Raw genomic sequence first — 288,358 nt, 5'->3', positions numbered from 1 at the left:
AACCATGGTGTCATTCTATCAAGTATCCCCTCCTGGAAGATGCTCTTGCCATACAGCTGACCAATAGCTTGGTGTTATAACAAGAAATACTCTTGCAAGAGCAATGCCACCTGCTAGTCCTCTTTGGAGGATGATTCTCCTCTCTTTCTTAAGGCATTCCGGGTATTGTTTCACACAGTGGGATGGTGGAATACCTCCTAGTAATGTCTTCTAAATATACTGAATGGCAAAGACTGCAGTTGTTCCTGTATTAGAAACAAATGGAAATAATTTGACTATTTCTGACTAGTTAAGTGACATTTGATCAGGCGTTAGATGGGTGTGGGACTCTATGCTCTAGGCATCTTTTCTGTAGATGTTTCAAACAAAGACTCTTAAAAAAATCAAACTGAAGATGAAGTGCACTGAATTTTTATGCAATCTCATATTTTAAAGTATTTTACTTTATATTTTTTCTTTCGTTTTAATTGTCAGTCTTTCTTTGTCCTTAAAATACTTTGTTTATCTAGATATTCCAAATAAGAGGATTGCTACATGCTGCCAAGTGGGATAGTTTGACAGCTGCTTGTGTCAAATATGGTATTCTTAACTGCATATATTAAAAATAAATTGGGTGTCACTGAGTTTTATGTTCTTCATGTTTAACAAGTGGAATATAATACAAATTGGGTAGTCTTTGTAAAATGGCAAATAAATAGGATATTATTATTTGAATATATCATCAGGCTACATTTTCCATCTGAAGCTTAATTTTAATGATTTTCAGTGTGGTTTTAAATTGCTGGTTAAATGTGGGATGTTTAATAATATCACAAATAGTAATATTAGAGGTTAATTCAGTGAATAGTGATAGCAATTGGTGAATAACTTGCTTATACATCCAGTCAGTTCTCCATATTAAAACCAGGATGCAGCAGAATAAATGAAGCAGTGAGTTTCTTTGACTGCAGATGGATGGACTTACTTCTCCAAATCTCGACATTGACTCCTACATAAAGGGAAGTTCCTACGTTACTCAGAAGTGTCAAAATGCTTCTGTTTGGTGCTAATCAATTTTGACACGCATTCATTAACCCATTCTTTATTGCACAGAAATGTGGAGGAGAGAATTAAGCTCTCAGATCCCTTTTTTTTTTTTTAGTCTGGTTGTCTATTCTTTAAAATTCTCTCAGTCTTTGGATTTCTGAAAGAAAGTATCACAAGTGTGTGTTTGTCTTGTTTGTGAATGCATGATTTATACCTAAAATGTGAATCCACATGTATAGGCACTGGTAAGATAGAGGAAATTTCAAAGCACTTTTGTTGCTAGAAATTCATTTACCACTCTGCACTTCTCTCAGCTGTCTCTACTGTGGTGATTTAGGATTGTTGGTTTGATTTAGAGCAAAGCTAGGCACTGAAGCTCATTCACTTTGTGACAGATCTTTCCTGTTACCTTTGCAAAGACCTCTGCAATAACATATTTCCATACCCTCCTAGATCTGTTAGATCTTGCTTAACAGCTCTCGAGCAAAGTCCCAGACTCTCCAATTTCCTTTTGTATTCTGCCTTCCAGGCCATGTGGTAGGGAAAATTGGGTATGTGAGGGAGCAGGTGCTGCAGGACCCAGCAGCAAATGAGTTGTAGACTTGGGGAAAATGATGTAGGTAGAAGCAATTAGTTTGATATTGAAGTACACTATTCTTTCCACTAATCACAGCTGCTTGGGTATCACTGTGAAGAAGAAAAAAAAGGGTGTCATGCTAAGCACATATTTGTAATATTATGAACGAAATCCACCTAGTTCACAAGTTAAAGGGTCCTGTGTTAAAAGCTAAAGCCATTTAAATTCTAGCTCTAGGGGAACATCAACTTTTCCTCCTTACAGTATGTATGTTAACAGAGGACTCGAGGACTGTTTTGGATGTATTTGTCAGCCTAATGCTTCATCAAACCTTTGACCTTTTCTTTTCTTTTTCAACTCTTTGGGCTTTGTGACTAAATTCTGGGAAAAAAAAAATTCCCACTACTCACAGCGCTATGTTTTATGTACATCATACATGTGGTTATCATAGCTACACTTAAATCAGAGATGGAAAAAGGACAGGTAAATTATGGATCATAATTTTCTCTCAGTTACATCAATTAAATGAGGACCGTTTTTGGTATACTTGCCTCGATTCAATAGGAAAAAGGTGAAGTTTTGCTGCACCTTGAGTACTCGTAGAAGTCCTTTCTATTTATATGGCCATGATGCCCCAAAAGTCCACTTTGGGGCTAGAGTCATAGTGTTAGTATTGTATTCTCACCAGTGCGTACCTCAGTTGTCTGAAGCAGGGCTGGAAAACAAAGGTCATATTTGAAAAGAGTCCCCTTATAGCAGTAGAAAATTCACTGTTGTAATGAATGAGCAAAGGTAGTGGTGAAGCCTGTACTGTTTGGAGTATCTAGACCAAGTCTAGGTGTCCTGTGGGAGAGAAGGGGAAGGAGGACAGCTTCCAATTCAATCATAAGTTTGTGGACTGAGAACAGAAACTGCTGTATGAAATGGTATGTCTTGTATTTAGAAGAGAGAGGATTACAGAGTGATCATTTTCAGTCCTCTAGGCTCTTAAAAAGCAATGGAAGCTGGAGACCCTCAGTACCAGGGGAGAATTTCACCCTAAAGCAAGTGAGAGAGGAATGGGGTCAGTTAGACTCATGGGGCTTACAAATAGACCACAAGATAAAATTCCAAATTATTATGGAAATATGATCATATTTGTTATGGCTATGTTTATGTGGAAATCCTTTGCCCTAGTTTGAATGTTTCTCTTGGAACCATTTGACCCCTGGAGGCAATCTTCAAGGAATAAATTTGGAAGAAACATATACATTTGACCTGCTAAAGCTAGTTGAGTCAGATGTTTGGATTTGTCACTCCCCTTTCTTATATAAAGTCTGGGCTCAGCTGCTCATGAGGGTTTGTTAGCCAGACCGAGGAGACTGGTTATTCTGAGCTACATTTCCTGCCTTGTCTGTTCCGCTGGAGATCTGATGTTTTGACCTGTTGTGTTCAATGTTTTAAACTGCTTGGGGTAAGTACGGGAGGCTTGGAACTGTTTAGTGGCTGTTCAGTGAATGAGCTTGAACCCAAGTGTCAGCTGAAAGACAATTGGATAATGTCTCCAAATTCCCACAAGGGAGAAAGAAGGATTTGAAGTTTAATGATGAAATATTTAATAACTTTGTGGACCAAGCCCAACAGGAAAAAACTGAATAATAACTGAAAAAAAATCTAAAACTGAATAATTTTGGTCTTTGATGGGAAGTAGAATGACCCAACAAAGGTTTTTTTTTGTTTTGGGGTTTTGAGGGTTTTTTTTGGCTAAACAGTTGGCATAGAGTAAAATAATGACGTTTTCCACTAAAGATAGTGCACCAGTTTTTGATAACCCAGCTATTACCAAACAAGAAGCAACAATATAATAATCCAGGAAAACTTGAAATTAGTAAATGAAATATGAACTGAAACGGACTCTTTATCCATTTTCTATATGGTGTAGCATATTGCTACTTTTCCTCTTGCATCTGATCTACTCACGTTCCTCTCCACTCTCTTCAGGGATTTCTTTGCATCTAACCTGCCTGGCCACACACATGATTTCTGTGTTTGATGACTATAGAGGATTCCATAGCCATTATAAATTATGTTAGCTGTGTTTGTACTTAGGGCTTGATTAGGCTGGCATCTCAGCTTTACACTGAGTAGGAACTGGTCTAGAAAGCTGAGGAAGGCATTGTCTAATTGGAAAGGCTTATTTGGAATATAGAATTCAGAGTTACAGATTTCTGATTGAGTTACAAGCGAAATGCATTTACCTAGCATAGCTTAACTAAAAAATAACTAATGTCACTTCCAGAAAAGAGCCAAGTGACTCCAGCACTGGCCAATGAAGCATCTGAAAATTTAAAATCAAATGAGGTTTAAATACAAGATTATTGATGTTCCAGAAAATATTAATATCTATTTTCTTGCCTTCTAGTATCTGAACCTGCATTTGAACTGCATTTGGGCTATATCCCTGAGCATGACCCAACAATGAAAGCTGAAAACATGCTGTTTTTTAAAAAAAGTTATTTTTGTCTTGGACTCCAGAAATTGCAGCTTTCAAAAAATAACTGACATTAGACATAGCAACATTGTTGCCCAGGCCAATGGGTGATGTAGCAGTTGCAATGATTTAGCCAATTAGCAGGTATTTTACCTCTTAACATATGTTTTGTGTTCACGCTGCTCTGCTTACATCTTCAGGTAGGGAGATTCAGATCTACAAAAGGATTTAGCAGCACTGAACAGTCAGCTTTGGAAAATCTGTCCCTACATACATGTAAGATGGAGAGGTACACAGGGCCTTGTGGGGCTGGATAGAGCAGCAGCATGAATACGGAATATGCCACAGAGAGTGCTAAATCCTTCCTATTTACCACCATTAAATCTGAGCGTAAGATTACATGTGCAAAGGAATTTACCTTGAGTTTTCTCTTCCAAATACATACGGTCGTGGACTTTCGCATGTTGGTTTTTCGAGCGCTAGTGTTTAAATGGGTGCCTTCAAGTGTTTCCTAAGGCAACACGCACTTGTCTGAATGGAGCTCACCCATGTAGGCTGTGTGCCTTCTCTAGACGAGTGCTGAGCACTGCAGTGGGTGTTACACTAGTGGTTACCCAGACAATAGTGACTGTATGTTCTTGGAGGCTGCACTGGTTTACTGAGAGAAGGGATATAGCTAAGGCCAAGGTGGTGATTTTATGTAGCCTGCCTTCCTCTATGCCCTCCTTCCCTCTCTCACACGTAGTAATAATATATCTTTGTTATCTATGTCAGCCATTAGCCACTGTTATCAAATTAATGTAAATCTGCTAGAGACAGAGAATAAATTGGGTCCTAGTCTTCACTCCCATTTTAAGGCTGTAAGAACTCTAACTAACTGCCAGCTGCCTGCCTAATCAGGCCCATTGGTAAATCTTAGTCTGGTGCTTATTTTGCACACGTGCAGGAGCATGCTCCTGGAGGCTGTGCACTCTGTGCAAATGGAGCAGCTTCCATTTACTTTAACAAGAACCACCCAGTTAGTCTGAAGTAGTTGGGCCTCATCATTTTAATAGATCTGTGTGCTGTTAGACCTCATCATATTGCTATACCCAGGAGAAGGCAATTTTAATTTTCATATTGAATAGTAATGCTCTAAACTAAAAATATTGCTTTGAATCAAAGTAGCCCAAACTTGAAAGGATTCATAAAGTGGAAACAGGTGTAGTCAGCTGTTTAAATACTTTGCAAGTTGTTTGACACATTACCACAGTAGTTTGATTCACATTTGAAAGTTAAGCATTTGCATAAGCAGAGTGAGATCATAAATCATTTTGGACAGCATATTATACTGTTAGTTCCTGTGGATTGATGGAAACAAGTAACTGCAACAATATTAACCATTTACAAAACAATGAAAGTTTGTCCTGAGCAAATATATGTGTGTATCATCATTAAAGCAGAGAAAGTCTTAGAAAATCATTTTCCAGAAATATATATAAAAAAAAATTCTCCAACTGCATTAATTTTGTGCTTCCTTTTGGTAAGCTATGAGTTGCTTAGTTGGAGTAGCTCAAATGTTTATTTTAAAAAAGGCCAATATGGCACCTAAATTCCATGTAAAAGAACTCAGACATTGCATTTGTAGAAGTGAATTCCAGCTGCTATAGAGCATTCTGAGTCATGTGCTATCTGGATTTTCTTGTTGTCTTGTGAATAATTGCTACATGCCATGACCCATGATTTTTGTTTCCCTAGAAGTACATGCTACTCTATCTTTTATGACATTCTGTAAAATGGATGAAAATATTAATCTTAAAAAAGTTTATTTAATAGAGGAAGAAGAGAGAAAGCAAAGCATTATGTTATAGTTTTTTGATGAATGCTCTATATTTCATTTTTATGCACTTGAGCCAAGAGAGTAACTCATCCCTTTGCATAAACATATGGTGGCTTTGTTTTCAGGCAGATTTGTGACAGTAGTGAGTGAGTGACTTTCCAGGCTCTGACAGTTGTCATATTCATGGGCAGCAGTACTGCCAAAGAGCACATGTATTAGCGTGGATATTCAAATTCCTATAGCACAAGTGTACTGGATCCAGAAAGTGCTTCTCCTAAAATATTGAATTTGTTTGCTTTTTTTTTTCTTTTTTTTAAGAGTTAAAGGTCTTCATTTCAGAGCCAACATAATGTAATGGAAACTGATTGCCTTTGATCCAAAGTAGTCAAAGATGCTGGATTTCAGTAACTATGCAATTTATTCCTGGGGAACGGGTCTGTTTGTGTTGTTTACAGATGGGTGTTGACTAGCAAATTTTCTCAAGAAACAGTATGTATGAGAGACTGGAGCAGAAAGCAAGAGGAATACCATCCCCATCTTTTGCTTGATAAAGAGTATTTGACAGATCCACTTTTGCCTCCTGATAGGTAATGTAGGCAATAAAGAAAATGACGAAGAAAACAATCTTGAACAACAAATTGAAATGCTAAGGATTTAGTGAAAAGAGAGAACAGGAACAAAAGACAGTACAGGAGGAGAAAATAAATAAAAAGGCATGGCACACTATATTGGGAAAACTGTCAACAGGACTAAGGAAAAGAAGATAATTATGATATGGCAGTTAGTGATTTACAGCCAATAAAATGGGATACAGCAATAGAGATCACGTATAAAAACAGCCAGCCCCTCTTTTTCTTGAAAACTCTCCTACGTTTTCAAAGGAAAAGACCAGCAAGAACAAAAACAATAGCTTCATTATGCTGAAAGCGAAGAGGGACAGGAGTACAGATAGACATGGTCTTTCTGTCTTCTGCTCGGTTCTCCGCACGCACTTTGGCATTGCCAATAGCAGACGATCTTTCAGCTTCAGACACAACACACTGCAACTTGATTGATTCCAAACTCACTAGATATATATTTCAAAATATAGGATTTACCTAGATAGCCATGAGCAAAACAACGAAAGCTTGTTCTTGAGAACTTATTACTTGTTTCCTCCCAACACAGCATCCTCTTCATAGGCACTACTTTGAATATATCTTTCCAAACAAATTAAATGTTTATAACATTGATGTTTTCTATTCCATATCATATTTTTCCATGGGAATTGACAATTTGATGGGGGAACAAAATCTCTGCTTTGAGTCTCTATACTTCAAAGCTTGTTTAAGTGTAAATAGCAAACTTAAATACTTTCTCTCAATAGGCTTTTGCAAATTGAGAACCTGAAAGGTCTAACTGAACTGATATGCAATTTCATAACAAAGGAGTTTCTTAGTTCATGACACTCCTAGAACAAGGCCCAAATCAAACATATTTATATCATATAAAGTTATACTTTATCATTTATTATGTATCATTAAACATATAATTTATCAAGTTATCAGAAAAGGCAGATGCAATACTTAATCATTTTTGTTGCCGTCTTTTAGATTATTTTACACTGAGCGCAATGAGGTTTCTATAATCCAAGGCAGTTGAAGAAGCTGTACAAAGAAAGTGTTAAAGAAGAGATCAGAGTTTGCACTATGTAAGTACATAGCTGCTGAGTCAGAATGAGAAGGAGCAGTCAGTGGCAAACTTTTTATTCCTGGATATTCAGGAATACCTTCACAATCTGTTCAGTTCCTTGATATATTTAGAGATCAGGCAACCATGAATAACTAATTTCTGAAAGAGTACAGAGAAGGTAGAGAATGGAAAACAAAAAAGTATGTATATTCTTTTGATGTAACAAACCACTGGGACACATGCTACTTTTTATAATCTGGCCCTAAGCTGCTGTTCAATAGAAGAGAAGACAAGGAACATTGTACATTTGCTTTGATTCTTAGATATTTCCTTTTAGCATCCATTATTGGTTACTCTCAGAGACTTGTCTCTTATCGAGAGACAAGGGCTGTATTGCACTGTATGGTGGATCTCTTGGCCTAACCCACTATATCTGATCCACTATGATTTTTTTTCGCCGTCAAATCTGGTAGAACTCACCAAGGGAAAGGCAACTTACTGCCATCTACCCCACATGTGATCTTTGAGAAATAATTTATTATTTGTAAGATGATTGAGAAATCTTCTAGAAGAGTCGTACAACAAAGAGTTGCAATTTAGGACAAGGTGCTTTTTTGCAGCTCTTCCTCTTGTCCAGAGCATTTTACTGAAGCACAAGCAGCCCATCCTTTTGACTTTCTCAGCAGTGCTAGTTATCTGAACTGGATTACTGCTCTGACACAGGTATGCTTCTTCTGGTCCCAGACTGCCTGGTAACTCTGAATTTTTGTGTGCTGTGTTCACATAGGGTTACTGAAAGGAGTGGCAACATGTGTGCCAGTCCATTTGTTCCTTTGAAGAAAACCATCTTGGACTTGCTTACAAGCAAATATAAGCCTTGTTTTAATGGGTGATTTCCCAAACGACAATAAGTAAGTAAGTAAATAAATAAATAAATAAATAGAAAGATTCAGGAATGAATACGAAAGCCTGGTTTAGATGTCTATCCTCTGTAGCCAAAGATCCCTTCTAGATAAAATCTTAGGGGCAAACAAAGCCACAGACAAGTCCTAAGAACAATTACTGCCAACCGTGAATTTCATGTCTGAAACTAACTTCTACTAGTTTTTCTTCTAATGTAAAGGAAAATGCTTATGGTCCTTCTTCTAGAGGCATAACTGGACAAGGCAATCATACATTACATCTGGGATGATTTTTGTCTCTAACATAAGCCAAATGATAGATACTCACATGATGCATTAATCTCCTATTCTGGCCTTTGTAAAAATGACTTTTTTTCCAAATCTGTTTCATGATAGCTGAATTATATCTGAAAACTTATGATTTCCATTTGTGATATGGAGCATGGGAGTTCTGTGAATTGATTCAAGATACATGTGTTAACTAAGCCCTACACAGAGTTATTACAATCAATAGTCAGTAATTTCTCTGGCAGTTATTTCCCATGCTGTGTTAACTGAGTTGTTATATCCAGATGGACAGAAGAGCCACAAGATTTCTAAGGGAAGGTTATGCTTTTTACCAGACCCACTGATATTACTGGAAGACCTGAAGAATACTTTGGTAGCCTCAGAAACCTTTTTTGACCTATTAGCGGCTATAGTAAAAGATACTGTGTCTTTCTCCTTTTGTTTCATTAACTATATTGTCATTTTAATAAAGATTTTGTTTAAAGCCCTTTCTCTGTAATTGGAGAAGGGATGTTGTTGTTTGAAGATAAAATTAATCCACAGTTGAAAGATCAGAATTAAAAAAAAGAATGAGCTTTCACCACTAATGTTCAATAACGAACATAACTTTTTTTTTTTTAATTTAGTCTACTTGTCCTGAGAGTATGAGCCTATGCTGTTCTAGGCATCTGTCCTGTACTTGAAGAAGTACATTTTTCTTTTTGCCCCAGAAGCAATGGGAAAGGTAGCAGAATGAGTGATGTCAGCAGTATTTCATCTCTCTTTTCCAGGTAATGGGCAAATTAAACCAGTAATTTGATTAAAATTTTTCATGTGATTGCCCTCACCCTTTGAGCACACAAAGTGGACCTCTCTACCTCAATTTCACTAATAATCTGTGCAGATTGAAATATTTTTCTGACCTCATATAGTGGCAGGGCAGGATGTAACTGAGTTAAATAGCAAGATACTGATGCTTCTAGGAAATACAGAAAACACAAATAAAAGGCAAACTTAATAAACTGATGATTAAGTGTAAAATGAACTTAAACCTCAGATCAACCCCAAACTGAGAGAACTGTCCTGCAGTACTACCAAATGTCTTTTTCCATTTTTAGGACTAAAAAGTCAACTGGCATAGCTGTCATCATGGGAATGATTTAAAATTAGGAGAGATGCCCAAATATGAAAGAATTCTAAAAATACAGTACCGACTTATCTGTAATAGTAGTGTCCCTTCATTAAGCCTGCATACTCCAAACAAAAGGCAGCCAGCCATGACTAGTAAAGGCTCTGAAATCCTTCTGAAAAGTGCTGGATTAGCAGCCATAGTCTCTTTTTCCCCAGAGTATATTTTCTAGTTCATCTACTAACTTGTTTCTGACGGAAATGGTGGCCTCCATATTTCAGCATGGGATGATGTCACCCCTTGGAATGAGGCAAAGTATATACCTTGTATATACCCAAGCTATATATCTTGACATATATTTTGTTCTTTACATCTCTTCAGCATTCTCAGCAAAAAACAGTCAGCAGTTAGGTGATGACCATGAAGGGCAAGGGTGATTTGGGGGTTTAGGCACTTTATCACTTAGAACCTGTTTGAAAGAATAGTTCTTTGAAAAACTTAAATTTTATTGGGCTATTGTTGCTGCCTGCTAAGAACTTTCTGTCTATCACAAGAGTTATCCAGAGTGTTTTGAGGTAGAGACAGAGGGTAGGTCTCTCTGAATGAACTCTTATGATGATCTCTAGTTTGTGGGCAGAGTTTTCACTGTTCCTTTGAGAAGTTCAATTATGTGAAGATTATAGAAGTAGCTGTAGGAGATGTTCTCAAGTGCCCTTGGTATTAATTCAAAGAGGAATGAGTCAAAAAATAATTTGAAGCCTGACATTAATCTTCTTTGAATTTGTACAAGAGCTATTGTTAAAAAATTCCCTACTGGTTTATTTTCCCAGTTTAATTCAAAATAGTTTTGAACAGTAGGTTATTCAGCACTGAGTTAGTATTTCTGTTCTGTGTAGCTAATGTAAAATATTGGTGTCAAGAATCAATTTGGATCAGTAAATATTTTCCTCCTGCAGTCTTCCAGTATGTTTTTAAAAGACACTGAGAGGGCTGAAAAGGGGATGAACTTGGTGAAAGAGCTATTCTAAGTTTGGTTAACATCAGCTAGTTGATGGATCAAAAGCAGAATCTGAAATCAAAAATTTTTTTTTCTTTTTTAATACAGTTAAGTTTAGAGTTGAATCTACTTATAACACTTTTTGAATTTAAAAGCCTGAAAATCTCAAGTCCCTTCTGGGTGTACTCAAAATCTTGTGTGAAAAACTGGGTTTACAACAAGTTTGTTCAGTTGACGATGAACAAATTCTGTCTGTGTTCTGTTCTCATCAGAAATATCATATTTTAGGTCACAGTATCTGTGGCAACTGCATCCAGATTTGGTGTCTATGAATCTGACCCAAAACTAAACTATATCCTTAGGCAATCTTGGATCTTGAACATTAAATTCTTTCTAACTGCAAATGGTATTTCCTTCATTAATTTCTAGAATTCCCCAACTTAGCAATTACACAAAGCCAAATGTTCAATATTGAAAAAGCCCAGTAGACTTGTATTTAATTCCTCTAACCTCTTTATCATTGTTCAGAAATAGTATGTGTGGTTTACAGATGCTTAAAAAATCTCATGAAAGTATAAAATTATCAGCATATTGGGGAACAATCTCCGCAAATTTGCATGAAAGCTGCAAGGAGGAGAATTTGCATAGACGAGGCCTGAGCAAATGTATGCTTTACTCTGAACGAGAGGAGCAGCAGTGGTTCAGGATAATGTGACAAACTTTTTTCTCTGGTTTCCCAGCTTAGATGAAGTCTATATGTATAAGCTGGGACCAAAAGGTCCCTTTAGTTCATCTGTTCTTAATGTTATGCAAATGTCATACCATAGTGTACAACAATGGGGAAAAACAGATTTACATTTCCAATTATAAAATATTAGGTAAAAGAGCAAACATATACCAACCATGGCTAAGACACACAACTTAATGTGAAATGCCTTGTTCTTAAACCCTTGTTCTCGAAAGGGTTTATATGATGCATCAAGGATAACATTCCCTCTTTTGTCAAGACGGAATGAGTGTGAATCCAGCAAGATAGTCTCGTCCTTGCCATTAGAATCAAAATCCCTTTGAAGATTTGGAAAATTTCCTGTTAGGTTTGATGAAAAGCAGAGCCTTTCATGAGTTATTTTCTCAGGAAGAGTATAGAGTGCAAGTCAAATTATTAGGCTCTCTTGGGGATGCTCAGTCAATTGCATTGCTGGATTGACTGGGTGTCCTGAAGCGTGTGTGGAGAGCTCAGACTCTGTTTGCTGATGACACTATCTTGTCCCCATGGAAATTTTGACTTTTCCATTCGAAGGGTAAGCCAAGGGGAGAACATTTTAATAAATCTCAGTATATTTGCTACTTGACATTTCAGCACAAAAATTTAACCAGGAATGCAGATATTCCTGCCTCTGTTTTAGCAAAATTTTTGTACTACGCTTGGGGAAGCAAAAGCAGTTAGCGTGGCCTTTTTGTACCTTCCCTGAGCTTAGGACTTTGTTAGGGTTAAGATGGTCTTCTTGGCATATTAGAGGAAGCACAAGGATACTTTTATTTATTTATTTATCCATGTGGGTATAGTGCATCAAAAGCTTCACCCCTGTCTTCAGGATGTTCAGGATGTTTTTCGCTCACTTTTGGTAGGTAGCTGGTTTCAGTTATTCCTCCTCTAGTACACACAATAAGCTTGCCCACATGTATTTCCATTAGAAGGCATTTTACCAAGAGCGCCCACCCAGGTACTTTTTAATAACATACAGGAGACCTTTAAACAGACTACAGACTTTCAGCAAGCAATCTAAATAAAAGTTTTTGTGAGATTTCTGAAAAAGCATCGATTTACTCTGGAGTGTCAGCAAAAGTTTGGAAGTCTGTTTTTATGGTTTAGTTGAGGGGAGTTGTTTTTACAGAATTTGCACCTTTTTTTTTTTTTTTAATGGGTAAAATGATGTGGACTACCCTCTTACGTACTTGTGCTAAATAATGTTTTACTCAGCAAATGATTCTTCTGAAATGGGAGAGAGGAGGTAGATTTGACATCATGGTGTTGGAATCTGACCATAAATAAATGTTGACTTTTTTATTGTTTCAAATTTCTTATCTGTAAAGTTTCCTGGGGTTGAATTCAAGATGTCCAAAATTAGGATCATTGCTCCTTAGTGTAATTTAAAAAAAAAAAAGTTGAAATCTATCTGAATCTATTTCCCACAGGTTTAATGCTTTCAAGATGGTGTGCTCCATCTCACCCTAAGCTTCACTAAGGTCAGTGGAATCAGGCCAGTGGTAAATTTGGTCTGGAATTCCAAGAAGGAAACTTCCTTCACAGAAGATGAATATTGTAGTTTTTAATTTAAGCTTTAGTTTTTCAAGATAGAGATAGATTTAGAGAATCAAAAACACATTTGGGAATATTGTATAAGCTGGTGTATTTTCCTGATGAGATTTCAAACCTTTTCTTATGTTATGTCCAAAATTTCGTCTTAATTAGGGTTTGCATTCCCTACAAGCAGCTATATTTTATGTTTGTTTTGACATCAGAGACATACAGTTAATTAAATGTCAAGAAAAGCAAAGGTGGTGGAGAAAAAGAATGACATAAAATATATACATATGAAAATGTACATATTTTATATATATGTGGGTCTGTGTGAAGCTAAATAGTTTCTTTTGCTCTTAGAGTTAGTATTGAGCCCATGATAGAGCTTTTCCATTTCCTAGATCTCATTGGAAGAATTTTCCTTGGGTGTTTAATGGAAGTATAAATGAAATGAACTGAAGAGAAGAATCTTATTGTACTTAATCTTTAGTAACTAATTTTTAGTTTTCATTCTGAAGGTGAACCTGATCTCTCATTCTCTCTCTCTCTCTCTCTCTCTCTCTCTTTCTCTTTTTTTAAGTAAGGCTTGTTGGGATGTCTTAGGGTTTGTTTGGTTTTTTCTTGTTTTTTGTTAGCTTCAGTTATTTTTAACCCAGTTGTCAGAAGCACTCTGGTTTATGGAGAAGATACAGTAGCTGCGACTTGAGTTCTTGTTCTGTGTCTGTTCTGTATACAAAGTGGTCTGAACTTCACAGGTGAAAACACTCGATTTTTTCAACTATAATTAAATTTGAGTTAAAGTCTGAAATGGGAGGGGTCATTAACTCTTTTTAACCTCCTGTTGAATATGGTTTATAATAATTATAATGTTAAGATTCAACAGGGTAGCACATAGTCAATTATTCAGTGTTTTTTTTACAAATTTTTGTCATACACTTAGTAATCTATTTATCTTCCTTGCATAAAATGCTTACCGTTAACTGAAACATATGTGGGAATTGTGCGTGTTTGTCCTGAAGACAGTTCTAGATCCCTGTTATCCCGCATAAAGACTGTTGATCGTAGCAAGGATCATACAGATGGGGTAAAATTACCTTGCTAGGTACAAAGCCAGGAGAAGTTCAGTCCGCTGGAGATTCTCATACCTTTTTGCCTATGACTTCTTGTTTATCTTTGCATTGCCAATGACCATTGGTCCAAGTTTTACTGTAGAATATAAATAGTGTTGTTTTCCATGTATTCTGGCATTATACAGTCCTCTGACAGAAAATCTACCCCTCCTCCTCACACATGCACATACAGATGTACTTGTTTTCTTATATCTTACACCAGCTCCCTAAGTAGACGAAGTAATATTAATTCCTGCAGAGGGAAAAGTGTATTTCACCTGTCCACTCAAATTATTGTTTGTTGAGTTAACTAATACTGTATACATTTATTTTACGACATTAATCACTGAATCTGAGTGATCCGCAGATTTCTAAGGTAGAAACAAATCCTGTCAGAGATTCAAACTATATATATATATATAGTATATGCTTTTTTAATAAAGGGCTGTTCTGCCTGGGTGTATATCCTGAAAAGGGAAGCAGTCATGTCACAGCAGTACATCAAATAATATGAGATTTTAGAATGTAAATATCACAACAGATATCCTATTCAGCACGAGATAAAATCTGCATGAAACATAAAATTTAAGACTTGGTCCAGTTCCAAACCCTTCTGGAAACTGTTTTTAGTTACCTGAGGAGCTGCCTCCCTCTACAGGACCATGCCTGACCATGACAGCTATGGAATAACAGAAATACTAGCTATAAAACTGACACTAATAGGCAGCAGGAGCAGAGCTTTCTAGCAGATGGTTTAAACAGTGGTGTTTACTCTTGGAATGTATTAGAACACCATCAGTTCCGCTGCAAAGGAAAATGCTTTTCTTTAACTGACTTAACTTTTCCTCAAATAAATCACCTTCACAGGGGAAGGGAGAAACATTCAGAGTAGATATCGTGTGTCAATAATTTTTTAAAATGGTCTTGAGCAGTGGTATTGACAACACATACAAAACTTAGGTTGACTTATGTAGCAGCAGAACCCACAGTTTTTCCACTGAGAATGCACATATAGTTTCTGTGCACGTTTTGTTGATGCACGTGGATTAGGGCACCGAACCGATGGACTGACCTGGGTTTTGCCTCTCCGAACTGCCCGGATGCATGTGGTCTTTACAACTCACTTTACCTCTGGCTTCTGTTTCTCCTCCAGCTCTTCTGTCTTTCACCTTGTTAGAGATGAAGCTCATTGCGGAGGAGGGATTATGTCTCACAGTATGTTCATATGGAGTTCATTATAGTGAAATGCTCATTTAAATTACAACCCCTAGGTTATATATAAGGATTATAAAAATAAGCTTGTACTTTAAGAAATTGCAGTGTGTTGTACACAATTTATATTGGTATTTTGCAGTTCCACTGTATTCTTAAAATATTTACCATAGGCTAAGTCTGTATCATCACCTGTGTGTAAAGGTATGTGATACTTTCTGCTAAAAACCTATCTGTAATTTTTATAACTTTCTCAAAAAAAATTTGCTTAGCCACACACTCTGTGTTCCTTTTCTTTTGGTGGTGCCTGACTTGAGATATACAGGTTTCCAATAGCACTGAGATAAAAATAAACTGTAGGAGCATTGTTTCTCTTTTATGAAGTATGGGATATGAAGTACTCTTAGGAATGAATGTATTTTGACTTTAAAAATTACGATAATCTTTATTTCACCGGTGTCTTGAGAAAGCTGTTCTGTCTATAAGCCTCATCATTGTCCTTTGCCAAACAGTGACAAGGTCATTAAAAGAGCTGGATGTAGAAAATAACTTTGAATTAAATGATTGATGGTTGACTTCTGCTTAATTTAAATGGAAAAAATAACAAATAATACATCTCTGTTTTGAGAAAGGCAAACTTTAGTAAACTAAAGGAACTAGGTAATCCTAAATTTAAATCTGTATTTGGTGTTCTAATATTGGATGGGCCCAGGATGTCTGTAATTCCTCTGGTGTTGTGGTACAAGCAAGGTTGGTGGGGATAAGGGGAGGTTTTTATCTCCAAAATCTATGTGGGTGATATCACGAAATGTAGTGATAAAATAAGAGTTACCAAAATCCATCAAAGCTAGAACTTGCATATTAAAAGAAGTTAGAGCAGGCTTCTCAGCTGTATAAATAAGGTAATAAGCAGAGCCACTTTCACACAGTGGTGACAGTACAGATGTTGAAGATAATTTAGTTGTGGCAAGAAAATTTAAAAAAAAAATTGCCTTGAATTTGAAAATTAAAAGAGCTGATCTGCTTAGCTAAACTGAACAAGCTCTATCCTGGGAGTGTGAAACAATTAGCAGAGGAAAATGTAGGCCCAGCAGCAAGGACTGTATTGAGTGAGGTGAGGCAGCCAGATATGACTGGAAAATAGCAAACATAATACCTATATTTAAAATGGGGAGAGAAAAATGATCCAGGCACCTACCTACCTCTGTAGTATGGAGGGATAATAAAATTAAATAAATAAATAGAATATTCATAAATAAATAAACAAAAAGAAAAATATTCAAGAAAGAAATGACTAAACACACTGAGATACATGGAAAATGTCTTTAATTGCTGCATTGGCTTTAAAATGTAGATCAGACTGGATTAATCACTGTGATAAATTAATACAGGTACTATATATCCTTTGTCTAGCATAGTGCATCAACCTGACATTCAAGAATTTGTTGATCATGAAAGAACTAGTTAAAAAGTGGAAAAGGCATGTTTAGTAGGAGAATTGTAAGGTAAATGAAGCTCAAAGTTATGATAACAGGCACTGTTGAAAGGTGCCAGAGAAAGATTAGAAGTGAAGTCCTCTGGATTAATTTTGAGATTAATTTTTAATTTAACCTTGTTTACTGTTTTGACAGGAGCTATTCTTACTGTTTATAATTTTACTGGGGTTAAATCCAGGAGAGGAAAAAAAACACCTATTTAGAGTGAAAGACATAAAATGACCATTATATTTTGAGTGAATAATATAATATATAATAAAATATTTTATTTTTACTGGAAATTAGAAGAGCAGTGAAATACTGAAATACCTTCCAATAGAAGTAATGAGACTAAATCAGAGACATTTTACAGCTAAAATAAACAAAAGCCCGCAACAGTAGCAGACCAGCCTTGATGATCTCTCAAACTCTATCTAGTACTGTGTTCTAATAAAGTACAATGAGTTTTTAAAAAAACAAAAAAACCTAAAGGGAGTGAAAGCAGAATTTGAAGAGCAGGCAATAAAACAGCACGGGGCTACATTCCAAAGAGCCAGGATACGGGGAGCTGTCAGATAGCTGATCCTCAGCAACACCTCTCTTCTGTGTAATGAAATGGGGTGGTAGCCTATTAGGGGAAAAAATGGAGTAAGTAATTACAGACTGTATCATAATGTAAATATGATCAGGGCTGAGTTAACACTGCAAAGGGCAACTGTATTTCAGATACTGCCCTTTTAAGTGATAATTCTATAATGGGTTTTGGGGGGGGGGGAGTTGGGGGTGTGTAATTCCTACTTGCATTGAGCGAGAACACCAAGCATGTGTTTTGATCAAACACTAAATAATTTCTACATGTTGTAAATGTTAACTCTAAGAATATCCAACCAAAACAGTAAAAGTGATGTAATTTTCAACAGCCTTTTTTTCCCTCTTTTCTCAACTTGGTAAATATTAGCTCTCTGAATGGAAATTCACCAAACACGTTTCTAAGCACCTTGCTGTCTGTGCTGTAAGTCGTGACTGTACTCACCAAGTTCCAAGAAATAGAAAGGTTGATACAGCTGCTAGCAGCATTTTGAAAATACTGGAATCCATTTATTTTTTCCTTAATTCCCTTTGAGTAACACAGAAGTATTTTGGCCCATAAGTGGGCCAAGGCAAGTATGCTGTCAGTGTAAAAATAATAGATCCCTTTAACGGCTAAACTGTCTGTAAACATCTTTTTATATCCTTGGGAAGAATATAGAAAATATACAATTCTACATCAAGGAAATATGCATGCAGTTGTGGTATAGATATTAAAGTACAAGTAGGCAACAAAATGCTCTGCGAGGAAAGGATTAATGCTAATTGCTGTAGCTTAACCTAATATGGTTTTGATGATTATGGAACCAGGAAGTGGCAGAAACTGCGTGGCAGCAAAGTCACATTCACCAAATCTCATAGTAAAATAAAACTGGTATAGGATAAGTTATCGGTAAGTACTTGCCCCCCATTAAGTCATCCAAAATAAATTAGAAGAAATATGAGCTTCAGAAATCATAAGCACAAGGCATTTATCATGCTTTCTTATGCATATGGTAACAGTATTGGTTTGGGTGTAAGGGTTCCCCCCCACCTCCCAAATTCTACTTTCATACAAACTCCTACATTAGCTGAAAGTGTTTGGAATCACATTGTAGCCACCAGTTATTCTATCAGATTTCCAAGTTGTCACTTTACCACCCTACTTTCAAGTCAGACTTCTAAAGTTGCTTATAAACTATTGATAGCTGCTCTTGGGAAGATCTCTTGTAATTGAGAGCAGAAGGAAATTGCATCTTCCATTTTTCAAAATTTGAATTTATGTTATTTTGTTGTTGGAAAGCTCACAAACCAAACAAATCTCTGAAAGGAGCTCTTCACACATGTTGGAAATAACCAAAATCAGACTATAGTATAACTGAACCAGAGAAATGTTCTTTATTCAATATGTACTGATGACTTCACAAAATCACCAGCTTCTCAGTAACTCTCTGAGATGTCACTTTGTGTTAAAATCTGTACAGACGTTGCAAACAAACTCTTTGGTATCCCTTGATTTTTCTTTGCATAGGGTTTTATATCATAAAATTTAACCTAGCAACGATTCTTCTGGTTTGCCACAGATGACTTTCATTTTTATTGCATTGTGAACTTGGCACTTTTTTAATTAGCATGTTTAAAAAAGAAAAAAATGTGCACCCCTTGATTTTTCAGTTTTTCTCCCAACATGGGTCCCTTATCCCAGACCAAAAGAAAACAAATGGTTCCAATCAGAAATGGCGTTGTTCAAGATAAAATGGCAAATGTCTTGCTCTATCTAATGAAATTGTATAGGATAATCAGGAGAAGCCAGATTTTCTGTGACAGACCCTTTAATTTTCATGTTCACCTTGGCATGCCCTTTACTTATATAAGCAAATACCCTCTATGTATCTACCAATTAGGCATATGGGAGCCTTGCTGGTTGTGTGGATGTGTAGTTAGCTGATTTATGTGCATAATCAGGCATTCTTGTATATGTAGGCACATTCTAGTATATGCCCTGAAAGGTGTGTAAATATGGCAATTCTATTTCTGGGTGTCCTTGCATCAGTTTTATTTTTCCTCAGATAGAATTTTGTCTAGCTAGAGGTATTTTGCTATTTGCACTGACCCGTTTGCCAGACACCCAGAAATATTGGATGAACGGTCTCTCTGAACATATAGGTTGAGTGTGCCGCAAACACAAGCCACAAATGTGCAGATGCTTATCTAGGAGCCCTGTGTAAAGTAGCTGAAAATAAGGCCCTTGAAAGAGATGCAACTGAAGTGGAATTCCCTATAATAATTTAGAAATAGTTTGTTAATTCAGGGATGAGTGTGTGACTGAGTGAAATATCTTTCTGATTTAGTTAGAGACCTGTAAGGAAGAACAAGCAGGATAAAAAGGGAATTATAAGAAGTAATTTTTCCACAAATTCTTGGAGACTATTAAAAGAAAATGGCAGAACTATTGCAAAACTTTATCTACTTCCCTAACTAGTCAACAAAACTAGTTGTGCCATTCCTGGTCCTAGGCCCAGGAATGTATGAGAAGAAAGAAAATATAGTATTTTTTTAAAGAATTAAAGGTGGAGTAATTCATCCAAGCTGTGAGTGCCTTAGGAAGGTGGACCTGTCACAGGATGTGGTTCCACATGCATTTTCTTTAAAAAAGGGAGCTGGCTCATGGATTTCAGATCCCATGTTGCAGTTTGCTGACTTTCAACTGTGCCGGCACTTATGATGTGATGTTTTGTAATACTACAAACTAGAATACAGAATATATCTCTCTTTAGGAAAAACCCTCTGAAACTGTATACGTATTATAAAAGGTGGAGCTGGGATGGGAGACACAATTGATTAAACTGACATCACTGCCAAAAAAAGGTGGATGGAGTCATGGATTCAGTTGTCATGATGGCAAGCCTGAAGATAAAACAAACATGCGAACAAACCAGAATTGGCTTATATTTTTCAGATAATTTTTTGCTCCGTCTCCTCCCCCACCCCCAAATGCAGGTTGAAGTAATTAAAATACTCTGCATATTTGCCTGGAACCCCCTGGCTGATTGAACTGGTTACCTTACATGGTGTGACCTTCAGTCAAAGCTTATCCCATGACTGAGGATGCTAAGTTCACTAGAAACAGAAAAAATGTTGGTTGTACTTAAATGAGCAAAAACATCAGCTGCAGGGGAGATAATTTCTCCACTCCTTGCTTTTCAGAACAGCCAGCAACAGCAGGGCAAGAAGAGTTACCAGGTTTCTGGTGGGCATTGCTGTTTTCCAGTTCCTTCCTTCCTCCCTCTGCCGCCGTTATCCTTATTTCCTGTGACAAATATGACCAATTTAAACAAGAGCTTTCAGAAGGTTCCCTATTCCCATTTCTCTGGAGCTGTCAGTCACAGATTGCCAGGGGGACGGGTACTGGGCTGCAGTGGGCTAGCTGGGTTTCCAGGTGCGTGAACGACCATAACCCAAGACTAGAAAAGCGGCAGGAGCTCAATGCTTAGGAGAGGGCTATGCCTCCAAGTGGGCGTTTAGGGGTGAGTGTGTGCAACAGGCAAAGAGTAGATTAGGCTGCAGTGTGCACTGCGGAGTGTATAGTGAGGTGTGGGGGATGCAGAGTGAAAAGAGGGGCTTTGCCCTGTGGGAAGCTCGGGGGAAGATCACCCTTGAGGAAGCTCCCTGTATGATAGGTCAAAGCCGTCTTCTGGTTGTCTTCTCACCATGTGTTGCATTTCAGGCAATGGGTGATGAGAGAGAGCAAGAGCAGTCCACTGTCTGACAAGCAGTAACGCTGTTAGCGAGGCAAATTCATGACAGTAGTCCTCAATTTAAGCATTTGCAATGTTATTTATTTTTAAGAGCTGAAGAGGATGTGGATGAATGAAATGCATAACTCCTGAGTGAATTCTGTAATATTTTCCATGTATGGTTAGAAATTTAAACATGGTGGGGGAGGGTTCAGTTCAAGAGATCAAGATGTGGAAGAGTGAGGGATACGTTTCAGACTGTTTATAAATCCGTAACAGTGAAGAATAATGCTGAATGAACCAGATCTAGGTATAATTGTTTAGTTTGGGTTTCTTTTTCTTTCTTTTTTTCTTTTTTCCTGCTGCAAAAATTGTTGGTACATCTTCCTCCTTCTGGAAGAACAAGAAAGAGCAGTAAACTTTTCATCAGGCCACAGATCAGGCAGCAGATGGTAACTTTGGATAGCCTCCGATCAGGCTGGCTTGAATTAGAGATGAGCCCCATCCTGTTCCAAGTGAACACAATGCTGGGCTGAAGTGGGAATTGAATCATGTCTAAACATTGTGTCTGGATTCAAAACGCACCAGAGTTTTGCTGTCTCTGATCCAAGGGTTTGATATGATCCAAGTTCTCATTAGGGCTAGTAACTTAACAGAGAAATGCTCTATATGTTGCCATCAGTATCTCTGTATTACCAATCTCCTCTGCTGATATTTTTGGAAAGATAAACTGTCTCAAGGATATAGCTGGTCTCTAAAGGCTGCTTATATCATGCTACTTTAATACCTGAAAAGAAAAAATGTTATTTCATTTGGTAACTCTTATTCATCTCCTTATAACCAGCTGGACTTGGCATATCTATGAACAATTTTCTGATGAGTTAAAGCAAAATAACTGCTGAAGTAATCTATAGGGTTAAGTGATTGCAAATTGCACGCAACTTGTTCTTTCCAAATGTATTGGATAGATGGAAAAGGGAAACAACTTAAAAACAGACCTCGTAGTGGCAAAAGGACAGAACAATTTTGAAGACAATTGTTAACATAGATGACAAAAAGCAGAGAAGCCTTTCTAATGATTTTTCTGGGTTCTTTGTTCTCAGACTGACTAATTGAAGTTGTGCTGCCTAACATTACCATCCAGTTTCTTTAATCCCCTGCTGTATAGTGAAGGCGGTAGCGTTGTCCCTCTGGTAAGGTGGGGCACCCCATGGAACTGCAGAAACAGGAGTACTGTTTCCTACTCCTTGACCTTCCATGTGCTTTTCTGATAATAAATTAGGTTTAGGTTTAGTGATTCTAAATAGATTAGGTTTAGGTTTAGCGAGTAGGTTTAGCATCTGGATCTCACTTTTGACTATCCTATTTGGTGTAAAGGTTCACTATTGAGCTGGTCCCAAATAAGAAAGGGTCTTGGCACCTCATTCTTTTTAGAGTTTGTACTCCCAAATCCCTTCATAAGGAAAGGAGATGATATTCTCCCTAGTTAACAAAATGGAAAAACAGTCACAAAAAGACCCAGCCCAAAGCTGCACACTCTGATATACCTATTTACATGAGTTTACCCTTATATTGGTTTAGGGAAAAAAATCCCAGGAAACTATTGCTTTATATAAATTACTATTTTATTCTACGCACAAGCTCATAATTTATACCACAAGCCTACACTGATCTCAGGGAACATGGATGTCTGAGGTTGAATAATGGCTTAAACTATATGCTTTTAAATTCTCTGTGTGCAAAGTGCAGATCTCAGCCATGCTGTATCACAGAGCCATGCTTCCCAGCCAGCCGTGAGAGGGAGATGCAGTCTGCAGCAGTTCCCAGCTGTCCTTCTCTCCTGTGCTGCTGAAATTGCTCTGGGTGAAGCGAAAGGATAGAAACAAACTTCCTCTCCACCCACCTTATGCAATGGGAAGTGAGCTACTCTGTGAGGGCTGTGGCCTTGAATATCCCTTTGCCTACATGGAGAGAACAATCATCTCATCTGTTTGTTGCCATAAGTTTATGGGCCGATCTACTGAGAGAATGAGCTTATATATAGTAAGCACTGTGCAATGCTTCAGGCTGTTTTAGCATGCATGGCATCCGCGTCTTGTTAACATGCCAACCTAATTCCACTCTTTTGCTTCACAGACAAGTACCACTTTATTAGCCACAAATCTATTATCTTCCCATCTGAAGGGCTCTGAACAGGCTTACAGCAGCATTCTGCTTTTGTAATGTAACAAGTCTTTTCACATTGATAAAAATACTTTAAGAAATAAAAAATAAAATTCAACAGTGACAGAAATTCCAGTCGTTCCTTTCAGCCTCCCAGTGTGAGCCCGCAGATTCAGCTTGACATTCTTCAAACAAACCCTCCCCTCCCTTTGTGGCTGAAGAAAGGCTTTGGCAAATGCTTATCCTTTGATATGATGTGTACTTGACAAAATTCACAGGGAGATCTGAACTGCAGCTTTGAAGCAAATGCTTATTAGAACACTGGAGTGCTAAAGTGCACTGTGATTTGGCTAGGTTGCTAGTAAGACATCATGTAAAATGTGCCCATTATGTCAATTCAAAGTCAAGTCTAAACACATTGACTTCTGAGAACTCTGAAGAGAATTTGTGGCTGTGCAGCTCTGCTGCTTTATTGCTTATCTACTTTGCATTTCCTTCTCTGTCCATCAGTTCCCCTCAGCATTTGTAGTCTAGTGGTTGATGAATCATCTGGAATTCATTATATATTTTCCATTCCAGTATTTTACTTTCCAAACCTTCCCCCTCCTCCTCCCCACCAAAAAAAAAGGAAAGAAAAAAAAATCTGCACTTCCAGCCAAACAGAAAAGGGGATGGGAACCTCTCTCTTTTTATAGCTTTGGTGTCATTCCAGAATCATATGAGGTCTATGCAGGTATTCAGCAAGGCCTAGAATATTTGGAAAGATGCCATTAAGAATGGACTAGCAGTTAGGAGGGGAAAGTCTCGCATTGTTGGCTGGGAAAGGTTTATGGGTGTAATGAAGCTAATGCATCTTTTTCTTCCCTAAAAAGAGAATGCTAGAATGTGTTTCATCCCTTATCTCTCACTGTGTCTTTAAAATCCCCATGAAATGTTTTATTTTGTTGCAATGTCTTCTTTCTTTTCTGCATGGGCGGAACTCTTTAGGCTAATGATAGGCCTCTAATTTGGGGGAAATATAACAATTCTTCACTGATGTGAACAGAGAGGTGATGCTGCTGGCACAATCTCATGCTGGCAGCAGCCAGCAGGAGCGGGGTACGTTCAGCACGTTAGGAGTTCTCCTGCATGAATGATCAAATCCTAACATGCTCCATCCACCACATGCAAGCAAGGAGGGCCCTCTCCTGGTGTACCCCAATTAAGTGAATACAGATAACTAATCCTTGCATGAAACATCAGGAGCAAACAAGTAAGGAGAAAGGTGCTCCAAATTCTTGTTTTCCCTGCTATCACAGGAAACAAATCGCTTTGTTAAATTGCTCAACACAGAAATGACACTTGTTTCTTTTCCAAAAAATAGCATGTAAACATAGTGAATGCTGTATTTTGCTCTGAATGTACAAGTTGCATCTTAAATATTACATTTACAGCATGTCTAAAGGCACCATTCTAGATGAAAAGTAGTCCTTAGTGAAGTCAGGTTTAGTCACACACATGCACTCACACACACACACACGTACATAAACATATGGAAAAAAAATCAGAAGGCAAGGCTAGCTGCCCTGGAGACCTGGCCCTCATGCATACCCCTGTGTTTCTCTAAGGAGTACAGGGGGCTTCATGTGTTTAGACTTGATTGAGACTAGGTCATTCAGATATTGTATTGGACTTGCCTCAAGTACACAGCAGTCTGTCTGCTCAGCTTCAAGCGTTGTAACATTGCACTGTGAGAAGCTGTTTCAGGAGAGACTTGTGACTTCCATGTAGCCCTGCTGTCAGTTGACCTAATCACCTTGCAGAGAGTACACTACAGGTTGCAGTTCATACTCAGGGTATGTTTGTCTAACTAACTAGACTATTATAAGAGTTAAATCCCTGAGAAGCATCAATGGGGTTACTTGCTTGAAGCATATCAGTTGTCAGTAAGTCTTGCTCTGAGATGCTAAAGGTGTGCCAGCCCTGTCCACAGACTTGTCAGTTTTCAGGAAGGACTAGCTAAGCTGTTGAGGTTTGTTAACCTCTTGGCATAAAAACAGTAAACTACACATGTTCATCAAGAAACCACAAGCACTTTGCCTTAACTCAGCAGGATGAGTGTGCTGAGCAAGGGACCTCGGTGAGATGCGCGTGTGGACCTTGTCTCAGCAAGCAGAAGTGCTGAGTCAATAACGATGCGATGGTTTTGGCGTGAGACTAACAAGGCAGACTTGCTGATGCTAGCGATCTTGGGTTTCTGCTCCCAGTCATCAGGCCAGTGCACTAGAGACGCTCAGCCTCTAATATCACAGCACCTAATGACTTGGCATCACCTAAGCAAGCAAGAGCTGTCGTGCTAATAACCACAGGGGCTCAGCCTGCCACTTAGCCAAAGACCTATTAATTAGTGGTGCTAAGTCAGGAACAGCAGAAAGTCCTGCAAAATTCATATGGATGTCAGCCCTGAAAGATTTTTGCCTTTATTAAAGAGATTAATAGTCATAGTATTGAAGCTGAAGACCTGCTGTTACATCTCCTGGTTTGGCTGTGTGTTGCACCCCTTGTTCCTCCATTTTAGAGTGTAAGATTTGTCATTCCATTTTCAGGGGCTGACGGAGTCTGGCTTGCCCTTTTTATATACCTCTTTGTCAGACAGTCTCTTCTTCTTGCATCTAAAATTAGATGCAGCTTCTGAATTCACATCAGACAGAGGTATAGCAGAGAAACTAGGGAAAAAGTATGTGAGGCTGAATCTAGAAGCCCTTAGAGAAATTCACTGTTAGATTGGATTTAAGAAAAACAGATTTATCATTTCTGGGGTTTTCTTTTTTTACATGCGTCCATGAGAGTCTCCTGTTCTCCAAATAGAAAAAAGCAGGAAGGGGGTTGGGGGAGGCCTCAAACTTGATCATGTTTCTTAAACTACTTATTTGTAAAGTAAAATGTATTTCATATCTTCCAATACAGACCAGAGAAGTAGGGAGGGTGATTTCCCTTTCCTCCTATTTTCCACAAGTTTCAGTCTCTTTCTATGCCTAGTAAATGTCTCTATGAATCTGCAAAAAGACATTTGAGAGGCTCCAGGGCTATCAATATTCAATTAGCATTTAGTGCTACAGTCTTCTCTTTGCAAATTAAAAACTATGCAGTTTCCATAGTGACCTAAACAAGATGAAAATCTGGGTGAAGAATAGCTGGCAGAAGTGAAGATAAGCAGATAGCAATGTAGATTTTTTAAAGTTTTTTTTAAAGGTTTGGGGGCAGGGTTGGGTGGTATTTTGGGGGGGTGGTGTATTTTGAGGAACAGACTGTAATCGTGACTTGAGAGGTCCTGGTGCGAAACTGTTTTGGGTGCTCTTCAATGTTTTCTGCTCATGCTTTAGAGAGGTAAATGGCCAGGAAAGAATGCTCTTCATTTTCAGCTATCTGTACAGCTTCATCAGTTCTTTTTCCTTATGGCATCTGAGCTTAAACAGATGCACATGTATGATCGATAGCTTTCTCCAAAATTGGAGTGATAAATGAGGCTCCTTGCAATGCAGAAAGGGACTTGGTTATATGCCTCTCCATCACACAGTGATGCCACTGTTCCATCAATAGGATGAGCCCACCACAGCAAGAAGAAGCACTGGTTTTAGTGCAGAAAAGACATTCAGCGCAAAATTAGGTTCTTTCATAAAGTTCCTTGAGCTCTGCTTTTACACCAAATTTCCTTCAGGCAATGATGAGTACATGTAGCCATCTTCCTGTGTGGGGGAGTGGGGTGGGGTGGTTGTTTTTTGTTTTACTGTTTTTTTTTGTTGTTGTTGTTGTTTTACTGGGTGTTCTGTTTTGGCAGGTGGGCAGATCGTTTTATGCCATGTGACACTTAACTTGTGTATTCCGTAACATGACTGTTCAGTGTTCAGATCAGTGGATAACCCTTTAGAAACAGGCAAATCATGATCAACATTTAGATGTTTGTGTGGATGGAACATCAGAGACACAAAAGCCCATGCTTTGTATAGCCTTTCTGAAGATCAGCACCAGGTATAACCCTGAGCTTGGAGAAATTCAGAGACTGCTCCTTGAGTCATTCATAGGGTACCCAGATGTAGTAGGGAGCAGAAAAGAGAAGGAAAGGGGCTGTGCTCTTGCCATGCTTCCCTCCTGCCCCACTGGTCAGGATGGTAGCAGGAAGAAGGCAAGTAAGCTGCACTCTCCTCTGAACAGTTCATCCTGTGCACATCAGAAATTTAAGGTAGGGAAGAATTTTTTTCAGTATATTCCTTTAAGTACTGGCACTGCACTCCCCTTTCTTAGGCTGGTACCCTTGAGGATCAGTGTAAGCTTATGATGAATGGGATACTTCTAAGACATAGGAAAACTCTTAACTGAGCACAGAAGCTTCATGGCCTTTGAGAGTAATATTTCTCAACCTTTCTAAAGCATTTTGTTTAAAAAGGAGGGTAAGAGGAAAGAACAAGTCCCAAACTCAGAGCCTGCCAGCCTCCCAAAATTTGCAGTTACTACCATTCACTGCCTACAGTGGGTTCCTCCACACCAAAAAATATTAATGTGGTTTAGCTTTAGAATCCTAGCATTGGGACTAATTCCTCTTCTTGGCCAATAACCATCCTATTTCCTATTGCTGTTTAGCCTAGGAGCGAGCCTTATATTTATAGACCCTCATTGAGATTTTGGCCCCCATTATGCCAGGTCAGTGTAGGCACTGAACTCCTGTATAAGTAGTACAGCTACCAGTACCTAAATTACCCAGTGAGCAACAGCCTCAGCAAGCTGCTTAGATTGTTCATGACACTACAGCAGAGGCGTATCTGTAATGAAGGATTCTCTTTGCTCTGCAGCAGGTTGAATGGGGCATTTTTTTCCCAGTGAAAACTAAGCATGGAAGGCAAAATGGACTATAATTGCTTATATATACTTTTTTATTCTGATACATTCATATCAGCATCATGCATGAGATTCTATATGCTGTGGGTAATAAGACAAATTAGGTATTCCAGCTGCAAAAACAGTGTACAGAGAATGATGTGCAGTTCAGCTGTGAAAATATGGCATTTGTGTGACATTATTATGTTCAATTCACTTCCCCCGAGAGCTCTCTCTTCTAGGTCAGTGTGGAAAAGATAGCCATTGCCAAGACCGTGCAGTCTATTTGCTTGTGAATCAGAATATTTGCATTTCTATGGTTGCCAGTTGGGTGCTCTTAGCAAATTCAAATAAAGAAAAATGAACTGTCAAAATCCAAAACAAGTTAATAGAGATAAACACAGCTTGATTTTTTTTTTTTTAAGAGTAAAAATAAATAGGCTTTCTGAACTCATTTAGTTTACAATAAAGGGGCCTTTCCACAGCTTAAAACAGCTAACAGGAGTCATTCTTTTTGGGTCCATTTCAAACTTAAATATATATTTTGTTTGGCTTTATGTATTTCCATAATTATCATCACTATCTTTGTCTTTAGTCCTGGTAGATTCACTAAATAGCAGCACTTAGAGGTGGGCTGTGAATTAAAATTTCCTGTAAGAACCACCTTGATGCTTTGCTTTTCTTCTTAATGCCACTATTGCTGGTAGCTGGCTGTAAAAAAAATTGACTCTGTGGGTTCCAGTTCTGGTGCCATATGTTGCTGAAATTCAGGAGAATGCTTTAACAGCCATTTAAAAAGGTGTGTTTATAAGTGACAGGAAAATCCCTGAATTGCCTAGTTCTGTATTCAATCAAGGTTTACGACATTTTGATTCATATTCTATAATAATAAAAACAGTTTTAAGGATGGAGACTCAGAAAGTCTTGGCTGATAGGATTAGGAAAAAAGTTCTTTTGCAACAAATATACTGAAAAAAACAACCAGGGTATTGTGTAGTCTAAGTTTTCCCTAATCCAACACATTCTGTATTCTATTCAAAACATAGCTTCATAGAAAGCTTCTTAGCTAGTGTGCATAATTCATTTGCTAATGTCAGTGTAATAGTCCAGCAACAGCTCATATATTAAAAAAACAACAACACAGCCTCCCCCAAAAAACTCTAATTTTCTGCTGACTAGTTAAATGGTTGAAAGCTCGGCATTCTACCCTCAGTTTTCTGTGTCCATATCAGCTTACTGTCTGCTCTGAGGTAAGCCCCTTAGTTTCATTGCCCTAAGAAGAAGCTACTTGTTTGTGGTTTGTGTACTGAGCATCCAACTTGATCAGTAGCACTTTATCTAATTTTTTTTAAAGCAGTTACGCACTCACAGCTCCCATGTAGCTCAGCTGCACAGTAGCCAAGAAATCACAAAACACTCTTATTAAAACTCTGGAATTAATATTCTATTGACAGTAATGATGGAGAAGCCAAGGCCTTAACAGCTGTATAGACTGAGCTGCAGTCTGATTTAATACATCAAGTGAAGACCATTCTCAAAGCCCCAAAGCAAGCTGCCTTTGAAGGAGATAGAGCGGTGTATGCACAGTTGCATTGTCCTTGTCTTTAATTATCAGAGTTATTTTGTGGCCTAAAGTTGAGGGGATTAGAGAAAATTCAAAACCAGATGAGAAGGGAACCAGATATGTTTACAGGTCCTTCAAGAGCAGACTCTGATTTCGATTATGGAAAGTGTGCTGGTAGAGCAAGCAGAGTGCAGAGGGCTGTGGATCTTTCAAGGTTCAAATTTCAAGAAAACCAGACTTCAGTGACTGATTTGATCCTGAAGCTGGAGAGAGGAGGGAGGGTGGTGCCTAGCTGGATCTGGTGTGCTTTTTAACTGTTAACATTGGGAAAAAAATTGTGTTTTAAAAGAAGTTTAAAATCGTGGGAAGGACCATGCTCTCCTTAGTGACAGATATGACAACTGATGCAGCATCAATGATACGTTCAGTAAATGAAAACATTTTGTATGCTTTTGGGCTTATATGGCAGTGTCTGTGACTCCCACTACTTGAGAAGAAAGCTAGTACTGCTTATGTTTCTTTAAGTGATATTACCACAGTCCCTGTTGAGAGTACAGCCAGGGAGGGTCTCCTGCATGCCGAACCAGCAGCAGGGCTGAGCTCTGCAGGGCTCCACACGCACCCTGCTCCTCCACAGCCCCGGAGAGTTCGTCCGTGGGGGAAGCAGATAAGGGACAAGAGCCACTGGCTAAACCAGCTCGCATATCCTATAGTTTAGTTTGGGGGTTTGTTGGTTTGTTTGTTTTTTTCTTCTTCCCTCACTTAAAGTGATTCTGCTGCAGCTGCAATAGTTAATGAAGTGCTGAAAAGGGAGCTGTTGTTCAGCATAGGGGAAAGGAGTCTTCCCTCTGCTGGCTCCCCACAGGGTCCACCAGTCACTCAGATGGGTCCTGGGGGGAGCATTTGGCTGCTAGCTCAAGCAGCGTAGCTTGATGAGTAAAGCTTGGGAGTTTCATAAACAAACATCTAGGCAGCTGCATCCCACCCAGGTTCATGATGGGAGGACAAACTGTTTAGCTCCGTGAGATGTGGTTGGAGATCTACTTAGTTATTGTACTCCTGGCTTTCTTCTGCACTAACTGGAACAGCAAGCTTTCTCCTACACGCAAAAAAAAAGGCTTTCAATTTAGGATAAAGCCATTTGCTTTGCTTTTCGTTTGTCAACTGAGGTGTTGACATTTGTCTTGTTTTGTTTTACTGCAGCTGAGTTACAGCTGCAGACGTTCTCCAAACTGTTTGTTGCTTACAAATAGACACAGACCTGTAAGACATTTGCTAGCATGTTCACTTTTCCAGTGTGAAACTAATGAGTGACATCATTCTTCAGCAGCTGTCTTGGTTGTGCAGCACTTTCCTGCAAGGATCATGTCCTGTGAATGAAAAAAGAGATCAAAATCCCAGAGAATGATAGCAAATGTAAGCATAGCTCAATAGTTAATTGAAATAATAAATGACTCATTTCACCAAGATCATGAGTGAATCCAAATCCTGGACTTTCTGTCCTATGCAGAGAGCCCTGAGAATGTTTATTTAAGTGGGAAACATACCCTGCAAGGAAAGGGGTAGCTAGGGACCTCAGGAGTTCAAAGCTAAGGTCCTGCAGAAGAAATACCAAAGCTCGAGGGGCATGTCCTCAATTTGTGTACACCACTGGTTACTACTTATATCCATCAAGGATCTGTCTCTCAGTGTTTAGTCCAATTATTTGATCTTCTTGAACTTGCAGAATTGATCTTATTTGACTTTAGTCTGTAAGAGCTTCTGCCTCTTCAAGCTCTGATGATAGATAAAAATAAACTAGAATAAACTGCCTCTGACAATGGCTGGCTGGTTTTGGCCCTTGCTTGAAACAAAAGGGACAGAGGTGTGTCTAAGCATAGAAGAAATTATTAAAAGATTTAAATATATACATATTTAAGATTAAATTATTTCCAAACCTAGGCAAAAATTTGATTGGGAAGGAAAAGGGGGTTATGCTGGGTTATGCTATATTAATTTATCTGTGTGTGTAAGAATCGCATATAATTGGTTAGTGTTGTTCATGTACGTGCGTGTGTGTGTTTACAATTATATATATAATTTTTACTTCACTTTGAGAAAAGATATGACAATTAGTCTAGTTCATTTTAAACAATTAACATTTGTGAAACTGATTACTGGTTAACAATCCCAACTGAGACTATGTGCTAACAACAGTGTTAATAATAATGGGTCTCTGGATGCACACATATCATCTGCCAGTAGCAACTACACTGAATGTACTGGTGGAGACAAAAAGCAACTTGTAGCTGCTCAACACCGAAGCTATCATATGGTTGTAAGACTTCCTAATTGTAAGTTACTAATACATATGGATTTGCAGAAGATACATATTTTTAATTAATTTTATAAAAATCTCATTTGTATGTTTACGATACACTGTGAAGGTCATTTCTTTCAGAAGTAATTCTTGAATGATTTTGCTGTAGGCTACTGGAATGTGTTAAAATCTGCTTAAAAATCAAATGCAACAGACATATAACACATGAGTCTTAAGAAAAGGGTAACTATTCAGGATGTATTTATTTTGTATGAGGCAGAGTGAGTCATTTTAAGATTTTTAATGATTTTCAGCTTTAAATACAAGTTTGAAAAGGTTGGCAAGATGTACTTACTGAGAAGGGGGTAAGCTGAGAAGAGTGGGTTTTGTTCTCAAAAATGTGTCCTCTAAAATTAAAATGAGGTTTTGTTGGCTACGTTGGTACAAAAAATAAAATGGACCAAGACATTTGTTACAGGTCTGTACAATACTGTAGCCAGTATTAAGATGTGTGGGGAAGAAATGAATAGGTGTGAGTCTTGCTTCAGCTGAGTTTCTGCTGTTTTTACTTTTGATGTATTGGGGGGAGGGGGGAGAGTAAGCTGGGAGACCAAATTGCTTCTCTCAGATCACTGAAGGCTCTTGAGAAACAACGCTCTAAAGATATTTTATGGCAGCGACAATCAGTGGAGACTAATTGTTTTACTCACTTATACCTATAGATAGATAGCTAGTTAGATAAATAGTGGTATTGTTTTTATGAGTTAAATAACAATAATATTCTCCAATGTGTACATTTCCTGCATCTGTGAGATAAAATTTGTCACATAAATGAAACAAAAAATTATCTCCAGCCTCCCCAAGTGAGGTGCCACTTCCCCATTTACAGTATGCTCCAGGGGCAACTTGTCAGTAGAATTGCTTCCCTCAGCAGCCTCTGGTGAAGCTGCGCACAGAAAATCCCCCCAAAAGGTAAGTGATACCTAAAATAATAATAAAGTAATTTTCAAATTATTTTCAGTAGGAGATATCTACTTCTCCAGTTGTACTGCAATAAAGCTGTCACAAATTTGATCAGCTGGTTAGCCCCAAAACACAGTGATTCTGACCTATCCGTTTGTATAATAGAGGTTGTAGTAAAAATATCTCTCTGGTAACAGTACTGCTGAGATGGTCAGCTGAGTTCATCAAAGACTCAGCAAAATTTTGCTTATGTTTGCATTTTTTTGTAAGTTAGGGAAAGTACTAGGCACAGTGAAAAACATAACTTTGTTCTGAAAATTTCCAGTTCTTTTATGGACCAGCCTCTGTGGTTCACTCAGTCCCCACAGCACTCTGGGATACAGCTAGAGCTGTTGTGGAAGCTGAGGGACATAATATGGTCTATACTCAAGGGCCAGCCCATTAAAAAGGTTTGGCCTTAAACTCTGCAACAACATTGATAACTTCAGAGGACATTTCATTATTTATTTCAGCAGAAGCAGGATGAGCCCACGAAGAACCTTAGGACGTATAATGATTGCAGCTCAGTTCTTCTCCTCTGTGTTCATCCTCAGTATTTTTAGCTAGCTGTCTTTCAAATTCGTGCTCTTCCAAAATGGACTGGAAGATGGCATTATTTGTTTTGCACTTTAAACAGGGAAAATTTTTTTGCTATTCGTACATTTCTTGTGGAAGTCTTTGTGGTGGGAATGAACCACCATGGAGATGTCTTGAAATAGTTTCAGTTTAATGATAATTCAGTACCAGATTTTGGCTGGTTATAATGATTCCCAGGGAGCTTTTCATCTCTAGTTTCCCTGGTTTAAATCCAAGTCATGTTAGCAATGTCCAAAAGACATATCATTACCTATCAGGAGGCTTGCATAAAATGAACTGGGGTTGCAGTACACTTTCTAGTAGACTGCAACACATTGGGAACATGAACAGCATTTGTGTCCCAAAAGCCTTTTCACTGTGCTGAGAGCTGACTCAGTCTGGTTGATTGCTTCTAGTTTCCTTGCTATAAGTGACCCCATGTGTAGTTCCTCCAGACTGCTTTGTATCTAGAGTCCCTAGATGGATGTCATTTGACAGGACTAAATATGTATTACAAAAGAAAAGAGGAAGGAAAAAGTCTTTGACTAATAATCTGATTCTTATACCAGTATGAAAGTTATTTACCTGTTTCAGCAGTGCTCTGTTTTGCAACACAGGAACAATTTAAGCCCTTAATGAATTTACAGGCTCAAGTGACATAGCGAATGTTATCCAAACTGCTTTTTCTCTTGCCTCTAGGGTATTGTTTTTAAACACCTAAGCTCCACTAGCCTTTGGTTTTCCATTTTTAGGCAGGAAGTTTATTAAAAAGGAAAAATGCATGCTGCAGGAAAAGAGAGGACTCTTGTACTTTCCAAGTCAGCATTTACGTGACTCAGGTTCATTTTGAGGAGAATAATTTATAGTGGCATGAATAAATAATAGCAGTGAGTTCTAACTGTCCAAACACGATACATAATACCCTGGGAAAATTTTCTCTACTGCTTTCTAATGACTGATTGTTGGCTTTTATGTTGTGAGCAACTATAACAAGTAAATCATTTGAAAATAACTGATGAGCTCAGGTTTGTTTAAGCAGCACTTGTCAAACTGCATCTTCAAGTCAATGTGAGATACGAGTTCAGTTTACTGCTGCAGTGAGTGTGGTCTCCTTGCCTGTCTTTGTAAGCAACTGTGCAAGATCAGTTGGTGAACTTAAAAATCAATGGTTTAGTGTGATTTGCATAGTCAAACTTGCCATTGTATCAGTGTCCCTTCCCATGGAAATATATATTTTTGGATATCAGGTAAGTGCCTAATGCATCTGGGAAGATCATCCGCAAACTAATTTTAGGAGCAATGATGAAAAGAAATTCCCTCATGCATTCAATTTGTGTGTGGAGAAACCTTTTCAAGCTGTCATTTATTACTCCTTGTTGACTGCTTTTTCTAGCTCTATCTATGGAGTGTAAAGCTTGCTTTTTTTTCTGGTTCTTACTGAAACTTTACTGAAATGGCTCTTTTTCTACTATTTTTAATCGATGAGGAGGATAGTGTTGCATGCTTCCTTCCTTGTCTACCACTGCTTTTTACTTTCATGAGACTATCTTAAAACTTTATTATAAAAGAAAGCTACCTGAAGTGTTTCTTTCCTTTTCAGTTGTATCTTACCATTGCTGCTAGCAAGAGGTCTTTTAAAAAGTAAGGACCTTTCTCTCTATCACTTGCAAAGTGAATTAAATGCTTGGGCAAGGGGATAACCAGATGATGCAAATTTTCCTCTTCCCAGAGAGGCCTACCTTGCTTGTGCTGGTTTTCTGCACAGGGGTCAGTTGTTCTTAGAGAACCACAAACAAACAAAAAATAGTGCAAAGGGTAGCCACAAAACTGGCAGCAGCAATCGAAATTTCACTCCATTCTACTAACTTCCTTATCCCAGGTGACAGATAACATATTCCTCTGTCTTGGATTTCTGTTTTGCTGTCCTCTTTGTAATATCCAGGCACTGAGGTTTACTATTAAATGGTGCAACATAGGAAGTAAATCTTGGCCCCATTAATTTCTGCCCTTTGACAAAGGGACAATTCTTTTCAATGTCAGAAATGAGGTTTTGTTTTTCAATTTTTCCAGCTGCCTGACAATGCTGGTTTGGGTTTTGAATTGCTTGATGTGAACATCTGCTGTTAACTGGATTAAGAACCCAATCCCATTTCATGGAGGCTACCAAAATCTCACCCAATTATTATAAGGGCTATGGGTCACTGCTTATCTGAGCCAGTCTTGAAGAGGTGATATGGATTTCAAAGGGTTCATCTCTTATTTCCAGTCCCTTGAGCCAGCCAGTTCCTTTGTTTGGCATTCATCTTAGTCAAATCAGACTTTTTGCCTTTTTTCTTTTTTTCCTTTCTTGTGCATATCTTCATGGAAAGATGAACATATTCAGTTTCCTCCCCACAAGGGGGAAAACTACACCACTGGCAGTGGATAAGTGGTTGTATCACGGAATATACTTTTCCCTTGATTTTATTTCTCACAGCATATTGCATCATTTTTTTCTTCAGTGGTATTGTTTTGTGCGGAGGGTTCCCTGTCTGGATTGAGCTCAACAGAGATCACTTGAGTAACGGATGCATTCATTTGAATTTCGTATTCAGTGAGCAATTCTGCAATGCAGTCGTATGTATAATTTCTTACCATCTGGCATCACTATGGCTACTACTGGCCCAATGCAGTTTCTGCAGTAGTCAATGGAAATTTTTGAGGCTAACTTCACAAAGCAGTATGTCCAACAGAGGAGAGAAGAGATGCTAATCTAAAAAAGGTACTAACAGACCCCATCACTCACAAACACTTTCACACACTCTCTTTACATTCACCATGTTGTAGGGAAAATGTCCCCATCTGACAGATGGGGACCAGTGTCTCTGCATTCAGCCAGTGTTTGTAATGGAGAATTTTCTTCCAAGCACCAAGTTAGCAGCCTAACCCTCGTACCATCTTTGAGAAAAGAGTTTTGGGGTGAAAACAACGGTAAGGTGGGAGAAAAACAATAAACAACAACATAGTGTTCCCAGATTTAGAACCAAAGGTATTTCCTTAACTGCACTTTGCCTCTGTTTCCCCATCTCTGAATTGAGCACAGACATCCATGTCCCTCTAGCAGAGGGAGTTTATAAACATTGAGATTCTCCAAAAGGCATTGAGGAATTGTCATGAGTTGGGTATGCAAAATTTAGCATGTAAAAAAATTATCCTCCAAATCCTTCTGCGGTTACGTTTGTTTTAACAAAGGGGCATGTGTATGTTTGTTATCTGATTAACACAAGTCCTCTCTTGTTGCTATAACTTTTTCATGAATCAGGGAATTAAAAGATCATGTTGAACAAGGTTCTTCTCAAATTAGTTGAATGACTGTAAGCAAGGGCAGAATTTGGCCTGGTGTCTTGAATGTTTTTTGTCATCAGCTTCATATGCCCCTAATATAATCGTAATACAAAAGCTACTCCTTTCAGTCCCTTTGACCCTATTATGAGGGAAACCAGTACTTCACCAGCAGAAAGATAGCTACAGTATTTTAAAGCAGTTTTCACATAGACTTTTTAGCAATTATCATTTTCTCCTCTCTTCAATTTATTCTTTTTCTGTACCATGAAAAATCACTTTCCCTTTTTTGGAGAGACTTTCCCTATCCCATGCCCCCTCTACTCTTAGCTTCCTTGACCCTCTTTTTACCTTTCTTTTCACATGGTGCACAATTTGGGTTGTTTTCAAACAAATGTGAACTTTTACTTTGTTCTGATTTTATTTGTGGCCTGAAAAACAAAGCATATTAACTTGAAGCAGACGCTGAGTTGCCTATGGGGTAACTTGTAAAGTACTGATGCTTGGAAAGTTCCCAAAAGAAAACAGAGCCCAGCAGCCTTGCCTTGTTTGTAGAGCTGATGGAGATCATTGACTCCTAAACCTTTGCCATCTCCTTCCAACCAGCCCCATAAAATAACAAATACATGGGCTATGTCAAACATTTATGGTGTTCTGAATCATGAGCCAGACACTAAAGTAACGTTTAGACTGTTCCTGCACATTAATATCAGTAGCTCAGTTTTGGGGCAGCTCTGTCATGTGTGACAAAGCGGTGCTGATTTACATCCACTAAGAACCTGGCCTGATATCCCAGAGTGAACAATTGAAGTGATGGCTGGCATGTAACACCTCTTGTTTTTTTCTTTTTCTTTTTAATGCTTCCTGGTGATATGCTAGGTACTGTACAAGTAGAGAAGTCATTTACCTACACCTGAAGCTTAATTTAAAAAGTAAAGCCAAAGAAGCATATAACAAGCAATGGGAGCCAAGGCCAGGCTAAGATAAGAGTGTGATTTCATAGTTTGGATATGCCCATGAATCAGGAGCTCAGGTCACTTGTGTTTTGAATCAGCTTGTGTAGCAAATACAGCCCAATCATGACAGTTTAATATTCATTCAGCTGACAAAATGGAGTAACAGGCTGCAAGTTAAATATTTTTACGTGCCTGCATAAAAAGAAGGAACCCAAGTAGATCCTTCAGTATAACTGTTTTTAATGATAGCCTGGGACAAAGCAATTGCTTGCTCAAAACTGGAAACTTGGTAGTGAAATTTCACTTCATTGCTAAAGCAGCTGAAAATGTTTACTCATACACTGATGCTGTGTTGTAAGTTCAGTTTCAAAGTTTAAACAGAGAGAACTTTGCAGTCCTAAGAACAGTCCCAGTTAGCCATAGAGAGAATAGAGCACCTCTAAATACCACATTATCCAATGTCCAAAGGTATGAACTGTTTTTTTTCCTGCCCATATAGAATTATACATAGGGATACTATCAGAAGTGCTATTTGCTTCTGCTTCTCTTTCAGAAATAGCAGTACATTTTCTGATGTTGCTACTGTTAAAATGTGGGGATAGAGCAGCTCACCCCTTTGTAGTGTCTCCCATAGCAAAAAAAGAGGTAGTGTGGATTCTTTCTGCATTCAGTAGGATTTGCCATAGGCTGAAGGCATCTGTTTGCTTACAGCTAAAGCCAGACTTGATTGCTTTATCTTGATCTATCAAGAAAGATTCATGCCTATCACAAAGCACTCAGGGCAACTGGTGTTCTCTGTGCTCGTGGCGTCAAGCCTCCAAACAGCAAAAGGTTCTTCTGCCAGGGTTGACATGCCGTTGCAGAGCTGCACATCAAAGATACATGACCTATTAGATTAGACTCAAATAAAGTCCATTAGTCATACAAATTAATGGGGATCTCAGTCACAGAAATCTTTTTTTTTTTTTTTTGATTACCCCTTTGTACTTAGCTCTGGTATGCTTGCTCTCCTTTGTTTGGTTTTCCTTATCATTCCTCCTTCCCTTCTCCTTTGTACTTTCCTATAGTTTGCATATAATAAGAAATGTAGTTTACCTATATAAGACATGAACACTCATCTAGATAGAGAAAACAACAAATAATAGATATTCATACTGAGAGAGAAAATGGTCTATTATCTCTCACCTGTTGTACGCAATGGACTAACCTGGTAAGAAATGGGACACTGAATACCTCCTTCCTCTCTGGCAGTAGTGTAGCTCTCTGGAGTGACTCCAAAGCAGTCAACAGAGTTACGCTGTTGTAAACACTGATGGGTGAAGCAAGAAGCCAGCCCTGTGAATTTCCTATCACAGCACCCTCTGTTCCTTTGCGTTATGCAAATGTATTATGCACGTTCACTGCTCTCAGCATTTCTTTTTCAGGCCTCATCTATATAGAATTACAGAAGTCATCTAGGTAATAACTTGAAAGAAAATAGACTCATTCAGTGAAAGATTTTGAAATTGCAATCAGCTCTTGAAAGAGAGAGCGAAATCAGGGATGAGTAACAGATGGTGGTGGTGGCTAATCTTTCAGCCTATTATTTTACCATATGGGGGTCTATGCCACAGACTTTCATTCTGAAAATAAAACAGAAATTAATCATTGTGTGGCAATATATTATTTAAATAGCTGTTTTGCAGTGATATTTGCCTCCATCTAGAAACCATATGCAAGAGTATAGGCTCCAAAACAAAATACAGCTGCATGTAGGCTGCTTTTGTGGTGACAGACAACATATGACTTCAGAGGAAAAAGAGCCACACCATTCAGTTTACATGGAGAAAATGAATTCACTGGCTATTCTAAGGAGTCTGTGAAAGGAAACCTGCATAGAAACACCCTGTGGATTCTAATTGGAAATGATAACTTCTCTGTGGAATTGGAGAGCGAATTATATCACATGTATAGGAGTCTATATGATAGTTAAAAAGAGAAACGAATTCATTCTGTGTAATGTGGCTAGTCTCTGCGCTTACCTATCTCCCTTGAAGGCAGGATTCCTTTGACAGCTGGTATCAGCAGAGAATTTGTCTCTGCAGTCCTTTACAAATCCCTTCTATTCAACCATAGTAAACATTTCTAAATCTAAATATTAAATTCCTTTTAAACTTCATAAAGGTCTTCCACAAGAGAAATAGCCAAAGAGCAGTTGTATCTTTTCTACTCTTCTGGTAAAAAAGTTATCCAGGTAAGATCATTTCTGCATTAATAAACCAGAGCTAAGGTACTAAGTATCTAGTTAATTTTCCTGCTAGTTATCTTCTCCATGGTTAAATATGGTAAAGAGAAAGACCAACTCCAAAACACTCCTGGCTCTGTCTGACTATCAGAGTGAATTCCAGAACTCGCTCAGGCTTAACTCAGTTGTATCAGGCATAATAAATATTTTAAGAACAAATATTGGGCAATGGCAGGCTCAGATCAATAGTTTACCTTGTATAGTCATGACCAGAGAGAAGATAGGATAGAATGTGGATGCTGTCTTCAGCCTGTTTCAAGTCCCACAATCATACCCATGCATCAGCATGTAGAGAAAAACTGTCTGAGAAGAGGTCAGGAATCAATGTACCCATCCACTAAATGATCTGATCATTTAGTTGGCCACGTTGTGTTATTAATTTATAGCATCTTGATGTGAACTGCAGCCAGGAAGTCTTCATTTTTTCTTTGCTCCAGATATGCTTGCTCTTTCATTGTTATCCAGCTGCTCATCCCTTGTCTACTCTCGCAAAGCTATCAATACATCGCGACAGTGTTTCATTGTTGGTGTCGTTCTCCCAACATGCTATGGCCAGAATGGCATGTATGGGTAAGAGAAAGAAAATGTGCTTCTGCCCTCCAGACCCGATTGGTATGATTGCTTAGGAGCTTAAGCTCTTTCATGTTTTATTTTTCTTCTAGTTAAACTGATTTTGTTTATAAAAAGGACATAGTTTTTGTACTGTATTCTTAAAACACACTCAGGTCTGTAACAGGGAGCAAGACCACAGCTATGCTACATAAGAGTTTGAGCTCCTGTTTTGCACAGTTTGGGCTCACCCTAACCATGACTAACACTCTGAAACGCCATGGTGTGTTTGTGAGATCCTGCTGGGTCTTGGCTCACAATTGCGCTATAGATATAAATGTCATTAGTGTGTTGGAGGTACATGCCTATTTAAGGGAGTGAGAAAAGGAAGAAAGCCCCAAATTCTTCAGTGCATTCCTCATTTTGCGTTTCTTGAAGTTCAGTGCTAGCTTTAGTCTCCTTTTCAAACATCAGGAATAATTCTACTCTGTGAATTCAGGTAAAGTTTTAAATATTTGTTGTACGATAATAAAACAAGTAAATTTGTAAGAAGATGAACTTGGAAAATAAATATAAAATACAAGCCTTACTTTCATTTTAGGAAGGGGAAAATTGGTCTAGAAGAAATCGTCTGTTTAGTACTCACCAACTTTCCTGGACACTCACATTAGGCTACTTTAAAGCTTGGTACCACAGGGAAAGTCTGCCCTGTTGATCATAGCATTGATATCCTTCACTCCCCATAGGGACACTCAAACATTAAATTAATGTGAATCTCTTCCTTGTGTTTTCTGAAGGCCTTGATCATACAAAGACAAATACATAAAGTGTCTGTAGTGCTACACTGAACCTTCCTCGTGATTCCTAGAGAGCAGTAAGGAAGGAGAAAGAAATGTATTCACTTAACAAAAGCGCAACATTTCATTCACATTTCAGTATAAGCCTGCCTATTGTGTTTGTGAAACATATTGAAAAGGCTAAAGCTGAAATTACAGTCTTATCATCAAAATAGACTGATTCATGGTTTATATACAGCTAATTGCTTACTACTTAACCCACTTTTAGCTACATCCCCATATGCAGCCTGTTTCAATCTTTAAATGCTTTCAAGCCATTTGAGGAATATTAATTTGTTCCTCAACCCAGAAGTGTGCCCAATTGTTGGGTCAGCTGTTAAAAAAAGGGAAAACAGTCATTTGTACCAGGCAGCTTTCATTCTTCCATTTGGTCAGATTACAAGTGATTAATCAAAACTAAGGACTTCTTATGAACAGGCAATTCTCTGTATTTGAGGAGAGTCCACATTATTTAACCTAATGTATGCATTTTGTGAAGTATCATTTGTCGTTATTATGTATTATTTATCCAGTGGCAGGCTCTGACTTAATTCATACTCTGCTTTGACTTGTACCATTAGAGCTTGCAGTCCAAATAGGAATGTATATTACTTAGGTTCTGAAGGAAAGTTTATTACTTCTACATCTGTGGAGCTGGTTTTGCTGTGCACTGTAATCACAGGGATCTTTTACTAGTGTGACTGGGAAATGGACTCACATCCAGTTCTTAAAGAATCCGGACTCTTACAGCTTGAACATGAAATTACTGCTTCTATAGCTCTTCAGAGATATTGTGACTTTCACTTTGTTATCTTAACACTGTATTTTAAAACAATTAGGGACAGTTTACCAGCTGCTGGAAATCAGTATATTGCTATCAAAGCCAAAAGAGCTTCACCTGTCAGCAGAGTTTGCTGAGGACCTGGTCTTCCAATTCTCACAGAGCGGGACATTCAATGTGCTCCATGATTTTGGAGCATGTCCCACTGATGACTTCAGTGGAACTTATGTACCTGAATTGCTTGGGCCCTTTGAAACTCTCAATTCCTGAAAAGATAATGCATAGAGCAAAGCAATGTGCTAGCTTGTTCTTACTTCCTCAGCACTGCTAATCTGGAATAATCATACTGCCAATACCTGAAGTTTCTCTGGGTTGAGAGAAGTGAAATTCAGAGAACATCTGAATTCATCATCACAGGTGATTGGCTACTCTTTGAAGAATATGCATGCTTGTAAAATCAGACAGGCTGTGCTTCTCCTTGTAGGGAATAATGCTCCCATGTTTCAGGAAGTCCCTGTTTCCAATTGGTGAGCTACTCCCATCTCAGCAGAGACACCTGATTATGTCTCTCTACGAACCTTTGTTGAATTAAATGTTCAAGTACCTTTTAAGAATCTGCTCCAGGTAGCTAATACATGGCTTGTCTCTACAGAGATGCAAGCTGAGGGAAAAGGCTCAAGAAGCCTTTGCTTGCCCTCATCCTCGTACTCAAAACTTGTGTGGGGGCATAATCAACATTTGTTCTTAGTGAACCTACAGCTGCCCCAGAACAAGGAGGGATAGGGTGAAAAGTCCAGCATCAGCACTCACACTGAGTTCTAGAGTTGGCTTTGTATACCATGACCCTCCAAAGACTAAAGGAATTGCTATTTGAAAGGCACCAGTCCCTCAGGGATTCTGACCCACCCAATGTGAATATGAAAGATGAATTTTCTAAGTATGAGCTCATTCTCAAAGGAGCACAATGGACAGCTTCACAGTGCTGTGTGCAGTTTCTTCAGTAAATCAGAATACTTTCCAAGAGCCTCAAGCTGAGCTGTGTTACAGCTCTTCTGTTGCTACTCCTGGCATATTACTGGAGATAAGGTCAGCATCTTAACCATGGGTTGTGATCCTGTAAATGTCACTGCTCAGAATCCACCCATACAGAAGCACTTTTTGGGTAGGGAACTTTGCTTCCTACATCAGTAACCAAAATCTCTAATACTCTCTGCATTCAGCTTGGCCTGATGTAGTAGGTGGGAAGAATGAAAGATCTTGTTCACCATGAGATAGGATTTTTGTTGCTTCCTGTCTGAACTCATAGTGGAAATAATGTCGTTATAATTTAGGGGCTAATTCACCATGACGTTTCTCTTGGTTTACTTCACTGAGTCCTGTCAATGGCAGCTCAGACCTAAAATTGTTGTACATCAGTAGTCAAAAGTCACAAAAAAGCAATGTAAGAAAAAACTTAGGCAATTTGTTTTTGAAGATGATGGATTCGTGGTAGCAATAGGTTCCATCTATCTGCCTTTTATATTAAAGTACGATCTAATTTCTAGCTTTAAATTCATTTTGAATCCTGCCTCTTTAATCTCTGCAAAATTTCTGGTGGTGACCTCTACTTCTTGTATAATTACTGCTAATGAAAAGCTTAAAATGCCTCATTGAGTTGGAAAGTTATTTAAATACTTGTCATTCAGCCCCAAGTCTGAATTCCCTGGTGTCTTTGGTATACTTGTTTTTTCAGAATGACAAGCTATGAAAGTTAAACTGGCTGTATTTGAGAATCAGTCGAGCTGTTGACTACAAGCTGAGTGAGTAGTTTCAACCTAAATGCAGTCCATGCTCTGCTCATTTACAGTATCATGCTAGCAAAGGCAGGGAGTACTTCTGGGATTTGTATTTACTAGAAAAGGGACAAAAATCATTGGAAGTGCTCCTTTACCTTCCCTCTGTCCCTTTACCACTAACACTGTGGCCTTTCTTCTGCTTTATATGATTCAGTTGTATCTAGGCGAGGGCTACCTCCAAGAAGTGAGAAGTAAATAAGATATGTGGACAAGTCCTTGTTTGGTGAAGCTGCCTTGGTTTCAGTGATTTTATGCAAGGTTGAATTAGTGGAGAACATGGCCCAAAATGTTTTCTTTAGCAGTCACTGTCTGGAAGTGGAGCAAAATGAGCTTCTGTGGAGAATTAAGGCTGGAGTCCTGGATCTGTATCAAAAGGTTTAGCTGGTTTTCTTTTTATTAGAACAGTGCCCAGAGACCATTTCCTGGCTCCAAACCTGACTGAAGGAAGAGTGATCAAATGGTTAAGGCACTCAAGTGTGGCCTTGGAGAGTCTGACCTGCTACCCCCCAGATTTTCCTATGTGACCTTTGATATGTTACTCAGTCTCTCTGTACCTCAGTTTCCCATTTATTTCATAGTCATGCTTCCCTGCTCCTGGGAATATTATGAGAACAAATACATTAAAGATTTCTGTAGTGTCTGAGCCTTTCTGAATGGCAGTATTACTGAGAGAGGTAAAAGTTGGTCAGTTGGAAGCAGCTCTGTAGTAGTACAAAAGAAAAGCCCTTGTCTAAACTCTTGTGAAGCTGGGAAGCTTTTAACATCCATCCATACAGCGCAGCTAGTTTTTCAGCCTAGCTTCTGCTATCACTACGCCATACTAGTCTTGGTTCTGATCTTTTTCCAGATGAGAAGTGCGGGATAGTAGTATATCAGAGAGTCTTACTGATCACATGCTTAGCTGGAAACACGGGTGCAGGACAAGAGATTGGCTGAAGATATGAGAACTAATTCCTGTAACTTCTCTGAGAAGCAGAGAGTTGGAGAGTGAACCCCTCTGCCCCCACAGGAAATAGAAATGAAAAATCAGGAGTGGCTGGAGAAGCAAAGCCTCCTGTTTTTGAAGGAAAAAAGTACTGCAGGGTGGAGGATCTGAGGAATTTGTTTTTATTTAATTGTGTGACTAGACAAGATCAAAGAAAATTGGCTGGGACAAGAGAGAGACAGACAGGCTGACTGAGTGACCCCATGATTCAGAGAGAAATTATAAGCTGTAAGAGAAAGACTGAGGACATCTCTGAGGACCATGCCTTAAGCCCAAAGATGCTCCACTTTGGTGAGGAAGCAGAACCAGATGTGCTCACTTTATTGATCTGCAAGTTCGTAGCTCATGCACATCTCATTTGTTTAAGCAGCAGTAGTCTGTGCTGGGCCCTGGGCTCCCCTTTTCCCCGACCGGGCTGTGCTGTAAGCCTACAGTCCCCATGGGCCTGGCCTCGATTGGGGAAGGGGTCTTCAGGGCCCTACGTCATGACTCTGCACTCCCGTTTCTGCAAAGAAAGTGGGACCAAGCAGAGACTCAGTACCCTGCGGAGGCTGGCCCCCGGGAAGGATTGCACAGCTGAACCTGCAGGGCATGAACCTCTTGTCTCCAATTAAGTTTCATCTGATTTTTAGGAAGCCTCAGCCCCCTCACGGTCTGGCTAGCCAGCCACCTCTTCCTCCTATCTGACTGAAGTCTATCACCTCGGCACTGCTGAGTCTTTCAGCTTTATGAATTTCACAATATGGATTACAATCTGTTTTCCACCTGAGAAGCTCATTTTTTGTTGGAAAATAAATACATTTTTAGCCCTTATGACTTTTGAGAAAAATCTGAAATATGTGAACTTTGCATAATATGAAAGAGGAGGGCAAATAAAGAGAACCAAGCATTTATTATTTTAGTTTTCTATTTTTTTAGAATATCTCAGGAATTTTGAGGCTTTATATATATATATATATATATATATATTTAACACTCTGAGGTGACAGTACCACACCTTTGAAGCTCTTGATATAGCACTGTGGAAAGAGCAAGAATTGAAGAGGTCAAATCCTGCCCATTACATGTGTGTGTATCTGGAACCGCAGCATGGAAGTGAAGGGAATTACTTCTGGTATACAGAAGGTATACCTCTGGTCTCTGGATCTGCAGAAAGTTTCTAATTTCAAATTTCCTGTATGTCAGCTAATGTAACCATAATTACCAGATACTGATCCCTCCTATCCCAGTCTCCTGTTTGACATCTGCGTAGAACTCTAAAATCCCAAACACATCGGTATGAATCTGTGCAAGTCCTCTGGTTGTTGAAATTTTTTTCATTTGGGGGATTTTTTTTTTTTTTAATCAGGTGCACAGCACACGCCTGGTTCCCACAACTGACACAGGAAACAGTTTCTTGGTGTTCACTCTCTTGGGCAGTAATTATAATTTGTCAGGAATGCAATTTATTTTAAAATTCATCATTTCCCCATAGCATAATTGCGTAGCACCTATATAAATATGTGTTCCTGCAAAACTCTTGGAAAAAAATAAAACATTATAATGGAGTTCAGAGTAGTTGCATCCCAACATGCTTACAGGAACAAAACCTTTTCTTCCCCCAGTCCTTGAACTTGATCTAACTTTCATTAAAATCATCAGTAAGACTCCGCTTGACTTCTGTAGGAATCATTCTAGGCCCTAAATATTTGTTGTTCCTGGCAGGTGCTAGATTGATGTCCGAAGCTATTTATATGTTCAGCTGGCATAGCAGAGGTAAAACAAGATTGTTCTCGTTGCCTAAGTATAATTCCCAAGAGACAAGAGCTGGGCCTCAACACAGGATTTAGTTCCTGTTGCTTCTGCGATCACTGGTTTCTCTGATTACATTTTTGATAAAGGAACCAAAGTAATGTTCTGAGTAATTTTGTACTGATGCTTCCTCCTATGGTGTTAGGCCAGGACAATTTACATCATCTCTTATACACTATCAAACAGACATAAGGTAAGAAGAGTTTTACATAACAGAGCAGAGGCCTGATAACTTCATATCTCCTTCCTTGCCTCTCAGAGACTTGATGAAGAAGTTTGTGCCGCTCTCAGGGATTTGATGAAGTTTGGGCTGCTACTGTTGCACTGAATTTCCAGATTTCATGATACGTATCTATATTTTTTAAACACAAGAACCGTGTAGTAGGGATATTGTGTGAGAGCACTTGGTAACGAGGATGTGGGGGGATCTTTTTTTCCCCTCTCAGGGAACACACAGCAAAGGCTTGCATTTGGGATGAGGACAACATCCTCTGAAGATGAGGAAAGTGACCTGGGAAGCAGTTAAGAAGAAAACCAAAAACAGTGATTACTTCTGTCTGAACCTCATTGACATCCCTAAAGGCAAACGTTTAGAGCAGAACAAAAGTAGTGAAGTATGGTCCTTGCAACCCAGGGACTTTTAGGTCAGACAGACATGGTGTGCTAGACAGGCTGTGGGGTCTTTAAGTGCCTTCTCTCTCTGTAAATGTGGAAGAGGCTGATCTTGCAGAAATGCGGCAACTTTGGCTCAGATGTGCTATTATTCCCTCAAAAGAGCTTTAGGATCTTCTGAAAAATAATGAGGACGAAGTGTCCCAGGGTAAAAGCAACGTTGTTTGTTTTCGGAAGAAATGCCCAGATAGTATTTCATGTGATCATTGGATAGCTGTAATATTATGCAAAATAGCAAAAATAAATAAATAAATAAATAAAATAACTGGAATGTAGAGCAAGCAGCTGTGACTTTTCCTCCACATTTTTTTTTTCATTTGGAGGAAAAAAAGACCAGAAGAAGAAATATTGTAGGAAATACTTTTTATTGAATATTCATAGCCTGCTGGCAAAAAATGATGTGGTTATTAAAATACATGCTGTTCTCATATGGAAATAAGGCCATCAGATGTCTATACCCATCAGAAAGCAGAGCAGTTGAAATGACTGTCAAACTATTTACACAAAGATGGCTCTTATTTAAGCTGCCACCACTACAGAACTCCCTGCATTATTACGCTGCTCTGCCTGCCACATGGTACCTGAACAAAACAGGCAGATACACAGACTCAAAAAAAAACAAAAAGAAAAAAGGAAGAAATGTTGATGAAGCTTGTGGAATTTTTGTTCATGTTTTTTGATGGGCTGTATAAAATATTTGAAATGTTGTTATATTTTGGTGAGGGACATTTCAATGTAATTCCTTTCACTGGAAAAAAAAAAGACTTTTATTTTTTGATCACCTACTTGTTTGCGTGAAGCTTTTGTTTTTAAGAGTGGCTCATTCTTGTTTTCCATATGTAGAGTGGGAAGGTGACTCTAGCTTAAAAGCCTCTAAAATCCAGATTAAGTGATAAAAATCAAATATTTTATTTCCTTGTGTCCCACTCATTTTGTAGTATCTTCTGAGTCCCCTGACAATCTGACTAGCAGAGTCTTCACACTCAGGCTCAGGGCATGCTGAAAATAGAATCTTACTATATTCTGATTTTTTTTTTTTCTCGTAAGGAAGTAATGCTTTTTGCAGATATAATACCTTTTCAGGTCAAGCAAGGTCCCTGCTGATGTGTGATTTTACTTGATCAGACTGAGGAGTGAAAGCACAATGTAAAGAATATCTAGCTGTGGAGCAGTCAACTTTCTTGACATTAGTAGTCACCTGAAAAAAATTTATTGGAGCCGAGAGCCAGCAAGCCAAACCTGGGAAAAATGCTTCAGGAACGCTTTGCCAGATGGGAGACACCAGCAGGGCTCTGAAGGAGCCGCCTTCCTCTACAAGGATGGGGATGAACTGAGGAAGTGCACCCCACTAGGGTGCTTCATCTTCTTGCTAGCTATGTGGATTAGCTCATGGCCAGCACTGCCGTGACACCGGTGCTGTCATGTGATGTAGCCCGCTTGCTTGAGCCACACCTGAACTGTGGAGAACAACAATAGCCATGAATTCATGATCCTTGATCTAGTTGATTTCTGTATCAAAGATTGCTCATTGTGTTCAAAACGAAATAAAATAGTTCTCTCTAAGCTTGTATGTTGAGTAGAGTGAGTCCAGGATATCACTTTCCAGAGGCTAGGCATGCGTGCTCCATAAAGAAGTACCAACATATTCAATGTATAAATTATCTTGCCAGTGCACCTTGAGCATATTTCAAAGGTATAAGAGATTCACTTCAGCTTTGTAATTTAACAATACAGCAGTAACCTTTTGGTTTTATGTACAGAACTCTCCTAAAGATAATGACAATTCAGATCGTCCCTCTGAAGCACTCTGGGTCTGTAAGAGCCAGTGGAAGTTACAATCCTCTGTGGTATGTACAGAGCTTATAGCAATGAGAAGGGATGAGATACAGAACGCTAAGTTTTGGTTACCCTTGACTGGAAAATATGAGATAAAAATATTAGCAACACTGCCATTCTCCAGTGTTCACAACTCTCATGCTAGGCACCAGAAACTAGGAAATAAACCCCCAAATCAGAAGTTTTAAATGAAACGAAAAAAGAGATACTGTCTATTTGGATCCCAGTTTTAAGCTGTTAAGATTCACATTTCCAGGCTTTTTACAATGCTCTTGAGAGTGAAATGGCAAATATGTATTTTATTATGTTTTAATAATAATTGTCTTTCAGTGAAACAATTTTCTACTAGTTTATCTGATGAACTCCAGCCAGGACCCTGGTGGCAAACCCCTTGCCTTTTCTCTGCATTGCACTTGCATGATGGAACAACTTGTTTCTGTACAAAAAAGGTGACTGGAATTTGCAGGTATGCTCATTTTTGATGCACTCTCACTTGGTGTGAAGGCAGACTTCTGATAACTATAAACAGATGTCTCTATAACACATTTGGTTTTGCTCAGTTAGCAGAGAAGTTGTTTTACCCCTCTTAGAATAGTAATACTTCTGCAGTTGCAGTCAAGAAGACTTGCTGTGATTAAATTATTCATACAGTTTCACTCAGTAGCACTGTTTTCTGTTCAACTCAGTTATTTAACTACACTTTACCTGGTGCAAAAGTTCAGCAGAAGTGAAGCTGGAGTGAGAATTTTAAACCTGTGACTCTTTGTCAAGGATGACTTCACCTGGAGTTACAGGCCAAATTCACTGGTTCTGCTGACAAAGACTGTACTATCTGAGAAATTTTCTTTGTCTTCTAGGGCAAAAAATTTAGATATGTTGCGTAACCATCCCTGATCTACAATATTTTAACTTCTGAACAGTATTATGTTACAGCCTTTTAGAAAATAGACACAAATGACCTTCTGGATTGAGACAGTGACCCAAATATGGCTTGTAATACCTCAGTTAACATAATCTTAATTTAAACTTGACTATGCACTTATGCATTTAGTTAGAATAGCTAAAACAGAAAAAAATATTAAATAAAACTGCTACTATCTTGTGATGTTTATAGATTGTTACAGTGGTTAATAATATTTTTGCAATAATGTGTGCATCTTTATTTTTTCAATAATAAACAGATTGCCTAAATGATACATGTAGAAGCTCCTTTAACTTGATGAGTCCATTATGTAATTATATTTTTAACTCACATGCAGTGCTAATCATATGAAGAATGTTCATGCTGCATTTGGTTAAAAAGAACAATGGTAACTTAGAAAGCTTCTTGTCTTATTTTTTTAATCCGCTGATGCTTTATTCTTTATGAATTCATCACTAGAAGATATCAAAAATCTTTAAAAATTGAGTTATACAGGTAACATGACCAGGATGTGCAGAGCAAACTAAGCTTTGATTTATTTATTCTTAATTAGTGAGTGCTTTGTGTAGTGCAGTGAAACAATTATCTGTGCTTGCCAGTGTTTCTCCATTTAATGTACTTTATGAGAAAAGTCCAAGTTTTGAGGCATTCAGGTCAATCTAATTGCCTTTGGCATGTTTGCTACTTTTGATATCCCTCCCTTCAAGATGTATTTCTCTTTTTGGTACTTGGTTCTTCCTGTAACTCTGTTCTCTTTCTTCTTCATATTACTTTTTTTTTTTTTATTGTTCTTTCAGCTTCTTTTTCTTCTCATCAGTGAAGTTTCAATGGAGAGCATTCCTTAAATCAGAATTTTAACAGCACTGCACAGTGAAGACAGCTATCAAAGCCTGTGTGTACCATAAGGTTTTAGGGATGTCTATGCTGCAGTCACAGGAGAATAATGTAGAGGTCCATGCCAGCTATAAAGTGATTAGCTTGGTTAATAATACAGGTCTAAACACCATATGAATCCACATGAGCTAAAGTACTCTACTAAAAAAAGTCTGCAGAATAGACACACACCAAATCCTGCAAGATGTTCTTGGATGCGATGTTACACTGAGTAATAATTTTGAGGGTCCCTCTTTAGATCAGGATCCTCACATTGCAAAGAGAGCTGCTGAGTGAAAAAGTTAAATCTTACACCTTCTCTAGTGCATAAATATTTGTAAGTCTTCAAGTGTGAGCTGTCTTTCCACTGACTGTTCTGGAGCCTGAAGTGGCTTTGCTTCTCTTCCAGTTAGTTGAGGCCTTCTGTGCTAGAAGAACTTTTGGTTATGATTTGGATTCACACTTCATGTAAACGTGGAGACTTAATTAGTGAAGAACTGATACCCTAGACAGTTATAATTAACGCCTTAAGTAAGGTATAAACCAGGGCTCCAAAGATGAAAGCTCACTGCTTGACTGATTTGCTAAATCACACATTCCCACTCAGCCACTGTTTTAAGGGCATGATCTTTGCCAGCTCCATGCACTTGCTTTGAGAATTATTCACTTTGGAGCTTCTTGCGTTATCAACATTACAGGATTTTTTTCCCCGACCACTGCAGTACACTTTCATGTTAAATTCTTTTAACTTACTTCACTTCATAAGATCTGATTAAACCTTTTAGACCTGCAAGTAGATGTTTTGCATGTTGAAGAACTTAATCTCATACTTAAATCTTTCTGCCTCCTGGGGTTCCTCACATGAAAGGTATTCTCCATAATCTTTTCAGATGCTTCTGTTTTCACCCTGGAAAACTATGATGACTTTAGGGGGAATCTAAGAGGGAAGGAAGTTACTTTGAACTTTTGTTTTCTGCTACAGGGTGGGCATGCTTTACAGTTTCAAACTTCATTTAAAAAAGAGGAAAAAAGTTTGGGCAACTTTCAAGAAGTTGAGCATTTTTTCTCTTTTCCATTCTCAATGAGTGTATTTAGAATCTGCTCCAAAACTCCTGAAGTTTTAAAAGGAGTGGGGATGAGGAAGGAAGCCAGTACAGTTAAAAGCAAACTAAAGGAGGTTATTAGAAGTAAAAAGACATCCTTCAGTAAGTGGAAGTCCAAATGAAGAACACAGAAAAGATCATAAACCTTCTGGCAAGTTAAATGTGAAGCCATAATAAAGCTGGCCAAAAAAGATTCTGAGGAGCAAGGGCATAAAACCTGATAATAAAAACTTTTTTTCAAATATATCAGAAGCAGGAAGTTTGCCAAGAAGTTGATGGGGCCAATAGATGACTAAGATGCAAAAAGAGCACTATAGAATGGTAGGTCTACAGCAGAAAAGCTTGAATGTATTCAAGCACGTGCACAAATGCTCATTATGGAGGAGCTCAAGGAAGTTTCCCTCTTGAAGCCCTTCTTCACTGGGGACAGTAACAGGCCCAATGGCCACACAGAGTAATTGTGCAAGTCACCCAAGAGCTCTAAAGAAACTTAAAGAGCATTCAACTCTTCTCGTGTCTTATCACTTAAGTCAGCCTTGTTTGAGAGGTATATGACCTACTGTATGCGGTCCTGCTTTTAGAAAAGGCTTCAGGACAACCAAGAAACTACAAATTGCATATGACTTCCATATTTTCAAACTGGTATAATCTTCCCTTGTTGTAGCAAAAATAAAATAAAAACCAAACAAAAGAACACAAAATCAAAATGCACACCTGTTACAGAACAAAGCAGAGATTAAATTTGTGGCCTCATTTCTAATGTGTGGATTATATAAATAAGGCAAAGAGTAAGCAGGATCTGTGAGATCATTTATTGACTCTCTTTTGCTGTGATGCTGGAGTATCTACATTTAACATACAAGAACTTCATCTGATGTTCTGTTATAAGGTTCTAATTCTTAGTGGTTATTTAGATATCACTGCATTTAAGTATTTATTGTTCTTTTTAATATATATTTGTATGTTGTAACACAGTTATTTTTCCTGTGTGCTTCAAGGCAGTTTGCTTATAACTTGGGGTAAGCTCTCATCCTGAAATGTAAGGCCATGAGGAAAGCAAAACTCTCACAGAGGAAGAAAAACTAATGAAACATAATTCTTAATAGTTCAGCTCAGCTAAGAGGGAAAGCCAGCCAGCTACTTCCAAATAGCAAAGGTTGAAACGGAGGTGCCCAAACACTAACTTGGTCCTTTGCAGAATGGGCTAGTATTGTGGCCAGATTTTTACAGCAAAATGGCTAATTCTATGTAATTGTTCTGACTTCACTTGTAAAGTAACAGTGTTTTTATCATTGATTGACTTCTGGCAGGAAAATAATACTTTTTATTCTAGCCTGAAGTCTTACCAGATCCCTCAGTCTAGGTCAGATTCATGCACTGCACAGTTGGGATGAAGAGTGGAAAGGAAGAAGTAATACTACCTAAAAATCAGACAGGGACAGTGAGACATTTGGTGGTTCACGTGTCTGAAGGAAAAGCTGGTGTTCTCACTTCATATAGTGTTAGCATGGCTGATTTGAAAGACTAGCTTCAGCTCTGTTCCCCAACCTAGTGCTCAGGGGAAAAATAAGGATAAAGCTTGTTGTAAGTGATATTTTTGGTTAAGACATTCAAGGGCCACCTTGCTAGATCACCAGCATAAGTCAGAGCAGCCTCCAATTTCCATTTTGTTTCCCCTGGTCCCCTTAGAACTCATAGAAAGCAATGCAAAGCATAGAGCTGTGCACTTCATCTCCTCTTCCACCCTGCCTCTTCTACTCCTTGGTGCAAGATGTGCTGTCTGCAAGGGGGCCTGAAGCACAACCGAGGAAAAAACTTCTCTGCCTGTCTTGTGCCTCCCAAGAAGCTTCTGCAGGAAATACTTTCATATGGCCATTTCTGCCCTCTTTTATATAGCCAGTGGCATGGACAGACTTTAGATAAACAATCCCATGACCTATATATAGGTAGGATCTATGTCAGTAGGGCAGTGTTCAATAATAGCACAATCAAAGCTGCTTAATGTGCAATAAAACACTTGTTAGCTGTGCAGTACAAGGATATGACTTCACAGACATTTTACATGTGAAGATGTTACCAAAATGACTGCTGCTATAATGCAGATGTGCTCATTTCATCCCAGTGCATTTTGTCTAAAGAGAATGTTGTTGGCGATAATGTGTAAACTTGCTACTTTAGTTTTAGCTTAGGGTTTTAGTTTTCCTTTTCACACCTGGGTATTGTTTTAGCTTTCAGAGATAGGAGAGTTGCTTCTGGTTATAAAACTTTGACAAGCTTATCTGAATGTATAGGAGACCTTTATCAGAAATTGTGAATAGGAATCCAATTGTAAATAAATAGGATCTTCTGCATTGACTTATGTTCCCTTGACAAACCTTTTTTTGCCTTTGTGGTGGTTAATGTATGGAGCCATGTAACTATAAATACAACTTCAGAGGATATCCAGGGGGGTTTGGATAAGTGGTTGCCGTTATAACTTGAGCAACTGATTTCAGCATCCTTTAGAGCCAGATACAAAACCTTAGCAGAAACTCCCGGAGTTTAATGGTTGTATACGGAATTCATTGTCTGCTCTGGGTGCTGAAATTGCCTGAAAAGCTTTGAGAAATGACCAGACCATTTAGACACACTTGCAAATACAACTGGAGAACATCACCTGGTTATCTATCTGAGATTACCATCAGAGCCCATTGATGATACTTTTTTATGAAACATTTTGGCTTAGCTAAGAACTGTTTCTTCGCTCTGTATGTTTTCCAGTGCTATTACAATCATACAGCGCCACTGCGTGGTTTCCAAACACGCAACGACTGCCCCTAAATGCTCTTGTATGGATTTGGATTTTGCACTTCAGCGGTAACAGAAGGGGAAGTATGGTACACCTTAATGTTTTTAAGCTACTGGAAGTAGTGAAGTAAAATCTTTAAAATGTGTAATGAGCCTTCAGAGGACATTTGAGCTGTTTTGAATAAGACCTGAGGTGCACGTTCCCTCTGAAAAGAGCCAGAAAATCTGTTCTCTGTTCCTTCTATTTACTTCATTGAAAAGTTTGTCTCATTTTTTTTTCTTTTTTAACTAGAGTTGACTGGGAATTTCCTGGCTGAGGAGCGGAACATCACATCGCATGCTGTGATTTAATAGGGAACAAAATGTTGCTAATACCTTTAGGCCATCAGAGAGGCTTCCTGGGGAACCTGGTAGCCATCTGTCCTGGAAGCCCAAACACTACTCGGAGAGGAATGGAGCAGCTCCTATCCCCGGCTCACCAGCAAACCCAATGTCCAGCTAGCAAGAATTGTTTTGAAACATGCCCTGATGTTTCCTCCAAAGTTAAATTTTGTGACGTTTCCACTTCTCTAATTCCTTCATATTTCTGGTTTTCCTTTCCAATACAAAAAACAAATTTTGGAGAAAATACGAAAAGATTTTTCATAGAATGCAATGCATGCATGCGAATGAGTTTCCTCTACTGCAGATTTTGCGTAACACTTAGAAAGCAGGTTGATTTTTGAAATCCTAATTTGTGGAACAACAAATGGATGGGTAGCTGATCCCCAGGGGAAAAATCTAAGTCATCACTAATAAGCACTTTGAAAGACCACCAGATTCCATACTGATATTGCTATGCTTATATTAATCATTTTATATGTAAGCCTAGCACATGTATTCCTGTGTATCTTCAAACTATGTTGGCTTTAATAGCTTACATAAACATAAGAGAACATGATTACACCTTTAAGATCTGCTTATCTAATCTATCTAATTATATCAAAGTTGTGGGTGAGGAATAGGCAATAGGTCATCCAAAATAATGCAGTTTGACATAAAAGGATTTTGTCCTTATACAGTTAAGGTAGAAATTCTCCTTGTAGTCTGTGCGTGTATGGTGTTTTGTCCTTAAAATATCTGATACTCTACACACATGTACGCTCCACTAACAGCACAGTTGTGATTATCTGTGTGAGAAACATCCATTTCTCATTGTTTTTAGTATCTGAATTAAACATATTTGACCAATGACACAAAGGCAAGTGGATGAATGGCCATACGACGGCAGCAGATATATGCAGGCAGAAGTGCTACATGGTGGAGTATCACACGGTAATACAGCCCACCACCCTTTGTGATGTTGTAAGCAAAGGCTCCCCCACGCCACAGTGCAGAGCACTTTGTATAAGAACGCTTATTTTTGCTGTCGCTTAATGTGTTTGTGTTCCTTTTCAGTTGAACTTTAATTCTGACCTTGCTGAGGGTGTATTGCTTGCTTTGGAAATACTTGCAATATCCCTAGAATGTTTATTTTCCAGCCCAATATGCTGCTACATTCTTGCAAGCTTTTTTTGGTTGTAATGCAACGTTTGGCTGGGAAACAGAGAATACAAACAAAAAACAGTACCCTGGTCTTAGGGAAATGTGGAGAAGCTATGATAGAAAGTGTTTTATTGGAAACAAGACAAAGATTTCCAGAGAAATAATAAACAAACAGCTGGTCAGCATCCCCATAAGACCATCAGCCTCAAAAGTGTATTTCCTAGAAGGATCAGCATACTTGGGATTTTGTTTCTCTCTTCTCCTCTGCCTGCAGCAGGTAGGAGAAGCAGACGGGCAGGTCCAGTGATAATGTTCCAAAGCAGGTAATTAGATAGATAGTTAATACCTGTAGCAACAACACAATTTGCACAACCAGATAACCATCTACATATTATTTTCAGGAATGGATCCAAACTGCTGCATTTCTCTGTGCATTTGCTGAAGACCACCACTTAAATCAATGGTACATGTGGAGTCAGGCTTCAAAGGGTCAGCAGAAGAAAAACATTTCTCTCCTGCAGTGCCATGCAGTAACCTATCATCTGTGATGTCAAATTAGGGTCTCTATTGCTATACAGGCATCTTTCCCTGGATATTCTGATTCATCAAGGCAGTGACAGAACTGAGACTTGCAACCCAAGCGCTCTCTGTTAACAGCATGTCCCTCTGTGTTTTCTGAAACAAGGGCTCAGTCATTCAGCAAAGCAACAGAAGTTCCCAGAATTGGTGTCAGAGAACCTGAGATCAGATCCTGATGTCCATGAAGTCATAGCACTGTTGCCTCTCTACAGTTCAGCAATTAAGCAACTCCCCATACAGAGTCAGACCTGAATTCAATAACAGCTGATTATATCACCGCAGAGGGCTAAACAGAAGCCTGGCTGCACTGTCACTGCCCTGAGCGTGCTCAAAATTCAGGCTCTCCACAATAGCTAACACCTCTCCCTCTGTAACTATACTGCAGCGTGAAATGGCATCTTGGAGTAACCCTAGAAGCAGAACATCCCCTTCTGGTAAACCATAGACAATAGTCCAGGGAGACAGCAGGGGATCAAGTTCTCCACAAGTACAGGCACTGCTTGCAGAGCTGTGTAATCTGTCATATTAAGACTGAAATGATGTTGGATGCTTTGAATCTCGCAGTGTGAGCAACTGCAGAGGCAGGGAAATAATAGTGTGACATGAATCAGGAAAGGAGACTCAAACATTTCATTGTCTAGAAGCACAAGGTGGACTTGAAGAGTCTGGAGTTTAGAAAAACTGAATGAAAGGTCTAGAAATGAGAAGGTTTTACAAACATGGAGACAGAAGTAGATCTCCATCAGGACTGTGCAGGGGGCTGGCCATAATGTGGGAGTGGTTAGGGACTGGGAGGAGACTCATGCCTTGTTTACATTTTTGCATCCCAGAAATGCAAGGGCTTTGCAAACTCTTCACATAATGAGACACTCTTCTCAGTGCTTTTCCTGAGGAGACAACGTCTCATTACCTACTGGAGGACAATATGCCAAGGAGATGCACAGGACCAGAAGGGCTGAATAATACTAGGCCAAGTTCTGTCCACTTCTGCAGCACAGTGAGTCTGAAAAGTCATGGGCTAGTGCAGAAATTGGGAGCTCGTGAAATCTGAAGCTCTTAACTGAGAATTCAGCTTTTCCTTGGCCTCAGAATAGAGCATGGTATCATGGTATGTTGTTTTGTTCAAAAGAGTGAGTGAAACTCTGGTAGCACAACAAAGTCTACATTTGTCTAAAAACACAAATTACAAATTCAAAAGTTAAAATTTTAAAACCAGAACTGAAAAACATCCAGATTTCCCAGTCTTCTGTAAAACCAACCCAGGCATAGGAAAAAGAGCCAGACTCTTTTCTGCTTTATGAAGCAGCAAGGGACTTAATAACTAAATTCCAGTGGTGGACTCTCCAGCATGGATGGTGCCTTAGCCTGGAGGAACCCAGCATGCCTGTTAAATTCCAAGTGAAGCTACTGAGCTGTCAGCTGCAATAGCCATTGTTTTATTGCTAAGCTATGCAGATCACATACATAAGTTCACTGGGTCCTTAGATTGTTTTGTTTGTACTCATTCAAACTTCAGTGTGAACATTCAGTGAATAGCAGCACATCCACTGATCTCCTTTCATTGGTGCTGATGATAGATGGGAAACCTAATACTCAAAAGAAGGGGACTAATATAGAATAGAAATTCTGCCCTCAGTGTAGTACTTGGAGAAACTTTTTTTTAATGTTAAAATAAAAGAGGGAAGGAGAGCAGGATGGCTTCTGCACTATAAGGGAACTTAACAAAACTGGCATAGTACACAAGTGAAAAATCAATCTTGTGACCAGCAGCACAAAGACAAAGTGTTTGAGCAGATCCTTAAAGATAATATGAACACAAAGAATTGCTGTAAGTATATTTGCAGAGCAACCCATAAATATAGCAGTATCTGTGGAGACACCAGGCAGGTAGTAGGTGTAGCTGCATTGCTACTGGGCCTTCTCTCTCCCCTAAGAAGCAGTACAAATGAGCTTGCACCATGCTCCATGCTGGTACCAAATACAGCTTTGGTAAAGCTGGCCGGGTTATTATGAAATAGCATGGCTGTCCGGAGCGTAGGTGTGTCTCTAGGCTGAGGAACTACACATCTTGCTCTGCACCTACAGAAGAGTTGACCTCTAGACGGCAGCCCTTCATAACAGAAGGCAAACATACGCCCCTGAACAAGAGGACATGCACCATCTGTTCACTATCCTTGGTCCACTTTGCACAGACAGGGAGCAGCTCCTTTCTTCTGCTAGGACTGAGTGACAGCCAGCTAGCTCTTTCTCATCCAAGGCTCAGACATAGCCAGGCCAACTGACTGGACTTTTGAACTCGGGTGGAACAGATGTGGAGATGGATTTTATTAGCGTGTTGGAGTCCCAAACATTCTCACTACAACAGTGGCATACAAGCCTAGCTGCAATTTGCAAAAGGTATTTGTGTCCCTGTAACTTTCTTTGTCAGTAGGAACTGAAAATTTCAATAGAAAGGTTCTAGGAAAAGAAATTGTTAGCTTTCTGGACTGTCCAGAGAATTATTTTTGTTCTGGTAAAGAATAGCACCCAATTCAAATTTGGCTTTGGGATATTGCACATAGCTCAGGTTCTCCTATCTGTGTACGAGTAATTCTAGGACAATTTTTAGAGGCATGAAAGGGAGCAGAGTGGTTGACTTTCAATGGCAGGTGGATGTCTAATGCCCTTTGTGCCTTTGGAAATCATTCTTTCATGTACTCTCTTGCCATCTGCCTACACACAAATCCTCTGCAAGTGTAGAGTTAAACTCAACATTGGCAGAAGAAAAATCAGTGAACATAATGAAGAAAAAACAATTGGTTCTGGGCAAAGGCACAAAGTGCTTCAGGGATCTGTTTAATATTCATTGTGCATATTCTTGAGGAAATAATGTCCATTTAAAAAAGTTTAACTTTTTTTTTTTTTTTAAATCAGGAACCACAACAGACTGTAGGTAAGGCTGATAAAATCAATTTCATCCTTGGTTAGCAACAGTTTCTTTAGGCTTCTGGCAGTAGCAGTACATATAAAATACTGGCAAATGCATGTTCTTAATTTCTTATAGAGGAGCTAAACTACTTTTTCAGCCGTGGAGATCAGAGGTCATAGCTCTGCTTCACCAGCACTGGCTAATGACATCACTGACACCCAAAACAGAGCAAGGAACTGCTGAATGCATCAACTGCTAATATCATTAGCAGTGGGAAAGCTGTGACTCCTAGTGTCTTCACCTCTTGATAAAAGTCCAAATCCAGTTCAGAAGATAGGTTGCTACAGAGTACAAACAGGTGAGAGAATAAGCATTTCAAACAGTTACTTGGTTTATAACAGCAGTAAAAAGTATTCTATATTTTCTGCAGGAACAAAATTTTAAAAGAACATTTGCATCACTTAAGTGAATGGTTAGGATTTTCAATGATATGTAAGGAACTTAGCCACACATCTTGCCCCAGATTATTGTGCTTACATCCTGTGTGCTTGTTTGAAAAAATTTCAGCCTTTATTTCTAATGTTTTGTCAGATTTTTCTTTAAAACCTCTCCCTTGCAAACAAAGTTCAGAGAATTATAATGCAAGGCTCCTCTTGCTTGAAAAGGCCCACAGCTGTGCTCATCTTACTTGTAATGTTTGTTCTTGTCCATCAATTATTTAAAGAGACCATCTTTTTTATATGGAATATTCTTGGGAATGTTGTTCGTTAATCTTTGTCTAAAAAGTTAAATGCCTACAAAAGCAGCATTCATTTGTAAAGACAGGTCATCAGCATCACACTCGACTACCCCACCTGGGCTAATCTCATTTCTAAGGTTTAAGAACACCCCGAGGAGTCCGTGTTCTTGGCCCACCCCAGTGGGTGGAGGGACAGTTTGGGCAGATCCTGATATTCTGATTCACATCTGTGGGAACTGGCAAATCCAAAGTAATGATTTCACTATGAGAATTTTGTGAGAGAGCCAATGAACTACTTATGAAGCCACTGAAAGACTGAAAGCTTGTTTAAACCTTTACCAAGATACAAATTTCAGTTTGCCTGTGCAGTTTGTTTAATGCCTCTATTGTCCAGTGTGGAAATATAAAGACATGAATTACAAGTTGATAGGGGTGCCAGGTGAACAGGTTTGTTAAATCTACGTGACCTTCTGTTTCAATAGAAACCCGTTAAGCAAAAAGTTGGCCTCTGCCCAGATTTAAAAGGGAAGAAGATTGCTTTTCAATTGACTTACCTAGCAGGAGCCTGTGACCAGCTGGTGGGAATGATCATGCAGTCTGTGATAGGCTAGAAAAGAAAAAGGCTTGCTCTAATGGTAGCTGACTTTTTTTTTTTTTTTTTTTTTTCTTTTAATTAACAGATTTGGTTCATGGGAGTCATACCAGAATTTGATGGTAGAGAAAAAAAACCTTTCTAGCTGGAAAACCAACTTTTTCTGGAAAGGTAAGCTATCGTGAGCAACATTGCAATCAGAAATATTGGTTGTTTGGTACATGAACTGCAGTTTCATGTGGTTTATGTTTTAAGCAAAGCCATTCATATTTTCTGTGCTACCCTGAACTCACAAAAATCAGGTGTAATCTAAAATGTGTCTTAGAGTGTACTTCTTACATCCTAGCAATAAAGACCCTGTCTTTAATAAATTGTTATCTTATTCATGGTAGCATGTATAAAGCCACTAGTAAGTTTTAGAAATACTGCCCTCCAGTTCTGTGGCCCTTGCTATGTATTTTGTATTTACCTATGTGATGGGACAGCCTTGTTGATAGAGCATGTGTGCTTTGTCTAGTGCTTTGGTGAGCATTCAGCAGAGCAAGCTTGACCAGATCAGGAAAGAATGGGGTTGATTCTGGCCCTGTATCTAGAAAAGCCATTTAGGTGACTTCTTGTAACTGCAGAGTACTGTATTGTTGAGAGATTTTTTTGTTTGTTTGTTTGTTTACCTTAAAACAGCTGGAAGGGAAACGCACCTTCCTAATGAGGGTTAAGAAACAGGGCATTGCTTTAAATGAAAGTGTTGAGGATTGAAAAAATAAAGCAAGACTTTCGGAAGTCTTGGACCTATTTTGCTTCTGAGGATACATTCCTGCTCTTTCAATGTCTTTTGCTAGTTAATCTTCTAATGAGAGATACTCGGCAAATTATGCAGCCTGACGTCCTTCCTAAGTTCTAGTTTATGTGTGTGCATGCTCTTTCACACATGCATTTGTAAAGCTGGCCTTTCCAGACCAAAAAAAAAAAAAAGGTCAGCACTGACTTTAGAGCAAACTGGTGACATACTGGATGATGTAGGAGAAGCACCAAATGAAGTTAAAATATGAACTGCAATCTTTATAAGAAGCTTCTGTGTTTGGGGGTGGGGAAGGGAGGCAAAAATATCTGTTGGATCAAAATGGCTTGTTTTTCTTCCTCTGAAAATCTTCAGCTAGACTGCATAGAAGCCAGAGCACCAAGGTGGCCTGGCTTTTCACCTTTTTGGTGCTTCCAAAATCAAGAGACTTTTTGAAGCTGAAACAAAAGCAGCATGTTATCTTGAAAAATGCTCTGGCACAGACTGCAGCCTAGGATAGTTCTATGTTAATATTTGTGTTTGAAAATGTTAATTCTGCCAACAGGGCTTATTTAAGGGTATTTTTGCATGTGTCTGACTTTCCCAAAATGAACCTAATTGCTTATGGAGAGAGGGCTTTGGGTTTGGGGTGTTTTGTTGTTATTTTTACGTGTTTTTGTTTCCTGTGCTGCTCACATCCTCAATGACAAAAGGGGATATCTGTGGCCTCACAAACCGATGTTGCATCATCCTAGTTTCTTGTTACTTGTGTTTTTTCCACTTTCCTGATTTGCTGAGATGCTACAAATTCCTATGGGAAAAAGAGTATCTCAGTAAAAATATATATATATTTTTTAAAAGAAAGCAACATAACTCACTTTTGAATTAAGTGCAACTGTGTGTATTTGCAACCACTTGATTGATTTAATAGAAACATCTATAAGCAACATGACACTAACTAACTCCCTGCTCCCTTACTTAAAACCAGCTTAAGATTTAGCTGCTTATTCACATATTCCCACTGAAACATACCCACTCTTAGAGCAAAAGGATATGACTAGTTTAATAATGGGGATATAGTCACATTGTGGATAAGATGTGTTGCTAAAAACATCAACAGCAAAACTAAATTTTCTTAGGTAGTTTAGATGGAAGTTTCTGTAGCTGCTGCTTTTGATTTCCAATGATAGTACAATAATGTCACCAACAAGTTTTAGGATATATATATATATATATATATATATATATCTAATTAGTAGCACTCAAAAATGCAAAATGATTTCTAAACGTGAAGGAAAACATCACCTGAGGAAAAAGTAATTGCAGGGACTGCTATTAATGTCTGTAGCTTGTATCACACTGGCACTTTTGCACCAACATGTCAGGTAATAAGCTATTTAAATTGACAGGAACCAAGCTGAGAATTGTTGCTCCAGAACTATGGTCAGAAAAAGAGTCTGGGAGAAAAAGAAAGTCTAAATATCACTTTTTTCCCCCTCCTTTCTCAGTGAGAGAGGCCTTATTTTTCCCTTTTGGTAGTAACTGTTACGATTTTCCTTATATCTAATTTTTGGGTACATGACTGTTCTGCTTGGCAGATCGAAATGCTCCCAAATCAAGGTGGTTATTTTGGTATAGCAAGGTTGCTGAAGCAGCAACATACTAAGCATGTACTTACAACTAATACCATTGAAGGAACATCATCAGTGAGTGGCTCCATGATAAACTGGATTGGACTGACTGAAAAGGAGCTTGGCCTCTCTTCTTTGAAGATGGCAACTCTAGAGATGAACTTAGAGTATCAACAGTGAGGGTGTTCACGCCCAACCTAGCCAGTTATGCTCGCCAGGAGATGGTTTAAAGCATATGGGCTAGGTTTCTTGCTCTGAAGGAGCATCTCTCTTCTCCCCTTCCATCAGCTCCATCTCTGGAGAGACCAGCTGGTAAACCTTGCTAACTATGTTAGATGGAAATATGGCTAATTCTTGTTTATCTAAGCCCTGTATACTTTGGGTGGTGCAAAGGAACCTTAGATCAGGTATATAAGCATAAAGCTGCCTTAGGATAAATGAGAGCCAATTCCATGACTAGACTTCATTTTCAAGGAGACTAGGAAATATAATGATTTATAACACTTGGTGCACAGGAGTTGAAAAAGCACAAAGCAGGTTCCAGCTGTCCTGTACAAACACTGAAAAGCCCTTGCTGAAATAATTACGCTTAAAAATACAATTAAATACATCAGAGGAGAAAAGATAGTAGTCAATAAGTTTCTCTCTCTGAGCTCATTTTTTCCACATGTGGTTCTAAGCCAAACTAAATTTCTTCAGGCAATATTAAACAATTACTAAGTTTAAACATTTATCTAGAGAATATGGATTCCTGTTTGGACAGCATATTAATCTGTGGTAATTCTTTTTGTTGATGCTGAAGATTATTACAGGCTTTTAAGTAAGCCATTTGACCATTAGATCAAGTCTTGCACAGTGAAAATGAATGAAGATATGCAAATACAACTTGAAATAAGAAACTTGCAAATACTGCTTTTATTTAATTTTTACAATAAGGAGGCACATTTATATTCAAAAACCCAGTGTGGAGTTTTCATTATAACTACAATATCCTAAAATATTTTAATATGAAAACAAAAAGAAATTCTCAGCAGGAAACTAGGGTAATTTGTTTTCTTTAATTTCCTCTCTATACTGTTTATTATACTTAAGCAAAAAAAAAAAAAAACAACTTTTTTCTTCCTGCTGTTCATGCAGCCTGACATATGCATTTATAGTATTGCTGACACTTTACTGTGTGCTCCCCATCTCATTGTTTCTGTTTGTTGTGCAAGGCAAAGGGGCTGACCAAGAGCATTCCAGAATTAAGTTTCTGCTGCTGAGATATAGTAAATGCAGTAATGAAAAGTGTATTTGATATCAAAAGTCCCAGTTCAGCTCAGCCTCGCACCTGAAACCTGTTTGTTTTGGTAGGGTGATTGTTTGACCTAGGCCCAAAGGAAGTATGTGTTCCAGGGGATGGGCAGAAGAGAGCAGGAAGGGATGCTTTCTGGCAGTTATTTCCCCACCAGGAAGTTTAGACGGACCAAAGCTTTTTGCGTGCCGTTTCAGAGACGTGAACCAGTAATTCACTGGTATTTAGCCACTGGGTGTTGGCTCTGTACAATTCTTGCCAATAAAAGGCTAGGTATGAACCAGTGCTGGACAAACAGAGCATGCTGGGGCTGGCTGGCGTGAAAGTTACAGCAAACACCGTGTTATATTAAAGGGCACAAATGGGAAGCGAAGTTAACAAAAACCTCAGACAAAGCAATAACATTGAAAGATGGGCTCAGATTCTGCAGTACTAATTTATTAATGTTGGTATGCAACAATGAGAGAAAACCCACTGTTGTATGGAGAGTATCTCTGGGGAAAAGTAATCCTCAAAATGAATATTGTCACAATCCATCCTTCTGTACATACATTTCCACTTCAATGTCTCAAGTGTGGAAAGCAAACCTCAGGTCAAGAATTCTGGCAGAGAAATGTCTCTCTCTAATTGATGGGAGCATATACTCATTGCTTATGGCCATTCTCTTGCTATTTATTTGTTTTGGGGTTAACAAAACCACTAGGTGAGCTGCAAAGGGAGGCTACTGGTTGTGTGGAAATGAGGTTGGAAGTGGAAAGATCACTTGAAGGATGTTAAAGAAATATTAGAAATGTTTGAAATGAACACACCTGAGGAAAAGAATACTTTTCTAATTACCTGTTCCATTAAATTTGGCTGAGCAGGAATATGCTTTATATTCTGAAGCTGCCTGCGAAATTTAGGCTTTCATGTACATGAGAAACACAACTTACAGGGCTTACAAATTAATTTTCTCCTCTGGAGGCTCTGTGGATGCAAAGTTGGCCTAAATACGGGGAGCATGACTGACCATTTGAGGGTGCTCATCTTGGGGAGTGCTAGATTTGTTGTGAAAATTCCAGTTTGATCTCCTGTGATTTCCTGCTTTCTAAAGGTGCCTGGGCTGTATTTTAATCCACTTCGGAAGTAAACTACCTGACATGATCCAGAATGCTGTTAAAAGTCTAAAGCTTGGTTCCTAAGATAGAAATAATTAATGCTGGTACAGTATAACAAGAGCTATTTACAGTAACACTTGTGTTTAAATTGCTTCCCCGATATTGCTAAAATTTGTAAACGTATCTACAGAAAGGTTTAGCTCAAAATTCCAGGGTGTTTCTTTCCTTTACTGAAAGTGCATATTATTAAACCTGTACAGATTTTCCTTTATATGTTTTGTTTGGAAAAGTTTAACGGGAATGGTTTTGTTTAGTTTCAAATACGCTGCCAAAACTTGCAACTTGTAGCTTTGTGCTGATATATGAAAAACAAGATGTGAAACTGGTTCCAGTCAGAACTTCCTGAACTTGCTCTCCAAACTAAATATATCAAGGACATAGTATGAATGTGGAAGATAAATCTGTGTTTAAGATTTACCACTGACATGAATAAAAGAACATTTTACAGAATTTTGATCTTGATTATGTCTCTTTACTGCTGAAAGGAGAGGGGATTTTTCCCCCCCCCCATGCTACATGAAAGGGAGGAAAAACATGCTGTTGATTATTTTCCTGGCACATCTTGAATTAAAATAATACAGGCTTCATTATGGCATGAGACTAATTACACAAATTATATCTGAAAGGAAAAAGTTAATTTAAGAATTGAATGGTTCTTCCATAATCAGTGGGCACGAGTGAGATCTAATGTCATTGTGTTTAAAAATGGCTTCATCCAGATCCAGCTGTCTGTTGTTGACTTTCACCTCCATGCAGCCGTTATAAAAAGCAGTTACTAACGTAGCACCCAGAGGAACATCTGCACAAAAACACATTCAATTTATTAGGCCAAGGCATGCAACATCCTATGTATTTTTCAGATTAGCAAAAAGACAGGGAACACTCCATTCCCTATCCATCAGTAATCTATGGGAGAAAACAGCAATTTGGCAGGAAACATTTAACTTTAAGTTCTTCTCCCTTTTGTTTAAGAGTGTTTGAGATGAAGTCAGCAAAGTTGAGAAAACTCAATAAAATTTGAAATACGCATTAGAAGTAACTAAATGAGAGTTTTTTCTTAGCAATATTTCCTGTATTAACTACAGTGAACTAATACTGTGTTTCCTGGAGCCTACTGTTCTTGTCCTGACCTACAAACAGATGTTTATGGGTTTAGAGGTCACTGGAAGAACCACTTAGCTTTTGCCAGAAAGCTACTCTGGATTCAAATCTGCAAGTTCTCAGATAGGGGACCCCTGGGAACACCACATAATTTATTGCTTCCTTACTGCTTCTTCCAAGTGACTTCTCTGCAGAAGACCCACTTTATCTGTTGCTCATTTAATTATTGTTTAGACTATGGCAACATCAGATCATTGATATGCTCGCTTCCAGCAAACAGTATACTAAGCACAGAATCAAGCAGGCATTGCTGTGAGGGTACGACCAGATTCTTGCAAGGTAAATGGAAGGTAATCCAAGGATCTTCAGCAACAGAGTGAGGATGCCTAGAAACTGACCTCATCATGTATCTTTCAGCTTTAATCATCCTATCTCTCCTAGAAGATATCCATGATAGTCTTGGGAGTATGACATGTTGCTTCTTTCTGATTATTTTGCTGTAAGCTGAGGTACTGCAGAAATAGTCCTGCAAAAGCATGCTCTTCTGCCCTTGTTGTCCCAGTGTTAACACACTGCTGCCGTAGAACTGTGTAAACCTCATTTAGCTGGCACTGAATGTGCTGAATTAACAAAAATAAATACTCTAACACTGTTACTAGTTTGAAGAAACATGTACCAAAAAGGGGAATTCTGGTTTTCATGAAATACATATTTTTGTTAGGGGAATTTTGAACCATAAAGTTCTTTGTGCTATAGCTCAGTGTGGGGATCATTACCTATCCTTTTATGTTGTTCAGTAACCCCAGAGGCTTTTCGGAGGTGAAGCAGAATGAATGTGCCATAGTGGCTTTCCTATATTACTTTTTCTCCCTTTGGTAACAGAGACTGTTGGGGAAGAGGTTATTTTGGATAATGCCCTTATTTTTGAGATGTCTGTGTAGAGACTGTTGACAGATACAGAACTTTTTGTTAATTTACAAGTCAAAGATGCCTTGTAAAACTGGGAAGTTAAACCTAGTTGTATGGCGCAGCAAGGACTAATACTTGCTGCTTATTTAGTTGGAATGCAGGACTTAAGCCAAGGTCTAAGCTCTTAAGGCTCAAATTACTCTATAGCTGGCAATGGGCTGGGAAGGATCACTTAAATATCACAAAGGGGAGGAAGGCTAAGAAATGACCAAAATCATAGTTAAGTTATTATGGTTCAATTAACCTACTGACTCATCTCTACTAAGTAAATACTGATTTCATCTCTTTTTTTTTTTTCCTACTGAACTAAATTAAAATGCATTTAAATTTAGTTAAGTAGTCATTACAAAAACATGGATGCTTTTGCTGTCATAGTATCTGATGGAACTTCACCATTAGTGCTCTCCTCACTTTATACATTGAATTTGAACTGAACTTACCTGGTTAGCTGGCTTTCAAGATGTTGCATATCCATTCAAAAGCAAAAACAGGAGAGAGATTTTCTTCCTTTGTGCCTAAATTATGCTATGCTTGATTAATGCTGTATCAAGACTTGTGGAGAACAAGTCAATTCCTATATACGTAGCTTGGTGAAGAGGCAGCTAACACTTAAGACAGAGGCTATGGTACCTGCAGTGCTGCCCAAAATACGTCGCTTCTGCTCTGACAGGGAAGTCCAGAGGATGGAACCACAGTTCCAGCTTCTCCTGTGTGTGTTAGCTTGGAAGAAATGCCTAAAGAGATCATTTCCAAGGGTTTCACAGTTCCTCCTCTCTTTCTACTCCAATGTACCCTAGTCTCCTGCAGAAGAATTACATTGCAGATAAAGAGAAAAGACTAGATATATCTGGGGCAGTGCTGTGACATTACAGCCTACATGTAAAATGGATGTCAATTCAAAACTGTTGGTCGAACTTCTAGGATTCCTTTAGGAACTATGACTTATTCTTCCTAAAATCCCTTTAATGGAGGATACAGAAAAGTTCCATCAGTAGTAACTTAACCTTGCATCCACAGTCTTTCCCACACCAATTTTCAAGTTCAAGGATTTGAGGCTTTGAAAAATCTTCATCTGTGACAATATTATTTTCCTGTATGATTCCCCCTGAAGCCAGACTACTGTACAGATAAGCATGCTTATTGCTTCCTGCACAAAATAATGCTTGTATGCATCTAAAGGGGGATTCACTTGCAACTTGTTTTAAACAAAATATTACGTCTTGTTTCGACACATTTTCTGTCTCACAAAAATTAGCAATCACCTATTGTCAAGAGTGTAACTGTTACAACCAAATTATCCCTGACTCCTCCTGTGGCATTTCTGCCTCTTCATTTACTTACAGATGCCTGTTTTTGACTCTTACAGAGCTGATGCAGTTCCTAAAATGTGCCAGCTGGGGGCATGTCAGAAATACACAATGCTCATTTCTCCTCAGCTCAGAAAACAAGACCCTTCTTGGATTATTTCCAAGTTCAAACACCTGGAAAGAGGCTCATGCCTTTAAAAGGGCCTAATAATGCTACTATTGAAAAGCAGATTCCATCAATTGCTGAACAGACTGCATGAAAACTAGAAGGCATTTAAAACAAAAAATGATGTTTCTTTTTGTACAGTTGTGGGCTTCTTCTGACTTCAGTAAGTCTTAGTAAAAATCAAGCTTGTACAAATGAATGAATTAATGAAAAGAAAAGCAACTCACCTGGCAGGCCGCCCAAGTAGGTAACAACATTTGCCATCATTGCTTCATGCAGGACAGACAGTTGCTCTGAATTGCTTCTGTCTGTGCGTGAATCAACTGACAGTTCAAGTTGCTGTTTGGTTACTAAAAGTTCTACCAACACTTTTTTAGGCGTACACAACTTCTTTGATTCCAGCCGCGCAACAGTGATGTTTCCAATGGTCACAATGATTTCCTAAATGGGAGAATGGGAGGGAGGGGGAGGAAGATGTCACATATAACTTTAACACATATTTAATTTGGCTCTGATGTATTTTAGTTCTGATGCATTTTAATTTGGTTCAGATGCATTTTGTATTTGGAAGTAGAAAGAAAAGGAAATGTTAGAGCCACTTTTTTAAAAATTGGTACCTTAAGTTAGAAAAGTTACAGAAGTTGAAAGTTGCTGTATATCCATCACCTTTGAAAACAAAGTCATTCCTTTACACTCTATAATTGAGAACATTTACAGTAAAAAAATTTTGGGCTATGGTTCTGAGGTGAAATCCTGTTTCTCTTAAAGTCAAAAGGAATACTGCTACAGATTCAAAGGTAACCACGTTTTCATTGCAGGTTCTTATTTCAGGCAAATACATGGATTAGCCATGGTGCACAATCACACTCTACCTACTTATCTTGATGTAAACAGATCTAAATGGAAACTTAAGGACTATTTATGAATTGAAACTAATATGTTGTCATTGCTATATTGTTATCACTCTAGTTCTGTTATATTCCCTTTCCTGCTTTGTGCATTTGGTCTGAAAGGTTAAAAAAGACATAACCTAATGAATAGTACCTAATACAAGAGTATTTAGTGCTTGGTCACTGCTGTAGCAATCAGTAATATTTTTTCTGCACATCACCATATGATCTAAGTACTTTGCAAAATATTAATTCAGCCTCCTAGCTCCACTGCAAGTAAGAGTAAGTAACTTGTTTTAGTTTGTTTTTAACAAATGGAGTAGTAAGTTCAGTGAGGCAAAGACAGAAGAGATGTGTTGATTTATATGGGTCTGGCCCAAAGCTCTGGCCCAGAGCTGCTATGATAATTGTAAGATCACCTGTGAGTCAGAAGAGTTAGAGTCCACTATGGACAAAGCAAGAGGCACTGTTTCATTAGAAACCAAGGCAAACATAACACCAGTGTCTGTGGATGGGCGAATAGTCATAGTCACATTTATTAGCCAATCTTCAGCACTGTCAAGATTATCTGTTTTAAAAGAAAAGATTGAAATTAATAAATCCATGTGCCAAAGAAAAATTGTTAAGGTGTTAAATTAGTATTTAATAAGTTTGCACTGTGGAAAAATTAGTACTAATCTCCAGAAAAACAGTGAACTTAGCCTTCTAGTTCTTCCTAAAAGTCCTACTCTTAAATGAAAAGAGAAAAAAACACATTAATTCTGCACTTTCCCCTGCACAATTTCTGTGCTTGTTGGTTTTTTTTCTACCTTCTCCATTCTAATGTGGAACAGGTGCCACATTAATTACAGGTCAGTTAAGATTAAACCTGAAAAATGCTTTAATTTACTCATAAATTATTGCCACTGAGCAGCAGATTGGCAGTTCTCATACATCTGACATTCCATAGCAGTTCACTGTTAAAATGGGAATACACAAGTGAGTAGAATAAATATGCAGGTGGCACAAATATAATTTCATCATGCTGTCTTATGAGGCACTCAGAGTGAAGCCAATATAAAAGTTACTATTTATAAGGCTATTTTTTGTCTTTTGTATCTCTCCCCCCCACCCCCAATCACATCCAAGTTGATTTCTGGTAGGATTTCTGTCTCCTGAAGAACCTAAAATGTGAGTTGAAGTCATAATCCTACAAAAAGCCAGATGGGAGAGGAGACGGGGCTGTAACAGCTCATGGGAGGGGCAGCAGTGCCACTGAGATTTGCTGCAGAAGGAGGTAGGGGGCAGAAAGGAGAGTGGTGAAGGCATGGCAGCAGCCCCCCAGAGGTCTGGAGGAGACATGGAGGTGTGGTATTAGTGCATGAATAGGAGGAAATTTGGGGAAACTTGAGTGACATAAGAACCTCTAAGATGAGATGGTTGGAAACCCAGAAAGAATGGGAAAAGCTGGAGAAAGCTCTGAAGTGGGCTAGGGAATTTAAAGAAAAGGCCTAGGAAAGATTAGCAGGTTTGGAGATGAACAGGATTGGGGATCACGGAGGGTCTGAAGGGTAGGATAAGAGTTGAGATGGGGGAAGAGTATAAGGATGACGAGATTCGGGATGATGCTCAAGAGAGATCACATTTTGGGCCTTCAGGTATGCAGAAGGGGATTCTGGATTAGAAAATTAGAGTTTAGGGCAGGAAGTCAGGTAAGAAAGGTCTGGGTTCAGGAAGAACTGAGATACGCATCCAAAACCTTTAGATAGGATGCTTGTTTAGAAGCAGAATTGCATACACAAAAGTATCAGCGATCAATTTCTCCATCTCTAGTCGTCTTTTTCTGTCAGTAATATGATAGCCCTCTCAACAACAAACATGGGGCAGAACTAGATCTTTGGAAAATGGATGTTCAACTGTGCCCATCCTTTGCAAGTTAAGAATATGCTTCCTAACCTAGAGTACTTCAGAAATTAAATGGATAACACAATGGGGACCAGAATCTTTGTTCAAGCAGAATTCTCACAGAAGTTGCTGAAATCACTGCTAGAGGCAGCGGAGCATAGCTTAGTCTGTTGATTCTTTACAAGTCATCAGTTCTTTCACCAGTCCAGCAAAAAATATAGAAGAAGACAGAAAAATACTTACTGTAGTTTATATGAAATTTTGCTATTCCAGTGCCAGGGTAGAAGGATCCTCTCCCCACAGTGACTAAACAGTGTTTGCTTTGTTTTTCTTGAATGACTTCTTTTACGCCAGAATGTCCCTGACTCATCAGATTCCAAGCACGAATACACCCATCTAATCGAGGGTTAATCTGTAGAAGAGTTACAGCACTGGGTATTTGCATTCAAACTTGTTCTAAAAACATTGTTAATAATGAGGAGTTACTTTACATATCAGCTGGGCAGCCAATGGTAATGATAGCAATGCTGTAAGTTACAGAACTGATGCTGAGAGAAAACAAATACCATACATGTAGAAGCTCAGTCTTCAAAAGGTTCTCCTGATTTAATAAACATTTCTCATTTTGATGTTACTAGTCTGTACAAAATAGATTGCCTTTTAGCTATAGAAAAGCTGTTCTGATCTAAACAGGAGAGCTTGAGCTTCAAATTTGAAGCAATGACCACTAGCACTGTTCCTTGTTCAATGTTTTGTCTTTTCTTTGTACGAAAGTACAAAGAAATTTCTGGAATGACTTTCTATTAGGTAAAGGGATGTTGTATGTCTTCATATTTTCCTCTCTGCTTTACTTTTGAGCAAAAATGGAGTTTTTAAAAAAGGAAGTGTAGCCTCTACTGTTCAGTGTTTTTGCCCCTCTGTTGAGACTGCCAATTAGCTTGAGGGCACCTAGACCAAGAAGCAGATGATTGCAACAACTTGATTGTACCAATCCCCAGCCTAAGACAGAGCTGCTGAGAGTGGAGGATTGAGTGAATCGTGAGCCTTGTCTAACCTGGGCTATTAAAGAACCTGATAAAAATGAAAGCTGCCTGCACAGTGATTTCCATACCTATTCAGGGCCAAGCAAAAGCCAGCACTAAAAACATGAATCACTGTGAAATGCTCTGCCAGCAGAAGCGGTGGTGATCTAGGGAATCTCAGAGATGTATTAGGAAATGGGCTATAGGATCCTGAAAGACAGATTAGCCCCTAAGCATTGTGTTTCTATAACTGAAACCTAACCAAGGACAGACTATATATTTATTTTCAAAACAGAGGTTAATAACCCTGTTTTCATTTTCTAAATAGATTTTATGCCATTCTTCTTTCCTCTGTGACTACTAAGCAAACAACACACAAAGACACAAAGAGCAGAACAGTCTTAGTCAGCATTACTTTTATTTTTTGAGTTACCTGTTTAATAAGAGTGTTGCCCACTTTGCGAGGTAATCCTGCAATGTACACCTTAGTTTCCAAGAAGCCATGTGACTGTTTAAAAAGAGTTCCTGGGCTGTTAATATTCATCACTGCTTCTTTAGCTATTTTTACACTGATGCTGTGTTCTAGTTCTTCTACTGATATCTAGAATTAAATATAAATAATTACATATATATACACACAACGTGCACATAATGGAGTATTTTAAAATACCAATTATATATACCTTATGAAGCCCACATAATATATGTCTAAATATCTCATTTTTTAAATGTTTTTAATGCATTCACTATTTTAGGATATTTAAGCTTGAATCATGGTAACTGCCCATACCCAAGGATGCTCATGGGATGAGGATGTCCTGGTCCAACCTCCTCTTTCCCCCCAGGAAAACCTACACAACTGATAAGAGTTTGCTTTATGCTCAATGCTCTGTAGAGTTTGCTGGAAGCTGGTTTCTACAGTTGCTCTGCATTCCACCTGCATTTGGCATACAGTTCTCTATATTACTGCAACCTGCTACAGAGAATTGAATCTCCAGGTGGGATGTGGACAAAATGAGGTCATCATCAAAGTAGGCTTTTAATCTAAAGGAAGCTGTACTGAAATGGAACAGGAGGTGTATGCAATATTCAAGTTTTTTTTTTTTTTAATACTAACTGGTGTTAATAACTTGATGTCATTCATAGACCCTATAACTGAACAAGGCCTTCCATCTTAGTGAAAGATAAGGTATGCAAGCTTGAAGAATAAGCTGGATTTCTGGTCTAGCAAAAGTTAATCCTGCCCTTTAGACAAAGTATCTCATAATTATGCACTTACTCATGCAATCACACTTTTTAATATTCTGCTGCTGCTTTTTTTTCTCTGTTCCTCTGTTGCCAGCTAGTGGTAATTATCTCTAGCAATGCTAAACAAATGCCATAATTTCCAAGATGTAAGGCATCCTTGCATATTTCTTGGTTGATTTTAAATCCTTGGGGGATGCCCCTTGGGGGGCATCATTTTTAACCTCTTAAAGTTGCTTAGTTTCTCACAACTTTATATATCAGAACAGATCTTTCCCATAGGTATTAAATGAAGGGAAGGAAAGAAGAAAACTATGCTTACTATATGCCACAGTCCATCATTAATGGCTTTGCCTCCACTGGTGACTTTTGTTCCAAATTCATTCTTGAATTGAATTTCAATCTTTCCATCACGAAGAGCGAGTAAGATCCATGCCGTGTTGTCAAGGGATTCTGCATATAATATAACTCCCTCTGCATCGTATGTCCGGAAATCAAATTCTGCTGAAAATCTGAATTGTGAAGAAGGAATTTTAATAATAAGAAAGGATACATGAGGTACTGAGGAGTCAGGTATATCCTATTAATAGGGTAGCAAAGTTCATAGATGTTAATCTTTTGGTAACTCTGTATCTGTGCAGTTGTGATATTTGCATACTATTAGTCAAAAGCAGAATCCAATGCAAGCCTTGTTCATCTGAATCCAGGGAGAAGTCTTGTGACTAAAGCCCTGGATTGGGAGTTGAAAGACCTCTGTTTCAGTTCCCAACTCTGCTATGAGCTTTGCATGTGAGGGATATAACTTGCCCCTAGAGTAAGAAGACAGAGGTAACACTCCTGTTGCATACTGTGGAGATACAATGTGGGGAAAAAAAATAAATGATCTATGATGCGTTCTAGTACAATGGGAAGGAGATGCCACATGCAGTCCTGGAACAAAGACTATATAGGTCCTATAACTGAGCAATTCATTTTGGTTACTACTGTCTTTATAGACTTCATTCTCTAATTGGAGGATTTGCTGCCTACATCTTGGGAACTGGATGAACATATCTCTGTGTGTGTGTGTATATATATGTGTGTGTGTATACATATATATACATATATATATATAAAAATTTATACCAAAGTTGTTATTTATATTACAGCACTGGCTAGAATGGAAGAGAGATTGTAAGCATAGTAAGAAACAGCCCTTGTCTCCTAGAACTTTTGGACTAGATAAAATAGATTAAGGATGCAAGGATACAGAAAGCATACAGAAATAAGGACTTGCTGAAGATGACAGAGACCCTGGGTAATTGAGACCCTGGGTCACTTTCACTCCCAGTCTTGTTCTTTGTCCTTTGTCCACTAGATGTCATTGTCTTTCACATAAACCCACGGAAAGGCGTTCTGTATTTACACAGAGACTATTAAGATAGTTTCAAACATTTATCATCTTAGAAAGGTCCCCCAGGAGAGCATTAATGCCAGGTCAACTTGGATTCATAGCGGAGGAAAAAGTTATCAATATTTATGCCCTTCAGGAAGGTTCTGAGGCTCTGGGGATCACCAGCTCAACAGCTGCTCCTGTTGTTACCCTGGAATTGTTTGGTCAGTAAGTCAAAGAACACTACCATTTCAGCTGCCACTGTGGGGAAGTTCAAGAGCAATAAAGAGATTGCTACCATCGGCAATTGTTCTGACAGCTGTAAAGGAAATCCCGCAGACAGCACTGCAGACACGATACTGTGCTTTATCGGTGTCCTTGGAACGCTGTTTGAAGGAAAGCACAGAGGGGGATTTGCACCTGGTTTTGTTTCTCAGCAGTATGTGTACAGCATGTTACAGCTTCTACCCGAAGCAGAAGTGGCAGCAACATCCAAACTTAAGCCATTCCCATATATAACAGCAAGCTATACGCTCATTATTTTTCCTATAACATCTGAATTTTATGATGAAAATTCTGAATGTCTTCCTGTATCTGTATCACTGTCTCTCATCTTCCCCAACCCCATCTCTTTCTTTCAAAGGAAAAGTAGCACGAAGTAAATGAAGAAGCACCAATCTTTTGCCCTCTTTTCCACACATCCATGGGACCTTTATATAATCCATATTATACATACTGCCATCAACCCTCTCCCTTTTTTTGCATGTTCAAGCCTGGATCTCTTTGAATTCTCTTTCTCACAGTCCACACACCTCTCCCTACAACAGCATCAGTAACCTGGACTGTAATGGTTGGATGACTTCAACTTTTTTCTTCATTGATGTGATCATGTTCAAATGCTGACAGAGCAGGTCTGCCCTAGCTGAGTGCTGTTACCTTGCTGGGATACATCTGCTACTGCCTCCTACCAGCTTCTGAGGTATCTAGAAGAAACCTTTCAGTCTTACCATGCAAGAAAGCTGCCATCTATTTATACTGATGAGCTGGCTCAAAGATAGAGTACGATCAATAAGAGATGCTGTAAACTGACTCCAGACTCATTACTCTTTTCTGTCCTCTTTCAAATGACACCAGCCTCCTCTAAGTGCTAGTATATGCAGGAACTTCAGTTAATTCATTCTCCATACAAAAGTATCTTAACCAGTGGGGAGATGGTGATATGATTTATACATGCAGTGCACTCTTTCTGCACTCTGAGAAAATTAATGGAAACAAATGCCCGTAACTTCCTTCCATACTTTTATCAATAGCAAATGCTTACCTGGTGACATTTGGCAATTTAAACTTTAAGTACAAAACAGGAATCCCTATAAATTGTTCTGCCAGGTAAAGCAGTTCATAATTCTTTTCAAGGTTCAGCGGGATACACACTGGAACAGGCTGGAATTAATGGAGAAGAAAAAAGCAATCAGCTCCACACTGGTATTTCATGAAGTAACTTCTGTTCTTTGCTATTAGCCTGTCCTGTTCTTCTAAAGCAATGACTGACTTTTTTTTTTTTTTTTTTTTAATCTGAATACCTAAGTACAAACAAAGTGGTGTGATTTGGGCAGTTTTGCAGGGCGGGGGTTGGTGTGTCCAGGTATCTAAGTTGTTCAAGGATAATTCAGGTTGAAACATAGTTCTGGCTGATTCCAACTAGTATTTAAATATTTAATATTGAATCAAGACATTAGGGCCTCCAGTCTTTCATCAGGCCATTTCCTTTCACCAGCGACCTATGACACCTTCTGCTAGGGTTTTGCCAGGTTTCATTATTTAAGTTGTGTGGCATATAGAGCCGCTCGGGTGTTAGAAGGAAATGGGGCCAGAGCAGATTTAAATAAAATAAGAAATAACCTTTTCTTTCCTTTATTTATACTGATATAAATTATTCATAGCTGAACAATCTGCAGTACTATTAGAATTGTTTACCTGGAATACAAAGTAGCAATTACAAGTGGATTTAGTAATAGATTAATAGAAAATATTTCAGTCTGGCTGCTCCTTGTATGCACTTCTTATGTGAGCTGTGGAAAGGGATGTTGATGCAATCAGCAGTATGCTTCTTGCTGGAATAACACTGAACTAATATTTCTGCAAACTGTTAGTGGTGATACGAATTTCTTAATGTATATTCTCAGGAAAACTATAAAGGAGAGGTTCTAAATATTTGTGGCAACTAAAGGTCCCCCAACAATACGTGAAACTGGGATTAATCCTAATGCTCTAGGCAAAGTCCAATGTGAATAACAACAGTCAGCCAGCTGCAGTCCCTATCAGAAGAAAATTTTGGCACGTACATTGTTTCAGGAATTAAGGTACCTGAAGTTTTAAACAGCTTCTGTATTCCAACAGTGAAAAAAGAGACCCTTATATCTAGGGATAATGTATATTTTACCTGCGGTGTAAGTTTAAACAGGTAAAACAGTAAACTGAATTCAGTTAGCTCCTATCCACTCTAAAGCGCTGCTGCCTTTGTTGTTGTTTTGTAAAACACTTGTCAAAATTCATGTATTATCTATAGGTTTGTCTTGAGACTAAAGGAAGTACTTGGATTCCTTTATGTACAGGGAACTAGCCTCTGCATATGCAGAGGCAGAAAGGCTCTTGCAGAATGTATTTCAGAGTGCATGTCTCTCTGACTACTAGTAGGAGCCTAAGAGCCTTTCTAATCTAAAGTTATTCCTGTATATCATCTTTTATATCACGGCAGTATACCAGTACTACAGAAGAGAAACAACAAGAATAGGTATGAAAGGCTCTTCTGTTTTCAAAACCTGCTGGATTTTTGCTAGTCTGATAAACTGTTAATGATCAACATTCCCAAACTCTGACTTGTATATTCATGATGCAGCAATTTCATTAAATGTACAGGCATTCCTCCTGAATTTTGTTCACTGCATATTATGTAGGCCAGTATGACCAGTCTTTGGATTGCATATATATTTTTCAGCTGCTGAAACTATTTTTCCAATTAAAAGGCCTGAAACTAACTTCCATATACGTGCTTACTCACTTTTGAAACAGCAGTATTGCAAGATAATATGTAATGAGGCTAGAAGATGCTCTTCCTACTCCATGAATAAGCAACAGGAAATACAATGACTCCCAATGTTGTTCAGATATTAAATTTTAGAAAGTGAAAAAATTCTAATAAATACATACTAGTGCAGTGCCAGACCTTGTTCCTACTGTTCAAGCCCAGTTTTATTATACTGTGTTAGAGGTGTGGGGTTTTTTTTTTTGTTGGAAGTTATCTGAGCTCACCTCACATAACAAGTCTCAGCCTGCCTAAACCTTTCAAAGTATACAGAGAACCATTCATGAGAAAATCCTTTCACTGGGATTCTCTGGAGTTCCAAATTTTCTGCTACTAAAAAGTGCAATGCTCAAACTGAGTAAGAGTCCATTTTGGCTATGAGATGTTCTCCATGGGCAAATATTACCAAGAACTTTTCTTAAGGGATCTTATGGCAGATCAGAACTGTGGAAAACAATCCAGTTTTCTTCAACAGGCAAAGCATAGAGTAATTCTGAAAGTGAGTGAAACCTTTTGTGCAGTCTAAGGAAAACCTGGGAACATATGGACAAATGGAGTATTCTGGCTCTGAGTAAGCTGAACAGGAATTACCTCTTTGATAGGAGAAAGCTGGGGCTTTTATTTTGGAAGCAGCAAGGGAATAAAAAAGACTGGCCAAGGCAGGCATCTCCTGACAGGATTCCTGTAAGTGAGCATGCATAAACTGAATGGCATCCAAATCCCTATTGGGTTTGCTTCATGAGCCAAACCACAGCTTAGAGTCCCCAGCACTTTCTTAGCAATTTTGAATCAATTCTCAAATAGTTTTCTATATTCCCTAATCTAACACCACCCTGTCCTAAAGAAATATCCAACTTTGTACTTTTCCCCATGGAATTTTACATAGTGCAGTTTTACCTCACAATTCTTCATGTCCTTAGAAAGCTTGAAGCCTTTCTTGCCATCACAATAGCAGCTGTAACTTCCTGGAGAGTTTACACAAAGTTGAGCACAAGTATTTTCAGCGCATTCATCAATATCTAGGAGGAATGGAAGTGTACAGAAGGAGATTTATTCAGAGAATTCATGGTACAGACTGAAAACAAATATTAAATTAATGCAATAATGGACAAGATGTATTCTTTGGCATAAGATGAATCCAATAGGTGACTGTTGCTAACCTAAAATAATGCTAATGGATGTCTCCTATTTAAAATTTACAATCTAGAATTACCTTCTGGGTGTATTAGCCCTAGTAATCAGATAGACACCTTGTGTGCAGAGCTGGGGAAAATTTGGTCTGATTTGTGAGACAGTAAAAAGCCGAGTCGTAAGATGGTGAATTAGTGAAATAAACCTCCCTAAATCACTACCATTTATGGCAGAAATCCCATTCTGGGTCAGATCTCTTCCTTTCCCTGTAGATGTCATGCAAAGTTAGAGTATTAAGACTATATATGGCAAGTAGCTGGAGAAGGTACAGGCTTTATTCACATAAGGCCAAAATGATCTCTGAGAGCAAAGTATTCCTTAAAATGACATACAATAATCTCATAAAAAAACTAAGTTTCAGGCAGCATATATCTGTGGAGACCAATCAGATTTGAGTAACAGCAGAACATGTTTGTCTGTGAATAAGCTAAACCATTTTCTATTTTGTAGGCTGTATACAATAATTTAGAAATGAAAGACTGCGTAAAAGGCTAATGTAGCTGTTACATTTATAATACAGAAATAAACAAAATCTCTCCTGGGTAAGAAAATCTAACGAGGGTGATCTTGGGCCTCAGATTAAAGAAACTGCACTGCTTGCTTTGAAATGAATGGCCCTTCTAAGTGGGAATAAATAATTTTGTACTGATGCATACATTTTAAAAATCTGTTTTATATAATGCCAGTTTTTTTAAGATTAAAATACTTCTTTTCTGTTCCTTTAAAAAAAAGATGAAAAACCTTACTGGTGAAAGTGCTACTTTGCAGTGAGCGTGCATAATCTCCTTCCAAAACAGGATACCACATTTTGGAGTTTGTGAATGCTATTCTGATTCCTATCTCTGCAGTGAATGAACATGAACAAATTGCTTAAATTCTGAGTGCTAGCAGTTTCTATACTATTTAAATCGGTAGGCTCTACCTAATTCACAGCCTTCATGGGTAGGTTGAGGAAACTAATCTCATGTCTGGATGAAAAGTTCCCTATTATTAAAATGTCTTGCTTGTCTTTTCCATAAGTCATCACTGCAAGGGGTCTGTATTCAGGCTTACATTCCCTTCTTCATGATTGTAATCAGATAAAAAAGCTGTACAGTTGCTTGCTGTGGCAAAAAATGCAGTCTTCTCATGGTGTTCACATAAGTCCCACCTCTTTCTGCTCACCTCCCATTCTACCCTCTGATCTCAGCAAGTTGTTTCCCTTTATACAGCCTTGTGGTACCAAACTTTTATGTTCACTCTTCATGTAGACTGCTGAACAGTGACTGTTCTGAGTCACTTCTCCTCCAGAATGACAGCTTACCTCTGCTCTACCAAGCTGAGAATCGTTTCCTGTCCTGTAGCAGGCTGATGGAGTGTAACAGAGTGGTTTGGATATATTTTTTTCTATTTTTGGAAAGAGTTCCAATGCTGTTTTGAACTAGTGTAGCGAGGTTGGGTATTTGCAGGATTGTACTGCATGCTAGAAGTGCATCAGGTGTTTCGGGTGTTCTACTGCAGAAAGCTATTAACTCCGTAGTATGTTCAAGCCGTGCAGAACTCAACATGGCATTTTTTAGGACTCTACAGCCAACTCCACCACCTTCCTTGCTTCTATTTTGCTAGAAGAGAGTTCCCTTTCCTGGAAGGGGGGTGGCGAGAACAGTGACAGGGTTCTCCTTGGGAGTTCTCTGCACATGATTATGGTACTTTTAAAAACAGTGAACTCAGACCAACTGCTCTGCACGCTGTTCCATTGCCTATTCTAGGAGAATTCTCTGAGGATATGTTTGGTTATAAAGACAAGTAGAAGACTTCAAGTATTTGACCAGCAAGTGCTGCCTGCCATGTTTGCCTGTTCTGAGGGAAGGTTTGATATATACTGGAAGAGATTTCCTGAGAAATGAATGGAAAGTTGATGATTGTGGCTTTTTGGATTGTTCAAGTTCTAACTGATCTTAGGTAGGTAGCTGCAGAGAAGACTACACAAGAGAGAGTCCTGCTTCCCTCCATTTCTTCAAATGTGCATCCAAAATGTCAGCTAACAGAGTAAAAGGAATTGCTTATGCAGAAGTATAGAAGCATAGATGTTTCTTCAAGTTGATTTGACATAACATTTTGCAGATTTCTTTTGCTGTTGCATTACCATAACTTGATTTAGTTTTAAAAAATGAACACAAAAATTAAATTGTGTCTGAAATTACATGGTCTCTTCAGTGGAGAAGAGTCTCAGTGGAGAAGTCTTCAGTGCAGAATGCTGGTCAGTGTTAAAAGTTTTTTCTTTGCTCAGATTTGAGAAAGCTTCCCTATTAAAATGATATATTCTGCATGTATATATGTATATATACTTGTACAAACTCCTGCAGGTATAAATTACCAACCCCCTGCTGATGCCTTGATCTCTGTTTCATTCATTTTGGCCTTTGCCACCTGTAGTACTTAGAGGAATAAGATACCAAGGCAGGTTGCCACATTTAAGTGCTTATTTCAGAAGCTTGTCCCAAGTTCTTTCTGTATGCCTGGGACATAATGCTAACAAATTAGTTGTGCGGCAGTATTTCTGTCCGTTAGGACAAATTTTGCTGATGCACATTTGCAACTCATTGACCCCTCTACTTCCTCCTTTTATGTTTAGATGACCTCTCTGTTGTTTGGCATATGTACTCTTTTCAATTTAGTAGTCGTCAAAGTGTTTATGGTCTTGGTGGGTTGCCTAACCTGATACAGATTGCAAGCTCAGCTTGGTGAAAGAGATTCTGCTGTGAAAGCCACTTTGTAGTAATTTCTGCTGACTGGCAATCTCATGTCCATTTAAAATTAAGACAGGCTACAAAGAATGTGTTATAATGTCATCAGCTGCTTTTTTTTTTTTTTTTTTTGGTTTTACTGTATTTTCACATCCTATCAAACTTGCAAATGAGGCAATGATAAATTCCAAAATGTAGCCTACTCATACTATGCTATGGGTGAGAAGAATTCTTCCTCTGTCCTTCCCTACTCTGCCTGTTTTTGGAAAAATACCTTTCACTCCCATTATGATCATTTTGGGATCTGAAAACCCATTTACATCTGAGGACACGGATGATGTTACAGAGAAGAAATAAAAAAAGCGATAGCCTGTCTCACTGTGGAGATGTTAAAGTAAACGCCCCACTCAAAACCTCTTGAGAGGAATGGCAGCAGAGAGACTCTGAGGGGGAGCAAGACCCTCAACCGGAATGCTTATTCAGCGAGGGTAAAATCAGATCACAGCACCTTTCTTCCCAGGCCCAGTACAGGGGTATGACTCTGTATAGACCTTTTAGGAGGCATTGTTCTCTGTGAAAGATCTTGTACCCCTTTCAGTACATGAACACATAGCAGTAGAAAAGCAAAACTATAAGCACTGGATAATCAGCAGCACTAGTGTAAATCTGCGTGCTGAATTCTCTGAAAGCAGGAGTTATTTCAAGCACATTCCTTGGGACCAGAGCCTGTAGATAAACAGAGGCTTATGAAGGTATTATGAAAGCTTATCACACACTGCTTGACAGATGAATTTCTATCATTAAACCAATTACTCATAGACTTGTATCAGTCTGGGGTGTCAATATCCATTATTAATATCAACCTACTGCTCAAAAGTAAGGTCCCCCTCCAGTGTGTACTATAGCACCAGAGGAACAGGCAAGCTTCTTGCACAGGTTCAGAAGTCTCATTTCTCAGCAGATGTTCCGGAACCCCCAGTCAGTCCAAATGGCAGGAACTCACTGTGTAGAGCTAATTGCCCTGCTGTGAAAATGCTGACTTGCACAGGGAGGTGGGGAGCAGGTTTTCTGGAGTTGTTTTAATCACATATGCTATAATTATCCTGTGATTCTTTCAAGATGTACTCAACATCTTTGCATTGTGCTATTTCAAAGGCTTCCCACAGATCTCTCCAAATGTCAGTCCCACATCATAAAACAGCCAGGAGAAGCTCCTCACATATAAACCCAAGATCCTGAGCAGCACACTGGGTTCATACAGCTGCTTTCAGTGGAAGACTAAAATAATTTGCCTCTTTGAGTTGCTAAGGTATGATAAAAGAAGCCACAAAGGAACTGCTAATTGTGTCCCAGAAGGGGGCTGCTCTATATAACACTAGGGAAAAATGGTGATTTCCCCAGAGCATGGATGTGCATAAGCAGGGTTTTGTGCATGTTAAACATGCATGTGGGAAGGGGAAAGGCTGATTCCCTGTCTCAAATTTTCAGACTATGTGTTAGAGTGGATTAATACCTGAAATACAGGCATACTCTGTGCTGTTTGATTAACTTGTTCAGTTGCTTCTTTAGAAGAAGATCCCTTTTTAGAGAAGGAAGATGTGTATGGGGTAAAGATATGAGAAATATTTAGGTCATTCCTTGAAACATAGGTTCGGCTTGGTTTGCCTCCTAGATACTGACTGCAAACCAGGCCCTTCTGGCACAATAAGCATATCTATCATTTCCGCTACTATTTTTTGTGTTAGGGTGTTTGGAATTGAAAAGGTGGTCTGAAGAAGATGAACAGATTCTGTATCTAAACTGGCATGATTTCTGTGAAACAAACACTGGATTGTACAGGTATCTTCCACTGATGGTGGCTCCCAGAAGGGGTGGATGAAGAACTACTGTAGCAACCTTCTCCTAAGAATTGGTGAAAAAAAACTCTTCTGTTCCTCTCTATTGCATCTGCCATCGTAGACATAGGTGTGCACAAATGTACGTAAACCTGATTTTTCTAGTAAGAGTGATTGAATTTGGCCACCCACATACAACATGACAATGAAAAGCTAATTCCTGTCTGTCTGCACAATCCTGTCCTTAGACAGGATTTGGTGACTCACTTAATGTGGTTATAACCAGGTCTGAAAGCTTAGCAGCATTATCTTCCTTCTAGGAGGTAAGACTTTGTTGCTTTTAATGTCTGCATCGGGCAACCTTCTGGGATCCCAATTTCAGAAGAAAAGTAATACTTAAATTTGATTTGATGCAACCCATTTTATCTGCAGGGAGCAGTGAGAGGGGAGGAAATTAGGTTATTTACTGTGAGGTCTTTCTCATTCCAGTGTATGTAAAAGGGACACAAAATTCTGTCAGTAACATTTTTAGTTCCATAGTAACTGGACAAAGAAGAGCAGATATATAAATATGTAATCCTTATCACTGTATGAAGTTTTGTCACCAGAAAACTGAATGAAAAGGCATGGACCCAAAGATTCATAACTAGTAAGATGCTTCTTTTGAGTCTTTTTGAACAATAACATAAAGGTAGTATTTTAATTAAAACTCAGTCACTGATATATTTTTCTTAAACTGGGGAAGTAGAAAATTTCCTTCCATAATAAAGCTCTAAGAGCTCATACATCTCTTCTACAGCTGAAGTTTAACTTCTGACATATGTATTAAACATACAAAAAGTTTAATTGGTAGAGAGCATTAAAATCTACTCTAGGGCAATTCTGCAAATACTTAAAAAATTTATTTTATAATGGTTTCTGTGAGAATGGCTTCTTGCCACTTTACCACTAGCTATTGGTATTTTTCAGCTTTGTTATAATTGTTACAGAACTTTGTCTTGAGATTCCTTCTTCCAGATTGTCAATTCAGAAAATAATATTCTTGAGGAAAGACTCTTTTGGTGCAGCTCCTTCTTTCATAGTATTTTTCTAGATAGGGAAAATTGGTTTTTGTTTTAAAAATGGGGTTCTTATAACAAATCTTTCATATGACTGTCGTGCTGTCACTCCCAGCCTGGAAGAGAGGTCTTGTTTACGCTAAAGCTATTATTTTCCAGTGTAACTGGATACCCCAAGGAAGGTTAGGTGCTTGAATGTCATTTTAAAAGGGATTCACTGACCCTCATGAAAAGTTCTTTCATGTATCTGAAACATAAGGATCTACAAAGGACAGAAAGATTGAGCCCTTGGCCATGTGGGCTAAATAAGCACCTAAACAGCCTATCAGATGGATAAGGAGAAGCTTTTTAAGTTTTCTTCAAGCCAAATAGGTTAAGCGTGGTTTTCATTTCTGGTGGTTGTGTCTTTCTAAGTCTTCCTAATTGTCTTACTGTTGGGGCCCTTGCGGTGCTTCAGAACAATAATCTATATGAGATATAGAGCATGGAACTAACACTGTTTAGGATTAGTTGCTTAGCACAACTTGCTTAGCATTAGTAGCTAAATTTGCTGAAGCCTTAGGCCTCAGGCTATAGCCACTGCTACGTGCTTTGAAGTAGTCCACCAAGGACACTGGTGCAGCTGGAAATGATACGTCCTGAGAAAGTACAGATAAACTAGCAGAAGCCAGTGGGAACCAAGGTTAAGGGTAAGATAGCTTTGCTAAACAAGCAGCAAGGTACAAGGCATGACCGCTGCGTGCGTGATCGGTGCCATGATTGGCTACCTGTGACATAATCTGCATGGTGACTGGCCTAGCAAAGTGTGCGACTGCACAAACATATATAAGATGGGCAAATTGCCGAATAAAGTTGGAATTGAACCTGCATTCTGTGAATGCGTATGATTCATTCCCGTCACTCCCGCGGACCGCGACATCTTACCTCCTTTGGAATTGGCAAATAACTATTACTTCTATTTGCTTTTACCATAACCTCATTTGAGTTAGGGATTTATACCAGTGTCTGACATCAAATATTCCATCCTTATGGGTGTAACAATGCTTGCAACAGGATACCAGACACTCTAGTAGTATTCAGATCCCAGCACATTGCTCCAAGTTATCTGAAAGAAACATGCTAGCTGGTTTGAGACATAACCATGCAAGAAATCTGCATGGATGGCAAGTCTTCTCTACTGCTAGACAGGAGGCCCCCTCATGAACTGAGAAAGTATCCGGCATGCAGCAGGACACAGGTGAGTATACCTTACCCCTCCAAGATCTGTGAGTAGGTCATGGCAACTATACATGCTATAGCACAGCCTTATCAACCCCCTAAAAGAACCAACACTTAAGTCATATTGCAATAGACAATATGAAGATAAATAAAATACACCACTACAAGAGATGTTGGAATTTGATACAGCAGTGGATTAAAAAAAAAAAAGACATACCTTCACAGTTCTTGGAAGTTGAATTATATGCGTAGCCTTCTGCACATTCACATTTATATTTCCCCTGGGTATTCTTACAGATGGCTGTCCCACAGATGTTTGGACGTAGCACACATTCATTTATATCTAGAAATATAAACAAGTTATTAAAAACAAATTGCTCTCTTGCATAACTTTTTATCCTGACCCCTATCCAAGATCATGAGAACTTGGGCAGGGAACAGGGGAGTGTGAAGAAGGCTGCCAAATTAGGTCTTTCTTGTTAGCTTTCTTTCTTTCTGCTTTCACAGCAGAGTTTATCTATAGCAGCAAAGATTTCCAGAGGACTCCAAATGGCATTTTAGCTTCCCCTCACTGAAAAGTGAATTCTCTGCCTTGCCTACCTTTTGCGTTCACTTGTGTGTTTTGTGGATAACAAGAAAACGGATGCACGTCCAAGCAGGCAAAAGAGAAATGCAGTCTACAAATTTCCTATAAACTAAGCCAGACTGCATAATAAAATCGTATGTTAGAAAAAGACATTCAGAAAGACACTGATAATCCTATTGGAGATTCTTAAGTGCTATGATCAATTCATCTCACAATCTTCTTTAATTGGCCGCGCTGACAGGTGTTCAAGTCTCTCACTGTTCCTCCAACCCTCAAATCATTTTAGTGTCTATCTTCCATGTTGTTTCCAATTTTTCAATGTCATTTTCAAAATATAGGTTCTACAACTGGATGCAGCATATGATCTTACTAAATGTCTTGTAGACAGAAGAATATCAGTTTCTGGGTAGTACTTCAATTCCCACTTGTATGTGCAAGGATCATTTTAGTTCTCTCCATGGTTTTGTGGTGATTGTGGAAATGGTACTGCACTGGGAGCACAGGTTCTGCTACTTGCTTGCTTGGACACACAAAACCTTTTTTGGAGTCAAAACTGTCCACTTTTCCACAGTTCTGGTATGCACTACAAATTCCTAGGTGCATAATTTTGTGCTTGGATGTAATCCAGTTTTATCAGATGAACTAAACAGCACTTTGGCTGCTTAGTCCTCACTCTAATTTACCAATTTGCCAGTCTCTGAATGATCAGTGCTCACATTTTTGCTTACATCACTAGTGAAAATGGTGAACAGAGTTGGTCTTACCATTAATTTTTGTAAAGTTCCCCTAGAAATATCCTCATTAAATAACCACCTCACTGAGAAATATTTTTTGAGATCTATCAGTTAGCTGGTTCTTCTACTAAATTAAGATATATAGTAGTATATTGCTATCTTTTTTTTTTTTTTTAAACAGCTTTTCCAGTATCTTTCCAAGACTTGTTGAGAGGCTAACCAACTTATCTAACCTGCCCTTTTTGACACAACAACTATCTTCCATTCTTCTGGAATTTCTCTGGAAATTATTCATTCACAAAAATATATCCTCTAAAAGAGGCAACAGTGGAAGATATTCCCAACGTCTAGTGTCTTAATAATTTGACATTATCCAAAACTGTTGGCATAGTTCATCAGTGAAATACATGATGTTAAAATGAGGTGAGGTTGCACTTTTTCTAACTCTGCAGGAAGAATTTCTGATTATGTTATTATACATAGTCTTTATCTGAAATAGAAGGAAGCACAGAGGTCATGGTCGATAATAATGGACACGGTCCTGTAAGAAAAATGTCATGCTTTTTTTCTATGAAGAGCATTTTCAGATTCATGAACATTTTCTTCTCCAATGAACTTACAAACTCTCAAAAGAAGGGCATCACAAATTAAGAGTGATTCAGGCTACACCACCATTTGCCAGACAGGATTTCTGTTTGTTAGCTGGTCCCACCAATCTAGATTCTTGTTTCAGCCTCCTTAAACGGTATATGAAACTGGTTAGTGACTGAAACAAAATACATCTTGGTAAGTAGTTAATGAGCCTAGATTGCTCAGCTTTACACACCTCTAGTAATGAAGCAGAATCTAGTATCTAGCCTTTCCCTGACCCCTGTGGGATAATGGTCTGTGATTATCTGTGATCCTCCCTGCCGTGAGGTAAACAGTGGATACAAAGGGTGATTTGCAGCCTGATGCCCATGCTGGTGAGGGGTAAGACAACGCCCAGGGCGAGGCGGAGGTCTCACCACTTGACATTGCTCTACCCAAAACGACACCTGGGGTGAGGCAGGAGTCTTGCAGCCTGGTGTTGTTGATAGGGGCAAAAGAAAAAAAAGGCCAGCAGCCATTGACACCCTCTGCTGAGCTCGACAAGGACCAAACATCCCACAGTGTTTGACTCGGCCCCACCTCGCCAAGAGTATAAATTCAGTGCATAAACGAGCCTCCATTTTGAAGGCAAGAACACCAACCTACGGATGGGTCAACAGGCCTGGACCTCTCTCCTCCCCAAAACAGGGATGCCTTTTTGGTAAGGTTTGCGCCCCCGACAATGTCGGACATTACCCCAGGAAAAGTAACATTGTTGAAAGCACTTAATTATCAGTTTGAGCTCAGAAAAAGTAGAATTTGTTGCAGTAAGTGCATTTATCACCGGCAATCCTGAACCTGTTGATCTGTCGCTGTAATAAATTGTCTATTTTGATCAACTTTGTGAACCTGACTCAGTGAAAGTCCTTTTGAGGAGGGCTCTGGCAGGCAAATGTTGATTACCAAAGGGGAGGGCCTTTCTTATTTTCTTCAATTTTGTGAACCTGATCCAGTGAAAGCCCTTTTGAGGAGGGCTCTGGCAGGCAAAGTTGATTACCAAATTATTGTTCAGCTTTGTGAACCTGACTCAGTGAAAGCCCTTTTAGGAGGGCTCTGGCAGGCAAAGTTGATTACCCCTTGTCCTCCCTTCACGTGACAGTAACAGCCCCGGGTTGGTTTTAACCTATTGCAGTTCCTTGATCACTACATAGTTACCCAAATGCTTGTGGTGGTGTAAGGCAAGAGGTGGGATGAGTAGTCAGGTTTGGAGTGGGACTGCTTTTTTCAGGGGCAATGGCAGTTGCTGCTGACTTAGAGCACTTATGGAACTACCAGCATGAATTCTTTCCTTTCTAGTCTACAAGCAATGTACTGTCATGTAACAATGTTCTCCTTAATTCACACTTCCTACCTCTGCAATCTTGTTTATTTGAATGCATGAAGTAACCATCTTCACACAAACAGCGGTAGCTTCCAGGTAAATTAGAACAGCGTTGGCTACAACCTCCATTTATGTTTTCACATTCATTTATATCTAGAAGGAAAACAAAATAAAAACCTTTGCTCAGAGATTCATTGACCAACTACTTGTGTGTAGGTATTCTTAAACATCTGACACTATTCAGTAATACTAGAATGACTATAATTGTGTTCCTGAGAACTATCACCACAATGACAGTAGAGACTGCACCTTCTTCACATTTCTCTCCTTGCCATCCCGGTTTACAGACACATGTATATTTGGCTTGTCCGTCTATGCAGTCCTTATATCCATCTCTATGGCATGGTAGAGGGCTACATTGGTTTGAAATTTCTGTCGGAGGAAAAACATTGGAAATATTTGTTATTTGGGTGATTTTTCCTCAGTAGTCAGCTTAGTCTTCTTTTTGTTCTCCCACAGGAACCTTTCATAAGAAAGGAAAGAGCTTGATGCATAAGATCAAGCACCCATATAACAACCTCGCTACTAATTCTGTTAGTAAAAATTAGCAAGTGTCAAAAAAAAAAAAAAAAGACACCCCCCCCCTTCTAAAGCTAATCCAGAGACAATATCACCAACGCTAGTACTTCTTCTTTGCCAAAGAGAAAACAACTAGAAGACAAATGGCTCCCTAAACCATGTTAATCCCTGAAAGCTGTGACCAAATGTAGGCTTGATACTTCATTACATTTTAAGGATTTATTTCACTTTTTACAGAACTATCCTCTGCCTCATCATTTCAGTTGTCTTAGTGCAAATTTCAGCAGAAAAAAACAAAGTTTAAAGAATACAGAGATCATTTTCTTTGTTCAAGGAAGGTCATCTTCGCAAAGAATCTTGGGCCTCAGGTTGCCACAGCTGCACAGGTTCTGTGGGCAGACTCAGTACATCAGTGTCCAATACTGTCACCTTTCACATATACTAATTTCATTGACAGAAATGGAAACTTGGGTTGGAAAGAGCAAATGAGGGCTCTTTACACATGCTAGCATGACCTCAGAAAGCAAAGCCCAAAACAGAGTTTGTGGCAGAGAACACAGAATTCACTTTTTTGCTCTACTCAAAATACGTAAATGTCTTTTAACTTTTCCCACCATTTTCATGATCTTATATCAGCATACTATGTAAGGTATCTTTCTATTTACTTTGCCAGCGTTTTATGGTAGGTTTATGGATTCTCTTTTCTGCAGGCCTCCAATAATTACAAATATATTGTTTCTACTTTAGAGTTATGTTCTTGTAAAACTCTAAAACATCACTTTGAGGCCTGCTTTTAAAAAAAGTAGTGTCCTGACAGAACAGAGAGCAGAATGAAAAGAAGGAAGGATTTTGTGAAGTTCAGATTCAGAAAAGTGAAATGAAAGACCAGTGTTTCTGTAGACCCAAACCTACAGTGATTCTGTATATAAGGCCCCACTGGATTCCTTAATTTTTTTTTTTATTGTGTTCAAAAGAACTGGGCCCCATAGAATAATAGGTTTAGCCTTCTGTGACAAAGAAAGCTTAACAAAATCTGTTGTTAGTAGATTTTTCGATTAAATCTAGTTCTAATTAAATCCTGCTGCAAGTAAATCCAAAACCCCAGAGGCCAGCCAAGCCCAAAATGTACACCACATCTCTATGATAGCAGTTGTACAACATGTAATATTTGTTTTGCAAACCAAAGGGCTCCAGTTACAGGTGAAGATGGATAGGCACAGAATAAATAAAAGGAAGGAGGTTGATGTATAGCTAATTCACAGCAATTACCAGATGTCAGTTCTGGAAGGGCCTAAACTGTTTCCTCTTTCTTGCTTCTTCATTGCTTTTGTAAGTTCAGGAACAAGCATGTGAACTAAGCTTGGTATAAGCAAAGCATTATGTAAATGATTGGAAGTTGACCCTCAGTGCACAACTGGGGAAAAGAGTGGAAATGTTTCTGAGCAAAAAGGCACTGGGGACTTCAGAGAGAGTGATCTGAAAAGACAATGGGTTGGATTGGCAGTGCTCAATAGGAGTAGATAGAGCAAATTAAATGCATAAAAAGAGAGAGAACTGGGGAACCTAGTCAATGAAAAAAGGAGAACCAGTGAAATACACTGGAGGAGGAAGACAAGAATGGATGGATAGTACTGGACAGACAAAGAGATTATGTTCATAGATGAAAGATTAATGTGCCACAGAAGGGACGGTAATGTAGCAGCCATTTGTTCTGAAGAGAGGCCTGGTGTTCCTCTTTTCCCAACTGGGATGCCTTCTTTTGACCTATGACCCAGCGATGCTCTTTGAGAAACTGCTGTGGCAATGGCTAAATGTTAGAAGATTTACTCAGCCTGCAATGGAAGGGTAGGTGGCCAGGAACACGTTGTGGTACTTGTATCCTCTGCCACTCAGAGTATTTTGATATCCATGAAATGTGTCATGGTGAGCTGCATAAATATAAATATAGATATTTTTAAGTGCTTATTTTCAAATGCAGTTATGAGTATGCAAAGTGATACAGATGTTTAGGTACTTAAAGATGCAGCTTAGATAGCTGCTTGGATTAGAAATGTGTAAGAAAGGGTCTGTGAAAATTTTCCTTTTTCTTCCCAAATGGAGTAAAAAAGTCAAAATATTCGATGATTTTTTTTTAATTGTTTATCCAAAAATGCCAGTGTTTGTAATCTGAAATACATCATTTGGACAAATATGAAAATAGTGAAGTTATTTTAAATTCTGTTTGTATTGTCATTTTTTGCTTAGTTTTTCAGCTTGAGAAGATTAATATAAAATAATAATTATTTTATAGTTATTTAATTTTGATTAGGAAAATCAGATTATTCATTTTGAAAATATAAAAATGTTGGGTGAATAAATCCAAAAAGAAAGTCAAAACTTTCAAAATTAAAAAGTCTGTTGGTATCAATATCACAAAAAGTTTGTCTCAGTGAAAACAAGATTTAAAAAAGATTGTTATATATTATTAATGGGAATTTTAAATCCCACTTATTTGCTCAGCAGTAACTCTCTTCCTGAAATGCTCTGCCTAAATTTCTTTGAATACTCAAGCCCTAGAGGCCTTTGAAATTTCTACGCATAATCTTCTTTCTTCTCCTTTTTCCTGGTGACTGACCAATAGTAACAGTTTTTTTTAATTTGATTTTATAATGTGAACCCAAAGAGAGAAATAAAATGAGTATCAAGTAAGCTAGTTGTTCTCACTGGGAAATGGTTAGTAATACAGAAACACTGCACATCCACAGAACTCTGCTAACTCCTTTGCTCCCAGGACCTCTAATGAGAGTGAGAAAGACAGAGAAGATGAATGGGAGCACATTTTAGTTTGTGACAGCAGGCACGTTGGCCAAGTGATCTGGAAAATATGTTCACCCATGACCGTATGCAGTGTAATTATTAAGGATTTCTTTTTTGTTCTCAGTTGCTTTCAATGACAAAAACAGGGTCAGATGCTTAAGGATAAGTATGTACACTCAAACTAACTGAAAACTCTTTTGATATAACCAAGCTGTTAAGGTTTAAGAACTGCAGAGAGATTTTTCTCTTGGGACAAGTAGGGAATATGGTACTGCTTCCTGTCAATTTATTAGAAAAGATACTATTCACACTGGATTTATGAATGTTTTGGTTTAAAAACTACATGCTTGAGCAACACCACAGATTTCATGTTTTGTGACCTTATGTCTCTAGTCAATGACTATGTCTTCTAGCTAATGTTTGAATTCTTCAGTTGGCAATGTTATCTACTTCATGAAGTGCTATAATTTAACTATGGGCCAAAGAGTGGTACAGAGGGGAATTAAGCAGAAGGTCTGTTCCCTTAACTAACAGAACAGTATCAGCTAAATGTGAAGAGTCATACACAATTATTAAAGACTCTGGTAGAGTGCAGAGGACATAGTAAGGGATGTCAGTGGCCTGAGGCAGCAAATTCTCCTGTGCTTCTAGAAGAGCTTTTACAAATGGAAGCATTTTGCAATTAATTATGTTTCTTCTCCAGAGCACAGTTAAAAATACTTACTTACACCTTTTATTCTGAAAATGCTCTGTCTCATCTAGTTGTTTTTATGCGAATTTCTGTTCCAGGTAATTGTGTTTGCCTGAGTTAAACAGAGATTTGTTTCTTTTTCTGCTTGTGTGAACTGCTTTCTAGCCATGCAAGTGTGTATACTTAGATCTGAGTGCAGCAGGTGAAGTATACAACAGCAGTGCTTACCATTGACACAAGCCCTCAGGTCAGCAGGAGAATCTGGAGTACTTGCAATAACCCTGAAAACCCCTGCTCGATGGGAGGCAAGGCAGCCTGCAAATGCAAACCCACACAATGATACAAACACTCATTTAGACTGAAATTACAACAGCTTATGCACAGCATCTTCAAAGAGTCTGTTCTCACAGCTTGAATTAGAAAAACTGTCTGGGCATATTAAGGACAGCTGATCACAAACCCACCTTCTGAATGTCTCAGCTGGGATCTAAGCACACAGAACTACATAGGAGCTACTATGCATTACAATCAGCAAGGAAATCAGACAGAACAACAAAACTAGTATTTTAAATAAGAAGAGTAGTGAGTGATATACCAGGATTAGTCAGGCCTTTTGTACTTACTTAAATATTTGGGATAAAAATACTCCTGCAGAAAGAAAAGAAAAGAAAAATAAACAATAAGAGAAATCTGATTTGGTTTAAGGTAGAATTATAGCAAAATATATCACTGAATACATTCTAAAATGTATTTGTATTATAACTATAACAGAACCAAAAAGGAAAATCACTTTGATTCATAAATTATAGATCAAGTTGTTTATATCAGTACTGTTTAAGTTAGGACAGCAGATATTTATTAAACACTGGCCTCTGAGTTACTAGTGGAGGGAAGATTAAGGTCCTCATTGAATTTCATTTCTCTCTCAGTGAAACATTCAAACTGAAGGCAATGAAAATGAACTGGGTGTCAAAATGACTTTGAAAACCATCTTTTTCGATGGTTGGATCTTGTCCAATGTCAATCTTATTACAGAACAGACTCCTTTATTGCGCTACTGCTCCCTGCCACCCGAAGTAATATGTTGAACATCCCACATGCAATTCATTTCAAATAAAATGAAAAGTGTTACTAAAATGGAAATTGTTAAAAAATGATGGTTGATTATGATGTAAGATGTAATCCTAACAATCAGTATATCCATATAGATGCAATGTTATCAAAGACAGAAAACTGAATTGATACATAGTTTGCAAAACAAAATTTCATTTTAAACACATATTTTTAAGTAATATCCATTTTATAATACAAAGCTGAATAAAATATGCCTAATATTAAATAATGTGCAGTGGGAATGAACTGAGGAGCACTGTTCTCAGCACTAGAAAAAAAGCTTACAGTAAAATGTCCAATCCCTTCATTAAAAGGGCTGCATTGTCATGCATCCTCTGTGTAAAATTTTAATTGAAGCCAACAGGCTTTCCACACATGGAATGCTTGCAGACAACTGTGATCTAAAATTGGCGATCCATATTTTAAAATAATATCTACTCAGCTATCCTCTGTTTGTATATGGTCTTCATTATTAATTGTGCAGGTTGTGTACACAAGAGAATATCACACTAGTTTTTGCTCTGCATTTTTTTTAAGTTTTGCAGTGTGAATTCTATGTACTTCTAGCCTTTTCCTCTGCAAAAACTACTATCTACCTCACAGACATTCATCAGACACTTACAGTTTCAGGATTATTTTCGAAGATTTCCCTGGCTTCTTCCTTATTGCATAATTCTTCAATGCATTCTCTTTCTAAATTTCCCTTCTTGCTTTCTTCCATAAAAGAATTTGCTCGACGTTTCCTCACCAGGAACTCTGAGGCATACTGCTGTGATAAAACTTTGTAGAAACAAAGGAGTTCAGTTGTCTGTTTATTTTTAACAGCTGAAAAATGCTATAAACACTGACCAAATGTGAACACATAACACAAAACCTGAATTAAATGCATATTCATGAAGTGGCTGTTTGTTTGCTATAATTTTAGAAAAATGTGCACAAGAAGGAGAACATTCCAGGATTCTGTTTTCTGTATGTTTACTAGCTGTTCTTGACCAAAAAGATCTGAAGTGACAAAAAAGTTTGTGCAGTGCTATGTCTGAAGCATATAGTTTAAATGTCATATTCAGGAAAAGGCCTTTTTTTAGCCATGGATATTATAAAGCGAGGTATGTGACTGATAGGTGGCGAAATGTTGTGAAACCTCTTTTGAATTACCTGTTTCAGTGACCTAGAAGTAAATACTCTGATCTCTATTATTATTTGAGTCCAAAAATGTCTTATAAAATCAAGCTATCTGACATTTGTAATTATCATAAATGTCATTTTATTCTTCAGAACCGTGAAGTATAAGACAAAACAAAAGGCAAGAATTTTTTCTGAGAAACATCAAGTTATATAACATACAAATACATTTACATTTTATGAAGATAAAATGGAATCCTAGCTTTTTTTTTAAATTTTATGACCAATGTGTTCTGTGTCATTATTTCATTTTCACGTATCTTGTTACTGCTATTTTATTGGTTTTTATGCAAATGATGTGCAAATAATTGAGTTGGGGAAATGATATAAAAATGAAAGGTTTCCATTTACCTCAACATTCTTTGTCTCTGGCCCTAAGTTTGTACAGCGCACACAATACTACAGGAACAGCAACTAAATCAGACTGAGGAGCCCTTGCGTCATTGGTTTTATATTTGGACATTCCTTGTGATCAAGAGAAGAATGGATGAGCACAGTTGGCAAAAGTCCAGCTCATAGGGTTAAGGAGCATGGCTGACATATGTTAACAAAAGAGCACCACACTTCTACACCTGGCTTTCCTTTATCAGCATTCATACAGTTTTAACTCTCAGACAAGCATAACTGTGTGAGGGTCATGACAGCTGCAGTGCAAACCAGATATGGTGTACATAAATATTCACCACTAGTCTATGAAGATGATGATCAATTCAAGCAGACAGTCAATTCCGTCTTGTTTGTGAATACATAATACCTCAAAACTGGAACACCGTTGTGAGATATGCTAGCAGTTAAGTATAGCCTCCCACTGTCTGTGCACTATTAAATAGTTTAACAGGAAAGAAAAACTTATAAAGCTTATCAGAAAGAGCAGCTAAAGAGGCCCAAAACTTCAAGCCTGGATAGGTCTCAGGTGACAGATATAACTAAAACCATACTGCCCTAAACACAACGTTAAAACACTCTATTAAATGACATAGAACACAACTGAAGCACTCAGAAGTGTTGCAATGTTGGATACTGACCTGAAGAAACCTTTCTGTGACAGCCTCTTGAATTTATTTGATGTGAAATAAGTTTGTATCTTCAAATTGGTTTACTCACTTTCATTTTGGTAAAACTGATCTTTCTGATATGACAATAGGCCAGACTTTCTGAACGCCAGGTGGCCCTACTAAAGTCCTGAAGCACTCCTTGGTCTCAGAGAGCAATCAGCAAGTTGCTTGGAAATGCAAGAAGAGAAAGGTCAGCTGGTGCGCTTCCCACTAAGCATTTCCACTACTAGGCATTTGAGCAGAAACAGTCTAGTCTTCTAGTGTTCATTTCTTCTAATATATATAGATCTACCTGGTGATCTTACTGAAGACTGAAGTGGGAATAAGATAAGTGGTATGTATTTGTCATTACATAAAAGCAGACTAATAAGAATGATGCTGAAGGTCCATCTGTTCTGAAATAACAGGAATGGTAAAAAAATAATAAAATTGTGTAAAGCAAGAGTAAACCCAGGAGTGCAGTACAAAGCCCTGCTAGAATGGCTCAAGATTTGTAAAATTCAAATGGATCTGATTATGCTGACAGGAAAGTGCTTTCATCGCTGTATGCCACTGTGAAAGGGAGAATATGTATACAAGCAGAAAAACTCTTCTGCTGGTTTTGTTTACATTGCTGTACTATCTGTGCAGCCATGCTGATAAAGCTTTGAGGCAGAAGCTCTGTGGTGTAGATGAGGCCTAATTCACAGCTGACTTTAAGCAATCCTATGTTTTGATGTTTAGCTACGTCATTCTAATTTTCATTTTTTTTTTCTGTAAATAAGTTGTAAGAAAATCCCAGGTAAGTGTAATATTCTTGGGAATGTCAGTTCACTGCCTACCTCATGTTTTGAACAGTGGGGTAATGGTAACAGGTCAATTCACCTACCTCACAGCAGCCTGCTCTTAAACTGATTTCCTGTGACTGTGACTTTTGGGTTTAAATAAGATCTCTTATGTAACTCAGCACAACTTCCATATTTTTATTGCAAATACTTCAGTACTCATGCACAGAAAATATTAGTTTATTTACTCAACTGGTCTTTGCTTACAAGGATTCTGATAGCACTTTTATTAAAAAAAAAAAATCCTTACTGCTACTGCTGCCAGTTTGATCCCTGCCAAAGCAATAGTTAACCCTCAATGAACATGGTGTGTTTCATTTAATTATCACTGAAGCCTCAAAGAAATTCTCTTTATGATTTCAATAGATATTGTATAAACACCGTGTAATGACTATTTATCAAGCACCTGTTTAGAAGTAATGCTATGCAAAAAGAAGAAAAAAGGGGGTTGAGATTCAGTGGTACCTTATAGCTGTTTCATGGTGCAGATACAATTTGTGCCTCACAGGATACTGACCCAAATACAGCTGCACTACCTTGCATACTTGGTATCTGAACCCAGTGTAGTAACAAGTTTTTCCCATCTTCAGACAAACACAAAGTAAATCCTCCCTTTTTTCCCCCCCATACTTAGTTCTCCCTGAAAGGTGAGCAAAAAGATGCCTGTTTATACATGCATGCATGTGTGTTTACGCCGTGCACTTATTTTGGTCCTTTCTTTGAAGCATTACCCAAAATGTCAGGAAAAGCAGCAAATAGTATGGTTTTGGAACAATTTAACTGTTTACCCTGTTCTCTAATCATGAATAACAATTAACAAAGATAGCTCTTGCTCTCAGAAGCTTACAGACTAATAGTCTGATGCTGCAATAGGATCTGTAATGGACAGAGATTTCACACTGAGGCCTAAACATTGGTTAGTCTGTCCATAGGGATCAAGTATCATTCACATGGATACGACTGCAGGTTAGAGGGCTATAATGTGGCCTGCAGGTTAGAGGGCTATAATGTGGCCGTGCAGATTCCAAAAACTTCATTATAATGCATATGCTTAAGAGAACTTGTTGAAGTTTTGAACATTTACATCTGAGTGCTTGCTACTGCAAACAATTTAAAAAGACTTTTTAAGGTAAAAGAAAACTAATATGTAGTTTCTGCAGGGTTACAAAGAATCTCTTTCTTACTTTTACCTAACATATTAGAAGACTTTTCATGAACTTAAAATACAACAACAGATCTAAACTGGCAACAGGAACATTTATGAAGCTTGTAACTAATCCTGTGTTGCTCACTGCTGCAGGTTATTACTGAGAAAAAAACAGTTTAGTTTAAAAATGATTAGCCATTTATATGAAAAGGAACAGCATGAATAGGTCTTTTAGATGCAATAAAACCTAAAGTATTTGCCCATCTTTGTGATTCAGGGCATAAATTGAAAGTCGACCACAGAGAAGGAAATTCCCTTTATGATTATGGCACAAGCTGCATTGTTAAGACCTGTTTTCTGATTTTTTCCCCTTCCATAAATCCCTGGCATTGTTCGGAGCCAGAGATATGAAACTGGATTAGAGATAGGAAACTGGACCACAGAAATTTCGCAGTTTCTTATTTTCCACTGTTTATAAAAAACTGATAATGTGTGCAGTGGGGAAGACAAAACAGAAAATGTGATGAAAACAGAAGAAAAGGACATGAGGAAAAAGATTTATTTTTAGGGCCTGTTCAGAAAGAAGTTATGAGATGAACTTTCATCTTTCCATGCTGTTGCCTTCATAGTCAGAATCCCTATCATTCAAACAAAAGCCTGAATGGTAAACATTAGTGTTTTCCTGTGCCTGTTTAATCATTAGTAAAACAGGTCAGAAACAGGCTTACTTTCTTCGCGCTCTCATTCTGCTAGTTCCAGCTACACATTGGCTTCTTTTAGTACTCAGCTCAAAGAATTTAGTCTTGAAATGAAAGTTAAACTTTGATTTGTTTATATTTGTATGTGATAAGAAGCAGTTCTTAACAGACTGCGTTCATATGTCTGAAACTAGCAAGAGAGACGGGGCTGGACTGGACTACAAAATAACGGCACTCTCCTGAGACCACGATCCTCTGACTATTTTTCCGCCGGTAGCCACGGCGGGTGAGAAAACAAACGAGCAAGGCAGGCAAACCCGAAGAGGCACCGAGGCGCTGCACGGAGGCGGGAGCCCCCTCCCCATCCCGCCGGGGCCGCAGCGGCCGCCCCCGGCCCCCCCCCCCCCCCCCCAAGGACCGGCCGTTGGGCGCGCGAGGGGCGCTAACGGCTGCCGCCCGCCCGCGCGCCGCGGCCTTGCTCGCGCCCCCCGCCCCCCACTCACAGGTCGCGGCCTCTGCGAGGGCGACGGCCACCGCCAGGCCGGCGAGCAGCGGCAGGCACCACCTGCCCCGCGGCCTCATCGCTAGCGGGGGCGGCCGGGCCAGGAGCGGGCACGGCGCCGTGGCTGCGCTGCGGCTCCTTTGCGGGGCGGCTGGGCCGGGCGGGCCACTGGGGGCGGGAGGGAGGGGCGGCGGGGCGAGGACGGGGGCGGGGGAGGCCGGGCCGCCTTCCAGCGCCGGGCCCCGCCCGAGCGGCGCTGCCCTGCACGAGGGTCAGCAGCGTCCCAGGTCGCGCCTGCCCCTCCGCCGAGCTGCTCCAAGTGGCGGCCCCGGGGACCGCCCCGGCGCTCTAGGCACGCCAGGCATCGCGAGGCGGCGGGCGTAAACCAGGGAGGCCCCCGCGACAGCGGGAGAGCGACAAGGCGAGCCGAGCTGAACCGAGCCGCACCGCCGGCGCGAACGTTAGTGCAGGGTGGCCGCGTCCCCCGGCGCTTGCGCTTTTGCTTACTTCGGGCGGGGGAAGGGGGCGGGCGTTCCGTGGGTGCCCCGTTACAGCTGATTGGTTGTTCCTCCGCGGCCGTCAGGGAAGCCGCCCGTTTCTATTGGCTAACCGCGGGCCTGCCTCCTTTCGCCTGGCCTCCCGGGTGTTCGCATTCCTTGCCTTCGCGCGCCGCTGATGTTAACAAGTTTGTCCTTGCCAACTTCCCGTTAGCGGTAACCAGGGGTTACCGGCCTGGTTACGCGTCCCTACTGCCTCGGAGATCTCGGCTTCGGCCAATGGGCGGCTTCGCATGACCTGGGCGCCGGCCACGTGACTTCGGCGCGATTGCGTGGGGCCCGGCGCGGCGGAGCCGAGCGCTGCGGAGCGCTGCGACTGCTGCCTGCCCCCCCCCCCGCCGGTCCCCGGTCTTCGGCTGCGGCCGCCCGTCGCTCGGGGCAACTCAGGTCCTGCCCGCCGCCGTGGCCGGGGCCCGGGCGGGCTGCGCGGCCTTGTCGCCTCGGCCCTGCGCTGGGGGAGCGGTAAAGGTCGCTGCGCGCGCTGTGGGGAGGGGGCGCGCGCCGGGGCCGAGAGCCGCCGCTCGGGGAGCCCTGCTGTGCTCGGGACTCTTGGTCAGGTACCAGCGTCTCCCGGAGCGCAGCCCGCGGCAGGGGGTGGCCGCGGGGGCGGGGGGCGCCCCGCTGGGCGAGGGCCGAGCGCCTTGCTTCGCTCCCGGCCGGAGCGGCCGGCAGCTCCGCTTCAGCCTGTGTCCGCAATGGTGGCCTCGGGCTGCGGGTGTTTGGCAGCCTGTTTGTAAGTCTTTAAGCGGCACAGAGTAGGTGTTCTTTCATATCTTTATTTAAAAACAGAAAACCTACTGCCACAGTGGGAGCGAGGAGTAGAGGAAGCACGCCTGAAGCAAAGTCACTGGACATCAGCACTGCTCCTTTCTGGACACGAGAAAGGTAGGAATATGGCTGGAAAGCACAGGAACTGACTTGGACCTGTGATAGCTTTTTTTCTTTACAGAAGAAGAACTTTTACAATCCTAGAGCTATTTTTCACAATTACTTGTACACTTCAATCTTGCAAGACTTGGAAGACTCTTCATACTCTTCAAGTTTGTACTTCATGCACCTGTTAACTTACTCTGCGGCTTTGGCTGAGACAGTAGTGTTTAGTTTTTATTGAACGTGCTTCCTTCACTGTTGAATCACTTGCTTTGCTATTCAAAATATAATGCAATACAACTAAAATACTGTGTTCTTACAGTTAAAACTTAAGCAAGCCAGGCAAGGAATATCAGAATAGGAAGTCAAATAGTTAAACTTTTTGAGGCAGTTTTGCTTTAAGTGCTTTGATTTTTTTTGGGGGGGGGAAGATGAGAGCTTGATATCATATTGAAAAATACTGTAAAAGTCTATAGCAAAGGTAGAACACAATACAAATTGTGATAGTGAAGTAGTTAAGAGGCAATTATTTCGTACTTTGCTATGGAAGCAGATAAACTTACTCATCAGGTGACTTTGGATGTTGAACGTGTTGGTTGGTAGACAGTAGTTTCGATAACATACCGACTGCTAAGTGGAACTTAATCTCATCTGTGATGCTAAGAATTAACACAGTTATCTGTCATGTTTTTCTTGGTCTCTATAGTACACTTTTTCAGTTCTCTTTCCCAAAAATAGGATCTTAGACCTGTTCTTACTCCCTAACACTAGTGCTGACTTGCTACATTTTTGGCATACTAGCTTAAGTACACAGTTCTACAGATTTGAGCTTGTGGACATGCTGGTTTCACTTCACCTGTACAAACATATGTAAGAGTTCAAGTTGAGAGGTTTAATGTCTGGAGCAGCACCTGTACGTAATGCAGCATATAAAATTTATATAGTGTAGATATGCTCTGTACACGTTTCAGAGATCAATGGATATTTTTATAACTAGCTCAAGAAATATGCAGCCTCTACACAATAGAGTGTAACAATAGAGAATAACAAAGTGTAACTCACTTCCTTACCATTACTTACTCAGCAGTTAGAAGGCATTATCTATATGTGGCATGTTTTGGAGGAATTCTTTCTTCTTTTGTCAATTTTTCTCCACCCCCCCCCCCTTTTGGTTTTTTTTTTTACTTGAGCAAGATTCCTTTGCTATTACATAGTCCGCCTCTGATCTTCTCTCTTTAACAAGTTTTTCTTATTTCTTGGGTCCCATTTGAATGCTATGGGCCATATCTATGATTTAGAGCAATTTTCTGAGAACTTTCAAAGCTGGGAAGTATGTATAACAGGGCATGGGACTTGTTCTGTGATAAAACTGTGCTATTGAAATTGTTAAATTTGTGTCAGTATATTGTTTATTGAGCTGTTATGTTTTGCTTTTCAGCAGAACTAGCTGAGAATTGGTGCAGCCATGCCTTCAAAGTTAGCTTTATTGGCACTTGCTTGTGGGTCTAGGCGTACTCCACTGCATGAGGGGGTTTTGGAGAGTTTTTGGGGGTTTGGGATTCTTAAGAGGCTGATTTTAATACTTACAGTACTTGTAATCGTCTCATCCTTCTTTGTAGGAACCTTTCTGTTCTCCGCATGCTAGTCTTGTGGAGAAGCTGTTCTCAGGTGCTCATGTGTAAAGGGATGTAAATATTTAAAGAGTATTTATTGTCTCTGCTCTAGAAGAAATCTGACCTGTTTCTGACATTGAATAGGGGCAATTTCATGCATGGCATCCGTGGATACAGCAACTTAATAAGATCAGGAGGAGTTTTCAGATCCTACCTAGTCAATTATATAGACCATCATAGTTTGTTAAGAACAAGTGTTTTTGTTAGGGACAGTCCTTCCCCTCCCTGCCCCCCCCCCCCCCCCCCCAATTCTAGACAAATGAAAGTGGAAAAATGATGACTTCGGAAAAAGTTATCATCTTTAATTATTTAATTTTCTGATTAATTAGAAGTTAGTTTGGTTTTAAGCTAGATGTAGTTTAAAATGTGAAAGGACTACTTTTGTAAAAACACACTTGAAAATTTGAGTAACAAGCTCTAGCAAATTTGTTGTGGCAATTCAAAGTGTTACTACTCTCAGTTAATCTGCTCATGGAGCCAAGTTAGCAGTAGGAAATGTGTCTACATCTCGGCTACTCTGATGAGAAACCAGTTGTTTTGAGCCTAAGCTGCTGATAAAAATTTGAGTTAAGATGACTGGAGCCTATGAGATGAAGGCACTGAGGTGATGGTGCACATTTGTTCTGCAAGGGCTGTGATAACCTTTGGAAGAGATTAGCATCCTAACAGGGAGGTAATGACTTTGAAATAGCACAGCAGAATTGACTGAAAGTTGCCTGTGAAAGGCCTTTATCTGAACATTTTTATTCTGCTGTTCTTTGCAGTAGGATTTCTGTAGCTGAAATAACTAAGGGAGTCTTAAAGTCTGTTTCTTTATGCATTTGACTGTGTGATTTGTTTAAGCTTTCCTGTTTTATATGTATATGCGTGTACAAAGCCATAAACATGCACACAGTCATTTCCTGCTGTTTGTTCTGTGGAGCAACATCAGAACAGAGAATATTCTCTGTTTTCTTCTTTCTCTTGCTAGAAGAGCAGAAAATGGGGTTGTAAAATGACTGAAGTACTGCTGATACTGCCTTTTAATTTAGTGACAAGTACTAGATTTTAAGTTGCCTGTTCCTCAAAGCACTCACTAGAGAGCTCAGGTTGCTTGTTGTGGCATCCTTTTTTGTAAAAGAAACTGGCAGTAAATGGATATGCTTAGCAGGTAGGACGTTCTTTATTCCCTTTCAATGTCCTGTCCAGATCCTTACCTAAATTGAAAGATTCCTTAAAAATGTCCCCTCCATCATCCTTTGCCTCCTGCTGTATTCTTAGGCCTTATCTGTACTTGAAATTAGTCCTTATAGACTGAAAACTGCAGAGTTGTAGGATGTTTTAGTTAGGCAAGCACTAGAATTTCACAGCTTGATATGGCTTACTGCTCTAACTTGCAGGTTTCCTTATGTGCACTGGCCTTGCATTATTATTTTGTGTGAATACTATGGTGTTGCTGCCCAGAATTGTAAAATGGGGACAAGGTTCTACTGCAAGTGAAGTGTGAGAGGATGGAAAAGTGAAAAGCACAGTGAGACTGTCATGAAGCCAAGTGCATAGACAGTCACTGAATAGATAGGCTGTTGCTAAGGAAGTGATTTGTCTTGGGGGCTAACTATGTGTTTCTTCATTTTCTTCTTGCTAGCAGTGACAGAACGATATCTGAGCTTCTGCAGTCTCTCCCACCGTCTTCCTGGGTCATCCTGGCCTGTCCACACTTGTTTCTGTGGCTTTCGTGGCTCTGGATGGCTAGTGTAGAGGGATGTTCAGTCTAATGGCCAATTGCTGCAACTGGTTAAAACGGTGGCAGGAACCTGTCAGGTAAGCGCAAGGAAGTATCTTACACTTCTGTGCTGACCTTCTTCCCAAACTGTATTTCATGTCCTCTCACCCATATTTAACTTTATTTGGTATATTTCATTCATTAATACTTTCAAAGCAAACCCAAAATTTGTCGCGTTCTCTCCCAGAGAAAATCAGTGTATGTAACTTAAAAACAAAATGTTATTCACCACTAGATCAGGTATTTTGTTTCTGACTGAAGGAAAGTATGAAGTTCAAAACACCGTCCTTCCCGTTTTGCTTCCTCAATTTGGGAATTGTCAGGAATATGAGGTGACACTAAAATGGCTATGTAAAACTCCATCAGTTTTGTCTTTTTGATTTAGTTTCTGTATTTTGAGGTTCTGAAGTGTAATGTGTTAAAACACTGTGTTGTCAAGAGTAGACACTAGCACCAATGTAATATTAGTTTTCTTACTATTATTTAAGTATTTTAATATTGCATTTTGTGGGCAACCTAGTGGTCCATTCTCCCTTAAAGCGTTCTAGTGTTTTTATTCGTTTTTGTTATTTTTACTTCGACATCCTGCATCTTTTTCCCTCCAGTTAGCATCAATGCACAGATTTTATTTCAAACCATTTACAAACTAGGAGGAGGGGAAATAAGGGGTACACATCTATTTACATTTCATGGTCATGTAGGAGGAAGAGTTCTTCTCTTGGATGCTAGAAAAGGTTACGTTTTGCAGAATGTGCTGTTGTACAAATGAGTATATTTAGATTAAATAGCTTTTTGACACCACTAATATATTATAGGCCATTATGAGTTCATAAATGTTCATGGCTGTTCTGGCTGTAGCTTACTGTTAAAGTGTAATTTACTATGATCCTGCTGTTCATTCTCAGGTTCTTTTTTCTGAGCTTTTTGGCTCTTCTGAAAGACCTTGCATAAATTGTACTTCATGTATGATGCTATTATAGTTTTAGGACTGGAGATAACCATGTTTTTAGTATTCCTTCACTTAAAGGAGCTTGAGTGAACATAAAGTTGAGCAAATTCCTTTGGCTCCTTGTGAACTGGAGGAATGATTGAGATATACATATAGATATCTTTCCTATTGCTTTGCTCAAAATTCTATCCTGATACAAATTCTAGCCTGTACACAATTTGAGGACCTATCTGCCATATATTGCAATGGTGGTGCCATATATTACTGGTGGTGCAATACCACCAGTTGCACATTCACAGCCTGGATTGCTCCTGTTTGAAACAAAGGCATGATGAGATTTTGTGCCACTTAGCTTACAGTGGCTTATGTTGTCTACACAGGTATTGTATACTGTACAGTGTTGTTCAGCTGCACTGGTTGAAACAGGGATAAGTTCCTTGTATAGGCAACACCACAGCTCTGTTTGTTTGATTCAGAGAGGGGAAAGAACACAGGATAATGGAAATTAAATTAAAAAAAATATTAAAGAGCCCATGACCATACCAAAAAAAAAAGATAAAATTTACAATACCCTAAAATTAAATTCCAGCAGGCAAATACAAGTTAAAAGCAAAATCATTAAGTCACATGTGAATCTTATAGCACAGTGTGAGACATCTAATTTCATTCATTGTTCTGTTCTGTTTAATAAGATGGTTTGACATGCTGAATACCACATACATAAACATAACAGTGCATGCTACTTGGTATGTTGAAACCTATTCATTCTGCTACTTTGTGGTAAATTTACTATGCATGTATTCAAAAACTTAATAAAAGACGTGATGTTTGCATGTATTCAAAAACTTAATATAATAAGTGATACTTAGCTAGAGGAAAAAAATTGAAAAATTTTTTTTTTCCTTTTGGAGGAAGGTGACGCTAATCATGGTGGGTCTTGATAATGCTGGCAAAACTGCTACAGTTCGAGGAATTCAAGGAGGTAAAGCAATAAATTTTTATCATCTAAAGTGACCATTTAAGGAGAGAGTAAAATTTTTCAGTTTCCATCATTTTCATCTAATCTCTTAATTTATCTCTTGCTCCCATATTGTTGCAAGAAAACTTTTGAGATGGTATTCTTTACTGTTAAGGCCAGCCCTCAGGATTTCCAGACCCTGGAGGCAAGAGAGAAAGTCTGGAGAAAGGAAGACTTTCCCTTAGTTGAGGAGGATCGGATTAGAGATCATTTAGGCAAACTTGACACCCACAAATCCATGGGCCCCGATGGGTTGCACCCACGAGTGCTGAGGGAGCTGGCGGATGTTATTGCTAGGCCACTCTCCATCATCTTTGAAAGGTCATGGAGAACAGGAGAGGTGCCTGAGGTCTGGAAGAAAGCCAATGTCACCCCAGTCTTCAAAAAGGGCAAGAAGGAGGCCCCAGGGAACTACAGGCCAGTCAATCTCACCTCCATCCCTGGAAAGGTGATGGAGCAGCTCGTCCTGGAGGCCATCTCCAAGCATGTGGAGGACAAGAAAGCGATCAGGAGTAGTCAGCATGGCTTCACCAAGGGGAAATCATGCCTAACCAATCTGATAGCCTTCTGTGATGGAATGACTGGCTGGGTAGATGAGAGGAGAGCAGTGGATGTTGTCTCCCTTGACTTCAGCAAGGCTTTTGAGACTGTCTCCCATGACATCCTCATAGGCAAGCTCACGAAGTGTGGGTTAGATGAGTGGACAGTGAGGTGGATTGAGAACTGGCTGAATGGCAGAGCTCAGAGGGTTGTGATCAGCGGCACAGAGTCTAGTTGGAGGCCTGTAGCTAGCGGTGTCCCCTAGGAGTCAGTACTGGCTCCAGTCTTGTTCAACTTCTTCATCAATGACCTGGATGAAGGGACAGAGCGCACCCTCAGCAAGTTTGCAGACGATACAAAACTGGGAGAAGTGGCTGATACGCCAGAGGGCTGTGCTGCCATTCAGAGAGACCTGGACAGGTTGGAGAGGTGGGCAGAGAGGAACCTCCTGAAGTTCAACAAAGGCAAGTGCAGGGTCCTGCACCTGGGGAGGAATAACCCCATGCACCAGGACAGGTTGGGGGTTGACCTGCTGGAAAGCAGCTCTGTGGAGAAAGACCTGGGAGTGCTGGTGGACACCAAGTTGACCATGAGGCAGCAATGTGCCCTTGTGGCCAAGAAGGCCAATGGTATCCTGGGCTGCATCAGGAAGAGTGTTGCCAGCAGGTGGAGGGAGGTGATTCTCCCCCTCTACTCAGCCCTGGTGAGGCCACATCTGGAGTAGTGTGTCCAGTTCTGGGCTCCCCAGTACAAGAGGGATGTGGCACTACTGGAGCAAGTCCAGCGAAGGGCTACAAAGATGATTAGGGGACTGGAGCATCTCTCTTATGAGGAAAGGCTGAGAGAGCTGGGCCTGTTTAGCCTGGAGAAGAGAAGGCTGAGAGGAGATCTTATCAATGTGTACAAGTATCTGAAGGGAGGGTGTCGAGAGGATGGGGCCAGACTCTTTTCAGTGGTGCCCAGCGACAGGACGTGAGGCAACGGGCTCAAACTGAAACACAGACAATTCCATCTGAACATGAGGAAAAACTTCTCGTTTTTCCTCCAGTGATGGAGCACTGGACCAGGTTGCCCGGAGAGGTTGTAGAGTCTCCTTCTCTGGAGATATTCAAAACCCGCCTGGATGCAATCCTGTGCAATGTGCTGTAGGTGACCCTGCTTGAGCAGGGGGGTTGGACTTAGACTATCTCCAGAGGTCCCTTCCAACCTCAGCCATTCTGTGATTCTGTGGTGTTCTGCTTTAAAAGTCTAGAGTCTAAGAGTAGCAAAAGTGAACATATCACAGGCCCCATTGTGTGAAGACCTACAGATGAGTTAAAAACTAAGGGGTCTCACTGTGGAAACATAAAGATCCTAGTGTTGGGATTCTAATTCTTGATATCTGGCAGGTTATGCTAGGGTGGTTTAAAAAACAGGTGCCCCCAGTAGTGCACTTTATGTACAGGAAAAGCAACAGAGTAAGCTCTGTGTTTGCTCATTGGCCACTGCAGTTAACATCATGTTGAACTAATGTGGTCTGAAATCAGAGGTAGTTTCACCCGCCGGCAGCAGTTGAGGAGCAAAGTTGTTACCACTCTTTTGCACGTTTTTCAAGAGTAATAGCCAATGCACACAGGCCAGGTGGATAGTGTGGAGGGAACTGCCTCTTAAGTCATTCTAGCAAGCACCATTAGAGCCCTTAGTCCACTGAGACAGAAAAAGTTAGGAGGCGGAGGTGTCTAATTATCTTGCAAACTTGAAGAGAAAGTGTTCAGAGTGTCTTGGTCCTTGTGTGCCTTGAATTGACCACTGTATCGTTGAGTGTGCAGGACACTCATTTGTAGCAAATGTGCTCCTGGTAAGGGTTCATTTTTGGATTTCATTGGCATCATAGCATGTTTTTAGGCTGGAGAAAATTTTTTTCAATAGTTCAATAAATAGCTGAAGGAACATTCTAACACTTTAACTACAAAGCAACTGATGGAGAAGGAGGGCTTGTAAGTGACAGAAGATATAGGAAAAAACTCTATAAGCTGTAGACGACATTCTAATTCATAATTAGTTTGAAGTAATGCAGTGATACAAAATCTCTCTTCTGGTCAATGAGGTATTTCACTTCCTAGCATTAGAAGAAATCAATGGACCTGATTTTTGTGCAGAAATTGCTTTTGGATGACCATCCAGTAATGTGCATACATTGGGAAACTGTATATAAGATCGATGTTGTAAGTATATATAATTAGGAAAAGATCCCAGAGAAGGAAATGCATATGGGTGCACATAACATAAAGGACAGTTCTAATGAATTATATTTTATATCATTGCTTATAATCAGAAAAGCGTGAGCAGTTTTCTATATACTTTCTCCAGCAAGGGATCACTTGACCTTGGAGGGTACTTTGCCTTGTCCCTCTCCAATGACACATGCAAGCAGGACATAATTTGATTGACATGAATCTGGTACTTATAAAAACAAATAATTCACCATGATTTTTTTTTTCTCTGTGAAATTGCAGGAAGTCTTGTGAGATTGCAGGATGTCTTGTGTAACAACAAGAGAGTACTAGGCAGTGTTTTGACAGGTTTAAAAATTGGCACTCCACCTTGACTTATTTATGCTTGTATAAGTTCACTGCCTTGCAAAAGTATGAATAAAGTTATGAATATTCTCCCATTTATATTCCAGAATATTTACCCTGAAAACATGAGTACTTCATTTAGTTTTCCATGGTGTTTCAGGAGCATTTTACTGATTTTTATCAGCTGAAAGTGACAGTTTTTTCTAAAGTTTGCTAGAAGGATGTTCTTTTGGAAAAGTAGGACAAATATCAATATGATATTTCTAATGGGAAATTCCAGGAAAAATTGGTTCTGACTTCTGTGACTGTTTCCCGTGGCTCTGTACCATAGCTTGAGTAGTGTTTGGTCTAGAAAGTAATTTTTTTCTTCTTTTCTTAACAAGGCTTGCAGACCTTCAGTTAGTCTTCAGGGTTGAAAAAAGCTATATATTTAGCTGTGCAACAGCCATACAGCCTATAGGAGGAGACTGCAGTTATGATTAGTGGATTCTAGCAGAAATCTGTTCCAGATGTATTTAGATTCTTAGGACTCCTGAAACCTGGGCAGATCAGCATAGTCACCAAAGTCATACTTGCCAAAATAAATCTGCAGTTACTACAGCAGACTGTTTTTACAATGAAGGCTGTTCATTATTTTTGGAAACCTTACAGTACAATAGGAACAAATGTTTCAACAATATCACTGTAAATTCAGCATCTTCAGTAACTGTTCCTTCGGCCCTTAACAAACCCTCGTGTTCTCATTGTTCTCTCTTGCATAAGCACATATGTATGGCTCACAGTGCAAAACGTTTTTCAAAATAAAGTCTGCTTAGTTTTGAAGCTGGAATTTTTCACAAGCAGGTGTCCCCATTCCCTTGCTGGAGTCATGGCTTACATTGTTCTGGCCCAGTCGTCTGTTCTGAATCTCCGTCTCTGGTCGAACAAGGATTCCCACAAAAGCGTGATAGTGACTGGCTGATGGTGACTTAGCTTCCCCATTGCTTTTCAGGTTGCTCTGTGCTTTTAACCATGCCTTCAGTTCTCCCTCTCTACAAGCTACATTCTATGTCTGGTCCTCTGACCTTGTACTGCCAAGCTCCATGAAACAGTTGCAGAAATCCAATTAACTCACCCCTGTAGAGACAACTCAGTGGTGTGAGGCAGGTGCAGGGTTTTTTTGCCAGCTGGAAAGGGAGACAGCAAGCAAAAGTGTTAATATACAGCTGCAGCAAAAAGCATTTTGCATGGCAAACTCAAAAAAACAACAACAACAACAAAAAAACCCACAAACAAAAAAGCCCCCAGACATTGAATAAAGGGAATGAAGTAGTTTACACCTCAGAAGAACCTGGTCTCAGACTGTTGAAAAGCTGATCAGGCATTCACTTCATCTCAGCCCTTGGTTTGAACATTTAAAGCAGTTTTGTGTGTACTAAATGTAAGGATTTCTTTTTTGTGGGGGGACGGGGATGAAGAGTAATTTTGGCAGAACATGAGGTACCCCAGATCATAATACTTTAAATGTTTTGTTTGTATTGTTTCTCAAACTTAGATTAATACCACAACAATGTGTTTTTTGTTCAGACTGTTTTTAATCTTTAAAACCACAATTGATGTGAATTGCAGTTTTTTATTCTTTTTCTTTTCCTGGTGCTCCTATTTAAATGAATGTAAAATAACAAATATTACCTGAGGAGAGGGAAAATGTTAATGTAAAATATGTGGTTAGCAATATGTTGTCACTTAAGGGGGAGTTGCCCCTTGCCTTTGCAACAAAAATTCTGCTACACAAATCACAATGTAAAATCCTCTTTAAATCACTTAAGGAGACTTTTTACTGAAGGTTTTCTTGTTTGAACTCTTGACAGAATCTCCTGAAGATGTAGCTCCGACAGTTGGGTTTTCAAAGATTGACCTTAAACAGGGACGATTTGAAGTCACCATCTTTGATTTAGGAGGTGGAAAACGAATTCGAAACATCTGGAGGAATTACTATGCTGAGTCCTATGGTGTGATATTTGTTGTGGATTCCAGTGACATAGAGAGAATGGAAGAAACAAAGCAAGCCATGATAGAAGTTTTAAACAGCCCTAAGATATCGGGGAAACCCATGTTAGTGTAAGTAATATTAATAAATGTTCTAATAATCTGAAATTTAGTAAACTTTAAGTTTCAATAATCATACTGAAGAAGGATTTATGTATAGTATAAATAAGTATACAGTACTTTGAGAGCATTGTAGTTTTATCACTGAATAATATTACAGTTAGTGTTTTACCGTATTTATGAAATATTTATTTTCTTCCATCTTAATATGATATTAGCCAACAAAGTCTTTTCTTTCCTTCTTCCCTCCTCCTTTCCTTCTTTAGTTGCACATGGTGATATACTAATTAATTCTCTGTCAGACATTAGATCTTTTTATTTAGCCCTTTTCAAGGATGTTTATTTCTCTTATTTTTCAGTAGCAGTGGAAAAATAATAGGGATTTTTTTTTTTTTAACTCTTAAGATTTTAGTGTTGCTTCAAATGGTATGATAGGTGAAAGGCTGTGCAAGTTTGGCGTGACAGCTTTGTGTAAAAAAAAAAAAAAAAAAAAGTTGTTACTATTTAGGCCTACATTAATTCTATAAATTGTAATAACTGTTATATTCTGCAATACTAGTAAACTCTTGGTAATAAATACATCTTGTTCACCTAACACATGGTGGTGCTGCTGATACACGATCAGCAAAATCTCATTAAAGAAAGCTTACTTCAATAGTATTTGGCATTTGCTTTTGCTTCAGTGCATGTGTTTTAATTAAAAAGTTTAAGGTTTCAGAAGATCTAAATTTTTTTTCACAGAACAGCTATAGATTCATAAATTTCTATACTTAAAACTTAGTTTTTGGAAAATATCATTAATTACAGCATATTTTATTAAATCCAGCTATGAAAAAATTGGTGAGAACAAATTTCCTTTTAAAGCTACAAAATAAAATCTGAAAGTAGCAAATGGTTTATCAGGACGATCTCTTTGTGTGGTGGGCATAAGATTTTCCTAATTCAGTAATTATACAATGTTTCTGTAGTGTCATTAAGAATCTCTGCTTATAGCTAAGAGGAAAGCCCTCTTACTTTTAAGGAGTAATGATGGTGCTCCTTTGAGGTTTGAGGTTGGAGAGTGAAATTGCCTAATCTGTTTTGATCAAATGGAGTGTAGTTCAGAAAGCTAATAGTATCTATGTTGAAAAATAGATTAGATTTTAACTTCCATTGCTGTCTGAATGGTAGTGACATAGGGGAGGCAATAAAATTATCTTACTGCAGGTAGTTTAACTCAGATCTGTTCTTCTGAAAATGAAACTGTGACGGTTGACAACTGTGCAGTGATTCTAAATAAATAGAATTTTTATTTTCATAAAAACCCTCTGTCTTAATGCTGTAATAGAGCTTATGTGGGTGGTTGGTTGTACCTGCGCAGAGGCCACTCACTTCCCTGGGGCTTAATCCTGCTTTTCAATCCATGTCAGTATCTAATCAGAAGGCAGAGTATATTAACTGAATCTAATAGTGACTAAATTAAGTTCATTGATGTTATTGCCTTCAAACTGATTGAGCCTCAAGCCCTCAAACAGAATTTGTTCTTCTAGTGTCCCACTTCTGCAAAGCAATCCTGTAGTTCATAGTCGCATGGTCCCTATATGAGCCTGCATCCTAAGTTATGTATTCTTCAGTGAGATTGTCTTTGTTTCCTGTTTGGTGTCTGTGTTCATCGTGTAGTCACTGCACTCCAGGCATCTACAGATTTCATAAACCCTAGAACTTGCTTCAGTATTTAAGGATATTTTATACTGTGAGGCCTGCAAGTTGTGAAACTAGAGGGCTTGGTCAATAAGTGTGCGATATGGAAATACTGTGCTTAGCAAATGAGATGAAACTGGTTCCATGCACCTTCCATTGCCTGAAGATGACTTTGGGGGGTGTAAATGCATGTCACTCTTACTCACCAAATAAGAGTCCCATTGCGTGTGTGTGTGTGTGTGTGTGTGTGTCTATGTATGTGAGGGGAAAAATTTTATTTACTTATTTATTTATATATATGTGTGTGTGTGTGTTTTTCCTTAATGAGTCTCTAAAAATGAAAATGTATTAAGAGCAGAATAAAGGAAACAGCAGATTTCCAAAATTGTTGTGAAAGTTCTCCTTTTTTCCCTTTTCTAAGGAGGTTCAGCCTTTTTTTTTTGTTTATTATTTGTGTGTACCTCAGAGAGAAAACATTAGTTTGTTTGGAAAATATCACTTAATGAGCAATAAATAGTAAGCATAAAAATAAAATAATGAAATAAATAATGATCATAAATAGTAATGTCAAAAACTTGGTGGCCATGTAGCAATAAATTACCTAAAATCTTGCTAAACTTCTAATTAGTGTATTTGGAGTTTGTGCATGCATGTAGGAAGGGCAGTATTTAATACAAACAATGCAGTCACCTCTGAATACTTTAAATTCAGAAAAGCTAGAGTATAATTTATGTAAGTCTCTTCTCTCCTGTGCTCTTACAATGAAAAGCACCATCTATCTCTCTTTTTGGAGAATAGTATTGTAATTTCATGCCAGTTTAGACCCGTGCTCTGTGATCTTCTCACTCCACAAGTGTGTCCCTGTTGTCTGGACTGTTGCTTTGTTCCTCCAGCACTTAAAGGGAACAAGGAGAAGCAGAAAAACAGTTTTAACTTTTACTCTTGTTGTCTATAGGTGCACAAATTTCTTTAGTACGTTATTTGTAGGCTTAAATACAAAACACTAATTTTTTATTAAATAATGTTTATTCAAACTAATAAATGTTTATTAAAAACTAATAAAGGAAAGTAAGTCATAGCTCACCCTCTTTCATTCCTTTGGAGAGTGTTTGCTGAAGAATGATGAAAGTGGTACTGAAATGAAACCAGAACTGAAATAGGTGTTTATACTGGATATTCATGTTTCTTTTTAAGCATAGATTGAGGTAATGTACCAAGATTTCAACAGTCAGCTCTAAATTTTAGTCTAATGTTATTTATCTTAACTTGTGCTATGTGCAGTATCTTGTACAATGAAATGTATGCAAGTTTACTCTAAAAATGCATGAAAGGCCTTTCTGGATTTCAAAGGCAACAGGAGAACTGCTGTATATGCAGTGTTAGATGTGCCTAAGCCTCCCTGTCCTTTAACCTGCTTTTTTCTTTCTTTCTTTGATACACAGCAAAAAGACAATTTCCTTTTTTCTATTTTCTTTTGTGTTTCTGGGCTTTCATCTATCTGGAAAAAATAATTTTGCCAGCTGGATCAAGAGAAATCAAATCTTTATGGCTGGTAGCTAAGATATAGCCTTGAAATATACCACTGTTCAGTACCTTAAGTCTGCCTTCTACTTCTTTTTTTTCTTGTTCTTTTCCCTGTTACATTTAACCCTTGTACTCATAGAAGAAAGATTCCAATTATCAGGTTATCAGTACCGTGTTTGTGGCTGTGCTCTGTAACATTTTACATTTTCTTTGTACTAGCTAATAAAGGCTGCACCAGGAAAGAATGATACTGGAGTGGTAGCAATGGTAAGGAGGCAGGAATTTGTCTCTGGACCAGAATTCTAATCTCTCGGAACGTTCCTCTGTGTTTTTAATATAGGTAGTTTTCTCCCTAATCTACCTTTATGTTCATGGACTATCTCATCAGATGTAAAAGCAAAACTTGAAATAGAAATTCCAGTCTATATCAGGTAAATAAAGGCCTACTAGAGCTTTTATCCTGTTTCACTTGCAGAGTTACTGGTGTTCTGAAAATTAGGATTAGAATTCAGGAGAATGCTGTTGAATGTTTTTAGAAAATTAATTATTAAATAATGATTCCGAGAAGGAATAAAACACAATTTGTGTGATTCTGTACTAATGACTAAACACATTTCCTGATATACTCATCTTTTCTTGCATGCTCTGAACTATCTCACTTGTTGGTGAAGTCTTATCCTCCTTCTCCTTTTTTCCTCCATTCAGCATGATTTCTCTGGCTGGGTAAGTGGTAGCACATGCTGCGAGTGGTTGCAGTGCAACACACAAGCTAATTACTCAGCTGTCTGTTGCCTTTCAGAATAGGTGAGGTGAATGAATTAAATCTAGTTTTGGTCTCTCACCTCTACCTGTGTGAAACTGATATCGCTCAGTAGTGCAATTATTGTCAGAGCTAACTGTCCTTGCAAAAATGGTCTAAAAAGATAGTTGAAAATCCCTTTTTCTACTCAGGTAAGCAAATTTTGATGTAATGCATCAGGTAAAATATATATTGAATCATAAAGTTCCTTTATCTACATATATCTCTCCTTTATTTTTCAAGATTAAAAGAAAATTACCCTAATTTAGATAATTGGATGAGGTTTTTCTCATGTAAAAAGATCATGCTGTCTGTAACTGTGGGGTATGCTTCACGAAAGTAAATTTCTGCTAGTAGCATTTAAATGAAACTGTTCTCCAGCTTTTTTTAAGCTGCTGCAATGTGTGACAGGTTTGTCCACTGCTCTCTATATATTCATTCACTTTCAATATGTTCTCATTTGCTGCTACAGAGATATAGAGTTATTTAAAACCTCAACAACAAAAAACCTCTAAGAACAGGAACAAACAGTAACTTCAACTGTGATGCACTTAATAGTCGCCAAGAAAGACTGGGAGTCTTTGACATGAAGTCCTTATCTAAAGGACATAAATTTAACATTTATTTTTTTTCCATTTGCAAAAGTCATCTCCAAAAATACAGCTGTGAAACAGCAGAGTAATCGTGGTAATTTGATTTAATCCTCCCTCCTTTATTTTAATGTTATTTTGGGACGGGGTGTGTTGTTGTTCTTTGGTTGCTGGCACCATGATGAGCCATATTACATGTGTGCTAGCTGACTTGCTTACTCCTTGGAGGGCAGCAGTTGGGTATCTCGCTCTTCCCAGCGTGTGTGTGTGTGTAACAGTGTAATTTGGTCAGGTAGTATGGATGCAGACCATACCAGCTTTGGCTCCTACTGATCAGGACTGGTCTCTAACACTGCATCAGCAGGTCTTGCGCACTATATGCTCTTGTGCTGTGTCTCAAAACTTTAAGTATGTGCCTTCCCCAAGAAAAAGGCTTTCATGAGATATATTGCATCTCTGATTATTTGGGGCACTTTGAATTAAAAAGTCATCTATATTTTATATATATGAAAGTCCCAAGGCCAGAGGGATATGTCATGTGGCCCACAGGAGACTGGGGTCAAGCGCTGTGTAGGGTGGATGTGACCAGTCCTCTCCAGAAGCTGTTAACCCTGAGCAGCATAGACAGGAGCCAGCCTGCCCCACTTGATTCAGGAGCCAGGGCTTGCCCTCTGGCATTGTCCACAAAGACACTGTGGTTATAATTTATCACCTAGGTGAGCAACTAAGTTAATATGCATATTTGGAAGAAGCAGGGTGGGGGAGAATTGGGAGAATAATTTTGGATATATTGTGTAGCTAGGATTGTGAGGTGTGCAGTGAAAGAGTTTTAATCATCATGTATGGAGAGCTGTGCAATTGGATCTGAAGTTCTTTCATGAAATATGTGGAAAATTATCTCCTTGGGAATACTTTAAAATCTTTGAGGTATAAGAGTAGGATCACTTTAAAAACTTGTGTGTTATTATGGGGGGGGGGAAGTGAGGGAGAAAACCCTTTTTATGACTTTTTTTTTTAATGCTGGATTTTCCCCTAAGTATTTTGTTTCTTCTTTTTCCTTGAGAAACAGAACACTTCCCCAGAATACATATATTCTTTTTTTATCTGTCAAAACAAAGAAAGATCTTTTCTGTAAAGTACTGTACATAAGTGGCAATTTATGTCACTTAGTGTCTCCTTAGACATCTGTTGTTCTTCGTCAGCTGTGTGTAGTGCTAGCATTTGCATTCTTCATGATTTTGATACCTAGATACCACCATAAATTACCATGCGTAGAGGGGTCTGGCTTCATCATGAAGAACAGGACCCATTACTAAGGAGTTTGGGATACAGCCTTTGCTGCTGAGTTGGGGTTGGGGTCACTGGCCCTCTCTTCCTTTTGCTGTCTTTTCTCCTGTCCCTATCAATTGTATTATGAAATGCCCTAATCCCATAGTATGCCTGTGTATGTGTGCCTGCTTTTTGTGGGGGAGAAAAAGCAGCACTGCTGGCAGAAGAAAAGTGTAACATGCCTCTTTTCATCCTCCCCAATGAAGGAATGGATTGGGGGTAGTGAGCTTGAGCACTATTCAGGGAGAAGTGGAGTAGAAAAAGAATGGACTGGACTGTGCAGTGTGGGCACAAGATTAGTACAAAGGACGCTGTATTACAGTAATGTCAGGATATAAGAATTTTGGTATTGTCCAATATGACACCTGAGTCAAACTGAATTGGTACAGTGGTATCATTATATTGCCAGCCATGGAGGTTGCAATACCATTTTAAAACAGTTGTCTTAAAGTTCTGATGGTATTGGCTATTATTTGTTCTTAGTACCAATTATTTTAAGATGTTAAGACATTTAAGATGTTAAACTTGGACTTTGGCATGTCTTTACTGTACCACGTTACTATTTAATTTATGTTTGCTTTTCCCCTGTAGGCTGTGTAGAAAAACAGAAATGCTTTAGATAATCAGCCTATTATGTACAGGGAAATTCAGTTGTAGAAAGTAAGAATTCTTGCAGTTCTTAGGTTCATATGGGTCAGTTTTCTGGGTTTTTCAGTCTGCTTCCTACCTATTATTTCAGTGATGAGGGACTAGCTATTAATGTCTCACATTTGTTAGCATACTAGCAGCTCTGCTTTAATTTGCTGTTCTGCATAACCATATAGATAAAGAAAATTCTGATCATTATGAATACTCAATATAAAATTCTCATGATGATAATGCAAGTTCTAGTTATACTAATTATTTTCAGTTAATAGCACTTATTACGAAAAAGCTTTCCGTAAGTCTTTCTGGCTTTCTGTCTTCTCAGCTCTTCTTCAGCATGTTATGCACATTGCTGTTTTGCTATTTTCTAAGCCATAAATAGCTGTAAACTACTTGAATTCTTTAGCTGCTAATGGATAGGTAGCTGCCTTCATGAGTATTATTGAAACTTGAATTTTCTTCCATGATTTAAACTACAACTATTGTATCTTTGAAATAAACAGGGTCTATTTAAAAGTCCCTATGATGTGAAGAGGAAGGGCTAGCCCAGAAACACATTTCTCTCCCAGATAAGAATACTTATGTGAACACTTCTGCCATGGGGGATGCTGTTGAACACGGGGTGGTTGCTGTATGTTGGTTTGCTCTTCTGTTAACCCTGGTGGAAATAATCCTTCCCAAAAGTACAGTAATGCCTTTCTTTAAGGGCTGGGGCAGGGGAGGCTCTCTTATATACCTTATTTTCTAAAAATAAAAACAGGAATAAAAGATGGTGGGGGTGTCTATATATATATATATACATATATGTGCATATTTAAGTGTGCATACATGTGTATATGTATATATATGAGAGCATGTTGACTGTAGCAACTTTTTTTTCTTTGTATTCCCTCTTGACTTGTTTCTACTCTGTCCTTGGAATGTAAAGGTGGCTATCATATGTAACGGATGAGGGAGATTATTTAATAGAATGGCATCAGTGGTACCATTAGCTGATTTATTTTCTCTACTGTGTAAATAATCTTTGTTTTTCAGTTTAATGTTCAGACCTCTGTAGTTTGATAACAGTTAATTTCAGTTGTAGTTTTAAGCTGGGGTGGAAAGAATCCACCTGTTTCTAAAGCTTGCGGCATGGAAATAGTTTTGTAAGTCTTTCAATATGTAGATTAATTGCATGCTAGTAGAAAAAAATCAAAGACATTCAGCTCACTCAGTGTCTTGCAGCATTGCAATGCCATTTGTTCTGACTTCTCTGACTGCATCCAGATATAGTGGTATTGATTTGTGTTTTTGCACAGTATATAGGAGTTTAGGAATGCATTCTTGGGGGGTTTTTTGGAAATAAGTCTTTCATCTCAGTTGCATTGTTGTTTTCTTTTAGAATTGCGTTAGAACATTTTCTCATTCAGTCCCAAAAGGGGCTGGGTGCAGACTAGAAACCAACAAGTGGAATCAGGGAAGGCAAAAGCACTCCACATCCACTTGCTATTTCTTCACTGCAAAAAGATCTGCTACTGCAAAATAAAGCAGTGGTATACTTCCCATCTTGCTAATTCAGCCATTTCATAAGAACAAATAAGTTATCTTCAGACACAGGCTGAGGCAACAGCTAGCTGCTGATAGCTTTCCCCCTCATTTCAACAGCTTATAATGTACCTCATTAGAAGGTGGAAGAAGAACAAAAACAGCAGGATGCATAAGATGGAACTAAAAATACCTCTGTGAATAGTAGAGCTATTAAATCTTACAAGTAGTTTTTTAGGCACCTTTAGCTTTTATCAACTGTTTTTCCACTGAAGATATACATTCAGTGAAGGTGTCAACAGTAAACTGTCTATTTTCATGAAACAATGGGAACATACTATCTTTGTTACACCTGTCCCACTGTCAGATGTGATTTAAATAATCTGAGTTAAAAATATATATATATTAGGAATACCTGGACACCCACATTCAGGCATGGCAACAGCATCATTATGAATGAAACTAAAGCTTGAAAAGCTAGATTTAAAAAAAGGAAAGGAACACTTGCAAAGGAAGTAAAAAGTAAATAGAAATAAAAAGAGGAGAGAGACAGGCAAACACTGTTGATAGCCTGGTGCAATTGGAGCCTGGAGGATGTGCAGCCATCAGTCTGTCTCATGGAGCTGATACAAAAAGAAATAGGGACTTGTGCGTTTGCTTCTTATCTATTCCTTGCTAACATTTTTAGACTGGATTTCATTGCAAGTCTTCCAGGCATGAAGTGGTAGCAGCTGACGAGACTCAGTTTATCCGTAGATGTAGAGTATCTGGAGTCTGTAATCTAAAATTGATTAAACCAGGTTGCAATTTAAAGCTTTTAAGGTAAAACTAATTAAAATGTCTTATTGTGGGAGGATATGTAGATACTGAGTATACATTTTAAAATACATAATGTTATGTTGTGTATCACAGGGCACAAAGTCTTTTTTTATATGCTGAATGTTTTTTGCCACCAACATTTTCATTGTATCTTTAAATGAGAATGCCCAGATACTTGCATATGCCCAAGGATTTCTGATGTAATTTATGTTCCACTTTTAAAAACGTGGAGCTTGAAGATTAAATGATTTGTGTGGGTTGTTTTTGTTTGTTTGTTTTAAGTGGCATAAAGGCTGACAAAACTGGCTAGTTTGATATGTGTTAAATGTAAAGAAATAAGATGATAGCTTTTTTTAGGATAGCTAGAAACAGAAAAGAATAAGTCTTTTGCATGTTTCATTCATACTCTTCTTAAAAAAGCATTGGCTTTTGCTGCAGTTAGTGATTTGATTAAATTGCTGTACTTAAAATTGAGAGACTTACATTACTTATGCAAGTCCATAGATCACTCTGGAGTATAATACAGAGCATTTAGAAATGAACTGTGTAGTTCTATTTTTAACATATCAAACCAGCTTAACCAGAGTGAAACAAAATTCTTAGTACAGTTCTTTATTATTCCTCTTTAATTTTGTCTCGATTACATTAAAAAAAAAAAAAAGGTGTATGATGACAGGTCTAAAACTTTCAAGGATGTTTAAGTGCATGCCCCTGTATTGATTTCATGTAGGTGTTCTGTATCTGTTTTAGGTACTAAGGGGAGGTATTTGTATTTACTATTTTGGGCATCTAACTTTCATTCTTAAGTGAAGATCCTGGGCTTATCCAACAGTGAGCAGAATTTCATGGAACCGTTTAGTGATCTGGAAACCCTCATTGGTTCTTTTGGCCACTCGTGTAGTAATACAAATAAACCAAGTCCAATACTGTGTCCAGATGGACTCCCCACTGCAAGAAAGACTTTAAAGACAGGCATTGATATACTGGAGTGAGTCCATGCTGGTTGGGTGCTGGAGCACATGATGTAGGCAGAGAGGCCGAGAGAGCTGGGTTTGCTCAGCCTTAAGAGGAGGAAGCTAAGGGGAGATCTTATTACTGTTTACAGCTACCTAATGGGAGGGCATGGAGAAGACACAACCAGGTTCTTGTCAGAGAAGCAGTGGATGAGAGCTGCAACCATCTCCTGTCCAACTCAGAAATTCTTGTCCTGTTTTGAGCAAGAGGTTGATCAGGATACTCCCAAGTTCCTTCCAACCTAAGCCATTCTCTGATTCTATATTTATGTATATTTTTAGAAGGAAGGCATTCTATATAATTTTTTTAACCAATGAAAGGGAGACTGCGGAGACAACTGCATAGTTATATAGGCTTGGAAGTAGCAAGTACACGTCCTATTGCTGTATGATAGAAGCATCATTTTTCCCTACCCCTTACCTGATAGGGGTCTGCCTACATAGTTGAATAATGCAAATATCTATCAGTCTGTTAACACTTGTCTGCTCAGCAGGCTTTTGACAAAGGTCACTGTAGGTTTGGTGATGTGGTCTTCTGCTGTTAGTGATCTTTAACATGTTCAGAAAATACCAGCTCAACACCTATCTGTAAGATATACTGTTAAAATAGATAACCCAATCTCCATTTCACATTCCAGAGAGCAGTGCATGCTGTACTAGTATAACACTATTTCATGGTGTTAAGATGGCATTCGGCTCCTTTTCCTTGCCCCACTCCCCCCCCCCCCCCCCCCGCCCCCAATTGATCTGAAATTCAACTTTTCTTGTAAGTAACTACTAGCTACAGTACTACAACAGTTTTTCACTGTTCTGTTTTCACTGTGGTTCTTGAAACCATTAGGTACTTTTTTTTGCTTTAGGCCTCAGGTTCATGATTTTTACTGAAGATGTCTGCTTTATATATGGATATTTTTATGGATCTTTAGATTAACAAAAACTTAATTAGAACCAAGTTAACATGAGTGCTCAAAAATTACAAGGAAATTAAAAATACTTTTTTTTTTTTAATAAAAGGTAATTAAACCAGTCTTATGAATCCTGCCTGTTTGAGATTAACAATATTGTTACAGCTTCCCAAAAGCACTAGTGGTTGGTTGCCACATTGTGGTTTATCTTCTGGAGAAAACTCGGGCTATTGAAGTGTGAAAGAACAAAAACGTATTATTTCCCTCCTTTGAATCCATTCCTCTGATTTTTTTTTTTTTTTTTTTTTTTTTTTTTTTTTTGTGAAAACCATAAAATTCAGGAACAGATGAAGATCCCTTCACATTCTTCTAGCTCTGGAAAAACAGATGCAATTTTTTGGAGAGTTGTGTGGAAGGGGAAGGAGTGAGTGGGAAGAAAGATGAAGGAACAGAGAGATCCTGAGACTGGGTCAGCTTACTAAATAGGAACCATTAGTATTGCAGATAGTTTATTTCTTTTGTCATCTGCAGCATGGGCAACACCAGCAACATATTGCTTTGCAAGGATTTCTCTTTCGATACTTGACTGCAAGCCCAAATTTTTCCCTTGATATTTGAGCATATTCTTGAGTATTGTTCATAGTCATTTCAATGTTGTTGATCATGTCCCCTTGCTCCTCCACCAGAATTGATATCTGGATAAAAAGTTCCTTCAGGTCTTTGATCTGGTTCTCCAGATTGACTAGTTCTCTGTGTCTCTGTTCAATCTCTGAAAGCTGCGCTTTGGTAATTTTGACTTCAGTGAGCAGATTTTCATTGAAAATCTCCCATTTTCCTTGTTGGAGCATATTATTGACTTCTTCATCGGATACCTCTTTACCAGCAACTTCCAGCTGGCGAACAATAAATCGTCTGCATTTTTCTTGCTTAGCAGTTATAGCCTCGTTGTATGAGAGCATAGCATTTAGGTAACACTGGAATAGGAAAGCATGGTGGGAAGTCAGAATTCTTACTATGGCAGATGATGACCCATGTTCATTTTCAGCTTTTTTCACTGTTTTTGACAGCTCATCCAAGCATTTGCTAATGTGCTCCGCTTGAATTTTTATTTCTCTTGCTATGTTAGATTCCTTTTTAAGGACGCTGAACCTTCTCATTGAAGATACTAGGGTTTTTTGTTGTTGACTGAACTTATGAACCTCCTCCACCAAATTACTAATTTCATTCTGAAGCTTCTGGATTTCATGCAAGTGCCTCTCAGTTATGGGCTCTTTTTCATAAATGATAGCCTGCTGTTCAAACTCCTCCTGCTCTTCTTCCTGTACAGTTGCACAGCTGTTTTCTCCAGCTAGCTGCAGTTCCTTAGCTCTCAGTTTAAGCTCTTGGAGGCGGTCTCTCATGGTTTTTGTGTTCAGGATTTTTTTTTTTTTCCCCTCTTGTAACACAGGGAATTAACTCCAATATCTTTTTTCTTATTTCACTGTAATCAAAGTGTAACAACAACAATCCATGTTAGCAGTTATTTGTATACAAAAGAAGTAGTTCTGGAGATTATAGAGAGCTACTTCCCTCAGTACAAAGGTGAGGTAAAAGTAGCAGCAAATGGGAAGTTATAGGTATTATGAACAAAAGAAAGATGTGGTGTCAGTGCACTCCACCTTGTAATTCAGTTTCTGTAGGACTGTGGCAAATATGTAGCATAGGATCTAGAACTTAGAAAAACTGGGAAGAGGGCATGTGGAGAGGATGTTTGTTTTGGGGAGGAAGAGAGGAGTGACTCAATTTTACTGTAATTCCTTATTTGATGAAAGAAAAATAATCAACTATAAATCTTACAGAAATAGAAGTGAATGTGCTGCTCCATTTTTGTATTCTCAGTGGGAAACACAGCACTTAACTTCAGCTTTTGAGGTCATGAGACAAACTCTCTTAAAGATCAGAGTTTTGGTTCGAATAAGCTGTTTTAGGCTTTTAGTTTAACTACACTTAAAAGTCTGTCTCCATTTTTTCCATGCCTTCCCTTGCCTGGGGAATTAAACTGAAGGTAACTGAAGCACTTTACATCAAAACAGAACAACAGAACTCTCTAATAATTTAGTGTGAAAACATATATTTTGTTAATGTCTGAGTATTTTTAGAGGTGGATGTAGTATTCTTAGTGTTGGGGCTTGAAGGTTTTCTAAGCCTTTTCTGAATTACCATCATCTGCTCTTATATTGTTATTTGCAATCTTTGTAAAATTTATGCAAATGTAATCTGTACACCATCTTGGGATATGGTTCAGTACTGTTTTTTATTTAATAGAAAGTAGATTTAGTTCTGTTTTCTCCCTTAGCTGTTCTGCGAGCTTTAATGGAGATATTTAAAACCTCTCTGAGAATTGTATTAGCGGTGCACCTATTAAAGTGATATTCCAGTTCTCTACTGGAAATGGATTTTATAGAAAATATGAGAAACATACCTTTCAAATGATATGGGGTATAGCATTCAGCCTGGTCTTGTGTGGTCATTCTTAATTTCCTTGCTTGTTTTTGAATATAAAAAATTTTCCTAAAAAAATGTTTAAGTGGCTTGCTTGAAGACATCTTCCATATAATAATGATAATTTTTTAGAAAGCCCTGGAAATTGGCAAATTGTAGGACCTGTTTTATAAATATATGTCCACATTAAAATAATAATAATAATAATAATTAGACTGCTGTTGAATGTCTGCCTGTCTTGAACCTAGCAATATACATGGAGGGGGATCTTGAGCCTGTTATGCAGACAGATGAAACGTAGACCAAGTAACCCTGAAAAATGAAAGTGATAAATGTGAATATTTTTGAATGCAGCTTTAGTCTTTAAGTTAAGAAGGCTTGTATATAAGGAACAAGAATTTTGGAAGGGTTGCTTTGGGGTTTTTAAGGTATTCCATTCATTGCGCCACATCCTGGGCTTTGAGATTTAACCTAACTTCTCAAAATTCACATATTGAGGGGAGTGCATTTGATAGTAAGATGCTTTTATTGGTATAGCTCATTACATAGAGAAGAATCCCTAAACGCTAGCAGGCAGCTTCCAGGGCCACCTATTAGTCATATTAACCAACTTTGGGGTTTAAAGCATGTAACAGCTCCCCTCCACACACACTTTTGTGCATCTACTGCATAATTTGTCTTTTATTAAAATGTTTTTTGTTATGGCTGTTTTAGTGCTGTTGCTATTGAGTGCTTTTTTCCCTGCTGCATGAGCAAAAAGGGGTTGCTTCATTCTGTACCAATCAGAATTATTAATCATTACTGCTTTGAAGTAGACTAGCATTTGGATTGACTTTGTAGGTTAAAATTTTGTATAAGTGGTTAGTTTGCAGTTGGCTTGTATGTAGTGCTGTTGATGGGATGTCACAAATTCTGCTAGACAAAAAAAACTTGGCCAAAGGTGATAACTGAAGACTTATCATTACAAAATGATTGTGAAAGTTGTGAAATTAGATATGGGTTCTACTGGGCCTGAGACAAAAAGTATAGGACTGCAAATTACATGTGCAGAAATAAAATGAGAGGTTTAGCCTTTCAGTGCTTTATTAGTAAGCTGGGATTGCTCTTTTAAAATCTAAGACAATTTAAAGCACCCTTCAAGGGGGTGATGTGTTTGTGTTAATCCTGACCTGCTCACTATCTTGGTATCTTTGCCCGATGCAACAAAGCAACCTGTTACAGAGGACAGATAATCTCTGTATTAAATATTTCTCTTGGTGATTTTATTATGAAGAAGCCAAAACTTTGATGCATGTTTACATGTGTTTAGGAATATGAAATCCAGTACCCAGTTTTTTCTTTTAGTTAAGAGAAAGTTTCCATTAGATATGCTTTAGAAAATTTGAGTTCAACTATTTTTAATTATAAGGGAGAAAATACTTTCTTCAAACTTCCCATGAATGTTTTCCTTGGACTATGATCAAGAATGGAAAACTTCAGTAAAAAATGTTCAGAAGTAGATGATCGTGGAATAAACTTGCTTATACCATATTAAGTACGGATTCTAGAATTGCTTAGTATACACCGTGCCATGGCTGCAATCAAAAATGAGTCACGGCTGACTCTGAAATCTTGTTCTGCTGTGCCTTCAGAAAAGATCCATATTCTTAAGCAGTTAACATTTAGGAAGGCTTCTTACGTTTTGTCTTTCTGAAACATTTCTTACTGGTTCTAAAAGTGGACTCTTTGTACAGAGGTGAAGGACACTGTCTCATTTTGCTGTAGACATCTACGTGAGATGCCTAGTTAGACTAAATAAGGATGCTGCACATCTTATGTTGTTAGCGGGTAGAGAGGGAGGGGTTCATGAAAAGCTGCAATAGGTTACTCATACATACTGCTTTTTGGGGTGCATACTGACTCAGTCTAGATTTGCAGCTTAGGTACCCCAAGGGAGGTTGTGAGAGTACTCTTCACAAGGATACATGGTCTTCTGCCTGTGCCCCTCCTGTGGTAAAGGATCATTTCGTGGAATCTAAGGTTTTTATTTAGGGTCCTCCAGCTAATTCAATGTCTTTCTTTGAACTGTTTGTTTAGGCATAAATGTTAAACAGTACAGTAGTATCTTCTGGCTGGTTTTAGAGATTTCAGGACAATTTGACGAAACTAGTTCTATAGGTGAAAATTTTTTGAAACCCCAATTCTAAAGATTTTTAGTAAGAAAATGCAGTATTTCTCTACAGCATACAAAATGCATCCTAGCTGCATTGGATCAATCCAGTAATTTGTCAATATGCAAATGATTTTGCTACCGGTTAACAAATGACACTGTGGTTTCTCTGATCCCTAATACATATTTAAGCCTCTAAATATTTTTTTGCACAATACAAGTCATGGAATTGAACAGAGTGAACATGTTTTCCACAGATTTAAATCTGTCTATCTGCAGAAGGATTAGCTGAAAAACAAAGCTGAAATGCTATGAAGATCAATCATCAGAAAGAATGATATTCTACTCTAGCATGGTTGCTTGTGTGGTTTTCCTTAACCTTTTTTTCTGTTGTTGTTGATTCCCTCCTTTCCTTCTGCCCCCCACCATTACCTTAATATTTGAATTCAGTGTTTGGTGATTAGTGATCCACTGCAAGAAAATCCAAAAAGCTTGGCAACTATTAGAAGTTAAAGTAATGTACTGAGACGTATGATCAGGCAAACGTGGAAGTAATTTATTGGAAAACACTACTTGGGGGTGGGAAAAATGCAAGATATATTTATTGTATTGCAGTAAATCCTCTGCATTGCTTAACCTGCTGTAATTCGTGCTGTAGCAGAAGACGTGCATGTCCTTTAAGATAACATTTGTTTGGAGTGCTTCAGAACTGCTTGGAACCACCGAGACTGCTGCAGGGAAAGTTCAGTGTGGAGCATGTGAAAGGAACCAGGAGTGCTAAACAAGGCTTCAAAGACTTGACCTGAAAATCTGTTTTAGTACAGCCTAACACATCTGTTGACCCATGTAATTTAGCATGGCTTGACAGGCCGATGATTAAAAAGCAAGTTATAAGGGCACCATTAATGCTTATGCGAGGTGGCAAGACATTCTTGTATCTAAGAAAATGCAAGTAATTACTGTAAAGCTTTAAAGCGTGTGTACAGTCATCCATCAGAACACATTAGTTTCTCAAAAGGGCGGTTAAGATTTTTTCATAAGATCAATCTAGCTTGAGAATGTTAACTGCAGAAAGAGAAGAATTATACTGTGTTTCCTAATCAGTCTGTGTTTCCATTTACAACTGATAACTATTTTTTGATGTTTTGCGTGCTGTGGTCTTGAAATGGCTGTATACACAAAATTCCTTGCAAAAAATGGAACAGAATTGTGTGACTGTGTTATGGGACTCTTTGTGAAGTCTGAATCATATCACAGTTTCTTCTCAAGTGTCAAACTTGTGGAGAAGTGAGCAGAAAACACTTCAGGTTGCTGTTAACTGGATTTTTTTCTTATTTAAACATCAGTTGCACTGAAGAATGGAATGTAAGCAACTGAACTGTAGTTTCATGTCTTATATCCTATCTGGCTGGCCTTCAAAACCAGCCTCTGAACTTGCTTGCCAATTAAATGTGGTTGATTATATTGACAATTGAAACAGATGCTGGTTCCAAATAAATAAGGATGTCTTCATGACAAAGATAACATTGAAGATTGTTGTCCTGACTTTTTGAGTGTTGCACAGCAGAGCTTTGTTCGTATCCCAAGCTCTTGTTGTTGTCCTGCATGTTTGTGTGTATGCACAGGGGCATATCCTGTGGCTCTTTCCATTGAGATGAAAGATTTTTCCTTGAGATTTTTGTCAATAGAGAGAGAATATGCCTATTGTTTTAGAGCTGTAGAAAGGGAATGGGTGGACTGAAAACACTTGTGTGACTTAGTGTGTCCCCTACATTGAAAAAAAAGTTAAAAAGATGGGCTCTAGCCTCTCCTTTTACAGTAATAAAGAAGCACAAACTAGCACACCCTCACCAGATTTTTTTCTTTGTGGATGGTTGAAAAAATTGGGCTAAACAGCTAGGAGGAGGAGACTAACCTTTATTGCGTAGTCAAACAAATCAGGAGGTGGAAGAACATTAGTTTGTTAAACTGTAGTTTCAAATTCTTGACTGTTGAGTTTAAAAACAGCTCTAAATTCTCCTAAACATACAAATCTTAGAGTATCAGTGAGGTCTGCCCATGTTTCAAGCCATTCCTCAGTCATAACAACTGCATCTTCATTTATCTGAATTGTTATTTACATTGAAACCTGAATTAGGAATACATTAGGAACCTGAATCAAGAGCTGCTGACTAGTCTTTAAAAAAGAAAATCTGTGGAAATGTAGTTGTCCTAATAATATGGCTGTGAGAATTTAGGCAAACTGACATAGCTCTGCCTATTCTGTGTACAGTTAGAAGCTGTTTAATAGTGAAAATACAGCCAAAGAACAGACAAGGCTACAGGGTGGATTATATTTAGGGGGAAGTGGAAGGGGTAAGGAAGGGACACAACACAGTGTGGAGAAGAGGAAGAATCAGGCCCAGTTTTGTACTCTAGTGGTGATACTCAGAGCTCAAGGATTATTGATATGCTTTCATGCACAAATTATATTTGGGGAAACAAAATATGAATGTGCATGCTGCATTTTTTGGTCACAGTTACAGTGACATGTGCTGCACCTGCAAGTCCTGACTGACAAAACAGTGATCTCACTCTGAGGAAACAGTCTGCAGGTTATTCTCTGTAATTGGTAAGGGATTCGAGCATCACTTGATTGAAAGCAAAACTGAAGAATTTAATGTTTTGATGGTGTTTTCATGTATTAAGCTAAATCTTTAATGTCAGTAGTGCTCTTTAAGAGATGTATCAGAGACCTAAAAAGTGAGTAGATGCCTGCTTTTGTTTTATTTGTTTACTTCAGGCAGGAATAATACTAAAAATCAGCACCTCCACTTGATCAGCTGGTGCAAATATGATGGCCACTTACAGGTCACAGAAATCCACAAAGAAAATCATAATCTCTGTCACATAGTGAAGGTACAGATACTGCTGTATTTTAAAGCAGAATTTGAAAATGAATTAGGAGCAAGAGAAGGGGCTGCAGCACAGCATGAAGGATAGGTGAAATCCTGTCCATTTACTAGGACATAGTTTGAACTGCTAGTCAGCAACTTCCTCTAAAATTGTGATGCTATATCTCTTTCATGATTGTTTTCCCAACAGTACAATTGCAGACTCAAAATTTGTACTGTGCAAAACTTCCACCTAGTTTTCATTCCCATTTCATCTCTGTCAGACCATGTAGCTAAATACTGTAGCCTTGAAAATCAGCTGTAATAAATGTAAGAATTTCCAGATAGCTTTTAAAAACATCTTATAGGCAACTTGGCTAAAAACTCTACTGTTTGCCTAGGTGTTGACCTATCAAGGTGAAATACAGGATAAGAATCATATTTACAATTTTTTTTAAATCTTGTGCAAAAATATGTGGCAATACCATTTGTTTATTGCCTTTGGAAGTTCTGCATCTGGAAGTTGAACATAGTATCCTTGTTGTGAGATCAGAGACCTCTTTGGGACAGAGCCAGTAGGCATGATTCAACTGATAGCAGAGCAGAGTGTGTCAGAGAAATTACACTTTTGGTATACAAGAATATGATTCAGACCTGAGGTGGGAATGAGGCCATTTACCCTAAATGAAACAAATTATAGTGGTTGTCATTCTTGTGACCACTTCAAGAGGTAGGATGAGAAAGGAGTTGCTCTAGAGTTGCCTAGAGATACTAAAACAGGGTGAGTTTCGAATTCTATGTCTAAGTATTCTCCATATTAAAATGTAAACTGGATGAATCGGTTAAGGACAAAGTTGAATTGGAGAAATGTCTGTCCTATCTCCCTGCGACTACATGTGTACAAATTCTTAATTGATGTTAGCAGGCAGATAATCTTGGAGCACCTCATGTCACCAGTTTTTCATTATAGTTCATCCTCATTTTCAAAGGATTGTTTTGCTTAAGAATTAAAGGCATGAAAAGCAAAACAGAGAAATGAAATAAACCTGTGTCTTTGAGAAAGAGGCTATTGCCAATCAGTAGAAAGTGGCTGATGGGTCTGTAATTGTTGTGAATAATCCATAAGGTACTGAAAACTAAGACTGTTTCATAGAGTGCTAATGAAGAATGAACGTAGGTTAAAATCTCTGAACAGGCACCATTTTGATTGTTTCAGTATAAGTTAAAAACTGTTAAAGGTAATCTGCAAAAAGTCTGCAAAAGGAGAGAGGGGTCAGAGCTTAATCTTAGAATGCCTGAAGGTCTCTATGGGAGGCCTGAAAGTGTGTGGTAGCTCTTGTACATGCTTGTTTGTGTTAAAAACATCAAGAATTTTGTTTTCTGTGACTTCCTTGACAGGCTAAAGTACAGTCAATAACTGAAGAGGAAAGAATGTGAAGTCTTTAAAAACAAAGAAACAAATCTGACAAATCCACACCTTTCTTCCTGTTTGTTGATCAGGAATTTGAGTTTCGTGGATGTTAACATAAACAAAACATAAAGACGCTAACAAACCTTTTCCTGCTTTAATTGCTCGGGCCTCACCTCTCTAGTATCAATCAGTTGATTGATTGCTGTCCACAGGATTGTCCAGCAAAAAATAAGTAGATAAGAGTTAAAATTCTGAAGAAAACCAGTACAACAGAATTTTAAATAAAAGCTTCCTGGAAACCATGGATGAAAAAATAAGGCATTGGTCTTTCCCTTGTGTAGATTGCTGTTAAGTTCAAAGGTTCTCTCTCTCTTTTCATCTTTGTTTTCCCCACACACATTAGGAGACCTGATTAAGTCACTCCCAAAGCTATGGCTTCTCAAAATAGCCTTAAAGATTAATATTCTTGATCTTAGGTAAATCTTTCATGTAAAGATACATTTTTGGTAAGTTGCTTGTACTCATGTTGACAGTTCTGATACTGTAGTGTTTTGACCACAGGGTTATTTGCTGTTCTTTAATTTTGATGGGCAACATGCACAAGAACATGGGCAGTTAAAAGACTTTACTTAGAGCAAATAATTAAAGAACAAATAGAAGGTAATTGTTTTATCTTGGCAAGTCAGGTTTGACCCAAAATTTTGGGTCTGTGGCAGCTGACTGTGATTAAACTTAACCCCAAAAGAAGCATCTCTTTTTTTTTTTTTTTCATGGATTCCCCTTGACAGTGTGCCCCTACAGTATTTACTTTTCAGTGTTGTATTACGGTATGGGAGTCCCATACAAGTGGAGAGAAATGCAGAATTTGAAAAGCAGCAAATAGTGTTTTAAAAAAAAACAACCTCAGAACAAGAAAAAAATTAAGAAAACCTCAACTCTTTCTGTAGCACTCTTTGGATTTTTGATGAAAGCTGAGATACGATTGTGTCCTTTTCACATTGGAATTTTTTTCACAGAACCTTTTGGACTGTAGAGTAAATTATAATACTGATTTGTTTTCTCTCTGATCAGTAACTTAGATTTTAGAAACAGGCTAAGGAACACACATAGTTGGCATTCAGACTTTGTTTTTCACTGACGTCTTCTGGCTTTTAAGAGAAATATTGTTACTGAACTGTAGATGTCAGTTGTGCCAATGCACACATACACTCCCTTTCCACCCTGTTTCCCATGACTCTTCAAATAAAGTTCAAAAGCTCTCTAGTTGTTTAAAAAAAAATCCTACTTGATACAAAAGCAGTTGGTGCCTACCTTTGCTTTATTTCTTGTGAAAAGAAAGTTTATGTTGTTATGCTAAAAAGGTTCCAAATATGCTTTTTGCGAAATTGAAATAAGCCAAACATGATCTTATATATGAAGCTTTTCACTTGGTAACTTAATGTGATAAACCAACAGACATTCTCTTGTGCTTTCAAGTATGTTTTGATTATATACCTCCTACAGTTTTTAAACACAAAAAAATGTTATATGTGAGGTTCAACTGACTTGGAAAATTAAAATCAAGCTGTATCCTTTAAGATAACTCTGATATACTCCCTAAGGAAGGAAGTTTTATGCATAAAACTTGCCCTGAAAATTAGCATTCCTGTGCATGAGCAATAGAGCTCTGAGACTGTATTCACCCAGAGAAATATCAAATTCTTTGCAGGGTAGACATCCATTATTTGTCTGCTTTGACACTTAGGTGCATTTCTATTCTAAACGGAGCTGCTCCTCCTTTTTTCCTCAAATTTGCAACTTTGTGAACACTGAGTAAAAGAAAACTCTTTACCTTGTAATGCTGTGTTGGTGGCAGCCTCTCTTTTATCCTTTACTGAGGAACTCCTAAGGGCAAGCTCGAGCGCAGTCTGAGAAACAGTTGTGAATGCTTGCCTAAGTAATGCGTCTCGAGTGGCCTGCCGGTAAATGTTTTCTGCATGCCTGCTGCCTCCAGTTCTTAAATAGCTGTCCAGGGGTTCGTCTGCGAGAGCTGCGGTGCGAGAGGGCGAGCGAGCAGCCAGCCAGCCAGCCAGCCAGCCAGCCAGCCGCCTTGTGCAAGCGCGGCGGGCGGGCAAGTGGGTCGCTGGGCGCGCGGGGAACGCGGTCGCGCCTGTCGGGAAGCCCGCCTCGCCTGCGGGCGGAGCTCCGCCGGCCGCGGCCCCTCCGCTGAGGGCCTCGCTGGCCCTGCCTGCCCGCGAAGCGCAAGCGGGAGGGCAGCGATCGCTTCGTTCTGCACTGAAGCGCCAAAAAGGAAAAAAAAGGAAAAAAGAAAATCGAGGGCTGGTCATAGATCTATGCATAAATTTAGTGTGTGTGTGGGGGGGGAGGGGGGCGGAGAGAAGCCAGCATAATCATCACGGTCCCCATCATACCCTTCATCACGTTCAGGATCTTAAAAGTATTTTAGCTCCATTTACAAGTTTGACCCAAAGTCTGAAAGGGGGGAGGAGGCGGGACAACATGGAGTGCGTGACCTGCATTAAATCACTTTGGTTCTTGAAGGGCAATATAATTTGGAGACCTCTGAATGTGTTACTTATCTAGATGCAGCACTTCGCATGCGTTTTTTGAGTACAGTCGCTATTGCAACGTGAGCACTGTGAAGAAAATGAAAGGTAATTGCCTAAGAAGAGAAATCTTTTGCTTTTCAAGGTATCAGAGGTTAAAACTCAGCAGCCACTGTAACTGACAGGACAGTAGTGTCCTCTTCATACTGAGCTATACAGCTTGCTGACATTGCATTGTAGCTCAGCTGTGGCTGGAGGAATGTGTAGTCCAGTAACTTAACAAATATTGCAGTTATTTAATCTGGAGGCGAGGAAGGAATAGGCTATGCCAGCAAAGTCTGTTCTTCTTTCTTCTTCAGTCAGATATAGATAGGAATTCACAGCACTGTTGAGGAATGCTTTTTGAGAGATTAGGGGGCAGTGCGGTAAGATTTTCAGCCTGGGACAAAGATATGTTAAATGAACAAAGTAGATAGTTGTTTTCAATTTTTGAATTACTTTCCATAGCTTTCCTAAACTTCATTTCAGTTTTTCCCTGTATTTAGCTATGGTTCTGTTTCATTTCCAAATATCAAGAGGACATTACTGGTCCTGACTGGTTGGTGAGAAGGAACAGTACTGGAGCATCATAAGCATACTGAACATGTCGGAGGTCTGTATGAGCTGAACAGCAGTTAGGGAAACTCTGTGCTAAATCATACAGAGCAGAAAGTCCTGTAGAATTACTCTGACTTCCTTGAGAAATGGGAATGGATTATCAAAGCTGGGGGTGGTGGTCATTTATCTCATAGTATATAATGTAAATAGTGATGAGCTGGTTTTTTTGAGCTGTAAATGCAACAGTTTTTGCTTTTTACATCTGTGTGAAGTTAAAAGCTCTCTTAGCAGTAAAATAATTAGCAGTAAAATAATTAAGAACTGAGGTTCTCATACTACAATTCTGGAAAATGGGAGGGATTCTGTATGAGTTGTTAGATCAAGTCAAGGTGCTGACAAGCTCTGCTAACTATGGAGTAAATTCCTACTGTTGTTCCCTCCTAGACAGGAATATGATAAATTCAATGTACTAGCCATGATCTAGCATTCCTTAAAAGCCATGTAAGTTAATGATGATGATTTGGGATTTCAGAAGAGAGGATATGGTGTTCGGTTCCAAAATCATCTACCATTGTATTCATAGAAACCAAGCATTTGTGATTTTATACAGAAAGGTAAATTGGAGTTTTCTTGCAATGAAAGGATTGCTAAAATTTCAGAACATTATTTTGGTGAAATCACTTTATTAGAGAGAGGTGAGTACGTTTTTCAGAATCTCTAATGCTATGCAGTACATTTCTTTGCAGATTTTGCGCTTAGTTTGGATTTTGACTACATAAAAAGTGCAAAATCACATTGCATTGTTTGCTTATATTCCAAAACGTTCTACATCAGTTCAAAGCAAACAGTACCAGTTTTCTTGCAGAAAAATAATAGCTTTGAACAGCAGTAGAATAATGCTGGTGAAATATTACTTAATACCTTTTCATCATTCCAAGGGATTTGCCATATGGCAATATTGTTACGGAGGAGGGTCTAAAAAATAACTAGCTTTTAATCAGAAACAGCTAATGGGAGAGAAAAGGCTGTGTATCCTATTGTCACCAGCTGTTTTTGCTAAAGATGAGAATAAAAGTTTGTTGACTTGACCTCTTCTGTGAAGTCCTGTTTATTTCTTATAGAACTCTCAGATCCTCAAGAAACATAAATGATTTCCTCTGCAATGGTCTGTAAAAACGTATTTTGGATTTCTATCTAAAATTCTGTATTTGTTACTAAAACTTGCTTGTAAGTTACCTCATAAAATCAGACCAACATGACTGCAAGTTTACATTCCTAAATACTTAAAATTAGACTTACTCAGTTAATCTTTTTCTGTCATTTTCTATGAATGGCTTCATGTAGTCTTGTATTTCAATTTTAACAATTTTATCCCTTTCTGTTGTATTTGAAATCTACAGCTATAAAATGAATTTTGGGGGAGAATAAATACATGTTGCTAGGGAATGCCTGAGAAGATTTTAGCTTAAAGGCGGCTGCCTGTAATCCATCTTGCTTTCTTGGATGGTGACCAATTTAAATCCAATTGAATAGAGGAATTGAGGTCTCAAGGATATACAAGTCCTGTGAGTTTCATGAAAATCGTTACTTAGATAGCTGACGGAAATCCCAATTAATGACAAGATTTTGCCTTTCTTTGAGAGGTGGTTCCACACAATTTCTAGCAGTCATTTTTGCTGTTTCTTACATACAGTTTATGTTATGCCTTTTAGGGCTTTAGATTGGAAACCTTTTCAGTCTCAGATGGTATAAAGGAGTTTTCAGTGAAACAGAGATTCAAAAATCAGTTCTGATAAAAGGAAATAACTTTCATTTCTGTGATTAGAACATGGTATCTCTAGGAGCTTGCTGAGGTGCAGAACTTAAGCATTGGGATGCTTTATAACTGGACAGCCCTCTTTATGTACATAATAGTTTTTGATAACAGAGTTGAAAGGAGTATAACATCCTCTGTTTCAAAACTTGTGCCCATGTTAAAGTGTGAAAGAATAAATAGCATTCTTTGGATGGTATTCCAGATGGGTTTTGTACGTTTTATAAGATATTTATTACTGGAAGTGGTGTTGGATGCAGTTACGGAGAATATGGAATACAAGTATGATTAAGAATGATAGTTCCCCAAAATTAAGGAGATGTTTGTCTTCTGGATTCCTTTTTGCTAACATATCTCTAAGAGATAAGACAATGATGGCACTTCATCTTGCAAAATACTTATTTTGTGTTTCATAGGCTTTTTTTCTTCCCTCCATTTAAAAATCAAGTATGTCTTTTAGAGCCGTTTGTGAAAGTTCCTCCCTCAGAGGTCTGTGTTTTCCTTAGGAAGAGCAGGTTCAAAACATTACATATCAAATTGTTTAGAGTCAGAGAGAAATTCTGGATAGTAGACAGACCTAAGAGGATCATGAAGCGGCTTTATGTAGGGGAATGCACATGGTTTGGGAGGTTATGAAGTTCTGAACTTCAATCCATAGATCGAACAGATTGTTCTACATAGATGTAAAGCAGTTTGGTCTTTTACCTCCATCTTCTTCACTATAAAATTCAATTGCTCTGTCTATGGGTGCATAGTAATTATTTAATGTTAGTATCTCTGTTGAAAGTGGTATATGGACAAACACATTTTTATTAAGTAGAAAGAATAACTAAGAATTAAAGCTGAAATGAGGTGTTTTCTCTTTACTTTCTCTTTCTTCTCCTCTTCTATTTCCTACTTATGTCAAAAACATGGTTTTGTGAATCTGATCTCTTTCTAACCTTCCTGGGTCAGGCTGCTAAGTATTTATTTTCTTTTAATCTTTAGGCTGGCAAATAAGCAGGACAGAGAAGGAGCTCTATCAGAAGCAGATGTAATTGAGTCCTTATCTCTGGAAAAGCTTGTCAATGAACACAAGTGTCTATGTCAAATTGTAAGTACATTTTCAAATATACGTGTAATGCTTGCAAGGAGGTAAGTGATTGTGCCAAATAGAGTAAAACTGAAACTGAAGCCCTACAGTCCCAGCAAAGATACAGCACATATATCTGTTTTGCACACAATCCTAGTATTCACCCTGTCATTCTGCTTCTGGATCTGTTCAAGAAGAAATCTCTATGACTCTGCATTTATTATGTGGGTCCTCAAAGTGTACTTGCTGGCTACTCTGAAACCCTGTAAAAATAGATAATTGCTGATGTGATTTAAAACTTGTTTAGCTGGACAGCAAGTTTAGTATTTCACTTCTTTAGAAAGAAGTAGGAAGTGGGATCTGTCTATGCTGACATTCAGGAAAGACCACTCTACTCAGATATGATGTTGGTCTTATTTCTGTTCATAGCTAAAACCATCATTTAGTCTGAGTTACCATCTGGCAAACAATAAGAACTTAATCTCATTCTTATTGCATCTAATTCCCAGCACAGTAGTCACAAAAGAACACTATTCCAGCTAATTAATATCTGTCCTAAAATAACTACATTTCAGATTTAGGATCCATGGTCATGTTAAAAAAAATCTTACAACTACCTTCCCCCAAAACCAACAACAGAAAGTTGTATGAAGGCTACTTAATATTGGTCAGTATCACAGATAATTTATTCAGATCAACAGTCCTTGAAGTTTTTTTAAGCCTTTGTTTTAATCACCCAGTCTGTTATGCAAGTATTCATGGAGTTTACTTTTATGATCTTTTTCTAATTGCAATAAGAAACACTTTAAAAGATGATCTGAGTTATACTGAGACTATTAATGACATGGTGGGGCAGTTTTACAGAACGGTTCCATCAGGTATTTGGGTTTTAAAATTTAAAGTCTTTTAATTGTCCTAGTGAGAGGTGCAAAATTCATAAACTAGTACAAAGTTCTATTATTTTTTCTAGGAAGTTGCGTCATAGCAGGGGCATAGCTTCACCATTATGTCACAGCTCTTTAAGGGCTTTTCTTCAGTAAGGGGACTTTGTACCATGCATCATAAGCAATCATGAAAATAAAAAATGGCAAGCTAGAATTAAAAAATGAAAGCAGGGTTTTGGGAAAACTCATTCCTACATAAGCTATTTGTGTTCATCTATAAAAGATACAGTTGACGGGTTCTTTGAGGGATTTCTGTGGCAACAATATTTTCTCACAAAGCATTATTAAAATAAAAAACCTCAAGGATTCTAGCATATTTTCCAGTGCTATAGAATTACTAAATTTGTGGCATATTTCAATAAAATGTTATTCTCATTCCCCATTTTTATCATGGTGTAACCAAAAAAGAAGCTAGATGGTATACTCTATAAGTAATGTAAGCTGAGAGCAACTGAGGGTCTTACCTGCTAAAATGGGCAGCTTCTTGGCTAGGCTTGTTAAAGGTAAACCCAGTCCCAGGGTATTTCAATGTGATGACTGATAGGGTGAATTTAAACAGGGAGTTATGAAACAAAAAGGTTCAAATAAAACTAGACAGGCACCCAAAAAACTTTTGTTTATTCTTTTTCTTTTAATCAGTTTTCTTCTGGATCTTTAAATTCCCCTGCAAAATATAAAAGCAAATGCAAAGAGTCATTTGTCTCTCTGTCACACAGTCTCAGTGAGAATGACCTTCATCTTTTTCTTTTCTCTACTCGAGTATATTTTATAACTGAACTAAAGCAACAATAACCGTTGGGCAAACCTAGAAAATAATCCCCCAGTGCTCTCTATTGTCTCATCTTAGTCTTCTCACAGAGACAGAATATTATTGTCTATACATCTTCTCCCTGATTAGGTTCTGCTGGAGAATATTGTAGTGTTCCATGGTAAGCAACATTCATATTTGAACCTTAATTTAGAGACACTCAGAATGTATTAAAATACAAAGTCTCTTTGGCACCCTGGGGGGCACAATATGTCAGAATTCTTTTTTCTGCTGTAAATCATACAAACCATGTCTGACTGTGGTGCCATTTAAATGCTTGTAAATATTATGATGATAAAGAGAATTTTTAGGTGGTGCCATTGCAGATTTAGTCCTTTTTTTTTTTTTTTTCCTTTCTTCAAGCAGGAAAACAAATACTGAACACAATCAGTGTGAAATATTCCCCCTTCATTTCAAATAAATAGCATGACCTAATCAGTTATTTTTCAGAGAACAGCTTAAAAGAGCCATACAATGCTCCAAAAGATCCTAAAAAACAGGCCTGAAGAAGCCTTGAGAGGTCATCTAGTCTTTTCCATGATCTAAACTAGAATCAACTCAATGTAACAATTTCATGATGTGTTTATACATTAAGTTTTTAAAAACAGCTTTCTGTTAGGAAGTTTTTCCCTATGTCTAACTAAATCTCTTTTGTTCCAGTTTATTCCCATTATACTTGCCTTCTTGACCATGAATACAAAGAACAAATTATTCTTTTCCTTTTTGCAGTTAGCCTTTGTGTATTTGAAGGCTTATATCATATTTCCTTGAAGTTTTATCTTCTCTAGAAGAGAAGAACCGCTCCAATTCTTTCAACCTTTTCTTACTGGATACGTTTTCATAATCAAACTTGTCAAGTTTTTTCACTGTTTTCCTCTTGATTCCTTACACTCAGTCCACGTCTTCCTTTGTGTTGCATCCAAGCTAGGTGAAGTATCCTAAACTATAATCTAGCAATGGGTTTTGCAGCTATATTGCAATAGATTTACCCAGATCATGTTTCTCTTGCTTGCTGATGAGAACATTATGACAAAAGTTTTACTCAGATCAAGATACATGATGTATTGCTTCACCCCTATCTACAATGCCTGTCCTGATCTAAAAAAAAGGATTGGTTTGGCAGTTTTTTCTGACAAATTCATGCTGGATTTTATTCATCTCCTAGGTGTTTATGAATAACCTGATCATTTCTTTCATGAACTGAAGCTAAGCTGATTCTGTTCCCCTCCTTTTTTCATTGAAATAGATAAATATAATTTGGGCTATTGTAAAGAAGCAGCAAGACAGAACATGTATGCTTGAGATTGAAAATTTATACATCTATACAGATAGATGCATAGATATGGATAAGTATAGAAACAGGTGTGTGTGTGTGTGTGTATAGGTGTGTATGTATATACACGCACCAGGTGAATGTATAACAGGGTGTGTGTATATATGTTTATAGAAAGACATGCAAACATTTTTCTATGCAGTAGTCCAGTATTTTTGGAATGGGACTGGAAATAATGAAATTTGGTAGAACTTATGTGATTTGTATCTTGGAAAAAAAACTCTTAAATTTACAGAATACCTACATGCAAATTTATTTTGTGTGCTTCTCGATGTTTTGCAAGCTTATAGGAAGCAGTAATTTGGCTGAGTTCTTGTTTTTAGCCAAGTAATTTGATCTGAACTACAAATAATTTTCTTCCTCTTCTTCTCATTATGTTTACAGGAACCTTGCTCAGCTGTCATGGGCTGTGGGAAAAAAATTGATAAATCAATAAAAAACGGTTTATATTGGCTCCTACATATTATAGCAAAAGATTTTGATGCCTTAAACGAGCGCATCCAAAGAGACACTACAGAACAAAAAGCATATGAAGAACAAAAGAAACAAGAACGAGCTGAGCGAGTGAGAAGACTACGAGAAGAAAGGTATCCTCTCTGTAATTTCTCCTGCTTCCCTCTCCTCCCTCACCCTAACATACTTGATTCATTCCTGAACATGGGCATTATGGAAACCAAGCTATCAAGGATTTAAAGCTTATAAGCCAAGAACCTCCATATTAAAAGTAAGGACCTGACTTTGTAACTGATATGTAAATATCAGAGACTAGATGCAAAACTTTTTTCAACACAGCGTTTAATCAACCTTCTGGATATCCAGCAGAGGATGCACACAGGGACATAAGATGATGCAGGGGGAAGCAGGACAAGTGATTTATTGCTTTCCTTCAAATTCCTGTGAACCCCTGAATCCCACCCATGATTTGTATTAAAGGTTGATGTGAATCCTTGTGCCAGGTCGTTAATTACAAAATTCTCTAAGCCCCCCTGCTGTCTGCCCAGTATATGTGGAGACCTGTGAGTCTCAGTTACTGTAGTGCAAACCATTCTGTGGAGCCTCTTGGCTTGTGCTTTTATTGAGGTGGTTTACTTCAGCAAGAGAATGACTTCAGCATCGTAATTGAGATAAGCACAGTTTACTTGGAAGGAATTTGTCACAGTCTTCATATCTGTTTCACAAAGCTGATATAAAAATGCACATGCTGTTAGTCTGCTAGATGTCTCTGCATAGACCAACCCTCTGACCATGTTGGATTGTGTTGGATTTATGCCATGTTGGGAGGTGTAGAGAGGAAGATTGACTGTGAAAAATGTCTCAGAGGGATTGCCCAATGATACTGACATTTCGCATACGTTCTGTAACTGCCTAGTGTTTCTTGATTGTGTTTGTTCAGTGGAAGAACTGGTTGGATCAGAATTGGATTAGAAGTTTGTAAGTTTTGCTAAATTTCTTGTGTCTTTGAGGAAAGCTAACTAGTAACTTCTGTTGTTTTTAGCTGTAGCTGAGGGCTTGTCTCAGATTTAAGAGATGGCATGTAACTCTCATTTTGCTATTTGCATTAAATCAGTTTCTTACTGTAAGGAACAGTTAGGTTATTCTTAATTCAAGTGTCATTCTATTTCAGTCTGTGTTTTAATAACTCCCCAGACTGCTACATTCTGTTCAGATAGGTTTCTGCGAATGTTTTCTCAAAACACATTTCCTCCACAAAATGTTATTAACAGTCATCTTGTTCTTAATGGAAAGCCAAAGAGAAGTAGTGCTAGTAAGTTTTAATATAGTACTGGCCATTGCTTCCAAGTAGTGTGGTTTCATGAATAGATCAGGATACCTCAGCTTTATTCCCATCTGTGCCATTCAGGGTTACTTCCTCTTTCAATATTTGCAGCTGTAAAATATGCCTAACAGTGACTTCGTACATGTAAGTGATGTCAGACCTATTGATTGGCAATGTTTGATCAGAATATATTTTATTATTGGTATATCATTTAATGCGTAGTCATTTCTTACAATTTCTTACCTAGAGGTGTGGTACATACAAAATAAACAGTACTGTTGCAACAACAGCGCACTCAGCAGTACCTGTCTTTCTGAACTTTTCTGAGTCTAGTAGAAACAAATAGGATTCCCTGACTGTTACTCTGTAAACTGAACAGTGTGTCACCAGTTGTCTCTTCAGTATATTAAGGAGAATCTAGCATTAGGAAAAGTGGAGGTGTATTAAAAATAGAAGAAGAAATTTTAGATAGTCTTGGTTTACACCATGTAGATCTTATTGTATGGTTGAATACCTTAAAACAATTGCTGTAACAGAACTGATGGATTACTGGTGTGAGTATTTCAGTATACCACAGCGCAACCAAAACCCTCCAGTTACATAAGTACTCTGTCCTACATCCTGTCCTCAGAAAGTGCTTCTTCCACTTTTTGAAGTGCTGATTGAACATTCTGGCATATAAAAGCATGTGTTTCTACCTCTGCCATAAAATGTATTTGTGCTTTATTGATGTTATCCTGTCATAGCACTCTTTGTAGAACATTTTTCAAATTATGGAAGCATAGGGTAAAAATCAGCTGGCATAAACTGGAGGATGAATTAGGTAACGTAATAAGTGTTCTCTATTATGTAAAATTTATGGCTCTTCTTCTTCATAATGCTTTGTTCCTTCCCCCCTCCCCTTTCCCACCAAAAAACAACCCTAAAACAACAAACAAAACCCCAATAACAACAAAGGGAAAGAGAAGAAGGAAGAGGTGTACCTGATGAGGCAGACTTTGGGCCTGGGAACTGTGAAAACCCCTTCCAGCCTATAGCTACTGTAATCTCTGAGGTATGAGAATATGTGGAAATCTGGATCATTTTAGACCTACCACTAACAAATATCTGAGAGGTAATGAAAAAAATGATTCATTTAAAAGAATTATTATAAGCCTGAAAGCACAGTACTACTTTTTATCTTGGCAGTTGTGTTTTGTGTGCATTGAATCAATGCTTTCATGTTAAGAAAACCTCTTAATATTGATTCAGGGGAAGAAAGTTTTGTACACATAGTAAAAGCAAGATATTGTAAACAGATGACTGAAAACATTTCCTGATTAAAGTATTGGATATGCAGGAATGAAAATATTTGAGGTCTTTTAGTTTCTTGTAAAGTCTTTTACTGATGTGGTGAGTCATATAAAATCTCTCTGCCAACTTCAGCTGCTTTTCTGAACACAACCTGTTTTCTGTTGAACTGAAACAATTGAAAAGGGTTTCTTAGCTTTGAAATATGTAAAGCAGATTCATATATAAAGTTTCCTCAACCTGTATGGTTGAGTTCAGGTAGTCTGTGGCTTTCTATTTGTTGTAACATATTTTTCATGCAGTTGACTTGAGATAGCATAATTTCAAGAAATATTTCTAAACTCTCACAGACTCTCCCAGTAAGTAATTCAAACGCTTGCTTCTCTCCAGGACAAAAAAGCCCATATCTATATATCTTGTCAAGTCAGCTACATGCACAATAATAGATTTCATAATATCATACAGAGTATGAAGAGAGGGTATAGCTGTGAGTATTTCAAAGCCTTTGATTTTGTGATATAGAACCTGTATCAAGTCTGTATTACACAATTGATACTTGAGCAAATCACGCTAGTACTTTCCAGATACTTAAAAGCTCTGTGTGTGTGTGTGTGTGTGTGTGTGTGTTGTTTTAATCAAAACCAAAACAAAAGAATTGAAGAGGAAGAAATCAGGAGCTTTCTAATCTTCTCTTTCAAAGGCCGTTCATGTCATTCATACAGCTAGTAACTTTTTCTTACATGACAAAAAAATCAGGCTGCAAACCCTATGCATGTCAATCATTTGTAAAACTAAAGATCATGTCTTTTGCTGTTGATTCTTTTTTTTTCTAGACAGCATACTGGAAATGTTAACTGTTTTGATAATTTATTCACCTACTATTTGAAATTCTTTTCTATGCAACATGTGGGATATAAAAAAATGTTTTTAGGAATTTGGACTGTAAGATAACCTTCCTGTCTTATTAGTCAGTTAAAAAGTTGTAAAAAATTTCTTATACTTTTTGTTAGAATGAAAAACAAATTGAAAAGGAAAAGAAGCGGCAAAGGTTGGAGACTGAAAGGGCTACCGTTGTCTTGAAATCTCCAACAGGGCAGGAACAAATGGATGTAGAGCATTTATCCCGTAGCAGTAGCCAACAAACAAATGATTATAGACTAGACACTTGCAAATCTACACAGCAATTGCAGAATGAAGAAGAGAGTGAGCAGCAAGCATCAGAATGCCTTGATTCAGGTAAAAATGCAAAACTGAATATAACGGTTTCCTTACTATGTTTCATTTAATTTTGTTTTTCAGATAGTTCTTTCTTGTGTCTGCATTAATTTTCAGGGCACTACATGCCAATTTAATCTATTGCAAACATATGCATATGCATAATTAGGTTATTGTAATGAAAAATCTACTTAAAACAAGTGTGTGTTTATTGGTGTAGTTCATATTATACCTGAAACGAGGTCCATTTTTATTGTAGTCAAATATGTGGTCCAGATTCCATCAATAGCAAGCTGAGTTGAATTTCTTTATTAAAAGGCAGAGTTTGCATATATTTTATGCTTACATTTTGTTTGCTAAAGCAAAATGTGTTGTGTAAATTTTACATTTTGACAGGCTTGTTGTAGTGTATAAGTATGGACTGAAAATGCTGATGTATTTCACTCCAATGTATTAATCAAAAAATGATATATTCTCTAAATATAACTAGATGGTATGTAATGCTTTGCTTCTGTCTGGTATAGATAACAGTAAGAAGAAGAAAAAAACAAAATTAAAAAGGGGCCACAGGGTAGAACCTGTTAATTCGGAGGATACTGTTCCCCAAAATCCTACACCGCCCCCACCTCTTCCACCAGGTAAGTATGCTACATATTACAATAGATGTCTCAATTTGTGACAGTTAAGCCTTTAAAATATTCATTTGTGCACAGTGAAACTGAAATAGTCTTCATACAGAAATGTGCTACTAAAACTTACCCTCTGTGAGAATTATGTAGTTTCTCACTTTACGGTGTGAACTTTCAGCAGTACTGATTTGATCCATTCCACAGGAGATTTTATTAATTTCACAAAAAAAAAGATCAGCAAATTGACTACTCACTGATGCAAAACAATGATTAAAAAATCAATATTTTTAAATGTAGGGTGGCTTATTTTAAAATGATTTCATCGGTATACAGCAGATATATAATATATTACATACTTTTCTATTTCTAAATGCTTTCCTGTCTCTAAAGAGAACTGGCTTCCATACATTTCCTCAGAACCAAGTGTAGTAGTGACACATTTTGACTGTCTTTGTTTTCCTTTAGTTGGCTGGGGAACTCCTAAAGTTACTAGACTTCGAAAGCTTGAGCCTCTTGGTGAAACACATCATGCTGGTAATTTAAAATATTTTGAGTTTGAAACTTTCTTAAAGCATTCTTCATTGTTCATTCACTTCTAGATTCATCTCATTCTTCATCTTTTTTAATTTCTAAATGCCAATTTTCTTTGACCAAAAGCTAACTCTTCTGCTTAGTAGAAAGCATCTTTTTGGTATTTCAAGTCTTATTTCTTTTTTTAAGGAAAAAAAAAGTTCTCTCAGATTCCCTTGCAAAGTTTAAAGTGGCATGGGATATCAGAAGTTACTAATGACTTGACACTGTTTGCTCAACAGTATGCGCTGTATTATAACAAAGAATAACAGGAGTAGTTCCTTCAAATGTCCAAACATATAGTGCATTCAAAGTAAAAGTTTCAAAGTATATGTCAATTGTCTATATGTAAACAGTTCACCATTATCTGATGCACTTGGGATGGGAGTTGATTTACCCAGATAATAGAAAAGCCTTGAGTTACTTATCAGAGAGAATACTGCAAAAACACCTGAGCAGGTCTGCAGAGAATCATGTTAGCATTGTCTGCCGAGAATCTGCAGACATAAATCTCTGTAGAGAATCATGTCGGCAGGATTTATTAATTTGGGATCCATAGTGCTCCTTCCACATCCAGGCTGTTTCTGCACTGAGCTGCCTTTTTGTTTCCACACTGATCTTGCTCATGATCTGAGTCTGGAAGTGCCATTCACTTCACAGTATTGAACCCAAACTGGACTAATGTACTTCTGTAGCTCTGTAAACACTAGCTCACTTCTAGACAAATTTGCTGGGTGTAAGCTGATTCTATGTGTTGTCTCTTGAGAAAGTTCATGTTTTCTTCCATCCACTCCTCCTGTTTCTATACAGTTATAAAAGCATAGTCTGCAAGCTCTTTCGCCATTCACTTGGAGGTGTTTTGTTGTCAGAGGGAAAACTAAAGACATGTGGGCACCCCTAAATTAAGTACATTATGTTAGCAATTCCAAAGGAGGAGCTAGAAATCCAGCTTTGATGAAAAGCCCAACAGAAATTTGACTGCAAAAGTGGGGCTTCCAACTGAAAATTAGGTTATTGGTCTGCAAGGAGAGATGTCAGTGATGAAGCTTGGGATGTGCTGCTTTACTTAAAGAGCCAGTGTCCCTGAAAGTTCACAAACTGGTAGGAGAAATAAGTTTAATAGCTGGAGATGTCAAAGTGTAGTAGGTAGATTCTTGATACGAATGCTTTCTCTAATAATGGCTATTTTCCACTTGTGGAAGACCATGAAAGATTGTTTTTTATATGCTGATACTGTGTCTTGTTCTCAGCTGTAGAGAGGAAATTCTTCATTTTTATTACGTTATAACTTTTCAAATTTTGAGAAGCCAAGTGAATATGGAGACTATCTGGACCATCTGGAGTAATATCAGGGGAGGATAACCCAGCTAAAGCAATAGGCATCCTCATACAAATTGAACAAAGAGACCATTAATTGAGGAATTTATAGAGAAAAGAGCTCAGTGTGACTGTAGCAGTCCTTGAGCTTAGCCTTGACTTGAACTGATTAATTCATGTAGTGCAGTATCGTGTGGACATACCTGCTGAAGTCCTGAAGACTAGAACATGGAGCATCTCTGCACTCACAGAACATTTATTCTGCTGAGGATAATCAACCCACAGATAATCAGAAGTTGCCCAAAGGGGAAATGAGAGCTCTAAAAACTAAAATATTTATTTTTCACAGAAACACAATTCATGTGTGTAAAATGTAATTTGTAGTCTGTATTTGAGAAATTCTTAATCATAAAACCATCTTGCTCTTTTTTTAAGGAGTATAGAGAGAAGAAGGCAAGAAAGAAAAGCCAGACAAAGAGGTAGGGAGGGGAAGAAAGGGAAGGGGTCATAATCTCTGCTTTTATCTGATCTGTGCCTGAAGACTGTGTTGCATTTTGTAGTAAGAGCATGGGTGGGACAAGGGGGAAAAAGAATCTTAAGTTAGGTTCCCAACTCATGGGTTATGTAACCTAATCGCCTGAGGTCTGTGCTGTTGCTTTATTCAATTGAAAAATGGGGATAATAATTAAAGTATTTTGGAATCCAGCAATGAAAAAGGTGTTGATAGGAGAAAGTTCTCTTGAACAGAAGTGTAACCGTTGAGGTCAGAGGAAATTTGAAGTGCTCAGAACTTTGCAGATAAGTTCAAAACACTGTTTGCCTATGCTTTTCTCAGAGATTTATGGCGGGGGGGGGGGGGCATTCAGGAATTTTATTGACCAGCATAGTGGTAAAATGCCCTGTGTTGAGGGACTTTTGTTACACAGATTGTTTCTAATCTGGTAGAAACTAAAGATCATTTTCAACAACCCATCAGTGTGGAATTTGTGCAGTACTCTGTCCTTAGGCTCTTTCTATGAGACTTCAAAATCTTCCTTTGTTAACTAACATTGTGAAGAAATCTTTACTTTATCCCTGCGTTGGATGTTGCATAAAGAAAAATGAAAAGTTACTCATTAACCTCTCACTCCTGCTGTACAGTTTTTGAATATTGCCATTTCACTCTGGGATTAAGGCTTTTATGCTAATGACCACTTTAATGGTGGCTTTCAAATCATCACAATATAAATGCTTTTAGATTTTTCAGCAACTGTTTTCTCCTGGAAGCTTTTCAGTAGGGCATTTGGCATGCGTATTTTTGTTGAGGACTCCCAAGTTTTAGAATACATAGGTGAAACTATACCTAGGCAAAACTCTCTCAGTTTTTCATATCAAGCAACACAAAGCTTTCTTTGCCAGTTGTAGTTTCTTGACATGGGAGAGGCAGAAGTGTTGCAGGATGGTAGGAGGCATTGGCCAAATCATTACCAAAACAGTTTTATGGAAAGCCATGCTTTTGACACACTTACAAGATTCACTCCCACTGCTCTTATCAAGGAATGGGAGTGGGGTCAGTAGTTGATAATGTATTAAAAAAGTTGCTCTCTACTAAGTGATATAGAAAACTCTGAGAGGCAAGAAAACATCTTTTAGAAAAATATTTATAAATGAAAAGAGCTCTTCAGATGCATGGTCCAGCATTGTCAAAACTTTGGTTAGGTCCTAATTATCAATGAGCATCAGTTATTTATTTTTCTTGAAGCAGTTGTTTTTTTGCTCAGACCATTTGAAATCTTGGACTGATTTTAGCTTGCTGTCTGTCTTTGCCTGTTTTCCATCACCCAGTAGTGTTTTTCAATGAGTTTTAGATATTTTGCAGACAGAGAACCTGTTTCTGCTTGGAAACTCATTAGAGTTTTCCCAAGACCAGTGGAGCCTACTTTTGATCCGTTATTCAGAACATTTTCTGAATTGCATCTTCCTGAAAACCAGCTTCTTGTGGGTTGTCTCTTCAGCAGAGGAGTAAATCAGTTGAGAGGTCTGTCCGTCCTTCCCCCACCCTGACTTGCCCAAAATTCACTGTAAATGTGGTCTTAAAAGTTCTTCTGGCATTCAGCTTTTATAAAATAAGAAAGTCTGGTTTCTGTATTGGTTTCATGGTCAATTGACATAAATGTCTTGAAGGCATGATCTGCAGTGAAAGTTTTTCCTTTAGCTGGGTCTTTGGTAAGGCTTTCTTCTCTGTGGCTTTTTGGATCCTCTGAGGCTTAATAAGGAGTGAACTCTTTTCTATACCAATACTGAAATTTGCGGAACTCTTTCCCTTTGCCAAACAGTTATTGGCTAAGTGGCTGAAAAGGTGTAAGCGACAAAATGAGCACCTACAGTAGGATTCCTATGGACCAGGCTAAAAAATCACAATGCCTGTAGGATGCTGGTGGGTGCTTTTGTCAGGGCTCCAGAAGAAGTTGTTAGTGACCATAAGGGCAAGGAAAGAAAAAAGTATTAACCAGTCTAAATTAAACGGTCTATTTAAAATTTTCAAGAGCCATGTTTGTGCTTTAATATTATTTTCTGAAGTACTCTTGGCCAAAGTCCACATTCAAGAGTGTATCACTGAAAAATTTGATAGCTCATTAATGTAAGTCAAGAATCTAAACTTCCTTAAGCTTTAAAACAAATATGACTTTTTGTAGTGTTGATTTCTGCTAGTCCATGAAAAACCACAGGAATAAATGTTTCACAGTATTCGCATGCACTCTAGTGAAAGTCTGTCAGTTTAGGATAGCAGTTATTTCTGGGTTTTGTCTTTAAATGATTTTTTTTTTTAAATGACACAGATATGTGTTAGGAACATTACTGCTGAAATACATAAAATGAGTGTAGTGTGAGGTTAAAACAACCTGCAGAGGTCTGGTTTTTTAGTGCTAAGAGCTGTCAAAGACAAATCTGTCTTAATAATTTAATGTGCAAACTGAAAAATGTAAGTATTAGTGATCAGGCTATTTAGGATATATATCTAATCATTTATGTGTCATTCATATCAGAAAACATTATGCTGGATGTTTAGGCAGAGTTAACAGGCAGTATAGTCAATTATATAAATCTTTAACTATACAATTATTTTTAATAAAGACTGCAATTTTGCTAGCCATGCTAATGGTTCTGGCGCAATGCTTGGTAATGAGTGTCTGTTTATTACCACTGAAGGGTACTTCTGCAAGAATGATAAACCTCTCTCGTTACAGGACCTAAAATTGTCTGCTGGTCCTGTTCTTAAAATTCCTTTTTTAGCAACCTCAAGAGACTGAACATAATAGAAACATTCACTGTAAAGGTTTTCATATACCCTATAATGAGTATATCATGATAATGCTCATGCTGATATCATATCAACAGCAGTTCTGTTGAAACAAAGGATTTGTGACAGTATACAAAAATGTTATTTTACTGGAGAAATGTAAGGATAACGAAAGCCTTGATCCTACAGACATGAACACATATTCTTGGAGTTATGTCATCTAACTTGCATGCTTTTGTTAATTTTAGCTTAGAAATGCTGTTTTAACACAGACTGTTGCATATGGACAGAATGTGGACAATTATCATTTGTTAAAGCTGAATTTTGTGTTGGCAGGCCATCATTGGTTCAAGGTTTTGTTGGGGAGGTGGTTATCAGTATAACTGAAATAGAGATCTGAATGCTTCAAAAAGCTGCTTTTACTTTTTTCTTGATTTCTACCTGTTTCCTGTCACCATCTTTCTTGATATTCTTCTGTCTGTGAAATGTTTTGTATGTACCAGTCTGCATGTATTTTCTATAACAATGACACACATTTGAGAATACTTCTAATTCTCTTCTGCTGTACTTAACTTTTTTTTGAAGTTTTCCCATGTTTCACCTAAACTCTTTTGGCCACAGAAAATGTTGCACTTATGGCTAAAACTTATTAAGATGGCTCTTTTAGAAAGTTAGTATGCTGTCTTTTAGAAAGTTAGATAGCTGTCGTATAGAAATCATACTGAAATTTTGGATGCTGCTTGAAGTTACTGCCACTTAAAACTGTATTGCAATGCAGCCTTGACTACAGCAGCATTCCAATTTTGATACTTCAGTTTCTCAATTGTTACTTGCAAATTTGGGATATTTTGTGCCTTGTTTTTAAGAATGTTTATAAATTACTTTTGGGCTTGATCTTGCAAATGCTGATGCTGATGTATAATAAAATGTACTTAAGAACCATTTTGGCCAGTATACCTCCAGACCTTAATTAGCACTATGTCTGGAAGTAGCTTGTAGGAATTAGCTCTAAAACTGCAGGCTACCTAGCTTTTGTTAAGGCAGGAAGAATTTATCCGAGTCAAACAGCTTTTTAAGCAAGGGAGATGGTAAATGGTAGATTAATGTGTTTTTCTTCTCTGGTGTTTCTTATACAGATTTCTGTGGAAAACCTCTACCCCCACTGACTATACGCCAAAGACCCAACGGTGATATCCATGATGTCATTGCCTAACTGGATCACAGATAGCATTTAAAAAACATGATCAAGAAATTTTATTAGAAACGGTTTTTACCCTTGAAGGAAAACTTGTCAGCCTGTTGCAAAATAAGAACTTGGTGGCAATTAAACCTGGAGTTAATTCTGTCATACTTAGTTGATCAGACTTTCTACTTCACTTGTCAGTTACTATTCACATTCACCAGCACTTCTTCAGGATTAGCATGAAAGCAAGTAATGTATATGTGTCCAAGGATGCTCATATGAACGTGGTACTGAATATTCTGGGGGTTTACTTGCTAAAATTCATAGCTGTAAACCTGAAGAAAAATACCTTTGTATGGTATAATACTAGTTTGTATGTTCTCATCAAGACCTTCTCCAGGTGCTGAGCAGTGATTGGTATTTTTGCAGCTTAACAATTAATTCTAAAGCATTTTGTAAAATTCATGTATGTTAGAGTGAATATAGGAAGGTTATGCAACAAATTTTGACTATATTTTTCTAACTTTTTATAAAACTATTTGAAAGTTTCAGTGGACATCAGTATCGATTCCCAATAAAATGAAAGCATTAGAAAGTTGATAGCCAAATATGTATGAGCAGAATATATTTGACTCTTTTCCTTTTCTCTTACAGCAGCAATACCTCTTGTTAGGAATTACATCATCAGATTCATATTTCATATTTCTGGGAATCTGAAGGGGGAAGAGTAGAAAGGAAAGTCTAAGATAAATACATTTTACACAATTATGCTATTTGAATTGTCTAAAAGTTTTACTATGAATTGCTTTCTTAGTTTTTTTTAACTGAGTTGGGTGTAGATAATAAGTTAAAAAATTTAGCTGAATATTGTATTGTCTGCAATACCATATAAGAAAATTGCACGCACAAAAATTTTGCACAAATTCAGTCATCAACTGTGATGGAAAACTAAATTATCTAACACACACATATAAGCTCTAGCACTTTTTACCTAGAAAATACCAAAATACCATCTTGAAAACAAAAAATCCAGAATTTTAAGTTCATATATAATACTTCCATGTTTTAATTTTCCATTAAAAATCAGGTATGAGTGATACGTAAACAACAGGGGTTAAAATTGGACTTATTCCCATTTAAATGGTCTGTATATGCTGGTTTTTCTCTAACATTGGAGTCAACCATTGGTATACTGTGTAAATGTACAATTATGCCACTTAATTACAGCAAGGATGAAAGTCCTAATCAAAGGTTTTTTGGAGAACCATTACTTGATGATTTTCTGTTATACTTTCAGTCTTCCATAACATGATATTTCCAAATGACTTCAGTAAATGTTAAATCAATGCAACATATATATTCAGCACTTTGACATTTGAAATCTTTGCATGAAGGCTTTGCCAGATATCCCTTATGGCAATGAGTTATACAAATAGACATCTACCATACTAATTGAAATGAAATTATTAATTAGGATTCTTAAACAGTATGCTTTAGTGAAAAAAATCATAAGTCTTAAGAATATTGTTTGGAATTGATGGAGAGGAATATTCCAAGTTCGCTGGCTTAGTGCAAGTATGAAACAACTTGTATGTGACTGTCAGGATGGGAACGCTTCTGTTGTATTCTAATAGGGTAACACGGTTCCGTTTGTTTATTCTCGGGACTTAGTCATTTTCATTTAAATAAACACTATCTTTACTGCAGGGGTCTTCTTGCATAAAAGTTTACATGTGCAACCCTAATCTTACTATCTTTAACTATGTTATCACTTAAATTCTTTGGCTTGAAAGTTCCACCTTCGTAGGCTTATTTTTTACAGCTTCAGTTTCTTCAAATTTATTACCTTTTATTTTAAAACTAATCTAAAATAAATTAATAGAAATCTTTAGTAAAAATAAAGCTAAATACTACTGTGGAAACAAAATTTGAAAAACTGAAATGTAAGATGTTGATACTTATATGTGAAATGTGTGCTATGTATGTTGTGTGTGTTTGTACATGTGTATCAGTTTTGTTTCTGCTGTTAAAATAAATTTATACTTATATGCGACCAAAGTACTAAACAAAATTTCATAGTTTTGTTTATGAATATGCACTGTAATTATTTACAAAAGTAGTTCTTACAGTACTTTATATGACTTTTTATTTGCTCAAGATGACATGTATGTATAGAATAAAACTAATGCACAACATCAATGTTTCCCGTATTATCATAAATTAACATTTTTTGGAGGCAAGTATAGTCATAAATGCTTAATGGCTGCATTTTACTTTGCTAAAATGTACAAAATAGAGTCCTTATAGATAGAATTTTTTGCATATTTTGACAACTGCAATTTAGTCATATAAAATATATTGATAAATTGACTCAAGGATATATGTATACTTCTGAAGTTCTTTGATAGTGCACTTAATATTTGAGAAGTAATAAGAAATTGCCATTCATCCACAAATTATAAGAGTTTGTAAGGTTCTGATGCTTTTCATTGTCAGTAACATTATTTTCAAAATGTATCAGTGCATTCAGCCAAGAGTATTTGCGCTTAAATATATGAGTAGTAAGCATACAGAAATGTTCTACATAAGCAGAACATTTAGCATTGTCTCTGTGCAGTATTTTAAATTCATTTTAGAAACACATTTTAAAGGTAAGTGAAATATGTCTCTTCTAAGATAAGGAACAGTAATTTTCATGAGCCAAATTAATGTAAAAAGGTAATTGCTGTTTCAAAATAAGTCATTCTGTGTTCTTCCTTTTCAGCCCAAACCTAGAATCCATAGAATGAAGGACCTTACTCAGAAATTTAAAGGTTTTAAATAGTAAATAATACCTTTAGTTGTATTATTATGGGCAGATATATTTGATGTCCGTTATGTTGTTTCATTTCTACGATGTGGTTTCTCCATGTAAATAATTCACAGCAAGTGGGGGATCCTCCTACTGAGGTGGGACAGAAGCACCATAACCTTCGAGGGAGCTATCTGATAATCCTGTGAGATGTCCGTTTCAGGTCCACAGTCTTGGTGGCGCTCCAGACGCATTCCCTGCCACAGCCGGCTGATGCGGGCTTTCTCATGGCCCTCTGGTGAGCCCTCTCATGAGGATCAACATGGAAGCACCAAGGCACACTTCTGTTATCCACAGAGTGGCCTGCAAAGCAAGTGTGACTGCCAGTCCTTAAGCACGTAAACAGCCCAACTGGCCATCAGCAGGGCCTCAGAAACCTCTGTATAACCAGGTTTCAGCCCATGTTAACTCACCCGTTTTGGGCTCTGCAGTGTGTGGGAGCTTTGTAAAGGCTGAGGTGAGTATCTTTCCCTTGAAACTTGAAGAACTGTAACTATCTTCTAGAGACTTATCTGTGACTTAAAAATGTATTTCTCAGTTTTGTGACTTTAGAGAACTTTTAAAACATGGTTGCTGAGAGTAGTCTTATGTTAATTTTCTTCTCTAGTGGTAACCATTTTCTTCCTGAAAGTAGTTATTTTTGGATAAGTGATGTCATGCTAGAAAATACTGATAGACAGTAACAAAGAATAACCCTCTAATACTAGATGCATCTTTAAATGGAGCTAGGAACTACATTTTAAAAGGGAATGCAATTTGGAGCAAAGTTTATCTTGGGACAGAAGAACTTTTCTTTTTCCTACTATTCAGATAAACTGTATTTTCTTACCTAGGATTGCTCTGACAACTGGTATATGGTAACAAAATCTCTGCTTTTCCACAAGATTTTAGGAAAACGGACCATGGAAAGGTCAATAACCACTGTGTACTCCCCAGTGAATGTGAATTTTCATCACTTCAAATTCTTTTGGGCTAGTGGAAAGATTGAGACAGAGGAAAAAGTTGAGTGAGAAAGCTTAACAAGATACAAAGTCCTTTCATCAAGGTCCAGTAAACGGGTTAAATTTGTGAAGACTAACAAAGCTATGCAGGCCTGAGTAAAGGTAGCCATGCTATTGAAGTAAACATTCACTGATAAGCTAAGACCACTAGAAGATCTTAGACTGAAGGACTGAGAAAATGAGAGGAGCCTCAGAATTTTGAAGCGTATACATACACTTCAAAAATTTTTTCAGAATATAGTAATTTTTGCAAACCTCAAATAAACTGATGGTTAGTCAGTCCTCCCACCATGTTTGTATTTGCTACTTAAAAAGTAGTGTCCTAAAATTAATCAGTGCCCAAACATGCTCGTTACGCAGGAAAATACAGTTTTAAGTAAGTTTGCCAAAGAGTACTACAACATGATAGCATTAATTTACATGGTCTTTTAATCCTATGTATTTTTGATCCAAAACTGTATCTGCTGCTTATTACTGTAAGTTGTACATGATTTCGATTTTCATAAAACCTAGTAAGCTTTTGCAAAATCTTTCCTAATATAAGAAGCAAGAATACTATTTGCTTGTATAGTTCTAAATTACTATACAATAACTGACTCAGAAAACTCAGAATTTGTGCTTGCTCCACGAAGTAGTGGACTCTCAAAAACTGAAGTGTAAAAAGTCAATGTAATGGCATGTCTTTGCTGTTCTTTAGACTTTGAGGATGCTGATGTACTGTTGGTGGTATTTCTGAATATTGACTAATTTTAAGATATGTGAGTCATCCTGCTCCCTCTGAAAATATCAGGGGACAATAGGGTCTATACAGCCTCCTCTCCTCTGCTTTTGTGAATGGAAAAACATGCCTAGTAATCATAAGTTTGAAAGAAGGTAAGTTAGCTTATTGGAATTATGGAGTGAAGTTACAGTGGTGTTGTGAAGTAATATTGGATTTTGCAGAAATGTGATACAACTTGTGGTTTGTTGTTTTGCAGGGTGACCAGGCATGCACATGGTCACTTACTGTGGCAAGTATAATTTCTTAGATGACAGAAATCACATAGGTTTGGATGTTTTTTCTAAAGAGGAGCAGTAGCCTGCCATTCAAAAAGTGCTGAAGTTAATTCCCACCAAAGTCAATCCATCTCTTGAACAATAGCACGCAATAGAGATACTGCTTGTCGTGCGTTTTTGCTGTTTAGTGTTGTCTGTCTGTCTGTTTGTGATGGTGGTGTTGCTATTAAACAACCATAAGTCCCTTCTTGCTTCCTGAGATGTGTTGCAAAACTTACTGTTTTTTGCCACAGTAAGCAACACTGACAGCACCACCTACAACTGGAATATTGGTCTATAATTAGGGTAAGGTGATTCCTTCAGCATACTGTTATGTTTGCTTTAATGGTCAAGTAATATAAATTCAATTATTGTATGTATTTTGTTGTATATATTATTGGTCTTGGCAGAGTTACAACCTCAGAGAACTTAGCCCTGTAGTTTTACAACAGTACTGTTCCCTATCTGATAGTAAAATTCATTTATCAAAAACCCTTTCTGGTCTCCTTTCACATTTGACATAAAGGAGGTACACATTGCTTACTGGTTCTGGATCCTGCTTGAAGCATTTTAAATAAGCTTTCAAGTTTGATGATAATTTGCATAAATGTTCTTAGTATTCATTAGTCATTGCCTGAAACTCAAATATTTATCTACCTGATAGCACTCTTGCCTTTACACCACTTTCCATTTTGGATTTTAGAGGCTGAGTTTGCAGAAGCTGCTTGAGTAGCCATTCATAGAAACTAGCGTTAAAAGAACTTGAGGTTTCCAAATGGGTTGCTCTTCCTGAAGGAATCAGCAAAAGCTTATAGACAAGCAAGCTTTTGAGAGAAAGCGGCTATGCAGTGACTTAATTTTGGTAGGCCACAAAATTTGCAGCAAGAGATGGCCAACAGAGTGCCTTCTCATAGAAGGAGTCTGCAGGTCTCAGCAGTTCTGTTCCGCCTCTCGCATTTCTTTTTTGTCAAAGAGTCACTGTGAAGTGCTTGGAAGAGGAACTGCCCGAGCATTTTGGCAGCCTCATGCTAATCCAGGAACAGCTGATGAACTAGGGATTGGTGGCCCTGCTGGATGCTGTTCCCACAGAACAGCCTTGGGTTAGCTGAAAACCTCTGCAAAAGGTTTGTGTGAGTAATTAAATTTCTGGTGATTTATCTGCAGTAGCAGCAGGCTAAACTAGCGGTGATGTCTGGTGTGGTATAGAGCAGGTTGCTGAAAAGTAAATTACAAAGTCTGCATCAATGTAGGCCAGCCAGGACTATGGAGTGGTAAAAAATAGATACAGTTTGGATGGCGGCAGCAGACTGAGGAGGCTCTGGGCTGAAGATTGGTTTTATAAATTGATTAATATCGGGCTCAGTTGTTTCCTAATCCTGGTTTACCTCTTGGAAAGAGGGAGGACACTGGAGGACAACATAGCCTTCCGCTGTAAAATAATAATGATGATGATGATAATAATAATAATAAAAAAAATTATCCTGGGAGTCCCGAAGGCAGAAAGCATTTTACGAAGAGAATAACTCAATCGCGCCCGCCGGCAGACGACGGGCGGGCGGGCGGTGCCGGCCGAGCGGCGCTGGGCAGCCCGCGCCGCCCCCGTCCGGGCAGCGCTCCCCGCCGGGGGGCGCCCCGCGCCGCCGCCGCCGCCGCAGCCTCCCGGCTCCGCCTCCGGCCCCGGCCATGCGGCTGCCGCGCGCCGCCGGGCTCCTGCTGCCGCCGCCGCCCTCCCCCGCCGGGGCCGGGGCTGCGCTGGGGCCGCGGCGCGGGGCCGCCCGGGCGCCGCAGCAGGTGAGGCGCCGAGAGGAGCGGGGCAGCTGCCGGAGCGGTAGTGTCGTCCCCGGCGCCTCCCCGCGACGGGCGGCGGGGCGCCTCGGGGCGTGGGGGGCGCGGGGCCGAGCGCCGCGGGCACACTGGGGGCCCAGAAAGCGTGGTTTAAGGGCAGCTAACCGGCGTGTTATACGGGGGGGAAAAAATCAGCAACCCGGACTGATGGAGCTTCGCAGCTCGAGACTGCAGCATTCATCGCTGGGGTGTCGAGGGGTGACTTGGAGCGGGGGCTTGGCGAGGGCAGGGCAGTGCGGTGCCCGCGGCGCTGTGCCATCATGGCGGCGGCTCCCGGCCCCCTCCGCGCCCGCGCTCTCGCGGCCGTTGGCCGAGGCTGGCGGCGGGGCGCGTGTGCCGGCGAACGGCGGTTACTGCAGGTGCTCGGCGTCCAAAACGCGCGGAGCAGCAACGGTGCTTGACTGCAGGGTTTGATTAAGCGCTCTTTAATGCGGTGTCTTTATGTCAGCTTTTAATTTGATAACGGCCCCCAGCTGTTAGGTTTGTAGTCCTGACTTTAGACGCTGGGTGTTCCCCTTGCCTGTTTACAAACATCCACTGCTCAGCTTTTTTTTTTTTTAAGATCTTTATAATGAAAATATTTACTGAATTGTTTTATTTAATTGAATTCTCGTTTCCGAATTCTGTCAACGTTGAAGCTGATTCACGTTTTTCTTAAGTCCCATTCCATCTGAATTAGCCACTCTTGAATTCAAGCCCTCTGGAGACTCACTCATGTGTTTGTATCTGCAGAAAAAGTTCCAGTAAGATCTCATGACCTGAACCACATAAATCCCAAACTCCTGCGTATGCTTTTATTATCCCTTTTGTAATTAAGCATGTATATCTTTAATTTTGGTGCTTTGTATCGAAAATTTCTACCCAGTTTTGTCCTTGATGCTGTCTGTGTCTACCTTTAAATGTGATACAATGGAGGTTCCCTTTGTGTTACACTGCAGGCATTCCGGTATAGGATTTGCTTAACATTAAAGTTAAAAACTCTGGCCCACAAGTTCACTTTGTACTGTGATATTAATTTTGTGAGAGCAAAATCTTTGCTAGTTTTTTAAACATGAGTAGGGTTGGGCATCTGCTTTAGTTTAGTAGAACTCTTCCAGATACTGCAAAAGCAAGCCTGACAGCTAATCCCTGATTTTTCACATCATCGGTGATGCTAAGGGATCAATCACTCTAGCTTGCTTACAGCGTTGGTTGTACCTGCCTGGTCATTTCAGCTAATTTTTTCAGTGGCATCTGTACGATGCTATTCACCTTTCCCACTTAAGAAATTAGAAAACAACAGAAGTAACTCCAAGATTAGCAGTTCATTGAAGTCAAAAGGCCATTCACATTTCATTAAGTTTTTCTGTTTAGAGGTGAACTACAGATGACGTATAAGGAGGAAAACAGGAAGAATGATAGTGCTAGGTTGGCGGGCAAAGGTTGCATACCTTTAGAGAGCAAAACCCAGCAAATTTTAGATTTCTCCCTTAAAGTTTTCCATTTGAATAGCATGAGTTTGTTTAGAGACCAAAAGTTCCCCCCCCCGCCCCCCTAAAATGAGACTTAAGATGTTCTTAGGTTAAAGAAAGAACAAACCAGAAAGTGTAACTGAATTAATTGTTTTTCCTTTCTCCTGGAATAAACTAGTTACTGCAGTGCTTTGTGGCTCTACTCCAGCTCACTTGCACAATGATTCAAATTAATTTCTTTCTTTTAGTTAAGCACATTGAGAGATATGTCTTGGCAGAGGTGATTATATTTCTAGGAAACAACCTCTGTAATCAGGCTTAGCTTATTTTGTTCCTGATATATCAGAGCCCCAGGAACCACTGTGTTAGCTTAGTTGGTATGTAAAAGGAGTATTGTCAGCAAGTTTTGAATTACCTCTTCATGGGTAGGGAAGAAGAGACTATACTAGCCTAACTTGTTTTTTCTATAAATTTTTTTCTCTAAAATTTCTGTTACCAGTTTTGATTGCATGTGCTATATGACCGTGATATCTGAGCATCTTAGTGTCACTGATACTGAGTTGATTTAAGTTGATAAACTGTGTTTTTTAATAATTGTGTTTCTTACTGCTTTTTTTTTTCTTCCTTTCTCTGAAGCTGGAGAATAAAACAAAAGGGAAGCTTCAAAGGCAGATTTGTCAAGTTGTTTTGGATCATTTTGAGAAGCAGTACACAAAGGAACTGGGAGATACATGGACCAGAGTCAGGTCTGTTTTATTTTGGGTGTGTGGGAGAGTGTTCTGTTTGTTTGAAGTGCTTCATAAAATTCCTGCAAGAAATCATAGAATATAACAACTGGTTCAACTATTTTCAATTTAGAGTAGCAGTATGAAATAGTAGAAGACTAACATACTTGGAATTTTTTGTTTTTGCCTTGACATGCTTCTTTTTGTGGTGGTTAATGTTGTGTTACTTGTATGCGTATGCAGTGTAAAGAGAAAGAGACTGCCATCTTACCTGTTTCAGTTAGCTATTTCATAAAACCACGGTCAAAAAAGCATCCCTGTATACTTAACAGCAGCTGTTAGCATTTGTTCTACAGCTTTATAGTATGTTAAGAGACTGAGACAAAGATATTAGGAGTGAAGTACCTCCCCTGGTTTCTTTCATTAGAAGAAATTGAATTTTAATGGCTCTTTACTTGTACAGAAAGTGACATCATTTAATTTGGGCCTTGATCGCACAGCAGCTAAAAAACTGGCTATGGCGTTGAGAGAGGACATCTTTCTCTCCCTGCTGGCTGGTGGTTATTACTCATAGGAAAGCCAGCGGAAGAGCCCTTCAGAAAAAATTCACTGCTCTGGTTCAAAAGGAAAAACATCTTATATGATCAGAGCATTAGTTACCATGTGATTACTCTGAGTGCCCTGATGGTTTAGCATGTTTGGATTAAAAAGTAGTTTAAAATAAGTGTCTCTGTTGTAAAAATGTAGATACATAGAAGCATAACATTGGCTTAACTGAATAAACTTAAAAGCTATTTTGGATTGCATCAATGCAGTTTTCTCTTTTAGGATAGTGAATACTGCTGAGAAGTATCATATGATACTCCTCAGGCTAAATGTGAAAAAATATAGAGGGGAATTAAAATGGGGAATGGGAATATTCACAAAACAAGGTCTGTAAAAAGCGAACAGAAATTTAAACAGGCTTGTTTCTACCATATAAACACTGCTTTTTGATTGTCTTCCAGGAATATCTGTTGTCTTGAGTTTTCCTGACCCAATATTTGCAGAACGTAAATGGAAATGTAGAAAAGAACACCTGTAAAAAATGTGTTTTAGAAATGCACATATGCAGAGTTGGCTGGAATGACCCTTACAAAGCCAATGTGATTTTTGTTTTTGTTGTGATTTTTGACAACTGATATGACAGTTGTTCTTGGCCCCTAGGGAAATCCTTTGTAGTTACAGCATTAAACTTCATAATGTGTAGGTTCTACAGTCATTTGTTAAAGAATTAGGAAAAACAAATAACATTCTGTTTTAGGAGATAATGTTTTGAAAGACAGTAATTATAGAAAATAGTGGCTTGATTTCCTATTAAAATTCTTTTCCTGGATGCTTTTCTTAATCATATCTAATCAAAATGATATGATTCCTTTTTGATTTCAGCAAAATCATGCCATGATGAAATTGTTACTCCTATGTAAAGAAAGGCTTACCACCACATTATAGAAACGTAATTTCATTTGTCAAGCTATTAAACAGCTTTTCCTTTTTTTTTCAACCCAGGGATGTACTCACACACCCCTTGTGCTGGCAGCATGCTGTCCTTCTTAACAAGTTCAGTTGGTCCTCAGAGCTGGAGAACACTTTGTGTTTGAAGGGATATCGTCCTCTCTTTCAAGAAACTTTGCCTTATCTGCCAGGATCATTAAAGTGTTACATCAGTAGAACTCCGAGGAGATTCCCAGCACAGAAACACCAGATTGGTAAACTGAAAGAATATTACCTGTTGAATGCTGCTTCACTCTTGCCAGTGCTGGCATTGGAGGTGAAAGATGGGGAAGATGTTTTGGATGTATGTGCTGCTCCAGGGGGTAAATCAGTAGCTATGCTACAGTGTGCCTATCCAGGTAACACATCGAGTTGTTATTAGCTGTTAGTACCCAGTCTCTGACTTTATTGTCTGGGTTATTTTAGTTGCGTTTGCATTCTGTACAAGATTTAGATTAAAAAAAAAAAAAATCAACCTAGGTAGTCTAAGTCTAGTAAATCTGAGTAGTCTCGTGTTGTTTGGTAAGGTTTTTTGTGATGTCTGTTTACTTAAAAGTGGATGAAAAATGCTGTAGTTCTTCGAATACAGATTATTGCAGACTGACAGACAAAAGGAGAGTAGCTCTACATTTTTGTTTCTCCGCTGATTCATTTATTGTTACTTCTCAAGATACTACTTAAAATCATTTGTAGACTTCTTGACACAGGGAGGTAAGTATTCTGCAATTTTAAAATCCTTTTTTTTTTTCTCTCTCTTTGCTGCCTGTCTGGCCAGTGCTATGCAAATAGTGTAAGTAAACTTAAGTGTACAGATGTAAAATGGGACATAAAAGATTAAATATGTAAGATCTAGGCAGAGGGAGAAAGCTTATGATGAGGAATTGGTCTATATTAACATTTATTAAGTTTTGTGTCTCAATCCTCATAGACATTGCACAAGGTCACTTAAGAGGGTCACAACACATGAGAAGGCAGCAGAAAGCTGCTACTCGGTCCTTCCAGGCCAAGGAGTTCAAATAATATGAGACTGCTCTTTCCAAGTTTATATGCTAGCTTGGGTAGTAACTGTCTTGAAATGTTGGCAGCACTGTATCTTCTTAAGGGTGAGAAAATTACTATAAACACCTGTATCTGGTGATTATGGCTGGCTCTCTCCCTCTTCTAGAGGAGTGAGGTGCTGTTTACAAGGTAAATGAAATGTGGGTGGCCCTTTTAAAAGGTATGAAAAAAGCACTTACATCCCATGGCTGCTTCTGAATTGTTGCTCATGAAAGTGAGTAAGATATAAGGAAGTTGATTCTGACTATACCTCAGCGGTATGATTCTGACATACCCTATTGTTTTTGGCAAAAATAGTGTATAGGACAAACCACAGTGTCCAGAGACATCAAAATAGAAATTTTATTAAAGAAAGGAGTTGTCCTTTTTATAAAGTAAGAGGAAAATGTGATGCGATATATCCTGGCCTTGGTGCAAGCAACAGCAGTGTTTCTTCTGAACAGGTAACTACTCTGGCTACATTGTTAAACGTAAATGCAACCAATATTCTTTTGTTAAAACACTTCTGGCTTAAATTTCAAACAAATAAGGAGTTGCATTGATGGGCTTAGGACACACAAAACTGAGGTTTTATTTAATAAAAAAGTCAACTAATTAATTAAGGGCATGTCCTTTCTTTAGATGATAGTGGAAGGAGCCCAGAAAATTTTTTACTTGGCACTTCTCTTTGGATGTGGGTTAGGTTTAAAGTTTGTTTTACTTTGGAAGTCTACTGCCACAGTAAGTATTAGTGGGTTGCTCAGTAGGAACGTGTTGAGATTTACTAGGGTTTGTAAATATCCAGCAGTGTTATAATATGTGCAATAACATAAGCACATAGTGCGTGAACTCTGTGGAAGTCCTGGAAAAATAGTAAAACTTCTGAAATTGTTTTAATTCCTTATATTTGTAAAAATCACAGAGAATGTTTACTTTAGTTTTTAATTTCTTAAGGTCAGTTTCACTGTAATGAGTATGATGGTTTGAGATCAAGATGGTTGAAACAGACACTAGAATCCTTCATCCCAGATCCTTTGATCAACTCAATAACTGTTTCTAAACTAGACGGCAGACAGATTGGAGATCTCAATCCCGAATTATATGACAAGGTAACATTATTACATATTAGCAAATGGTATTTCCATATTTTACTTCTTTCTTTTCCTACGCTGTTCTCTTCTTTTTCAAGACCCAGTAGAAATATTTGGCTTATTGGGGGAAACAAGGTCACAAACAGGCTCTGCAGAGCCTCAGGAATCACTATATGAAGCTTATTGTGCATTTGTTCATGTGTTAGATGGTGTGATGCTAATGAATTCTGAAGACCTTATCGCTGTGTTCTTTGCATGATATGTAATTAGGAAGGGGGAGGGAACAAGTGTGAGAGTTTTTCAGGTGGAGGAACCTTGTGGAGTAGTAATTTCTTCCATTTTTTTTTCCCTTGCTAACTCTACAAAAACATTTCAAAATAATAAATAGATAACTTTTGCCTGTAAAATGGAGAATAAAAAGGGCATTCTAAATGTCTGCAAAAATGAATTGAGTAGATTTTGGCATACAGTGTTCAGAAAGTCAATACTTTTGTTGTTAATCATCTTGTTTGCTCATATTGGTCGTATAGATACTGGTGGATGCTCCATGTTCAAATGACAGAAGTTGGCTATTCTCTTCTGATATTCAGCAAACTATGCTTAGGCTAATACAAAGGAAAGAGTTATCTTCTCTACAATTACAGCTGCTAAGGTGAGATGTGCAAAGAAAAGTTATTAAAGGAGCTTCTTCTAGTTAATGAAAATTATATGGGGGCAAGGTTTGTCATGTTTAATATCCAAATCTAAGTTTCACAAAATGAATAAGTGAAGAATATCTTGTTGCAATTGCTGTTTAGATAGAAGTTAATCTAGGGTAATTTGAATACGGAAATTTTGTGGGGGGTAATGTAAGTAGTGAGGTCTAGATCCTCTACTAACATACTGCTCTGCAGTCCTGTTAACTCAATTGTTAACATACAGGTCCATTTATAGATGTTTCAAAACAGCCTGGTATCTTATCAAAATACTTTCTGTGGACACAGCTAAAATGGTTCCAGAAATATTCCCCAGGTGAAGCAAAAACATGCACAGAATTTTTACTGCCTTTTTTTTTAACCATCTGAAAAAGTAGCTAAGCTGGGCATTTTTTCTCAGGCGTGTTTCTTTTTTGTTCTTCAGCAGAATTATCAAATATGGTTCTTTATTACAGTCTATTTGATCACAGAGCTGTCAGTCAGCACTGGTTACCAGCTGATCATTAGATAGTGCTGCTTCAGAATTTGTTTCCTGGTCCGTTTATATGAAGCATTTGAGTCTACTGTTGCATGTTCTTAACTGCTTGAATTTAATACCCATTTTAGTGTTTATAGCAAGAAACACTACTGGTTGTAACTGATAGGGTATTGCCGTCTTCCAGGCTGGATGACTATTAAAAAAGGTTAAAAAAAAAAGGGGGGGGGGACTTGGAGGGCTTTTTTGTTTGCTTTTTGGGAAAATCCACCCAATAATCCAAATCAAAGTTGTAATGTATTATACTTTTAAATGATGCCAGCCATAGGCTAGCACTTGCGAAACATTTGAAACACTTTCTTTTCTACAACATGAAAAACTGTAGTATGATTTCTCCTTAATGCCTTCTATACTTGAGTATTTTTTGTAAAGTAACAGTCATGCTTGAAGTTACTGTCTTGTGAGTCTTGCCTTCAGTCTCATGAAAGTTCATGTTTTCTGCTGGTTCGTAACTTTCAGCTTGAAAATGAGTAAAAAGTTGCCTACAACTGATTTCTTAAAAAATTATTTTACAAAATGAACCAATAATAGTAATAATACACTATTATACACAAAAGTTAAAATGTTTTAGGAGTTAGATTAAAGTAGAATTATGTTTCCTTCCAAAAACAGTTTGTGGAGCTATTATAATGCTGTATAGGTATTGATAAAATAATAAACTTTTAAGTGCTGCACAATGATTTACCTTGGAAGTACCCATCTGTCAAAGCAAATTGAGGGAAAAAATTATGTATTATTTCAACAACAAAAAAAAACTTTTATGGGAAGTTCCCATTGCAGCAGTTCAAGATAGTTTTGTAAGACTTGAGTCAAAAAAGGCCTAGCAGAAGCCTATGATTTATAACAGAAATATGAGTGTCTTATTGCAGTAATGCATCATGTCACCCGTTTCCTTTGAAGAAATCAATCACATTTAAAACACTGCCCTCTTTCAGTTTTCTCTTTTCAATATTTGTCATATAAAATCCAATTTGTGAACCTCTAACAAAAGAAAGCATATATCATGCAGTGAAATTTTGAAAATTTACATAAATCACTCCAGATTTTAATCCTGAAGTGGAGAACTGTTGACAGCAGGACCCTTGTTTTAAAAAAGGAAACATTCCTGCCACCTCAAATCGTATTTAATTGAACTGGTCCTAAATCTAGAAGAATTTTTTGCTTCTGTTGAAATTATGCTCTACTATACCAACGGCAGTAAGACAAAATGTTTTTGATATGTAACTTGAAGTAAAAGGATGATGATTTCCATTTTGTCACTCACTGTAGCTCTAAGTAGTTACGTAGATTCAACAGTCTATGTGCATGAGGCTTTTTTTTTTTTTTTTTAAGATTTTGGAGCATATGAAATGAATGGTTAGATTCAAGCTGTAAAGATTATAAGGTGTATACAGTAAAATCACAGAATCACAGAATGGTTGAGGTTGGAAGGGACCTCTGGAGATCATCTAGTCCAACCCCCCTGCTCAAGCAGGGTCACCTAGAGCACATTGTACAGGATCACATCCAGGCAGATATTTGACATATACTTAGTAAATGGTATAGCTGTGTGCTGGATGTTTATTGTACTTTTTATCTTATCCCATTAGAATGAATTCACAATACTAATGAAGTCTCAGATCCTGAATGTAATTGAAAAATGGAAATGATGAAATCATTTTTATGGCCAGTGTAGATAATTATAAATCAAAAAATAGGTTTGAAGCCTGGCTCTGATACTTTGATAATATTTGGTAAGGTTGAACCAATGCATTAATCCAGCTATGCTACATCTTATTTGAGTCATCTCATGCACAGTTAGCCCTGATTTATCTGTTCAGATTACCTTGTGCTTAATGCTCATAGACATTTCTCTTCTCAGTTCCCTTATCTATAAAAGAAAAATAAGTATAAATCTGTATCCCAGAAATTTTGTTAAAAGTAATGTAATAAATATTGTGCGATTTGAAGATGAAGCTTAAAGTACATGGGCCAAGTATTACTTTAGCTGTAGTACTTAAGTATAAGGAGCATATTCAAAGAGGGAATACACTCACAAGAGGGGTGAAATGGAAAAGGGAGTTTTATTTTCATTTCTATCAAGTGACATTCAGCCCAAAATTTGGCTTTTCCTCTTTCTTTTTAGTTATGGAAATGTTTCACTTGTAATTCGCTTGTCTTCTTGCATCTTTGAAGCAAATCAGCTTTGGGGGGGAAGCTGGGGAAATCAGGGAGGAAGACAGGGAAGAAAAAGTGTTTTTGCAATACAGTGTAATTTATTAAGTACATAGAGGCTTCAAAGAAAGTGGATTTGATAGAAATGCTGAAACCGTTTCAACTATCTTCCTACTCCAGTCTGAATAAAATTTAAAATGTAAATAAGTGGCATAAACACTGAACAGCAAATTATAAGTAGTGAGGGCACCACTGATTTGAAGGAAATTGAGATTATAATGATTGTTAATGCCATAACCAAAGCATCCCTGCTGAGTGCTATAATATAGGAACACACTGCAAATCTTGTTATTATTTGGAGTGTTCATGCAGAAAACAAATTGCAAAGTAAGTGAGGAATGGTCATTTCCTGTGACTGAATGCCAGCACAAAATGCAGTGATACCAATAAGTGAATCTACCAATGGTATCAGTTCTCAGATAAAAATTAAACTTAGGGTTAAGGCTGAGTGCATGATAACTTAATGGTAAAACTCTTATGGATATTGTGATTATTCCTAGACCAGTTATTGCAGCTGAAAAAAAATGAGTTAGGGTTCAGCTAAAAAAACAACAACAAACAATATGATTTAGAAAATGCAATGAAGGTATTCACACTACTGTTAACTCCTTTATACACAACATCTCACAGTAATTAAACAGTTCTAGTTGGTGTGCAATAGAGTTCTGGTCCAGAGGAGCTCAAACTAACTTAAAGATACGCCATGTCTGACTTCCTCCCCCCCTCCCTCCCTCCCTCCCCCTTTTTCTTCTTGGGAGTTTACTGCAAGGCAGATTGTTAGTTTTGAATAGGTAGAGACGTGCACACACACACACAAAGTTAGCAGAGTTTCAGGGGGTTCTAGGTGCATAAGAAATTTGAAGGGTCCTAAATATTCTGTGCTTTGAATTACTGGTGGCAAAACAAGCCTGCACCGTGTTTTTATTTTCTTAGTTGATTTGTTTAGAGTTGTATGTGTTCTCATTTTTCAGAACTCAGAGTGAAGCATTATATTTGGGTTGAGAAAATAGGGAAACACTTTATTCTTCCTAGTTAATGCAAAGTTTGAATCCCTGCATTACTTATAAATATATAAGGAACAATGTCTGGCTGTCCATTACATATGTATCTTCTGTTATATCCCCTGTGCAACTGGAGTCCAATGGCAAGGTATAATGGATAAGAACTTTGTTTTGCTTTGAATGTTGGTCATAATATGGTATTTGAAATTGCTGATTTGTTCTTTGTAAGAAAAGGTTACCAGAAGTATTTTATTTCTTGTTGAAATGTTTGGGGGAGAGTGGGGGGAGGGTTGTGCACATGTTTTACTTGGAAGAAAATAAAGCCTCAACTGAAATATTCTGAACTTAATTTTCTGGAATAATGGGAACTTACACCATTAGTTAATGTCAAGTGCAAGTAAGCAGGTGCTGTGCAAGCACCTTCATAAAGCTTCTGATCCTTGTTTGTTTTGGTGCTTCAGTCCTGGACTTCACTGGAGCAGAGATTGCTGATCATGCAGCCACTTTGTACTGTGGCTTACAGATCAGCACGTGTGGGAAGTAAAATGAGATTGATGTTTTCCCTTGAGTCGTCAGGTAGTATTGGCAACCCTGGTTAATCTAACATGCCACTGGACTCGCATTATATTCTCAAGTCCAGACCTCTGAAAATATTTCTTTCTTGGAATAAATGTTAAAAACTTTTTGTGAAAACTTAAGGCACAACTATAACAAAGCTTAAGTCACAAGTTACTCTGTTTTCCATGGTATGTGAAGATTAGTGACATGGTCTCATAGAATAATTCACTTTTTTCTTTCTCTAAAAGAACATCTTTTTCATGCAATGTGTAGTAAATGCTGTGAATTACTGAAAAAAACTGATGTTCCTTCCTCACATATTCAGTGTCACCTCATCACCTCTATATTTTCATTGAAATGTAAAGTTTTTGACATAGAGTTAGAAAAGTAATTACAAAGCTATTTCTACTTTTTATTCAGTGTGCTGTTAATTGTTTTTCTGTTTTAAGACAGGCAAAAATTGTTTTCTATAAGTAGGCAGAATACCACTGTATCATTAGTAACATTAATGCATCACCTAGTAATACAGTAGAAGTTAGGGTTTTGTTTCCTGCATTAAAATTCTCCCTTCTTTAATTATGCTGAGCATTTACACAGCTAAACATACGGAATCTTAACTTAGATACATTGTTGTGGTGTATGCACTGAGTAGTACAGGCGTACCTCATTTTATTGTGCTGCGCTTTATTGCACTTTGCAGATACTGTGTTTTTTACAAATTGAAGGTTTGTGGCAACCCTTCATCGAGCAAGTCTATTGGCGCCATTTTTCCAACAGCATGTGCTCACTTTGTGTCTCTGTGTCACATTTTGGTAATTCTCACAATATTTCAAGCTTTTTCATTATTATTATATCTGTTATGGTGACCTGTGATCAGTGACCTTTGATGTTACTATTGTAATTGTTTTGGGGCACCACGACCCGCACCCATATAAGACAGCAAACTTAATCAATCAATGTTGTGTGTGTTCTGACTGCTCCACCGACCGGCCGTTCCCCCATCTCTCTCCCTCTCCTCGGGCCTCCTTATTCCCTGAGACACAACAATATTGAAATCAGGGCAGTTAATAACCCTGCAATGACCTCTAGGTGTTCAAGTGAAAGGAAGAGTCGCATGTCTCTCACTTGAAATCAAAAGCTAGGAATGATGAAGCTTAGTGAGGAAGGCACGTCAAAAGCCGAGACAGGCCGAAAGCTCGGCCTCTTGCGCCAAACTGTTAGCCAAGTTGTGAATGCAAAGGAAAAGTCCTTGAAGGAAATTAGAAGTGCTACTCCATCAGCAAAAAGATTACAACTCGCTAAAGACTCAGATGATGGTTAGCATTTTTTAGCAATAAAGTATTTTTTAATTAAGTTATGTACATTGTTTTTTTAGACATAAAAGTGTGCTATTGCGCACTTAGACTACAGGATACTGTAAACATAACTTTTATATGCACTGGGAAAGCAAAAAAATTGTGTGACTTGCTTTATTGCAATACTCGCTTTATTGCAGTGTTCTGGAACTGAACCCACAATATCTCCAAGGTATGCCTGTACTTAAATCTAATGCTGCAAGAAAACACATTCACTTCCTGTTGCTGTCGTTGTTACTATGTTGTTCTGAACTGCACTGTCTCTCCACAGCAGCAAAGCTTGATTAAAGAGAGGAGTAGAGAAAGTATAATGACTGGGGCATGGAGAGAATACTTGAACTCATGTCAGTGTCTCCTGTGCGCTTCTGCCACTGCCCATCACCAAAGTATGAAAAAGGGTTATTTTGACACAGATGGGATCTCCTTATTGTTTTGACGTTGGCTTTGGGAGAAACAAAGCAAAACCTTTAAGATATGGGCCGTGTGACTGTGATGTGTCTGGACTCTTCTAAGAGGAAGAAGGAAATGCATGATGCCTTTAGTCAATAAGAAGAATAGGATTCAAGATAAAAGGAAACACATTTTGAGGTGCTTTACTTCTTGAATGGCTTATAAAAGGGTTGATAATTTTATTCTGATCAGACATTAACTAGGATATTGAAAAGAAATACATCCCAGTTGCCAGAAGATGGCACTGTTGAAGTGTTGCATTGTTTTAAACTTGCCCTAAAACCTGTGTAATTTTTTACTTTAATATGGAAAATGGTTAAATGAGCAATGTAATTAATGGTGACCCTTCGAGTGGCATGCAGAACATGCACCCAAGCATAGGAGGAGTGGGCTGGACATGCAGGTGCTTGCTATAATATGAAATAGTGTACCATAATGTTTTTATATCCAGTTATTATATGCTGTTTTTAAAAGGATGTTTGAGACACCAAGACTTTAAAAATGATCAAAATGACAACCTATCATGTTGTTTAATTTTCTTGCAGTGTGAAAAATCCCTTTTTGGGATTCTAGATAACTACATTTTAGTTGCATGTGGAAGTGTTTCAGTTTAAGTTGTCATGTGGCTCTAGAGTGGTCTTCTTTCCTAAGGTGCTAAATAATCATATTGCTCTATTTTACCTAGTTTATTTTTAGCGTCTCACTCCTCCATTGTTAAATTTAAAGTAAATCCTGAGAAACAAACTAAATAAAACTGTTTTAAAATAATATATTGCTTAAAAAAATCTTATCTAGTATTCTTGCAATGTGTGGAGTTAGAATAGATAACCTTAATACATCTTTTGTACCTCTGGCTTCCATAGTACAATAAGGTGTGCTGTTGACTTTGTTTCCAAAGACACATCCTGAAAAAATATATGAATAAAATGGAGTGTTTATTTAGAATGACGAGAGGAGCAATCTGTGTATGTTCAGTTGTTTTAGAGTAGCTCCTGAATGGGATGACCACCACCCTCTTAGTTGGTTGACAGCTTTACTCTTATGCTTATATGCTGGAAGGATTTAAGTGTGGATTCAGTGACCGTAAAGTGGTAATGTGAGTAGTTTAAAGCAAACGGGGGAAGCATGAGAAGCATCAGGCAAGTTTCTACGGAATGATGTGCAGGTGAATCTCAATCTAACCTGCAGTGTTCCTGCTATTGCAATTCCAGGCCACTGATGATTTTAAAATACCATTAAACATATTAGACTCTTTGATATTACAGTGGGTCTCCTGAATTGTGATGCACTGGTATTTTCTAAAGTTGCATTCAGTAGCCAAGAGAAGAGTTGACTTTTTAATTTAGCATGTATGTCTTCCTGTACCAAATATGCCACAGTGCTTGCAGTTTTATAATATAATTACATCTTTTGCATAATGTTTTATATTGTCCCCTGGAAGAGCTAACCTTGGAGATCCTATTTGCAGGCTTTTCATATTAAATAGGTCTTGTAAATGAGCTGTGTTGGATTTTACAGTGCGATGGCATCAAATATTAGCCAAAATTCTTAAGAGACACTTTACTGCTCAATCTTCTGGATTAGAAAGCGGTGCTACAAATTAAACCTGAACAAACTAATTTCAGAAAGATAGATTAAAAATGCTGGAATGAAAACAAAGGAAACAGGTAGTCAAAAGAGGCATTTAAAAAACTGCTTTCATTTGTCATAGATCAGAATATTACCTAACTTACTGAAGCTCTTGCCAGTACTTTGTCAGAAATACATACTGTTAGCTACCTGCTCCGCTTTACAATAGTTTTCTTTGGTACATCTGGGCATATTTTGATTGGTCTCACAGGCCAGATAGAAGCAGCGTAAACACTGCCCTTTTAAATGGACAGCTGTGGCAGGAGCAGAACAAATGCAAACGAAGACAACAGGTGGAGAGACATCAGAGACAATTTAAGGACCAATGTTTGTGCTTTTGTACACTGCTAAGGAGTATACATGTATTTGTGGGGTAGGAAGAACACACTAAAAATCTACTCAGAGTTCAGTAATTCAAATGCATGTGGATATTTGCAGAATTTTAGAAAATTAAATATGGAAGGGTCATCAGGAGGACATCTGCTCTGTCTTACTGTCTCAAGGTGACATGATGTATGTCATCCGTTACCAACATTTTTATAAAACATTCTTAAATTTTTTTATAGATTCTCAGAAAGAACTCAGAGGCCTGAGATAAGCTTGCAGTTTTGGGATAGCTTTAGCTAATTTTGGAAGTATGCTAGAATGATGTTCATTAAGTCCAGTTAAGCTGAAAATATTCAGACCACCTAAGTACTTCGTAACCTGTTCTTTACCTATAATAGGCTGAACTTGAGCTGCTTTCTAACTTATGCTAAATGTGCTAGCCATCTGCTCATTCTCCATCTTTTTACTGAAGACTGATTCAATAAAGGCATTAAACACTGATTTTTTTTTATTTTTTTTTAGCATCTGTTGAGAGAGCTGTTCGCTTTCGCTGTCTAAAGTTAGGCTAGTATAAAATGCAATAAATTAAATACATAATTTATTGCTTGTTGATTAACCTAACCAGGAGTCATAGAAGAAATGAGAAGGGCACGTTTACATTGCCAGGAAAAGAAATTGGGTGTAATACACAGGAATTTTCACCTGGGAAGCTGAACACAATTGTATAATCTCTGTCTGAAACAGTCATTTGTCCTGGTGTTTTCTTACTATTTTGGACAGAACTTTTTCAGAGCTGCTTTGATCCCGCTTGTGATAAGGCTTTTTATTATTATTTTTTAATCAGTTCTTTTCCTGAAAAGGCCCAATCCTGTTAAAAGGACTAGTCTTTTCCTCTCGTATTTTCATTCTTTTCTCAACTGTTTTCATTCAGATATCACACTTAACATCTCTTCAGCTTGTCTCTTGAGGAATTACTGTTTTGGTGTCATTGTTTTTTTCATCTGGGGAATGAATCAGATTCACTGCATTTGGAAGCTGCTCACTTCATCTGATTTGAGATTTGTTTGTTTTTTTTTCTTTCTTGGTTTGTCTTTTTAGTTTTCCCATGTAGTTTTTTTGGTCAATGCAGTAGCGTCAGTAATATCCACCAGTCTAGAATTGTTCTGTGTATTTCCATACAGCATGACTGTGTATCTCCAAGAGTCCATGCTTCCAGAATTTGACGTGCCCTTATGCACAGGCAGAATTCCCTGTGACACACTTGCAGTCCCCTGAGCACTAACCTTGGTGTCTCTGTAGAATGCACAAGTAGAGTAACAGCATTCACCTGCTGAGATACTCTTGTAGTCTTTAAACAAGAGAGGTTTGGTTTTAATTTTGTGTTTTAATATGGTATTTGCTTCAGCCCCATGGTATCTGTTTTCCAGAAGCAATGAGGTGATCTGTTTATTTACTGGCATATAAATCAATCTTTGAACAATTATGTCCTTGAAGCCTCCAGAGTGTATGATTAAAAGGAATTATTTTAAGAGAGCACTTTAATAGCAAACGAACTTTTAGTGCAGCTTCCTCTTTCAGTTATGTGGTGTTACCAGATTTGAGGAATGCTCTTCTGTGATAGAAGATTTGAGGGTTTTTTTCTTCCTTACTCTTTTAATTTGCAATAGCTGAATATGGATTGCAGATCTCATTTCCTTACTCTCATAGGCTACATTTTATCCCTGTGAACAAGACCTTGGGGATCTGCTTTAATGGAAAGTAAACAGTCTATTTAAAATTAGATTCAGCAGGGAAGCTGAAAAGAGCCTCTGACATCAATTGTTATGAAAATTTCATGAAATTTAAAATCTTAAACCACTATTTTGCCTTTGTTTAGTCAAAATTTATCAACAGGTTAATAGGTGAAGGGCAGATAAACCATCAGACAATATGGTCTGCTAAATCATATTTCCTTAGGAAATCAGATAGAAAAGTGGTGACTCAATCAAACCCACAGCCCTGTTACCTGCCAAGTTGCAGAAATTGCAGAGATGTTTATAAAATTACAGTACCGTAATTAGTCCAGGTTATTAGTGCAAATGTATGTTTGGATATTTGTTCATGCAAGCTATCTAACTATTTAACTAGCACTTTTGATGTGGTATAATCTGGTTTGTATACACAGTTGCAGCATTTTTACAGTTTTGTTGCCTATATGAATGCTTGAAGTATATTCTGCAGCTCTGAATGGATGCTGCTTCCTACTTCTCATTGTTGTGTGAAAATACCTTCAGTTAACTGGGAATACATAAATAAATGAGAAAGCAAAAATGTGTTGCCGGTAGTTTCCTGAGTTGCCAATTATATTCTCTGTTAAGAGTGTTTTATGAAGTTATTTATTTTTCTTCTGTATGTTTATTTATAAATCTAGATTTATAAGTCTTATTTGTCCCCCCTCCACAGAATATCTCACTTCTTATGGTGAATATTTTTTTCATTATTTGCAGGTCTGCTGTTAAAGCGTTGCGTCCAGGTGGATCACTGGTCTATTCTACATGTACTCTCTCGAAGGCAGAAAACAGCGATGTAATAAATCTCATTCTAAACTCATGCAGTAATATTCTGCCTGTAGATATAAGTGATATGAGCAAAGCTGTTTCCCAGGAATTCACTCTTCTCAGTGGTACACGGCAGCATGAACTTCTGGTTCTCCCAGAGAAGGAGAAAGCATGGGGTCCAATGTACGTAGCTAAATTAAAGAAAATAATATAGTCCATATGATGCCTTTTAGTTTATTATAAGGGATATGTGATTAATTCATATTTTTTCTAATATACTGTGTGTATATAAACTGTAGTAGATATCCAAGTCAACTGAACTTAGAACTTTGCAGTTTAGTATCAGCTGTTCTCAAATGAAAAGGAAGTTAGAAACTTGACTTAGTTTAGCTTAAAATCCAGAATGTCTTATAATGAAGATTTGTGGGCTTCTGTGAAGTCCTTTTGAAATCAGGGAAACTTTGTGTTATTTTCACCGTGATGCTCTGAAATGGACTTTTATCTTAGAATAGTGGCTTGTGTTGTGGTTTTTGCAAAGTTTTTTAAAATTGCTATTTTGGTTTTGGTACAGTATACCTTTAAATAAATGGTTTGAATGGTGCCTGCTTCTAGGGTCATGGAAATCCTGCAGTTATTCTCAAACATGTCTAGAAATCTGTTTTTCTGTAAGAGCTGATTTGTATGCAGAGTCTGTCATCTAAGCACTGACTATTCCAAGCAGTGGCAAAACAGGTTTCGTATTTGCTGAGTTGTTTACTGGTAAGAACTGCCTTTGTTTACAGTCGTAAAGGTCAGCGGCTATATTGACACCAGCTTTTTCTTTTATTATATTTTTTTATTTTATCAAAATTTAAATTGAAAGAGTAAATTATATTGAGAGGCCCTTAAAACAGTGTATTTGGATTTGTTTAGCTTTGATATTCAGTTTGTGGCATAATGCAGTATATCCAGCAGGCGATAAAGCACGTGCTTGAAACAGAACCAGAATGATTAATAACTCCAGTAATGGCACAGTGTTCAGAGAATTCTGTTACATAATTATAGTCATAATGAGCAAAACAGACAGTATGGAGAAGTGGTTTATCCACTGAGTTATGATATGTTGTGTGAGTTTGTGGTGTCCCATCTGTGGTGTGCAAGGAGAGCAAGTCCCACTGAGAACGGGTACTAATGTTGTTCTCATGCTTCTTCAATTCTGCTACACGATGCTATGGATAAATATGGCTATATAGACATGCATGCCCATGTTCATGCATATACACATGCAAACTGTATTTTCATATGTATTGCCTGTAGATTAGGTGTAACTTACGATTGAGCAGTGCTTGGATTATGCTTATGAGTATTACGTATTAGGTTGTATGTCAGTCTCAAAGCAGAACGGAGCCCTTTCATCCCTCCCTTAGCACAGAGAGCAGAGGAGTCCTTTCCCTGTTTAAACCTTACAGTAATTGTTTTTAAGGAATCATGTTTTGAAAGGGCAGAGGGATTTCCGATAGATGAGTTGTATGTGTTGAAATGTGTGTGTGACTATTTATGTTTTTCATATCCATTTTGTATGTACATCTGTATGTGTAATCATAAGGTTTTTGCAATCACAAACATCATTTGTTAATGCAGCTTTGATTTTTCTGAATATAAAAGGACATAAATGGTAAATATTGGAAAAATTACCAGGTAATTATTGATTATGCACCTTGTCAACAAAAGCAGGATTTCTGTCTGTGAGGTTTTCTGTCAGAAGCTCCATCTAAGCACATCAGAAATGCAGTAGTTCTTCATTAGTTTCTCAAATAATTCTGTTGTTGTAAGCTCAAAAATTGCTTGTTACAATTGTGACTAAAATGCCTTTTTCCCTCTGAAGAATTCAATTGACTTTTTGCTGCCTTTATTCTTCGCTCAACTTGTTATGCTGATGAGCCTCAACTCTGTGTTCACCTCAGTTCTCTGTCAATATATTCATAGCAGTGAAGCATTTTAACATTTGTCCCCGCTGCAAGCATTATGGTTGCTGGGAGCTTCCTGTCCATGGCGTCAAGAGCAGTGAGATGGCTGGTTCAAAAGGACGGCACCTGACCTAAAACCTTAGTTACTGTTGCCTAAAAACAGATGCTGATCTTGTGCAGTAGCTTTGCTTCTTTAGGCTTCCGTGGCTAAGATGAGTTGGGCAGTTTGCCTTCAGAGTAGACATAGCTCATCCTCTGGAGACATTTCTCAGCTTCTCCTGCCAAATCCTGACCTGTATGTTCAGAAAATGAAGCATTTATACAATTGTGCATTAAGCGAGACATTGCCTGTCCAACAAAAAGGTTAAAACATTTTGGGTTACGTACCAAAATATTTTATATATATGTATGTTTGTGTGTGTGTGTGTGTGTGTGTGTGTGTGTGTATGTATATATAGTGACAGCCATTTAAAAATCAAAAAATTTGTTGGAACAAATATAACTTAAAATAATGTTCTGAAATTGCTCATTTTAGTTTGTTTTTTGCATTTTGCTTTTTCAAGAGGAAAACGTAACTGATTGATGGAGCATTTACTGACTTTCCAGTCTGTTACCATACAAGTTGTCTTGCATATGCCTTCTCAGCAGCAGGCAGTCTCATAGGCCTTTACTTCTGAAATTCTGAGACTTAGTCCATGTTTTGACCTTCATGTAATACAGATCATCAAACATCAAAATGAGAGAGGTATGATTCAGAGGGCCTTCAAAGAAATACAGTAGCTAAAGTGTTATTTGCCCTACTAAATTAAATAACTCCAGAATCTCAGGAAGCCCAGGAAGACTTCCTACATTAATGGAAAAGGTCACTTTATCTAAATGTGTGTTGGAGGCCAGAATAAGAAGCAGTATCAACAATTTCTGTACACTCACCAAAAATACATACCTACACACACACACACACACACACTTTTTTTTCCTGGTGTTATATTGTCTGACAGAGTTGGCTTTAAGAACAAATGTAAACCTGCAGTTTCCCCTTAGGGTTAATAAAAGAAAGATGGGGCATCATTGCTGTACTGTCACAGTGTGTTTCACTCCACAGGGGGAGGGAGTTGGGCTGCTAAGGAAAAGAGAAACACTTTCTTTCTCCTTTCGAGGCTCAGGAGAATCCTGCCTGATCCGTTATTGCTCTCCATCAGGTAGTGAGATTCTTCCAAGAATTTTTCCTATACATGGGCCTCTGTTTTGAGAGGGCTGCAGAGATCAATAAACCTGTGTCTCACCCCTGCACTGTTCGCTGCAGGAAATAAATGCGTAAGGTACCAAGCTGCTTTGGTGTATGAGCTTCCATGGTCATCCTCTCTCCTAGTCTGTGATGAAAAATGTTTGAGGTGCCCGTGTGCTATTGAATTGTCAGCAGTGTCTATGAAAACTTAAGAGGATATAAAGTGTATGCAACTTGAGGCACAGAAGTTACTAACGTATGCAGATGATACTGTGTTTCTATGAAAAGACCTAACAGCATCTGTTCCAGAAACATTAAATGTAATATCCAAATTTGGAGTCATCTCAGGCTACTGGATGAAATAACAATACCCTTGTCAAAATGCTTTCCATCAGTTTTATTTGCCCTGTGGAAATTGAAATGGAAAGCCAAGAATGTGAATTACTGAGGAATGTAATTAAAATATGTGGTTAAACCAAATGGTTGAGGAGAATATGGACTAGGTAATCACAAACAGAACAAAGGGATCCTTGAAAACTGAACTTTGATGAATCTCAGTGTATTGGCAAATCCCTGTGAACTGTGAATTGCATTAGACTTAAAATATGCAGCAAGGCCTCCTGATTTATTTAAAAGCTGCACTGAGTTCTGCATAACCCTTTGCTGATCTCCTCTAGTTTCTTTTAACTAGTTTAAAAATGTACCACAAAGGAAAAAAAAAAGGCTAACTAATGAGTGTTATTTATTTTGTTTTGTAGCAGATGAATACTAGTCCAGGGAGCTGTGGAGAGTTTTCTATTCTGTTCTAATTGGTTCTGGCTGATAACAGGGATTTGGTAAGCATATGTAGAGGGAGAGGGGGTGAGAAGAGAAAAGCAGAAAGGAGGGGAGGTATGCCTGTGGAGGCAAGGGGGAAGGCTTGCACCTGTGAGAAAGCAGCTTCCAAGCAAAGTGTACTACTTGAAAAGCATTCTTTCAGGATGCTTTTTTTCAGGACACTTTTCAAGTGTCCTTTTAGGTACCTCTTAGATACTTTTAATGTCTTACTTTAAATGTCCTTCTGCTCACCTTCAGGATAATGCTGCAATATATTCCCTTTTTACACCTTTTTCTCAGGGAATTGTAAAGACATTTCCTTCCTATATCCTGCCTTCTCTTTCAAGAGCAAAGTCAGCCTCTCTATCTTAGAGGAATTTGCAGCCCCAGGGAAAAGGCAGATGAGCAAGCTGAGGGCAAGAAAATGAGCATTTTTGTTGTGTCATGGAGTAGCCATGAAATCTGCATAATCTTTGAGAAAAGCAAATAAGAGAGTGTTTTTGCAACCACTCATGATCAGATTATGCGTAGCACATAGCAATATCACTATACCTCAAGATAGTAGAGATAACTGGAACTCAACTACGATTGTGCTTTTCTGCCATTTTCTTTTCAAACATACAAAAAGTAATTTTCCTGTTAGTTTCTTTGTTGTTTTTTTTTTATATGTCACAATAAGACACACAAGCCTTATATAAAGGCAACTTCAATATTTGCCAAATTTTATCCTTTATCTAATGACATCTGACATGGTTCTATTATGGCTTGTCAAAAGCATTCTCCACTGTGGAATAGAGTGGAAAAATAGATTACACACACAAATGACTGTGGACTGTTACACTCAACTAGGGGACTAACGAGCTCTTGGCTTTCTTATTATGATGTGCAGTAAGAGAGGGAAGTATACTGAAAGAGGGGTACAGTAAAAAGATTAAGACTACAGCAATGGAAGAAGAATGTGAAATACTAAATGAGAGATACCACTGCTTTTACCAGTTTTGATTCGGATGGAGCAGTAGCAACGTTGAACCCCCTGTAGGAAAAGGTCTGTGAGTGGGTGGTGGGGAGAGGAGAATTCCTTGGAGGAGTATGGATAATAAAATATTTGGAACCCCCATTACATGTGTTGGGAATGGGGAGGTTCTGCTTAGTTAATTTTGCTGTCTTAGTAGAAAAATGTCTTTTGAGGACTTTGATTATGAAAACTGGGGTTTTGCTTTGAATTTACAAAGTATTTAAATCAGCTATGACCACTAAATAGAGCGTGGCTGCCTGATTTCTAGCAAATGGCTGTGTTTTGGTGTGGTGTTTTACCAGAAATACTGCATTGGTGAGAGAAAGTTTTGAGAATCAGATCTGGGTTCAGTAGTCTGCTCTGTCACTGAATATGGCCTACTGGGATGCTTACTTAACTTTATGAAATATTGGCTAAAAATGAGACTTTATTTTCTTCCAGAAGAAACTTAAACAGCACATATCAGCCATCTCTTACTTCCAGAAAAATAAGTAAAAGTGAAAATCATTTAAGTTTTCAGTTATCAGTTTGTCAAAGTTGGGGCAAAAAGCACGGGGCATACACAGTCACTACTCTCATCTGTTAGATGGTGCTGATGTGTCTGCCTCCAGCACATGATTTTTGACTGAAGGTGGCTTTTTCTCTAAGGCAGACTATAGCAATTGTGAAACATTTGTCAGAAAATGCTTTCATTGGCTAATCTTTCTAGCTGCCTCATAAGCTTTCAAAGGTTCTAATGGGCTTGGCAGGTTTTTTCCTTAGCAGTGTGCATAGTTTCCTATAGAAGCAGGTGCCATAGAGCTCTCATGACCCCATTTGATAAATGTTTCTTTGGTAGTAACCAAAATAAAATTCTTTCTTTAAAAAAGTCACAACTACTCTGGAGAGGAATGGATTGAACATAACCTAGGCTTCACACAGTTTCCCCTTTATAAGTCTCTGTGTATTTCACTGAAGAATTTCCACTCCCTACAGCTCTGTTTAAGGTGGACACTTGCATAAATGTTTCCTCACTGTTGCAATGGGCTTATGTTCCTGTAACTGTGTGTTGGTTCTATAGATGTGGCAGTATTGTGATCACTGACCAGTGTGCTGTGATGGTGCAAGTCCTTCATAGTCATGGAGGAAAAGAAACAGATCTGTTACCCTAAAACTGTAAGTAATCAATTCCATAAGAGGTTTTCAGAAGTTATTTAGAGCTAAGTATTTTGTCAAAGAAGATAAAGCACTAGAAGGCAGCACAACTACCCAAATTTGAATGAGAATAGCACTTCAGCTAAGGTTAGTGATACACTTGCATTGTTTTTTCCAAAATGATGCTTCCCTGACTTAGAAAGATGGCTTTCATCTTTAAAGACCGTAACAGTTTGGCCTGACCTTACTTCTGACAAGTCTAATCAAATAAAGCCATGAAAATAAGCAAGAAGAGGCCCATTTGCATGCAGCATTAGAGTAACTCTCACAGGGATCCAAGAGAGATTTAGATTAGCTGTTGCTGTTTCTTTGTCACTCTCATATTATTCTGTTGTAATACTTATATACCAGCACCTGTGTCAATGATGGGCACTGACACAACTCCTTCTGATCCTCCCTTTGTCTCAAATAACTTACTTTGCTACTTCAGAAAATCTCTGGAGATGTCTGCCTTGCTTCCATAAGAATCTGAGAATGAATGGCTTTCAGATGGCGTACTTCAGTATGGTACAAACAGACTAACAAGGCAAAATTCCATCTCTGAATAGATGTTCTTGTGGTCTTTTAACTGGCTTAGAAGTCTCATGAGTTTGCTATGTATAAAAATGTAGTTTACATTTCAAATGCACTTTTTTCCCTTTATTTAATGTGCTCGGTTCTGTTAAGCATCCTCCCCAAAAGAGAAAGTAAATTGGTGCTCTCTGCCCTAAGTAAAACAGAGGGTAGCACAAGTGTGTTAAGGCAGAGGCATGGACAAGGAGAGCAACACGAAGGTAACAATAAAATTGTAATTTAATCTTTTTATGATTTGATTTTTATGATTATAGCCTTACTGTCAGGCATGTGTGTAGAGAGAGCTGAGAGTTAAATGGAGTTTACTGGTTTGGACATTTCATTAGATTGTGCCCAGAAATAAGCACAGCCCCAAATTCCTCATCCTCTCTGATGACATTAGGACTGCCTGTACTGAGGGTTTGGTGTTAAGAGTACCTGATGAACATATGGTTGAAAAGCATCTCCCACATCACCAGTTCTAGTTCCCCACTTTGATAAGTCTCAAATCATATCCCTGCCATAAACTGATAAAGCTTTATCTTAAATGTTTCGGGTTTTTTGCCTTCGCTAGAATACAGATCTGGAATCACATTACTCAAGATGTAGAAAACTAAATGGCAGCCTAAATGTATTCACAGCCAGTTAATGCCTAGTTGTTCTTGAGCCAACATTGGGCTTAAGCGTTAAATATGATCTTTGTCCTTCTCAAATGAGGCTCCAACATTTCCTTCTAGTACAGACCAAAGAGTAGCATCCCACCTGGGATATCTTCTAGGAGAGATTTAGATGAGATAAGTGCACATCCCTGCCTGCTTCCTGTGTTCACTACCACACCAACAAGAAATCAGCAGCTACTACTGCCTTCATTTGGGGATGGTAGGCCAGAAAAGACATGGAAATATGTGTGATAAAGTTCTTAAAAGTATTTCTCTGGTTGTCCCAACGTGAAATAAGATGATAAGGGAAATTTTTGAGTAATATCTTAGGCTATTTGGGGGGGGGGGGGTTGCTAAGTTGGTTTATTTTCAGGAGAGAACTAAGCAGTTTGTGCAACTGAAAAGATAAAGTGCCAAATGGGCAATGTGAGGACATAGCATCCAAAAATTTTGTAAGTAGGTTGTGCTTCCTTTTAAATTTACAATTTGTGCTACCTCTGTGTTATTGCAATAAGAAAATATTGACATTAGAGAGCGCAGCTAACAGAGGCAGCGAACAGACGCAGCAGTTTGCGCAGCAGTTTGCGCAGCAGGGCGCACGAAGGTACCTTCGTTTCTGTTCCCTGTGGTGTACGCTTCCTCAAGTATGGTCATGACACACTGCAGAGCACATTCCCCAGCGGCTGTTGGAGTTGCTGTGTCAGAGGCTGCGACCCAGACAGACCCTCTGACAGTAGATGCAGCTCTACAGGTCTCAGGCTGCAGGGAGTGCTTGGGGCCTCTCCGGGAGGCCTGGGCTGGCAGTCAGCTCTCTTGCAGGAGGTGTGCTGCTGTTGATGAGTTGTGTCATCAGGTAAGAGAGTTACGGGAGGAGGTCAGTAGGCTGCGCAGCATCCGAGAAGCAGAGCAAGAGATAGACAGGGTATTCTCGGAGACTGTGCAGCTTCGGGAGTCCCAACCCCCTGCAGCAGTGGAGTTGCTAGAGGGCTCTGTGCTGTGTGAAACGGTACATCATAACATCGTAGAAGAAGACTGGAAACTGGTCACTGCTCGTGGGAGGAGAAAGGCTCCTACTCCTCCTGAAGACCTGAAGCTGAAGAACAGGTTTAGTGCCCTCCAGGATGAGGAGGAGATGGGCATGGCTGCCAGGGAAGTACCTGGGACAACAGACCCTGTGCCCTGCCGGAACGCCCGGAAAAAGCGGCGGGTGACTGTTGTGGGGGACTCCCTGCTACAGGGGACAGAGGCATCTATCTGTCGACCTGACCTCTTGTCTAGAGAGGTTTGTGGCCTGCCAGGGGCTCGTGTGAGAGATGTCATGGAAAGACTGCCAAGGCTTGTCCACGCTTTGTAATATTACCCACTGCTGCTCTTTCATGTGGGCGCCAATGACACCAAGGGCAAACTGGAGACCATCAAGCAGGATTTCAGAGCTCTGGGGATGGTGGTCAAGGGTCTGGGAGCCCAGGTCATCATCTCCTCCATCCTGCCAGTGAGGGGGATGGATGAGAGGAGGAGGAGACAGACTTTCCAAGTTAACAACTGGCTGCGCCGCTGGTGTTGGCAACAGGGTTTTGGTTTCTACAACCATGGGACTCTGTTTGAAGATCGACAACTGCTGGGGAGAGATGGGATCCACCTCACAAGGCGGGGCACACGGGTCTTTGCCAACAGGTTGGCCAACCTGGTAAGGAGAGCTTTAAACTAGGAAGGATGGGGGAAGGGGAGAGTTATAGTGCCAGGGTAGTTGGCAAAAGACAGCTCAAGTCAGGATGCCTCCAGCAGGTGAATGCAGCCAGGGAAGTGTGCATGGGATGTGGCTATGGAGGACCGTCTTTTACCCCTCCTGGGAAACCTGCATGCTCGATCACCTCTCTGAAATGCCTGTACACCAATGCATGCAGCATGGGGAACAAACAGGAAGAACTAGAGATCTGTGTGCAGTCACAGGGCCATGATCTCATTGCCATTACAGAGACATGGTGGGATAGCTCGCATGACTGGAGTGCTGTCATGGATGGCTATGTGCTTTTTAGGAAAGACAGGCCAGGAAAGCGAGGTGGTGGAGTTGCTCTTTATGTGAGAGAGCAACTGGAATGTATTGAGCTGTGCCTAGGGGTGGATGAAGAGCGAGTCGAGAGCTTATGGGTAAGGATTAAAGGGCAGGCTAGCATGGGGGACACTGTTGTGGGTGTTTACTACAGGCCACCTGATCAGGATGAGGAAGTCGGTGAGGCCTTCTACAGACAGCTGGAAGTAGCCCCACAATCACAGGCCCTGGTTCTCATGGGGGACTTCAACCACCCCGATATCTGCTGGAAAGACAACACAGCTAGGCACAAACAGTCCTGGAGGTTCCTGCAGAGCATTGGTGACAACTTCTTGACACAGGTGGTGGAGGAGCCAACAAGGAGAGGTGTGCTGCTGGACCTCGTACTAACAAACAAAGAAGAACTGGTTGGAGATGTGAAGGCTGGGGGCAGCCTTGACTGCAGTGACCATGAGATGGTGGAGTTCAGGATCCTGCGAGGAGGAAGCAGGGCACTAAGCAGGATCGCAACCCTGGATGTCAGGAGAGCAAACTTCGGCCTCTTCAGGGACCTACTTGGAGGAATCCCACAGGTTAGGGCCCTAGAAGGAAGGGGCGTTCAAGAGAGCTGGTTAATATTCAAGCATCACTTCCTCCAGGCTCAAGAGCGGTGCATCCCTATGAGTAGGAAGTCAAGCAAAGGAGGCAGGAGACCTGCATGGATGAGCAAGGAGCTCCTGGCAAAACTCAACCAGAAGAAGGAAGTATACAGAAAGTGGAAAGGGGGACAGGCCACTTGGGAGGAATATAGGAACGTTGTCAGAGTATGCAGGGATGCGACGAGGAAGGCTAAGGCCCGTTTGGAATTAAATCTGGCAAGAGATGTCAAGGACAGCAAGAAGGGCTTCTTCAAATACATCAGTAGCAAAAGGAAGACTAGGGAAAATATGGGCCCTTTGCTGAATGGGGTGGGTGCCCTGGTGACGAAGGATGCAGAGAAGGCAGAGTTACTGAATGCCTTCTTTGCTTCAGTCTTTACTGCTCAGGCCAGCCCTCAGGAATCTCAGACCCTGGAGGCAAGAGAGAAAGTCTGGAGAAAGGAAGACTTTCCCTTGGTTGAGGAGGATCATTTAAGCAAATTAAGGGTTAGAGATCATTTAAGCAAACTTGACACCCACAAATCCATGGGCCCCGATGGGTTGCACCCACGAGTGCTGAGGGAGCTGGCGGACGTTATTGCTAAGCCACTCTCCATCATCTTTGAAAGGACATGGAGAACAGGAGAGGTGCCTGAAGACTGGAAGAAAGCCAATGTCACCCCACTCTTCAAAAAGGGCAAGAAGGAGGCCCCAGGGAACTACAGGCCAGTCAGCCTCACCTCCATCCCTGGAAAGGTGATGGAGCAGCTCGTCCTGGAGGCCATCTCCAAGCATGTGGAGGACAAGAAAGCGATCAGGAGTAGTCAGCATGGCTTCACCAAGGGGAAATCATGCCTAACCAATCTGATAGCCTTCTGTGATGGAATGACTGGCTGGGTAGATGAGGGGAGAGCAGTGGATGTTGTCTCCCTTGACTTCAGCAAGGCTTTTGACACTGTCTCCCATGACATCCTCATAGGTAAGCTCAGGAAGTGTGGGTTAGATGAGTGGACAGTGAGGTGGCTTGAGAACTGGCTGAATGGCAGAGCTCAGAGAGTTGTGATCAGCGGCACAGAGTCTAGTTGGAGGCCTGTAGCTAGCGGTGTCCCCCAGGGTCAGTACTGGCTCCAGTCTTGTTCAACTTCTTCATCAATGACCTGGATGAAGGGACAGAGCGCACCCTCAGCAAGTTTGCAGACGATACCAAACTGGGAGGAGTGGCTGATACGCCAGAGGGCTGTGCTGCCATTCAGAGAGACCTGGACAGGTTGGAGAGGTGGGCAGAGAGGAACCTCCTGAAGTTCAACAAAGGCAAGTGCAGGGTCCTGCACCTGGGGAAGAATAACCCCATGCGCCATTACAGGTTGGGGGTTGACCTGCTGGAAAGCAGCTCTGTGGAGAAAGACCTGGGAGTGCTGGTGGACACCAAGTTAAGCATGAGGCAGCAATGTGCCCTTGTGGCCAAGAAGGCCAATGGTATGCTGGGGTGCATCAGGAAGAGTGTTGCCAGCAGGTGGAGGGAGGTGATTCTCCCCCTCTACTCAGCCCTGGTGAGGCCACATCTGGAGTACTGCGTCCAGTTCTGGGCTCCCCAGTACAAGAGGGATGTGGCACTACTGGAGCAAGTCCAGTGAAGGGCTACAAAGATGATTAGGGGACTGGAACATCTCTCTTAGGAGGAAAGGCTGAGAGAGCTGGGCCTGTTTATCCTAGACAAGAGAAGGCTGAGAGGGGATCTTATCAATGTGTACAAGTATCTGAAGGGAGGGTGTCGAGAGGATGGGACCAGACTCTTTTCAGTGGTGCCCAGAGACAGGACGCGAGGCAACGGGCTCAAACTGAAACACAGACACTTCCATCTGAACATGAGGAAAAACTTTTTCACTGTGAGGGTGACAGAGCACTGGACCAGGTTGCCCAGAGAGGAGGTGGAGTCTCCTTCTTTGGAGATATTCAAAAGCTGCCTGAACGCAATCCTGTGCAATGTGCTGTAGGTGACCCTGCTTGAGCAGGGGGGTTGGACTAGATGATCTCCAGAGGTCCCTTCCAACCTCAGTGATTCTGTGATTCTGTGATTAAGAAGGAATTCAGAGATGAGTGGCAAATTTTATTCCTGAGTTAATGGAGATGAATCAATGAAGAAGGGGTAAAAGCTAACTCTTTGGTGAAAGTTGGCTTAGCAGTGTTGTGAAGGAATAAGTGCCAGTATCTAAAAGACATACACAAAAGAGATCAATGGATTTTAGTGTTACGCAAAGGGGTATAGCTAGAAGGAGTGGTATGGGATTAAAAAAAAACCTTGGAGGTCAGTTATCAGGAAAGCTTGGCTAGCAGTGTGATTAAGTAGCTGATGGAATAATTCCCTATGGGAAGGAGAAGAATCCAGGCCATCTGAGTAGTTTAAAACTAGGCTGTGAAAGAGGATTACAAAAGGTATAGGGAGGAATAATCTTGTGTTGGCAGGATATAGACTTAATAGCACTTTTTCATCGGTAATTTTTACGATTCTGTGGCTAACCAGGGAAATGTTTAATGTTCCTGGTACAGCAGCTGAGGGTGGGAGAAGGAAGATTGACATATCCAGCACTGTTATAATTCATTTCATTACTTCGCATAGGCCTTTTATATTGTCACGCACATAAAGCACCTGTGTGTGTGTACTTATAGCCAATTCATCTTTATATACTGCTGCTGATCCCATTGAAGGGAATGGCAAAACTCCCATCAATTTTAATGGTTGTGGGATATGGCCCATTTTGTAGATTTACAATGTATATTTCCAGCACATAGTACTTCCGTTTATAACGTGCTTCTCATCTGAGGTTCTGAGAATGTTTTATAAAACGGTTAAGTCAGAACCATTAATACAGTCTCCGGCTGATGAGATAAAATAATCTATCATCTTCAAAAGGAGATTGAAACGTTAACTTTTATTTATTTATTTATTTTAAGCAGGATGCACATGGAAGATCTCCCTGTGCAAAAGGACTATCTTTGGGAAATTTGCCCAAATAAATTGCAGGAGATAACTAGGTTAGAAATAGATGTTACACTTGCAAGGTTAACATTGTGCTTCAATGTTTGAAAAAATAGGAAGCATCAAAGAAAATTGAAGGCAGCATGGATCAGTAGGTTAGTATATTACATAGTAGCCTGCAGCACCAGAGAGGCTGAGAAAGGTCCCTTTTGGAAAGCATGTTTGGATAGAGACTTGCTTTAATTAGCAAGGTGCCAACCAAAATTATATTTAATTATTGATTCTTTGGGTATTTTAGCTAGTCGTCTTACTGAGAAATGTATTAGATAGTGGTAAGATGTCTGTTCTCTCCAAACCCCATCATCCTTGAGCTTATTTAAAGAAAACGTACAGAGTATGAGCCATATTTTAGTGGCTGTAAACCCTTGCTGGTTGTGCACTGAAAGATCTTGATTCATAACAGCATTCAGAATGTGTGTCCTGGAAATAGAGTTATCTGACAGGCCCATGTCTTAACTTGAGGGGCTTCCTTTCTTCACAGTAATGTAAGTTGTATAGCATTCACATTGCCAGCTTAATGAGAGAGAAGGGTTTGTAGAGGACCCAGATGGGAAGTCTGCAGTTTAACTGAAACTCCTGGTGTGAAATTATCAGTTACATACCAGTAGAGAATAAATAATTCATCAGTCTGCACTGCAGATGACTGATCACCTAGCTTACTGTACAATATACTCTTTCACTCAGTGCCTGCCGCAGCCACGCGTTTTGGAATTGAATTGTGCAAAGACTTAGGAACTCTTTCCGTGACTGGATGTATGCAAGAGTATATCCAACTTGTTGAACTACACTTTCCTTTAGTTAGAGCAGTAAGAACAAGGAGGAGTATATCTTTATGAATGTGTTGATTTAGGTAGTTGTGCTGTTTTGGGGTGACACAGTAATTGAGTAGACAAATGCCACCGTTTTGAAGCACTTTAGCATCATCTAAACATGCAAGAAGTCCACTTGCGTGCAGCGCCTTACAACCACTCTTGTATAAGAATAATTATCTAAGACATACATGAATTAACTGTTTTGGTTGGTTTGATTTGGTTTTCACCTTCTTGAAATTTTCACAGATTTTTTTTATATAAGTAGTCTTTTTAAAAAATTCTAAATACGAGGTTGACTTGAACTATTAGGTTGGGATTTATATTCCTACCCTGTTCTCAAGAGAATGCAAACCTTCAATAAGTGCTGAAAACAGTTTCACGTAGAGCTATATCCCATTGAGTGCTGAACTGTACACCATATTGCCATCCATTATAGAAGCAACTGTGGCTTTGTGGAGAGGATAGCTTTGTGGTTAAAGCACTAGGCTGAAGTTCAGGAGATCAGAGTTCAGTTCCTAGTCTTGATATTGATTTCCTTTGGGCAATTTGCTTCTGGTGTGATTTTTAGAAGCACTTAGTGTAGGGTTAACTCTGCTATCAAAATCAAAGATTCCTATTGACTTCTTTGAAAACAGAGTTAAGACATATTGATGCACTTTTGCTGGTTTTAGCCTTAACCTCTCCAGGCCTGATTTTTCCATCTGTAGGCTGGGATGATGTGTTTTACTCATAGAAATGATGTGAGGTAAATTCACTAATATGCGTAAGGCACATAGAGCAACAAAAACCATGCTTGTAGCCAGACATCTACAAAGTAAATGAATGCTACTGGGCCATCACTCTGCCAATTTGCAAAAGATGGTTGACCTGAGACTTTATTTTTAAAAATATGAGGCTACTTTTAATGAGAAAATTCTTTATTTTTCCCGAGAATATGCCAGGTTTTAATAACAGAGTGTGAGGATGAGGAGAACTTTTTGCCACGGCGTTTCTTCATGTGTCCTCTCTTAAAAGACAGAGTCTTACAACTCACAACAGCTGTCAGTAGTCTGCAAATTATTTCCACCCTCCCTAGCAGATGCCACAGTGGTAGCTGGTGGTGTGCCATGAACTCTGGAGATGTCAAAGATTAAAATTAGTGAAAGTTTTAAACAAAAAAAAGATGAAAAATTCTTTCTTTGGCAAAAACCTGTGTTCCGTACGTTTTCTTCTTGCCTTCTTCCATAATATAAAATGCAGTAACTGTTAAACTCAGCTTTGCTTTAGTCTGAAATACATTGCTGCTTTTTTCAAATTATTGATGCTTGACCCAAGAAACACAAAGGACATGTTTGATCTCTCTTCAAGTTGCATTGCTCCCAATGCAGAAGAGAAAATGTTTTGGAAAAGCATTTACAGTTTTACTTGTGGGGCTGCAGATGCAGGGGATGCCAAAAGGGGACATTATCACAGTTAAGTCTATGAAGGATATTCCATTGCTTAAAGGAACACAACATTTTGTAGCTTTTGGAGTTTGCGTGCAATTAAAGTTTTTTTGGAAGAGGGAAGTAGCTACTAGTTCCGAAGAGAAGGGATGTCTGAGGAAGATCAGAGAGGAGATGTGTTGTGCTGAAGAGAAAATAGAATTACTAGACACTTTATGCTAGGTGTAATCACTGTAGTTAAAGAAGCACAAAGGGTTATGACTGGAAAGAATATTACACATACTTGCAAATAGAAAAATACATGTAAGGTGGGTTTTGAACCCCAAATTTCCAATGCTGGCACCAAAATATTGTAGTGTGCACCCAATAAATATCTGCAAGAGTGGGTAAAAGGAAATGCAAGAGGTTTATGGTAATGCCTGGAATACCGATTTGTGAGTTATTTCCATGGGTGTTTTTAAGTGACAGAAAGTGGGAATCACTGACTTAAAGTGGGAAAAAAAAAAAAAAACAACTCAGGAACAAAACAGAACTCAAAACTGCTGGACTTGTCCCTTGTTTATGGTTTGATGCGCATAAATTTGTAAAGCTGGAACTTCTCATGCTGTACAAGCAGCAAAACCTTTCACTGACCTTACAACTTGGGAAATTCTAAGTTCGGGAATTTACAATGTAACAGCCACTTAAATTGGAAGATGTTTTTTCACAAGACATTTTTGAGAATGAGAGTATAATAAGCTGAGAATAACTAGAATTATCATTAATGGTGACCAATGTTGGAAGAGTTGTTTTACCTCTTTCTTTGGGCACTCTCTCAGAGAACTACATAGAAGATGACCTGACATGGGGCAGAATTACTCCCTGCCAACTCTGTCTACTGAATGGCTCCATGCTTTCTTCTGAAGTATTTGGCAGTGATTCTTCCCAGAGATTCAACATTGGATTATGTAGACTTTGTCTGATACCAGATGATAATATCCGTGTTCCTATAAAAAAGTCCTGAATGGTTTTTTTTTGTTTTTGTTTTTTTTTAAGCTTCCCCCTGCACACACACATGCAGTCATGTATGCACACCTTCTTCTGCCTGAAAGATAGTTACAGATATCTAGAGTCTGATTAGATTCATGGGATCAGAGATAAGGAAGCAAAAGCTGATTGACTGAGATGGCATGTATTTTGTTTTGTCCTTTTTATTGAAGCTGTTGGATCATTGATTTCTTTTACATATTTTGAATATGCAGAACATTTGGAAGGAGAAAAACACCTCTGGTAGACTAGAAATATATCTTTTAAAAATCTAAAACCTTCTGAAGTTTTTTTTTAAAAAGGGATGGAGGAGAAATTGCTATTTCTGAAATAGTAACGCTATAAAACAAGGAGAATATAAAAAGCTTTCTAAAAAAGCCTATTGTTTGTTGAATCCCACAATAAAAGGAGAATGAGAACTCTTTCACTCTTCATGTGATACCTTTAGTCTGCCTGAAATGGAGTAAGGGTAGTAGTAGCTAAGTGACTTAGGTGTCAAAGTCATATTCACTTCCTAGGAGACTTAGGCTTTCAAAATCATTTCAGCACTTTTAAAGGTGTTAACTTAAAGCTCCGAACAGACTAGCCTCAGTACGTTTTTCATGGTGGCTCTTCTCCCCCAGTATCTTGGCTACTTCTGGTACACAGCTGCTATTGCTGATAGAAAAGTGCATTAGACCTTCCATATGTGATTTTAATGAAAATATTGTCTAGGCTTGTTTTGGAAAGGAAAAAGTAAAATTTTATTGGTATACCTTAAACTGGTTTACACTGTCTAACTGATCATTCTTATGATGAATAGAGCAAGACCAGGCATAGAACTGGTGTGAAATTTGCAGTAGTAACTATGGTGCAGGCAGAGCTTATAAATATCATCATACTAGCTCATCTCTAACAGCGTGTATGCGTATGTTTAACACAAATTATATAATAGGGCATTACAAAGAGAGAATACCTTTAGGAATAGGGGACAACATGCAAATGCCTGATGTTGGCATAACTAAGATAGATAGTTTCAATCTGCAGCTCCTGGCTTGGGCTAAGTCTGTTTGAAAGACTCCGTTCCATCCCTGCATTCAGCCTCTCTCCAAAATGCATTTGGAAAGCTGTATTTCCTGATCAACATTATGTATACCTGATCTTTGTTCTTTCTTTGGTGTATCCCTTTTTGAAATCATTACTTTAGAGCATTGATAAATGTGGAAAAGGTAGCCCTAAGCACAGCCAGTTTTGTAGTGGCCTATCCTAGCAGAAAGTGTTAGCAAATGATACAACTGATAATAGAATATCACTTTATTAACACCTCCTTACATTTTCTGCCATATGTTGTTCAGTGAACCTAATGAAGAGAGATAAGAGTCTTTTCCCCTTTTGTCTTTAACGCATATCTTGGGATGATAAGTCTATGAGAATTTCTTTGAACTTTTGGTCTCTTACTCAGATCAAGATGTGCATATCTGATGTTAACATTTTGTCTCAGAGGTTTCAGATGGAAGGATTTTTCTTTTCAATAGAGGACAATTTCTAAATATCATTCAGTTTGAATAAATATTATTTCCTCACCTCTTCCAAAAGGTGTGATTGTGCTTTACTAAGATGCGTAGCAGTGTTTATTACAAATGGCAACGTAGTAAGTTGACTGGAGAGGGAGGAAAAAGAGTAAAAATCAAGTGGTCCTTTTCTTCCAAGACCCCATGCAAACCTGAAGCAAAATGAAGCTAGGCATCAGTTCACTGGCTTAATTTATACCGGACCTGAACTATTGTAACCTCTAGTGTAGTAGGGCTCTCTCAGCTGTTACCACATTTGGATGTAGAGTCAGTTCTAATCTAACTTGGTCTCATTTTTCTATTTCCAGGAAGGATGAATGAATCTATTGTGTCTTCCTAACAGACCTGTCAACTCTTTTTAACTCATTGCTATTTCCCAAGACCCATATTATAACACATTTATCTAACAAACCCACTCCATTAAAGAATGTCAATATACATGTTTAGACTTAAAGACTTCCTAACTGCTTTTACCTTGTAGCAGTCTCTGTTGTTCTGAGTCTACACACTGAAAACATTTTCTCCTGTCTACGTCATGAGGCCCTCTGCTCTCTAGTCCTTCCCTACAGACCCATTGTACTTTGCATGCCATATTTCCGTTATCGAGGTTGGCAGATATGCTACCAGGCTCATAAAGGATTTGTTAAGAAATTATCTTGAGGCCATTGTGTGTGTCTGATGCAAATACAAACAAGTCAGCTGCAGTTTTCCTGTTACAAAGAAGATGGCATAAGTCAGCGCTTGAAAAATGGAGGAGAATACACAGCTCATTGATATTTGTTAAGCAAGACAAGCCTTCCTGGGATTGCAGCCACTGGGACTGTGACAGGGCAGCAAAACTCTGGAGCAAATCCTTAACTGGTATAAATTCTCTCTGCTGGCAAATGCTCAGCTGATGTAAATTATCATAGTTTCAGCATAACAATGGTAGCTGATACCAGCTAGGAATCTGGTCCATCTTTTGAGAGGGAAAGGTTTTCCAGAATTTTCACTTGCAACATTAAGGCTTTCACTTCATCTCAGTTCAGCCATTAGTTTTGGACTATAATCCCAAGGTGTCCTGGGGGTACAAATGTAAGAAGTGTGCTTTTTGAAGAGAAAACTGTGATGGTCACTCACTTCTCAGAGAAATGGAAATGGTGTTTCTTGGCTTCTCCCACAAACAAATAAAATTTCAGAAGACATGAATGTACTTGTAACTACTAGGAATTGGTCTGGCTATTCAGAAGGTGCCTGAAGTGATAATATACAAAAAGTAAGAACTTGGAAAACAAGACTCAAAGGAGGAAAGAGAGGCATAAGACCATAATTAAGAAGATACTGACTTGTCTCCCTTTTTAAACAGAGTTCTCTCTAACATATATTGTAAGCAAGCCTACTCCTACCTAGAATTTTCTGGGTTTATTCTCAAATTAGAGTAGGCTTCTATACTTTGTTCTCAGTGAAAACTGCTGTACATAGTTTATACAGTGCTTGCAAACAAAATTAAAGTTTTCCATCTAGTATTTTTTTGTAATTGAATATATAACTTTACCAACTTTCAGTGTTTAGAATGGTAATAGATTGCATCTATATATTTGTGTGTGTGTGTGTGTGTATACATATGTATATACTGGTATGTATATTCATTGGAAGGGTGTATTAAAAATGTAGTGAGACAAAAGTAATTTTCACTTCAATTTCAGTGAATAAAGCAAATCCAACTTCCATCGGTCATATTGCTCCCACATTGTTTGCCTCACAGAGTGGCATTTGAATTGTTCAAATGGAATTGGAATGTTGTGGCCTTCACCTGAATAGAAACAAGAATCAAAAAAATATACAAATGATGCCCATGTAATCTGTGAGGCTTCTAGTGCTGTTAATTTGTAATCATTGCTAATTCAGTAGCAATAACCTCCTGTATTAATGCAGTTGAGTTTCAATATAAACACACAGTATTACATGTGTTAAAAATGCTCCATTTTCTTTTTTTCTTCTTTTTTTTTTTTTAACATGCATGATCAGGTTCAAGTATAACACTCTAAAATTTGTATATATATATTCAGCCAATCCAGATCTCATTACATTAGACAAACACTGTACAGGGGGAAAGTGGATCACATAAATACCCCTAATAATATTCATGAATTTTCCTACTGCACTAGGTTGAAAATATGCTACAAATATTCTCTTATACATGACCTTGTTTAAGTTCTGGTGTTGTATTTCTGTACTTTTTCATTGCTACTTAAGAGGTTTTGATTTTCCTCTCTGGATAAAAATCAATGCTGTTGCTGTTTGTTCTCTAGTGTTCCTCCTGATGTTAATCTCTTATCTCCTTCCTATCTTCTTGCTGGTCTCTGAATGCCAATCTGTATCACAGACTGGAACCTCAAATTGCTTTAACTCTTCACAGACTACTGAATGCTTTTTTACTTTTTTTTTTAAACATGCTTTTGAATCAACCAAAATTAATGCCTGCTGCTCAACACCATTTCAGCTACTGTAGGTAAGAGTTAAATTACCTCTTCTCTTCTGATATAAAGCTGCTTGCGTCTGGCAGTTGCTATTGGGTAGTATGTTTGTATAGCAGGCCAAATCATGGGAGTGTGTGTGTACATACATACACACACACACACACACACGTACTGTATGTATAGTATTAGGTATACCATACAGTGGTCTAGGAAAGCAACTACAGGCTGGCCTTCTGGGTGAGTCTTTTTAATGGAAAAGCTATAGTTTTACATTGAATCATGCTATAGTGTTTAATAAAATAATACCTGTTACATTGATTTCTATAAAATATTTTAACATATTTTTAAAACACAAGTCTATTAAAAAAATTCCATAGGTTTTTCACAGTAATTTCTATAAAACTCCATGGCATTTCTATGGGGTTTTATTTTTATTATTATTATTTTTTAAGTTGCACAAAACCTTTCCATAAAGCAGTGTAGTATCTTGTACATGTAGTCTGCTGAAGTCAGAGAGGCAACTTGTGTAAAATGCAATACCTAATATGTGCTTGACAAGACTAGGCCTGTGTTTATTTAGCATTCTTTCTTACCCATAAAGATCAACTCGTGCATGTAAATTCAAGAAAGCTCTTCTATTGGTTGCGATTGTACAGGTTGAATGCTTTTCCTGGTCTGTTGCTAAAAACATCAGGAGGGAAAAATTGTACAGTTGACTGGTGTGTTTGAGCTTCAGAAAAGAAAACCAAGGTGAAAGGGAGCGATGACAGAGTCACTGACTACCAAAAGTTCTTTTGTGGAGAGACTCTTGCAGCTGATTCACATATCTTGCTTAAGATTTTGTTCTTTTCCCTCTTCTGCCATCCTCCTCCTTATTTTGGGGGCAGGGGGGCAGGGGTTCGGCAGATCTTGGGGCATTAATTTCTCTCCCCTTCATTTCACCCCATTTTTGTTCTCAGTAGTCTGGGGCCCTTCAGGAATACTTGGTAATTAGTATTGCCACAAAATATCGAGGGTTTTTCTAATGACAGTCATGTCACTCGCCACATTACATCTGTGAATACTGTCTCCAAAAGGTTATTGGCAAGAAAGCAATTTTTCTGAGGAGCTGGCCTCTTGTTTAGCAATAAAAAAAAATCAGCACCACTTGAAGTATTTTGTCTTGTGTTTTTTTCTTCCATCTGCCATGGATGGAAAGGCTAGTAATGTGCTCTGGAGAGGACAGGAAATCAGGTGACTTGCTACTGTCTCTTTCATTTGTTGACCACAAGGTTTATTTGTTGAATAAGGCAGATTTTTACTTTGTTTCATTTTTTGCAACTAAATGGAAAGATGCCTTCTTCTGATTCATTCAGTAAACCAAATCTCCAAGACCAACAGCATAATTTAGTAGATTCCTCTAGTAAATTATTAAGTTGGTGCAATGTAAGCAGTGCATGAGTTAGCATTTGCACTCACATGAATATTCACTGCTATAGTATTTTTGGTGGTACAGTTTGTTTTCTGTATTTAATAGAACTGCTTATTAGATAGTAGCAATATGTTGATTGGTACAAAATGGCATCAATTAGAGAAGACTGTCCAGGGGGTCAGAGCTTAGCTGCTGGCCTCTATTTCTTTTGATGAGGCTGAGGTGTGATTCATTTTAATTTAAAATTACTGTTAGTGTTGAGTTTCTGTAGTCTGTACCTTTCACCCTTTCATGTTTGTGACTTCTGTTCACTAAAGTTAAGAAAATCTATTCTGTGTTCTGGATGTGAATAAAAAAAAATCATTATTAGTCCATCCAGTCTTCGCTACCAGAAATCCACAGTTCTTTTTTCACACAGACTGCTGTGTAGAATATTTTGAGTCACAGCCTTATTTACCTTAATCCAAGGATTTTATAGTAAGGGAATAGTTAATAAATCTAAGCGTAAAGGGCAACACCAACCAAAATATGAAAATGTGTTCAGCCTCGGACCCTGGCAAGCTGAGTCAAGATTTAACGTGAATTCTTTGACCAATGAACATGTGATAGAGACATGGAAGAGAGTTGAAGGTGGTGGTGTGGAGGGAAACCCAAGCATTCGGATATGGCTCATCTGCCTTGTTTTCTGAGCTGCATTTCATTGCTCTCATTCACTTCCTGTGAATGTTCACCTACCCTGACAAAATCTTGATGACATTCAAAAAGAATGTGTAAGCTCCATCTCTCATAAATAAGTAGAAGTTCTTCCTTCCTTTGTCATCAGTTTTTGTTGGAGTCCAATTATAAATGTAGCCTGTGTTGGAAAAAGGTATGAAGTGAAGGCTTGAGACCTCTAGGAGTTATGGCTGGCCTCACTGAAATCAATAACAAAATGGCTGCTCCTTTTAGTTTTTTATCCTGTCTCAGGATAGTGAGGTAGGCAATTCAAGCAGGGAAGAGGAGGAGTGGCATTCTGTTACCTAGATTATGGCATCAAAGACTGTGTAGGATAAAGCCACAGGGCACAAAGTGAAGCCAGGACAGCTCACAGAGCAGAGTCTGAACGTGATGCACTATTGGGAGAAACCATTCTGCTTTCTCCATTCAAAAGGATTACTGCCTTTACATTTACATAGGAGGCTGTGGCAGCTGAAAACCTTTGTATCTAGTAGAATTGTGTATGCTGATTATTAGCAATCAAGTTTTGAGGTAAAACCGTTTACTGTATTTATGCAGAGGGTTATCTGGGCTGATAGTTACCTTGTCCTCCTGTCTTCGTGTTCCTACAGGGTCTAACATCAGAGTTCTGGTGCACAACTGTACTCCTACATATATATAGCAAATTACACACAGTGATTCAGGTTAATGTGGAACTAATTGAACATTGCTGTAATAAATTTTGCTTTTTTTCTTATATCTGCACCCAAATAATCCCATTGCTCAGGATGAATTTGTATAGAAAAAAATCTTTATCCCCGTAGTTAAGAATGCAACATATCAAATCCTCTCTTTACAGCTGTTTGAATCAGCTTTAAATTAGATAAGGCAATTTTTCATACCATGACAGCAATCAGCCTAATGTAAGACTTCCCCTTCCTTTCAAGGGTGGTGCTATTATTTTACAAAAGGAAAGGAGAGGCTTCCAGGATTTTAAGTTTTGTGAATATATGAAATAGTTTTTGGATTTCAAAACAAAGTGTGATTTCATAAAGCTATCCTTTTGATGTGACTTAAAATCATGTTTTCTCATAGGCGTATCTCTGTATTCAGTGCAATCGGGAATTCGGCCTCTGTTTAACACCAGACCATCTGTATATATAAGCTACTTGTTAATGCTTTGGTTCCTAATTACATGGGTGAGTAACACAGAATCAAGAGCTTTTTGTTATATTTAAAGGCTAGAAGACACCATTGCAGTAATCTCATCTGACTTCCCACACAACACAGGCCATTTGCCAACATTTAGTCACACACTTTTTCATGAATATGGGATTTATTGTTTCTATTTTAAATATTTTGCCTATGTCAAGCAAGTGCAAAAGATGTTATAGAAGAGAGATTCAATAAGGAGTAAAATCCAGCAGAATTTGGAGTCCAGCTGTTAGGGCTGTGGAGAGTTGAGATGAGGAAAAGATGACCTGAGAGTTCAAAACTACTGTGAGAGGTAGGGAAGAGTTCTGTGCAGCAAGAGGATAAACGAGGGAGAGATGAGAATTTCTGTTTAAGAAAGCAGAGAGAAAGTAGAATTTTAATCTTGAGAGAGAATGATTTAATATAGGCTATGACTCCAAAAATGGAGAAATGCAGACTAAGGTGTATAATTTATGTCATGCTAAAGAAATATTTGTCTGAAAGACTGTCCATTCTGCCTTTTGTTTTGAAGTATAATGTTCCTTGCATGTCCAGTTCTTCACATTTCAGGCTTTGATTAAATATCCTTGTCTTTTTACCAGCTGTTTACCATAAGCCATACTTTTTATATTAAGGGTTGCCACATTGTCCTCAAGTTGTTTGTTGATCATCCAGGGCTTAACAGAAGTAGGCAGGTTTCAAACTAGTAGCTTCTGCTTATTTGTAGAAATAATTGATTTTTTTTCCACTTTACCTTGTCTTCCCTACCATTATTGTTCAAGTACCATATCTTATCATAATTCGAAAGCATAAGCTGAAACCTTCTTGCGAAAGGGACACTGCTTTAGGAGGGACTCATGCAAAAGGTTACACTCTACATTTCCTTGAGATATGACCATGTCTTAGGCTTTTATGGGGTAGTGCAAGACTCTTCTCCTACACATCATGGGATTTAGCAAGCCACATGGCCCTGTGCTGCCATATGGTGCAGTACAGCACCTCTTCTGTGTGGCTAGAAAGAAAAAACTCGAAAGTTTCTAGGAAAGAAGAACTCACACACATTATCTATGAACCTTTAACCTCGTAGATAAAGCTGGGTGGGTAGATGGGTCCCAATTCACTGTGGACCTGCAGCAAAATGCAGCAAAGTTAATTGAATTAGCAACGTTTTCTCATGTTGAAGGGGTGAAATAGTAGTGCATGGTTGTTGTTGGAAAAGGCTTACTCAGAAGGTGTAGACCACACAAAGCCCCTAGGTCTCAGCAAAGCAGAGTTCATGGCTGTTTCTGTACTACCAGATAGCACTGTTCCGTAGAAGCAGATCTGTGCAGTAGGACAGTTGGGGCTGAGGATGCAATGTTGTGTATTTCAGCCCATTAGTGGCTGGAGAACATTAGGTTCACTCCTGGTGTGTATCTTCTGAGTTTCATCCAAAAGGAATCAAGTTTTCACACTTGAAGACCACTCCAATACATGGATCAAGAGCCCAGTAAATGAGATGATTAGATTTATTCCAAAAGGACAATCCTGCTCCAAAGCAAAATACTAATGTACACGCATTCCATACCTTCCCCAAGAATACACAGGGGATGGAGCAGCTGAGAAGGGCAGCTATTGTGTGATCCTCCTTCCATTTAATGGAAACTAGTCCCATACTTACTAAGTTTAGCACTGCTTAACTCTGCTAGGTGGCAGGCAGCCCTGCCTGATTCTCCCAACTGTGCAATCTCCATTCCCTTCTCCTGCTCACCCTTTGCTCCCCTCCTTATACTCAAGCTATGTCAGTATTTTGAGTTTGATGCTTAAATATTGGGTTCTTGGTGTGTTTTCAGATCTTCAAAGTTCATGTTTTAAAGCTTAAACTGCACATGTCCTAATACAAATTTGACTAACATTTTCTGTGGATCTCTAATGCCTCAAGTTTAAGATGCTGAAAGTAATTAGCTAAATAGTTGTTCTCTAAATATAGGGAAGCCTTTCAGGTAAGGGCAGAGAAAGAATTAACCTTTTTCCCTTCCCGCACACCTCCTGGAGATTTGAACAATTGATTTTACATAGGTAACAAATTAAAGTCTAATAGCAGTATGATGAATACACTTCAGTTCTTCAGCTTACTTCACATGCTCTTGAAAACCAATGCATAGGCACATTATGAATAAGAGAGAGTTGACATTTCTGGTAATTGGCATAAACATGGTGAATGTTTGACACTTTTAGTGTTTTTTCTCAAAGGAAAGCAAACTTTAAAAACTGAAATGGTAATTATTGAATTGGAACATACTTAAATATGCACTCTCCTTTTGGGGTTTATGGCTGGCCTCAATCACTTGGGTCTGTTGGGTTGTCGCCTCCACTAGCATCTGAAACATATTAGAGATTAACGCAAAATTCATTCCAGCTACTAAACCTTATGTATCCTGGTAACTGATTTTGGAGGATAGTGACTGCTGGGCTTGACTTGGCTCACCTCTCCCACTAGTTTTACATCAAGTAATCCTACAGTTTACAATGAATTGTTTCTAATCCACTCTGAGGTAAAGGAGAAGACAGAGAGGCCTCATGGGCTATATTTTATAACCAGAACCATGCAAAATGGTGTTCTGTGTAATCTCTTAGAATAGCTGTCACTTTTCTGAGGCATCAGTTTTGCAAACTGCCAACGAAAACTTATGAATACTGATTTTGAATCAGTGACCCTGACAGGAAATGGAGATAGTGGGGGTATACACATATATTCCAAACATCAAGGTCTGGTTTCATGTAGCTTTCTACTGTGTTCTGAGCTAACCATGAAAAACCAAATTGCAAAATGTGATAATTAGTTTTGAAGAAGAACTGCTTACAGGCTATTTGGTATTTTAGACCTTGGTGTGCTGTGCTCAAGTGTAATAATATATTATTCATTTGCTAAACTAGAATAAGATTTTACTACTAAAGCTTGTTGTCAGAGAAGTTGTAAATGGAAGCCAAGAAGTCAAAAGATAATGAAAGCAGTCATATATGTCTAACAAAAGATGCGTGCACCTCTTGTTAAAACTCTTGAGCATGAATGTATAAATGGGAGGTACTCTAACCAGCAGAAAAGTCCATCATGGAAGGAATTGCCCTTTAATACAGAAATTTGCAATGCAAGCTATAGAATCTTAGTTCATGCATCTTTATAACTTGCCACTGTATATAATTAACAGCGTCTTGAATGTGTTGCATCTACTGACCACAACTTCAGAAATTATTTCTCTCTGAGCTGAAGCTCTTCTGCTTCATATGTAGTCTATGGAAAAACACTTGTGCTTTGCCATTCTGAGAAGCAGACACACAATGTGTGATACAGAAATGGCAGAATCAAGGGAAAGACTACATTGACTTTGGGCTTCTATTTTTGACATAAATATAGGGTTTGGACACCTTTGAAAATAAAAAACTTGTCCTTTTTCTTTGGGTACTTTATATGATTTTCATCCGCTTCATCAGAACAATGCATTTGTGCTAATTTGCACTGGTGGATGAAAAAACTTGTACATTAATAGATTTTGTGCACTAATGAGTGCATTTTACAAGGATGGCTACTGCCTCAGTAAACATATTCTGTTTTTCTGTTTTGTCAATGCTAGCATATCTTTAATTATTTATGATGCTTCATAGTCTACTAGTCAAGGTTTCTGTCCTATATCTGCAAAAATAATGAAACAATAGTAATAAGAATCTTCACTGCAGCATATGCCCTATCTTTTAAAGGTGAGAATTGTCCACAAATGCTGTTTTTCAGATAATAAGCAGTGCTATTTAGGAAAGTGCTTATAAACAAATGTCTTACAGGCCTCTTATGCAGCATCATTTTTAAAGGTTCTGCTTTTGTCAGAGGATTAAGTTAAAACCATCTGCTTTCTGTCTTAGAAACATTGGAGTAAATCCAAATCAGAAGATAGTAGCCTCATACTCGCACTGAACTAGACTTGTTTTAATACTAATGGAATATCAAGTACCTGTAATTGCCTCCCAGAGGTTTTGAGAATGGAGCAATGTGATGTCTTCTCTTTCCCTGCTGTCTACAGCTGTGCTCTGAAAGAGATGCCGTAGGGTAGGAGTCACAGCAGTATTACCATGGGGTTTTCCTCACACACAACCTGGCAGCCTTCCCAGTGCACTTCCTTCTCTTGCTTGTATTACCCCTGCCTGTGACCTTGTCTCAAGCCCATAGGACCATGTCACCCCACTGCTGAGTGGACTCCCTTTACTGTTGTCAAAGGATGGGGAAATTGCATCAACAAGGAATGTAAGACAGATGGCTTTAAGTACATCAAGTGCTTACTTGCAGGAGGAAAATAAAACCTGTGCCTATTGCACTCTGACAGATTGTTTTGAAAGAGTTGCATGCAGTTTATAATCTCCAACCTAGTAAAAAGAGACTTATTTAGCACCAATGACACCCCCCACCCCCCATTTAATCCTAACTCTTTCAGTAAGAATAGAGTGCAATTCGGAAGAAAGAGCTTAACAGCCAGGTATCCAATAAACATAAATTTTGCCTTGTGTAGATCAATACAAATAAGCGTGGTCATAGCGGATTACCTTAGATAGATTAAGATAGTTGATATTATTGAGATAAAAAAGGATGGTGTTAGCATCATGGCAGTGCTTCTTTGTCTTTGAACGTATGTGGTGAGAGAGGTTCTCACTGGTAAATGTCAAATGCTTCTTGAAACCTGGTTGCTAAAACAAGGGAAGATCTCTGCCCTAACAGGTAACTTTCCTATAAGGGTTTCTTTGAAATGTTCTTTACTCTTGATTTTACATCTTAAATGTCTTCTTTTGCATTTGTTTTCATTTTCAGTACCACTACCTCCCTTCATGTTTTGTTACTGATGAATTACTATCACAGTAGAAATAAAGCTTCTCTATCTTGGTTCTGAAATCTTTTGGTTTTACCAGCTAGCACATCTGGGCATGTTCAGAGTCACTGATATTTTTGCGGTAATCTCCTTGGATTTAGGAGAATAATAATAGGAAGACAGATTTTGTTGAATGTCAGCTAGAGCATCTACTTCTTCCCGTACACGTATCTTTTTAGTGGATAGTGAAAAAATCTCCGGTAATCTGTTTTTCATTAGAACTTGTCTGTAATTTAATTACTTCCCTACTCCTTTCGCCCTTACAACAACTGTGGTCTGTTAGGCTATCATCCCTGCCTTTGCACTGGATATTTCTGTTATGATACAGGCCTCCAAGAAACAGCAGTCCTTTTCACAGCACCTGAAGAGAAACCCTGTTGTATTGGGCTTAGGCTTTGCCTCCATTTACACCATGGTAAATGCAGAACAACCGCAAAAGAGTCAGTCTTGTCACTCTCTCTGTCGGTGCTGCTGTAGAAAGCTGATGACCAAAGCCCAAGTTTGGCATTTAGTCTCTTGGGGTATTGTTGGGGCCCTTGCGGTACTTCAGAACAATAATCTATATGAAATATAGAGTATGGAACTACACTGTTTAGGATTAGTTGCTTAGCACAACTTGCTTAGCATGAGTAGCTAAATTTGCTGAAGCCTTAGGCCTCAGACTGTAGCTGCTGCTATGTGCTTTGAAGTAGTTTACCAAGGACACTGGTGCAGCTGGGAATGATACATCCTGAGAAAGTACAGATAAACTAGCAGAAGCCAGTGGGAACCAAGGTTAAGGGATAGACAGCTTTGCTAAACAAGCAGCAAGGTACAAGGCATGACCGCTGTGTGCGTGATCGGTGCAATGATTGGCTACCTGTGACATAATCTGTATGAACCACAAATCAAGGGCCAGAGCGCCGAATACTTGTACTTATAAAATAGGCAAATTGCTGAATAAAGATGGAATTGAACCTGCATTCTGTGAATGCGTATGATTCATTCCCGTCACTCCCGCGGACCGCGACATCTGGCGACCCCGACGTGATACTGCAGAGGAGAAGCTGGCTTTGCTAAGAGTTCGAGTAACGGGAGTGGATACCGCCCGGGAGGCTCGTGCCCGGGGAAAACGAGCCTGGCCGTCTGAAAGAAGACGGGAAAAGAAAAGTCGTAGCTACGCAACTCTTCTGACCGGTGAGTCAGGCGCCCTTGTGAGGCGGCGGGCGGTATGGGAAACGCTGTATCAGCGGTAGAAAAGGCCACGTTAGAAAAATTGTTACAAGTGGCAGCACAAACAGAGCGCCAGGTGGAGCGCCAGGCGCTGGTGGACTTGCTGTGGTGGAGAAGGCGGCGCGGTTTGTTACGGGAGTCCAGCCAGGTCTTTAGCGCGGTAACCTGGAAGAAGGTCGGGAAGGAACTGTGGGAATCCATCCAGAACGGAGAAAAAGAGGCCAGGCGTCTGGCCAAAATATATCGAGACGTGCGGCTCATGATCGAACAGCTGCACGGGGAGGCACAGGCGACTGCTGCCATACGGAGGGCGCTGCAAGTGGAGCCCTCTGCAGCGGCACTTTCGCCGGGGAGTGAGTGCGCGGAAGGAGCGGAGTGCGCGGTGCCCGGAGCGGAGTGCGCGGTACCCGGAGCGGAGTGCGCGGTGCCCGGAGCGGAGTGCGCGGTGCCTGTCTTTGATACACCATCCGCGGGGGGGCCCTCGGTGACAGATGAGCCCTCCCTGCCGTGTGCGGCACCTCTCACTAAGCTAGAGCGGGAGGCTTGGGGGACTGGCACAGGATATGAGGACTTGCCACCGTACAAGAAAGGGGACGTTGCTGATGCCTTTGCCGCCCCCTCGCAGCCGTCCGCTCCCCCTATGGAAGTGGATCCGGCCACTGTGCCTTTACCTGAGGAGAAAAGCGTTGATCTGACTGAATATTCAAAAAAAATGGAGGAACTGTTGGAGGAAATGAGGAGGTTGGATAGGGGGTCGAAAAAGGCGCATGTGAGGGAGGCGTATAAGAAGGCACATCAGGCTATTGTGGACGGCCTGAAGGCGGTTGAGGAACGGTTCTCCGGGGATCCTGCCGGCGGATCCCAGGAGAACCAAGAGATCGCCCCCAGAGACTGGGTGATTACCAACGTACTCAAAGGGACGTGGTCCCTTGAGGAGGCGGAGCAACATCTGCAAGCCTGGAAAAAACCCCCTTTAACACAGAAAGAGTATCGAATGATTTTGGACCGTTTACCGAGAGCACCGGAGAAAGCCCTACCACCTAGGGACCCTGACTTTGATATGGCAAAAAGGTGGCGCGGGATCATTCAGAATGCTGAACTGGTTGGGGACATGCAGTTTTTCCCTATAGTAGCCCCGGTCGTGACCACAGGTCAGGGACAGACGAGGTGGGAGCCTCTGGATTGGCAAGTGGTAACAAAGCTGCAACAGCTGGTAATGCAGTACGGGATAAACAACCATCAAGTGCAAGCGCAGCTGAGAGCACTGGTAAAATATCAAAACCTGGTGCCGAGCGACATCCGCGCCCTTGCCGAACTGATTTTGGGGCCCACCTCTTTGCTGGTGTTTCTGAATAAGTGGCAGGAACTGCTTGGTCAATGCCAATTATCTAATTTGGACTTACCGGCAGATGACCCGTTACGTATGACATCTTTGGACATGCTGATGGGCAACGGAGCTTTTAGAGACCCCGCTCGACAGGCGGCACTGCATCCCCGAGTCCTGATGCAGTCAAAAAACGCTGCCTTAGAGGCATTCGCCGCACTGCCCCAAATAGGGAAAGCTAATCCGCCTTACCTGTCAATAAGGCAGGCGGAAGACCAACCGTTCCTGCAGTTCGTGGACAAACTTAAGGAAGCCGTTGATGCGGCCCCGAACGTGCCACAGGATATGAAAACAATCATGGTTAAGGAGATCGCTACGCAGAACGCCAATCCAACCTGCACAAAACTGCTCGCCACCTTGCCTCCAGGAGCGACTTTGCTCCAAATGGTGGAAATTTGCTCCCGAGCACCCATGGAGCTAGAAAAACAAAAAGCGAAGATCCATGCTACTGCATTAGCTGTAGCTATGAAACAGGGCCCTACACAAGGAGGGGGCGGCCGCAAAACAGAGAACTGCTACATCTGTGGACAACCTGGGCACTGGAAGAAACATTGCCCCCTCAGACGACTGGCTAAAGACAACCGTATCTGCCAGCGTTGTGACAAGTTTGGGCATCGGACAAGTGAGTGCCGTTCAAAATGCAAGAAAAGCGGCACCCCGTTGTCGGGAAACTGGAACAGCTGCGCCTGGGACGCGGCGAAGAAATATCCCATGGTTGCCTCTTCGAACACCATGCAGCCACAAGAGGGAGCGCCGGAATCGATCTGGCCCTGGCAGAATCAGTAAGCATTGCCACTGAGCAGGTCCACTTGGTAAATTCAGACGTTTGTGGCCCCTTGGGGGGGGGGCTGTCAGCCTTACTGATAGGACGATCATCTGCCTTTAGACAGGGAATTTTTGTTCTCCCTGGATGCATCGACGCCGACTACCGTGGACCTATAAAAATCATGCTGAAGGTCTTCTGTCCCCCAGTTACAATACCAGCAAAAAGCAAAATTGCCCAATTGATCCCTTTCAAGTCTGCGGTCCCCCTGGCCAGCGGAGATGATAGAAGAGGAGGTTTCGGCTCTACGGGGACGCCCCTGGCCTTGTTCTCGACTGCTGTGTCCTCGACTAGACCCATTCGAAAGGTCATCATTACCTCTCCAGACGGAATGAATCACCTAAAAGCCGAGATGATGATGGATACCGGTTCCGACGTCACCATAGTACCTCGCGACTCCTGGCCTGCCGCTTGGGCGCTAGTGGATAGCACCACTGCAGTACAGGGGATTGGTGGTTCAGCCCCCACCTGGAGAAGTGCGAGACCCGTGAAGATCTGCGACGAAGAAGGTCATTTGGGCGTGGTAACACCATACGTAATGAATACCCCTCTCTGGATCTTAGGCCGGGACCTTCTGTCTCAGTGGGGCCTAGTTCTCTCGTGCCCTTTTTAGTAATGGCCGCTGCTGACACTTCTCTGCCCACGCTGAAAATTACATGGAAGACTGACGAACCAGTGTGGGTCGAGCAGTGGCCGCTGCAAAAGGAGAAGCTAAGGGAACTTAACAAATTGGTAGAAGAACAGCTACAATTGGGACATATTCAACCTTCAACCAGCCCATGGAACACACCTATCTTTACCATACAGAAAAGGTCAGGAAAATGGAGACTGCTACACGATCTGCGAGCTGTGAACGCAACAATGGAAGATATGGGAGCGTTACAACCAGGACTGCCATCACCTACCATGCTCCCGCGGGAATGGAGTCTGCTAGTAATTGATCTGAAAGACTGTTTCTTTAGTATCCCCTTACATCTGGAGGACTCCAAACGCTTTGCATTCTCAGTGCCAACGATAAATCGATCTGGTCCTTCGAGACGCTATCAGTGGGTCGTTCTACCCCAAGGTATGAAAAACTCCCCCACGATATGTCAATGGTATGTAGACCGAGCCTTAGAACCCTGGAGGCAGAGACATCCCGAGGCTATAGTATACCACTACATGGACGACATATTAGTCGCAACAGAAACCCCGCTGCTAGAAGAGAGTCAACGGGAATTGAGTCAACAACTCCAGGCCTGGGGTCTTACCATCACCCCTGAGAAGATCCAGCAACACGCACCGTGGAACTATCTTGGTATGGTCATAACCGAGACCCGAGTCTACCCAATGAAAACCTCGATCACGCGGAAGATCGCAACAGTGAACGATGTACAGAAACTTCTTGGGGACATTCAATGGATCCGTACTTACTGCGGCATTACCAATGAGGAAATTCAACCGCTGGTGAATTTACTTAAGAATAGCAAGAACCCCAGAGAAGCAAGAACGTTGTCTCCTCCAGTGCAGGAAGTCATGGCTAACATAGAGAGGAAGCTTGGAAATGTACAAGCCTATCGCTATGACCCCAAGAAACCCATTGACATAGTGTGCTACAATAAACAACAGGAGGTGGTTGGCATAATTGGTCAAACAAACGAGACAAATCAGCTCACGATCCTGGAGTGGGTGTTTTCGCCAGTCCGGCCACGCACAGTGATTATGCCCAGGAAAGATGCTGTGGGAGAACTGTTACTAAAAACAAGACAGCGCGTCCGCATCATATCAGGGAAGGAGCCCTCACGCATCATTCTGCCCCTGGTTTCTTTGGATCTCGTATCCGAATGGACCCAACAGAGCATTTCATTCGCCCTGGCGACGTGTGGGGTTCCCCTCGACAATCATTATCCAAAGCACCCACTACTGCACACGCAATTGATGCTTGAAGAAAGGAAGGTAATGGCAGATGGCCCCATCCACAACGCGAAGTCCGTCTTTACGGACGCTAGCGGCAAAACAAAGAAGTACGGATACGAATACGTGAATGTACGAGGAGAATGGGCTCGAAAGATCATGCAAGGTGCCCCCGAGCACTCCGTGCAAATTTTAGAACTCATGGCAGCTGTACTCGCGTTGAAGGACTTTGCAGAAGAACCTCTTAATCTTATAGTTGATTCACTATATGTGGCGGGTGTGTTACAACGACTACACTCTGCTCTTATTGGGCAGACCGCTAACCCCAAGATTCAGGCGTTGTTGATACAAGCAAGCGGCCATTTAAATTCTCGCGTTCAGCCATTCTGGTGCACACACGTCCGTAGTCATTCGGGACTGCCGGGAATATTGGCGGAGGGCAACCAGCGCATAGATGCCCAAGTCTCAGCCGCCGGTGAAGAAAAAACTAGGTTACAGCTGGCACAACGATCTCATGCGTTTTTTCACCAGTCAGCTAGATCTTTGCAAAAGGAGTTCAACTTATCCCGGGCAGAAAGCAGGGCCATAGTGGCCGCGTGCCCTGATTGTGCACACATTCCCCCGCTGCAGGATACAGGGACAAACCCACGCGGGTTAGAACCTCGCCAGTTATGGCAGACCGATGTCACAGAAGTCCCTGCCTTTGGGCGACTGCGCTTTGTCCATGTATCAGTCGATACATTCAGTAAAATGACCTGGGCCACTGCCGCAACCTCCACACGCTTTACTGCCTGCCGCCTGCATTGGCTGCAAGCCTTTGCCGCGCTGGGGAAGCCGGCTCAGATAAAAACCGACAATGGACCTGCCTATACGAGCGCCGCGTGCGCTGAGTTTATGAGAGCTTGGGACATTACACATTCCACGGGGGTCCCCTATAATTCCACTGGCCAGGCCATAGTGGAGCGCCGTCATCAGGATTTAAAACGCCTTTTTGCTATTTTGAAAAAGGAGGGGGAGGTATCTCTCCCCGTCCATGACATCGTAGCAAAAAGCTGTTATGTGTTAAATTGGCGCAACCTCATTGAAATAGACCAAGGGGAGTTGATCAGCCCAGGGGCACGCCATGCACAGACTACGAGACCTATTAAGACGCTCGTGTCCCGATGGGTACCACAAACACATTCATGGCAGGGGCCTGTGGAATTACTCACTTGGGGCCGAGGGTATGCTTGTGTCATTGCAGGTACTGGTACGGAGTGGATACCCGCGAAGTGGGTTCGACCGTGGTTGAAGAAGAGTAACGTTGGACCTGCGGACGACTGCCCACTGGAAACAGCCCGTGAGTCAGCTACTACCTGCGCTTGAAGACCAGCGGCAGGAACTGGAAGCTCTTGACAGAGGACGAAAACAAAGCACCAGCCTCACCCGGAACGAACGGGATTGTGATTGTGAGCGTGCTGCAATGACTGGGCACGAACAAAAGAGTGTTGGGGGGGGTTGGTGGAAGAGCGGTCATCAAAATGGGTAACCTTGAATTCCGCCTTAAGCAGCGGTGACGTGCATGGCCAGGTGTATACGAACTGCAACGCAACAAGCCACATAACAGCGAAAGCACTGCCGCCTGGTATATTTCTGATATGCGGGGATAGGGCCTGGAACGGTGTGCCACGCATCCTGCGTGGAGGCCTGTGCTACCTGGGGAGATTGAGTCTGTTCCACCCCAATCTCACCCAACTGCAGAACTTGGTCTTGATGAAGCGCAGGCGGGGCAGAAGGAGTGTGCATGAGCTAGAGTGCAAGGACATTGGCGATCCCGTATTTTGGTCAGGCTTCCGGCAGCTGGCGACTGCTACGCTACTGCCGGGAGCCGCTGGGCTTAAGGCGATGAAATTGGCGGAGCAATTGGCTTGTTGGACCAAAAATGAGTTAACTATTACATCATGAGTACTAGATGAGATGTCTCAGGATGCACTGAGCATAAACCACGCTGTGTTACAAAATAGGGCCGCTATAGATTTCTTGCTCTTAGCTCATGGACATGGGTGTGACGAGTTTGAGGGGATGTGTTGTCTCAATCTTACCGACCATTCACAATCAATCCACGCGCGTATACGAAACATTCAGAATGGGCTATATAAGCTGAAGCAGGAGAATGGCCTTGGGATTGACGGGTGGCTTCGGGGGCTGGGGATCGGGCCCTGGTTGGCAGCAGGATTAAAACAACTGATTACCATAGGCATTGTGGGTATGTTCCTATTGATTTGTGGGCCTTGTATACTACAATGTATCCTAGCTCGGGTACAGAAAATGGTTGATCTATTATTTGAAAGAAGAGGGGGAAGTGTTGGGGCCCTTGCGGTACTTCAGAACAATAATCTATATGAAATATAGAGTATGGAACTACACTGTTTAGGATTAGTTGCTTAGCACAACTTGCTTAGCATGAGTAGCTAAATTTGCTGAAGCCTTAGGCCTCAGACTGTAGCTGCTGCTATGTGCTTTGAAGTAGTTTACCAAGGACACTGGTGCAGCTGGGAATGATACATCCTGAGAAAGTACAGATAAACTAGCAGAAGCCAGTGGGAACCAAGGTTAAGGGCTAGACAGCTTTGCTAAACAAGCAGCAAGGTACAAGGCATGACCGCTGTGTGCGTGATCGGTGCAATGATTGGCTACCTGTGACATAATCTGTATGAACCACAAATCAAGGGCCAGAGCGCCGAATACTTGTACTTATAAAATAGGCAAATTGCTGAATAAAGATGGAATTGAACCTGCATTCTGTGAATGCGTATGATTCATTCCCGTCACTCCCGCGGACCGCGACAGGGTATGCCTTGTGTAAGTTTCCTTGTTGGGATATTCTTCTCTTGGTTGATCTTTCTTAGACAGCCAGTTATTTCAGGCTATACCTGTTACAGTTGTTCTTGTTCTGTGACTTTATTGTCCCATGTTTTGTTTCATCATTGAATTTTTGGGAGGATATCCTAAAGACATCCATCCTTAGGATAAATTTGCCATATATGGCATCTGCTTAATTTTTTTATTATATGTATAAAGATGTTTAGTTTGAGCTTTGTCCCCTTGTGACTGAACCTTTGCTGTAGCATTTAATGGGTTTCATATATCTTCTCTCAGCCCTAGGCCTATGTTTTCATAACATATATTTACCATAAAACTGTAAGATTAGATATTGATTAATACACACTATTGTCTGAAGTGTGTGTGTCCCGGCACAACAGTTCTGCAGTGCCTGCATATAAGTATTTTTATCTTTCCTTTGTAGCTTTCTTGAATGAAATCCTGTTGATGACTTATGATGAATCATTTTATTTGCATCATGATATGTTACACACTATTGTACACATGCAAATAGAGGACTCTTGCTCTGCAGAGTCTCTCATAGAAATGTATGGTATTTGCTCCACTGAGTAATGGGTTGAGATCAAAATATCCAGCATAAATCAAAATTAGATCCAACATCACCTCTAGATCCATGTTACATTGGAGAAGTCAACATGAAATGAATCACTCTTTCTGTGGATTTCTTTTCCCTTGTTTATTAGATATTGGCTGACCTCAGAGGTGTTGTTTTCTTGCTTGTTTGTTTGACTTTGGGATTGTTTTATCTGTGTATATAAGCCGTAAACATATAAAGGTGGGTAGCTCCTTGGGCAGAATTTAGCAGGCTACAGGGGCTCAAGCCAAGGGGGCTTGTCTTTCCAATGAAGGATTGGATGCAGTCAACAGCTAGTAACAGCTCTTTCATTTTGGCTCTGACTAAGAAATGACAAGTGTCTGTATCAGTAAATGAACAGAACAGCCTGAAACAATCTTTCTGTGCCTTCCATCTCTTTAGCTTCAGGCAGGCCCAGTAAGATTGTCTCAGTTCTCAGCATCCATGGAGAACACATACCAATCTCCCTTTTCCCCTTTCTGGAAAACAAGAGGTCAGACTGAGATGCTGACATACAAACTCCTCTTCTCTATGCTAGTGCATTCTAGAGAGCAATTTGGTTTTCTTCTTTGTCTTGCACATTCCACAGGAAAGCTGAGTTTAAACAGGTTTTTGCTTTGTGTGTGTTTCTTGTTTTGTTTTGTTTTTTAAATAGCTGGGCTTGCTTAGCGTTTTTTGCCAGAATCTATCTAATGCATTTGTAAGGTGCTAGCTATTGTAGTATAGATAGAAGGCAAACAACAGAATGTTGTTCTTAGGGAGGATATGAGTCTCGGTATTTTCCTAAGCAACTCTCCATTGTAACTTCAGACTCTAAAATGAGTGTATGAATTGCCGTACAAGATCAGATGAACATTTCAGATACTCCAGTATTCTGTCTCCTTAACATTCCTTTGACCCTGGACACTTCAAAGACACTCCAAAGTGATGATAAACTGATACAGACAAGGTTTTTTGTATCTAACCTCTGTGATCAAGGTTGACTAGTTCTCTGAAAAAGCATGGTTTGTGGCGCATCAAACTTTTGGAGATTTTTGCTTTTGTTTGCTTGTTTTTCAGCATGCTGTTGGGTGTTCTTGAGAACCAAAACATCTGCTTTTAACACCCTGGTTGGGGGGAGGGGTTGGAGGAGGAAATATTTTGCTTCCAAATGCCTTCATTCTGTTGTTTGTAACTGGAATCTTAAAAACGATAGGCTTAGAGATATTTCAAAGTTCTCAAGAGAATGGAGTCTGATTCTGGTGTCTGATGGCCACCTTTTGCTATTAGGTATGATATAAATCAAGAATAATTCCATTGATTGCAAGGCCATTATTCCAGCTTAACCAGGAGCAGAATGTGACCCTCTGTTTAATTTCCGAAATGGTTTCTGGATTTACTGGAGCTATGCATCTCTGCAGAACCTTTCTTGGCATTGCTGCAGCAGTAGCCTGATGTAAATCAGATTTCCTTGCAGCTGAGAACAGTGCTGATATATATATATGAAGCTCTAATAATGTTTGCTGGAGTTTTGTGTTCCTAGGACCAGCTTAGGCATTCAGCTGACTTACCCTTCTGCCTGTGACCTGAAGAAACAGGAAAGTGTTTTACGGTAGTAATAAAGAGATTACATTAGATGAAGTTATTTTCAGTAGCTATATCTGGAAGATTGAGAGTCAATTATCCTGGTCAGGTTCATCTTTAGGACACAAGCAAAGAAGAAGGCTGAGACATTTATACTGTACTAGCAAAAAAAGATTTAAAGATGCTGTGTTCACGCTGAGTACTTGGGCCTTGTCAGAGGGAATAACTCCTCGTGAGGTCAATGCTCATATTTTGGGAGCTGGAGAGTATTGCTTTGGTCTCTCCTGGGGTGATCCTTGACCTCTTTCTTAGTTGGCCAAGAAAGCAGCCTGTGTGGCTTTCATCACCTGTGGCAGTGGATATCTGGTGAGTGGAATAGGATGCAGAGGCTTCCGTTAGTATTTCTGGGTTCTGTTTTGTGAATTTCTCCTCTGTTGTGAAATCAGCTTTGTCCCGCTTTATAGATCTTTCCAACATTGTTCTCTGCTGACCCTGCCTGCACTTTTGCAGTTGTATATAAGTTGTATATATGTAATTTCCCTGATGTAACATGCTAGATGCTTTTTTTTTTTTTTGAAATACGTATTGCCTCACATTTTCAAAAATACTTATAGGACATAGAAGACTAGCTTTTCAAAAGTAATTTTGGTATTTAAGAGCCCAGACTTTTTTTTTGTGTGTGTGCGTGCTTGGAACTTAGGTTCCTGTAAGACAAAAGTTATTGCTGTTGCTCTTACCTCTGTTTTGTCTGCAGAGGAAAGTATTGCTTGAAGAGAGGCCATATGCAATGGTATGTCATTCTGCTACCTATTTTTATATGTGCACATACTCCCACTTGTTGGAAAGAAACATGTCTATTCTGAAAATATGTTAGAATCTAAATCTGAGCAGCTGAATCAGTAACCTCTCACAATTACAAGGAACTGATGATCAGCTGGTGGGTGGGACTATGCAGCTGGAAGGTAAGACTAGTGAAGCTCTGCTGACATAAATCCACTGAAGAGCATACTCAATATGTGCCCAAATTACTCTGTCTGCAAGACTTTGTCTATATTTTGGCACCCTTTAATTTTCTTGTCAAGCAGCGCTTATTCTCTGCATTCATCTGTGGTTTTACTGCTTTTTTTTATAAATTAAAATTTTGCTTTTTTGGGAACACTGAACTGTGTTTTCAATCAAAATGAGGTAAGCATTTGATTCTGCTTTGGCTGGATGGTAGAAATACCAACTCCTTCTAGGAAGTGGTTGATATCTGTGAAGCATTAGTATGATTTCAGTGACTTATGTTGTGCCTGGAAACATACATTACTTTTCTTTTTTAGCACTTTTCTCTTTCCTTTCTGGCGATTTTAATGCACTTAGGAAGTTGGTTGTTTATAATGAGTGGATTTCAGTCAGGTTTCACCTTCCTTCCACTTTGAGTTAATTCCTACAGGTGAGTGCCTTTATATACTCACTTCCAGCACAAGTGGTCTGATTATCTGAAGAGAGAACCTAACAAGTGTAATCATCACTTGATCTGTCATTCTGAAGTGAGAATGTCCGCTTACAACTCAATATTTTATTCTGGCAGCATTGATTTGCCAGAATTGATTGCATTTTGGTAAGAAGTACACCTATCTCTTCTTCTGTCTCTCTACTCAAGAACCACTTAATTCTGGCAGTAGCTGTTGAACTGCTAGGGCAGCTGCTGCTGAAAAATGAGGAGACATAAGGAACTAATCTGGAGGAAGGAAGGGGAAAAACAAAAACAAAAAACAACAACCCTCACAGAACTGTCATTACCTTTACATGGAGAAGTACACTGAAGTTGGTGAGTGTCAGTAGAATTCATGTACTCCTGATGGGGAGAAGTCATGGAGCAGATCAGGATGTTTCTCTATTGAGATCCAGAATGAGAGTAGGGTTTGTTCCTGTTTTGCTTCTATACAGCCAAGCTGTACTATTAGCTGCACCTGGTGGTCAGTGTGGCATCCTGTAACTACATTGTCTGGTTCTGTTCCCAGCTGCTATAAATCAGAACTTGTTTCAGTGAGCCTGTAACTCTAGAGGTGTAATACTGGTGGAGATGAGAAGAGAATTGTGCCCCTTACGTGTTCTATTTGGCTGTCAGCAACAAATTCCTATTTCTGGAAGAATTCCTGCTCCAGTACTTATAATCTAAGAGGATTAGATAAAGCCCAGTGAAGTGTTCCTGTATTCATTGCTCAGGTAGATGAATCTTCTGTCATTTTTGGAGTTCTGTCATATAAGGTCCCAGAATCAAGCTGCACCTTGAGGGAGAGTTTCTTTAAATAGTTTTGCTAATTAACAAATTTTGTTGAGAAAGAGTAAAGATTCCACCAAATTTTTGGAGTTTCTCTGAAGATACTTTGTGTGGGTGTGGGGAAAGGAACTTCTTCCTCTGAGAGGACTTTAGTATACTTGGGAAACAGGCTGTCTCTAATGAGTGGATTGCAGACCCAGTCTACTCCCAGTTAATTCAGAAAGCTGGGTGCCTTTGCATGCTCACTTCTGGCAGAAATTAAAATGATCTCATTATTCTAAATACTTGTCATGTCATTTACAGCTGATTCCCATTGTTTTCTTCATTTTCTTCTATTACATAAGTGTGGAATCTTGCCTAGGGATTTTTCTTCCCTTTCTTGACTGCTGAATTGTTCAGCTGACTCTCTGAGGGGAGCTGTTCCTCAGCTAAAGACAAATTGCATTGAAGTAAAACAACAAAATTAGGAGAATGTTGTCTGACATTCAGGGGTTGACAGAGAGTTCTTCAATGTCTGGCATGACTATGCAGGGTTAAAAGAGCTTACACTTTAAAACAGCTTGCACTTTAAAACAATGGAATTTACATGCTTCAGAGGTTTCCTATCTCCTCATCTTGTCCATGAGGAATTAATAAGTTAGAGGCATTCAGCTCAGAGTGGTGGCTTGGTTGCATCCCTTTTCTTAAGTAGCTGAGGCGTGAGGAGACTGTAGCTTGATATATTTACATAGACTGCACCTTACGGTCGTGAAGACTTTTCTTTTGATGCACTTGCTTTAATCCTCTGAACTCCAACTCATCCAGCAGCTGATAAAATATACCTGTCTGTTGCAATAAAAATATTATGCTTTTATGTGCTGACTTATCCCCTGAGATCTCCAAACCTCTAACTTTTTGTGAAGGAAGAGGCATTATTCTTATTTCATGGTTAAGCAAATTGAGGAAAAAAGAGAAATTAAATGATTTGACCAAGGTTAATGTGTCAGTTTCAGGGCCTAACATACATTTATAAGTAGCGGTAACTCTTCCAAAATGTTGTCCCCCCCCCAAAAAAAAAAAAAAAAAACTTAAAAGATTATCAGAGATTTCATCCTATCACTTTTTTTTAGGAAGGCAGCAGGGAATTTTTATAAGAACAGATACCTGATCCTGCAAACTTAAACTTCCAGGCATAGCAGCTTCCATCTGATAGTAAATGTTATGCTTAATAGTAATGGCTTCATTACGTTTTTTCCCCAGAGTGTTTTCATTGTTCAAGATCAAGTGAAGGCTAATTTTATATTCTCAGTCCTTCCCATTAAGGAGCCAAGCAAGCTATTTCAATAAAGCATCAAGCTTTGTTCAAAAACATTTCTTAAGAACGTGGATATTTTCAAAGGCATACAGGGTTGTTAGATATAAAAACTCCAAATTCCATTCATTCTTTTATTTTTTTTTCTTTTTCCCCCATTCAATGGCTCTGACTCTCATGGGGCTGGAAGCAGGGTATTGTTGCTGAACAAGAGAACTGTTCTGCAGATACTTGTGTTCAGGAGAAGAAAGGGCAGAAATGAATCATTGATAATGTAGATTGTTATACTTAAACTGCTCACCTGAGATCAATGCAGAGGAAACCTGAAAATTTTCAGATGGCAAGAATGCTTAGGTATATATTCCACAGTATTTGGAAAAACATTTCTGGAAACAATCCATTGAAAAATTGTGGGCCCTGGGCAGCTATAGTCAAGCTGATGAAGGCTGTGGGTGTATAACCTGATGAATTTTAAGTCCTTTAAAAACATTGCTGACCAGAGGCTCAATAGCTGCCTTGCTTTGAATATACATATAAATATTCACCTAAGCCATCCTCAGACACTCCCTCAGCAAACAGTTCTGCTACCACCACCTGTCATCTTTTGCTAGCACTTTCTGTCAGATGCTCGTTTTCCATTATTTTCCTAGGAGAGATGGTGCACCTTCTGTGTACATATATGTCTCAGGAAAAGGAATAATGAAAGGATCGTGACATTCGTTTATTCTGGCATTTCCTTTGGTAGATTTTCTTTTTTTCCTCACTGGGAAATAAGAGTCTTGAAGAATTCCTTGCAGTATCCCTAAATGCATTGATTTCCAAACAGTGGTCCACTAGTCCTTTAAAAATTAACTGTGGCTTGTCCTTGGAGATGTTTTTAACAATCATATGTAAAAACTCTCTAAGTCTGTGTGATTTCACATGTGGTCCATTTAAAAATTGGTCACTGACTTTTTTTGTGGCACTGAGTTTTTTTTAAGAATTATTGCTCTACAAAAAATAATATGAATATATACCAAGACCTCTATGCTCTTTATTTCTTGATTCTTCTTCAAAAATTTCTTGATTCCATTCTTAGATATTCAAACTTCCCATCTTTATCCCTCTTTTTCATTTCAGTCCTGATTTTTCACTCCTACCATCCAGTCTGTGTCCCATTCCTCTGTAGCCTACAGAAAGCAGAAGCAGCAGGATTGGAAGAATCGTTTGTAACTATAGTCCTGTAGCGCTTCCCGTTTCTTGGCTGTCTTTGTTTTCCTCTAGAGTCTACCTAGTGAGTGTGGAAAAGAGACAGAGGCAGGAGAGTAGAGAAACATGCAGGCACAGCTTGCCTACCAACTGAGCCCAGTGATTTTGGATGACTGGAAGCCAATTATTATGAATACTCTTTTTGGTTTGCCAAAGTACTTTGGCTGAGTTCAAATATGTATATCGACTTTCCCAGTCCCAAATGCGGAGCTAGTGCGTAACAGATCAAGAGAATCTGCATATAAAAAGAATCACAAGAAATATGCAGATAATTCATGAAGGTAATTTAAACTGCCATTGGATTCTGCATTTATTGTAGAGAATTCTGTAGCTGATGTTGCATGAATTTTTAGTACTGATGTAATAGTTTTCAACTGTAAAAGCAACTTTAGGACTAAATATGTATCTTAAACCACCACCAGCATACATATTAAATAATAAAATAAAATTTTGACTTAGAGAAGAGGGAAATATTATGTTCTTGAAGTATATTGGTTATTGGTGGAAGATGTTTAGATACTCCTGTGATAGATGTAAGCATAAAGACATGAGGCAGAAATGAGTAGCACTGTAAAAATGAAGGCTGCCTACATAACATGGGTTCAAGAAACTGCCCAGCTGATAAGAATAAGTGGGCAGGTGCAGGTGCAAGTGCAACTAGAGTTTTTTGGTGTGCCTATAGCAAGAAATCCAAGCATCTTAAAGTTGACAATAATGTTGATTAAATAACTTGTGTGTTTCTGTATGTTCATGTTTGCACAGCAGCACCAGTTACTGGAACTGATGCTAGATGTATCTGGTGTTTTTATTTGGTGCAGGATTTTGCTACTTGTAATCTTGTGATATGACTGCATTAGGCATTTCTCAGACATGTGCCAAAACAAGCAACCTGATAATTGTTTTTTTTTTCTTTTTCATTATTCTCTGCTATGATAACTCCTTTGATGCTTTATGCGTTTGCAGTGACTCATCTTTATCTGTAGTGTTTTTTAAAAGCATAAAAGATGCAACCAACTGATGGAATACACTGGCATCATTCAGCCAAGCTTTCCACTAGTATTCCTTGCTTTGCATTTCTGAATCAATCATGTTTATATTGCTGTGATTGTCTAAAGTAGCTTTCTGTAACTATGTATTTTTGCTCAACAAGGTACTAGAGGAACATTCTCGCAGTCAAGAAAAACAAACAGCTTGGCTTTCCTTCTTTATGGAGAAAACGCAGGTGTGCAGTTCACAGCCAATTCTTAAAGCAGAGAATGAAACACAAAGCAGATGGATATCACTACCATCTTTGGACGTTGTTCAGGGGAGTTGCAGACAGCTGCAATACTTGGTGATCGCAGACACGTTCTATAAGAATGTAAGAGCTGCCCATGTTCTGCTTGATGCATACTCCCAGGCTGCACAAGTTCCTGAATCCCATCCCATCCCCTGACGGAGCCCTTGTGTAGAGCTGGGCTCTTCTTTGGGAATTGGGGCATCTAGCTGCAGAGTTTAGTGCTGCTGCCTCTTTCGTGCTTTGTGTCCTGAGGGCAGAGTGTGCACTGGGTCACAGTTTAGCCGAAGGGCTGGATCTGCACACACTGCATGGTGGAAGGCAGAGAGGAGGCAGTGCCCTTTTGCAGCCATATGAAGCACAACAGTGAGGAAGTGTGAGGGTCTGGCCTGAGCACCACTCCTCATACTGGAAATGTGACTCTGGAGAGATCCTTGGATCTTACCTCTTTAGCCAGATGCCTGCTGAAGGCCAAATTGTGCTCTGGTGTAAATTCATACAACTTCACTGAAAAGAGGTGTGCCGGTATGTGCCAGAAGGGGAACTTTCATATACAGCCTTCTTGTGCTAATAGAGATGCACGTTGTCTATTACAGTAGGTTCATAAGTTAATTCCCATCTGATTGACTCTTTAGAAAAAGCCAGATTTTGAGTTTTCTGTGATAGATGTTATAGCACTTTATCTTCAAATGTTCCTCACATGCTAATCAAGGCAGTTGAAACAGTAAAGCAAATGTCTCAAGTTAATCAATTACTCTAAATCAAAAAATCTGTTCAATTAATCAAACTGTCGAAGAGTCTAAGAATGTGTCATGAATCAAGAAGAATAACAAGTTTTTCGCCTCACTGTAACTGACTCCAATGTGGCTAAAGTGAGGAAGAATGTGGTTATTAGGTGAGCTGGAGCCTTTGCTAGATCTTTGCCTGCTCTTTGTCCTATGGAGAGGTCAGCCTTAGAAGAGATTAAGATCAGACCTGCATATGGGGGAAGAAAGTCAAAATGAGGAAAGTATCTGAGGCAGTCTGGGAATGTGGCAACTAGCAAATCTTAATTTCTCTCCCATGATAACCAAAGCTAGTTAGCACCCCAGACAGGATGGAAAAGAATAACAGCATGTAAGATTCAGCTTGGTAGGTGGTAAGGAATGCTCACATGGGAGATGTGGAGAGCACCTGCTGAGGCTTCAGCCTCTGCACTGGAAAGCTGAAAGGATCTCATCTGCAAGTAGATTGAAAGTTGAGAGAAGGTTCATCAGTCCCTCCAGTCTCTAGATAATTCTTGGCACGGAGTCTTGTTGGGTATAGGCTTTGTGTTTATACAGGCCCATTGTGGGTTTTCACAGAGAGAGGAGATCAATCTTAAAAATCCACTTGAGAGCAGAAAATATGTGGCTGAGCTCCCATCTGCTCCCTTACACAGAAATGTTCTCCTCTACAGTAATGTTCTACAATGCTGTATCAACACAGCCCAAAACTGTAATGGATGGGCCCATGACTGAAGGGTGGTGGCAGTTGTTTTTAATAGATGCTTATATGCAGTGTAATTGTTAACACAGGATTTTTAAACATAAATAAATCCACTTATTAGTAAAGCCTCTGAGAAAACTCACCAAAAAAGAAATGAGAGAATTTCAACAAAGCAGTTTTTAAAGCAGAAGGCAAAAGATATGCTATTTAGCAGACTCAAACCAACTCCAAGAATAGCTTACAATAGTAAATGTCCTCTACGTATAGACGGAAAGACCCTACTAGAAGTCATTGACTGAACTAATACCTGAGGGACATAACTTTGATACACATTTTTCTTTCTTTGTCATTTAAAATAGTCTGTGTTAAATGGGTTAGCTGATACAGAAATTACTCCGATCTTGCTTTCCAGCTCTATCTATCACTTCAGACATGACAAGGAGCACAGGCTAGCAGTGCTTGAAGGAAGGGAAGTACAAGATTTTAAGATCATAACCCTGTCACATTACAGTTCATGGTGAGGTTGGCCATTTATACAAATTCATTCAGATGCTTCTTTCAAGATGTATTTACTGTATCACACTGAACTGGGCTACATAATCTTGCTCAGAGCAATATTAGAAAATTATGGATATTTTTCCTTGGGATACTAAAAAAATCCTGTTGGCAAATGGAAGACTTGTCTCCTGACTTACTGCAATGCAAAAAAGAAGCTACACATAAAAAGAAAAAAGAAACAAAAATTGTCTTTGATGTGAAATTTGCAATGGAGTTAGCTAATTGAAAAGAAATTTTCACTATTGCTCATTTCAGACTTGGGTTTGGTTTTAGTGGTGAGAGAAAAATCATGTATAAAAATGGAGAATCAGTACTTACCATATGGTAAGCAAAGCCTAATGGAGCATTTAATCCTGTGGATTTATTTTGCTTGATTACGTAAATAATTCACCAATAAAATTAGCAGAATAGCTGATGAAAACTGATGTCTATATATGCATTAAAATGTCTGCCAGCTGCAGAAGCACTGATGCCAATGAAATTTCTCACATTGAACTTAGGATCAGATCTTTAATTCTTGGGCCAGAATTTGAGCTGTACAAATTGTATGAAATGAGGAATTACATGTTACTGTTGGTCATCAGAAACATCCAGTTGAAGGCACAAGTGGAAGGAATCAGTATCACAAGGATATGATGGCACTGCATCTTGATCCAGGTATGGGTGGCCTTCAGAGAAATTTAGAAATCTGTTGCTGAATATAGGTGAAATATTGGATGAGTCAAGTCAAACATTGATTCCAAAGGCAGCAGTACTATGTCAATACTAAACATTTTGGTAAATCCCATCCCAAAAATTGGATGACCAAGAAAATATTGACATGTGTTTAACAATTGTTGCTAAAATTTGCTCTTTATTTTTAGTGGTTTCTCCCTTACTGGAAGGAAGCTCCAGTTTGTCTCTCTCTCTTCTGAGCTAGTTAAATTGTTCTGAGAATTAACCTGTCTAGAATTCTGTATTATTTACGCAAACAATTGCACTATATTTCTTAAAATCAGAGAGTGCACCAGACATGGTTATGAACCTTATTAAAATTCTGACCATTGTCATCACTTGGCAATTCATAAAACAATGTGTTTAAAAAATTGTAACCTGTAGTCTGTTCTGTCAGGAGTGTTCCCCTGTTAGATCCATGCAGTTTCAGTCCAGCTTTTTCTTTTGTCTGTTTATATGCAGACGTAACACTTAATAAGTGATTATGTGTAAACAAGAGAATGCTTTGTGCAGATAAATAGACTTACACTGTTGAACAAGTGCTTAGCCATTTGCATTAAAAATAAATACAAATGCAAACTGGAATACAATATTTATTTTAACAACAGGAGTTTATCACTGGTACCATTCCCTGATGTTTCCATATTAAAGAAGTAGCTTTTAAAATAGATTCACTAGTCCAGAAGTTTTAAATAGTTTAAACCTTTTGTTAATAGTAGCAAAGGGAAAGGTAGTAACAATTAGCAGTTCTTCACAATATCGAGAAATGGTGTCTGCATTAATTGACTAAGAACTGCTGGTTCAATGCAACCACATGTCTGTTTACCCACTGACAAATGTAGTCATGAAAGATGAAAGAAGTCACAAAGATTTCCACTGATCTCAGTGTATTGAATTACACTGAATAAGAGGATTTTTTTTCAAGACTCAAAACAGATCTGGATTCCATACTCCCTTTGGAAATTCAGAGGAAAGAAGTCTAACTGTCATTGGGCTGTTAAATATCTCCAGTATGTGCTTCTCAAAAATTCTAAAGTTGCTTTAAAAAATTATCAGAAGCTTCAAAAACAGTGAAGTTTCCTTTATTATCGTGGTAGAGTCACATCCCTAGACTTGCCTTTCACAGCTGTTCTCAAACACTGGGCTTAGTCCTGTTCCTCCCTGTACCCAAACTTTTGATGTGCATACTTGTTTCTGATGTGCAAACTTGTTTGTGAAGGGGTCAGAGAGGTAAATATAAGGTTTGAGGGATCAGTAATGAAAAATGAAACAGCTTAGCTCCAAGTTATAGATTCAAGCCAAGCTCAGATCATTAACAGTGGTATACTGAAGAGCTATCAAATAATAACGAGCAAAGTAAGGTGAACGCAGCAAGCAACATTCACAAATATTCTTTTGAATAAAATTGTAGATTCACTTTCCTCTGATTCAGTTTTGCATTTAACGTCTTATAGCAAAAAAAGGGAGAAAAACAGAACACTGGAAACACTTAGACAAGTACTAGTTTGACTGTGTTGTGTGTTCACTATGTAAGTGATTGTGCATTTTGTCAGGCCATCTATTTAACGATGCTTTGTCTTGCACAGTCATCCAGTTAAATCATTCCATGTTTTAGGCTACTAATCATACAGGGAGAATATTAAATGTCTGAATGAATACCTTACAGATATTTCTGAGGAAGGTCATGTGTTGTGATGTGTTTTTGAAATAGGTGTGATATATAATGCTCGACAGAGACAAAATTAATAAAAAGTCTCTCTGAACAACAGCAACATCAAAGCAGTAAATCCAGTGGATAAATTACCCATTGCTCATTGTCCACCCTGCACTAAGGAGCTTACATCCGTTTCTTTGAAGATAAATATCCAGATCACAAGAAGCACTGTCACAGTTGTGCAGAAGATAAACTTGTAAAAGCAGTTATGGGATTCATGGGTTCAAAGGTTATTTTTCTCCTCCTTATTTCTCAAAGTGAATATGTAACTTTGGGCAAGTCTCTTAAATTTCTTGCTGTTTCACTGTTCCCTCTCCATCGAAGAGAATGATAACATCTGTACTGTATGAAGGCTGCATTGCTTGTTTAATCAGTTAAGTTAGTACAGTCTTTTATATTCCTGTGGCATCTCCATCACAGTGTCTTGGAAAAATGCCTCATTCTTTTTATTGACACAAAGGTAAAGAAGGAATTTATTGGAGTTGCAAACTAATGTATCCTGTTATGGTAGCTCTTTCAGAACAGAGTGGCAACATGATATGTAGGCATGACAGATATACCAATATTTGCACTGCAAATTGTAAATAGTCCTTTTTAGAATGTATCTACCATGCAAAAGTTATTCAAGTTGCAAGTATTTCCCTTACTCATATTCTACACAAAACCTGCTAACTCGAACATGTTAATATAGACCTCTTGTGGGAATGGGTTAAATCTCTTGTACTTTTTCACACTTGTCAGAAAGGCACTGCAACCTTTTACACCAGTCTCTCTGCTTTGACTGAAATTTCTTCTGTACTGCCCTAGGAAATACTTCTTAACCGGTTCAGTTTACTTCAATACAAAGTGCTGAGAAATGTGCCCTGAAATCTGGTAGTTCACTCCAGCATGTGCAGGACTAGTGTGAATTCAGCAACGTAAGAGTTGTTCACAGTTTTTCCATTCTTGTTTGAGCAAGTGTGATTGCATCTTACATACAGAAGACCTAACTTAATACAGAAATAAAGACTTGTCCTTGGAAACCTCCTAAAGAAGTCTCTGCTGCTCCCCCATTGAGAACTATTCTACAACACCAAAATGATTCCAGCAGGTTTAGAGTTGAAATGTGCTAAGATAGGGAGTGGTATTCAGGTGTTGTGATGATCCTACCTGACTGTTGCTATTTCTTGTGCTTTCTGGAGGGAGAGTAACTGAGCTACAACCATTTACAAAGAGGTGTGTCAGGGCCCTGAGCACACCAACAGTCTGCAACAGAGATCTGCAACCTCTCCCACCCACCCCAGGGTTAGCTGCCTACACTAGAGGCCAGCTCTGATATGATGTAAATGTCTGACCAGGCATCAGATTCAGGTGAAAAGATTTGGGAGAGAGCTGGGAGAGGCATTGTCAGAAACTTCCTGCATCTTGCCTGGGAGCTGCATTTAACTTAGGCTCTCGCCCTTGCCTAAGCTATATTGTAGGTATGCCTGTGTCCAGCCATGTACTTTGCTGATCCCAGCTTTGCCTTGCTGGCTTGACTTTCCAGCTTGAACTTGGGCCTGCCTCATCAGTATGGACTTGCCTGATGATAACTGAACTCTCAGTTGATCGTGGTTACTGTTGTTGGACCTACTCTGCTCTTTGTGTTTGGCTATTGGGCCCTTGCTGATTGCCTCAGCACCTGGCTCCCCTTCCCTGGCAGAGCAGCTGACCATCACTGCAGCCTGACAAGGTAAACCACAGTGACTGTTATGCGGGAGTTTTAGGGAAGAATGTGCTCAAGTTTTGCAGGACCACAGGTAGTTGAATTACAAAGCTGTTCTGAGAACGGAAAGAAATTCTGTACCCAAGAAATTTGCCAGCAAGGGTGAAGAAAGTGATGGTATTAATGTGAAGCCTTGAAGGCCAACAGAACTTTAAAAGAACAGGGATCCAAGCAGGTTGAACCATAGTAGTCTGGTCAGCTTGGACACGAGACCCTGACTTGGGGTGTGACAAGGCCACAGCTACATCTGAAATCAGTGGAAATGTTTCCACTAACTTAAGCGAGGGTAGGATTTTACCCTGTAGAATTCGGCAGATGCATATGTTGTTAGAAGGCTTAACTACAAGGCTTTCTGTTTTGTTCCCTCCCTTCCCTTTTTAAAGTGCAGCATATGGTTAACTTTTCTGTTGGATTGTGGTCTGTTAATGAAGCAGACACTTGCAATAATTATACTTCCTTCTCCGAACTCCCTGATTTGGCAAGTTGGTCTGTCAGTATTCTGGGGGATTGCAAAGGTTTATTTTTTGTTTCCTTAGTGCTCATCATACATGAAAACCAGCATATTTTGATTGGTTGGCAGTTGAAAGTGCAATTAAACATTTCAGAATCTGGAAGAACTTTTGAAGACATTCCTTTTCTTTTTTGTTGTTTTTGTTTTTGTTTTTGTTTAAATGACAGCACAAACAAGTTTAATGTTTCACAATGGACAGCTGGCACCATCTAAATGAATGTAAATGATGAGCCAGTAGAACTGCATGGTTGCCTTGAACAAATATGCGAAATAGAAGGGTGTTGTTGCACATCCTGCAGGTGCCTCTGTTGTGAGGGTCTTTTCACTCAGAGGACATTTAGCTGATATATTGTACAGCTGGTCAAAGAATGCCTTTAGGCTATTTGAAAGTTTGCATAGGAAATGAAATGCTTTGCTGGAGTTTGCTGCAAAACATTATTTTGTAAAATTAGGCTAATTTTGACTCTCTTCTTTTCATGATGATAATTTCAGATCTCTGCCTCTCGTATTCTGTTTGCCTCTTCTTTTATTCTTTTTATGAACTATATACAGTACTTCTGAGGTTTAAAAAGGAGTAGATATTTTTCCACATCCCAGGATGCATATATGCAATGTATTTCAGTCTGTAGCAGAAAACCAGATAGAGGAACATTAGGGGAAAAAGGCTATGCAGACCCTCTCCCTACAGTGTAGTAGGGAGAGTGAGGGCAAAAAAATATTGCTAGATTTCCTCAAACCTTTAATTCAGGTGAACTCTTGACTGGTTTGTTACATTTAAGAAAACGTTCCTGCTTATCACTGCTAGTTACAGAAAGGTGATTCTTTTTCTTCTCACTCTTGTGATTCCTTCTTGAGCCAGTCCACGCAGCTTTTCAGGAACGTGCTCTCTTCGCCATGAATACACTGGAGAATGTGTTGGGAAGCTGTGCACTTCTTACCCTATTCTCATACTCCAGTTTTCATATTCTCCACACCTTGGGTGGTGGATGGTTGGATGCTATCCAGTTACCAGTAATCCACAGGCAGTCCAACAGACCAACTTAGAAGTATTGTTCCTGAGGTGTTGTTTGTTTGTTTGTTTGTTTTTAGGAAAATTCAGTACGTGAAATGGTGTAATAGCAGAAGTTCTGCATGGTATTGCTTTGTCAGTGATGTGATAAACTACTATACGTTAGTAGTCTGTTCGCAGATTCCCTGGGCCATGGTACAGCATAAAAGTACTGTAGACACTCCAGACAGCCCTTCTGGATCAAGGCTTCAGTGGGTTCATTCAAAGGCGTGTGTGTTACCACAATTGAACGCTTAATAGTGATTTCACAAAGGGAAAGGTACACGCAGCCTGCTGTAGGCCTAATGGCATCAACAGTATATTTGGTTTAGTCTAATACAGGTGCAAGAATGGGGAGTCAGCTTGACCGTAGCTGACTCTGAACCCTGGGGTATTCTTCTGGCCTGCTTCTCCCAGGAGGAAATGGTTTGCTAGCCTTCAGCTCTTCTGAACAAAGGTTAATGCTCTTGACCTTTGTATGTGTTCTTGTTCATGCTCAGTGGTGTCCTTCTGACTGCGCTCTGTTCCTGGATATCTTGGTTCTCGTGGTTTCAGACCACTGCTCTGCTTCCTAGCTTCTAGCTGTCCATCTTTTCTCTACAGCCAGCTTATAACCAGTGGCTTTTTGCTGGGACACTATAAAAATTATTTGCCACTAAAAGACTATTGTATTGCCTAAATACTAGCTTTTTGTCCAAGAAGAGGAAGATTGGCCTAGTCCACAGAGCGTTGATTTGGGTCTCAGCCAACCTAGCTGCATTTCCTTGTTCACCTTCAGATTTTCTGTCTGAACATGACTGCTCTAGCTGTCCATTGACTGATGAGACAGGGAAGGTGTTTGTCTGTTTCTTGGAGTGATACTGTGAGAATAAACAATTAAGCAGACAAAATGTAGGCCCTTGATCTGTTCGGCATATCCAGTATTCTTCTCCTCCTACATCCCCACGCACGCACCTTTCTCTTCTCTGATGTTATTCTCAAAACTGATGGAACTAACTTTCTCAAACTTTACGGAAATGTCAGGCTGTCAGCACAGTGTAGTCCTAAAAAGAAAACATAAAGTTTCAGTAAGTTGTAAGTAACTAAAGGAACACTTTTAACGCAACAATACTTTGTGAATCTTAATTATAGCCATTGCTAGCACTTCAATAATAACAAAAACGAATTGTTTACACTTTTACCAATGGTGTCTTTATGAAGTGTGTGCCGCTGCTTTCTCTAATGTTCCATACTCTGCACAATACAGTTTTTCCATTGTAAAAGCCATTTCCAGATTAGTATTCCAAGGATAGTTCATATACCATGACTGTTTAAAAGACAGTATAATAGCAAATGGTGCGGGGGATCTGTAGCTTTTTCTGGGTCTCTATCAGCAAATGTAGACTGTACTAAATAGAAGTGAACTTGGAGGACTGCAGATAAGATTAAAGTGACATAATATGTTCTTTTCAGCCCCAAATTCCTCAGAACAATTAACCATGTCTCAAGACCTTCCATATTCAGCAGAATATATAAGTATGTTCTTAAGAGCCATTGAGTTCCATGAGACTCAAATGCATGCCTGAAGTTAAACATATTCTTAAGAGCTTTGAATAGAAAAGGATTTGAAATAAAGGTCTGAGTTCCTCACAGTCAAAGCTCTCAAGCATCTTAATTGAGAGCAAGTTGGTAAAGAGAACAGTGCAAAGCACAAACTCTTAGTGACTGCACTGAAGAAAAGAATTCCAAAAACAGCTAGCATCCATCAAAACTTTAAACACTGGAAAACTCTCTCTCCTTTCCTAGCATGTAAAAGACCAACTATTCCATGGGATTTGAAGAAAAGAAAAGGCTGATGTTAGGAAGAAGCCATGACTGTTTCAGATGGTTTCACTTCTGATGTAAGCAAGCATAGGACTCCATAGAGATTTATTAGCATCATCATCTCAGTGTGGGATACAATGACCTGTGTTTTATGTTGTGTCCTTTGGTTGAAGCCTAATGATTCAGATCAAAATAGAGCAGCCAAAAGCTCACTGAATTAATATGCAAATTAAATACTAAAAAGTTAAGGTATCTGATTAGGCAATGTAGATGATTTCCCACATAACATCAGGTTTGTGACACAGTGATTTCAACAATTACAGTTAAAAGGAAAAATCTGGACATTTGCATGTACAGAACATAAGGAACTCTGTGACTAAAATCAGTGAGGTGAGTTAGGTAGATAGTGAGAGTTTCAGGGAGCTGCACTTAATTCCTAAGGGTGGAAGGGAGGAGAGGAAGTGTAAGTATCTTTTTCTGAAATGGATCCAGTTCAATGTGAAAGCCCAGCTTGGCCTGAATGTGGGGAGGGAGGCGACCTAAAGAAGGTTTTCAGTGTATTATTAGGCACTGAGATACTTACAGAAGAGAAAGCTTATGCAAATAAGATGAATTCCTCTTTTCCTAGACTGCTGACAGAAAACTGATGAGATTTGGGGGAGATAGTTTGAATTAAAAACTTGGGAAGAGTTGACAGTTGCTGAAGGGCACTGAGGTCACCCAAAGACATCTGGTAGGACTGTCAGTCAGTAACACAAAGGCAATTTTGCCAAGTCTAGGGTAGGACAGAAAATTGAGCTGCATTGGAGGAGGAATAGATGGAGGTCAGAGTTAAATTCTCAAAAACTACAAGGTTACAGAGGTGAACTACATCAAATTAGGCACAGGGCCAAAGGTACACGTTAGAAATGCTAGTATGCCCAAATGGGCATGTTTATAAAACTTTGCATAATTTCTGAATTTAAGCACATACAGAGACAGCAAAATTTACAGTGCCCGAAACTGCTACATTATGCCTTTTTGAGGTATATGTTGTTCTGGGGTCTCCAGCAGACAGTGAATATAGTCTCTTCTGTTTATTGGGGCCTTTGTTTTAGCATACTATCTGTTTGGGGTTTGGGGGGAGAAAGAGGGGAGGTGTCTATTTCCCTTTATTCAAGTATACCCCGTTCATAGGTAGGGTTTCTTTTGTTTCTCACTATTTGTTGTTCTTGCCTCCTTTCCTGACTGTTAACACAGACGTTGCTTATAACTTGTTGGTTAATTTTGATGATAGAGATTGAGGAAAACATGAAGAGGTTGATAATGCATTCAAAAATATGAAGGGGTGGAGGGATTCTTAATTGTCTTTTGTTACATTGACTTCAGTGGCATGATACTACTTTGTACCAGCTGAAAACCTATCTGTCTAGGAATAGCTGGTTTTCAAAATGGGGCAGAAAATACTTCAAGAACAGATGTTTACTGCAGGTGGAAAGTATTTCAAGAATAGACCTTTACTGAATGTTAAAAAATAAACAAACAAATAAACCAACCCTCTGCCCCGCACAATCTGACATCAAAAAATGAAATTCAAAGAGGTAAGAGAGAAAAAGAAAGCTATTATCTAAACTTTCAAATGTTGTCTTGTTTGGGGTAAAATTTCTTTTCTTTTTTTTTTTTTTAATTTGTCCCTAGACTATGTTTCAAATAGGCTTTAAAACTAAAACAGAATGTTCTAAAGTGTTCCTCCTGCCTAATTAATCTTAGCCTGGTGATATGGTCAGTTGTTTATAGCACTGCAATTCATCACAGCAGAAGTGTGTGCAACTAGAGATGGACCTGACCCAAAACATAGATCTGAATGTCTGCATGTTTTGGGGAAGTGAAGTATCTGGCACTACCTTCAGAACCACACACTGTCTTTACTAGAAGCTCAGGCAAACTCCAGATCCAAATCACCCAGCATTGCAGGAAAGTGGAATCTGGGCTGCTGTCTCTTCTAAGTGTGATATTACAAATGCTGAGCTGTGGCAGCAGTAGATGTATTCTATAAGAAAACCATGCTGACAACAAAGCACTTTGCCTTAATACACAAACACCTTGGAATTCAATCTAGCTAAAAACTTTGACATGTCTGCATATAATATTTGTACAAAAGACTCCTTGCTGAGTGATCATGCTTCACCACTTCTTAGGAAGCAGAATTCTTGGCTGCATTATGAATCTTGATACCTGCAAGGAGAGTGTGAAACACATAGCATATAATGTGGGTGTGGAATAGCTATAAATGACTTGAATGAGAGTGGAAGTTTTAAAGATATCTATGAAATGTTCTCATCATGTCAGGACTAGTTATTCATTTTCTGGAGGAATTGTTTTTCTCTTGGTTATATTGTATGAAGGTTTTCAGCAGTATTAGCATGTTACTCTAGAGATCCCCATGCTAGCTTTCTGAAGGCTTTGTTGCAGTTCTAAGTGCTGGATTTTACAAATAAACTCTGAAAACTTATGTGCATACTGTTACAGCATTCAGTGATCTTTCAGTTTTATTAACTAAAGACAAAACATAGAATTTTCTAATATATGTTAGTGACTTAGGAGCTTAGTTCTCACTGTTTTATGGTCCTAGATTAGCTGTGTTGTTTTGGACATCTGATCCCAAGTGCAATTTCAGTTATCTCTGAAAAGCCCAGTGTAGTTGTTGGGGACTGACCAAGAACAGCTCTTGACCTTTATTATTTAGAATTGAACAAATCTACAGCATGTAAGGTACTTGGTGAATGTTCCATATATTCAGACAGCCTCCTGCCAACCCTCCCCTTCACAGAAAGTCCTCTCTTTCCCCCCTCCCCAAAGGCCTACAGTTTAGTGGCAGTAATATAAGGGGACATTTGTGGATCTTGTTAACCCATCAGGCATCCAGTCATAGCCTATTCCACTGATCATTTTGCCCTGTCCTCTAAGCCTGTCCTGTCTCTAACTCCCCTTCTGTTTCCAATTGGAGTGAGTTATTTGTACATATGTAAATAAGGTGGAATGTGTTTCCACTTTTAATATGTGCATGAGCTGGACCTAGATTCCTCAACTGTTTGCTCCAATGCTACTTGACAGAGTTTTGTTTTGATTTTGTCCTTGTCTACAGAACTCTCATCCCTTTTCCTTGAGGGAGTTGATACTCAGCTCTCAAAATGTGAGGTTTTCTGGTTCCCTCCTCAATGAGTGTAACTCATACAACTGAGCCTTATTTAGGATGGTGGGGGTTGGTGAGATAACAGGGCCTGATCATAAAACCTTTTTCATTCCAGCAGGGGTTCGCAAGCCCACTTTTGCTATTGTCATATAAGCAACACAGAAAAGTTTCAGAGGTGAATGCTGTCCTGAATCTGAATACAAATGAATAATAATATATTTTCCCACACTGGCTGCACATGAATTGCACTCCCGAAAGGCTGCACTATGATTTTCCAGTTTGTAGTCAGTTAACAGCAGTGGCAATCAGATGTCTTAAGTGACTAAGCAATATTTGCATCATCTCTGGGAGTGGTGTAGGTTATTTCATTGTTGTTTCTACTGAAGAGAGGTAAAGGAGTGTCCATGACATAAAGCCCAACACCAGCCCAGTTGGAACTCATCAACTTGTTTCCCTTTAGTCTCAATAGAAAGTCCAGTCTAGGTTTGAGAGCCACATTTCTCTGCCACCTCTAGACCTCTCCTCATATGTATCTTGAAATAGCTTGAATCATGAGGTGCAGATGATTTCTTAGTATAGACTTTGGAAGTCAGCATCATTGAAGAGTTTTTCGCTTGTGTTTGCTTGAATGTTAATGCAGGCTTATCTACACAATTGTACAATTTACACCTTCTGCAGCCACTCAGGACTACTTCTGAATCGGAGGAGTCTCCAGTAGGTCTTTAATCTTAAGTGGAATAAAACTATAGGTGAAGTAGCGAGGATAAATTGTTTATTAACCTTCAAACACTCTGGAGGCCAAACCCTCAAATCTATGGAAAACCATTCCTAGAAAGTGAGTTGAGAAGTAAGAAGTTTCTGTGGCCCTCAACCTCAGTCCTTGGTACTCAAATTGCTAGGTGAGCCTGTAAGAAATGAAAATATATTTCAGTATATATATTTTTTAGTTTTCCACTGCACTTTAATTTTTATTATTGATTAGACAATAATACTTCATGGATTAATTTAGTAGCAAACAGAGCAGTATTTTGCTCCCATGAATAATTGGCTAGCTGACCTGAAGATGAAAAATAGTTGAAAACATATTTTTTCGTGTCTTTGATACTTTCGAAATATCATTCGGTCAATTATTCATACAAAACAGTTTTATTATATTCAAGGGCATTTATGCTTGTCTTTTCACTGTATTATGAGATAAGAGATAAAGCTCGGAACAGAATTAGTCAACAGGAAGATTTTTCAAGGTATAGTGTTAGTCTCGGAAGGGATTTAGGTAGTTCACTAAATCTTGTGCTTTAGCATAACATTTCCTCTGTGATTTGCCCAAGGTCACACAGGAACTCTGGGAAAGTAACTGAGCTGGGAGGCCTTGAGTCCCACAGTAGGATCTTAACCAAGCAGACCATCCCTGCTTGTGTTGAATGACTGTATGGTGGCTTGTAATACTGGTGTTACAGGAAGTTTGTGTTAAACAAGGGTGTGCAAACAGTAAGATAGAAGCTCACATATTTGTAGGTTAGGGTGATGCAACCTAAAGAGTTTTCAGTTCAGAAAGAATACTCAATTTGAAGATAGTTTACCTGCTTGTTGGGTGACATGCCATTGCATGTGACATCATTTACAAACCTGTGAAGAATACATGTTAGCAGGGTAGCTGACTGCATTCTGAGTCATGGGAGACTGTTTAAGCTCCTCATGTGTTTTACCCTAATGCATGTTGCCTTTGGTCATACTTTTCATGGGGTGGTAGCTCAATGAAAGTAAGGTTTTTGGAAGTGGACAGTTGGAAAATCATAAGGAGGGAAAAAGTAATCCATCAGATTCCTCCCCAGGTAATAGCAACTCTGAGCTTGCATTAGAATACAAAGTGCTTGGGGCTTCTTTCCTTAGTGCTGAGCACTGGACTGCAGTGCTACTTAATGAAGATTTTAAAAAAAGGTGCTTTCCTGTAAATTCCGGAATGTCATTGTGTTCCAGCAAGTGTGTGAATGTTAAACCTGATGGAATGGGAACACAAGTATGTGTATCACCAGCCATGCATGGTATGAGTATTAATACTCCTAGCTTCTATTACTGACTTCTGTCACAAAGTGTGTGCAAAAGGGCATGAAAGTTCTCTTTCCGACTGCTACACTAAGGCGTTATTTTGCACACTGTGCCTGGTCATTTCGTAAGTGAAAAGAAGGGTAACTGGTATAAGTTGCCTGGGATTCGGCATTTATGTGCTACCATAATACGTCAATGCTATAAAGAGGTCTAAAGCCTTATGAGCTGCAGGAGTGTTCAGGTTGTGAAACCAAACTTCATTGACCCTCTGTTCTGTTTAGTTCTTATAGCCCAGTGATTTGTGATCCCACAAGCAGTGTGCAGGCCAAATGACTCTATTTACAGGAAAAGGCCTGTAAAAAGAGAGGCCTGGACGTGAAGCTGCAGGCTATGTAGTTAGGGGAGGAAACAGTGGGGGAGGCTAGTCCTGTTGCTGTTTTGCTCAACACAAAGGTTCAATTTCCTTGACAAATGATGGACACTGCCTCCAAAATTGGAACTCTGATCCCAAAGGGGCCCTGTGTTATTATAACATAAAGAATGGTTATTAAACTGTCAGAGGGTTAATAGTTTCATCTTAATAATCTTGATAGATGGTGCACATTTCACCAGTGCTCCAAAAGCCCACAATGAGCTTTAAAATATTTTACTATTGGCTTGCCCTTCATTTCCCAAGGAAGTCTAAGGAGAACTCTTCTTGCTAATAAATTCTTTATCGTAACTTAGCTGGTTTTCCCCTTATAGAAGGGAAATATATCCTTTGCTGTACTGCCTGATTAATAGGCCTAATTTTATCAGGAAAATTAAATTCTCTTCTTTATCTAGGAAGTTATTTAAAGACGTCTGAGCAAAATCCCAGCACGTGAGCCTGATGACTATTCTGCATAAGCGTCTCCACGCTTTATTAACTTATTACTTTTTAAGTGATTTCTGTCTGAAGGATTCCCTTCAACTTTGAGGCCCGTTTATCTTCTATTCTCAGGATTTCAGGATGACGAATGGAATGTCATATATGACTTACTCTGAGAACTTAAGGAATTCATACAGGATAGCTCTTACCTGTACCTCTAAATGCTCTCTCTATGAGGTAGGTAACCTGTACAGCTGGCCAATTTTTATGACCAAAACAAATATCTGAACAGCCTTATAAGAGTCAAAGCAGCTATATTCTTAACTGAAGTAGTTTTAAAATATCATTGATAATCGGGGAGGGGAAAGAAGAACTAGTAAGTATATGTGTATATAAAGATGCATGGGAGTTGATCCCAGGCATGGAAATTGTAGTCTACAACTAAGAATTAAGATAAAAGAGAGACTTAGCAATTTCCAAGTGATAGAAGCGGTGCTTTGCTTCTCTTGACTTAGACTTCTATCAGAAAAGGAACATCTCCCCAGATTTGCAGAGCTGATGAAGATGCACAAGCATCTCTATTTGCATGTATCAGTGGCAGTTTCCAAAACTAAAGCATGCTGAATCCAGCAACCAGAGGAGAGACTCTGCTAGTTGATTTAGTCTATTCTAATGTGGTCATTGATGTAAAGCACAACAGCTTGCAGTGAGATGGGAAGGCAAGGGGATATAAACCTTCATGCTTTAGGTCATAAGCCAATTAGCAATTGCCTGTGTTTAGGAAAAAAACTCCCTCAGGGTTACATTATTGCAAAATTGTTTTTGTTATGGAGTTTCTTGTGCCTTCTGGTGGTGACTATCCTCAAAGATAAGGTATGGGTCTGATATGGCAATTCTGATAGTGGGACAGTCCTTCTCACCTGGCACAGGAGCATGTTCCTGCACGCAGCCCCTAATGAGATGGGAGATCATAGTGGCAGACCTGGTGAGGTGAATCGAACATTGTGCTTCCTGGCTCAGCTGGAAATGGGTTTGCTTTTGTCTCCTTGGATTTCTAGGCTTCTATTCTTTTTACTTCAATTAGAATTTCAGTATCCACACTCTGCTGATAGTTACAGGGCAGTTACCAGAGTTAGCAGCTTTCTACCATTTTATATGGCATTCCCATGTCATTCCAAAGAATTCAGCAATAAGAGAACATTAGCTAGTAGGTAGTTGATCAGTTTTATCAATTCTTCACACAAAAGGCATTAAAGGATAAATTACTATCTACTAAAGCAGAGTAGGTTATGACAATAACACAGACAACAGCATACTGGAAGACAATATAAGCTATAAACTTTGAAGCGAGACATTAAAAAACATGTGAAAGCCTTTTATTGATTGCCTAGACAGCAGCTGTAAAGATTAAAAATTAGCTACAGAAGAGGAAAACAGAAAATACAAATGCTACAGAGTTCTGTTCTTGGAGACTTCTCATTCATGATTCACTGCTCTCTTAAGTTTTATTACTTCGCCATCAGTCAGATTAAGCACTCAATATTTGTACATAAAAGTTTGAAATGTATGTATTTACAAGACTGAATGTATACTAGAGTATGGAAAAGTCTGTCCATTATTATACTGAATAAGCTTGATTCAGATTCAGTGGTCAGGCATAGCTATATTTGGTATAAACTTGAGGGGAATAAGGTGTGGGAATGGCCATGGTGACACCTCTCCTATCTTTAAGAAAAGTGCACTGAAATATCCTAAACCTCACAAAGCGCATAAAGTCTGGACAACTATCTTATGGTAAAAGATGGAACAAAATAACATGTATTCTGTCCTTCACTGTCAACATGATGACTTGTAAGCATTCTTTTTCTCTGCATCTTCCTCCTATGATTATCATCCTGTCTGAGCTAAATGACCTGTGACAGATGACAAATACAGGATAGTTCATGGACAAAAATCACACTCAAAATTGGATAGATTGTGAGAGTATTGTAACCTGCTATGCTGAAGCTAAATAGAAATGAAAAAGCTTTTTTTTTTCACCCTGCAAAAGTTCTCTCCAGCACAACTTTCCAGGTAGTTGATTCAATTAATGCAGGACAAATCTTCCTTGTATTGGATCTTTCTGTTTGAAAGGTTGGTTTTCGTGACTTTGTATGGAAGATCAACAGCAGCAGGAACTGACTGGTTGAATCTGTGATGGGAGATCAGATTCAATACTACAGTAAACATAATATAATCTTCCTGGCTTTCATGTTTCTCACACTGAGGTTTTAGAGATATTTAAAGCATGAATCTTCAGTGTGGAAGTTGGACACTTGCCTCTATTAAACCTCAGGTTAGAACAACATCTTTATTCAGGAGAGAACTTAAACAAATGTTTAAATGTTATCCTCTCTGTCATAGATGATTGGGACTGTAATAGCTTCAGTTCATTTCTGTCCTGTTCTTATCATACAACTTAAATGTCACTTAAATTTGGGGACAGAGTTGTTTGAAGGTAATGATAAAGGGATGAAAGGGCAATATTGAGGGTAGTTTAAAGCTAAAGTTGGGAGAATTTTACTCATGTTGTCCAAGGTGCTTCTGATTGAAAGATGGTGTTTGAGACTCCAACTGCTCCTTGAACCATATGATGTGGTTTAGTAAATTCCTTTTATTTATTTATTTTATTTGTAAGTCTACAGCTGGTAACTCAATGACTATTGTTACTTTTTTTTTTAATTTGATCTGCAGAATGAATTATTATTATTCCTTTTCTGAAGTACTTTTCCTGAAAATAATGTTCAATTTACAATTAGTGCTAGTTTTCAGCAATTTGTTAGTGCTTATCTCAAGGATAATATTATATCAGGTCTCGGGGAACAACATCAAATTACAAATTGCTTTTACAAGAAATTCAAAGTAGCAAGTCAACATTTTACTAAGTGACTTAGATTTTTTCACCGATCAGATGCAGTTTGCCTTGCCATGCACCACTTCAACAACTGAGATTTTCTTTGGGAAGATAAAAGTCTCCACCTCTGGGATTCATTGTCTCTGAATCTCACCTTCTTTTGACCAAGCCTATGTCTGATGGTCTGTGCTGTACAACTCATAGCTTTTTCTGGTCATAGGTTTGTGTAAATTTTATTCTTTGTGTGTGAGAGGAAGGACTTACCTGCTAGGGGAGATAAATTCTCTGTTATGTTGGCATGGGCACTACGCTCTGGTGATTATAGATGCTCTAGAGATGTGAGGAGGCTGTGAAGGCTGCCTACCTGCCTGGTTCAAGGTTCTCTCAAGACAGAGGAAACTTGAGACATTGGAGTCCATCTAGCTGTTTTGTGTCACTTGGTCTCAGGAATGTTTGGAACATGGGCAGTAGGAAGAGCCAAATTATCAAACAGAACAGCTTCAAAGGTCTGGATATTGCACAGGGTGCATAAAGCACACTTTGTCTCCCTTTTGGGCCTGACTGCAGCTTAGCTAAACCTAAAGTTCTGGACTGCTGTAGTTAATTAGGTGCATTTTATATTTGCCGCGTCCAGCTCTTGATGCCCTGATGATGTGAAATGAGTGGAATTTGGAATCTGATCTATCACATGTTAAAACGACTGGCTATGACCTGTTCAGAAATAGTACGGGGTCATTATACTTGTTTTGTAGTGTGGTTGGGAAGGTGAAAGTGTAGGATCTTGAATGCATATTCATTGGTGTTCTAACTAACAGAGCCTGAAGGGGGGAAGAAGATACTGTCTCTTTTAGGTTACTAAGTCAGCTTACAGAATACTGTGAATGATTGTCTAAGCATCTTTCTGCAGTACAGATAGTTTATGGGCAACTTCAATCTGAGTGGCATATACTGAATGTGTCATGCAGCCAGTAGCAAAATATTGTTAGGATTTCAAAAATACTGCAAGTTACAATTTTCCTATATGATACCTGTTGCACTCAGGACACAGTAGCTGCCTTTCCTACTTCAGCATGATATATTAAGAAGTATTAGTCTTTGGCCTGGAAGGTGGTGAATACATAGGCACTACTAATTATTGCCTACTGAAATTTAGAAAGGAAAAGGGGAGCTGTTTGAATGGTAACATCTACCTCCAGCCCTCCTCAAGGGCTAACTTCTGAAAACTGAGGAAAAATAAATGGAAATTTAGAAGGAAAATGAGGATAGAAAAAAAAAAAAGTGAATGAAAATGGGAGTTAAAAAGACTTTCTTACACAGGTAAGATACCTGAATTCTACAATATAAAAGCCCATTCAGGTAAAAGGCTGTTCTGGAATAAAGAGAAGCTACTAATATGCAACAGATGGAAGAAGGAAATATAGCAGTTAAAATAGATTAGACATTAAGAAGTGCAGAAGATTGGAAAGACTCGGTACTTACCAGGAAAAAATCCATGACATGACAACTGTATTTTATAGGTTAATGTCCACAAAAATTTTAGAGAATATTGAAAACAAAATTATGGAAATAGTGGAGGCCTGTGAGTAGGTAAAGCTGTCAATAACTGATGCAAGAATGGCAGAGATATTCAACAAGTACTTCTTCTTGGTACTGGGAAAGAAGGGAAATAATACATTCATACCATATGAAGATAATGAGGTACTTTTTAATCTACTGATAATTTTGAGAAGGTTGTTGAACAAAGCCTTTTAGAGGTAAACACCTAGCCTTGCTGATTTAAGATAACTTTTATCAGGGATACTAAAGAGTTAGATGAACTCGTGTTTCTCTATTCTCTTTATACATTTTGAAATACTGGAGAAATTCCAGAACTGTCTAAGAGAGCTAGTATTTTGGCAATGTATTTTAAGACAAATTTGGTGATATGGACAATAAAAGGCATGTTAGCATGATGTCTATCTCAGACTCAGTATTGAGCAAATGATGCAGAGTCGATTTATAAAGAAGTGATAGATTTAGATAAAATCAAATGCCAGGAAATGTGAATTTTTGGAGAAAGTCTGTCAAACAATTTTTTTTTTTTTGATTTAGGCTTTGTTGATAAAGACAACTGTGAAGCTATAATAGAGTTAGACTTTGATAAGGAGTTTGATGTAATGTTACAGTTGCTTAAAGATGTAGCACTCTGTGGGGTTGGTCGAACATGCCTTTATGTATTAGGTATTTGCCAGATGGGAAAATAGTTGTCAATGGCCAAGTCACTACCAAAATGAAAAGTGGCACTACTAATGCATCATAATGGTCCATACTGTGTGAATGGTATTCAGCATCCTCATCCTCTGGGAATAAATGCACCCCTAAGGCTGATAAATAATTGTGGGTGCCACAAAGGCACTCAGTGATAAATAACATTGAGGACAGTGGCAGTTTTTCAGATCTAGATCACTTACTGGCTGGGGCCCATTCACACAAAATTCACATTCAAACAATATGGATTTTGATTCAGTCAGCTGTAAAGAAGCAAGGATTTAGAAACAGTGAAAGACAGGTAGTATCTTTGAAATGAGGAACTGAATCTTCACAAGTAGAAAACAATTTAGGTGTTTTACTAGGACAAGGATTTCAAACTTCAGTGCAAGGTTGTGTCAAAAAGGGCTGCTGAGATACCAGGCTGTTGAAAAGGAATTTAGGAGTAGGAGGGGAAAAAAGCAAAAGGATTTTACTGCTGATGATCTTTATGATCTGATGTTCAAAGTTATGGCAGGTGCAGAAGACAGGCCCCAAAGTCTTCCAGAGACTGGAGAAGACTTCTAGCAGAAATGCAGGAAGAGCTCAATCTGTGTAGCTGTCAAGAAGATGACTCTGAGATGATTTGATTGCAATATTTAAGTGCCTTTGAGGAAAGAAAATACTGGGTAGAAAAGGGCTCTTCAAACTAACATAGAAAGACACAGCAATCAGTGGCTGGAAGCTGATGCCAAGCTCAAATGTGATAATGAGACACAGTTTTAAAAATGTGTGTGATCATCACTGGTACAAACTGCCAAGGAAAGTGCTTGGATTCTTAGTTGCTGTTGTTTTCAGATCAGGACTTGATGCCTTTTTCTGGAAGACATGCTTTGGTTGTACAAAAGTTATTGGACAAAAGTTCTTGGTAACTGGGTAAAATTTAGTGGCCTGTGGTATACAGGAGGTCAGTAAAGATGATTGTAATGGTCTTGTCTGGCTTCAAGCTCTATGAATGAATGTTTAACTTAAACTGGAGCTCAGATCCTTCTTCATTCTGTAGAGTATGATAGGATGTTTTATATTTCATTTTATTCTCTAGTACAAGCCTTATTTTACAGCCTCCAATATTTAGATACATGAATTGAGGAGAGGTGAATCTGCAATTGCTCATCCCTGAACCACAGTGCGGTCTGTTTGTGATCAGGCGTCTGACCTGTGACTGCCTGCCCAAGGACTGACATGTGCTTATCACTTTTGGGGAACAGCCAACGGTATGGTTTTAAGTACCATGCAGCCCAGCCCACTATGTTTGGGGCTAGCCAGCTCTGCCAGCTTTAATCACTCACCTTAGCCTTGTGAAGTGAAAGGAGCAGAAAATGCCACTCAGCAAGGCTGCAAGGGCATGAAATTGTGTTAAGCAACACTCATGAAAATGACTGGATTTGCTATTTTAGTGTAAGTGTCTAAATGTTTTTGGAATTGTAATTTTCTTGTGCTGTTATGTGTAAAGGTGACCGCTCTCTGTTGGGCCCGTGGCAGTTTGCTCTAGACAGCTAATCAGCTTGATTCATTTGGCGGGGTGGTCAGTCAGCACCTTCTCCGCAGCTGTAAAGCAGGATTGAGCTCTTCTCTGATTTGCAAGGATATAATGGCATCTACTAGAAATGCAAAACTTTCTGAAGACATATTAGGGTTTTATTTTTGTGGCAGCAATATACTTGCCAGGGGTACAAAGATTATAACCCTTATTCAGTTTGCTAGCAACCATTCAGGAACAGAAAAGGCAGTGTCACTTGAGGAATCTTGAATTCCTGCTGGAGAGACAGGCCTGAATGAATATATTTTCACAGTCAGGTCTTTTTCTATTTCATTTTCATCTTACATTTAAAATTACAGAACGGAATTAAGTAAGGTTTGGGATATTTGAGTGTTACTGAGTTTGGCCACATGATGGCACACATCAGTCAAACATTACGATATTACCAGATAAACTTCTGTGAACGGAGTCAGGAGTTAAGGCTTCTCTTCAGTACTGTAGCGCTCAGGGTTTATCCTCCCTAGCTTCTGTTTTGATCCACATTTTTACCATGATCACAGTGAGGGACAGTGATGATGTTTCACCCACAAGCTGGAAAAAATACTGCAGAAAAAAGAACAAAAAGTCTGAAGCAGGAGTAAAAAAGAGAGTGTCTGGCAAAAAAGCCAGCCTTTAAAAGGTGTTGATAGCAAGAAAACTGTTTTTTTTTTCTCTCTGTCTCTTTTTTTTATTTGTTTTTTTTGTTTTGTTTTGCCTTGTTGTTGTCTTCTCTTCAAAGGATCAGTAAACAACCAGGAATCAGGAAAGCCTTTTTATTTTTTCAATGATACAGAAAAGAAATAATGCATTGTACATGCTTTGTGAGATGTGGTTGGCTGGTTTGTTTGTTTGTTTGTTTTCTAAATGGTCTTCTAGTAAATAATGCTCTTTGCCCCTCTGGTGATATCCATAGCTGTGGAGACGGCTGGTGAAAACACTTAAATGTACTGTAGGATCAAAGTGGTCTAGTATGTTGTGCAAGTGAAATACAGTGTTTAATGAAAAGTCAGCATCAACAATTACTATAATATTTATACCCACTTTTACAACTTCAGTGATGTTATTTCCTGCATCTTGCATTCATTTCTACTATCTTTAGTTATTAATAAAACAGCAGAACTTTGTTGGTATCATAGCTCTCAAGTCGGTTAATGTTGCTTTTTAAGCAAATTTTCATGAAGGAGAAACCCCAGTTGAATGGGACGTGTGGAGTGTATTTCGTATTAACTCTAATGGTAGCAGCTAAAGACCAGTAGCCCATGTGGCAATACTGTATAAACATGCAACAAAAATCTTGGTCCAAAAGGCTTGGAGTTGAAGACCAAAAATCCATGGGGATGCAGGAAAAAAATGCAGGGGAATTAGAAGGCTCTGTGGGCTTTTACATTTTACCTTGGTGCAAATATTAAGATGGCAGTGAGAGGAGTATAGAAAATAGATGTCAGAATTTTTTCAGGGATCAGTCTAAGGAAGCATTCCCCTTTTCATTCAGATACTGGGAATTAAATATCTAAAAATAGTTGCTCTTCCCTAATCAACCAGTGGCTTTAAAAACTTGCCCTAAATGTGTGCTGCACTAGAAAGGCTGGACCAGTTCAGTTCTTGCAATGGGGAGGGAGGGTGTTGTCCTGGCCCCGCTGCCTGCCTTGCGCAGGCTTGGCTTTTGGGTTGCTGTCCAGAGCAGCGTTGTGCCTGGCTGGCAGGAGAAGTCTCCCAGGCCACTTCGCACAATTTGGTGGGTGAACTTCTACTTATAAGAATGAGTCAGTCAAACAAAAGACAAAACTAACCCACCAAACAAGCAAAAAGCAAAAAGCAAAAAACCAAAAAACCCCCAACAAAACAAAAAACCCCAAACCCACCCCTCAACAAGTTTCTCACTTACAGGATGAAAAGCAATCTGATCACTGTAGTGAATATGAAAAATCCCAAGCATCAAAAAAGCATCTAACATCTTTGTTAGTAAACAACACAGCGCAGTTACATTTCTTGTGACACTGAGTTATGGAGCAGTATGTTCTGTGTAGCACAGGCTCTCACTCGCTCTCCTTCCTTGTGCTTCTCTCTCTTCTCCTCCTCCCGTGCCCCCATAGCTGGCAAGCAGATTTCAGAGGCCAGTGACAACACTGCTGCCTCTTTCAAGTTGAGTGCATTTCTTAGGCATTTGAGAGGGTTGCTTTCCTGCCCTTGGGTACCCAGTCACGCAATGTGAAAGATGCAGGAGTTCATGTACTGCTGAGTGCATAGCTGCTGCACTTTCCTAAGTGAAGGCAACTAGTGAGCAAGAACAGCAATTAGAAATAAAAGAAAATATTTTTCTTTGGGGAGTGTTTGTTGACCCCTTGACTGATAGTTAAAATGGAAAGAAATGATGAAACAGTGACTGCAGACAGGTGTTTTGGGGGGTAGGGTTTTTTTTTTTTTTTTTTTTTTGAGGCAAAAATGCTTTCCTCGATCAGATTCATTCTGTCGTACAGAGAAAACATGCCACTTCAAACCCATGCTTTTAAATCTACCTTTTCTAAAATTATCCTTTTTTAATAAAGTACTGTCAAAATGACTTGGGAAGATGACATCCTAATTCCAAGTGGTATCTTAATCTGTATTTGTCATGCCTTTCCTTGTAAAGAATACTAATGTATTTCACAAAAACCCCACAGGGATTATTCATTACACCTTTGGGAGCAGTATGTGAAAGTGATTCTGGACCAACATCTTCATACTCCTTGTTTTTGTTTTGTTTTTTCTTTGCCTGGAATAAAGTCAATGCAGTTTCCCAAATGAGAAGTACAGGATGAATCAGATGCTCAGAATTCAACCCAAAATGGTGTTTAGGGCAAACACAGGCTAATATGCTCAAAGTTGCAAAAATCTCTTTGAATTTTCACTGAACACAGATGCTAAAGACCTTGGTTTTGTATCTTACCCAGTTAAGTTGTCCTGGGTTTGTGGGAGTACTAAGGCACTCCCCTAATCTTTATCCAAAGCAAACATTTTCCTAATTTGCTTCTCTGTGATACCCCTTTGGAATATATTGTCAAGAAAAGGAACTGAGTTTCACTGTAGTGTTTGTCATTGGCGAATATATACTGAGGTTTGCGTTTTATTGCTTACATACTATGATGAATATACAGGTAAGAGACCTTGTGTGAAATTTTGTCCTGACTTGGATCAGTTGGAGCCATATCAAGCTCTGTGCCCTTGCTTCGGAATAGCTGTAATCTGTAATTAAGTTTCAGGTCTGGTGGTTCTGTTGGAGGCTAATGCAATTTGATGGATTTGAGTTTGATGGTAGACATGCCACTTCAGACAGAAGCATGATGACTGGTAAAGTAGATGGCCTTCCTGAAAGATTGCTTGGGTTGGAAATGATACAAGGAAGCAGAAGAAATGTTTAGTTATATGCAATCTTGCAGGGTAGGAAACAGAAATGAGATCAGAAGAGCACAGAAGCTTTACTGTGAATGTAGAAAGGAAGTTCAAAGATCGAAGGAAGTCACTGGTCTCTAGGAAGTCTCCTATCCAGTCTTTCAGTCTTAGTCTGAAGGATGGCTGAGGAATTGGGGAGTCCACAACAGAGCTCGATACTTTGTTCCTCAGACAAATATCCTCGAATTAGATGTTGTCTCATGACATCCTCTCTGGCAAAGCAATACTTCCATTGCTGTGTTGGGCCTGCTGGCTGTTGCTGAGTTACAAGGCAGAAAGGGAGCAGCCTCTGAAGGATCCAAAATCCAACACATAATGTCTCCAAGTGCAGCTGCCTACAAGATGTTGCTGATTTGTGTGTCAGGCAGCACGGGGTCTCTTTTGGGAATGAGCCCAATCTTGTCTGCCTAAAATCAGTCCAATGACATCATTACAGAGGCACAGGGCAATAGGCCCTGGAGACCATGAGGTGCTGAACTCCTGGGAATGCCAGCCACATGCCCTAGGGCAACTTGAGGAGGGTCCTGCAGACAAGTCTCATGGAGCCTCAGGCTGCCCCACAGATTCAACCAATAAGGTGCAGTAACATGCATGAAGTTGTTGAGCTCCAGTTTGACTTCAGTTATTAAGTGAGCTTCCTTCACTTCAAATTGTCCCCAAGACTCCTTTTCCCTCCACACCCTTAAAAAGCGATCACATTATTCTTAGGTTGTTGCTTATGGGCTCGAGTGTAATTTAAACTGCCTGGCTGACAATGATGAATGAATCAACTCCAAATCCCTTGATGTGGATCAACCATATAGCATAGCAATAATATTGTTGTATAACATTTATATTGAAGTAATACCATGAGAAATCTCAGCCATTTGGGGACCTATTTTGTTAGGCATTGAATAAAGCACAGAGCAAAATTACAAGTCTTGTCCTGAAGACAAGACTGTCTAAAAGATGAGATGTAGCAGTTGAAGGAGACAAGCAAAAGAGACAACAAGGAGCAGAATGATGTAAATAACAGACACATCTTTATAGAGCTTTATAGACCACATGTGCTGCTTAATTTTCTTGTGAGGTGGATATGCTGTGTTGATTCTGGATCTTGCTCAGCCCCTTCCTCTTTCATCTTCTTTACCTCTGTCTTTAAACAAACTCTAAAAAGTTTAGAAACTCTGGAAAATTTTAGAAAATATTGGAACAACTAAGCTATCCAGGCAGTTCCTCACTCTATTATTACTTTTGGTCCATAGTCTTTTAGTTGGCTTTCTGTACCTCAGCATCTATATTCAAGCTTATTTGAATTAATTCTTTCATGTAAGATGTTTGCATAGCAGTCTATCAAATTCTTTACTTAGATTCAACTATATTGAATTTGCTATACTTCCCTCACCTGCTAACCTTGTAATCTTTTTCAAAACTGTAGTCAGACTTGTCTGAAAAGATTCTTCTTTTTTTTTTTTTTTTTTTCTTTTAGACTAACTCATCCTTGTTATTGTTCATAGTTCCTGTCATCCTGCAGGGGAAGGATTTTAAATCACTAAGCTATTGACCTAACCATTTTCTCTGGGAGACCAGTGCCACCAATTTTAATACAAGCAGACTTAGGCCACTTATTTCCACAGGAGTAGAGTCTTCTAGTGAGTGCTTTTGAAAGTTCTGCCCTGGTTGTATGATGATACTTTTTATCATACTTTTTTTAACACTTGTTCCCTTTTTATGTTTTTTTTATTTTTTATCACATAGATAAGTATGCCTACGTGCATGGAGATACACACTAACAAGCGTCTCCAATGTTAGAAGAAAACTGGGGCTATAAGTTCAGCCTCCTGAAAATTCCTTCATCAAGGTCATGTATGCAAGCTTGATTTGTTTCCCTGTACCCTGGATATATTATGACACAATGTCCGGTTACATGGTCCCATGGTATTTTTTTTGCTGCAGAATCTCTGACATAGGAATCTTAGGTTCTCTCTGAGCTTTTGGAGCTGAATGAGCTCTACTGGCACATGTTCTGCTCCTTGATCAGGCAGTGTTTGACCTGCTATTGCACTGCCTTCAAGATGTCTGTGTCCCAGTCCTGCCCTTCTCAGAAGATGCAGTGTGTCTGTGAGAATATGCGGTGTCCAGACACTGAGGAGAAACCACATCAGAGCTGGAGATTAAAATGTTTACAGTCAAAACAATCAACCTATGTAATTAGTTCTTTAAGGAAGCCTGACTAGACTGAAAATTGTTCACAAAATGACTGGATAGCACAGGCGAAGTCCCACATGCACTAAAACAAAATATAGCCTCCTGGGAACAGAGATTTCCTTCTTTAGTATGACAAGGGCTCTGCCTTTGTGTAGCTTACCTATGAAGCAGTTAGATATCATCTAACCAGAGGAGATACGTATCACTTAAATAGAATACATAAACAGAATATACAAATGTTACTTTTTGGAAAGCATTCTTCAAGCCTGAATGACTTGTACTATGTTATTTAACATTATTTCTGTTATTTTGTGAACCTGTACTAAACTGTAAGCATTACTGGATTATTGTCAATTAGAAACAAGTCCTTGTGCTAAATCTAAATGCCCAAGGAAACTGAGTGAAGTATATATAGTTACAATCTCAAATTGTGATAATACAGTCATGAAGAACTGATGTTAAATGATTTGCTGTTCATTTTTTCATGTGAACAAGACTGTACATATGCCCTGAAGTGACATAGTAATTGGGGTTAGAGCAGAATTACTGCATGTGCCCTGACTTGTGTTATACTGAGATTATCCAGAATTACTTAAATCAGGGTGATGCTTTTGAAAGGCCTCAGAATAACTGTCTTGGATGGCACTGCCCTCTACTTATCTGCAGAATAGGTACAGGCTTGGCCATTTTAGCATCTACCTGTGTTAAAGCTATTGCAAACCACATTTAACTGTCTATGCTTTGGCTAATCCACAAAGCTTCCTGCTTCTCTAAAATTACCGATATCCAGAGAAGAATGGTCTGTCTCTATCAAGTAATTATAGAATAGGATATATAGGATTGCTACTCAGCCAATTGGATTCCTGGGCAGTTCAAACAAAAGTTGTGTATGTATGAAAAGAAGAATCTTATGGGGCTGGACTGCATTAAAAGGAAAAGCAAAAAGGAGTGGATAAAAATGAGCAAAGGAACAGGAAGGAATAGTGAGAAATATAAGTATATATATGAGTAAATTGCTAAAACTGGTTGCTGTGATTACTTGAACAGTATGTCAAAACACATTTTAAAAAAAGATGGCATGCCATTGTTGTGAAGGCTACAGTATTGAAGAAAAACAAAATAATGGGGGAGAGGGATAAACTCCAAACACAGTCTTGGCTTTTAAAGTATATATCCTGTGTTGCATGTACAAGTTATACAGTGTAGTCTTCTAGGAGAGATGCCTTTTGGCCACCATAGGCCTTTGTCAGGAAAATATGCAGCAGTATTTGACAAAATGTGCAGGAAGGGGAGCTTTTGTTATAGTTTACTGAATGATTGATGGTAATTTAAATCCAGTTCAGAAAAGCTGTATGTTCTTGAATCATTTTTTGGCTAGTGTGCTAATAAAAATGCATTGTGTAGTGCTATTGCTGAATCTCAAACAATTTAATAACAAAAAGTTGCTTACTGAGGAACAAAAGGATTCCTCCACAAGATGGATATATGATAGTAATTATTATGGCAACGGATTGGGCCTTATAATATTTCCCACTGTTTAGCAAGTATAAACAAAAGCTCTGCTGACTTCAGAAGCAAGTTAAGCATTTGGGAGTCAATTACTTGTTGACTTGAAGTGAGATTTAGGTGCAGAGGGTATTTAAATGTATTACCAAGCGTAAATAGCAAGAGGAAACTCTTTGAAAAGGATTTTTGGTATTGGGGAGATTAAGTCTCATCAGGGGAAATTAGTAACCAATGGAAATCAGGCTTCACAGTGTCTAATCTGCATCTGAAGAAGCAAATACAACCTCCAAAGTCACTTAAACAGACTAGAAAATATTGTGTCTTGGTTTGCAACAAGAATCTTCAAGGATGACGTCCTCAAAGCACAAGAACAGTCTTCTGCAGTGGGTAGGAAGCCAAGCAGAAGGTCAGCATAGATGAATGGAGAACTCCTCACTGAGCTCAAATGCACAAAAGAAATCTGTAGAAGGTAGAAGCAGGGATGGGCTGCCCAGGAGGAATATGGAGACAGTGCCTGGGAGTGCAGAGATGGAGCTAGGAAGGCCCAAGCTCAGCTGGAGTTGACCATAGCAAGGGATGTGAAAGGCAACAGGAAGGCCTGCTATAAGTACGTTGGCAGCAGAAGGAAGGCAAAGGAAAGAAAATGTGAGCCCACTGCTCAATGAGGCAGGGGATCTAGTGATGAAGGACAGGAAAAAAACAAGGTAATTGATGCATTCTTTGTCTCAGTTTTTACTGCTAAGGTTTGCCCTCTGGCTTCCCAGGTAACTGAGCCTACTAGTGTGTTGAAGGGAAGCATTACTTGCACTAGAAGATGAAGCTAGGGAGCACTTAAGCCAATTGGACATAAACGAGTCCATAGGACCAGAAAGGATGCATCTGGGGTTGTTGAGGGAACTGGCTAATGTCATTGTGAGGCCACCATCTGTCATCTTTGAAAATTCATGGTGATCGAGGGAGGTTCCTGTTGACTGGAAGAGAGTTGGCTTCATGCTTGTAGTCTGGAAGGACAAGAAGGAGGATCTGGGGAACTACAGGCCAGGCAGCCTCACTTCGAGCCATGGGAAGATTATGGAGCAAATCCTCCTGGAAGCCATTTCCAGGCACATGAAGAACAAGGTGATTGGAAACAGCCAGCAGAGATTTAGCAAGGGCAAATCATGCCTGACCTGATCGCTTCCTACAGCGAGATGAGTGGTTGTGTGGACAAGGGGCAGGCAGTGGATGTTGTTTACCTTGATGTTAGCAAGGCCTTTGGCATAGTTTCCCATAGCTCCCACTCAGTGAATTCATGTACAGTACTAAGTTGGGGACAGTATTCAATATGTTCCCTTTAAGAGGGACCTGGAGAGGCTGGAGGAAAGGACTGGAACGACCTTCCTGGCATTCAGCACAGGCAAGCGTTACAGCCTGCACCTGGCCTGGGGTGACCCCATGCAGCAGTGCGGACTGGGACCGACTGGAACAAAAACAGCTATGGAGAGAAGGACCTGGGTCCCTGTGGACAGCAAGTTGAACACTATTTATAATGGGCCCTTGCAGCAAAGAAGGCCAACCACATCCCAGGCATTGTTAGCACAGTTGCAACCAGCTGGTCGAGGGAAATGCTCCTTCCCCTTCATCTGGTGCGGGTGAGACCACCCCTGGAGCATTGTGTCCAGTTTGGAGCTCCCCAGTGCAAGGGAGACACTGGCATGCTGGAGCAAGCCCAGGGGCAGGCCCCTGAGCTGGTGGGGGCTGGAGTCCAGGGTGTGGGAAGAGAGGCTATGAGAACTGGGCTGCTTCAGTCAGGAGGAGGGAGACTGGGGGAGCCCCTAGTGCTGCCTGCAGCTGCCTGCTGGGGAGCTGGGGGTGCAGAGAAGATGGAGCCAGACCCTTTCCAGAGGTATGAAGTGACAGGACGAGACACAATGGACAGAAGTTGGAACATGGAAAATTCCAACTTGATATTAAGGGAAAAAAACTTCACCATGAGGAAGAACAAAGACTGGAATGAGTTGCCCAAAGAGGTTGTTTTGTGTAATCATTACCATATACTCCAAGGCTTGCTTTAATGTACCCTTTGTCCTTGCAGGATACTTCAGCTTTATCTTTCTGAAATTTCTACAGGGAACAGAGCATTTTGTTGTCATTAGCAGGACTATGAGAATGATAGGGTTTCGAACAGAAGATGTAGTAAAATGGACAAGCAGGGAATGAAGCTGAACAGTTTGACATAAGCGTTTTCAAATGAATTGTCTGGAATGCTTTGTGGCTCTGGAAAAGCAAGCCCCTTAGGATCCAAGCCCCTCCCTGCGGAGTAGAATTCATCTGGAAAATAGTTTTCAAATGTTTCTATTGCACACAAATTTGTCTTGCCCTCTCGGTTATTCTTCCTTTTTGGAGTTAGCTATCTGGGGTATGATCCTGACCTCATCAAATCCACTTCTGATATCAGTATAGTCAGAACTTTTCTTTGGCTTTTAGGAGATTTTGAAATACTTATAAAAAATGGGATGAAGTTTTAACTGAACAAAACACATATGACAATTGTGTCTTTTCCTGTTAACAACTTCATGGCAAAAAGCCACTGAGACTAAAGAACTGATAATAAAATGTGTGCATGTGTGTCTATGCTATGTATGTATAGGACATGTATATAGATCTGTGCATACCTACATGTACATATGTATGTATATACACATACATATTGAAAAAGGCTGTCCTAGATAACTGGACTCATGCTTCAGTGACATCTCTGGTTACGGTATAGCCTATCTTAAATAGAAGGAAGTAGATACCTATATCCATACCTAGATACTCAGATAATGTCATTTACTTGTTTTTAGTAGATGTGCTTTTAAGGGCCCTGCTGTGCATATGGTGGGGGGGGGGTTGTTTTTTTTTTCTCTCTGACAATGAATTTGTGGAACATGAATCTGTCATCTCTGTCTTTCATCTGCCTAATTTTACAGATCTGCTGAAGTACCCAAAATAAATAAGAGTAATCAGAGAACCACAGGATCTGCAAGATAAAGTGGATGCTTACCTGTTTGGTTTGCCATCTGCTTTATTTTGGACCAAATACCCGTGTAGTCAGTCCAAAACGCCAGTGTGCATTTCTTTTATTATCCATGTTGTCTGCCTCATATCTAATCAGATTTCTGTTATTTTATTACAACTCTTTACAGATATGAATTAGGCAATTAAAAGTCCCCTGGAAAATTTTAACACCTGTTCTATGCCTCAAACATTGCTCACAAAATACAGAAAGCTGTGAAACTTTATTTTATTGAATAACTCATTATTATTTTAATGAAAAGTGTTACACCATCTTTTGCTTTTTTTAATGTTATGGGGAAGCTGTTGACATCTGAGAGACAGCTGACTGCTGCTGGCTTTAATTATTACAAATTATGTGATAACTGTAGGAGTAACAGAAGGAAAAAAGTGACTTTTGCATGAAAATAATGTTTCCATGTTGAAACTGAGAGTTGCTAGTGGCTAGTTCTAAACTGATAATTTTGATTGGCTCTGCTCCATCAACCACAAGGAAAAACACCTGGCAAGCTGCTTGATCCCAGCCAACTCTTGTTAACCTTTTGGCCTTCACAATAACTATCAGCAGGCACCAAGTCAGTGTTACTAATAAACTGGCATTAAAACTTCCACCCACTAATAACATTTTATTGCTCTTCAGTATTAAATAAAAGGAAATGATCTATTTAATTACAGTCAAAGAATTTTTGCAATGCTGTACTGCTTTGGATGGTGAATACTGCATAATGATAATAATAATGAAATGTATTTAAGGACATGGCTACATGAACTGATTGCTACCAAGGTAAGTTAGAATGACAATAGCTACTGTATAACCTCTTGCACGTACGCCTTTTGCCTGTAAGGAATGTGAATCAGTTTATTTTCCATGATGGTGAGATAAACTAGGGATAGTCTTTCCAAAAATAAGTGTAGGCAGTTGTAAGCAGTGTTTTATCAAAGGATTTTTTTTTCTTCACATTGCTGCTCCCCTTAATCTTTCCACCTCACTGGTGATTCTTAGCTTGTTTTTTTGTTGTTTGTTTGTTTGTTTGTTCTCCTGTTAGTAAAAAGGGCAGGGAGCACAAAACTTATTCTTTTCTAAATGAAGTTGCAGCAGTGCTAAGTGAGAAGACTTTGACAAACATTACAAAACCAGGATAGGTGTGTAGGCATTATGTGAGCTTTACTTCAGCTGAAGTTTACCTTTCTTGGATTTGTAAGAAAGACATTCAGCTTATTTTCAGAGTTTTATTTTGCCCTTCCCCTCTTTCTGTCATGCAGACTGATCCTCCAAAGCCCAGTTCCCTACCTGTTCTTGCCTATGACCTAGCACATACTGACCCAAATCTTTCTTTGTGTAGTTTGTGCTGTTTCATTGCCCTTACTGTATTATAGGCTGTTTGGAGAGGGTGCAGCTGGGCCTGTTACCATACTGGTTACTTGCTGGAAGAGGACTCCTCTGGAGGAAAGTATTGATGAACACGATCTCTGGGAACGAAAGAGCAAAGTATGCTAACTACTTCTATGTTTGTTTCCAAATTCCCATAGCTCCCTTACAAGCCACTATACTACTGCTTTTTCTCATATCTGTGTTGCACTATTTTTTTTCTAATGAGTACTGTGCAGATGTTGTTGACTTTAACATGTATCTAAACAATTACTTTTCTTATATGAAAGAACTTTCATTCCAGATATTTTTAGAAGGCCTTTAAAAACAAATATTACTTGATTTAGCTTCATAATTCCTCCATATCGTAGGTGCATAAGTTTCTTTTTTCTCTCTCTCTTTCTTTCTTGAGAAACTGGAGAACACAGCAAATGATCTGTCCTCCTAAGTATATCTTGTTCGAGGTCAAAGAGAATGTCTGTGGTAGAGTTACGAAAAAACTGAAGAGATTGCTATAGCCACAAAATCAATCCTGTTGTGTTATTCTTTATGTAGCAAGGGGGTAAAAGTACTGGGAAGTAGCTAATTCTTTCTTTTTTTTTTTTCTTTTTTTGGAGAGTGGTCTTGTATCCTATTTTGCCATCCAGCTCCTTTTTAGGGACACACTGAGGAACAAACTGAAGGAACAGAAAATTTGCTTTCCGGCGTGGGTGCTTCTTTGCTTAATCTTCCAATTCCTACTCAGATGCCTTGAATATTTTATTACAAATAGAATTAGCTGGATATTAAAGCACCAATAACACACTTCATTCTCCCTGAAGATCTGGTTTGTATTTAGAATGGGAAATAAGGATACCACTTCCTTAGTTGCATTGCAAGTGAAAGAAGCAATGCCCTACTGTGAGCTGGTCCTCTTGCCCTTTCCAAGGCTGCCACCTTCACAATGTGTCTTCAGGAGAAAGTGGTTGCATTTTAATATTATGAGCTGTCCTAATTTCAAAAATTTTAATGACTTGAAGTATATGTAGGTTCTGCTCTATCAAAATTAAGATTATCCTTTTTAAAAGAAGCGTAATGCAACAGTACTTCACTCTTAATTATCTAGAAGAATGTTAATTAATATGTAGGAATGTCAAGACTAGCAAGCTCACAAATTACATAATAAATAGAACAAGGAATATATTATACCCATTGCATTGGCTGTAGGTCAGTGAATTAACAGGTTTCACATCATGTTCCAACTTCTAACTATTTCCAGGCAAAAAAAGACTCAGATGGAGGAACTGTAAAGTCAAGGGAAACTTGCTTCACATCAACTCTATTTCAAGAATTTAGCCTCATGTTTCTTTAGCCTTGGTTGCTTGGGGAGCCTTGGTTGGGTTGTCAGCATTCTTCAGCATTACTATGGTGAAATGTTGAGAGGCAGTATCTTCAAAGACTGTAAATCTTTAAAAGGATAGGGAAAATGTTAATGCTATACATGTTGTTGAGTATTTATAGCTTTTCTCCTTTATTTTCTGTTTGGCAGAATACCTGTTGTTGTTGGGAATACTTATACAACTGTCATTTGCTTTTAAAGGAAAAGGAATTTCTTAGTGCCCCCCCCCCCCCCCCCCGATCAAAATGTAGGCAGAGTGTGTGCCTGATATGAAACTGCTTTTAAAGTATCTTGTAAACTGTGTGGACAGAGGAACAAAAGACCACAATAAATTACATTTTATTTTACATTAAATAGTTTGTATGGGAATAGTTTCTATTGAAATAGACTCAAAGAAAAGTCATTGTGTGGTGCCCTTCTGCCTTTCTTAAGATCATCAGGTTATGACAGATCAGCTAATCAATGTGATTTACTACACATCTGCAAGTGTTCTAAATTAATTCTCTCAAATTTGCAGTGTTAGCTGTGTGCCTATGACTTAATGAAGGTCTTAATTGTTTCAGTCAATATCAGTGAACTAAGATACACCACTCTAAAAAGTGCTGCTGTGTGTAGTGTTATAGCCTGTTGATTTTGGTATAAGGAGCTCAAAATGTGCACATTTGCAGTTTCATATTTAAAAGTATATCTTCAAGCCTCTTCTCTCATGTGGCTTATGTTAGGAAATTGGCTGTGTGGTTGTTATTTTTCCATAACATTTTCTCTCTCCTATTAATGCTCCCCTTATTGGGGAAATTTGGCCGTGTGCCCTCCTGATTCTGGAAATGGCATATAGCATCAGGAATATAGGCAAAACTTGAAGTCAGTCTTCATGAGATTGTATGTGTTGGGTTTGACTACCCCTTGCCTTACCCTCTGGGTCTTATATATGTTTGTGGTAGTTGGGGCTAAAAGCTTTTCAAAGAGAAGGAGAGGCAGTTTTTGTATTCTCTTAGCATGCTTTTGCCCTGCATGCTACCAAAGCTAGGCAAGATTTTGGAGAAAATAATATAATAAAAATAAGTGGAGATGAAAGGAACCACCCGTCTGGTAACAGAATCCTAGAGGTGCAGCTTTGGTGCATGCAGAAAACAAAGACATGATACATGATACTTCGTGTGTTCTAGATATCTCCTATTGTCATGTTCTCTGTGGCCCAACTCAGGACACTGGATACACTGCCTAAGCAGACTTTTTCTTTCTTTTCTTTTCTTTTTCTTTTTTTTTTTTAACACAATTCTTTTGTTTCCTGTAAGAATAACATTCTTTAAGCACTGTATTAGTACTTTGTGCTAGCACTGGCAATTTGACATACTTAGTGGGTTTTGCTTGCCATATCTTTAAATATTGAGCTGAGATATGTGCATTCAGCTGCTACAGAAGGAAATAGCACAGTAAGAAAAGTCAAGGATCATTGGAACTAGCTGTTCAACTGGTCCTGAGTATTCTTCCGGTATCAGCTGCTTAGTGGAAAGATAGTATCACTCAAAATAGATGCTGATATGGCAGCTTAGTCAAGTTGGAAAGCGGTGTAGAGGTATACCACTCTCCTTAGATATGCCTGAACCAATATTTTCAGGAGATATGACCTCCCAGTATGAATTTAGCTGATCAGCTCACGTAGCTTTCCTCTTAAGATTTTGGTTTTTTAATGTTTTCAGTCAACTTACAATAAGGCTTAATGATGTATTTAAATAAAAGTAACTACAATAATGTTTATAGCAAAGAGACACAGAAGAAAAGAGAAAACATTTCTGCGCTATTCTGATTCCAGTGACCCTCTAAGTCAAGTTATCATTCTAGGTGTCAAATCTCACAAAAGGGGAGTATTTTTGAACCAAATATTGCACTGCTGTTTGAATTGACATTAACAATGAACTTTCCCACTTGATTGTTTAGGAGACAATAGATCCAACAATGTGACCCTAACGGTTGCTTTCCTTTCTGAAAAGAAGAGGGCAAGAGCAGCACACTCAAATGGATCAAGGAATGGGAAAAGACATTTTAAGTGTTTGTTTTCTTTTTTTGTTCCCTTCCCTCCCTCCCTGCCCCACACTCCCTGTATGATGAGAGGGCAGAGAGAAAAGATATTAGGTTGCTGAAAGCAAACTTAGCTGCTGAGCTGGAAATGGAACACCCTGGGTCAAGAAGATGGCTTCTTTCAAGATGTAACCATGTACAGAATGAGTCACAGGAGATTTATTTTTCAGAAGCACAGCTGAAGATAGGAATATGTGAGGAAATAGTCTGTTGTTCTGCCCTGCCATATCGTCAGCTATGAATGGAATAATATTTGGGTTGGTAGAGGGCCTTTCATGCCTAAGGCACTCCAGAGCATTACAAAGCAGATAGTTAAATGCCTATAGTGTAGCACCCAGGCAGACGAACAAAACCTCTCCTATACAGACAAAACAGTTTTGAGCAGTAGTACTACTCAAAACTGTTCTACTGTTAGGTCATTCTCTCCACTCTGTCCACCTCTTCTTTCTATAAAGAACACCACAGGATCTTATACTATCAGGCATGACATGGCTGTATTCTCTCCTTTAGATCGTGCCTCTTCCAATAGGATGTAAATCTTAGCCGTAACTATAGTCTAGCTGATGATCAGTATCTGAGGTACTGATGATTTTTTGGTCCTGCTGCTGACTGACCTATTGGAAGACTTCAGTCAGCAACATAAATGCCTTTCTTCTATCCATAAGATAAGTACTTCCTACATTTGTGCTTCAGAACTCAAAGAACTTGGAAGCCACTTATTTGTCAGTCTCTGCTGCAGTAATGGTGGGAAGGTTGCCCTTCTTAGCTTTGAATTCCCACAGAAGCATGATCCATGGAACCAAAAAAATGCACTTTTTGTTTGCTGGCTCCTGAGCTGTGGATTTCATGCCATTTGACCTTCCACAAGGAAGATGGAGAAGTAGCTGGAAGTAGGGTGGGAGATGAGGTCAAAAAATGGCTTTTGATGGGAGTCATATATATTACCAAGCTCACACTTGGGAAGTCCAGATTTGGCAGATCACCCCCACAAAAGTGCTGAATATTGGGCACAGCCTCCTACAGGTTGGAGAGCTGCTGTCAAAGAGCAGTGAGAGCCAGCTGCTCCCTAAGGGACAGGGAATTGAGTGTGATAAAATGGCCAGCAGGGCAGAGGCTTTGCCACCCAAGTGAACAAGCAAGGAAGATCCAGGGATCATAGCCAGGTTCAACCAACAGTCCAGACCATCAGGCAAGATCATGTGGATGAGGCAGGCCCAAAGTCAGGTTGGGAAGGCAATCTGCAAGACAGGATCAGGTGGTCCAGTGATTGCCAGGCAGGTCCATGATGATAAGACATGGTCAAGGTCAAACCAGGAAGTCAGTCCATGGGTGAGAGTTCAGATCATTGGGGTCCATGGCTAGGCAAGAGTATGGCTATGGTTGAGCTGGAGACCAGCACTCCTACATTATAGCTTAGGCTGAGACTAGTACTCCCTGGGCTGAGCTTAAATGGAGCTCCTGGGTCCATAGGTGGAGGCCCCAAGTGAGGCTGTTCAGGGCTGTTAAGGCTTAATTAGTGCACTCAGAGCCTTGACAGTTTTCTGGTGTGATTAAATCCTGCAGTATGAACACAAACCTGGTTCTGAATCTTCTAGCTTTGCTCAAAGACTCCAGAAGGCTTTCTCGTTTTAGAGCTGACTGGAAGCATTTCTTTAAAAGCTTTTCTCTACTACATATTTCTCTCCCTCTTAGTAATAAGAAACAAGAACTGTTGGTCAAAGAAACTGATTCTCTGTAGCATCCATACTTTCAATAATACCTCCTTTACCATACAGCTGTGTTGATGATATCTTCAATATTGTGTTTCCCTTTACAAAATGATGGAGGATGCAAATGGCCTTTCCCAATATAGATATAATCTCCTTAGGAAGTGCTTCTGTGCTGACATCCCGTGGGGAGAACAGCCTTATTTCTGCAAGGGGTCAGTGAGATGCATTGAAAAGATGCCCGCACGCACACATGCATGCACACATGCACGCACACACACACTAAAAGCATGAATGAGGGAATACTTGTGGTTTATGTCAAGAAGCTTAGGCATAATCACTATGGCATAATCTGTTCTATCTTTTATTTCCCCTGTATATTAAAATAAAAATATTTCTAATAAGCAGAGGCCATCTGAAGGGCCCACACGCAGGGCAGTCCTCAGTCATGACTGGTGCCATTAGCTTCCATATCTGTCTGGCTTTCTGGTAGGCTTTCTACTTTTAGCAGTCTTGTGCCAGGCTGATTTTAGCTTTTGCTGGTTTAGACCTTGCACTCAGGTCTGTGGATTTCTCAGTGCTTATCTAAAATTAACTTCTTGATGCATATGTATCATAGTGGACTATGCAGAGCAGGGGTTCTGGTACAAAGAATCAAATTTAAAAGCTGTGGTGACTGCGACTTTAGAAATGCTGAAGAATAATCTTCACTGACGGTGAAGGCAAATATAATTCAACTTTTTGTATATTCTTTTGTTTCTAGCACTGGTGAAGGAATAGATATCAAAGCAAGAAGGCTATGAAGAATCTGAAGTGAACATATACAGGCATGCTGGTGCATTAATATGTATGAAAGACACATGGTTTCTCTTGCAAAAGGAAACACCTCTTCTGCGAAAAGTGATAAGCCTTTTTTTTTTTTCTGCAACATTGCCTGTAATTGCTAGGAAAAAAATAGGCTTAACTGTAAAGTTCCTAGAGCACCGTTCAGTATCCACAGAGTGGATTTTCAACACTATTTTTAGCCCATTGCTTGCTGGGATTGAATGCAAATAGCAGTATGCTTTTGGAAGCTGTAGAAGTCCATAAAGACAGAAAATTGTCACATTCCAGGGGGAAAACTGTGTCATCCTCTCATGCCTGTCCATACTGAAGAGTTTGGGGATTTTTTTCCCTTTATTACTGCCCCATATTCAGCCTTTTGGCTTTTAATAATATTTGGAGCCCCAGTGCATTTGGGCTTGACTATTGCTGGCATTTTTATATTAAAACAGTTAGATGTTCTCTTTGTTAACATTGGCCCATCCACAGTAGAACTAATGGGGCCAGGGCTACTGCTTGCCAACATGCAGATTATCCCTCAAATAAAGATCAGTCTTGAGTAGTAGGGTAAAAGTGTCGGACTTTTTTATAATGGAATGACCAAACACTGGCTGGAGAGGAGATCTGAAGTGAAACGCTAGCCTAAATTGTTTTTCCAAGGCAGCTCAGTTTCCTTCTAGTAATCTTGAGGAGTCAATGAAGGTAATGATTTGGCAAAATGAAGAAAAAAATTCAAATATATGTATACTTTGGCACTATTTCTTAAAGAATGCAGTTGTACTGTAGCAACCTCCTGTACTATAACTTGTCTGAAGATGTATATAAGTAAAAATATTGCTTACATTTTCATTATGAGACAAATATGAGAGACTCCATCTCTAATTTCAGTGTTGCATCTTATTGTATGTTTTTAGAAGCTTTCAAATACTGGGTTAAGAAGGTATGGGAAGATTGCCTTCCAGCTGTTTGGCAGTGTATTTCATGCCTGCATACATGTGTCTAAACAAAATAATTTAAAAAGGTGTCCTTTTACATTGCTCGTTTCACTTCTGCCACAAGTGTTCCTGCTAGGCCGAAAGCAATGCTGTGAGTATAAAAAGAATACTACTGGTAACAGTGCAGCAGTATCACTCTGAGTGGAATTTCTGTTGCGCTGGCTGCAATCATGTAAGACCTTTTGGCACTTGGGATAAGATGTCAGTTTGGCTCCTTTTAATCCTCCTCACTGATCTTGCTCAGAACCTAGCTAACACCAAGAGCCCCCTTCCTCATTTATTTTCTCTCATATTTGCTTTCTCTTGCAACTGTATTACAGCCTTAGCTACAGCCTCATTATTATAAACAAGCTCTTAAACTTCCCGGACTGAAATAATGCTGGGGAGAACAACTAAGAGTCACTGAAATTTAGAGATGGCAGATACAGGCTCTGTTGAAATCCATAAAAAAGGTGAGGCCATGAGATACAAAGAAAGTAGCTGTATTGCATCCTGTATGCTGAAGTGCATCTAAGCATGCAGCTGCCTCTTGATTTGAACTTCCTTTCATTAACCAGCCGCTGCAGTTTTTACAGAACTTTTTGGGGTATGTTTCCTTCTACAGAAACAATGGGAAAGATTCTGTCTCAAGGGAACCCGTTTGCCTCAGAGCAAGTAAAGGACAGTGTGAGGAGGCTCGTTGCAAATCATTCGGGGTACTTAAGTTGTGTTGCTGATTTTTAACTGAAACCTATGAACATGCTCCTGGTTTGGTCCTGAAACAGGAATCACTTGTCCTGTTTTTTGCAGTAGAATTTATTTCCTTTGCAACTGAAGTGTAAACATCACCTAAGAGGAAAAAATTTCTTTTCTTTATGTTTCAGTTATAAGAGAAGAGTCAGTTAATATACACAGTTCCAAGCCTTTATTTGCCAAGAGAATGAGTAACAAGTCAGTATTGGGGAGGAAAAATAATTATGCCCCAAAATTTAGAGCACTGATTGTAGGACACGCTGACACAGGATTTTATTAGTAGTATGCATTATTTTCATAGCCTTTAGAGCTATTACTTGTCTTTGCGATGTATGGGTAGTTTTCATATTTTCCAGATTCCAGTTAATTTTGGTCTCTTTGGTACTTCAAGTTTCTGCAGGCTCACCCTTTAGTGTAAAAAAGTTTGGAAACCCCCCCAATCTCTGTATGTGTTTTGGCCACTGCACCTATCTAGGTAACAAAACTTTTTTGAATAAGAGTTTCAAAATTTCCTGATTGTGTTTTAAGAAAACATTTACCTTTTGGAACCTCTGGACTATAAGAAATGAAAAAGAAAATTTTTTGACAAGTTAAAATAGTCAAGGTTAATTTCTAAGCAGTGTGAATGTTTACTGCCTCTTAAGGGAGTATCTCGCTGCTTTGCATGCTACTTAGTTGTTTCTGGAACTGAAGAAACACTGCTTAAAAGGATTAATTTGGCAGGCACTCCTGAGACTTTGGAAGGTAAACAACTGTTTCTTTTCTGTCAATATGGCAATTAAGGTCCAGGAGATTAAAGAAAAGAAAGTAAAAGCAGTTTTGGCTCCTACAGTAGACTGATGGCTTAGTGATTCCCTGAATATTTAATAAGATGCTTTAATGATTCTGGAGCAGCAAAATCCAGATTAAATGTGAAAAATAGTGAACTGCAGAGTGGGAGCTACGTAATGCCCAAAGTTAGGCAGGTAATGTTTCTTACTCTCAAGATTGATGTCCAAACTGATTTGGCAAATGACGTTCCTCCAATGCAAGGGATGTGCTTTTCTCATCTGGCCTCCTGTAATAACATCCTTACCAAAACTTCCATGCAGTTCCCTTTTTTTGGACTAAAGAAAATCGAGAATCTTGCCAGTAAAGTTGGCAAAAGTGGTAGAGCAGTGTTCCTGTGATCAGGATTATGAATTTCAGAGATACCGAGACATTTGGAAGTGATATTAAAAGAAAACAGAAACATGGCAATCCCTTAACAGCCATTAAAGCTTAGGGGCCAGATTCTGTGTTACACACTGGCTGCTTTGTGCACCTCACGTGACACAAAGTAGCCATAAATCCCTAGCGTTTGATTTCCTCATGTCTCTTCTTTTGGACGTCACATTTATTTCCTATCCTAACGGGGATGATTGTCAAGCCTCTTCAAATATAACTTCAGGGAATGAACTAAATTGTCTTTCTTAAAGAGGGTGGGCCCTTAGGGGAGGTTTAATTTGAAATCAGAAATTAAAAATGTCTTAAGTTAATTTAGAATACCATTTATATGATGATATAATTAGTGAAGCTGGCAGAATGTTCCTTGTATATAGCGGGAGGACAACTCTCTTTTTCGCCTCCTGCTTCCCCCCAACCAGTACTATTCCTGCTATTTTCAGTCCCAGGTGTGGCTCTTGTTGGAAGCTGGGGTGAGAAGGAGATGATTCTTTGAAGAAACAGAGAGCTGGAGATCCAGGTTTTGAGCAAGACCCTAATTTATTCTCTAGGGAGTGCTTCATCCCTTTATTTTGGCACATCAGTTTTTCTAAAGCAGCAGTGTTAGCTTCAGGTCCTCTGGATCTTCTGAATGACTGATTCAGAGAGAAATAAATATGATTCCTCTTCTAGCTAAGGAGAAAGTGAAGAATTTAATCCATTGGGCATTGTCTCCATTTACCTGCCCTGATCTGTCAATCTGAACAAATTGAAGAGCAGGTTAAAGAAACATTCCCTTACTTCCAGGACAGCTCAGTTGTTTTTCAGAGTGGCTAGTGCAACTGATTATCCCATACCGCAGATCCCCTTTTCCCTGCATGTGTTGTCTGCTCAGTTCTAACATGCATGTAGAAAGAAAATTGGACATATACAAGTCCCTGGGCCCAAAGGGGATGCATCTGGGGTTGCTGAGGCTAATGTCATTGCAAGGCCACCATCTGTCATCTTTGAAAATTCATGGTGATCGAGGGAGGTTCCTGTTGACTGGAAGAGAGTTGGCTTCATGCTTGTAGTCTGGAAGGACAAGAAGGAGGATCTGGGGAGCTACAGGCCAGGCAGCCTCACTTTGAATCATGGGAAGATTATGGAGCAAATCCTCCTGGAAGCCATTTCCAGGCACATGAAGAACAAGGTGATTGGAAACAGCCAGCAGAGATTTAGCAAGGGCAAATCATGCCTGACCTGATCGCTTCCTACAGCGAGATGAGTGGTTGTGTGGACAAGGGGCAGGCAGTGGATGTTGTTTACCTTGATGTTAGCAAGGCCTTTGGCATAGTCTCCTATAATGCCCTTGTAGCTGAATCGGTGAGATATGGACTGGATAAGTGGATGATAAGGTGGGTGGAAACTGACTGTATCATCAGGCTCAAAGGGGGGTGATTAGCAGCACAAAGTTGAAATGTTGGCCGGGTACCAGCAGCCTCTCTGAAGGCTCAATATTGGCACCCATACTGTTTAACAACGATTCTCTGTTAACAACCTGGTGATGGGTTCAGAGTGCTCTGACAGCAAGTCTGTGTAGGATACTAAGTTGGGGGGAGTGTTTGATATGCTAGAGGGCAGGGCTGCCTTTCAGAAGGACCCAAACAAGCTGAGAAATGGGCTAGCAGAAACTTCCTGGAACTCAAAAAGTGGAAATGCACCTTTCTGCAAAGGTTGACTGCATCCTGGGCTGCGTTAGCACAGGTGCAGCCAGCCGGTCAAGGGAAGTGCTCCTTCCCCCTCTATCTAGTGCAGGTGAGACCACCCCTGGAGCACCGTGCCCAGTTTGGGGCTCCCCCGTGCAAGGGAGGCGCCGACCTGCTGGAGCAAGCCCAGGGGCAGGCCCCTGAGCTGGTGGGGGCTGGAGTCCAGGGTGTGGGAAGAGAGGCTGTGAGAACTGGGCCTCTTCAGCCAGGAGGAGGGAGACTGGGGGAGCCCCTAGTGCTGCCCGCAGCTGCCTGCTGGGGATGCAGAGCAGACAGAGCCAGACCCTTCCCAGAGGTGCCCAGTGACAGGGAGAGAGACAACAGCACAAGTCGTAACATTGGGAAATTTCAGTTAGACATGAGGAAAAAGCCTGGCTGTAGCAGTTATATGCTTATTCCCTATCTTTCTCCTTCTGTTGCTTTTGTTTCTTCTGCTTGTTGCAGGCCAGCAAACTGAGTTAGAAATGCATCTGTCTTTATTTGGATACTTTTGGATGTGCTACATACACTGATTTATCTATACATTCATAATTTTCCCATTATTAAGGCTGACTTAGAGACCTCTTTTTGTTTTCCCTTAAATGTATGGATTTACTTTATATCACTTTACTACCTACAATCCTGCAGTTATTGTGCAGGGCACTTTCTGAATCCTGTCATTTTAAAAGATTTTTTTTCTTTCAGTCCCATTTCCAAAAGGATTCTCTGGGATGAATATTTTGGTTTGGGGCCTTAATCTGGATCTGGATGTACAAGTTTTCTACTGATATAGTTATTCTTGTGAGGAGTGTGATCCCATTTTCTGTTCTCTCCTCCCCGTTCACTATTTATCAAAACAGTTGAACAGTTCATAATGATCCCTACTGGAAATTTGATTATAATATGTCCTTTACTGTTCTGTCTTTCCTGTTTGTGAGGAATCTTTCACAAACAGTTTTGTGTGGTTTAACTGTACCAATCTTTTTGTGGATCCACCTTTGTATTTTAACTATACTGGATTGCTCATGCCCTTCAACTGTGACAAGCCCTAAAATGGAATTTATGTTTCAAAATAATGAAGGTGCTTTTGAAAAAGCTTACAGATATTTATGAAGAACTCTGGAAGCATAAGGATGAAATGGCCAGCCACCATCTTCCTTATGTTCATTCATAGTTTGGGTTTTGTTTTGTTTTGTTTCTCTCCTAGAAGTCAAAAATTTTGAAACCAAGCGTATAGCTATATTCTAACAGCTGGCTACATAAAAAGGTAATTGTCTTGGGCAAATGCTCTTGAAACTGAGGTTTTACTAGCTGTTAGGAAAGATGATTGAAGTTTACAACTATGCTTTTGCAAAGGTGTTGTTCTACTCTCTAAAAACTCAGTTATGTAAAATGCAGCAAACAGTTGTTAATGAAAGACACTGCTCCAAATATGAAGTTTCTTTCTCTGACCAAAAGAAACTTGTAGCAATAATGTTTGGAGTACTCTGAAAAGAAATGTGAAAGGCTTTATAACAAAGTTGTTGTAAAGCTTGTGTGCATGAAATCATTTTTGTCCCCTCATCAGAAGTTTCCTGGTTCACTTATTCCTGGCTCTTTCAATTTAGTTGCTCTACCCAGTGCATAAAGGCATAGTTTGCAATTAGTACCCATGACCCATGCAGAAAAACAGCATTCCTCGTTTCTGTATGTGTTCCCGGCACTTTAGCTTGTGTAAGACTGACTGTGTTGATGCTCTAAAATAATAATCTTTGCAGTGCAGAAAAAGACGATGACAGTAGTCCACGCTTGCCTCTGGTGAAGTGTTCAGAACACTTCATACTGTCCTCTCAGTGTTGTTATGCTTTGCCTTAACTACCTTTTCCTCTGGTGTTTTCTGCATTCCCTGTTGGGAAACTACTGGAAAGAGAATCTTTCACATGGTGTGCGAAGATCCAGAAATTCATTACAGTAGCAGCCCTGCAAGGCAGTGCTGGGAATCAAACTGTGAAATTGCAATTCCTGAAGGGCAGTATACAGGGCAACATGTTTCTGTAGTTTTCCAATGGACTGAGCCACCTAGTCATCACGATAAATGATGCTAAATCCCAGCAGCTACCCTGTATTTATTCTGTAATTTATGCTCCAGGGGATGTAATCACAGAAGAAAATTCCTTAAGAGAAGTTTCACTGCAAAGTTCAGCCTCAATGCAGCAACAGCCTCTATGAGCAGTTAATACAGAGGTATAGAAAGGTGGAGTTTCATGTTGGTTTCCCCCACTGCCCCCATCCTTTGGAGTTTTTCAGACCAATGAAGAAAGTAATTTAAGTATTTTGCAGTTCAGGAAGTTGCTACTTGATATCAATACCTACAGGAAGAGGCTCTGCAAAGAAACACAGTGTGGAGGGGACTCCATGCATATGTATTCTGTAGAAACCCAGGCAGGGTCATATAAAATGTTGGATTTGCAGATGTGTGGAGAGAGAGCAGAACATGTGAACATATTTTAAAGTTGTCTATACAGTAATTTTTAAAAATATGAAAAACATGTTTCTTACTGGGGTTTCCATTAAATATTAGAAATATTCATAGGCTCTAAGAGGGAATTCATAAGGAAGAACAAGTAATGGATGAGTGATAAATGTAAAGGTTCAATATCCCTTTTCCTTCAAGAGCTGAAATAGCACATGGATAGTATTCTTGTGGGTAATTCCAACTTCCTAATGTGATGCACAGTTCTTACAGGTAGATTTGGAGTGGTCCATTTACTAGACCTCACAGTTTTAATAGTGGTGAAGTAAGTCAGGTGCCTGTGCAAACATTAATAGAGCTGGAAAGGATAGAATTGGTTTCCCTGCTGTGATGAGGCATTTATGTTCCACTTGTATTAAGGCTGTGCAGGTTTCAAGCATGAAGTGAGATTCTCTAAACATTTTAGCTGTTAAATTCTAATGTGTCCTTACTGGGGATGAATGAGATATTATTCTCCAAAGTCTTATGATTTGGCCAAATCTGTACTCGTTTAGATGAGATGCTCCCTACTAAATGTCAAGACTCTCTTCCATTGCAATGAGTATTTGAACCTTTCAAAGTGTTTTAGCCTGTGTGGTTGAAGACTGATAGATACCTGAAGAACAAGAGTCCTATTATGAGAAATGCCAGGTTAGTTTAATAATAAGTAGTGCTAGCACAGCCATTTTTTATTTCTTGTGTTAGCAAAAACATACATATATATACACACACATATATGTGTTTGTATGTATATGGGTATATATATATTCAGAAAATGCTGACCTGACTTGCAGTCCATCCCAGTGTGGCTTAATCTTGGATGTGCACCTTACTCATGGATGGATCTGCTTATTTCAATGGCACTGTTTGTGGAAAAACAAAGCTTTTCAATGTACTCAGCGGGAGTTTCTTGCACTTTGTGGAAACTTTTACTTTATCTTTTTACTTTGTCTTCAGAAGTTTTTAAAAGCTGTGAAAAGCCCATCTCCTTTATAGTTGAAACTTTCTATCTTTTGCTTTATTCCTGAGCTGATTTTATTTCAAAAAACTGTAAGAAAAGTTTTTACTTACTGGATAGTGTTATTTGTTCACATTTTTGGATCTTTTTCCTAACAGTAAAATGCTCTGAATCACAAAACTATTCTGTCTTAGTAGGCTTTAAGCAGCATCCCAAGAAAAATACTGAGGAGTGGATATAGAATATGAATAATGTCTATGGAATATCCATATCTGTGTGGATATTTTTGAATATTCATATTTTTTCATTGATTAGGTAAAGTGACCCTGATTGTTCTGTCATCTAATAACATCAAGAACTCCTTTGTTTTTCAGTTAATGCCACATACTCTGGGAAATCTTAAATAAATACTGTAAAGTTATTTTCTAGCACATCTGACGCTGTGTGTGGAATAGCATTCCCAAAGCAGGAAAAATGGGCACATTTTCACTTGCTATTCCTCATTCCCTTCCGGCTTGCAACAAGAATTGCAAGTTATTTGTCCAAGCAGGTTTTTAATACAGATAGAAGGCAGTTAGGATTAGGGAATTGTGGGTTGTTGTTTTTTTTTTTTTCCCCCTAATGTTCTTGTATTTCTAAAGTATGATGGCAAAACTTTTTGTGTAAATGTGAATGTATTTGATGAAGTATTAATTGAATAATTGTTATTCACTATACAGAGAATAAAATGAACATGTAAACAGTGAAAAGGGAAATAAAGCTTGAGCTACTATAACTCCAAATGTGAGGGGGTCAGAGGGCTCTGTTTCCCATTGCAAACATTTTTCAAAAAGCTGTTTTGGGAGAAGGATGAAAGATGGTGAGGCTACGAAAAGAAACTTCCTACCTCTGGGAGTCCCTTGGAAAACAAGGTGTTATAGGATTCCAGGAGTGCAATTAGAACAGTTAAGAAAATAAAAATAAAGAGCAAGCTTTTAATTGTAAATGTAAATAACTAATGAAACTACCCAGCTAAGGATGTGGAAGAGCTGTCATCATTTGTTGTCTTAAATTCAACCATCTCATGCTGAAAATAAGACTAAAGATTGTAAAGAACTCTTCTGGTCTCATAATCTATAAAAGCCCTAGCTTACTACTATTGAAATATACTGTGAAGGTGATAGGAGACACCTGACAGATTGTGGTCAAAGCAGAATTTTAAGTAGTGAAACCTTAATAGAAAAAAAGCCTTTAAAGTAGTAAATAGAGGTAGCCAGTGTGCATTAGAGTGTTTTCAGTGACAAATAAAACTGCTAAGTATTTTAATTTACTTTAAATGCTACTGCCTCCATGTATTTGAATTTATTTTGCAGTCAGCTTTAACATGGGAATTGCATAGGTATTAGTTTCAGTACCACAGGATGCAATTGAATGTACTGTATGTTTCACTGGTAATTGGTAAGCATTATTTAGTATGTGTTGCTAGGGAATTATTTACAGGCGTACCTCATTTTATTGTGCTGCGCTTTATTGCACTTTGCAGATACTGTGTTTTTTTACAAATTGAAGGTTTGTGGCAACCCTGTATCGAGCAAGTCTATTGGTGCCATTTTTCCAACAGCATGTGCTCACTTCATGTCTCTGTGTCACGTTTTGGTAATTCTCGCAATATTTCAAACTTTTTCATTATTATTATCTCTGTTACGGTGATCTGTGATCAGTGACCTTTGATGTTACTCTTGGAATTGTTTTGGGGCGCCACGAACCACCCCCATGTAAGACAGTGATCTTAATCGATCAATGTTGTGTGTGTTCTGACTGCTCCACCGACCGGCCATTTCCTCATCTCTCTCCCTCTCCTCAGGCCTCCCTGTTCCCTGAGACACAACAATATTGAAATTAGGGCAATTAATAACCCTGCAATGGCCTCTAAGTGTTCAAGTGAAAGGAAGAGTCGCACATCTCTCACTTTAAATCAAAAGCTAAACATGATGAAGCTTAGCGAGGAAGGCATGTCGAAAGCTGAGACAGGCCGAAAGCTCGGCCTCTTGCGCCAAACCGTTAGCCAAGTTGTGAATGCAAAGGAAAAGTCCTTGAAGGAAATTCAAAGTGCTACTCCAGTGAACATGCAAATGATAAGAAAGCGAAACAGCCTTATTGCTGATAGGGAGAAAATTTTTGTGGCTGCTTTGATCTTCTATCCGGACCACTACATTCCCTTAAGCCAAAGCCTCATCCAGAGCAAGGCCCTGACTCTCTTCAATTCTTTGAAGGCTGGGAGAGGTGAGGAAGCTGCAGAAGAAAATTTTGAAGCTAGCGGAGGTTGGTTTGTGAGGTTTAAGAAAAGAAGCTGTCTCCATACCATCAAAGTGCAAGGTGAGGCAGCAAGTGCTGATGTAGAAGCTGCAGCAAGTTATCCAGGAGATCTAGCTAAGAGAATTGATGAAGGTGGCTACACTAAACAACAGATTTTCAATGCAGATGAAACAGCCTTCTATTGGAAGCAGATGCCATCTAGGATTTTCATAGCTAGAGAGGAGAAGTCAATGCCTGGCTTCAAAGGACAGGCTGACAGCAAGAGAACTAGAATTAGAAGCGGAGCCTGAAGATGTGACTGAATTGCTGCAATCTCATGATAAAACTGTAACGCATGAGGAGTTGCTTCTTATGGATGAACAAAGAAAGTGGTTTCTTGAGATGGGATCTACTCCTGGTGAAGATGCTGTGAACATTGTTGAAATGACAACAAAGGATTTAGAATAGTACATAAACTTAGTTGATAAAGCAGCAGCAGGGTTTGAGAGGACTGACTCCAATTTCAAAAGAAGCTCTCTTGTGGGTAAAATGCTATCAAACAGCATCACATGCTACAGAGAACTCCTTCGTGAAAGGAAGAGTCAATTGATGCAGCAAACTTCACTGTTGTCTTATTTTAAGAAATTGCCTCAGCCACCCCAACCTTCAGCAACCAGCACCCTGATCAGTCAGCAGCCATCAGCATCGAGGCAAGACCCTTCATCAGCAAAAAGATTATGACCCACTGAAGGCTCAGATGATGGTTAGCTTTTTTTAGCAATGAAGTATTTTTTAATTAACGTATGTACATTTTTTTTTAGACATAATGCTGTTGCACACTTAATAGACTACAGTATAGTGTAAACATAACTTTTATATGTACTGGGAAACCAAAAAATTTGTGTGACTCGCTTTATTGCGATATTCGCTTTATTGCGGTGTTCTGGAACTGAACCCGCAATATTTCCGAGGTATGCCTGTATAGGCTTGTGTGCCAAAAACTCAGAGTTTGTAAGAATGGCAGCCATGTTGACTGGTCTGGGGAAATGTTATTTCATGAATAAGCCTGTAAGATGCAGGTATTTTGCTGCTGTTGTTTCTCAAGCTGGAAACTGAGCAACTTGAAAGATTAATTAGAATTGAAGAAGATAAGGGGTTCTCTGCAGGAAGTGCACAGCAGGCTTCCTTTTGGATATCAGGTGCTTTTGAAGTTCTTGATCAGAAGGAGATTTAGGTTTGTGATTGCTCAGCTTCTGAGGAAATTGTTGGCTCAAGATTTCCTGCATTTGGAGTGTTGTGGTGTGGATGTATTTCACCTTAGCTATTAACACAGTTAGACACTGTGTTTAACTGTGATTGCCAGAGGTTCTTCACCTTTTAGAATACACACTGCAAGTACTGAACAGTGAGGTTGCCTATGGTGTACCATATAATTGTGCTCTTGCAGACCTGATGACTGTTAAGAGCCCAGAAGTAGTGAGATATAATTAAGAAGTATGGTTGGCTTTGTTATTGTTTTTGATTCCTGTGAAACTTCTCTTTCATCCCAGGAAAAAAGTCCCTTTCCATGCTTGAGAAAGCTTCCAAAAATTCTGACGTGGGTTAATGTGGGTATTTGGTTAACAGGTGCGCCATAAGAGAAGGAATGTGGTTAGTCAACAGTGGGTTTTTTTTTTCTTCGTCAATTTCTTCTTCCATAAAACAAAGTTTAAAACAGGAGGTTCCCAGCTAGTTCTGTTACTAGCTGTGATGAAGACTTTCATTGGTTGCCCAGAAGGGCAACTGCCTGAGGCAGTTCATCCAGGAAGGAACTGGCTGGAGGCTGAGATGGGACACTGGTCATCATTCTTAGAAATAGAACTGACTAGCATTTTTTTTTTCCTGCTCGCTTTGGAAACCTGCTTATCGTAAAGGAACTCTTAAGGAATTGTCTTTATTGAAGATGTGATCCAGACCTTTATCAAGTGTTTCTCCAAGCCCTTTCCTGTCGTGCCCGAGCCTTTTCTCTGGTGTTAGCAGCCCTTTCATAGAAGCCTGAGACAAATCTTTGAGCACGTAGGAGAGGTATGAGCAAATACTGGATTAGATTAAAATGACCAATCATGCCCTCTGGCAGGCTATTATATTGCATAGTCTGCCTTTGTGTGTAGCATTCTGTGTGTTTAGTCATACTGTGGGCTGTTTGATCTTATTCTGCTTCATTTTCTATATCTAATTCAAATTAATAATGTTTATCTCGTGTAAGCGTTGTATTTGTTTGAAATCTTTGTTTCAGATTTCTGTTTTAAAGTTCTTTGAATATGTGTTTAGAAAAAAATCATGGATATAAGGCACAGATTTTTTCTTATTCGCGTTTCAAAAGTGTGTGCTATTTGCAGTCTACTATTTACTGTGGAAATAGTAATACAAAGCACCTCTCTTGGTGAGTTTTTAATGTCTCACTGTGGCAGGGTCAGGAGTTAAAGTTTCGGTCTCTTATGTGCTTGTTCTGTGTATTATCCTTAAGATCAGCGACACATCTCCTATGGGTACATACATTCTAAACCAGTTATTTAGTTGTCAAGCAGGTACTAGCACCTCCACTGTCCGAACAGACACCGGCAGTGATTCCTGAAAAAGAGAGCTTATTCGCTCTGGTTTCTTGGAATGTGGAGCTGCTGTACTGCAAATGTTGTTTTAACTTTGCAAATGCATATGCCGTGGATTTGGGTCTTGCCTGTCATGTCAGTGACTTAGTGTCCAACTCATACGCTTAAGTCTCATCTCTTCTCTGGAAAGACTGGCATGAATGTGCAAAGTCACCTAAGCTTCGGGTTGTATTTGTAAAAAGGGACGAAGCATTGGAGAGCTTAGATCATCAATGTAGAATTCCTGAAGGTCAAAGTACCAACCTTTAAATAAAATGAAGGGGCCTTCATGCCTAAAGGGACTGAGGAAAACACACTAGTTGCCTGACAGTCCTAAATGTGATGAAAATCGTCCACTGCAGTGAATATTACTGTAAATCTTTGTCTACCTGACAGATTTACATCTACTAGGTTCCATAAAATTCACTGTTAATGGCACAATACCTATTAAGCTGAGATATTTCTAGGTATACTATATCATTGTATTTTACTGTAGAGTTTACATTATTCCTAGCATTTCAGTGCTTATATTATGAGGTGATTCAGACTGAAAATATAGTAACTTTTTCTTGCTTCTCAAGGACAAGCTTTTATTTCTGAGAAACCATTCAGAAATGACAGGCAAAATATTGGAAGTAATAAGGCTGAAAAATACTGTACTCCAGAAGGGCTGAGATTTATTAAGACACACATTTGGCTACTTGAAGGAGGCATTAATAAGGTGCCAGCCAGAATCTCATGTTTCATTGAGGTTTTTTTCCTTTTGTGTTTTTTGCCTCCTTTTGTGTTTTTCCCTTTTGCCTGTCCAAATAACAATTGGAGAAGAGCACTGATAAGGTTATATATGGGATGCATGATGAATATTGACATCAGACTGATGTTAGTAGGGAAGAGCAAGGAGGAACAAGAATCTCTGCATCAAAATAAAAGCTTTCGGTAAAGTAACTGAAAGCACGTGCTGACAAATCAGTGTCCTGTGCTGCAATTGCTGAGGGAGGATGCTGGAAGACTCTGGGGGATTTTGAGTTCCTGCCCTTCTCTTAACTTCAGGATGACCAAGGGCATTACATTATATGTAATGAGAAGCTGTTGCACCAGTTACGTATAGAATTGATGGTTAAATTGATGCAGCCTTCACCCGAGTGTAGCAGAGGAAGTTCCAAAAAGGATAAGGTAACCTTGCAAGAAGCAGGTTCTGTGTCTGCGAAGCTGCTTTCCTGATACTTGGATGAGGAAGCATCAGTGCTATTGAAAGCAAGATGTGCCCATGTCTCCTTTCAGCAGTTACTAAAACTCACATGGTATTGTGGGATTTTGGAAAAGTTTTTTCGATTCTTTAATACCAGACACTTCTAACACAGCATCACTTTCTAAAACTGCCAGTATGTTCCTAGATTTTCTTGAGAACCTCATCCTGCATTCTTTGTGCCACATAGTCCTACCTACTTTACTGGAAAACTGTTACATGCGAATGGATCAAAGACTTTAGCTGAATGGACAAAATAGGACATCTCCACTCCTCCTTCACCCACCAACAAAAACTAGTGTAAGTTCAACTGTTTGTTTCATTCATAACTTACAAATGGATGGATTTTTATTTGCAGAAATTAAAAAAATTGATTTCAGAAGAAAAAAAAGCCCAGAGAAAGTAGAAATTGGGGAAACTTTGCTCTAGTCAACTTTCCAATGAAGAAGTTTCAGTGAAAATTTCTTGACAAGGTCTGCTGAGTGGCTTTCAGCCTATGGGACAGTAGTGAACTATTCACAGTGACTAATCTGTACAGCAGCTTTGGTGTTTCCTGTGTGATCCCTGCTGTTAGGGCTTGTCATGTATTGTTTCCTGATTGCTGAGCTTCCTTTTCCTTGATTGGCCCACATGCTGATGATGCTTATTCATTTCTATTAAATGGAGTGTTACTCTTAATTTTAAGCTAATTATTAGAATATCTACTGAGTTCTTTTGTCTAAATTACCAATTTTAAAGTGAAAGATGCTATAACCTGGCATATATATTGTTCCTCATCTTTCTTCCCAGTAATGTACTTTGTCAATCATAATTTTGATTCATAAGAATTTGATCACAAAACGTTTATTATTGCCTGTCCTTTTAATTCTTTTCTGTTCAGGTTTAGAAAAAAAAAAAAAGCCTTTCTATCTCATTTTAGCTGATCAGCTGTTTTTCTGATTAAACAACACTTGCTGATGCTCCTTGGTCTTTGGCAAACAACATTCAAAGTTATCCTTCCAGGAGGATCTGGAAAGAAGCCCCATAAGGAAATAAGTGCATGTTGAAGAGCAGCAACAGCAATTCTTGGGCAAATGGAATTTCATATTTAAAGAGAGCAACGGCAGTTTCCCAAGTGCATTGCTCCAATACGAAAAGTAAATGTTATATTTTCTTTTCACAAAAGCTGACATACACAGACAACCTCTATCATAAGGTTTCACCTCTTGATTCAAAAAGAAAGCTCAGCGAGCATAAAGTGTGTACTGTAACAAGAGAAGCTTAAGGTCAGCACAAAGATGAATGCAGTAATAACTGTACTGTTCTCACCTATGCATGAACAGCTTTCTGCACAATTTAAAGTAAAAGTCACATCCCAAAGTGTTAGGCAGCAGCAGCGTGGTCTCCTACTGGCCCCAGGGAGAAGTCTGCTAGCAAAAGCAATGAAGAAGAATTGACACCAAGATGCCTCATCAAGGGGGAGATTTGCCAAATTTGGGTCTGAATCCCTCACCTGCTAAAGTTGCAGAAATCTGCAGACAGTTTGAAAATCAGAGCATATGGAGACAGGGAGCACATTCCATGGTGCCAGCTAATGAAAATATGCAGTGTGAAATGAGATAACATGGATGTCCCATATACTAGAGAGATTTATATTCTTCATTTGGGGAATTTAATCATTCTAACAAATTGCAAGTTTAATTTGTTTGTAGTGATGACCTTGGGAAGGATTATTTGCTCTACTGTTCTAATAAAGCTAAACAAGATAGTGTGGGTGTGGGGTTTAGGCTTATTTAATTTTTTAATCTGTTATTTGTGGATTCCTCAAAAGCTGTGAACTGTTTCAAAGCCATTCACAAAAGGGGTCTAAGAAATCAGGCTTACTAATAGGAATCTTAAACCCAATATTCTGGCTCCATACCTCCACTTCTGAAAGTCTGAAAATCAAAAAACATTGCTAACTAGTGACTAGAGATCATAAGGTGGGGTAGGCAATACTTCTGTTTCTACTGATTTTTGGATTGCCTGCAGTGCACAGTAATGTAAAGAAGAGTCACTCATTCTAGTCCATATTAAGATGCAGCATTTGTGGGCCTTACTCATGTGAGGGATGCTACTGCGGTCAGAGGAGCTGGTAGGGGAAGGACTGTACAATCACACTCAAAATGATTAGGCATTGAAGATCCATTAAGGACAACTGACTAGAGCTGTCTCAGATGGGCTGTTACTGTGTAAAGTACTCATAAACTACAGAATGTAATTTGCTGCCATAGGAGAAATCAAATTCAGACCTTTTCCCTAATCTTGTGAAACTGGGCATTCTCTCTGTTTAATGAATCGGACAGCTTAGTAAATGACCTCTGTGTTACAGCAGGCTAAAATGGCTTCCAAAAAATATGCATTACCCAGTAAGACACAGTTTTCCATTGTATCCTGGGTGTTGCTGGAGAAATGGGAGAACAAGTTGCAGCTCTCTGACCCTATAGCCAATACATTGACTGGTTGCCCTATTGATTAGAGCAGCCCCCAAATGCTAAGCTGTAACAGCTGCCAGTAGTCCTGAAGAGGCCATTTGTCAAAAGGCAGTTGGCTGAGTGAACTCCTGGCGTGGCTGCAGCCTTGCCAGCTTCTGACAAACCTGGGCTGAAGCAGAGACCTCAAACTAGTTTTAAAGCTGCACCTGCATTGCTGTGGGGGCAGTGCTCAAAAACTGGCTTCCTAGGGAGGGTCTGTTCACAATGAACACCTGGTGCTGCAGCAAAAGCAGACTGTACGGTGTTGCAATATGTAAGGGTCTCAAAGAGCAGGAACGCTAATTATGAAGCACTGAAGAGTCAGTCACTGGCTCACTAATTTTTAACCGATTTCCTGTCCCTTCCCCCCTGTCATTACAGTGAAATTTAACATGTCTTGAGATATTCCTTCATAAGTAATAATATTTAGCTTTTTCATTGGCAGAAATCAAAGTGCTCCACAGGGCCATGCTAGCATTATTGTTTTGTGATTATATTAATAATAATTGTGTTGTATTTTACAAGTAGGGAAACTGAAGGATGGTAGGGAAACAATGTGTTCAAAATAGTTTAATGGGTGTTGACAAACCCGAATATAATCTGTATGTCCGGAGTTCAAACTGGTGCTTCATTCACTAACTCACCTCTCCCCTTTGCCCTCCTTACTCTTTTCACCCAGTTTTGTATAAGGTGCCAATTCTTTATGGAAGTTATCAGATGAATTATTTACTTGGCATTTTTATGTTTCCTACTGTATCTGCTCTCCTTGTGCATGCACCAGGAGAACAAGAGCCTGATTCTACCCCGACCTTCCAGTAAATTAACTTGCCTCTGTCTGTGTTCGCCTTCCCTAAGCCACATATCTGGTTACCTTTTCACTTACCTTGTTTGCTATTCACATTACTCTTCCTAAAATGTGTAATTCAAGAATCCTCCCTTCTGTCCCACACTATGATGCTTTGTGAACAGAGGTCCTTTGGAAGGTGGGTTAGCTGTGTGCAAGGCATGCAGAGTTAGACTTAAAAATTTGAACATGAAGTATTTCTAGTCCGAGCTGCATCATCCTTAGGGAGTTGGTAAAAATGCATGTACCAGCAACTAACTGGAAAACAGGTGTCCATAACTTCATTGCTGTGACTTATTTTCCTTAATGAAAGGAAGAGGAGAGGCAGGGAGAGGGAAGATGAAGTATGTGTAAAGAAGAAAAAGAGAAGGGAGGAAATCCTTTTTCTTCAGTATGTGAAACACACAGTGTGTTTTATCTCTTTGTTTGTGCTGCAATGCTGTTGTCAGGAAGAATATATTTTGAATGAAGAAAATACTGCTTTTATGAAGTAGAAAAGTTTGGCGGATTATCATTTACGCTTGTATTTATAGTCCTGTGCAGAATGTCTTTGAGACCAAGCTCCTCTTCCTAGTTTATTTTTGATTTGTCCTATTTGCCTGATTTTTTTCTGAGACCACGAAGAAACAGTTTGATTCAGACAGTTATGAGGCAAATACTATTTCTCCTTTCAGTAAGAATCTCCGATACCAGTGAGCACAAAACATAAGCAGGTAGTCCTATTGGATTGTGCTGTCAGAAGACTCAGCGAATCTGGGATTTACTGCTTTTGCTGAAACAGACTTCCCTGTGACCTTGCATAGGTCATTTAGTTCCTCTGTGCTTCAGACCCTCACTTGTCAAATAGCGGTAATAGTGTTTTCCTCTTCGCAAGGCTGTTGTGAGGATAAATGCAATTAAATAATGCAGGATGCCCAGATGCTATTGTAGTGGTGCCACTAAAGAAAGTAAACTAGATTAAACTCGGGATTAATTCTTCTCACAGTTAGATATGTTTAAACTGAGAGTTGCCTTGCTGACTTTGTCAAGATTAAAACTGCATGGCAAAAAATCAGCACTTCCTAAACTTGTTTGCCCCCACACCTGCCTTGTTTACCCCTCCCTCCCCCCATTTATTTTCAGGGATAATGCTGAATATCATTAGGGATGTACTTGCACCATACAGTGGAGGGAAACTAGTTTAGGCAGAGTTGGCTTAGGGGCTCTTGAGCTGCATTACACAATGTAGTGAATTCCCTGCACATGTCCCACCAGAGTATTGTTATGAACATACCTACAGCTAACCAGTCCCAATACTCACTGAATGTTTGTGGGTTTTTTTGTTTTTTTTTCCCCCTGTTCCTTTCCCCTGTAGTATCCAACTAATTGGAAGGTGCAATTTACCACAGTTTGGTGGGACTTGACCATTACTGGCTGACAGGCCATCAGTGCTGATAACGTAATTTCCTGCTTCTGGAGAAGAGAATTCTGTAGTGGGACTGATGATTTATTTCTACTATAGAAAGTTTATTTGCATAGTTTCAAAAATAACAAGATTTATTTGCAGAGTTGGAATCCCTCAGGTATAGTATAAGTATAATTACAAGAACATATAAATATATTTATACTATGCGAGTGGGCCTTTGGCACCACAAATCTTATTTCCCAGACTGTGAAAATAAATGTTTTAGAAGAGAAATAAATCATTAATTTCCACTGTTAACTCAAGAGTAGGAAATATGTAGGCTATTGGCCCAAAAGACAATTGATCCACTGTGCTTAGACATCCCAATGCAATGGGATACCCAAAATGATATTTGTAGGCTGTTCTAGTTCCTGTAGTCTGGTAGAGATAGGGCTGTGATAGTCCTAGTCCGCAGATAAAACGTCCTTCTAAAATAACGCTATGTGTTCAGTTAATACAAAACTGGGAGGAGTGGCTGATACACCAGAGGGCTGTGCTGCCATTCAGAGAGACCTGGACAGGTTGGAGAGGTGGGCAGAGAGGAACCTCATGAAGTTCAACAAAGGCAAGTGCAGGGTCCTGCACCCGGGGAGGAATAACCCCATGCACCAGTACAGGTTGGGGGTTGACCTGCTGGAAAGCAGCTCTGCGGAGAAGGACCTGGGAGTGCTGGTGGACACCAAGTTAAGCATGAGGCAGCAATGTGCCCTTGTGGCCAAGAAGGCCAATGGTATCCTGGGGTGCATCAGGAAGAGTGTTGCCGGCAGGTGGAGGGAGGTGATTCTCCCCCTCTACTCAGCCCTGGTGAGGCCACATCTGGAGTACTGCGTCCAGTTCTGGGCTCCCCAGTACAAGAGGGATGTGGCACTACTGGAGCAAGTCCAGCGAAGGGCTACAAAGATGATTAGGGAACTGGAACATCTCTCTTATGAGGAAAGGCTGAGAGAGCTTGGCCTGTTTAGCCTGGAGAAGAGAAGGCTGAGAGGAGATCTTATCAATGCGTACAAGTATCTGAAGGGAGGGTGTCGAGAGGATGGGACCAGACTCTTTTCAGTGGTGCCGAGCGACAGGACACGAGGCAATGGGCACAAACTGAAACACAGACGCTTCCATCTGAACATGAGGAAAACTAATTCTACTTGTTAAGATGTTGGAGCTTGAGTTTTCAAAACAGGAGCTCAAACATTCTCGTGCTCTGAGGCGGTTTTTGCTGCTGTCCAGACATGGATATGCATCAGAAGTGGATGCATATAACTTATTTCAGCATTGTGTCACTTGAATTTTGGGAAAGCACCTGGAAGGTGATGACTGAAAATAATAGCTGTTGCAATATGAGCATTTTGGAAACATTTAATCTGCTAACTTTTAAACCAAGAATTTGAGTTGAAGGGAATTCTTTCTGTGTGCTGTAGGCAGTGTATGTAGGCTTCTTTTTTTTCCCTTGCCTTATAGGTAAGGCTTTGATACAGAAGAGACATTGAAGGTTCTGTTGTCCTTGCAAAGCATTGATTCAGTCAACCACAACCTAAGACTGTCTAATTAGTTCTGATAAAATAAGAGCTACTAAGACACCAGTGTTAACAGTGAATTGATTCATATTTTGGGGCAGGCTGTGGCTGGGACAGCTGGGACTAACCTTGATCAAAGTCATCTTGCTTTTTTGTGTATCTGTTTCCCTACAACCTGAAACCTACTTTATCTGTGGAGACTGCAAGCTGTTTGAGGCAGGGACTTTCTTTCCAAAATTTTTGCAGATTACCTGGTATGGCTCTGATCTTGCTGGGGGGGAGGGATAACCATAATGCACCATAACCATAACCATAATGCACAGCCCATGGATTGGTTTATAAATTTTAAGGCCTGAATGATTTCTCGAAAATAGCTGGTCTGACTTTCTGTGTAGTTTAGCAACTTGTCACAGAAATCTTGTGGTCTGCTTTGATCTTTAAGTCTTAAGATCTTTAAGTGATTTAAAAAAAAAAAAACTGAAAAAACTGATATTGGTTCAAAGGCTTGCAATAAAAGAGAAGCTACTTTAAACACTCAGTAATTTGTTGTGATTGATTGTGTTTGCAGCTTAAGATTTCAGCCTTGTTTCTCATCTACATTTATTTGGTTTGAACTTGAAGCCTTGGACCAGGTTCGTCCCTTTGTCTTTTAGATTAAAGACAACTGTGTCATCAGATTAGATAATAATAACATAAAAGTTCCTATAATCATCTCTGCTTCTTTCTCTTTGAGAAGCAAAGTAAGTTGAATTAACCTAATCTCATCTTTTTACTCTGTTTCTTTTCATGGTTTTTTGAACCTCCTCCAATTTTTCATTGTCCTTCTTGAAGGTTTGATGCCAATTGACCTGCCATTTAATCCCAACTCTTTCAGAATGCTTCTATATAAAAGATAGCATAGGAAGTAGTGTATAAGAACCATCAGGTGTAGAATACAAGTATGAGAAATAGTTTTGCATATATGTGTAACTCTAAGAGGTAGTGTCGATCAATTTAGCTTTAGATAGGCTGAGCAAAAGTTTTAGAGAAGGAAATGTTGGAGATGAGAGAGAGAGGGATGAGTTGGGGTTTTCTACAGCTAAAAGGTCAGAAGAAAACAGCCTTATAGCTACATAGGTAAAAGTTATATTCATTGTCTCCTTTGAATGAGACCTTACCACCGTATCTGGTTGCCTTATATTGTTTAAGATAGTTTACATTATAGATTAAGATAATAAAAGAGGAACCTGGCATCCCAACTGTGTTCCTCTGCTCATGAACCTATGTGGTTGCAGATGTTCCCATCTAATGATGCCAAAGCCTTCTTGAAATGTAGTTGCTGAACTTAGGCAAGCTAGATAAGATTTTTGAGAAATAAGTTATTTCCCTCTGAGTTTCTTCAAAATGATCATTTTTCCTAACTTAGATACATTTCTTCTCTTTTGCTTGTTCTCTTTTCACTCTGTACTCAAAGAATCAAAATTTGGATGCAGTTCCTACCTATCATGGTGGTACATGCATTTGTCATTTCATATCACTTTTTTAATATATTCATTGCAGCACATGATTAAGTTGTTAAGTACAATTCTTGTTGTTTGCTACCATGAAAGTCCAGTTTCTTTAGGGTGTGTTCCTAATAGTCTTCTGGTTTCCCAACTGCCATGTGAGGGTCAACAAGCAGAGCAGGGTGCCGATCTTCAAACAGAGTTGCTTTCAGAGTCTTCCAAACTCTGTTTGGTCTTTGTTTTCTGGGGGGCATTCACAAAAGCCAGCATCAGCTCATCCCTCTATAATGAAAAGAAAGAGGGAGATTGAGGCTGTGCCAGAAGGAGAATTAAAGCACCTGAAGTTATTCTGAATCCTCCTCTGTAGGAGCATTTTCTTCCACTAGCTATAGAAGTGAAGTCTCCTTAGCTAAAGGTAGCCTCTTGAAATCCCTTCTCTAAGTACCTGGATATTTAACCTGATGTTTTATTATACATACCCTTCAGTTGTGCCCTAGTTTATGGAGCAATCTCAGTTGCTGTGAATCTGTCTCTTCACCTTCTTGCTGTTTATCCCTAATCTTTCTCCTTTGCAAACTTTGTTATCAGTGATCTGGAAGAAAATAAAGTCACTACTGCTAAAGTTAATTAGCATTAAAATAGCCCTTGCAAGGACTCCTCTGGAAACACAGCCGTTTGGTGTTGTTTCTACACTTACATAGATAATATAGTCCTATCAGCCTGTTTAAAATGTGCCTTGTTTTCTGTTTGTTTTTGTCCTGACCAGTCTAGTCAGAACAACTTATGCCAGCACAGTGGAACCCATTGCATTGCTTTCTTTCATATGACCTTAGCCCTGGCTTCACTTTACTAATCAAAAGTTGGGACTTTAATTACTCTACAGAAATATAAGCATATCGTATCAAAGCATTTCTTAAGCAAACAGATATTGGTACTGTGACAAACTGTGTTTGATTTATCTGCGTTCAGGTTTTATCTTGCCAGGTCAGGTAGCGTTCCCTGGAGCAAGGATGGGTTGGTCCTTCCCTGGAGGAGCTACTGGGCATGGTGAGGGCAGAAATTTTCTGGCAACATCAGAGGAGGGAGCTTTCTGTTCATGTAGGGGTTGAGAAACTATGGAGAGCTGCCACCTTGCCAGGATATGAAGGGAACCAGAGGGAACTGGGTGGAATTTGCTGCAACTCAGTATATCACTAAGTGATTGAAACTGGGTGTAGATGCAAGGACCAGTTTGCATGGGTACAAGCATGTGGGGAGAGCAGGGTATAAACTATTTCTGTCACTCAGTTTTTACTGTATTTAAAAGATAAATATTCTAGTTGATATTGTAAAGAAACCTAGCTTTTGATTAAAAGCCATGTAATTTTCTTTGGGGAATTCACAGTAGGAGGCAGTTTGGCAGGGCCGCCTCAAAGCTCACGCTGCTTCAGTGTCCCATTACAAGTACAGTTATGCCTCAAGAGTTGCTAGGTAGTTTCCTCTTTGCCTCCAGTCTTCCCACAGTGCTTTTTTGTTGATTTTGTGAGTATTTTGTAAGACTGAAGTTTGAGCAGACAATTGTGAAAACAAGCTGCAATATGCCTGGACGTGGTCCAGAACAGCCAGTGAAATATAATAGAGGCCTCCAAACCTCTTAAGGCCCAGTAGGTACTAGTAAGATTTCCTGGATCTTTTTTTTATCCAGAGATCCTGGTCTGGGTCTCTTTATTTAAGCTATTTAATTATTGATTGCAGTATTGAATGGGATAGTTTCCTTACTTGAGGATGCATTGCCTTATTTTTACTCATCAAAGTTTGTATTTTCTTCATTGTTTGCTGTGTGTACTATTTACTGAGATTAAAAATCGGGTTACAAAATCAAAACCAAACAGCTCAGTCATAAATGGCTATGGCTTTTACTTTATTTATTTTATTTTATTTTATTTTATTTTATTTTTTAAATGTGAAGTAACTTCTAAAAGTTTTTAAACAATTACGGTCTGCTTTCTTAAGCAGTTAACAGTAGACTAATGCCAAAATTCCACCACTGATACCAGTTCAAGCAGAATTATGTCAATAACATTTCTGCCTTTAATTGGTGTAAGCCCATAAAGTGAGTGGAATTGAATAAGGATGTATAGGTAGTGTACACAGAAAATGCTAGTAATAAATTTGTGGAGTTAATGAAAGTGACAAACACCACAAGTTCTTTTGGTGTGAATATTTGCTCCTGTGTGCAGAGTGACTTTATCAAAAGTGGTCACAGATTTCCACACTTAGAAAACTTGGGGACAAACTGGAGAACTCTTTGTAGCTGTGTATGGGAAGACTTGAAGAGGGCATGAGTGTCAGCATTCTACTAAAACTGCCAAAATGCCATTGTTAGATCTCATAGACATGCAACACAGTTGACTTACATTGTGGCTGTAGAATTTGCCTCTTTTGTAAGAGTTAATTCACACAGCTTTGTTATTTGCAACATATTCTGAAGTCTGTGCAGAGTTTCATTTTCAAATATAGCTAGTTTATTAAATTGGGGCAAACATACCTAGGCAAAGTGAGAACTGGTCTGTCTATTTCCACTAAGCTCTGTGGCAGTTGGAAAATGTTTGATCATAATAATTCAGTTGTTACACACATGCCTGGATATTACAACCTAGCAACAGGACTGATACAGGAGTAGATGCATGTTTAATTTTCAAGAGTATGATTTCTCCTTGCCCAGCTCTTGTTTTACATTGTGTAGGTACAGCAACAGAAAATTAATTGGTTTATGTCACTGTTGCTTACTGGTATAAGGCTACAAATGGGGGTTTTGGTTATTTGGTTCATTAAGACAGTGCTCAATAAAAAGTTATCAATGAATTCCTGCTTTTTCAGAGGATGAGTTAATTAAAGCAGGGGCTTAAATCTCACTGTCTTCAGAAGTTTCACTGGGATCTCAGCATTTGGTAAAGGTTATTCTCAACAGAAACACTTCCAGAAATCAGTTCTAAGTGTACATTCATATTGTGTATTGTCTGCTGATATAATTGAGTGAAAACTGATAGATTAAGCTTACTTATACCAGCAGGAAACCTGGTCCAGGATATTGGCAGTGATGAGCAAATATAGATATATTCTAGAGTTCATTTGACTTTTGTTCTGGAGATCAGAGCTGGCCTAATATTGGTGCCTAGGGGTAGGAAAGCATAAATACCTCAAGAGTAAAGAGCACATTTTGAACAAATCTAAGTATTTTGATACAGTGTACTTATTTTAGCAGGCAGATTAATCACGTAAGTAATTTTTAAGCTTGAATATCAAATAGCAAATACCAGGGCTCAATACCTTGTGTGAATAGTCAACAGACAAGACTGTTTGCTTGTAACTTTCTTCATGTATTTCTAAGGAGATTTGCAAATAATGGTGATGGTTGTGAATATTTCACAACATAAAAGCTATCCAAGTTTACCAGAATCAGTATTTAGAGAATACTATTTGATCATCTGTAACAAAAGTAATCAATGATATTATTTGAACAAAAGTGTAGTTTTCAGAAAAGATTTACTGTGTCAATAAGGCAGACATTTAGATTTTGTGCACACTCAGAATTAGATATGGCATGTAGTTCTCCAGTTATGCAGCTCTGGCTGAAATGTTCTTTTTCATGCTGATTACTTCAAAACACATGCCAGCAGGCATGTATTTTGGTTCTTGCTCATCTGCCTGTAAGCCTATTGAACTGTTTCCAAAATAAAGAATAAGGATAAACAGTAGTTCAATAATAGCCACACAATTATAATATCAGCTGCAAATACTCAAAAACAAGACTTTTGCTGGATGTCTTTTGGGGAGATCCATGTGGCTGAATTGTATTAGATTTTGGCCAGTATCCTAGAGATTCATCATGTATGCATTTTAAACCTCAGTCATTGTTGGATATGCCTGATGCATGTGTGAAAGAGAAATGCTTATGTCTTCAGTAGCATTTAATTTTTTACTTATACATTGTAAAATTTTATGAACCAGAGCTGTAATACAACACTGCAGTCCACAGCCCATTGGTAGTGCTGTAATCATTCATTTGAGAGCCCTGTATGGACATGATTCAATAGGTAATGGACTGTATCTGTTCAGCTTGACTGTTGGGATTTTATTGCTCTGCCCGCCTTGGTGACAGCTGCTTATTAGTGT

The 288,358-nt window shown here is 39.1% G+C and overlaps 4 protein-coding genes and 1 long non-coding RNA gene across 13 annotated transcripts; 3 read left to right on the top strand and 2 right to left on the bottom strand.

Moving 5' to 3' along the window:
- Window positions 1-58,933: 58,933 nt before the first annotated feature.
- Window positions 58,934-101,514, bottom strand: PROS1 (protein S). 4 transcript variants are annotated; one of them, XM_067300443.1, is made up of 16 exons: window positions 101,374-101,514; window positions 96,587-96,744; window positions 95,475-95,499; window positions 95,080-95,166; window positions 91,095-91,217; window positions 90,816-90,938; window positions 87,732-87,857; window positions 80,384-80,505; window positions 77,726-77,844; window positions 75,355-75,544; window positions 74,221-74,388; window positions 73,009-73,177; window positions 71,301-71,449; window positions 70,219-70,432; window positions 61,551-61,603; window positions 60,517-60,598 (listed from the first exon to the last, which is right to left on the bottom strand). In XM_067300443.1, exons 1-15 carry the CDS (start codon window positions 101,450-101,452, stop codon window positions 61,551-61,553), a joined length of 1,905 nt encoding a protein of 634 aa, XP_067156544.1. In that variant the 5' UTR covers window positions 101,453-101,514; the 3' UTR covers window positions 60,517-60,598. The 4 variants fall into 4 exon arrangements, with proteins under 4 accessions (XP_067156547.1, XP_067156544.1, XP_067156538.1 ...); XM_067300446.1 differs by lacking the exon at window positions 61,551-61,603 and having other exon boundaries at window positions 58,934-60,598; XM_067300437.1 differs by lacking the exons at window positions 60,517-60,598; window positions 61,551-61,603 and adding an exon at window positions 64,890-67,247.
- LOC136992508 (uncharacterized) lies at window positions 60,536-70,209 on the top strand. Its single transcript, XR_010884796.1, has 3 exons — window positions 60,536-60,615; window positions 61,677-61,759; window positions 69,885-70,209. It is a non-coding gene; the product is annotated as an uncharacterized lncRNA (long non-coding RNA).
- Window positions 101,515-102,524: 1,010 nt separating the features above from the next.
- Window positions 102,525-155,720, top strand: ARL13B (ADP ribosylation factor like GTPase 13B). 5 transcript variants are annotated; one of them, XM_067300416.1, is made up of 12 exons: window positions 102,777-102,814; window positions 106,097-106,272; window positions 108,095-108,165; window positions 113,150-113,399; window positions 139,073-139,178; window positions 142,627-142,829; window positions 144,977-145,073; window positions 146,320-146,545; window positions 147,049-147,162; window positions 147,619-147,687; window positions 149,476-149,519; window positions 153,457-153,539. In XM_067300416.1, exons 2-11 carry the CDS (start codon window positions 106,214-106,216, stop codon window positions 149,481-149,483), a joined length of 1,203 nt encoding a protein of 400 aa, XP_067156517.1. In that variant the 5' UTR covers window positions 102,777-102,814; window positions 106,097-106,213; the 3' UTR covers window positions 149,484-149,519; window positions 153,457-153,539. The 5 variants fall into 5 exon arrangements, with proteins under 5 accessions (XP_013805608.1, XP_067156517.1, XP_013805607.1 ...); XM_013950154.2 differs by lacking the exon at window positions 149,476-149,519 and having other exon boundaries at window positions 102,525-102,814; window positions 106,100-106,272; window positions 153,457-155,719; XM_013950153.2 differs by lacking the exon at window positions 149,476-149,519 and having other exon boundaries at window positions 153,457-155,719.
- STX19 (syntaxin 19) lies at window positions 124,277-135,209 on the bottom strand. The gene is made up of 3 exons (XM_013950157.2): window positions 134,961-135,209; window positions 126,677-127,008; window positions 124,277-125,695 (listed from the first exon to the last, which is right to left on the bottom strand). Exon 3 carries the CDS (start codon window positions 125,613-125,615, stop codon window positions 124,737-124,739), a length of 879 nt encoding a protein of 292 aa, XP_013805611.1. The 5' UTR covers window positions 125,616-125,695; window positions 126,677-127,008; window positions 134,961-135,209; the 3' UTR covers window positions 124,277-124,736.
- Window positions 155,721-160,073: 4,353 nt separating the features above from the next.
- NSUN3 (NOP2/Sun RNA methyltransferase 3) lies at window positions 160,074-177,973 on the top strand. Of its 2 annotated transcripts, none has more exons than XM_067300403.1 (6): window positions 160,074-160,181; window positions 162,323-162,432; window positions 163,960-164,159; window positions 165,937-166,091; window positions 166,604-166,725; window positions 177,324-177,973. In XM_067300403.1, exons 1-6 carry the CDS (start codon window positions 160,074-160,076, stop codon window positions 177,586-177,588), a joined length of 960 nt encoding a protein of 319 aa, XP_067156504.1. In that variant the 3' UTR covers window positions 177,589-177,973. The 2 variants fall into 2 exon arrangements, with proteins under 2 accessions (XP_067156504.1, XP_067156497.1); XM_067300396.1 differs by having other exon boundaries at window positions 163,960-164,303.
- Window positions 177,974-288,358: the final 110,385 nt, after the last annotated feature.

This window comes from Apteryx mantelli, chromosome 1, assembly GCF_036417845.1.
Source record: "Apteryx mantelli isolate bAptMan1 chromosome 1, bAptMan1.hap1, whole genome shotgun sequence".
Lineage (NCBI taxonomy): Eukaryota > Metazoa > Chordata > Aves > Apterygiformes > Apterygidae > Apteryx > Apteryx mantelli.
This window is presented reverse-complemented; position numbering and strand designations above follow the sequence as displayed.

Bases quoted from the DNA above. Each gene is read 5' to 3' on its own strand.
- NSUN3 (XM_067300396.1), top strand. From the start codon at position 160,074: ATGCGGCTGCCGCGCGCCGCCGGGCTCCTGCTGCCGCCGCCGCCCTCC. The intron at 160,182-162,322 runs GTGAGGCGCCGA...CTTTCTCTGAAG, and splicing joins CCGCCCGGGCGCCGCAGCAG to CTGGAGAATAAAACAAAAGG. The intron at 166,092-166,603 runs GTAACATTATTA...TTGGTCGTATAG, and splicing joins ATCCCGAATTATATGACAAG to ATACTGGTGGATGCTCCATG.
- PROS1 (XM_067300437.1), bottom strand. From the start codon at position 101,452: ATGAGGCCGCGGGGCAGGTGGTGCCTGCCGCTGCTCGCCGGCCTGGCG. The intron at 75,545-77,725 runs GTAAGCATTTGC...TTCACAATTCAG, and splicing joins AAATTGCCAAATGTCACCAG to ATTTTCAGCAGAATTTGATT. The intron at 70,433-71,300 runs GTGATCTTACAA...TCTCCCATTTAG, and splicing joins CTAACTCTTCTGACTCACAG to GAAATCATTGTGACCATTGG.
- ARL13B (XM_013950154.2), top strand. From the start codon at position 106,214: ATGTTCAGTCTAATGGCCAATTGCTGCAACTGGTTAAAACGGTGGCAG. The intron at 113,400-139,072 runs GTAAGTAATATT...TTTAATCTTTAG, and splicing joins TCGGGGAAACCCATGTTAGT to GCTGGCAAATAAGCAGGACA. The intron at 147,163-147,618 runs GTAAGTATGCTA...GTTTTCCTTTAG, and splicing joins GCCCCCACCTCTTCCACCAG to TTGGCTGGGGAACTCCTAAA.
- STX19 (XM_013950157.2), bottom strand. From the start codon at position 125,615: ATGAGAGACCGCCTCCAAGAGCTTAAACTGAGAGCTAAGGAACTGCAG.